The sequence below is a fragment of the Adiantum capillus-veneris genome, chromosome 2 (assembly GCF_014529385.1).
Source record: "Adiantum capillus-veneris isolate H3 chromosome 2, ASM1452938v2, whole genome shotgun sequence".
Taxonomy (NCBI): domain Eukaryota; kingdom Viridiplantae; phylum Streptophyta; class Polypodiopsida; order Polypodiales; family Pteridaceae; genus Adiantum; species Adiantum capillus-veneris.
Genome location: NC_140932.1, coordinates 9,513,487 through 9,801,844, shown reverse-complemented (window position 1 = coordinate 9,801,844; position 288,358 = coordinate 9,513,487). Strand labels below are relative to the sequence as shown.

At 43.9% G+C, this 288,358-nt stretch overlaps 3 protein-coding genes and 1 pseudogene across 5 annotated transcripts; 2 read left to right on the top strand and 2 right to left on the bottom strand.

The window, feature by feature from the left end:
• The first annotated feature begins 76,962 nt into the window (after positions 1-76,962).
• On the top strand, positions 76,963-198,560 carry LOC147462357 (uncharacterized). Of its 2 annotated transcripts, none has more exons than XM_086483675.1 (14): positions 76,963-77,301; positions 77,458-77,591; positions 77,674-77,771; positions 133,574-133,708; positions 148,158-148,227; positions 148,308-148,394; positions 179,802-179,867; positions 179,952-180,044; positions 180,136-180,192; positions 180,285-180,413; positions 195,904-195,994; positions 196,079-196,167; positions 197,297-197,481; positions 198,157-198,560. In XM_086483675.1, exons 1-14 carry the CDS (start codon positions 77,130-77,132, stop codon positions 198,245-198,247), a joined length of 1,497 nt encoding a protein of 498 aa, XP_086339801.1. In that variant the 5' UTR covers positions 76,963-77,129; the 3' UTR covers positions 198,248-198,560. The 2 variants fall into 2 exon arrangements, with proteins under 2 accessions (XP_086339801.1, XP_086339806.1); XM_086483680.1 differs by having other exon boundaries at positions 77,235-77,373.
• LOC147462358 (small ribosomal subunit protein eS27y pseudogene) lies at positions 142,317-143,342 on the bottom strand (annotated as a pseudogene).
• A 26,298-nt stretch (positions 198,561-224,858) lies between the features above and the next one.
• TOM6 (translocase of the outer mitochondrial membrane 6) lies at positions 224,859-225,547 on the bottom strand. Its single transcript, XM_086526019.1, has one exon. It carries the CDS (start codon positions 225,483-225,485, stop codon positions 225,315-225,317), a length of 171 nt encoding a protein of 56 aa, XP_086382145.1. The 5' UTR covers positions 225,486-225,547; the 3' UTR covers positions 224,859-225,314.
• A 6,504-nt stretch (positions 225,548-232,051) lies between these two features.
• On the top strand, positions 232,052-235,681 carry LOC147462355 (synaptotagmin-4-like). Of its 2 annotated transcripts, none has more exons than XM_086526006.1 (8): positions 232,052-232,190; positions 232,371-232,451; positions 232,534-232,666; positions 233,421-233,608; positions 233,835-233,900; positions 234,000-234,126; positions 234,894-235,011; positions 235,428-235,681. In XM_086526006.1, exons 1-8 carry the CDS (start codon positions 232,124-232,126, stop codon positions 235,431-235,433), a joined length of 786 nt encoding a protein of 261 aa, XP_086382132.1. In that variant the 5' UTR covers positions 232,052-232,123; the 3' UTR covers positions 235,434-235,681. The 2 variants fall into 2 exon arrangements, with proteins under 2 accessions (XP_086382132.1, XP_086382137.1); XM_086526011.1 differs by having other exon boundaries at positions 232,056-232,190; positions 232,383-232,451.
• Positions 235,682-288,358: the final 52,677 nt, after the last annotated feature.

Below are 288,358 nucleotides of genomic sequence, written 5' to 3'. Positions count from 1 at the left end.
CCTATGCTTGTCAGCAGTAGCTTTTTGCCTTTGTTGAGAGATGGATATAGCCTCCTTAATCTTTTGAAAAGATTCTTGTAGGTCACGGCTATACTCATCGACAATGAAGATCTTCCCATGTACTTTGAGTAGCAAGGGACTTTTAGGTCTTCCCTCAATGATTTCAAAAGGTGTTTCCGATAGAAGTATGTAGAGTATTATTGTAGGCATACTCTACAAGAGGTAAGTTCTTTTCCCATTGTGAGCGTTGATCTACTTTGGTAACGTAAGTCTTTAGTAGATGGAGTATCATAAGATTGGCTATCTCACTTTGGCCACCCATTTGTGGGTGATAGGACGAAGAGAAATTCAATCTTGTTCCTAGATTTTCAAAGATACCTTTTCAAAAATTAGCGGTCATTCTAGGATCTCTATCTGACACGATGGATGTTTGCAATCCATGGTGTTTGAAAATCTGTGATATGAAGAGAGTTGCCATTTGTTGTGCCTTAATAGTCTTTTTGATAGGAATAAAGTGTGCTTGCTTGCTAAACCTGCTGACTATTGTCCATATTCCTATATTTCCATGGATAGACTTGGGTAATCCAAAAATGAAATCCATGGATATACTCTCCCATGGTGAATTGGGATAGGCAATGGCTGGAGTAATCCAACTTGCTTCCCTCTATCAAACTTGGTCTTTTGGAATACTACACATTTTGAAACATACACTTGTATGTCAACTTTCATGGTAGGCCAATAGAAGTACATTTCTACTCCTTGGAGAGTAGGTTGAATGCCTTTATGTTGCGCATAGGGAGGAGCATGGGATTCATACATGACTTTCTCACGAAGGGAGTGGGTAACACATAGCCTATTGCCGTGGAGAAGATAACCATCTTGCAAGGTGACTGGTTCCTCTTTCTTCCCCAAAGCAAGGGTTGGAATTATGTCTCTATAGTCAGGGTCAGTAGCATACTCATCTATCATAGAAGATAAATCATTGTGTGTGGCTATAGACATTGCATTTACTTTTACTCGTCGCCTGTGAAAGTGCATCGGCCACTTGATTGTGCTTACCAGCAATATGAGCAATATGGAAATTAAATTGCGAAAGAAAATTTTCCCACCTCATTTGTTTGTGGGAAAGCTTGGTTTGCGTCATGAAGTACTGAAGATTTTGGTGGTATGTTCATAGAATAAATGGATTCCCCAAGAAATAATGCTTCCATGTGTCTAGAGCATGTAGAAGCAAGACTGCTCCAAGGCAATCACCACAAGCATCACATTGGACCTCACACGGCTTTGAGAGCCTTCTGGAAGCATGAGGACTGGTTGGGAGTAAGCTTCTCTTTGAGCTTTTCAAAAGCATTTTGCTCCTTAGCAGTCCATAAATACTTAACGCTCTTCTTAGTTAAGTCATGTAGTGGTCCTGCTATTTGAGAAAATTTTGCTATGAAGCGTCTACAGTATGCACACATACCAATCAAGCTTCTTAGCTCACGTAGATTCCTTGGATTAGGCCATGGTTTTAGTACCTCTAACTTCAATGGATCCATATCGATACCATATTGAGAGATAATATGACCTAACTATTGAATCTCTTGAAGCAAAAATTTGCTTTTCTTTTGGTTGAGAAAAAGCTTGTTCTCCCGCAATGCTTGAAAAACTACTTGGAGATGTTGCTTATGTTACTCCAAGGACTTGGAGTAGATGATAATATCATTACCGAAGAACACTCCAATGAATTTGCAGTAGGTCTAAAGATTTTCTCCATTAGATGATTGAACGTTGCCGATGCTTTAGTCAAGCCAGAGGGCATGACTAGATATTCATAAAGACCAAACGTTGTGTGAAACACGGTCTTTAGGATATCTTCATCCACTATCCTTATTTGATGATAGCCACTTTTAAGGTCAATCTATTGAAGTAGGTAGATCCTTGTAGCTTATCAAACAAATCTTCTACCCGAGGCACAGAAAATATCTTTTTGATAGTGAGATGGTTTAGTGGTCAATAGTCCACACACATACGATATGTACCATCTTCCTTTTGCACTAAAAGGATTGGAGAACAAAAGGGAGAGGACTAGGCCTCACCATCCCTTTGTCAACCAATTCTTGCACTTGCCTCATGATCTCTTCTTGTTGAGCTTGAGAGACTCAATAACGAGGCTTGTTAGATGGTGAGATTCCTGGAAGGATCTCAATGTGATGGTCATCATCCCCTCGTTTTGGAGGTAAGTACATAGGGATATCATCGGATGAACACATCTTGGAATCGTCTTAGAAAATTAGACAAGTCTAACTCTTCTTGATTCCTACCATTTACATTTGATGAAACATTAGGATTTATTAGGGAGTCTTTGACAAAAATCATGTACGTAGAAACAGAGCTCTTCATTGATTTATCAAAAGCAGGAGGATTTACAAGTGGTATAGTACGACCACACTCACTAGCATCTATATACATGTTCTTTCCCCTATAGATGAAATAGATTCTCCTTTCATGGAACTTCATGTTGGCAGCCATGCAATTGAACCATGGTGTCCCTAGGATTGCATCCTCATGTTGGAGCAAAGAGATGAAAAAGTCTTCTTTGTCGACATAGCTTTGGACATGGAGCCTCAACTTCCCAATCAAGGGAGTAACGGAGGCTTGCTGTCCCTTGAAAGCAGTGTCGGTCGTTACAAAATCTCCCATCTTGAAACCTTGAATGCCCAACTTGGTGGTCTCCTCCTTTGATATGAAGTTGTGAGTAGAGCCAGGGTCAAACAAGATGAAGGCATCATGCTCCCTTACCTTTCCCCAAGCATAGGAGATAGGTGCACTTTTGCAATCAATATCCTCTTTTAGAGCTTTCATGGTGGAAGCCCTAGGAGTCTCATATTGCGAGCATTTTTCTTGGGGCAAGAATGATAGCCATGTCCTTGCTTCCCACACTTAAAACACTTATGGTCCTTGTGAAAAGCTTCAAGCTTTTTAGGAGAGATTTTATTTTTGCCTTTGTAAAATCCCTTCTCCTTAGACCGATTCATGATGTTGTTGTTGCTGGAATTGCCTTGGGAAGAATTTTGGGTATTGGTTTTCCTCTTTGCATCATTTTTGTCTTTGTTTTCAATGGGCTTGACATTCCGCCTAGCCCCTTGTTGGAAATTGATGCACGAAGCAACCATGGTATGGTGGATTACTTCGGTGATAGAACCAGGCCGTTGAGAGTTGACATACTTGGCCATCTCTTCAAGTAATCCCGCACAAAACTGTTGCTTTTGCTCGGCAAAGTCTATCTTTTGGAAGACAGTAGCCTTGAGATGTAAGTCCCAAAACTTGTCTACGTATTTGTGGATAGACTCATGAGAGAAAAGCTTCAAACTGCGCCATTTGCTAAGCACTTTGTCCTTTGCATCACTTGCAAGGAATTGCTTCATGATGGAAACTCGTAGAGTTTTCCATGTCTTGGGGCTTCTCCATTGCCACGAAGGCTAGCCCACCGTTGACGTGCCGATTTTTGGAAGTGCATAGCTACATGGCATAGCTTGGAGGACTCTGTGAAGCCCTTGTCTCCAAAGGCCACATCAAATTGTTGGATGAAGATCAGTACTTTGTCGGTGGCACCAAAGGTGCCATCATAGGTGAGAAAAGAGATACTCTTTCCTCCCTCTTTGAACTTCTTGAGCTTTTGTGACCTTCTCCATGCATTGTATGTTTTGCAATGTCATCCCCTGTTGTATTCTCTAAGAGAATAGCCATAGCTTTTGTCGGAAGAAGAGGAAGGTGAAGAAGAAGGAGAAAAGAGGGTGACCCCTTTCTTTCGCTTTTCTTCCTTTGTTTCCTCTCTTTCCTTTTGGAGTACCAAGGAGAAGGACTGTGGCTTGAACGTTTCCTCTTGGAAGGGAGTTGCACTACAAGAGGTACTTCACATTAGCGACGCTCGCAGTGCGACGCTCAAAAGTGAAAATCCACAACGTCGCTATGGGTGTCGCTATAGGCGTTGCTATTCTATTTGTTGCATAGCGACGCCCATTGCGATGCCGACATGGGTAAAAAATAAACCGAGAGCACCAAAAACGCAGATCTCAGATCTGAGTTTTTGACGCTCAAGCGAAAGAGGTAACCTGCGCTCTCCCTCTCTGTCTCTCTCTTTCTTCCCTCCCCCCCCCCCCCCCCACCCCCCACCCCCCCACCCCCCCACACACACACACATACACGAGAAGAGGTAACCTGCGCTCTCCCTCTCTGTCTCTCTCTTTCTTCCCCCCCCCCCCCCCCCCCCCCCCCCCCCCCCCCCACACACACACACATACACGAGAAGAGGAAGGAGAGCTAGGTATGCTCCTTCCCTCTCCTCTCTCTCATGTTCCCTTCCCCTCTTTCTATCTCTCTCCCTCTCTCTCTCTCTCTCTCTCTCTCACACACACACACACACACACACACACATTGTGTCTTTGAAAGAGAGAGAGAGAGAGAGAGAGAGAGAGAGAGAGAGAGAGATAGAGAGCACATGCATAAACAAAAAACACACACACATGCATAAACAAAGAATGCATACACACACACATTGAGAGAGGAAAAGAGAGAGAGAGAGAGAGAGAGAGAGAGAGAGAGAGAGAGGAGAAAACAAAGAGAAAGAGAAAGAGGGAGAAAGAGAGAGAGAATAAAAAGCCAAAGAGAGAGAGGGGGGGAGAAGACGAAAGAGAGAGGTAAGGGGAGAAAACAAAGAGAGAGAGATTAAGTTAAGATTTAAGGTTAGGTTAAATTACATTTAGATTTATGTTTATGTTGAGTGTAAGATTAGGTTAGATTTATATTTATGTTAGATTAAAATTAGGTTAGATTTAAAATTAGGGCAAGATTTAAGATTAGCTAGCTATGTTAGATTTAAGTTAGATTACATTTAGGTTTAGGATTTAAGATTGGATTAGATTTAGGTTTATGCTGAGTTTAAGATTAGATTAGATTTAGATTTAAGATTAACTATATTAAATTTAGATTTAAGTTAGATTGCGTTGAGGTTTAGGTTAGATTTAAGATTATATTAGATTTAGGTTTATTTTGAAATTTTTAATAGATCAGATCTAGATTTATGTTCGATTTAAGATTAGATTAGATATATGTTAGATTTTAGTGCATGTCAATGAAGGCGTGCTTTGCCCAAAGAGCAAACACTAGTTACACAACAATATGTATATTCCCATCAGAATCTGGCACCTATTAACTCACACTAACCATAATCAATTAGCCACGAATCACCACATGTTCAATTAGGCTAGATTTAAGATTAGATTTTGGATTGAGTTTTTATATTAGAGTCTACCTTCCGGATTATGGTAAAAAAATTAGAGTTAGGCGAACGGTGATCCCTCTCTTCCTCTCTACGGATACGACCTTAAGTTGGAAAGCTTTCAACGGCATGATACTTAGATTGGAGGCCAACATGTAATGTGCTAAGTAATCCCTCGAACAAAGATCTACTGTGAAGAGATGTTAAGATGCTGTGAATTGCTACATGTAGAGAATAGACAAAGGGGTTTTGTCCACTACATGCACCATCATGTAGACGTGGGTGTACAGATTTCTTGCACCCACAAATATAGGCATTGACCAATAAAGACGAGATTATAACCCGGTGGTTCTGATCTCCGTGCACCTCTAGACCGAGGTGTGTGGAGATTGGACATGACTAGAGAATGTGAGGTAGTTTACAATGTGAACAAAGAGAGAGAGAGAGAGAGAGAGAGAGAGAGAGAGAGAGAGAGAGATAAGATTGAGGATGCCAATAGAAGATTAAATTTACGTCTAGGTTATAAGGTTTTTTCCTTCATTATGAGTAGTGACGAGGATGTGGGGCCATCCAACCGAAACACCTATCTCTCAACAAGGATCTTATGTCCTTGTAATCAATGCAAGCATACTGTGCGACGAACAAGACGAGTTTCTTTGCAGCACGTTCAGGAATTTGGTGAGTTTAATCCATCTATTATAGAACGAGTTGTTGCCAATTATAACTCGTCGGACTCTGACGCTGGAGCAATCTTGCGTGTTTGCAGGCGCTTTGGTCAAGAAACATATGTGAGGCCACAAGATGTAGCCTTTGATAGCTCGGAGGATGATCATGCAGACCACATTCCCAACGAGGCAATGTTTGAGCCCGAGATCGATTAAATGATCGAGACGATCATGGATTCAAAAAGACTTATCTATGATGATATGAAAAGTGAAGCCAATACGCCATTGTATGATGGAGCACGTGTGTCTAGATCGAAGGCCCTCTTGGTTCTTCTCAACGTGCAGGAAAAGTTTAGATGGAGTGATAGTAGCATCACAATGCTTTTCAGGTGATCTATTACAATGTGTTTACTTTAATAGAAAACTCTAGATGTATAATGATATGATAGATTACTTACCCAAGTGTACTGCATTTTTTTCGCTGTGTAAATTGCTCAAAGAGCACATACTGCCAGCTGATAATGTGATGCCAGATTCCAGAGAGGAAACAAGAAAGATCTTGTGAAACTTGGGGATGGATTACAATTTGATTCACGCTTGTCCTAATGACTACATTCTTTTCAGAGGGGAATACATAGACATGGAGACGTGTCCGAAATGTGATTCCGAGAGATATCGAGTAGATCTCCACGGAACAAAATTTCCACAAAAGGTTTGGGACATTTTCCTCTGCTTCCTCGCATCAAGCATTTCTTTGAATGTAAGTCCATGGTCGCCCTAGCTAGCATCATGGCATTAGGAGAATAATTCTTCGGATGGTGTGCTACAAATTCCTGCAAATTGTGCAGCCTGGAAACGTATAAACAAAACATGGCCGGATTTTGCCAGGAAAGCTCAAAATTTGCGCCTAGGCCTGGCTATGGATGGCGTAAATCCATTTGGTCAAAGATCAACATCTTACAGTGTATGGTCCGCTATCATCATCAACTACAACATTCCCCCGTGGTTGACTACCAAGAAGGGGCACATGTGGCTAAGCTTGATTGTGTCGGGGCGGTATAAAGTGAAGAATATGGATGTGTATCTTCGTCCACTATTGGAAGAGCTACAACAATTGTGGATTGGCATAGAAGTGGTGGATATAAGTCGACACACAGGTCAACGGAATGCTTTGATCAGAGGCATTCTAATGTGGACCATGCATGACTATCCCAGACTAATAGAATGCTCAGGTGATTTACAGTCAAACTCAAACACTGTAAATCTTGGTTTTTCTCAAGCTTATCTATTGTCTTGTGTATACATGCAGGGCTTCAAACAAGTGGATACAGAGCATGTGTCACATGTGGACCTAGACTGAATACACATCAAGCATCCTCATTGAAGAAGCAAATCTACAAAGGTCATCAAGTGTATCTTCTAGAGAATCATGTGTTACGGGATGGCTTTTTGGGCAGAGAGCCACCAAGGATGTATGCACAAGCATGGTTAGAGCAGAAGGAGATGTGTGATGACAGTTTGCCCCCAGGGATGAGCAGACTCTCTCTATGGTACGAGTTACCATATTGGCCCCGACTCATGATCAATCACTTGCTCGATCCAATGCACATATTCAAGAATGTGGGTAATCTGCTATGGGACCATTTGACCGGCAAGAAAGATACTTTGGGAGCCAGGGTTGACCTTAGAAATGTGGAGCAATATTGGCCACAGACAGCATCCGATGGATCGATAAAACTCCCTAAAGCGCCATCAATTTTGGTAGGAGACCAAGAACGCAAAGTAAAAGAGACCATTCGATCTGTGCGGACCCCCACTGGTGTAATGCACTCACTTCGAACATGTTTCACTAAAGAAGGAAAGCTTACCGGTTTGAAGTTACTCGACTGGCATAAAATTGTCAGGTATGTTTGAAGTGGAATATATCATAGTGGGAATTGTGTAACAAATTTGTGTGTGGACTTTAATATCATTGCTAGGCGTGTTTTGCAGTTTATTTTACCGGTGACCATTGAGGGATGTTTGTCTCCTGACGTCCGTAACACAATCTACAAACTTGCAAAGTGGTGCAATGGATCTCGCAAAAAGAGATCAATGTAGACTCCATACCATTTGCCAAACTAAACGCTGGTGGAGGTTGTGTGCATGTTTGAGAAACACTTTCCTACTACCATGCTAACCATTCAGGTGCATCTTCTTGTTCACATAGTTGATGAGGTAGAAATAGCTCGCACAGTACATTCCAGATGGATGATCTTTTTAGAATGTTTCATGAAAACACTTAAGGGACATGTGCATCAGAAGGCACGTCCGGAGGGTAGCATGACAGAAGGTTGGCTAGTATCAGAGTCCCTAGTTTACATCACAGAGTGGCTAGACGGATTTGATAAATCTCGGGACACGCTATGGCAAACCATAGATGATGAGCGCATATCTGGGATTGTCATGTGCAATCTCGGTGTTGAGAAGAAGATGATGGAAGATCTAGAGGCTAAAATCAATCAATTTTGCATGCTTCACAATCCAGTGATGCAAAAGTGGATTTCACAAGATGAGGATGCAAAGCAAGAGCGACAAAGGACACGGATTGAGTGGAGACGGGGAAGACGACCACCAATGCATTATCCGGCGGGTCTGGAGAGCCTACCAACATTCATGAGCTTAAGATGGCTGCATGTGCCAATTGAAAAGCGCACAACATTGCAGTGAAGAAGTGACTGAGGAGGAGTGAGAGTACTCTTGGGGTTGTGCGACCAAGGTAAGTTTGCAATGTACAACTAGTGACTTTCTAGATGTTTGAACGGCCACTCATAATCTTTGTTGTTTGTAGTATAAGTCATACACAATAGCATGGTGTAAAGGTCGACATTTTAGGGTGGAAGGGATCGGCAAAAAGCATTTTACTCAAGATTGTGGAATCATGGAAAAATATGAACAGTCTAGTTGACAACGGTCCTCTGATGGATATCCTATGGTGGTGGAACTCACTTACTTCGACATGCTTCAAGAGATTTTGAGGATCAATTATAGAGGATTTTTTGTTGACTTGTTCGATGTGCAATGGTTCAAGATAAACATGGAGGGTCGCCACGCTGCTGTGCGCAGAGGAGAGTCTGGTTTCCTTGAAGTGGATTCAACTAAAAAATGGACCGACCTAAGAGACACTTTTGTACTACCCGAGCATTGTGAACAAGTAAGTTATGTGCTTGGAAGCTATCCAATTTTAGAAGTTATGTGCTTGGAAGCTCTCATGTAAGTTATGTGGCTCTGGCATGTGATATTTCATCATACAAAGTCAGCATCAAACTAGTGGTACATCATAGAGGTAGCCCCTCGTAGTGCACGGACATATGAGGGCTACCATGTGCCAATCACAATGGCATCAATGGAGGAGATTGGAGAAGATGCTCAGTCAAAAGCCGTTGAGGCGGTGCCAGACGAGCATCAAGCTGCTACTCTCTATGGGGTGCATGCAGAGGATCTACAAAATGAAACGGAGGACATCTGCCTAAATGGAGAGCTCTATATAGATATAGGGAGTTATGCTGAGCTATGCGAGGATGAGAGAGAGACCTCTTAAAGCCATAAACATTGTATTTGAACAATTTTGCTCCATTTTATAATATATATTGTATTCACGTGGCTATACATGAGAAATTTAAATTGTGTTTAATCGTCATTGCGTCCACTCTAGATACGTATGCTCCATGTATGTTCTCACAAGCAAGGACAATCCTCTGTGTGTCATGAAAGTCTGATATGCCGACAAGCACTGCACTCTGAGTGCGATGGAGACTGAGGCTGCAATTACAAAGGAGGTGATCCATCTTTGCTCATAGATGCTGCTCGTCCCTCCACTAGATCTAGTTGATCGGATGAAAGAGATGCTAAGAAGCACTACTATTGCTTCTTAGCGTCTCTTTCACCCGATCAACTAGATCTAGTGGAGGGGCGAGCAACATCTATGAGCAGAGACGGATCACCTCCTTCGCAATTGCAGCCTCAGTCTCCATCACACTCAAAGTGCAGTGCTTTTACAAGATATGTAGAATGCACACGGGAGACAAATTCACAAGAACTTCACAGGAATCCCTCCCCCTTTATGAGTCCTCTCTCTCTCTCTCTCTCTCTCTCTCTCTCTCTCTCTCTTCTCTCTCTCTCTCTCTCTCTCTCTCTCTCTCTCTCTCTCTCTCTCTCTCTCTCTCTCTACTCGTCCCTGTTTTCTTCTCCATTCAATATTAAGATTAAATGTTCGTGTGTCTAATGCACGTATGGATGAGGATGAGTTTCTTTCTTCTTTGTCACCCCAGCAGAGGTAGTGGTACGAGGATCGTCATCGCTCTGGAGCACCATCACGTTTTGGAGCATTCAACGCGCTCCGAAGCTTCGGTGTCGACAAGACGATCTTCACACTCGTCTAGGCACCGACGCTCTAGTGGTGATGGGGGCCGTTGTTGTGGGGATACCATCGCTAATGCCTCGACATCGCCTTGTGTTCGATGAGGCTCTTTACCTTCCCCTTCTTTGCTTGCCCCCACACCAACCACGACATCGCCATCTACGCCAGGTTTTATGCGGCTATCAGCCGTTCTTGGCTACACACCGCTACCTACTCCTCCAAGAGTAACCCCAGACGACACTCCTTGCTTCGAGGCTCAGACTCCAGTGGAGACACTTCACGTCCATACCCCCATAGACACGCCGCTAGAGACCCCTGCTGGGACACCCAGGTTCACGCATCCAAGGCAAGAGGGATTGCCGTACTCCGTCGACTTTAGTGGTAGCATCATCTTGGATGATGAAGGCACGAAGGTGATCTTGCGCATTCGCGGTCTTTGCTCTCAGGTGTTTAGACACTTCATACTAAACACCTGGAGTGAAGTACCAAGTGAATTAAAAGACAGAGTCATCAGCATGCTGCATGACGAGTTTCTCGTGTCAACACGAGATGACCGCTGCAATGAAGACGTGATGAAGGTTCGAATGCGCGAATACTGCAAGCACAAGGGTTTTGAAGTGCAAAAAGCAATAAAGCATGGGTGGAACAGACCAAATTGGCTTGCCAAAGAAGATTGGAAGAATGCAAAGCGAGCAGCATGCGAGAATCCTGACAAGTGGAAGCAACAAAAAGAGGCAGCCAAAGCACAAGTAGAGGCAGCGAGCTCGCACCACTTGGGGAGCGACGGGTGGGCATCATTTGAGGCCGATTTTGTAAGTGTTTTTGCATTGCTCTTTAGGTTTTGTAGTAACGTCTATTTGTACTTTTAAATTCTAACATAACGGATTCTTTGTATGTTTTGAACAGTGGTCGCTGACAGGACGTGACCCCACACCGTACGAGCGCAGTACGTAGGCCGAAAGGGCTTAAACGCCCTGATGGACATTCTGAGTTCTCACGACGGCATGGTTAGTATTAGGGTTTACTCTTTTCTATTTGTTGTATTGTTTTGTAAATTATATGTTTATACTTGCAAAAAGCTGTCTTATTGTTTTTTTTTTTGCAGAGTCCGACAGATACGCCGCTTGGATGCGATGAGACGTCTAATTAGATGACGTCAATCTAGTCGTAGCTAGATAGCATTGGTTTCCTTTTGTCATAGTATATGTATAATGAGATGACGCATATACTTCTTTTTGTACTATTGGAAAACCATGTATATTTTCTCAATAATGACAATGGTGTTGTAACTATTACATTTGCAAAGCTTAACAATCAAGTGATTTTTCCTATGATGTATACAATTTTCATTGATTTACTTTCATCAATTTACTTTTGTCATTTTTGTATCTTTATTCTGCAAACAATACTATGGATGATGGAGTTAATGGTTATATTGTCTTGTGGGTGACTACTTTGGGTCTATACCTTGCACTTTCTTTTAAAGGTAAATATGGGCTTATCTTGGATTCATTTAGGTTAACTCTATTATTGAAACATTCAATATGGTTGATGGGTGGTAGGGGCATTCAATGCCCTGCCACCAAATTTTTTTACTCTCGGGCGTCGCTATAAGCGTCGTTATATAAGGCTCTGCAAAGTCGCTATAAGTGTCACAATAAACATCACTATATAGCGATGCTCATAGCGATGTTCCCGTAGCGACGCTATTAGCGACGGTCTTAGTGACGTTGGGGAGTATAAAAACACAATGTATTTATGTCGCTAAAAACGTCACAAGTGCACACAACCTCTTGTAGTGTTGGCGATCGTCTAGACCGCCGTCTTTGTGGAACCACATCTTCAAAGGAACTTAAAGTTTCATTGCTTTCTTGATCTTTGGATTCCTCCTCTCGTATGGGAGAGAGTCTTCTTTTGGGGGTCTCTTTAAGAGGCCTCCTAAGCTCTATCCCTCTTGGAGAGGAAGGGAAATCCCATAGGCACGAAGCTGTTGAGTAACTCCGATCTGCAAAGCAGGGTTGCCCATAGCTTCCTGCAATCTGGTAACGAGATAATTGACAAACATGGGGGCATCATTATTAGCACCTTCATGTGCAAAATCAAAGCTATCAATGTTCATTCTAGTCTCTTGGTTATTGTCAGCCATGTTCACAAAATTTGTGTACTTACTTAGTGTATGCTTTGGCAATTCAAAACCTTAGTTGCCACTCCTCTCAGCCTTTGAAAATTGGCACTTAAGTATCTACACCCACGCCTTGAAGTGGCTAATTATAGAGAGTAGTGGAGTGGGTCTAATATTGTAGAATTGCCGAGGGCTAGCTCCTTTGGGACTTCTTATGGCTCAATGATGGTAAAGCCATAGGCAAGTCCAAAAAGAACCCATTATTAAGTCCAAAGCTTCTGAGGTGTGCACCATATCCCACATAGTGGGCTCAACAAACCGATAATAGATCCCAGTCCACTTACACTAATATAATCAACAAAACCAACCATTTATAGGCTACTTGAGGACCTCTCAAGAAAAGAGAAACCAAATGCTTTGATACCAATATAATGGAAATGGCCTATTAACTTTGAGAGTAGCGAAAATTAGAGAAACTACTTTTGTGAGCATAATGGGTGAACTTAATTGATGTAGCAACATAAACATAGCATTTAGTTAACTTGACATGAATGATACTTTTGCAAGAGAGAGAGTTTAGAAAACATGACAACAGTTGAGGATCGGATTTATGTGGAGCCGGTCCCCCCTCCAATAGGCATTTGTTTCTCCCATCAAGAGAGACTTGTTACAATACAATCTTTGTGTTCCTTGTCACCTAGGTGATGCGATGAAGATGGCAAGCTTCATGCATAACGAGCATAACATAAGCTTAATGGAAAGCATTAACTATCCCAAGCCTCAATCCCAACACCTCAAACACCTTCAAAGGTGGAGAGACCTAGCAGGGAATGGGGGTAGGGAAGAGGAGGAAGAAACATTTCATAGGAGAAAGAATTAGTTCCTCACTTATCATCACTCTTCTTGCTAGCATACATAATAGCATAGTAATGAAGATGGAGAAAATGGAAAGCTTAAGCATTGAAGCATGGCTCTTGTTTGGATTAGCATTTCATAGCCAAGAGTGTTGGTGTAGGCTCTCAACCTCTCTCCTTGCTTGGAGAAGGAGAGGGAGCTCTTGCACTTTGCACAATACACAATGAGAGTGTGTGTGGGAGAGTATAGCCCTCAAGCATGCCCCCTACTTTCTTGGTTTGACCCCCTCTTCTAGCACAAGCTTAAAGCTCATTGGACCTCTGCAAGCCTGGCCAATCACATGCAGGATGCATACCAAGCAAGTATGCTAGCCTTGGAAGAAGTGTCCCCCTTTCCCCTTAGAGAGAGAGGACATTATAAAAGCAAAAACAAATTAAAAAATCCACTAAATTATCATTGGACCCCTTGGAAGGCCAACCAATAGGCTTTAGGCACACCATGAGGGTAACCTAGCTAGGGGCTTGACATGTGTCCTACTTGCCTCTTGGGCAAGGGGTGCCCTTTGGAAGAGAGAGTGGTCAATCAACCACCCCCCCTTCTTGCATGGCTTGCCCCCTCCTTGTAGGGATTTGCATTGACTTTTGTGACACCTCAAGTCCCTCAACCTTGGGCCCAATTCTTGCCACAAGCTTGGCCCTTAAGCCCCTCAAGCTTGGGCTGGGTTCCCACCTCAAGTACAACCCTAGCATTGCAAGCATGACAAGCACCTCAAGCATCTCAATCATCAAGCACTTCAAGTATCTCAAGCATCTCAATCATCACGCATGATAAGCACCTCAAGCTTGGGTCTGGTTCCTACCTCAAGCACAACCCTTTCACCTAAGGTCAAAGGACTTTTAACACTAACTATTGGAGGTCTTCAATGAAGCTAACCCTAAGGTCTTTAAGATCCATTGGTTAGCCTTTGTTCTTTGAGAGACCATCTCTCATTTGGGCCCCTTTACCATTGGCCCCGTGTCGAGACAGATTTATAAGCACATGTCTATATTTTAACCCTTGTTCCCGTTTATTCTCCCACATTAAATGATCAATTTAATATGAGAAAATAATTTGGGTTGGTTAGATATTAGATTTTATGACATTACCTCTCTCTTAAAATCATAGGCATACTCGACTATAAGGTAGAAGAGATAAAGCCTTAGTCATTAGTCAATCTTGCTTAGCAGGTAGAGGATCCCTTTTTACCCTATGACATCTTTCCAAGATGGATGACTAATCCATTTGGTGCTTGGGAGACATAGATGCTGCAATCATGTCTGCTCTTTAGTCCATTTCATTCTGCCAAATAGAGTGACAAATTCTACTTTGTGTTTGAGAGATGTCGTCATCACAAACATGATTGTAAGCATGCATACTATTAAAACTTGTGCAAATAAAAAGAGAGAATTAGTCTTATAAGACAAAAACATTGGTCATTCAAAAGAAATTTGTACATTTGCTTACTCTAATGGAGCATTGTAAGAATTGACAATGTTCATACTATATTTAAGCTATATTCCTTGCATCTATCTAGCATCTTCAAAAGGATAATTTTGAAATTTAATACGATACCATCAAATAATCTTACCATGTCGTAGTACCTTGTCTTCATGCCGAAGGATAGCTTTGGGTTGTAGCACCCCTTCTTGGTCTTCAATTTCCTGGAGTGCCAAGGATGGTTCAAGTCTCCACGGTGCCTCAATGGACACCCTTGGCCCACCCATTCCAAGCACCACAGGCAGGAGTGCTAATCAGCATGGGTTATCATGTTCCACTGGCTGGTCCCATTAATAGACCAACATCTCAAAACCTGTCCACAACAACGGAGGACAACATAAAGAGCCGCTTATCGAATACTGAGTAGATTCAAGACGCGGTCTCTTGCCATTGTTGAAGAGAATAGCATGCTGCATACCAAGGATGACAACATGCAAACGGAACATGAAAGCCTATCAAATTTGGTACAAGATACCCACTTGAAGGTTGATGAAGCAGAAAAAGAGCTTGACACTCTTACTGCAACACTAAGGGAAGCTTAAGGAAAAAGAGACACTCTCGTGCTAGAGATAACTAAAGCAACAAGAGAAATTACGACTCTCCAAGGGCAAAAAGATCAAGCCTTGGATGACTTGGAAGCAACAAAGGATGAAGTCCTAGAGCTAAAGGAAAAGTTAGAGCTCCAGGACAAGACAATCAAAAGACTAAGGGCTACACCAAGGATCGAGAGAACAAGTGCAGGAGCAAACGCCCAAGTCATACAAGCACTGGAAGCACAAATCACCGCTCTACAGAAGGAACTGTGGCTAGAGCAAAGACAAAGGATGCATATGGCAGAAGGATCGTTAGATGCCGAAGAAAGAATGAGAGCAGAACACACAGTTCTTCAGAAAGAACATGAAGAACTTCGACAGAACCTAGAAACATTGCAAAATCAAATGGTTGACATGGTTGAGAAAGAAACTCAGCAAGAGACGTTGACGCAAAGACAGATCGCTGACTTGCAACAGGAAATAACGGCTTTAAGGACCCAGGATTAAAAAACAGGGCATAGTGAGATAGAAACAAATGCTAGAGACGAGCCCATGGAAATCCCTGAAGGAGCCAAAGATATCTAGCACAAGGAAGAACAGGAGGAAAGAGGGTAAGACCAACCACACACACTAACAGCAGAAGAGGATGCACAACTGCAGCTTCTGATAGAGAAGACTACAACAGTAGATCATAAGGCAGCCTTGGAATGGGAATCTAGAGTGCTCCATTCTGTAGGAGTCCAAGGGTTGGCCACAAATGTACTAAGCGAGGAATGGATGCAACCCACACTCCCATATCCTCTCCTAAAGTATGAGGTAATACTAATCAGGAAAAGAGTCAAAGAGGAAGCAAGGAAGCAACGGAGCTAGTCTATGAAGGAGATGCCAAGAAGACAAAAGATACAGGGATACTAGTGGACTCACAACCAAGATGGAGAAAATCCTAGCTCCTAAAGTACCCAGTTTTTTTGAAATACTTGGTGGAGGCTCCAAAGATAATCAGAGATGACCTCCTATTTTTCCCAGTCCCTCATGTTCGCACATGGGCAAATCATTTCAAAATCCTAAAGGCGCATACGAACTGGCTGAACTACCCGTCTATGCCTGCACCAAATCAAGAGAGAGAATATGTGTCTCTTATATGGTGAAAACCCTAAAGGGCACCATTAAGATCTTCATAGGCTCTCCGGATTTACGTGCGTCATGCTCAAAAGAATCTGCAAAACATTGTCGGCTTGTTTTGAAGTGTTCGTGCCTACGAAAGCAACGGATTCCACACTCCTATCAACGGGCGACACTGTCACTGCAATGACATATGATCTGTGAAAACAACCATCTCCAGAAGTTTTACATTTGTTGTATCAGAGAATCATGTTCCTGCCCAGCTACCACATGCAAGCCTTTAAAGAAGCTTTCTACACAAGATTCTTTACTTATGATAGCAAGATATTTGGCCCAACGGTCACTTTGGGGAACATTCGATACAAGTCGTATCTAAAGCTGCTAAAATCACCAGGCTTCCACTGACACAAGAGCAGCTCTTGCTAAAGTAGGACCAGTCATGTCAGGAACGACATGGACGTGGAAGGGGGAATGTTGATGGCAGGATACAGAAGCGGTTTCCCAATACATTGTACTACTATTTTTTGAAGTGAAACAATACCTTTGTAATATTTGAGCTTCAATAAGACCTTGTGGGAACGAGCCTCTATAGAGGAATGTATATAATTCAACTTTTGTAACCTAAACCCAACTTTTTGGAATTAATAAAATCGATCTTATCTTTGTGGAGAGAGAGAGAGAGAGAGAGAGAGAGAGAGTGACTTGATCTCTTTGCGACATGCGCTACGGAAGGCCCACTGCTGAAGCGACACTACCACCACGTTAGCAACTACAAGGGCTTCCTTCCAACACCAACAGTGTATGATTTTGACAACAACACGATGAGAGCATCTACAAGATTTTGTGTGAGTTTTCTTGCAAACCGGGTGTCCGTTTGGTGACTTCGTTGTACCTATGGATTCATGGTGCGTAGGACTACACGTTAGGATCATACACCACAAAAAGCGGTAACATTTATTTTGCATCCTATCTTTATACGTGATTGTCGCAAAGGGTAGTACGAGGTGGGTTATCCAGTCACAGTCCATAAGATATTGATCTCAAGTCAAGGAGAGTGTACCTTATGAGTTTTGTGACATTTTGAGTGTGTTTGACCTAGATTCAGTGAGCGTTAGCATTGTAGTTTGGATTGTTTTCACTAGTGCGATCTTTGACCTGATTTCCTTATTAGTGATTGTCTTACAAGGTTGAGAAGTAGGTTCATAATCCTCTTCTTGTTTCCATGTGCCTATGGGCTAAGCTTCATCCTCGGCCGACATAGAGTTGTTGGTTTTGTTCTTGCTATGCTAGCGTCTGCTCGCGGCGTACCCGCCAACAGTAAGGCTGCCAGACCGGTCTTTGTAGGGATACAAAGGAGGGAAAATAGGGATTCAAAGGGGGGACAATCTGCAAAAGAGCAATGTGCTTTAATGGGGCTTAAAAGACCTAAGGTTCAGCTCTTGTTAGCAGCAAGCTAACGTGGACACCATTTTTCGAAGTTCTCCTTGTAAAAAAATTATTATTTTGATAAATCAGGAATACTGTAACTCCTATTTTCTTGGTAAACTTTGTAATTAATCAGCCGGGGCTACAAGCTTCCAGATTGTATCAGCCAGTCAATTTCCAGCTTTGATAAAACTCCAAATTATTACTTTTGACCACTCAAAAACCTTGGCTAAGGTATAAAAACCAATTTTTGTAAGTTTTTTATAAGTTTTGGATAAGAAATACACAGCGTGAGCTAATGGCGCTCACTTCTCTCCTTCTCGCGCTTCCTACTCCCTCTCCGGTTGTCACATTGCGAATGTGTTTGTTGCATTGCAACCGCAGGTAAGACCTCTACGCATTGACGTAAGCCATTCACAGTATTTCGTAGCTTTTGGCATCGCCGACCCACGGCCTAATTTCATCATAACTAGGAATTTACATTTTTAAACTGAAAACTAAGCATAGGCGGGGTATTGGGGCATCATTGCTAAGCATTTACATGCATTCTGGGTCAAAAACGACTAGGTCAAAAATCCACTGCTGTAAATAATCGCGATTTTGGTACTTGACCTAAAATGGGGTTTGAGGCCATAGGAATACGTGTTTGTAGGTCTGATAAACTTGTCCTAGAAGTTTCGGTACATTTGGATGTCATTTGATGTTCTTACGGAAGTGAATTGTTTGCCAATGAGCGATTGGCTTTTGGTGATTTCAGTCACTTGAGTGTAAGTTGAGTTAGATGCGAGTTGTTAGTTGTTTTTTGTGAGGTGCCCATCTCGTCGTCTCAAATGACGAATCTGATGGTAAACCTAATGGCCACTAGATCTACAGAAGGAAACAAACAACCTGGTTTTGGGTTCAACTAGCGGACAATCTCTCATCACCAAGTGAATCAAGTTCGAGCCTACTAGCATCGAGATCTAGTTCCACCTCGTAGGGGAAGCGTGTCTAATCAATTATCGGTCCTAAAACCCACCTTCCAAGAGGAGAGAAGTCTCGAGTGCCTTTTTTCCCATAGCTTTCAGAAGCACGTACACTTAAGGCTTCGCCGCTCTTGGGGCATTGAGTAATACTAGCGTCGATTTATAACACTATGGGGACGGAGAGTTCCCGACCAATCGGGACCACCCTTCTCATAGGCATTGGCAACCCGAGCCAAGCCCCCACTTTCCACCCCATACTCACACTTCCTTTGTTACCTAATTACTACCACAATGGTTGTTCAGCATATAAGTTCTTTGTTTATTTTTCCGATTCACAAGTTCTTTAATACAGCCCTTCAACCAGTATTGCAAAGCGGCACCAAGACAGTAATTCTAGTAAGTTCCAATGCTCTGGAGGCACAAAATCCCCCAGCGAGTGTTTACTCCACCCGTTGTCGCCTAGTTGCCCATACAACTAGGTTGTCCACCGCTTAACCAGCAATCGTGGACTTCCACCACTTAACCAGCAGTCGTGGATATCCACCGCTTAACCATCAATCGTGGACTTCCACTGCTTAACTAGCAGACGTGGATATCCACCGCTTAACCAACAGTCGTGGATTCAAGAGCCCTTAACCAGGAACTCTAGCTTCTGCGAATAACTTCGCGAGCTGCCCCCTGTGATCAAGAGGGGGTTCAGAGTAGATCAACATTGGAATTGAAAATGAACTAGCTGAGCTAAATTTTCCCTAGCAACCAATCTTTCCTACTTCAGACAATATATTCCGAAAGCATTCTTTCCTACTTGAATATAAAATACAATTAATTTAAATGCTGTGGTTTCCGTTGATTTTCAATATGTTGGGAAATGTGTTTTTCATCCTACCTTATCGAATGCAATGTTGCTTTAACAAACTTGAATTAAAACTTGATCTACCTCCACAATTTCCTTGTCATTGCTCCGTGAGATGGCCGATACTTGGTCGACCATGGGAGCTTTTCCCTTTCCATTAGTGTTGCTTGTCCCTGCCTCACGATCATGGGAACCACCGAAACAAGTTCTCTTTACCGGGGCCATTTTATACTCACTACTTAATTGACAACTTGAAAAAAGAGAGCTAACATTCGAGAGTAACATACAACCATGATGACGGATTAGTTTCAATAAGAAAATCCCCTTGTACGAAAGGTTAGACTTACTTCAAGACATAGAGAATCCCGATAGCACCATACTTGTTCTATGGGAATAGGTCCTAAGGTTAATTACTTGGCTTAGATAATTATGAAATTCAGATTTTTACTTAATCAATTCTACTAGAGATGAAATAGACGTGCTTAATCACTTCTTAATGCAAGTAGAGAATTGCAGATTTACTGTATGCATACATGAGAGGATTTCTCCCTTCCTAATGATTATTGATGGATTAATTTCCCCTAATTAAATCCTAATCCATGAGCAATTTATTCTAATTTAATTATTTACACATTATGGAGTAATAGAATGGAATGGACCATTCCCACCTCAAAGCTGACTTGATTTTTAATCACAACAGTGACTAGTGGATGATTCCTTAAACATGAATTAAACTATGATTAAGAGTGACTAATTGCTTGTATGATTATTTATTAGATTAAGATTTATGCAATAGATCATGGATACGAAGAATTAGAGAGTATCTAATGAGTATTTTGACTATGATTATGTATACTAGATGCGGAGTTAAGAGGATATTAGAGAGGGAATTACAACAAGCATGAATTAAATCGGAAATTACCGAGGTTACGGCTGAATTCCTCTCAAAATTATGATGCAAGGGCCTCCTTGAGATAAGAAACGGGCAACACCTTCCCTCCTAGCTCCTCTTCCAAAGACTATGTCCGTCGGGCAGCACCTCCTCAAGGTGTGTGTGTGTGTGTGTGTAGGAGTGTGTGTGTGTGTGTGTGTGTGTACTTAGTGTGTGTGTGTGTGTGAGCATATATGTGTGCTTGTGTGTGTGTGAGCATGCTCTTATATAGGCTCACAAGTTGAAAAATTCGAATTTGCCTGCTATATGCATCTGGAGGAGTACTCACTTCATGCATGGCAGCTCTAGTTGCATACTTACCAAGTGTCCCAACCTGCTCAAGAGCTCACTTAGTCTCTCTCTCTCTCTCTCTCTCTCTTGCATGGAAAGTAGCCCACGAGCCCTATGAGTGTGTGAGGGCGCCCTCTTACTGCCAAACTCAATCTGCACTTCAATTTTGACTTTTGGGCTTATACAGTGTTAGGCCATCATAAAATAAGTCCATAGGGCAATTTTGGGTTCAGTCGGATCAAAATTGGTACAGATACACTGAGTTCACAGGTTGCAGGTTAGACCTTTGATTTTGCTAAAGCTGAATCTGAAAGTCAAAATTTTGACTTTCATAGCACGATTTGAAGTGATATACAGAGACCAATCACGAGAGTTCTCAAGAGCTCTACTATCCTTATAGAAAAATAACTAATTTGATTAATTTTGTACAGGAATCAGGTTGTAGACAAGGAATCAGTAGTTTGACAGAAAGTTGCAATTGAATCGAGCGAAAATTGACGACAAGTCAATCCAAGGTGAGTACTCTATCCAGGGCTTCATAAGTCTATATGAACCTTATATACGGTCGTGTAATAGGAAATCAAGGACTATTTGGAGAAAACACTAGTAGAGTATCCACTGAAGAAAGCGTAAATCAAGGCAACTCCTTGCACACAACTCCTGAAGAAGTCTCGGACACTTTTTCAGATTCAACATCCGAAATGTCTTGGAAATTGGAACGACTATGCGCTATAAGCATATACTCTCTTTTTACAAAACTAATCTTCATGGAGCCCAGGTTTACTTGGATCCTAACGAAGAGTATGCTATTCGCTGATGACCATGGTATTGAGTTCGAAGGAGAAGTTAGGGCAAACAAACAAGGAAAAATGTACATGGATCAAAACGGAACTCAATATGTACAAGTCAAAAATCCTGATGTGGTAGAAAAATGGGGATTAGAAGTAAACACTATAATCCCAGATATGTCAACAAAAGAAGGACCACCAACCTTGAAATTCGAGGGATACGATCAAGTAGATTTGAAGCCTTTGAAACGACTTAGTATGGATAATCCTAGAATCGGAGTCTATTTTTGGGAAGATAGAAACATAAAAGATCTTTTGTGGACTTCCCATGCTAGATCGGGACAATTAACAGCCATGAAGATCATCTATATCTTCAAGATCAAAGATAAGGGATCTGCAGATCTACCAACTTACTTGTTTAGGGATTGTTATAACAACAACTTTGTTATGATGACTCCTGAGGCTCCTGAGGAGGTAGAACAAACCAAGTACCAGGGGCATTCCATACAGGATTGGATATTGGGTCAAGGACCGAAACCACTCCAAGAGACGAACATCGGGAGAGATCATCTGAGAGTAATGTAAAGAAACCAAAAATCACCTCATCACGTAGAAAATCGGTTGACACTAAGGCCAGTCCAGGGCTACATGAGTCACTATTTCCGACAGACTGGTTTGAAGGACTCAGAAGAGGACCAACTCCCGGAAGACCTGGAGTTGAACCAAACAGACGTGTCAGACCAGCTGATCTTCAAAAATGGATCAGAAAATACAATGGATCAGAGGATCCATATGATCACTTAGCAAGCTTTAAGCAAGTGCTAAGAGCAGAGCATATATTCGATTTCCATACTCAATTTGAAGGGTTTGGAATGACATTAGAAGGAAAAGCTTTGACATGGTTCCAAAATATTCCACCAAGGTCAATCATGGACTTGAATACATTAGCTCAAGGATTTGTAGCTGCTTGTTCTAAAATGGGGATTAAACATAATACGGTAGCTCAAATCCACAGCTTTAAACAGAAACATGGTGAGTCTGTTAGGGATTGTGTAACTCAAATGAAACAATACATTGCTAGATGCCCAGATATGGAGAACCCTGCAGAAGCACGACTTGTATCCTTGTTTCTGGAGGGACTGCTAAACAAAGAACTTCATACAATACTCTATAGTAAAAAGCACACAACCCTAGAAGCGTGTATGTCTGATGCTATTGACCTAGGAGACAATTGTGAGATCTTCAATGAAGAGGATGTCCCTAAGGATAACCAAAGTGAGCAGACAATATCCACAAAACCAGCACAAGTGGGAACGGCTGCTGCAGCACCACTCTCAGTCATAGAAGATATGCCAAAAAGGATGAACGACATGATGAACAATATGCAAAAAGCACCTATGAGAGGACCAGGACAGGGGATACCCCCATAGGGACAACCAATTAGGCCACAAAAACGGTGTGCAATCGAGGGTAAATGGACCAACCATGAGACCCACGAGTGCTACTTCAAACCAAAGTATGATGGGAATGTTCAGCCCATGAGGCCCCAAGGACAACCCATGTACAATATCAGCCTAATATGGCTCAAGCTCAAAGACCACCAATGGGTATGGAAAGACCTCAGCCTGTGTTGGGACAACAACCTCCTTTATCTAGGACATAATGCGGTGCCTATAAAGTTACATGCACTCAAAAGGAGTCAGAGATGAACAAACATTAGTGCCTGTTACACCCTATGCAGAGCCTAGTCCATCTACAGTAATGGTAGAGGGATATGGGTATAGACCACACCCACCACCAATGGAGGAAACCATGACTTATGCTCCACCAGAGCTCGCACCAATGTATTATGTAGCTAATCAAGGTGTCAGACCTCCCATGGGAAGACCCATGATGAAGCCCAGAATAGGAAACTGTCATAACTGTGGTGTTGATGACCATTGGAAGAATGAATGTCCAGAGCCTGACAAAAACCTCAAACCAATTGAAGCCTATTGCATACAATGTTGCAAAAAGGGAGGACACTTTCCAGAAGATTGTCCTAAGAATCCTTTGAACAAGGGAAAAATTGTAGTAAACGTAGTCCAAGTGATGTCTAGTAGCTCATCAGAGAGCAAACCGATTGTTCCAATCAAGGTAGTCACTAGAGCCCAGGCAAAGAAAAAGAAACACAATTCCTCTGATGAGTCAGAGAACACGAAAGTTTCTTCTCAAGGAATCAAAAGGAGCAGAAGCGAAAGATATGAGATAAGAAAACAAAAACAACGGATTGAAAACGAAGAGAAAGCAAAAATGCTAGCCTAGGACAAGTTGAAAGAAACTGGCAATGAATTCAAGGAAACAACCGTGAAATCTGGAGGATCCATTCTGGTTGATAAAATTTTTGAGCCTATCAATGCTGCCTTGGAAGCCTACCAAGCAGGACTTAAAGCAGGCCAAAACATGGAAAACAAATGGAAAAACTATCCATCTCCAGACATGGAAGCAGCGAAGCTGGAAGCTTATCAAAACTTGGTAAGAATCACGCAAGAAATGCTGGATAAACAAAAACCCAAGCTTGAAAGTATTGCAAAACCGGAAGAGCTTGCGGTAGAAGAAACGAAAGCAAAATCCGATGTGGTGGAAGAACCCCACCTTGAAACAAATGAACCAGAGCTCATAGTGCCGGACATAGAAGAAGCCTTAGACGGAATTCCATTCGTAGAGGAAGACTAGCCAAGACACTTATGGAAAAAAGTAAGAGAGATCAATGATGGGAGCTTAACTTTAAGGTCAGCTCCTATAGAGGAAGTTTGGTTAAATAACCTACCATCTGATATGAACATGGATTTACAATCCTTGTACGGGGACTGTGGATCGGAGGCTTCAGGAATATCTAAACCTGTGACATTAAAAACATTACCTTCTTACTTGGGAGATAACGAAGATGAATCTATCATTTGCAAGACCACTCAAGTGAAAATATCCAAACAGACCCTAGAAGTAGACAACATTCACTCGATCATGTCTACACCTCTCCAATGCACTCTTACTTTGGGAGAACTGTTGAAACTCAGACCATACTTATGGAACGATTTATAGAAAACCCTAGAGAAGGTGGGGATAACGGGGTTAATCTCTAAGAATTTGGGAAACTTACAAAATGAAACGGAAAACAAAGAGATTCGATCAGTTCCTATGAACAAGGTCGGAGAATATTATGAAGGGGAAGAAGGAAACACCACCCTCCCAATGAAATATAATGACATTGAAACCTTGGCAATACTGGATAGTAGGCCTGGCATAGCCATATCCACTAAAGCAGTATGGGAATCCTAGGGACAGCCAGCCATTAGATAAACGTGAATGAAATTGCAGTTGGCTGACGGACACATTGAGAGACCACTAGGGTTACTAGAAAAAGTGATAGTCAACTCCTGTGGAATTGAATATCAACACACTTTTGCCATAGTAGACTTTGGGAAAAAACTCAACTATGAAATCATATTGGGAAGACCTTTCATGCAACAGATACAGCTTATCCAAGATTGGGGAAACGGCTATCTGTACTTGAAGCAGGTGGGATCTATCACAAGAGTCAATCTAAAAGATCACACCTATAGAGATGTCTTGAAAACACCCATCCAAGAGTTTGATTCAGTCTCTTCGGCTGAAACTAAACTCCCATCTTGGTTAAACAAAGACACTCCTATTTGGATGTGCGGAGCTTCAGAAAATGGAATCTTAAGACGAGAGGAATGTATCCTAGAAAGGGACTGTACAGACGAAGCCTACATACCTGAACCCTTTCCAAAGCATTTATTTGAACCATTCGAGTGGACTCAAATCTTAGGGACAATGGATGTATGTGTGAATACATCTATGCCTACTCAATTTTGCAATGAGGATGGCTACGACATAACTCCCATCCAAATGATGTCAGTCCTTAACATTGAAGACAAAGATGAGGAAACAAAGGACTTGATGAAAGCTCAACAAATTTTTTCTGACCTCTATTACGATGCAACTGATGATTTAGATGAACACTCAGCTACCTCAAAAGATTCGGGGTCAGGAAAAGAGAATACGAGGGCTCAGTTACTCTTAAAGGGAGGAAAAGAAAAGTTTTTTGACTTTCCAAACTAGAATTCAAGAAGACAAAAATGGTATAGAAGAAAGAGAGACACTAAAATCATGAAAGCACGACCTATGCCATCAGTCTCCAGTAAAACACAATTCCTGATGCAGATAGATGCTAATGATTGTGTCAAGGACAAAATAACTGGCAGATATCCTTCAAAGAAAAACTTAGAAATGTCTCAGACATCGAGAAAAGCAAGGAAGGATACTCATGAAAAATATCAGGATAAAAAACCACTCATGACCAGAGTCAAGCGAAAAAAGAAATATCAAGAGTTGAAAAAAGCTCTAAAGAAGATATACACAACCGAAATGGAAACCACGGAAGAGGATGGTAAAGATGTAATGCATGTTCCATCCCATTACAAAAAGTATACTCTCCAAGATTGAAAAAGCATAATCGAACAACCTGTTAGGGAACTACGGAAACAAGACGAGTCTTACGAAGGACCTGAAAACGCTAAAAGGGTAGAATTGGCTGAACCAGGAGAAGAGCCTAGACCGGCTTACATTGCAAATGACCTAACAAGAAGAAGAAGAAAAGCTTTTGCTAAGCTTGTTAAAGGAATACAAGGATATCTTTGCTTGGTTTTACAAGGATCTCAAGGGTGTCGATCCAAAAATCTGTCAACATACTATACCCATGAGAGATGATGCCAAACCAAGTAGACAGAGACCATACACTTATAACAAAACATTTGCCAGAAAGATCAAAGAAGAGATTAAAAAACTGAAGGAAGATGAATTCATTTACAAAATTGAACACACAGTTTGGGTGTCTCCAATTGTGGTAGTACCTAAGAAGAATGGGAAACTACGAGTGTGTGTTAATCTCAAAAAAGTGAATGCAACTACTATTAGAGACAACTTTCCTCTTCCAATAAATGAGCATGTTTTAGAACGAGTGGCAAAAAAAGAAGCTTACAACTTCTTAGATGGTTTTTTGGGATACAATCAACTTTTGGTTGACCCAAAAGATCAGCATAAAACTGCTTTTGCAACAGAATGGGGTATATTTTCCTATCGGGTTATGCCGTTTGGGTTAAACTAATGCTCTAGCCATATTTCAGAGATTGATGAGCCATGATTTCAAAGAGTATCTTCGAAAATTCTTGGAAGTATACATGGATGATCTATGCGTACATTTGTCAATCCGGGCTAATCATTTTGAACACCTCAAAAAGGTATTCGAGAAATGTAGAGTTTACAAGATTTGCTTAAACCCTGAAAAGTGCACATTCATGGGAAGACAAGGGAAAATTCTTGGACATATCGTGTCTAAGAATGGTATAGCCACCAATATTGAGAAGATTCATGTTATTGTTGATTTGCCTAGACCAACAACAGTCAAGGGGGTACAAGCCTTCATGGGACATTGTGGATATTACCGACGGTTCATCTATATGTACACTATAATTGCAAAACCCATGTATAGCTTGATTACGCATTTTGAATGGACCGAGGCATGTGAAGAATCCTTCATGAAGCTTAAGCAAGCTCTCACCTTATCTCCAATACTGAAAGCACCCAGTTGGGATAAGGTATTCCACGTACATATAGATGCTTCGAACTTTGCTATTGGTTGTATACTAGCCCAATCAGGAGATGGAAAAATCAACTTTCCTATTTCTTATGCTAGCCGACAATTGAACATGGAAGAAAAGGATTACACCACCACTGAAAGAGAAGGACTAGGAATGATCTATGTCGTTAACAAGTATAAACATTACCTATTGGCCAACAAGTTTTTGTTCTTTGTGGACCATCAAGCCTTGTTATATTTGGGCAACAAACCATGCAGTACAGCGAGAATAGTGAGATGGTTCATCATTCCTCTCGAATTTGATTTCATTGTGGTTGTAAAAAAGGGCACTACACATCAACGAGTAGATCATTTGTCAAGGATTGTTTCAGGGGAATCACCTAAAGGGGTAGACGATGATCTACCAGATGTCTATTTGTTCTCCGTGGAAATGATACCTAGATGGTTGGAAAACATTGTGTCATTAATGACATTAGCTCAAGTGGATTCACAAATACCACTTCCTATCACAATTAATTTAATCGAGCAATCGGCTATGTATCAATTACTAGCTGGAAGGCTATATAAAAGGAATCGACACGGGATATTTCTTTATGCATTAACCCTGAAGAAAAGGAACAATACCTAAGTCAAGCACATGTTACCATAGTAGGACTTCACTTTGCGGAAGATCAAACTATGCAACGAATGTTAAGACTTGGGGTATTTTGGCCGACTATGAGAAGAGATGTTAGATCTTTTGTAAAAGATTGCCCTGGGTGTCAGAAACAACCACCCATTCCTCATGTAATATTGTTCCAAATGTCACCTATTCCTAAGTGGAGTAATTATCTGGTTACTTACTTATCGAGCCAAACATTTCCTGAGGAAATGAGTAAACGGCGTCAAAGAGCAATTGAAACTGAAGCAAGAGACTATGCTCTTATTGGGAACCAATTGTATCGGAGAGGTAAAGATCAACATTTGGGTCTTTGTGCAAATGAACACGAGTATATTCTGATTATAGAACAAGCACATGCTGGATTAGCTGGAGGTCACTTTTCTAGTGAGACCACCACAAGAGCAATCTTGATGGCAAGCATATGGTGCCCAACACTTTTTGCAGATGCCAAATAATATGTTCGGAGGTGTGATGCTTGTCAACGAGCAAAAATGCCAACACGATTAGACAACATGCCCTGAAGACCCATGATGGAGGCTAGAGCCTTCGCAAAATGGGGTATAGATTTTGTTGGACCGATGCAGCCACCTGATTATAGAACCCAAGCTCAATATATCATTGTAGCTACTACGGACTATTTGACCAAGTGGTCCGAGGCTAAAGCAACCCAAAAGAATGATGCCAAAACCACTGTTGCATTCTTATATGAGTATGTATTGACAAGGTATGAACTGCCAAGAGATTGTCAGTGATCGGGGAACTCATTTCCTCAATGAGATAATAGAGTATTTGCTTAATGAGTTTATGGTTATCCATAACAAATCAGCTCCCTATCATCCACAAGCAAATGGACAAGCTGAGCATACGAATAAAATTCTTAGCTTAGTACTGACCAAAGTGGTTAGTTCAGGAAGGATAGACTGGGAAATGAATCTCCATGCTGCTCTATGGGCCTATCGAGTTTCATTCAAAACAGCACTAAATGCTACACCCTTTAACCTTGTTTATGGTCTTGATGCCATACTCCCAATAGAGTTTCTAATGCCGACATTAAGGGTAGCTTATCATCCAATTTTCTGCTCTATGTTTGTGGCACCAAAGCATATGCCAAGCATCCAAAAACACGTATGTACTCAATAAAAAGCTTTCTATCATGCCATGCTTCATATGGAGTAATATACTGCAAAGCTTTTGTAGGACACTTGTTAAGTACATAAGTGGCACACATGATGGTCTTAAGCCAAAAAGAATGTGGTAAAGCTTGACTTTTGACCATACATCGTGCCATTTTCGTAAGTGACTTGTTTTTCCTCTCAACAACACCATTTTGATGAGGCATATAACGCAGTGTATAGTGGTGTTTTATCCCACGACTAGCCATAAATTCATTAAATTCATGAGATATATACTCCCCCCTTGATCGGAACGGAGGGTGTCCATAGTACATTTTGAGACATTTTCAACCATAGCTAGAAATTATTTGAAGCACATAAACACTTTGGACTTCACTTTAAGCGGATATACATGCATGCATACATACATTCCATACGCCCATCACACTAGGGCTATCTATCTTTTCATTTCACACTAAGTAACATACTCTCTATTGTGTGCCTTGAGCTTCCTTCGTCTTCTCCAAGTTGTGTGCATTTCTCTGCAACCCTAATTCCAACAATATGTATCAGAGCAGGTTATGTCCTCCCGGGCTTAGTCGTCAGCTGCTCCAGCACATGCCTATTCACTTCCTCCGATTACAGTGAGGTTTGGCGAGCGTTCGCATGTTGATAAATATTTTGGGTGAGCTCGTACAGCTCAGTCTACTCAGATTTCTGATTCGGGGTCATTTCGGCCTCCGTTTCCACTACAGGTAGGTCTGCACAAGCAATTTTGTCATTTTGTGCAGAATTTTTGTGAGTGCCAATTTTTCCATAACAGGTGCCTTACAGTCTTCTATGGTTCATGCAATATAGCACGTGTTGTCCCGCTCCGTTTCTCCTATTTTCGGGCAGTTTTCACATCAGGTGCATCATTTACCATGGTTGACAACAACACAAATGTCTTCAAGATGTTTGCTATTGAGGACAGGTTGGATGGCGACAACTACCCTATGTGGGCTTATATGATGCAACACATTCTTGTGTCAAAGGGTGTATGGAATATTATGCAGGGCATTGATGTATGTCCTGGTTCTGAGGATGTAGACGATGTTGAGGTTGTTGCAGGTCTTGCTGCAAGGATTGCTGCTATTAGAGTTGTTTTGCCTATGGTAGAACAAGTTCGTTGGATGTAAAGGGTGCACAGGCTCATGCATTGATTGTGTTGTCTCTGAAGCGCACCATTGTTCCTCACATCCATTCAGCAAAATCTGCAAAACAGGCTTGGGATATTCTAGCAGGTCTTTATGCAAGCTGCAATGAGGCTAAAATTTCTTTGCTACATAAAGAGCTGGAGTCAAAGATTATGCATAAGGAAGATGATATGGACACTTTCCTTGCTAGTGTCAAGGATATTAATGAGCAACTTATTTCTACAGGTGAAGTCATTTCAGACAGTTCCCTTGTGCAGACTGTTTTTGATGCCTTACCAGATTCTTACCAAACTTTTGCTAGAACTTGGAGACTTATGACCCAAGGAAATCCGAAAGTTGTCAAGTTTGATGCATTATGCACATTGCTGTTGCAAGAGTCACTTTCCAAAAAAAATAGGACTAGACAGCGTGCAGTTGAACAGGCTTTTATTGCTTCTTAAAGAAAGGGTGGTAATAGCAATGCATCCACTTCTTATGCAGCGTTCTAAGTTTCCAAAGGATGATTCAGTTTGGGCCACATGCAGGTTGCAACTTGTGCATAGTGATGTTTGTGGGCCCATGCAAACTCCATCCTTGGGCAATTACCTTTACTTCGTGACTTTTATTGATGATTACTCCAGACATGCATGGGTATTTCCACTTAAAGTGAAATTCGAAGTTTGTATGTGCTTCAAACAATTTCTGGCTATGGCTGAAAATGTCTCGAAATGTACTATGGGGACCCTCCGTTCCGATCAAGGGGGGGAGTATATGTCTCATAATTCAATGCATTTCTGGCTAGTCATGGGATAAAACACCAACGTACAGTGCCTTATACACCTCAGAAAAATGGTGTTGCTAAGAGGAAAAAAAGGTCACTTACGGAAATGGCACAATGTATGGTCAAAAGTCAAGCTTTGCCGCATTCTTTTTGGCTTGAGGCCATCATGTGTGCCACTTATGTACTAAACAGGTGTCCTGCGAAAGCTTGCAGTCTATTACTTCATTGAAGCATGGCATGATAGAAAGCCTATTACTCCATTGAAGCATGGCATGATAGAAAGCCTTCTATTGAGCACATGCGTGTTTTTGGCTATTTGGCATATGCTTTGGTGCCACAAACACAGCGCAGAAAATTGGATGATAAGGCTGTCAAATGTATTTTTTTTTGTTATAGTGCTGAAAGCAAAGGTTACAGGTTGTATCATCCGCAAAAAAAACGTATTCTAATTTCACGGGATGTAGTGTTTGTGGAAGATTCTGTTCAGCCCTTCTTGTCATATACTAGAGACAGTAATGTAATCTTACAGGACATTTATGACACTTTGTTGCCTCTTTTCAGTGGTGGAAATACTAATGTAAGTTCCAATGAGGCAAATGTACAACCTACGGGGTTTTTTGAAAATGTTACAGATCAGTGTATTACCGATGCAGATGTACATGATGTACTTGATGAGGAAAGGGCTGAAAATGAGCAGGCTAGAGGTATGCCAAAATAGCTGGTGCACACTTTGGGTGACAGTAAATTGGATGCACCTTTGTCTAGTCATACTCGTTCAGGCTCTCACCATGCATCTTATGCATCAAATTGTTATGCTTCGGCTGTGTCTAGCTTACATGATGTTGAGGAGCCTCTCTCTTTTGATGAAGCACAGAATTCTAAAAATTGGATTGCTGCCATGCAATCAAAATATGATGCACTTATAGAAAATAACACATGGACTTTATGTGATTTGTCTCCTGGCAAAAAGGCCATTGGTACGAAGTGGGTTTACAAGTTGAAACGCAAGCTGGATGGTGAGATCGATCGCCATAAGGCTCGACTTGTTGCAAAGGGTTATGCACAGCAAAAAGGCATAGATTATGAAGAGAATTTTTCTCCCACTTGTCGTATGACTACTGTGCATTTTCTATGTGCATTGGCAGCTCATTTTGGTTGGGATGTACATCAATCAGACATTGTTATTGCTTTCTTGAATGGTAACATATTTGAGGAATTTTATGTAACGTAGCCTCGCGGTTTTGTCAAGAAAGGACAAGAGGACAAAGTGTGCAAATGTAACAAGGCTTTGTATGGGTTGAAGCAATCTCCTCGTGCTGGGTATGAGAAAGTTGACACTCATTTGGTCAAGCAAGGCTTTCGTAACAGTCCAACAGAAAGCACATTGTATGTAAAGCATGAGGGTGATGTACTTCTCAGTGTGGTTCTTTATGTAGATGATTTGCTGATCACTGGACCAAATGAGAGGCATATTGCTGAATTTAAGGCTGATTTGAATGCTACTTTCAAGATGAAATATTTGGGATTGTTGCATCATTATTTGGGCATATAGTTTAAGCAGTGTGATGGTGGTATTGCCTTGTGTCAGAAAAGTTCCATAGAGACATTGCTAAGTACGTTTGGACTTGAGGATTGCAAACCTATAGCCACTCCCATGGAAACAAGTTTAAAGTTGAGTCTACATGATGTTGGTGATCTTGCTGATGTCACTCTTTACCAAACTGTCTTTGGCTGCCTCATTTATGTATGCAACACGAGGTCGAATATTCAGCTTGTAGTCTCATAGGTCATCAGATTTATGTATAGCCCAGGGTCTAAGCATTGGCAAGCTATCAAGAGGATTTTTCGCTACCTTAGTGGCACTTTTCATCTTGGCTTGTTTTATCCCAAGGGGGATCATTTCCGCCATACTTACATGCTTTTTCGGACTCGGATTGGGCCGGTTGTTTTGACACGCAAGTGTCCACAAGTGGTTTTTGTTTCATGCTTGGCAGTTCATGTACATCATGGTTGAGCAAGAAGCAACCTACTGTGACCACTTGGAGTTGTGAGGCTGAGTACAGGGCAGTCTTCACAGCTACGGCAGCTACGGTTGAGTGTGTATGGCTCAGACGCCTTATGGCTTATTTGGGTGTTGGACAGCATGACACTGTCAACACTATCTACACTGACACTCAGAGTGCATTGGCAGTTGCAAGGAACCCAATTTTTCATGCTCGCACAAAGCACATTGAGGTGCATTACCACTATGTCAAGGAGAGGCTCTCAGCAGGAGAGATCATCTTGGCTTATGTGCCAACACAGGACAACCTTGCAGATCTTTTCACAAAGGCATTGTCTCGTGAGAAGCTTGAAGCTTTCCACAAAGCTTTGGGCTTACTCCCCTTTATGGACTAATCATGTCCTCAGGGGCATGGCACTTCCCTTTACTCATGTGCCAGCTCTCGTTCACCGCATCACTCCAGGGGGGATTTGTTACCATATACATTTGGTAGTGATGTCTGTGAACACACTAGGACCGTTGGGGCATTTTTTCCCTCTTTAGGAGGTTTTTCCCCCCGAGCATTGTATATACGCCCATCACTCTAGAGCTATCTATCTTCCCATTGCACACTAAGTAACATACTCTCTATTGTGTGCCTCGAGCTTCCTTCGTCTTCTCCAACCTGTGTGCGTTTCTTTGCAACCCTAATCCAACAGGCATAAAATGCCAGATGCAATAATTTCCTCACCAAAACTGAGATCATGTACTGTACTTTTGGCATCCACAAATTTGACTACAAGACCGTCTAGCAAGTGCAGATACAAACAAGAGATTCTTCTTGATCCCATGTACATAAAATGCATCAACAAGTGTGAAAGAACTCCCATTTGCAGTAGTAAGCACAATCTTTCCAAGACCTTGAACCAGATAAGAGGCATTGTTGGCACAAGTAACTGAATTCCCATGAGGGACTCCAGACAGGTGAAAAAATCACGATGTGAGGTAATGTTCTTTGTCGCACCACCATCAAAATACCACACATGTGAATCTGCAGCAACTGACATGCATGCATCATGGACAACAGGATTATAAGTGCACTCTGCATCAACATCAGCATCATAGTCTCCTTTCAGAGAAGACTCAACAATAGCTGCATTTATAGTAAAACCAACATTAGTAATGTAACAATACTCTTTCTTCTTACCCTCTTTGGCCTTCAACTTAGGACATTGCTTGATTAAGTGATCATTAGCTTTACAATAATGGCAACGCATCTTTTTTTTGCCCTTATGACCAGAATTTCCAGACGAATTGCTGCCAGCAAAAGCATTAGGAACAGGTGATTTTCCACTCACAAAAGAACTATGAGAAGTGGTTGCATTACTGTTACCACCTTTTCTTTGAGCAATAATAAAAGCTATTGGTAAGAATGTGGCAAGGCATCAAGAACAATTTGCATAAGGGAACTGTCTTAAATGACTTCACCTGCAAAAATGAGTTGCTCATTGATATCCTTGATACCAGCAAGGAAAGTGTCCATATCATCTTTCTCATGCATAATCTTTGACTCCAGCTCTTTACGTAGCAGTAATGCAATTTTTGCCTCATTATGACTTGCATAAAGACCATCTAGAATATCCCAAGCCTATTTTGCAGATTTCGTTGAACGAATGTGAGGAGTAATAGTGCACTTCACTACCAACGCAATCAATGCATGAGCCTGCGCATCTTCTACATCCCAACAAGCTTGTTTTGCCGTAGGCAAAACAACTCTAACAGCAGCAAGACCTGCAACATCCTCAACATCACCTACATCCTCAGAACCAAGACGTACATCAATGTCCTGCACAATATTCCAGACACCCTTCCACATAAGAAAATGCTACATCATGTAAGCCCACATAGGGTAATTGTCCCCATCCAATATGTCCTCAGTAGCAGCAGTTGTCGGCCATGGCGAATGCCTGCACCTGATGTGAAAATTGCCCAAAAAGAGGAGAAACGAAGCAGGAACAACACGTGCTATATAGGAAAAACCAAAGAAGGTTGCAAAGGACATGTTATGCAAAAGATGGCACTGACAGAAATTTTGCACAAAATGCTACAATAACCTGTGCAGTATTGCCTGTAGTGGAAACGGAGGCCGAAATGAGCCCGAATCAAAAATCTGAGGAGACCAAGCTCTCTGATCTTTCCTGAAATTTTTGTTGACCTACGAACACTCACCAAAGCTTACAAAAATCAGAGAAAATGAGCAGGTGTGTGCTGGAGGTGCTGGCGACTAAGCCTAGGAGGACGCAACCTGCTCTAATACCGATTGTTGGAATTAGGGTTGCAAGAAACACACACAGGTTGGAGAAGACAAAGGAAGCTCAAGGCACACAACAATGAGTATATTAATTAGTGTGCAATGGAAAGATAAGTTAGCCCTAGAGTGATGGGTGTATATACAATGCACAGGGGGAAAAACCTCTTAGTGAGGGAAAAAATGTCCCAGCGGTCCTAAGTGTGTTCACACACATCACTACCACATGTATATGGTAACAGTCTTATACTTTGATTTTTTGTTTATGTTTCTCTCTTTGTGTTGTGATTATTCAATCAATCATTTTGTTGGATTTATTTTGATTTAATTGATCAAAGTTGTGTTGAAAGTGTTGGAAAGATTTCAGGAAGCAACAATGTGATATTTAAGCTACATTTAATATTATGATGACAATGTTTTAGCTTGAAATACTTGAGAACAAGACATATTCTTATATGTTTATCAATAATTGAAGTGTCACAAAATGTACAAAATTTTCTACAAACAAGTATGGGTGTGATCTTTAACTAATTTAGTAAAGATAAAAGACACCATCTCACTAGAGTAAGTAACAAGCTTACGCATTGGGATGATGGAAGATGATGAATTTGCTACTACATAATGGAAAGGTGTGCAAGCTAAATGTATGGAAACATGCTTGTAGCAAACTATATCTCTCAAGCATCAAGTAGAGTAGCCACCTACTCCAAAATGATGTTGTTGCTTAAATGAGGATCCACGAGCACCACATCCCTATTTTCCTTAACACTAGTCTTGTAGTGGGCTACAAAAGTGGCTAGAGCCACTAAAGGGGCTCATCATAACTTTCGCATAAGACATAAAAACTTCATGAAACTTCTTTAGCATCTTTTTAGGCTATGTCTAAGACTCTAAGAGTCATATTTGAGTTAAATATACTAAAAAATCAAATTTACACTTTTTAAAAGAGCTTTTTTTGCATAAAATTGTGAGTTACTACTTAATGGGGGCCCATTAGTAAATGTTGTCAGTATTTATGTAAGCAACATAGAAGTGTGATAGGCTCATTACATACCTATTGAGGGATTTTCAAAGAAGTTTGAGTCTATTTAAAAACAGTGGTCTACCTTGAGTCAATTTAGTAAAATTATACACATTTTACGATATTAGTCCTTAGAGATGGCCATGCAAAGACAACTTCAACCCTTGATTTATTTTCTTGACATTTTTTATCAACTCATACTATGTGTTGGATGTATTTCCCTGAGACAGGTTTTTGTTTAGATATCTAAATAGTTGCTGAATTATTTTTTTGCAAAATCCTAGGACTTCAAGCCCAAAAAGTGGCTATTTTTTACAAAAAATCCTCTTAAAGCCAAAAAAAGTGGCTATTTTTTTACAAGACTAGTGTTAAGATGGCTTATAATTGAAGATGACTATAATATAAGAATAGGATAATGTCACAAAAAATTTAGTTTGGTAAGAGATCCGAGTCAAAGTTTAATAACTAATATTCATTTTCTAACATTCTACAATGTTTTAAGGAAATGAAAATAAATTTTGACGCTTAAAACATGATTTTCTCTCTTGAGGCTAGAGAGAGAAAATACTTCATAATGTATAAATGAGAATACAAAATGCAATGGAAATGGTCATGATACAATCTAGATGAGCTATATATTTTTAAAACATTAAAAAGTCATTAAGAATATATCTATGCGATTTAAAACCAATAAGAGTTCAAGGATTAAATGTACTGAGATAATGCTTACAATAAATTGCGGGAAAAGTATTCATGAATGATTTAAAGCCAATAGGAGTTGAAGGATTAAATATACTTAGTTAATGCTTGCAGTAAATCACATGAAAAGTAATCATGAATGTAAACGTTGCAAAAGAAAAATAATAAAAATGTTTTCTCTTATTTGACTTGTTTGTCTATATGCCCTCATTTATGCTTCAAATGTTCCAAAGTGTATGCATACAAAAAGACGCACACTTGCAACAACTTTGTCTCCCAAGTACCGAGTAGACTTTCTATCTACAACAAAAAGATGTGCTAAATACAATGAAATGATACGTTTGCAGTAGCTGGTCTCCCAAGCACCTCGTAAATTGGTCATCTACTATGGAATGGTATCGATGTGCTAAAATTGGATCGTAGTTTACCTTCTCTTTTATATGTGCATAGTCGAGGACGATTATGATTTCAAAAGCAATTAAACCTCACCAAATTTTAATTTCGGTTTGCTTAAAGGAATTTTCTCTGTCTAGAATTTGGCCATTCTAAAGAAGAAAATAAAAAGAGTGGAAGGACCAAATTTATGAAGATGGTTGTAAGGTGCCTCTCAGGACCTTAAGGTGCCAAAAGGGTGAAGCAAACTTCAAAAGTGCCAAAAAGATGTGCTAAATACGATGAAATGATACATTTGTGGTAGCTGTTCTCCCAAGCACCTCGTAAATTGGTCATCTACTATGGAATGGTATCGATGTGCTAAAATTGGATCCTAGTTTACCTTCTCTTATATAAGTGCGTAGTCGAGGACGACTATGATTTTAAAAGAAATTTAATCTCAGCAAATTTTAATTTTGGTTTGCTTAAATGATTTTCTCTATCTAGAATTTGGCCATTCTAAAGAAGAAAATAAAAAGAGTGGAAGGACCAAGTTTACGAAGATGGTTGTAAGGTGCCTCTCAGGACCTTAAGGTGCCAAAAGGGTGAAGCAACCTTCAGAAGTGCCAATCCATTAGTATAAAATGCATCTCATGGCCTCAGGGTGCCAAAAAAATGATGCAACCTTTAGAAGTACCAACGGAATTCTTTACAAAATCAAATGTGCTTTACGGGACTAAAATGAATGAAAATGGGTCCTAAATGTCTTCAAAGTACGTGAGAGTGCTAGCGAAAAGGGAGATATGGGCTAGCTTGAACATAGCTTGAGGACCCCTCATTATCCATGCAAACATACCTCGAGGAGTGGTGGATACTCTTCAAAAGGAAAGTAGGGGTAAAGAACTAAAGGAAAGGTCCATAAGTGGCCGAACTATCAAAACAAGGTGGGAAGGCACGAAGGCCTGCTAAGTTAAGGGGAGATGAGGGAGAGTAAGTTGAAATACGTGCCCATAATCACATGGAATTTTCGTTGTGTTTTAATATTAAATTGCAAGTAGTTTACATATTACAAAGAGCCCCACTTAAATAATATGAAAGGTGCACATTTTTTGCATGTCAACATTTTGACATAAAATAAACTGAGAAAGAAGTAAAATAAAAACAGTAAAACTTAAATTCAAAACACAAAATTTTTCTTAGTGTTTTTTTCATAAAAATTTATAAATTTAATAAACATAATAAAACAAGATAGTGAAATCAATTTTTATGAAGTTTTTAAATGAAAGGACCTTTATCAATACCTCATATCATGGTATCAAACTCTTATGAATACACTTTTTAATCCAAAAAGATGAATGCAACTTTGGAAAATAGCATTTAAAAGAGTATCATGTCTTTCTCTTCACAAGACTTTCCAGGCCTCTTGGGACACTTCTCAAGCAATGAAAATTGAACGACCTTCACTCATAGTGCACTAAGGCCTTTAGCAAGTCAAAAAGACATTGTGCCACTATTCTCAAAATATCTCACAATAGAGAGTTGATCTCTGAAAACGATCCACGATTGTGACCAAAAAGATTGAGATCTACAACTTTTATGTTGAGCACTTTTTGAATAAAAGAGCAAAAGAGAGTGAAAAACCAAAATTATTGTTGCATAGGAGGCTAATTATAGCATGCAGAGTAAGGCTTGTCCCTCTCAAAAGGCTCATTCTTCTTCTTCTTCTTCTTCTTCTTCTTCTTCTTCTTCTTCTTCTTCTCTCTCTCTCTCTCTCTCTCTCTCTCTCTCTCTCTCTCTCTCTCTCTCACACACACACACACACACACACAAATATATCCATAGCTACTCTACTCCGCTATGATTCTCTTCTAGTTCACGCATCTATGGTATCACTTTCATGTTTTAATAATGTCTAGTAGTTGTTGCAGCAACATCTTTGCTTGCCAATTATCCTCTTTAGTCCTGAAGAAGATGATGGAGAAGTTATTTGTCATGCATGAATTGTGCATGTAATCCTATAAGTAAATTTTTTTTGAAAAGCATGCACATGTTTTTTAAGAGCTTTGTATGTTGTAGTGATTCTTCTACAAGAGGAAAAGATGATGCTTCTTCTAAGAGATTACTCTTTGTTTTTTATCATAGAAGACCAAAATTGTTGGGTTGACCAAAGAAGCCCATTATGTTGGCACGATGAAAAGGCCACCTTATTACAAGATGATGTATCATGATTGTATTAAGCTTCCATAATACAAAAATCCCTATGGAGGAGAGTTAGACATTCCGACCCTTAATAGTGTGTCATCTCTCTTTTCCTCTCTCTTTACGTTTCTACTTCCAATATGATTATGTTATGTATCTTTCATTTTGATTATGTTCAAGTTATGGTGGCAATCTAGTTCTCCCAAATTTTGTTGCAAATATACACAAACATAAGTCTCACAATTAGTTCACTAATTTATCAAGACAACAATAAAGTAATTAACCCTTACAAACCTTAGCAATCCCCTATACATGTTGATGCTAACCACATGAAACATGTAAGTCATGGAGAGTGGACAATATCATAACAAATCTAGTAGATGTCTATGTTGTTTACATCTCCTTCTTTATGTAAAGGGGTTATTCAATCTATACTCAATCATGAGGCATGCCATGCTAAAATGAAAAAATAAACGTATGATGTATCCAACGATGTGTTTCCTCACTTATCCAATGATCTGCTTCCTCGCTTGCACTTTCAACATTTTGGGCTTGCTACCTTGAAGATCTCCTACCTTGTGAGTAGCTAGTTTCTTAAGCCCTTGATCGGCATACATCTATGATGGAAAAGAAGGAAGGCATATATGTCATGCTTATGTTTACTCTTATTTGAGCTACCTTTATTAATGCCTATGTGAGACATGTGCTTCATGACAAAGCATTCATTCGTGCAAATGTTGTAACATTTAATGGGATAGTAACTTATGTGTAGTGGAAATTAACATAGACATAGTGAGCGTTTCATTAAGAATAGATTCCTAATGAGCATATAGCAAGAGTGCTCGGTTGGAGAGAGAGCAACAAAATCATAACACCTTGTTAGAATTATACATGAACAATACTTCAAAAAGAGAGAGAAATTAAGCTATTGATAACAGTTGAGGACCGAATGTACATGGAGCCGGTCCCCCCTCCAAAAGGCTTTGTATTATAGGTTTCCCCCACCAAGGGAGACATTTTATAATACAATACTTTGTGTTTCTTCAATAACTTTCTGGTGCAATGAAGATGGAAGCTTCAATCACCAAGCTTACACTTGAAAAACACAAAATTAATTCCCTCACGGTCTCAGACCCAAGACCTCACACACCTTTGAAGATGGTGAGAGCTAGCGGGGTATGAGAGTAGATCTAGAGGAAGTAGAAGTATTCTTACGAGAAAGAATTATTTATCCTCACATAGTCACTCTTAATAGCTTAGTATTTAGCATGGTAGAGGAGATGAGCATGCATTGGAGCTTGGCTCTTGGTTGGATTTGCATCACAAAGCCAAGAGTTGTTGGTGTAGGCCTCCCTTCTCACAAGCTTGCAATAGATGATGAGCTTTCCATTAAACTTGAGAAGGAGATAGTCTTCTTTCCTTCACACATGAGTTTGTGTGAGTGTGTATGTGATAATTCCTTTGCAAAATCAGCCCCCTCTCTCTCTTGGTCGACCCCTCTTGCTATTTCCTCTTGTTGGCCCCTCATTGGCTCATGCCAAGCTTAGCCGATAGGAAATAAGAGGTCAAATGGAGAGCCTTGTGACAAGTGTCCCTCTTTCCCCTTTAGTGAGAGCTTAAGTAATTTCATTAATTCATTTAAATTCCCATTGGAACTTTTAGTCTTCTTGCCAATAGGAATTAAGCAAGCCAGCGGGCTGCTTAATTTTCATTGGACCCCTTGGCAGACTGTCTGGCAGAGTGTCCAATAGTCTTCTAGGGAACTTAATTTTCATTGGTTATTTTATCAAGTGCTTTTAAATTAATTAGACTAAATTTACTCTAGCCTAATTCTCATTGGTCCACCTCTATGGCCATCCAATAGGATTTGAATGGGAATTGGGGGTAATTGGGCTAGGAACCTGACATGTGTCCACTATGCCCTTTGTGTAAAGGGAGCTTGGGAGTGTGTGTGTGTGTGTGTGTTTCTCTCACTTCTTCTCTCTCTTCCCCTACCTTTAGGGCTCACCCCCTCCTTGATAGGGATGTGGGAAGACTTTTGAGTCTTCCCACAAGCATCCAAATTTCCCAAAATTTGCCAATGGAATCTTTAATTGAAATTTTGAAACCTTAGCTTTTGGAAGTCTTAATGGGCTGAACCTTAGGGTCTTTATAGCACCATTCATGCACATTGCTCTTTTGTAGACTGTTCCCCTTTGGATCCATGTTTTGCCTCCTTTGGAACCCTACTGAGACCGGTCTACCAGCCTAACCAATATTCTAGATTTTTCTCCCTTGGTACTTCCCAAGATTAAATGATCAGTTTAACATGAGAAAATCATTTTGGAGGATTAGATATTAGTTATTATGACATTACCTCTCTCTTGAAATCATAGTCATCCTTGACTATGAGGTAGAGAAGATAAAGCCTAGTCATTAGGATGTTTGCTAGCGGGTAGAGGATCCCTATTTTACCCTACGACACTGTTCCAGAATGGATGACTAATCCATTTGGCGCTTGAGAGCCTTAGCTGCCGCAAGCATGTCTGCACGTCAGTCTTATTAATCTTTCATAGTAGAGTGACAAGCTCTACTTGGTTTTTGGGAGACGTCGTCTCCGCAAACATGATCCTAAGCATGCATACTTCTTAACATTTGTGCACAATAAAGAAAAAGAGAGTCTTATAAGACAAAAAATTTGTTCATTTAAACATATTTACATTTGCTTACTCTACAGAAGCATTGACAAGGTTTAGGTTATCCTTTAATTGTATGCCTTGCATCCATCTAGCATCTTCAAAAGGATAGTTCTTAAACTTAATAAAATATTGTCGGATAATCTTACCGCCTCTCAATACCTTGTCTTCATGTCGGAGAATGGACTTGGTCTGCAGCACCTCTTCTTGGTCCTCGATCTCCGGTGGGTCTTCAATAGTGGGTTCTTGAGGTGGCTCTCCTTTGTAAGGCTTTAGTAGGCTCACATGGAAAGCATTATGTATGAGCCAATGATTGGGCAACTTGATTTGATAAGCCATCTCATTGATTGGTCTAAGAATCTGGAAGGGACCATAGTACCTTTTTGCTAACTTAGCATAGTACTTTTGGTGTCCCGTAGGATTCTTGCATGTTGTGTGCCTTAGTGGAGCCTTGGGAAACTTAAGCAAGACCCAATCATTTCGATTTAAAGGCTTGAGCTCTTCTTTGCTTATAAGCAACAACCTTTTTCCTTTGTTGTGAGATAGAGATAGCATCCTTAATCTTTTGGAAAGATTCTTGTAGGTCTCGGCTATACTCATCTGCAGCAAAGATCTTCCCATGTACCTTAAGTAGCAAGGGACTTTTAATCTTCCCTCTATCACCTCAAAAGGTGCTTTTCCCGTGGAAGTATGTACAGTGTTATTGTAAGCATACTCCACTAAGGGTAAGTACTTCTTCCATTGGGACTTTTGATCTACTTCTGTGACATAAGCTTTTAGTAGATCAAGAATGGTTAGGTTAGCTAATTCCCTTTGGCCATCCGTTTGGGGATGATAGGCCGAACATAAGTTTAGATTCTCAAAGAGACCCTTTCAAAAACTACTGGTCATTCTAGGATCTCTATCCGACACTATGGACATTGGCAAGCCGTGGTACTTGAAGATTTGTGATATAAAGAGGGTTGCCATTTGATGGGCCTTGATAGTCTTTTTGACATGTATGAAATGTGCTTGTTTGCTAAACTTGTCTACTATCGTCCATATTCTTGTATTCCCATGGATAGACTTGGGAAATCCAAAGATAAAATCCATGGATATGCTCTCCCATGTTGAATTAGGGATTGGCAAAGGTTGAAGCAATCCAGGTTGCTTCCCTCTATCAAACTTCATCTTTTGGCATACTGCACATTTTGAAACATACTCTTGTATGTTTGCTTTCATGGTAGGCCAATAGGAATATGTTTCTATCCCTTTTAGGGTAGACTGAATCTCTCTATGCCCCGGATAAGGAGGAGCATGAGATTCATACATTACTTTCTCACGTAGTGAGTTAGTAACGCATAGTCTATTGCCATAGAGAAGATAACCATCTTGTAGGGTAAATAGTGCTCCTTTCTTCCCTAGGGCAATGGCTGAAATCACGTCTCTTAAAATCAGGGTCGATAGCGTACTCATCTATCATAGAAGAAGATCATTGTGAGTTGCTATGGATACCGCATTCACTCTCGGTCATCTTTAGAGTGCATCGGCTACTTGATTATGCTTGCTAGCAATGTGAACAATATGAAAATGAAATTGCGAAAGGAAATTTTCCCAACTCATTTGTTTGTTGGAGAGCTTGGTCTGTGTCATGAAGCACTCAAGGCTTTGGTGATCCGTCCCCAGAATGAAAGGAGTCCCCAATAAATAGTGCTTCCACAAGTCTAGAGCATGTAGAACTACTAAGAGCTCCTTCTCTTATATTCCTAGAGCTTGCTCAACAGGGTCGAGCCTTCGACTTTCATAGGCTATGGCGTGCCCTTCTTAGAGCAAAACAGCTCCAAGACAATCACCACAAGCGTCACATTGGAGCTCAAATGGCTTTGAGAGGTCTGGCAGTGTAAGCACAGGTTGAGAGATAAGCTTCTCTTGAAGCTTTTCGAAAGCATTGTTCTCCTTGGTGGACCATATATACCTAACGTTTTTCTTTGTTAGGTCATGTAATGGTCCAGCGATTTGTGAGAACTTTTCTATGAACCGTTTATAGTATGCACACATACCTATATAGCTTCTTAGTTCATGTAGATTCCTTGGCATTAGGAGAAAGTTGGACTCACTTTTGGGCCTTTCAGTTCTAGAGAGAGAGTGGTGCTCGACCAATGAGGAAAAGGCTAACATTACGTTGAAAATTGACATTTTGCAGCCAAGCTCTTTTAGAAAAAGGGAAGAAAATATTAATTTTTGTTCATCGAATTGCACAATTTCACGCTTTCAAAGCATAAATGCCATAAGTGGTACTAACTCTATACCGACAAATTTCAGAACTTTCATTGAAGACTCTATCTAGTATCTATGTTCCCGCCCAAATATGACTTTGAGTAGCTCTACTTCCCTCTCAAAACTTCTTCCCTTTTTCATATTTGCGCTAACCTTTCTGTGCATTCTAGTGCACACCATGACTACTTCTCGAAGGCCTAGCACTACCATTGACTCTGTTAGCATTTTTTACAGTTATATTACAGATGATCAAGCATGGATACCATCTCGAATAACTATCGAAAGTTGGGTTCTACTGTAAACTAGGAGGAAGAGGAGGCAACGCAATGATTTCGTGGAGGCTTTCAAGGGACAAGTTAAAGAGTTCAAAGTGTGTGCACAAAGCAAGCGGGTGAAAGAGGTCCTCATACAACATGCTTTCCAGCATGCAGACTTAAGGTTACAAACATCTCCTCCAAGTTTTCCACGGCATCGACCCAGCTATAAGTTATTTGAAGCATCTCACTTAGTGCATGATTATATTCGAAGGTTAAGTGGTGGATATCATCTTTGGTATGTTTCAAATATTTATCCATCGAATAGGACAAATTGGCAACCAGTTGAGAGCATAGTTGGGATTTTCAATGCTTCCCATGCATTTATTGGTGAGCAAATGTACCGAGAAAGACAACACAAGGAACTTGCAAATAATGGAATATTCTTTTATGATATGTCATATTTGGAATCGAGAACTTCCATTGGTTGGGGTCGTGTATCTCCTTTGTCACTTCCATCCTTTGACAGCATGGATTGGTCTTTGCCAGCTTCGAAAACTAGTGAAAGCTTTAGGAATAAGTTGTTTCAAGATATACAAAAGTCCTAATTGCCACAAAAATAGTTCGGCTCGCACTATTTATGCCTCTTGAAGTGTTTGTAGATTTCTTCTTCGATGAGCAAATAAGAACTACCGCAACAATGTTCATTTGCAAGTCTGAGAGCTGTTTGGACTTTTTAGATGATAATTGGGATAGGAAACAATCACAGGGCAAAATCTATATTTTGCAAAAGAAGTCCATAATTTGAAAGTTCATTATTAGCTCTCAAAATTTCATGGTGTCGTTTTACTATTTTCGATATCATCTTCTTAGTTGGCAGCTTATTCCACTCGACCAAGATACAGAGTCTAGCCTCGAGAATAAACCTTTATCAATGGAGCTCTACTTTCAAGACAGCCTACTTACTGTGATGGAGACAATGTCAAGCACAACTCTTGCACAGCTCAGGCTAGATCTTACATGTGCAAAACTTCCACTTTTACCGAAATTATGCATTCAGTCTCAACAACAGAAAGGTTCTTACTAAATGGATGAATTTTGATTGTCTTTAATACATTAAGACATAGAACCTAACTTTTTTTTATTTTCAGATTAAAAGACGCAAGGAGAAAACAACATTGTGCAAGGAGTCACTCTCAAATACACTTCACTTAATTGCTTCCACTGAAAGCTACATCACATACCTTGTACACGCAATGAGCTTTGATGACATCCAAACCATGATGTACTCTTCAAAATTACTAATACAGAGACATTTTGTGCCCCTCAAACAATGTTTTAAAAATGTACACTTTTCATTATCTCAAAACTTTACAAATTGTGTTGTTTCTATCAAGATGTATAAAAGTTATTGCTCCCTTTCCCTGCTCTACTGCTCCCTGCCACTGGTCCCCTGTCCTCTCCCCCAGTTGTTGCTGCCACTGGTCCCCTGCCCTCTCCCCCAGTTTTGTTGTCACTGTTGCCCTACCCTCTGCCCCGGTTGCTGCTACTTCTGCCTCTGGGGACACTGGTCTCGGGCATCCTTTCGCGTTGTTCAAAATCACGGGCCTCTTCCATGGCTTCCCATGCATCTTGCACCTATGAAGCTTCCCTCTGTTCTTGCTCTTAACGTTGACGTGTAGCCCATTCCTCTACTTCTGCGGCGTCCGCATAATATTGATTTATTGCTTCTTGCATATTTCGAACCTCTTCTTGAGTCTGATTGTAGTGCTGCGTCATTTCGTTAACGCGAGCCTGTTCGAACTCCTCAGCTCTCGCCCCTTCCTCTCTTGTATGCCTGTTTACCGAGATTATAATATGATGGATGGCCATTACAAAAAAATGTCGCACATCATTGGGGGTGTAGTTATGTAATTCAAGTTTTTGTAGAAGCATGATAATAGGAAAGTAAGTAAAGATGCTGCTTGTTTTAATACAAACGTTGCAGCAAACAATGGAACAGCACGATTACTTACGTTTGGTACATCCAAAATTTGACTGAGGAGCAACAAGGCATTCAAACAACTTCGCCAACCACAGCTATAGTCATCAACTTGTGTGGGCACGGTTACCCGTTCGTGCCGGATGGTATTCCCTAGATCATGTTCTAACAAAACGTGCTCTACACAGCATACAAGTTTTTTTGCGGCACTACATACGTAACCACTTGAGTCAGTAACACATTACAAAGAGACACTACTTCCAAATGTACCCAGATGTGCCTTACGTTGTGAGCGGGATGGAAACACACACAATGCCTCTATAATGACCCGACACACACTCTTGGAATGATACACACACACACTAGGGGGCACCACTCGGCTTACACAACACACCTGGCCGATACAGGGAACACACCTATGGAGTGAGAGGAGAGAGACTATCCACTTGCCCACTCCACACAGACACACACACACACACACTCACACACCCAAAAAACTCAGCTCAAAGGAGGATAATATCTGATTTTTAGATACAAATGATATTGGGCCAACACCAATGGGGCAAATAGCTCACACAATATGGGTAAAATAAACCAGATACAATCACAAACTAGAGCAGAAACTTCGCTCATAGGAGAAACTTACACAGCCAAAACAGGAGAAAAAGAGGGAAGAATTTGGCAAAATGGACAGCACCATCGTGTCCGGAACGGCCCAAAACCCCATTCTACAATGTCAAAGTGCTCAAATCCAACCTCGGATGAGCAGTTTACGGCCAAAACAAGCTCCAAAAACACATCTGCGGTTGTTCCTCCTCTCTTCTCCACGTTTTTTCTGGTCTTCTCTCTGTTTTTTCAGTTCCCACACTAAGCTTTTTAGTTGGTCACCCTTGGCCTTTTAGATGACCTCAAACGGACCCCGAACATGCCCAAAACTGACCTCGCAGTGCATAGTTGTCACCTTTTTGCATCCATACGCACACCTGGCACTCGACTTGTTTCAATAATGCATCCCGCCACCACGTGAAGTGGCCCCAAAATATGGTCCTCGTGATGACCTATCTGCCTAATTATCACAAGAAAACACCCACGTTGTGTCCGTACTTCTCCACATGCAAGTATTGACCCCGTTCGGCCTCTGACGCCACTCGATGCCATCTGACGCATCTGCTTACCTCATGTCGTCGGCCCGCGGATAGCTTCCTCAAGAAGTTTTACGCGCTACCAACTCCTCATTATTGTAGAAAAAACACACTGGTACTGGTAATAGTGAAAATCGATGCACTATGTACACCCTGTCCTACCTATACACATGTGGGCCCCACGTAACCACCTGGCTCTGAAAAATGGGCAATTTTTTATTTGATGCACCATGCATGTATATGTACATATGCACAATCCCTTGCTCCAAAAAACTCCTGACATAATTTGCCCATCCCTTAGCCTGCTAGATCATTCATGATCAGCAGCAGCAAAGAGAGATATGAGACTCGTCGCATCACAGGTCTCCTCATCCCTCACCAACATTGTTTGATCCACAGACAGCTCATCTTGCTCCACCATCATTAACCTGGTATGATACAATTTAAGACGCAATCCATTTACCCTTGACTTATGTAGAACACCATCCAGGTTAGCCAGCTGATATGTGCCATTTGGAAAACACTCCACTACCTTGAAAGGGCCTTCCCACTTAATTGAAACTTCTTTTGGAAGGTGTTGTCCAGCTTATTGTTGTAGCGCAAAACCAAGTCATGTTTCTTGATACCCTTACTTTTGACCTTTTCATTTATCTTTGCCAAAGCCTTATCCTGCATCTGCCCATAATGCTCCAATGCGCTCATCCTATCCAACTGGACCTCTTGTAACTGCAAGAGCCTCTCTTTGAATGCATCACTAGGCGGCCCAAGCAACTTCTCTAACATCTTGACCGCAGGCAACTCTACCTCCACAGGAAATAGTGCTTCCTTTCCATACACCAAATGAAATGGAGTAAACCCTGTACCTGTCTTCATCGAAGTACGGTAAGCCCATAATGCACTAGGCAATTCCAAATCCCAATTCTTTCCTTGGTGCTCTGTCACTTTAGAAAGAATTTGTACCAACTCACCATTGAATCTTTCATTTAAGCCATTACACTGCGGGTAATAAGGAGTGGTATGCTGGTGCCTAATCTTCATCTTTGCACATAAAAAATCTAGCAGTTTAGCTCTAAAGCCAGGCCCCCTATCTGAAAGTAGCTCCAGTGGCACCCCAAACTTGCAACATATTTCATCATACACAAATTTTTCCACATCCTTTGCAGTGATCTGTTTTACTGCTATAGCCTCTGCCCATCTAGAGAGATAGTCCACTGCCGTCAAGATATAGCTTTTGCCCCTGCTTGTGATAGGTAACAGGCCTATTGCATCAATCCCCCACTTTTCAAACACATCAAACGCCATAATGGTTTTTCGTAGCTCTAGCTTCAACACTCTCTTCCCAAATGCTTGACACCTATTCCAAGACCTACACCAATGGTGAACATCCTTGTGCAAACTAGGCCATGCATACCCCTCTTGCAAAATCTTATACAAGGTGATCTTTAGAGCAAAATGGCCACCACATCCGCCTTCATGATTCTCTTCCAACACTCTATAAAGCTTCTCCCGCCAAGGTACACGTCTCAACACGAGATCAGCCCCTTTCATGTATAAGACATCACCAATCAATTTGTACCTGTATGCTCTACGCACAAAGCCATACTCCTTAGACTTTTGAACCTCCTTTGGAATGATTCTTGTTAGCAAAAACTCCTCTTCTTGAGCCAAACTTTCCCGACCATGATAAAGAGGTAAAGTGGTCCTCAACACAAATAGCTCCCCAATCATGCCTTGAGCTGCTTCATGTGCCTCTCCATTTAGAGCACGTTCAATGTGTCTGATGCTCCATGCTTCGAACTTTTTTAATAGGCATTTAATTCTGAAGCACATTTCCTTCAATGAGGTGTTCTTGCTCTTCCACACACCCAGCACTTGCTTCACCACTAACAAGGCATCATCTTTTATGCTCAACCTTCGAACCCCATGCTTCAAACAAATGTGTAAGCCGGCTTCCAGAGTAGCATATTCAGCCTCATTGTTACTATGAGCATCCAATTTGAACCCTCTCTTGCATACTAGCTTCCCCTCTGGATCATAAAGTGCTATACCCCCTGAAGCTGCATCATGGCTCTTTCTGTATGAACTATCAAAGAACAACACATGTGCATTGCTGATCTGTGAAACTTCTTCAACTATCTTTCTCACCACCTCTTCCTTAACAATAAGGGGATTTTCCTTGTAGGTCAACAAATCAGCTAGGTTAGCCATTGTACTATCTTCCACTAGAAAAGAGAACTCAAACTCTTGCAGCTCAATTACCCATTTCTTCACCACATTTGACATGTTAGTACCATTAATTAACTGTGGCAAAAAGGCATAACTCGTCAAGAAAACAAAAGTTCGTGGTAGCAAGTAATGACGAAATCGTCGACAAGCAAATATTACACTGGCCATCACTAGCTCTACTTCCTAGAGCTTTCTCTCCGCTACCAACTTCACTCGGCTTGCACAATACACTGGCCTCATATAATGGCTGCCCTTCCCCTTTTGCAATAGCATGGCTCCAATGGCATCATCCCCTACTGAGGGATTTACATAAAAAACTTTCTCCCAATCAGGAGCCTGCATGGCTGACAACCCCCCTAACACCTCTTTCACCTCTTGAAACACTTCTTCACACTTGTCATCCCATTGCAATGGATCATGCTTTGCCACTTGCTGTAATGGATAAAGAAGCTGCGAAGACAATGGAATAAACCGTGCCATGTACTTCACTTTGTGTATAAAAGTTGCCAATTGCTTCGTACTCGTAGGTAATGGAAGAAGAATAATAGACTTAACCTTATCTGGATCAGCCTCAATGCCATTTTCTGACACCATATGGCCCAATAACTTCACCCTTGGCTATGCTAGGTGACATTTCTTTGGATTTAGTTGTCCTCCACATTCATCATATCGAGCCAATACCATCTGTAGCTTCTCATGGTGTTCAACCCTACTGCTATAAACATAGAAGTCATCCATAAAAGCTTTAACATAACTACCAATGAATGGTTCCAACACCCTATTTTCTCTATCTTGATAGAAGGAAGGTCCATTTGACAACCCAAATGGCAATACTGTGTAGAAATTGCAGCCCCATGGCGTAATAAAAGTGGTCTTTGTGCGGTCTTTAAGAGCAATCTTCAATTGAAAATAGCCTGAAAAACCATCACACACACTGTACCTCTCATAACCTGCCACTGAATCCAAGATCTTATCGATGAATGGAAGAGGATATGGGTTCTTCTTAGTGGCTGCGTTTAAGGGTTTAAAATCTACACAAATTCTCCACTTCCCATCCTTCTTTGGACTGACTACAACTAGACTCGCCCATTCTGTGGTCTCCACAGGGACTATGAATGTTCAGGAGCCGTATGTAAGTCAGCAGGCTCTTGTCCTGACGGAGACCTTTCTTTTAGTTCTGCCTCCTTTTGTTGTTGTGCTAACTCTCGGTTTTGACGTCTTCTTATAGTTCGACTCAATTTCGGCTCTGTAACCTCCAATTGAGCGAGGTCAATGGGTCGCGGGCTGCACCACATGACACTCTGGAGATGTTCACCCCAATTGTCTACTAGCTTTCGATGAGCATCACATGCCCCTAGATAGCTAAGCCATTCTGCAGTAGATCTTTCCTTGTTTATCCTAGCTCTCACATTTGCTCGATATCGTCGTCTCTTATATGACCTTTGTTTCTTGTTAAGGTTTTGATTTTGGTAAATGTTTGAACTCAACTCGCTTGATAGGTCTTCGCTTGTATCTTCTTCACTCTCATATAAATTACCATAGATGGTCGTACTAGACCTTGAGTGTTCAGTTTCTATACTTGGCTCACTCGATGTTTCCTTAGGTTCTGAATCCATTTCTCCCTGACATTCCGTTTCTGATGTGTATTGGCCTGAAGCCTTTGAGGAATCATCGGTTTCACTCTCAGGTAGGTGTGCCTCTTTCTTATCATCGGATGTTACATGCGCTACACCTAACATGTTTACTGGTGCAATGTGTGGTATCTCTTCCCCATCTGGTGTTACCCAGGTTGTTCCTCTAGCTCCCCATGTATCTATAGTTGCCGCTAGGTGTACCCAATCGACATTGTCTGACTCAGCCATTCCGGGTAGGATATCCATATAAGGAGAGTCCTCCCCAATATCCGTGTCTTCGTTACACGTGTAACAATATTGTAATGGAGATGAGTGAATTGTTGTGTCTGATCGATTATCAATGATGAATTTATTTCCTAGAGGATGCGTTCGACCACTTAAAAGATCAACTCGAATGACAGAGTCTTGGAACTGTAAGTAGACGTGGTTTTTGGACCAATCATGCACCATTTTTGCTTCCCTCATGAATGGACGCCCTAAGATCATCTCAAATGACATAGGATGCTTGGAAAAATCCATAACAATGAAAGTCTGCCTTACCTTGTGTCCCAAGACCTTGATCCTGAGATCCTTAAGCATTCCAATAGGCGTAACAATAGATCCATTAGCCATTTTTACCACTACGCTTGTGGCTTCAAGGTGAGGTCGCCCCATAGACTCCCAACAACTCTTTGTCACCATGCTGACTCCCGCACCACCGTCAAGGACTCCCTTTACAGTTAATCCTTTAGTAGTGATTGGCAGAGTAGCATTAGATTCATCACCTTCAAAGTATTGCCCCAACTTGTTAACGGGTACTTCAATTACAGATTCATGTCCCGCTAGGTCAGATGGTGGTGCTAAATGTTCCTCATCATTCATTACCGAGTCAGGTTTGTTCATATGTGCGAACTGTGGTAATCCGGCCTGTAATTCTCCATTGAGGAAGGCTCGAAGAGCTGAGACTAGCTCGGGGTCTTTATATAGTTTGGACATGATGGTGGTTCTAACTTCTGAAGACATGAAATCCATCAATTTGGCAACATTTAATGGCATCTTGTGGGACGTAGGACCCTGACAAGAGAATGGTGAAGATGGAATCTCCACTTCCTCAAGGGGGTCGGGCATTCCCTCACCAAACATTCTCTCTAGTAGGAAAGGTGTGTGTCCACTTTCAGATGTCCTACCCTCACTCTCTTCCTGAATGATACTCGGTATAGCTAACGGCCTGTAGTTCTTGTGAGGTTGAACTTGTGTGGGAAACACTGTGTTCGACATCTGGATGTGTTTGGGTTCAGGTTCTCATGCTCGTTGAGTTTCTTCCACCAAACCCCTCAGTTGTTGGACTCGTTCAATTTCCACTGTTGGGTTTGGATAGGTTCCAATATTTCTCTTGCAATCCTCATTTTTTGTCTCTCGTGGCTTATCTTCGGGGTTCTCAACTGGGTAGTTTAACTTTGAATACTCTTTTGGCGTTCGTCGTAATTCCCTCTCATGATCCTCCTCACTGGCTTTTTCCTTTGTAGTAACAGTTTTGGTCTCCGTGGTCTCTATCGAATCTGAGTCATCCTCAGGGTCATTCATATACACGGGATCCTCTCCTGTCCCTATGTTAGTCTTTGAACTAGGTTTTGAGCTAGAAGCATTAAGGGATTTCTTTCTTCGTGTTTTCTTCTTTCTCGCTCGGCCAATGGACGCAGCATCTCTCTCTTCGAGGATGTAATTTTGCTTTTGGAGCATCGACCGTGTGAGTGCATTCACTGGTGCTATGTTTATAGTTGGTGGTGTCCCATCAACAATCTCTATTATGTTCAATGGTGTGATTTTCGGTGCGTTTGGATTGTTAGGACACTGTGCGATCAAATGATCTATGCCACAACGATTACAAGTGAGTATTGGCATTGCCAATGCACTCCCTTGACTGGTTTGCATTAGTGCGGCATTCTTTTGTATTCTAATGGGGCACTCAGCTACTCGATGTGGTCCACCACATTCGTAGCACTGAAGAGGTGGTCTCTTGGCAAAACTATTAATGTTTTGGCCTCTTGCTACTAGCGCAGTAGCTTGATATACCGGTTTGATTTGTCCCCAATGGTCTTCCATATAGTACATGGGACACTCCTCAAGCATGTCGACTCCATAGGTGATACTAGAGTCTATGTCCTCTTCGCAATCTACATAAGTATTAGATGACTCGCAACCTATTTGGTTCATAGGTGTAACTCTTGGATGAGGGGGTTGCGGTCCTAGCACTGGAGGTGTGGTTTGGACCACATTTTGGGTTCTAGGGACCATGTGCTGTAATGGCAACTGTTGCTCCATGGGTGGGGTAGGCATCAATGCAGGAACTCAAGGTGAGTCTGCCCAAGCTATAGGCGGTCTATTTTCCATGATGCGTTTAAGCATTACGCAATCCTTCTCTTGATGGCCATACCTACCACATGCGTTACAAGTCCCGTTAAACTTTACTCTGAAAGTAGGGCATTCACTCGTAGTATGTGGGCCCAAGCAAATTGAGCACCATTGTTGCTCCCTTCTTGGATACATATGAGTGTTTTGTGGAGCACGATTACCCCTAAGGCTTTCTTGGATGGCCTTTGTGAGATCTGCCAAAGTCATCTCAGATATTGTTTGCTCTTTCACGATTGGCTTTATCTTCATTGGCTCATGCCCTGATGCTTGGGAGCTACTTGACTTCGGCTCCGCAGACACTCTTTCTCCTGCAATCATTAAATTATCCTCCAATTGGATTGCATTCATGGTGACTGCTTCCCAAGTAGTGATACCTCTAATGACTAGGCCATTATAGATACTTTCATGTCGTAGTCCCCTAATGAATCTATCGAGCAATTGGTTGTTGTTGAATCGCTCGTTTGGATTGCATCGAGAATTCAAATTCTTTAGGCGACTAATGAAGTCTCTCATGGATTCACCTTCTTCTCGTTGGGCTTTCTTGAGCTGAGAGGCTACACCCCAAAGTACTCCCTCTCGTATGTATTCTTTTAAGAACAGTCTCCTAAGAGTAGAGTAGATCGTTTTTTCTTCTACTCTTAAGGTTCTATACCAATCTCCAGCCTTTCCGCTTATGGTCAAACTCAAAGCCTTACACTTATGTAGCTCATTGTGCTCTTCCAAGGAATCGCACACATGTTCAAAGACTTCCATATGCTTTCTAGCATCTCCGTCTCCATTGAATTTCTGTGTGAGCTTAGCTACTTGAACTGCCTTGCTCCTAGGCTCTCTATCAGGTGCACCACGCATGTTTTCCGCAATAGAGCGACCGATAGTTTGAGCAAATGCTGCCAAATCTCCTATTTGAGCAGGTATAATGGGTGTATGTGCTCCTGGAACCACATGTGAGATGGGAGTTGGCCTTGGCCTTGGCATACGCGCGGTTCTTGGGTTCCATATTTCGTATGGTGGTGTACCAGACGGTGGTCCAAAGTTTACAGGCGTGGCCCTAGGCATAGGGGGGGGTGCTTGATATGGCATGTTATTATTAGATGGCATGGCTCCACTTGTATAAGAGCTTGGATAATTCCATTGTGGATTGTAAGCTCTTGGAATAATCGGAGGTGTAGGAGCTACATGAGGCTAAGGTACGACAGGTGCACATGATTGATACATACATGTAGGTATAGTTGGGGGCACTGTGCTACTAGGCATCGGCGCAGTGTTAACAAATGAACTCCATGGTGTACTTCTTGTCATGCTCACCATTGGGATATGCATGGTAGCCGTAGTGTCATTAAGAGAAAGATGAGCTAGATCTGGGAATGTAAAGCTGCCACTTGTGGGCTCAGATTGTACTGAGGCTTCTGGTGAAACAACATATGGAGGATCAATGGGGCTCACTGAGGGGGTCTCCATTTGTGACAGGGTTGGTTGGTTGGCCTTTCCCGTATCCAAGAATCTCATTAGGCCTGTTGAAGGCATGTTGATCCCTGTGTTCTATCTTTCTAACTCGACAATCCTATGGAGGACATCACAGACTTTCTGTTGTTGCTCATCTATGCTAGTAGCACCCGATGTGGATTGTAGAACATCTAACCAACCCACATGATAGGTGTGTCCTGTGTACCGATCAGTTAAAGCTTCTGCTTGTAGGTCATACTCCCAATTTTTGTTTAGGAATATCCCATCTAGGCCTGGCGTGCTGGAGGTTTCCCTTGAAGTGGAAGCATTATTGCTCCCCATTGCTTGCCCCTCCGTGACTGCTACCTTGGGAGCACTCGGTTGCTCGGCTGGTATGATTGTTGTCATAGGAGCCTTTGCTTTCAGGGCTTGACTTTGTTCTAGCCCTCGTAGGTTCTCAATTTCCCTCTCCCTTGTTGCTTGCATATAGCGTTCGATCTCTTGTACTTCGGCAAGACTCCTACCATCGGGTAGTAAAACCTCAGAGGGAGATAGTCCTAAAGGATCAGGAGGTGCAGTGGATGGAACATTCACATGCACACTCTCAAGAAGCATAGAGTCTATTTTAGGCATGAATGACGAATTTACTTCCCCACTCCCTTCATTTATTTCATTAACCGCATGTTCGGAGCGAGTAGCTCTACTAAGGGTCTCTTTTAAGCGGCTAAACACGCTGGACCCGGGCCGTGGGCCCATGGCATGCATGTCTTGACTTGAACTATCAGGGTTTGGTGTAGGATACCCCTCCATGACTTCGTAGTCAGAGGAAGAATCACTAGACGCGATATGAGGATCTTGGGTCGCGCTACCTTGAGTCCCAGCCGAAGGTCCAGAACCTAGGGTGGAGGAATAATGGGTGCCCGCGTAAATGGAGGCACTACCAATATGCTCGTGCTCTAACACTCGTCCAGAGCGTAGGTTCATATGACTTCCACACTTTAAGCGCGTTGGTGAGTGCCCGTGAAGGCCGCTCACTTAGTTTTTTTTTTTTTTAGTTGTTTATAACCCAAGTTTTTCGTTATTTTTGGTTATTTTTTGTAACCGAGCCACAAAATATGGCGTGTAATAACTCAAGACAAGCGTTTTAGCTAAAGGAACGTGCCGTGCTTTACAGCTCTCTATTTGGCTACGTGAAGCCCTCGAAATCCTAAAAATAGTTTTTATAGTCGTCGAAATCCTAAAAATAGTTTTTAAATATAAAAAGGTGTATAAACTATTTTTTAAAATTGAAGACTAAGGTCTGGGTTTGGGCTTGAGCTTGGGGAATGATCCCCAGCCCGAAAATAAATTTTTGAATTTTTTTTTTTTTTAAAGTCGCAGTGGCCGCGCCGCGCGCGCGCACACACACACACTTAACCTACACCTAACTTATCTACTTACAGCTAATGGAGATACTGCCACACACACTCTAACACTGTTTACACAATACTACAGTAGCTAACAGATCTACAAAACTAACCTTACAGAACTAACATTGAACCTTACAGAACTAACATTCCATAGCTAATACCTTAATTCTAACAGTACATTGCAAAAAAAATGTAACTCCTTCTTTAACAGAAAACAAAAAAGACAGTACAGTGTAACAAAAAACCTTCTCCACACAACCACACACCTTCCTTTTTCACAAATCCTTCTCCACACAACTACACACACTCATTCCCTACCTTTCCTATGATAGAAATCGCACCACAAGAAAGCATAAAGTGCTTAACCGAGCTTAGTGTAGGGCATTTCCCCGGCAGCGGCGCCAAAAATGTGCGCTCCTTGCTGCACTGTCGAAGCAAAGGACTTGCCAATACACCGTGTGCGAGCCACAAATGGCTCCAAGCACACAACAAGCCTAAACTAGCAAGCTCAAGAGAGCAAAGGGTGTGTCACTCACCGTTCTATGCTCGCCTTCGTGGTGGATTCCTCGCTGCGATGAAGAAGAAGCTGCAGTCGTGCCGCGCTCAACCGCTTCACCACCGTCGTGCCTTCGTAATGCTCGATCGCACACACACTCTCCCTCTCTCTCTCTCTCTCACATACACACACACACAAGGAGGTGAAGAAGAAGAAGATGGAGATGGAGATGGAGCAAGAGCACTCTTCTATTGCACAAATGAGAGAATGAGTGAATTTTAGGTTTAGTTGGCTTTTATTTAAGCTCACCCCATTCACACTTGGGCGCCCATGCTTAGCCAACTAATCCCTTGAATGTCCCAGTTAGAGTGCGCCTCTCATCGGCGATCACTCTTACCCTTTTCCTATTGGTCCGACAAGCCCGGTACCTGACTCTACCAAATACATAATACGCGTCCGTCGTAGGTGATGGGGTGTCCGTGAGCCGTGAGGGTTAACAAGGAGACTGAATTGCAGTCTAGAAAAGTGTCCCTCCAATGCACTGCTTGTACAAGACAGGTGTATGAAGCACTTCAAAAAGTGTCGCTTAGTGGAATTCTACCACGGGTTTGTCTGTTACTTATACTTGCAGACAGATGGTGAGTCAGAGACTTCCCAGTCAACAACTTTCGATAGTTGTCCATTAGCGCCAGAGGAAGAGGTAGAGGATGTAGAGGTGCAGTTTGACCCAGAAGAAGAGCGGGTAGAGGTATTAAAGGAAACATTTGATGCAGGCTTAACTCTTGCTTCTCTTGCGGATGCAACAATAGGGTGCAAGCAAGAAAGCACAAATAAGGAAGTGACTTTGCCTCTGAATTGCGCTCCCAGCTTTGCTATGGCGGGCAACACCCACTACGTTCTACTCACAGATATCATGCATGAGCTGAATATACGGGAGGACTACTGCCTAGCTGCAATTACGAATTTTTGTGAGGCAAACATGGGATTTGTGGACAATGTTGGAGTGGACCAACATCTTATTGCTGACACAGCTGTCCACGACTCAGTTTACTTCAGGGTGGCAACTGATCAAAGATACATTCAATGAAGCGAAGTCCGGAGAGGCCAATTTTCCAACAGATGAGCAGTTTCAATCGACAATGAAACAACTCGGCTTGTAAAACATGGGTAGGCCCGTGGCACCCAGAGCTCAGGTAATGAGTAGTCAGTCTATTCACTTGTGAGGAAGGTCGACGCTAGAAATGGACGAGAATCAAATGGTAATTTTTAAAGGCATTCAGATGGTATCGGAGATGGCCAAGTGATAAAATATCATGATCAATCTTTTTGTTGACAGGTGCTAGTGTATGACGATAGTTTTCTTAGAAGAGCGGGAGGGTCATGGCAAGGGATTGTCTCACTGGAGTACAAGGCAAGGATGCGGCGTTGTCTCACTACATCGGGCGTTTCAACCACAAAAAGGTTTACAGAAAAAATTCAAGTACTTGGCAATTGTATTCATCTCACTTACGGCCCATAAATTCTTTACTATTTTTTTGTAGATCATAATATACCACAAGGAATACTCCAAGGACAATGCAAATTTCCCACTGTTTGCAATGAAAGTTATTACAAGATTGTGTGGTGGGCACCCCCTCCCACTAAGCATAGAAAGACTAATTCTGATTGAGAAACAGCTTGCTCTACGCGTCTTTGGCATTGCGTATGGGTGCCAAGCACTCAGAGCCCCCTATTTCATGTCCTACACAGCTCAGCCTCTGGCCTACAGGGGTTGAAGACCCGGAGAGCTTAGATCCATACAACAAGCGACTGATTTTGAGGGAAACAAGACGCCTGATGCCCGTGGGGATGCTGCCATCAAAAGAGGAATGAGCTCGTCTACAGAGCTTGCACATCGAAGAGGTACAAAGTCAGGAAGAAGGAGGTGCATCAAAGAGGATAAAAATGATGGGATCAGGTCCATCTTCTCCCGCTCTTGACTCGTGAACGTCGCCACCTTGCATGGCACTCCCCCGCATTTGAATTTCCCTAAGCCATCTGTTTCTTCTCTTTGTGAATGTGTTGTAAAGACCGTGTAATTTCTGAACTCTTAAGAAGCTCCTTCTGCCTTGCTCTATGAATTAGTCGTCTATAAGTCCATTGGTGTAACTCTAATAGGCTAATGGCCTTATCCTTTTCTCCCCCATGTCTAGTGTGCTTAAAATAACTTGTTCTTGCCATGTAGTGGATTTTTTCCATGCCTTGTGTGGACCATATTGATAGTGAGACGTATGTCTTGGCAAAATATGGACCATGGTTGAATAGCATGTGCTACATTGAAATAAAACAAAATGGTCAGTAGAGTACAATTTAAAATTTTGTTTTGTATACGTAGAATGCTAACCCACCATGTAATGTGTGATATGTTGCCCACCCCACCTTGTAAGGTAAGCCTTCTTCCAATCCAGCAAAGCTGCTTGAAATGATGTGAGCTTACTTTGGTCCCAAGAATGTTGCTCAAGTAGTGGAAGATTTTATCTAGTGATTTCGACACGTTCGCCTTGTGATTTTGGATTGCCCCACCACTAGCGTTGTCTTTAACCACTTTATGTAACTGTTTCCATTTGCTGAACATGTTTCTTCTTTCTTCTCTATCTGAATCTTTGAGGCTAAACCCAAGAAACCTTCTGGCCTTCACACCGCCTATCAAGTGCTTTCCTAGGTACCTTGTAACGACTTTGAGACATCTTAGGGTCCTCTTCGATTTTGACATTGCCTCCATGCAAACCAATGTCTAAGAGCACTCCCTCTAATGCTTTGATCACTCTTTTGGACTCACTCTCTGGCTTTAATGTCCATGCAAAACATATGTACAAACGAACCACCTTTTCAATTATTCAACAGAGTGCATGAAGAGTACAAACGTGAACTCTAATCAGAGGAATATCAAGCACTAGCCTAAAAGTTTTATCTTGAAGATGTCTGTTGGGAGCTCTATTCCATTGCACACTCTCAAGAGATTGTGCATGAGCCATGCAATATAAGCATGGATTTTCCACAACTGCTCCGTGTGTTATGTTGTACATACACTTAAGAGTCTTTAAGTCACCTGCCATGTGCCATTCCACTGTATAGTCACCAAATCCTTCCACTGAAAGAACGAGTCCATTTCTTTGTTCATTGATGATAGAAGGAATTTGGGTTTGACTAAAAACCCAATCGAGGATTTCAAAATTTTCCTTATCAACCTGCAGTGAAAAACGAAATCACAAAATCAACAACCAAATAGTCAATATTTGTGTTATTATAGAGTGAACGAAGTATACCTGAAATGAGCCTAGAGTTAGAATGTTATTTTCGCATTGCACACTGAAGTATCATGGATCCTCTTTTGTTATTGATGGATCCAGAGCTCTGTTCATGAGGATAATGGTGACTCTCTCCAGCTTCTTGTTCTTCAGGACCTTGCACTCGTCGAGCTTCAAAACAAACTTGAGAACCCCACCGCACTCCTCTCGATTGATGTCAAAGAAGTGAACTACATACCTTTGCAATGCTTCAAGATCAACGAAGAGGTTGTTGTGCTCGTTAAACTGTACCTCTCTGTCGCCCTTGCCTAAGAATGTTACTTCAATATGGAATGGTGACCCAAGTTTCTCAAACACCTCATCGTTTACGTGCCGGCGAGCAGCCTTTACATGTGATGGCATTGGTAGCAATGATCCTCTCTCAAGTTTATTTTGAGACTTTTTAGCTAATGCTTTGAAGAGTGCTTTGTATCCCATTTGCGAGATGCCACTCTCATCAAGTATTGCTTGCACTTCCATTGGTTCCAACTGATTCTAGTTCATTAAGGAGGTAAGGAGCCTCCCTTTCAACTTACGAAATTTTTTTTGAGTTATCATCTCTTCAACTACTTCTTTTGGAACTAGACGGCTGTAATGCACTCCGGCATTGAAGCCTGCACCGTTCGAGTTTGGATGCAGTAAAGACCTGTCAAAAAAGCACCATGCGTTATGGTCATGTATAGGAAAGCGTATCCATTTCTTAGTGAAGCACATTGAAGATACAAAAGCAGAAAACAAACTTCGAGTTACCTTAAAGCTCGTATTCGTTTTTTCAGGCCACCACTACCAATCTTCATGTTCTCAATGTTGCACATATCTTGTTTTCTTTTCCAACTACCAAGCACGATGTCTTTCTCTCGCAAACTTGTGATCTTCTTCTCAAGGCCTTGGATTGTCTCTTTGTTTGATGAAATCGTTTGAGAGCATGCTTCATTAAGTTTCTTCAGCTGCATGTTCTCCATCGCCAAGAAGTTTCTTTGCCTTTCCGCATTCAATCCTCTCATTTTCAAATGTTCGGTGTCTCCCAATAGTCCATCCTTGCCATCGCCTGTGAAATGTAAGAGGTTAGTGATATTAGCAAAAGGAAGTGGCGCATTTGTCATAGGATCCTTTGGATAAATAGACCCATCAATCCACAAATCCAAATGATGTTCCTTGTTTGTCCTTCTAAGTTCTTTCTCCCGTTGAGATAAGAAAGACTCCCTCCTACGTTTCTGCAACAGTGCGTACTCTTGCAATACATCAACATGAAGATGATGTGTGTTCTTTCTTTGGGTAAGTGTTAAAGATGAAGGGACTGAGGATTGCAAGTTCAAATCGGTGTTTTCATCAGAAAAAGAAACGTTCTCCATTCCTAGAGTTGATAGAGAAAAAGATAGACACTCGAAACTCATGAAATATCTCAGGTTTTGGGAGGGAAGACCATATTCTCATGTTTAGAGTTGATAGAGTTCGTGTGGCTTATGTTTCTAGAGGGAATGCTTGTAAGTTGGCATTTCAAATCATTAGTCATACGGTTAGTTGGATTCCTCACAAGAGAATGAAGGATAAGAATACTAAAGATGATGGCTACCTACCAAAGAATGTCATTTTGGCTTTTTGTTGGCGCAAAAAAGTATCACATAAAATGCACAATTTAACATTTTCATTTTCTCTCTCTAAGCCGACGTGGAACTTCTTACAGGGCCCAAAAGTGAGTCCAACTTTCTCCTAATGATTAGGCCATCCGTTTATTACCTCTAGCTTTGATGGATCAATCTGGATGCGATCTTGAGAGATAATATGACCTAAATACTTGTAAGAAAAATTCACTTTTCTCTTTATTAATATAAAGTTTATTCTCTCCTAAAACTTGAAATATTACCTAGAGGTGTTGCTTGTGTTCATCTAATGAATTAGAGTAGATGATTATATCATCAAAGAACACTCCAATAAAGGTTCGCTGAGGTCTGAATAGCTTCTCCATCAAGCGGTTAAATGTGGCTGGTGCATTGGTCAAGCCAAAAGACATGACAATGTACTCGTAAAGACCAAACGTAGTGCGAAATGAGGTCTTTACTATGTCTTGATCAACTATTCTTATTCGATGGTAGCCACTTTTTAGGTCAATCATATTGAAGTAGGTCGACCCTTGTAGATTATCAAATAGGTCTTCTACCCGTGGAATGGGAAACCTATTTTTGATAGTGATCCTATTTAGTACCCTATAGTCGACACACATACGATATGTGTTGTCTTTGTTTTGCACTAATAACACTGGTGAATAAAATGGACATGAGCTAGGCCTAACCATGCCCTTCTCAACTAACTCATGCACTTGTCGCATAATCTCCCCTTGTCGAGCCTGGGAAACTCTATAAAGAGGTTTATTAGGTGGTGAACTTCCTAGAAGAAGTTTAATTGCATGGTCGTCAATGTCTCGTTTGGGAGGTAATTCACAAGGGATATTTTCAATAAAAACATTTTGAAACCCCTAGAGTAAATGGGATAACTCTAATTCCTTTTGATTATTTATATTTTCTTTTGCTAAAGCATTAAATTCATTATGAGGATCTTTAACAAAAATCATGTACACGAAAATAGAGCTCTTTATTGAGTTATTGAAAGCTTGCTTATGTACAAGAGGTATGGTATTACCCAACTCCTTAGCATCTATGTACATATCTTTTTCTCTGAACCTAAAGTAGACTTGTCGTTCAAAGAATTTAACATTGGCAGCCATGTGATCAAACCATGGTACCCCGAGGATTACATCCTCGTGCTTTGAGAGGAGAGAGAAAGAAATCCTCCTTGTCCACATAGCTTTGGACATGGAGTCTCAATTTCCCAATTAAGGGAGTGACTGAGGTTTCTTGCCCCTTGAAAGCACCATCAGCAAGTAGGACATCTCCCATCTCATAGGCTTGGATGCCCAGCTTGGTGGCCAACTCTGTGGATATGAAATTGTAAGTAGAACCAGGGTCAAAAAGAATAAAAGCATCATGTTCTCTTACCTTTCCCTAAGCATGGCATAGAGGAGACCCTTTGTGATGAGTATCCTCTTCTTTAATTTTGACCTAGGTAGCTCTAGGAGGCTCATTACATGTATTCTTGTGGGGGCAAGCACGATAGGCATGCCCTTGCTCCCCGCACTTGAAGCAACGGTTATCTTTCCGATAACGCTCTAGCTCTTTAGGAGAGAGTTTATTTTTGCCTTTATAAACTCCCTTCTCCTTAGCTTTGTTGTAGTTGGCGTTGCCTTTGGGAGACTTTTGGACATTGTCCTTCCCCTTAGGCTCGTTACGGTCCTTGTTTTCCGTGGGCTTAAGATTTCTCTTATCCCCTTGTTGAAAATTGATTTGTGAAGCCACCATGGTATGGTGTATGATCGCTGATATGGTGCGTGGCCTTTGGGAGTTGACATACTCTGCCATATCTTCAGTTAAACCCGCACAAAATTGTTGTTTTTTCTCTCCAAAATCCATCTTTTTGAAGATAGTGGCTTTGAGATGTAAATCCCAAAACTTGTCTACATATTTGTGGATAGATTTGTAGAGAGAGAACTTCAAGCTTCGCCATTCGGTGAGTACTTCGTCTTTGGCATCGGTAGCCAAAAATTGCTTCATGATGGAAGCTCTTAAAGCTTTCCACGTTCGTGGAGCTTCACCGTTTGCTCGTAGGCTAGACTACCATTGCCTGGCAGACTTTTGAAAATGCATAGCTACATGACATAGCTTAGAGGACTCCGTGAAGCCCTCATCTCTAAACGTCGCATCGAATTGTTGGATGAAGGCCAAGACTTTGTCCGTAGCACCAAAGGTGCCATCGTAGGTAAGAAAGGAGATGTTCTTTCCTCCCTCTTTGAACTTTTTGATCTTGGACGACCTCTTCCACACGACATAGGATTTCCTATGGCCTCTTCTTTTAGGTGGTTCAAGAGCTGCACCATCACTTCCTTCAGCGGAGGAAGAGCATGAGGAGGATGGAGAAGAGGGTGACCTCTTTCTCGCCTTTTTCTTCCCTCGTTGCACCATCACTTTCTTCAGAAGAAGAAGAGGATGAAGATGATGGAGAAGAGAGTGACCTCTTTCTCGCCTTTTTCTTCTCTTGTTTTCTCTCATCCCTCTTTGAATTATGGTGTAGAGAAGTGTGCAATAGTCTTCTCCATTTAGGGGGTGTTGGAGAGCGTTTGCCCGTTGTCTTCGTGAAGTCATCTCCACCGAGGTGGCAAGAGACTCACTTCTTTCTCGGTCTTTTAGTGGGGGCTTTACCATTGAAACTTCAGTTCTCCTTTGGGAAGGAGATGCGTCGTCAAGTAGTAGATTTTTGAACCCTTCATGCGGATCCTCTTCTTCTTCCCTTATCGGAGAGTGGCCTCTTGTGGAAGTCTCACAAGGAGGCTTCCTAGGTACTCTCTCTTCTTGGTGGGGAGTTTGGAGAATCCCATGAGTACGTAGCTGCCGTTGCACTTCACCTTGGAGGGATGGATTGCCCATGGCTTGTTGAAGCCTGGTAACAAGGTAATTAACAAGCATAGGGGCATCATTAGCAGCATGTTCATTAGAAAAATCAAAGCTATCAACATTAATTTCACTCTCTTTACTATTGTCAGCCATTCTAACAAATTTTAGGTGTAAAATTTTTAAGTGTACTTTGGCACTTCAAACCCTAGTTGCTACTCCTCTTGAAATGTACCCAACATTTTTCAATAAAATTATTTCATTTACTTTGCAAATATTAAAGGTTCATATTTTGTTAAGTCTCGAAGCTCTCAAACGGAACAATTGGAATGAAAATCGGACGCTAGAACTACTAATTATGACTCTTATTCACTTCAAAGCTATAAGTTGATGAGAAACTTAAGCCTCAAGACTGTATCTAAAGATAAGAGTTGACCTTTTAGGAAAGAGAGAGCAATTTTAGGAAAGGAGGAGTATTTTTAGGAAAGAAAGAGGAGGGAGTTAAGTTTAGAGTTCTTGGCTTGGAAGCCAAGCTTCTCTTAAAATTGGAGAACCAAAATCGCACATCGGAATCCGTGTCCAAATTTAAAAAAAATAATAAAGAAATTTAGAGAGCTGAGAACTTAGCTCTCTTTGCTTTCCTCTATTCTTAGCTGGCCTTGAGAGCCTATATAAAGACCCCTCTCCCCTCACTTTCAAAGACACAGACACACACTCTCAGAAGCGGAATCTCTCTTGCCTTGACGTCGGTGTTACCTTCTCTCCCTCAACCTCTCTCCCTCGAGCTCTTACCTTCAAGCCATCTCCATCTCCAAGTCTTTCTCTACCATTGTCGTTTTGCCCTTGGAATTATGGAGTTCTTTTTCTCTCTTTCCCTCTTCTCTACATCGATACGATGGCCCCGAAGCGAGTGACTCGAAGCTCGAAGGACGCTCATGTCGCTCCACCTCCAAAGAAGGTGCATAGGAAGGCATCAACTACTCCAAACGTTGCTCAAGCGGAGGTATTGGTTGCGGAAGAAGTCGAAGTCTTCCAACCTCAAACACGGGAGGTAATCGAACATGTCGCTAATCCGGTAAGACAAATTTATAATTATGTATTGCTATTCATGATGACTTGGGAAGCTAAGCATAGGGAACCCCTTGTTGGAATTAGGGTTGCAGAGAAACGCACACAGCTTGGAGAAGACAAAGGAAGCTCAAGGCACACAATAGAGAGTATGTTACTTAGTATGCAATAGAAAGATAGATAGCCCTAGAGTGATGGGCGTATATACAATGCTCGGGGAAAAAAACCACCTAAAGAGGGAAAAAATGCCCCGGCGGTCCTAGTGTGTTCACACACATCACTACCACATGTATATGGTAACAAATACCCCCTGGAGTGATGCGGTGAACGAGAGCTGGCACGTGAGTAAAGGGAAGTGCCATGCCCTGAGGACATGATCAATCCACAAAGGGGAGTAAGCCCAAAGCTTTGCGGAAAGCTTCAAGCTTCTCACGAGACAATGCCTTTGTGAAAAGATCTGCAAGGTTGTCCTGTGTTGGCATATAAACCAAGCTAATCTCTCCTACAGAGAGCCTCTCCCTGACATAATGGTAATGCACCTCAATGTGCTTTGTGCGTGCATGAAAAACTAGGTTCCTTGCAACTGCCAATGCGCTCTAACTGTCAGTGTAGATGGTGTTGGCAGTGTCCTGTCCAACCCAAATCAACCATAAGGCGTCCCAGCCACTTTGTCCTCTTGTCCTTTTATGACAAAATCGTGAGGCTGTGTGACATAAACTTCCTCAAATATGTCACCATTCAAGAAAGCAGTAACAATGTCTGATTGATGTACATCCCAACCAAAATGAGCTGCCAATGCACATAGAAAACACACAATAGTCATACGATAAGTGGGAGCAAAAGTCTCTTCATAATCTATGCCTTTTTGCTGTGCATAACCCTTTGCAACAAGTCGAGCCTTATGGCGATCGATCTCACCATCCGGCTTGCGTTTCAACTTGTAAACCCACTTCGTACCAATGGCCTTTTTGCCAGGAGGCAAATCACATAAAGTCCATGTGTCATTTTCTATAAGTGCATCATATTCTGATTGCATGGCAACCATCCAATTTTTTGAATTCTGTGCTTCATCAAAAGACAGAGGCTCCTCAACATCATGTAAGCTAGACACAGCCAACGCATTTGATGCATAAGATGCATGGCGAGAGCCTGAATGAGTACGACTAGACAAAGGTGCATCCAATTTACTGTCACGCAAAGTGTGCACCAGCCATTTTGGCATACCTCTAGCCTGCTCATTTTCAGCCCTTTCCTCATCAAGTACATCATGTACATCTGCATCAGTAATAGGCTGATCTAAAACATTTTCAGAAACCCCCATAGGCTGTACATTTGCCTCATTGGAACTTACATTCATATTTCCACCACTGAAAAGAGGCAACAAAGTGTCATAAATGTCCTGTGAGCTTACATTACTGTCTCTAGTACATGAGAGCAAGGGCTGAATAGAATCTTCCACAAACACTACATCCCAAGAAACCAGAATACGTTTTGTTTGCGGATGATACAACCTGTAACCTTTGCTTTCAGCACTATAACCAACAAAAATACATTTGACAGCCTTATCATCCAATTTTCTGCGCTGCACTTGTGGCACCAAAGCATATGCCAAACAGCCAAAAACACGCATCTGCTCAATAGAAGGTTTTCTATCATGCCATGCTCCATATGGATTAATAGACTACAAAGCTTTCGTAGGACACCTGTTAAGTACATAAGTGGCACACATAATGGCCTCAAGCCAAAAAGAATGCGGCAAAGCTTGACTTTTGACCATACATCGTGCCATTTTCGTCAGTGACCTGTTTTTCCTCTCAGCAACACCATTTTGCTGAGGTGTATAAGGCACTGTACATTGGTGTTTTATCCCACGACTAGCCAGAAATGCATTAAATTCATGAGACATATACTCCCCCCCTCGATCGGAACGGAGGGTGCCCATAGTACATTTCGAGACATTTTCAGCCATAGCCAGAAATTGTTTGAAGCACATAAAAACTTCGGACTTTGCTTTAAACGGAAATACCCATGCATGCCTGGAGTAATCATCAATGAAAGTCACGAAGTACAGGACCTAAGATCTCACATGTCTGCCCATTGCCTAGCCGAACATGATCTTTAGTGGTCACATAAGAAGTAAACCACTCCTTGTTTGGAGACACATGAAGTGATGCCCCTGAGTCTATAATCCAGTCACTCAGTGCATTTCCATCAGATGTTGTAAGAAGAGCTGAGTCCATTGTATTCTTCAAGAAGTAGATGTCTCCTGACACTAGACTGTCATCCTCTGCAACAGTGTTTGTCACATTTATTTCTTGAATCTTCACTGAGGACTTGTTCTTCTCACCATGGTCTTCAGCTTTCTCTTTGCCTTTTTCTGCTTTCCATTCTTTGCAGTCTCTTTTCATGTGACCCTTCTTGCCACAATGGTAGCATTCTATGTCACTCTTGCCTTTAGCACTGCGGGACTTGCTACGAGACTGATTCCTCTTTCCACCTTTGTACTTTTCTTTGGTCCTTCCCCTGACAACTAAGGCTGTTCCTTTGCCTTTGTCCATTGTCTTTCTATTGGTTTCTTCAATAAGCAGACTTCCTTCTACACTTGCTAAGTTCAAACCATCTGGAGGTGCAGAATTACTCAAAGCTGTGCGAAAAGTGTCCCAACTTTCCGGCAATGTGATCAACGAGAACATAGCTCTAACAAGTTCATCAAACTTGACACCTTGAGCTGACAACTGACTATAGATTGTGTTGAATTCATTCAGATGATTGGACATAGGTGTCCCTTCTTTCATCTTCAAGTCAACAAGCTTCTTAAGCCAGTATACCTGTGAAGCTGCACTCTGCTTCTCATAAAGATCACTCAGCTTTAACCATGCTTGATAAGCCGACATCTCGTCTGCTACATTGAAGTAAACGCTTTCTGCCAAAGTCAGCATAATGGTAGAAAGTGCCAATTCATCCATTTCGCTCCATTCATCTTTGTCCATATCTTATGGTTTTATCCCCTTGAGCTTTATAGGTTTTATCTGCTTCTTTTGTACCAACACGTGCCAAATCTGCTTCTTCCACAATGGGAAATTGGTTCCATCAAGCTTCTTGATATTGTAAAGAGCAGTGTCCTGTGATCCAGCCATAGCTACGCTTCATAGGAGTTTACTTTCCTGGGAAAAATTAGGCAAAGTTTCCCCTGTAAACTGACCTCTGAACCAATATCAACCTGTCAAATGAACCAAGAAAGCTTCAGATTCTGCAGAAATTTTGGCAGAGTCTCCTTTGTAAAATGGCTCTGGTGTACTAAAAAGTGACCAAAAAACAGCTCAAAAAACCATTGTCTCTCTAACACTGTAAGCTGTGGGTAAACCTGTCCTGCACCTGTACTGTCTCTGACTGTCCTGTCACTGTTCTGTAAGCATAGACTGCGACAATGCCTCAACGGCAGTAAAGCAAAGATGCAATCCCAACTGTCTAACTCACAGTCAATACATCCTAGCTGCCTATCTAAGGGTGCTTGAGGGATCGCTCCAAGACCTGTATCACCGAAAGGATCTCAACATTCGAGAATCCCCCAGCTCAATAAAACCTCACTCGACCCTCAACAAAGGCTACAGTAAATCTGACAGTACATAGACTTCCCACAAAGTCATACATCCACAAATTCTCTCAATCCAGGTTGTTAGTGCTCTCATTCGTGTCTCTAGCACTGGCCCTGCTCTTTTGCATGAAACTAACCATTACCCCACTCGTTCTGGCAGATTGTCTTCATCCATTGCATCTTCATCTACAAGTGTCAATTCTGGCTCATCTGCGTCATCCCTCGTATATCTGTCAGCTTCCTCTGCCATACCTTCGTCCATCTCATCTAATGTCACAGTAGTATGGACGTCGTCTGACTAACTTTCCTCCAGGAGATCTTGCCCTTCAAATACTTGTTTATTTCTTGGAGCAACCTGAACCACAAACCACCATTGTCGCTCTCGAGGGTCTGGTACAAAGACCACTTGCTCGCAATCCAGGTTGTTAGTGCTCTCATTCGTGTCTCTAGCACTGGCCCTGCTCTTTTGCATGAAACTAACCATTACCCCACTGTCAAACGTGTTTCTTCTGCTGTCAATTTGTTGTGTTCTGAAATGCTTTCCATGCGACCACAATGCCATGTATGTATGATACTTCCAGTCACATCCAATAGCCAGCTCTTCCTCTTCTAGAGATATGGGTTCTCCGATCTGTCGAGCTGCTCTCACTGTCTTGTCCAACCATGCCATTGTAGGGAATTCAGGTAGAGGAGCGAGATAGTCTGGCAAGGGTAAGCCTCTAGTCGTTCGACTTCGCCTGAAATCCTGTCGCTCTAGATTGCGTCGCTCTTTCTCTTCTTCGTACCTTTCAAGCCATTTTTGCATTGGCGCTGAATTTAGTATACAGAACTTCATGATCTTTTCTCGCATGGCCAGGTTCATTTTCTTCGGCACCCCTTGCCCTTGCGGCTCCTCTCCCACCAGTCTTGCATCCTCCTCATCGCTCCACAGTCGAGGAATTTCTGGGTCAGAAACAGATAGAAATTCGGTCGTCAATACAAGAGACTCTTGCACCAGCCATCCTTCTGCCATGCTCCCCTCTGGACGTGCTTTTTGGCGAGCAAAACCCTTAAGTGTTTTCATGAACCGCTCTAGAAAGAACATCCAACGGCTGTGGACTGTACCTGCCACTGCAACCTCATCTACTACATGGACGAGCAAGTGCATTTGGATAGTTAGGCAGCTCGTGGGTAGATACTTCTCAATCATGCAAACTGCCTCAATGGAGTTAGCCCTTGCGACTGCAATAGATTTCTCCCGTATCTCCTTGGAAGAGATCCACCGCACTAGCTCTGAAATCTTGTATATGCAGGTCCGCACTTCCTCCGTTAAACACCCCTTGATCGCAATTGGAAGAAGGCATCCAGCATCTCCTCCATGCCGTCGTCTTTTGTCTGTAAGCCCTTTTCTGCTTCCATCCGTGGCTCTATATTGGTCGGACCTTCACGCATAATCTTCTCTCTCTCTCTCTCTCTCTCTCTCTCTCTCTCTCTCTCTCTCTCTCTCTCTCTCTCTCTCTCTCTCAGATGTAGGTGCTATGTCGCGGAAATCAATGCCCGTTCTGTAGGAGTCGTATTGCAGATTCTGTATGGTTTCTCTAGCAAACTCTCCGTACTTGTGCACATGCTCATTACATATCCTATGCTTGCGCAGGATTTGATACTTGCAGAGCGTGCACGAGCATGCAATCTTTTCCTCCATGTTAGTTGATGACGTTGCCATCTACAATGATTATGAATGTTGTTTTAATATATATATATACTCCTCACAATGTAAACTACCTCGCATTCTCTAGTCTTGCCCAATCTCCGTACACCTCGGTCCAGAGGTGTACGGAGATCAGGACCACCGGGTCAAAATCTCGTCTTTATTGGTCAAATCCTATATGGGTAGACACATACGTGCACTCTCAGGTGTACATGGCAATGCATGTAGCAGGCAAAACCCCTTTGCCTATTTTAGTTCCATAGTTTCTTCTCTGTCTACGAACCCACATGCCTCCATTCCGAGGTAGCCTATCAGAGAAAGCTTTCCAATGCGGCACTTGATGAATCATATATTAAAGCATGACCATTTTTGTCATTTTTGTAATGTTCCGTCTGTTTGCAATTTTTTGCACAGGTTTTTCCAAGGATATTATGCCCATCCTGGTGTTTTTTTCACCACATGCACAAGCCATGGAAGTTCTCAGCCTAATGAAAGTTTTCTACCTGATTGTAAACAGGACGGGGCCTCCATGTCCAAGCCAGAAGATAATGTGGAGATGGATGAGCAACTTGAGAAAGATTCAGAAGCCTTGCATGGTTCTTGCTCAAAAAAGCGATCTCGATCTCTCTTTCTCTCTCGATCTCACTCTCGCTATCTCTCTTTCTCTCTCTCTCTCTCTCTCTCTCTCTCTCTCTCTCTCTCTCTCTCTCTCTCTCTCGATCTCGCTCTCGCTATCTCTCTTTCTCTCTCTATTTCCTTATTTTCCTATCTCTCTCTCTCTCTGTCTCGCTCTTCACTTTCCTACCTCTCTCTCTCTCTCTCTCTCTCTCTCTCTCTCTCTCTCTCTCTATATATATATATATATATATATATATATATATATAACTCTCTTTCTCTATCCCTCTATTTCCTATCTCTCTCTCTCTCTCTCTCTCTCTCTCTCTCTCTATATATATATATATATATATATAACTCTCTTTCTCTATCCCTCTATTTCCTATCTCTCTCTCTCTCTCTCTCTCTATATATATATATATATATATATATATATATATATATATATATATATATATATATATATATATATATATATATATATATATATATATATATAACTCTCTTTCTCTATCTCTCTAGCTATTTCCTATCTCTCTCTCTCTCTCTCTCTCTCTCTCTACTTCCCTATCTCTCTACTGATCGAACAAGCGACTGAGCTAGGGAGATCTAGACGTCCACAACTGCGGAGGACTACACAACATCGGCAGAGGCTGCATCAAAGGATCTAGCTAGGTCACTTTGGCTCGACATGCATAACGCCCGGTCAGACTACTGACCATGGAGGAGATTGATGAGATCCACCAGCGACAGCTGCTGGATCTCCTATGATCTACCTATCCTAGCTAGCTGGTTTAGCCGTTTAGTCCATACCCAGCAGTTTAGGATTCCATAATATTTTATTTTGTCATCTTCTTACTTTGACTTTGTATCAGATCCATCACATTGTAACTTTATTGTCTCATGTCTCATAGGTCACTTTGGCCTTTCGAAGACGTTAATATAACATTTCATTTCATTTCTCTCTTTAATTATTTTTCTTTAATTTTAATTTCCTAAGCATACATTAATTCTCTATCTCTATCTCTCTCTCTCTCTCTCTCTCTCTCTCTCTCTCTCTCTCTCTCTCTCTTTGATTACCCACACACACACATTTCTCTCTCTCTCTCTCTCTCTCTCTCTCTCTCTCTCTCTCTCTCTCTCTCTCTCTCTTTCCTACACACACACACACACACACTTCTCTCTCTCTCTCTCTCTCTCTCTCTCTCTCTCTCTCTCTCTCTCTCTCTCTCTCTCTCTCTCCTACACATACACACACGATGTAGAGAGAGAGAGAGGGGTTGGGAGGGCATAATACCTGCGCAGCAGGTGGAGGCCAAGATTTGAGCAGAGCAAAGGCAAAAATGGCCCCTGCTACCCACGGGTTTCTCTTTTTTCTCCCAATTTTTTTTGCGTCGCTATACGCGTCGATATACGCGTGGGAAATAAAGCCTTTCCACGTGTATATCGACGCACATTGCGACGCGTATATCGACGCCCGCTAATTTCGTCGATATACGCGCGTCGATATCTCCATGTAGTGTTGTAGTGCAAGGTGGTGGGTTCAACGCCCACTAAGCGCCCTTGGCGATATCTCAAGGCAAAGGATGGTCTTAGGTGCCCGGCTTGATGCACGGTGATGGTGGAATAAAAAAGGTGACTTGTCAGCACTTGAGAGAGAGAGAGAGAGAGAGAGAGAGAGAGAGAGAGAGATAGATAGATTTTATTATCGTCCTCGGAGGTCAAATATGACCTATGGGACCAAAGTTACATGTGATGTAGTATGTGTATGGCTGATGAGTGACTCTCGATGCTCCAAAATTGTAGTGATGAGAGTCGCAATGGAGAGCCCACACTTTGGCTGGGAGAGGAAAGTGTGTAGGTCTAAGTTATGGCTGAAAATGTGAGAGAAGCAAGTTCGGATGTGATCAAAAGCTGAGCACTCTAGTAGTGTGTGGTACTCAGACTCTCGAACTTGCAGTGAGCATAATGTGCACAATCGATTTGACTCTTCTTCTCCATTGCCCCAACGCCCTATCTCGCATCGAAGGAAATGGGAGCTAAACCGAATTGCTGCGATAGTGCGTATCGCGGACAAGGGAATAGGCTCAAGCATGTAAGTGTGAGTACGGTTTCCTCTCTCAGCGAAGAACATGGTTTTGTAGTTGGGGGCAATATAGGTGGTGTAATGTATGAAGCGTGACCCACCGGATTTCTCCCAAGCCGTAATACATTGGCGTTGTAGAAAAGCTTCATTCACTTGAGAGTCAATTGAAGCATCATGTAGCAAGTGTAATGCATCCTATCTCCCAAACCACTTCTTTATGTCTTGCATCCATCCCGTGCTCAAGATCTTGCTTTTATGCGTCTTTTGAACTTTTTTGCTTGCTTCCCATGCAATTGTAGGAAGTCGATGTGAGGGGTTTTGACGCATCTTTATCATGTACTCCACAACCCTTTCCATGCCCATAACCTCAATTGGAAGAGATCCCGACTCAAGAAGTAGGAACATATATGGTGTTTGTGTCTTAACTTGGAGAAAGTTTGTAAGAAAACACTTTTGGACATTCTCAAACTCTTTCCAAGTAGACTTTGAGATGCTCCCGCCCCACACTTCAACTCCATAAAGAAGAACCGGTGTCACCAATGCATCAAAAAGATACTTCTTGAGAACCCAACACTTCATGTTTCCCGCATTACACATGTTCTCAAATGCATAATATGCTCTCTTTCCTGCTTCCAAACGACGCATAGCACATTCATGCCACTTGTGATTGGATGGAACCTCAAGGCCAAGGTACTTAAAGCTCTCAACAACTTCAAGTGTCTCGTTGTTGTACACAATGCATGGCTTCTCCTTATGGTTGGTTTTCACAAGCATAACCTTTGTTTTGGATTCATTTACAATCAGCCCACTATGCAAGCAAAAGTTCTCAAGAACAACCATAAGCTTTTGTGCATCTTCTAAAGTGTGTGCTAGAAGCACTACATCATCCGCATACAACAAAAGCATGATTACCACATTGCAAATAGTGACCTCTTCACTGCCTTCTTCTTGCATAAAGTCAAGTACCATTTGTTCCAATTGATCGATGCATAGACCAAAGAGAGTTGGTGACAATGGACATCCTTGTTTAACCCCAATAGTGCTTACAAAAATTTCTGAAATTTCTCTTCCCATGCGCAATTGACAAATCACCTTCTCATAGATTCGAGAAACCGCAATCATAAACTCACTTGGCACTTGGAGTTCTTCCATCCTTCTCCACAAATTGTTACGTGGAATCATATCAAAGGCTTTCTTAAAGTCCACAAAACAACAATACAATCGCTTGCCTTTCAACCGACTTTCCTCCATGAGAACACGAAGAGTGACAAGATGATCAATGGTGCTATGGCATCGACAAAAACCCGCTTGTCCCTTTGCACGCTTGTCATTCTCTTCAACCCAATCACTCAATTTCATCTCCATTATGCACCCAAACAACTTTGCCATAAGAGACCCAATCATTATAGTCTGGTAGTTGCTTACATTCTTTACATCCCCTCCTTTATGCAAAGGCTTAACCCAATTAGTACTCCAATCATAAGGCATACCATGTTGAAGTGCAAGGTTGAACATATCACACATCCACTCATGGGTAAACTCTCCCGTCCATTTGATCATCTCCGGCTTGATACCTTGAAGATCTCCCGCTTTGCGAGTGGCCAACTTTTCAAGCCCACCGCATACATCCTCAATAGTAAAAAAAGACGGCATACATGGGAGTGAACCATAAAATGGCATTTTTTCAGTATTTGCTTGCTCATATAATTGCCTACAATGTGTGTACATATCGACTAGACTCAAGTTACCAAAATTCTCAACCCGCTTGCCTCTCAAGTTTCTCCAAAATCTTCCACATGCATGTGCCTTTTCTTGGACTTGAAATTCTTGTTGCTTTATTTCCCATCTTCTTCTCTTCTTTAGGTTCACACGGGGCCCTTGCTTAAAAGAATCACATTCACTAACTAAAAAAGGAATAGAGGAATTTATATGTCTCTCTCCCTTCTCCTTTGGGACATGGTTTAAAGAAGAACATGTGCCTAGAAGGACCTTGGAAGTGGTAGAAGAAGTACCTAGATCTATCTTTCATCGGCGCTTGTATCTCTGGATGTATAGAAGACAAGATTTAGAGGCATGCCATAACCCCATAGATGCATATTTGGAGCTAGATTGTGCTCCCACAAAAAGTGCTATTAATGCCTAGAATCACCTTTCGACTGGAGGGTGGCCCAAAAGTGAGAATTGCAATTGAACTTATTAAGAGTGGTGACTGGTGCCATGCAACACTAAGAAAACAAGAACAATCTGGAAACTAGTGCTCCAAGGGATTGCCTTCTCGTTAGGCCTTCAAGTTTAGAGGGAGATGCATATATTTGGGCCTATAACGCGTGCAATTTACTGGACGATTTTCTTAGATTTGCAGCATATGTGTGTACAAGCATCCCTCGTAGTTCTCAGTGGGACTCAGCTCTTACATCCACAGTTCCATGCGTGACGATCATGCTGCGAGTTGGTGCTTTATTTTCGGGCTTAATAAAAGCGCGCGCTATATAATGTCGGGCATGTCCTAAGTCGCGGCCACGTGGAGAAGCTTTTTTACGGAACTCGATAGCCAGCCTGAAGCTTTTACCTACGGAACTCCATAGCCAGATCGTCTCGTGTATACTGTGCAGCTCTCTCTCTCTCTCTCTCTCTCTCTCTCTCCTCTTCCATCGCTTTGACACAGCGACCCCCCTCAATCATCTTTCACCATGCGGTGTGCTCGCCATGTCTTGCAGCGAGCAGGAATGGCGAGAGCGGTAATCTGCAAGAAAAATTGCAAATTTATTGGAGGTGCTATCGGCTTAGTTCAAAACCGAGACCAAGCTATTTTCCCGTCTCATCATGCGAGTCGACTGCTGGACGGATCCACCTTTAGTTCAGGTTAAATATCAAGTCCTTCTCTATGTATGCAGAGGCACCTACCGTCACGTGAACCATGAACGCGCTCAAGAGGCATGCATATTAGCTGCCCACAGTCGGTTGGCTTAAGCAAAGTGAAGAGGACATTAATTTTTTTCTTTCCCTCCTTTTTCACAGGTTCAGCTACCGTTCTCGAAGGACAGCCCGTTGCTACCATTGATGGACAACAAAATCCAGCAAAGGCGGGTCCCCTCTATCAATACGAACGCAGAGTTGAATTGGGTGAACTCATGGCTGGGGACAGAAACCAGGTTTCTTTTTTTAGCAGAGATAGTGAGGAAGAGGGAGAGGGGGAGAGAGCTGAATTTATCTTCACGTGGTATTTTAATGCAGGAACAAGCACTTAAAACTCTTCAAACACTATATGATGGCCTTGTTGAAAATGCCGCAGCCATGGAGCTAGAGGATGCTCCGACTTACCATGATAGCAGGTGATTTTCACACAATAAATTATATTATAGCATATGAATGGATATTTTCTTGTTGTTACACCCGTTTGATTAGGATTGTGAACTAAAAATAAGCTAATCGTAGCATTTGTGTAGACTTTCATTACAGCAGGGCGCCCCCATTCTAGCTGTGTTTGTAGCCTTGGCAGGGCTACGGACACTGCTAGAATCGGGGTGTCCCCATTCTAGAGAATATGAAGTGAGAGTGGACAAGCCCTGTGGGGACAACTCTATTAACCCAAGAGAGTATAAGGCTACAACCACTGCTAGAATACTGATGCCCCCCTCTCCCTATATAGGAGGCTACAAAATGCCCGACTCAGCTACATATATCACATGTCAAATAAATTGGAATATGAAGGGTCAAAAAGCATAAAAATAGGGGGCCCAACAAAAAGGCCGACAAGTGGTTGGTTAGACAAAAACTGGAAAATCCCCCCACATATCTAGAATCTTGAAAAGCCTCACAAGGCCGGGCTCATCACACAAAGAAGCCCTCACTCACAAGATCTGGATGGAGAAGCCAAGGAGATGACCTCCAAAACTCTAATAGAGAAAAGAGGAAGAAGAAGCCGGAATTCAACGTGGCCACGTGGTTGAATATGCAGTGGAATGTATGGTGACAAGGGACATGTGGGAGAGAGGGGAAGAGGAGAGAGAAAAACGCTAGAAAGAGAAGACGGAAGGGGGGGGGGGGGGGGGGGGGGGGGAGAGAGAGAGAGAGAGAAAAATGAAAAGTAATATTAACGTCTTCAAAAGGCCAAAATGACCTATGAGAACAAAAGGTTACATGTGGTGAATCTAATACCAGGTCTGGGTACAAAAAAGTACAAAGAACGGAAAAGAAAATAGTGGGTAGGGGTGGCCCAATACAGGAGTCGTTGCGTTGGAAGACAAGCATTTCAATAGCTGTGCAGAAACCCGGGAAATGTCCATGGGTATCGAAAGCCCCGCCATCGTGCCTTGCCGTGCATTTCACGCGATTCTTCTACTATACCATTACTTAGTGCTTCCCCAGTGATTGGCGCGGAAGGAAAACCGGCGATAGTAATGAAAGCTGATACAAAGGGAATACAAAGGGTGAGCTGATACAATGGAGCTCTCTGATAGTCGAGGCATCATATGCATATACATCAATATCAGGGACGGCTCCTATGTCGCACCAATATGGTATGGATCCTCTGTTGCAATCTGCGTCGACATCGAGAGGGCCCTCTCATCCGTGGGCAACGGGACCGCCCCAACTCTATCGTCCGATCAAGCAGTATGCCTTTGGTGTTGTTATGCTGTGGGGGCTGCTCGAACTCCTTTGTCTGTGACTGAAAGAAATCTGCAATCTTCCGGTGTCGTTGGATCTCTCTCATTGTGCCCCTCTTCAAGAGGTCCTCTCTGTGTTTGCGAATCTTCAGTAAGTATAATCCGAGGCATCTCTGATCCTGGTATCTCATGACTCTAGAAAGTGGCCCAAAACCCTCTCTGAATAGACAGTGAAAGCGGCCTCGTATCTCATAGTATATTGGGCAGTGACATATGTAATGTAGCTTTGTCTCTGGCTCTATTTGGCACACCTGACAAATCCTGGACTCAGTGGGTACTCCTCTAAATTTGCCTGTCTCGATCTCTAGCTGATGTGAGGATGTGCGTATCTGACTAATAGCACATCGTATCCCGTGGGATAGATGAGTATCAATGTATCCTGGTCTGATCACAAAACCATCCTCCGTGAGTTGGAGAAGATGCTCTCTATAGAAAGTCATCTTCGTACCTAGCTCATGTGTAGGTTGTATCCATGTCCTCTTCGTATCCAACTGAATCAAGTCCTGTCTGATGAGCTTGGTAATCTCTGCCCTTGTGAGGGGGATGGAGGGTGCATCCAGAGAGTACTGAAATGGGGGTAGCCGGTCCATACTAAAACCATGTAATTGAAACCAAGATGCCATCTCTGCATACCAACATGATCTATCTCCCTGCAATGCCAGCTGTCGCGAAGACTCTAGTGCTTATCGAGCATATCTGTCTCTAGGGAGAGCCCATGTGCTATGCATAAATGAAACTGATGGAGTGAGTGTCTTCACTACCAATGGGGGAGCAGCGAGCTCCGCCCTAACAATGTCATGTGGTACGGAGGCCTTGGCCCTAATCATCTGAGAAATCAAAGGGCTTCTCCATACATCTCCATCCATCAGTACTGCCAGCTCTGCTATGATGATCTGCTGAGGGGCCCCATCATCTCCACTCCGTACAGCATGGCCGAAGTGACCAAAGTGTCAAAGAGCCAAAGCTTTGTCCGAGGTTCGTGGAACTGAACCTGCGAACATATCTGTAAGGTGCAACGGAATGAATTGTATTTTCTCAAGATTAGTGATCTTTATTGCTCAAGGTTCCTTTTAGTTCTTAGGGAAAGAGAGAGCTTTCCGTCTTATGGAGTGCTGTGATCACGAATAAAGTGAGTGGATATTGTGCGTGCAAGTGAATGAGACTGAGAGAAGGAGAGAGAAAAGATACGACACCGCGAGGTTGTAAAACCCTCCTCCGAAGGCCCCACTCTCGTCGGCGAGTGGTCTACTTGATTGCACAAAGGTGTACAATGTGAATGCAATGGACTGATGCAATGGGACTATGTCGATGACGACGACGGCGATGACGACGACAACTTCGTGGCTGAAAATTGGGATCTTCTATCTGCTGATTTTCATGGACTGTTCGGGGCTGAAATGGGCTGTTTTCTACTGCTGTCTTAACGCTGAAAATTACTGTTTTGTCGGGCTGAATTTGACTGTCCTTGAAGGGGCTGAACTAGTGGATAAAAACGCTGGTATAGCTGTTGTTTTGACTGCGTTTTTGAGTCGTTCATGGGCTGAGAGGGGCGTGAAATCGTCGGCTGCCTTTAGGTGTGCGGCTAGCTGTGCCTCTTGCCATGCATGGTACCAATTGATGGCATCACCGGCAAGGTACATAGCTGTCGTCAAAACTTTGCTATTTCCTGTTTTCTTAGTTGTCGCAAAATAAGCATTAAATTGATGCAACCAAGAATGAATCACCGTAGCATCCATCTTACTATCATACTTACTGAAAGTCACTTTTTCGGTGACTGGGTTGTTGGAATCCGCATCGTGGCTTGCACCACGAGAGGAACTCCCGTGATCTTTGGGTGGTTCGGTCTTCGAAGCTAGCAAGTGGGAAATAAGTTCTTAATGGCGAATCTCCCGTAGAGCTTCTCGTTCATCGCGCTCGCGTTCAAAAGCCAGCCGATTTTCTTCTTGTTTTGCGGCAAGAGCGAGACGATTTGCTTCTTGTCGATCCATCATGGTCATCATCTGCTTGACCACTGCCTCCATAGGGTTTGGCGTAGATGGCGAAGGGGGAGGGTTGAAGAGATCATCTCCGGGTGGGAACGAGTCTTCATCGCCTCTCTCATGCTCATCACCTGTATGCGAAGTATCCATTCCGCTTCGGGTGATGACCATGCACTATATTCTTGGGGTCTTAAGCTCGCGAGGAACTTGGGTTCTTGAGGGTCTTGAGGTTCTTGAGGTCCTTGATTCGGGAGAATCCTGGGTTCTTGAGGATCTTGAGGTTCTTGAGGGGTTCTTTCGCTTGCAAATCGCGTTGAGAAGGATCTTCTCTTCTCCCGAGTTCTACCCTTTTCTGCGGGCGCATCCCTTGGCGGCCTTGCGCTCACACCAAGGTTTCTTTTTTCCACCTCACGTCGATTGGCCGGCCGCTAAGTGCACGGTCCGCTCTCAATGAGTGAAAAGAGACACAAGGGGAGGTTGGACAAGCCCTTCTTTCTTGGGATTCCTGTCACTCTTCAACAAAACACGATTAGGAATTGCCACGCCCAAGTAAACTTCGGTTCGTGCGATCGCAACAAGCAAAAAAAATTCTTGTGGTTCTTTCCTTGAGTAATGCAGAACACTTCCAAAGCTCTGATACCAATGTAAGGTGCAGCGGAATGAATGTTGTATTTTCTCAAGATTAGTGATCTTTATTGCTCAAGGTTCCTTTTAGTTCTTAGGGAAAGAGAGAGCTTTCCGTCTTATGGAGAGTGCTGTGATCACGAACAAAGTGAGTGGATATTGTGCGTGCAAGTGAATGAGACTGAGAGGAGGAGAGAGAAAAGATACGACACCGCGAGGTTGTAAAACCCTCCTCCGAAGGCCCCACTCTCGTCGGCGAGAGTGGTCTACTTGATTGCACAAAGGTGTACAATGCGAATGCAATGGACTGATGCAATGGGACTATGTCGATGACGATGACGATGACGGCGATGACGACGACGACTTCGTGGCTGAAAATTGGGATCTTCTATCTGCTGATTTTCATGGACTGTTCGGTGCTGAAATGGGCTGTTTTCTACTGCTGTCTTAAGGCTGAAAATTACTGTTTTGTCGGGCTGAATTTGACTGTCCTTGAAGGGGCTGAATTGGTGGATAAAAACGCTGGTATAGCTGCTGTTTTGACTGCATTTTTGAGTCGTTCATGGGCTGAGAAAAACGCTGTCAGCAGATCTGCTATTGTTGACAAAAACGCCAGAGTACTTGAAGCAAAAATGCTGCAAGGGGCTGATGCTTTAGCGATCCCAGAAAACGCTAGGTATGGTATGCTGAAGGGGGTAAATGCCAGGCGATGAGGGATGGGCTGGCGAGGGCCGATCTGGAAAACGCCAAGGGAGGGTTCCTTTTGGCGATGGCTGAAAACGCTGATGGGAAGGGGAGTCTTGCTGAGAGAGGGTGGGGCACCTGTTGCTTGGGGAAGCCTGCTGTGCCTTTGCTCATCTGCCAATTTGTGCTAACTTGGGTTTGCTTATATATTAACTTACCCAATTTGCCCTACTGAGTACCCAACAAAAGTCACTTAATAAATAAGTGAAAAATGTCAAAAATAGGGAAAAATGGGATAAAGTCATTTGAAAAATCCCCAAATTGACTCTGATGGTATCTGATGGAAATGCTTATGCTTATGCAAGGTGCAACCAGAGGATATGCATCTACCCTGAGTGACTGGGCATGCACGGTCTACGAATAGACTCACAAAAGTGCCAGATCACTTCTAATCTAACTTGACTGGAATTGACGGAAACCCTGCTATGGTGTAGCTTGTCCACGGACACATAGGGTTGGGATGTGTCACGTGACAATATCCTCTCAAGTCTCCCCAATGCTGCATAGGCTCTGGTCAATCGCATATCTGTTGCACGCCTCGGGGAAAATACTGGACCATTGAAAACTGCCCCAAGATAAGTGTATGTATCTGCATACTCCACAGTCTCTCGACCATATGTAAAAGTGGGGGCGGACCTCCTTACCCACTGTGCCTGGTGTTAAACACCATTACCTTGGTCTTACTAAGGTTCACAGACAATCCACTATCCCGTGCAAATACATGCAGTGCATCCAAATGACGCTGCATCCCTTCTGGAGAATCGGAGATCAGCACAATATCATGGGTATATAATAGCAACAGAATCCATGTTAGTGCAAGCTGAGCATCTCTATCACCCTTTGTATATACATAATTTGAAAACTCATCTACATATATCCCAAAGTGATTCGGAGATAGGGGAGAACCCTGCTTCAACCCAATGTTGGAGTGAACCATGTCGGACATGCCCTGAGTAGTGCGTACCTGTCCTACCACTGTCTTGTATAAAGCTAAGATCCCCCAGATCAGCTCTGTGGGCACCCCCATGTCTTGTAATCTATGTAGAATCTGGCTTGTGGCACTGTATCAAAGGCTTTGCGGAAATCCACAAAGCTACAATATATCCTCTTGCCATGGTGTCTACTGCTCTGAGTGTCAAAATCTGGTCAAGAGTGGTGAAACCTCTCCTGAACCCTGCCTGTCCTGTTTCCCGTATGCCCTCTCTCTCTGCCCATCCACTTAACTCATGCTCAAAAATTGATGCATAGAGCCTAGCCAGAGTGTGACCAACCATGATGGTTCGGTAATTCCCGGGAAGCATAGGATCTCCCGACTTGAAGATAGGCACAATAGTGGACATACTCCCAAGTCTCAGGGAAACCCTCATACATGGCTCTATTAAACATCATAGCAAGAGGCTCTGCAAGCATATCTCTGGCATGGGTAAAGTGCTCTGCTACCAGACCATCATGATCCTGTGCTTTTCCTGTTTTCATCTTGTCAATGGCTTTCCTTACCCTCTCAACAGTAAAGAAAGTACATGTTTCTGGGCATGCCTCTGGAGGGTCAGGCAAAGGTGGCTGCCCCGATGCTGTATAGAGAGATGTAGCATATTCTCTCATGTCTCTGTGGAAGTGATGGCTGGCGGTGGAGAGTGCTCATTGAAAAGCCTCCATGCCTCACTAGAGTCGTGACTCATAAACAGTTGATACAGATCACACTCTAATTGAGATAGGTAAGCCCTCTTCTTTCGTCGCACTAGGCGGCGGAAGATAATACGTGACTGTCTATGTGTAGTAGCACCCATGATCACCTCTCTCTGTAATCTGATCCTCGTCTCTCTACACTCATCATCATACCAATTGTTCTGAGGCATGCTCCCAGATCGTCTGTGTGTAGGCTGGCTATGGGGATATGCCTCTGATGTTGCATCATGTAGCGTCTCTGTCAGAATCTGCGTGAGCTCATCTAGTGGTCGTCCTGGCTCCCGAGTGCATAGCTGCTTGTATATCTCATTAGTGTACTCGTGATCTGTCTCCCTCGTGAAGGTATACCGAGTATGTGTGGAGGCCTCTCCCAATGGAGCTGTGTTGAACTGGAACGATAGAGTGAAAGACAAGATAGCATGATCGACTGCCACCCCAACCGGCCTAGTTCCCACCACGAAATCTTGAAAGGAAGGAATGAGTCCTGGCGGAGCCATAACATAATCCACTGTACTAGCGCCATGCCGATGTGGAAAGCATGTAAAACCACCAGCTATAGGGAATCTCTGTAGGCCATTCAAAATGGCCAATCCATGTGCAGTCCCCATATCAATCAAGTATCTGCCATACTCAGTGTGCTCCTCATCCTGTGATAATCTAGACAAGCCCATTTCTGTAATATCAAGCTCCCGCATCAACTCCTATGAGGTATCATAGAATACTGTTTGGTGATGGGCGGTCCTATCATTGAAATCTCCCAAGATAATAATGTCGGCCTCTCTGGAAAACTCCCATATATCATCATCTAAAATAGAGAAGGGGGATTGTCCTCTAGGTGATGCATATAGTGACGTACTAGGAGGAAAATAGCAAATAGCGATGTAGAGATATCTGCCTGTCTCTGCCTTCAGTCTCACCCACATGTACTTAGCATTCTCATCCCTCCGAGCTATATGTATCAGAGATTGTAGCTCCTCCCTGAATAAGACTGCCACTCCTCCTGAACCTCGTCCTCTGCGCTCTGATCGAGTCTCCTGTCTGCAAGTTGTCTCCCATCTGTATCCGCTCACATGGGGCATGGACTGCCCTGGGGCTTGATGCGTCTCAGAGTAGAAATAATGTCTCTCCCTGTGAAACTATCCTCAAAGGCCCCTACATCAAGGCGCAAAGATCCATTACAATTCCATGTAGCCACTCCGAGTGTGGTCCCAGTCTCGCGCCGTCATGCGGGGCGCTTCTCCAGAATAACCACTCGTCTATCCCTGTAGAAGGCCACTTTCCCCTTCTCTCGAGCTGTCATTATCTCGGGCATAACCTCTTTTATATGAGCAAGCTCTGTGTGTGTGAGGTTATCTCCAAGGAATATGCCCGTTTTCTTTAGTGTAGGACGCTTCTTCAATTAGTCCTTCTTTGCCTCCATGGATGGGAAGTGCATGATTAGAGCTCTTCCTTTTGAAGTCTCCCCATTTCCTTGTGTCTTCTTCCCTACCCTCCATGCCTTTGTATGAGTAGCCTCAATACCCATCATGCAGAGAAGTTCTTTGACTTCCCCTTCCACATCATCTCGGTCATTTAGACCGGTTATTCGTATGTGCAAAGCTCTAGTCTTCCTTCGCTGCTCTTCTTCTAAAGTCATACTGATGATTGTAGGAGTGGGGATAGACGTGGTTTCTTTCCCTTTCCCTTTCCCTTTCTTAGCCACTTCTATCCATTCTCGGCCTCATCCGCCTTCTTCTGTATCTTCGTGATTACATCCACTCACGAAGACGTCTTCACTCCATTCTGTTTCTCTTCCTCTTTGATCATCCGTACCTGTTCCTTGATGAGCTTGATTTCCTCTATCACGGAGGGCTAGAATTCACCTTCCTCTAGTCCATTGCCTGCTCTATCAGCAAGCTCTCGCTTGAGGGCTGAGACCTCTTCTTTGAGTGCTTGTGAATCCGCCTTAAGTGCTTATATCGCTACGTGCAGGTCCTCTTTCTCCTTCTTCCATTGCGTGCCTTCATTGAGGAACATTTGAAGAAGGTTGACCTTCTCCTTTCACCATCCTTCCATCTCTGCTTTCCATTCCTTCATCTCCCTTTCCACTTGTGTTATCCGCTTGTTTGTAAGCATGAAGGTCGCCTTCGTACGGGACTTGCAAACTGGTGAAGTGCTCATGACCTCCATCGTAATGGCCCATGTTGTGCATGCCCTCGGTTCTGCTCGTGTTTAGTAACACTGTTGAGTACTGATGGGGTTCTGCTGCTCCAACCCGCACTGGCTAAACGCAATGGCGACCTGTTGTGCACACTGTCCTTGGTATGCTGCAAATATACTCGAGCAATCCTGTCACAATAACCCCAAGGGCTCAGCCCCTTCGGGTAAGCTCTTGTTACCTGCACCCGTAAGTAGTAGCAATAGCACACGGCCCTGCTGAGGGAAAACTCGCGGCCTACGTAACCGTGATAGCACGTGGCCCCCTGTAGGGTTTGCTCTCGGCGATGAGAAACCCCTTCAAGGTGCTGAATCACAACCCTCGCAAGGGCACCAAATGCATTGGCCCGCAGGCACACTAGCTCCTACTGAGCATATTCCAACGTGCTAAGGCCCCTGTGTGTACCTGATTTGATGCCCCTTTCCATACTCATGAAGAGACCCTGAACCACAGCCCAATGCGGGTCCAATGAATGCAGAAGACATCCTACGCTGCCCCTTTGTTCTGCTGCTGCAGACAGTATGGCACGCGGGCCCCTTTGTGGGATAACACGCGGCCTGCATAGCTTCCAGCTGAGCGTGAAGTCGAAGGCCCCTCAGGGCGCCCTGTTTCACCCGGCGCGCGCGAGAGAGAGAGAGAGAGAGAGAGAGAGAGAGAGAGAGAGAGAGAGAGAGAGAGAGAGAGAGAGAGAGAGGGGGGGGGGACGGGCCCTTAGGGGCACAACTCTGCAAACTTGAGAGTGTACAAGGCTTTGGAACACTGTCAGAATGAGGGCGCCCCCTCTTGTAGTGGGATGTAGGTGAACCAAGTGGATAAAAGCCGGAACGACGTGGGACATCCAAACGTGCAGATGTTGGCCGAGAGGACACTTGGCGGTTAGGGTTTAGAAGCTAATCCCAAACAACTTGCAAATTCTAGCCGAGTGGCCCAAAGGGGGTTACAGTTAAAAACCTAACCCTACCGTCTTATCAGAATCCGGTCGAGGGGCTTAAACCCTTTAAAGAAAAAGCAGGATCTAAAATTTGCGTAGAGCATGACATGTGGCATCATTGTACGGATTTCTGCGTTTTGCGTTGACTGTAGTGATGGCTCTACGTACGGATTTTCGTGTTTTATGGAGCAATCCTTAGGGCCCCAGATTTTTGGGGTTATTGCTTTTGGACTCAGGGATTTTGGAATAAAGAGTTTCATGTAAGTGCTTTTGGCTAGGGGCCTTTATAAGTCTGCCAAGGTCTCTCTTCTTGGCAGATTAGCTTGGGAGCACATGACTTTAAGCTCGCTTTCTACCCAAGCTTCCTTAATGAGAACTTTGAAGTGGACATAATTGTTGTAACAGACTTGGACACTACAAGTCGAGATTCTACTGCGACACCATAAGAATTCACTTCAAAACAGTTCATAGTTCACAATTGCTTCGACACTGGCCCGGCGGAGTTCTGTGCCTAGAGATATTGGCCCCAAAGACTGGTGTCCCTTTCAGTATTTCTTTTTGTATTAATTTGCAACTCAAAGTACAAGTGAGTGGGAGGCTCTCACTCTCAGACTTTGCGTCCAGATGCTCTGAGAAGTGGGAAGCCTGTCCACTTATTTAAAGGTTTACAAGGGATGCCAAAAGCAGAGCCCCAAAAGCTGAAAACTCTAAAGCCTGTTCTCTCTCTCACAACTCTCTTGAAAAAATAAAGCAAAAGCTCTCTCACTCTTTCTCTTGCAAATTGTGTAGCCAAAAAGCAGCCCCAACATCTGCCCTCGCTACCGTAAATTGCGCCGCAAAAAGCGGACGGTCGTACAGCATGCCACATGGCTGATTTTCCGCAAAATGCACCGGATTTTGCGGGCCTGTCCGTACGGCAGTGCCACGTCAGCATTCATCATTGAGTTCTTCCCCGGGACTGTATGCCAGAAGGAGTGTGTGTGTACTGGGCAGCCAGCAACCACGTCACCAGTTTGTGACATACCCCCCTCTTGAAAGCATTGTAATCGCCCTCGATTACGCCTGCAAAGCAGACAGAAGCCATAAACTGTCTTAGCATACACTGATTGTTAGTACCGACGCACTAGGAACACATATCTACACATGTACCAATCAACAGTCACATCACACGACATCACTTGACATCACAGGACATCACATGACAAATCACATTCAACATTCATTCGGATCTCAGACCATGATTTATCGGCAATGCAATTAGCAATCACATCTAGATCCACTCAGGACCTCATAGATGCCCGATCAGATAATCCCTATTGCAACCATGTCTATTGAGATCATTCAGACCAAAATGTTGCAGTCATTTCATCTATCAGTCCCTGCACTTAAACAAGTCGAGAACACATCAGTATCATATTTTCGAGAATCCCAGTTCATAAAGTCATACAGCAGAATACTGTCAGCTCTCAGTATCCCCGAAGCTCAAAGAGACATCAGTTACTCTAGTTTCAAAATCGAGGCATCCGGCCAAGCTGAATTCGGGGTTCCATTTGGAATAGACTATGCTAAACCAAAAGCTTCAAGGTAAAGTTTCACAATCTGAGGAGTATTTGCTAGGTCCTCCTCCTCCATCCACTTCGCATCCAATGCAGGATAGTTCTTGAATTTAACCAAGAACCGCCTTATCACTTTACCCTTAATCTTTCTGTCTTTATGTGCCAATATCTGTTCTGGAACAGGGATCTCCTCGTTTTCTTCCACTTCGGGTTGCTCATGGCACATCACCTTTAAAAGGCTTTAGGAGACTCACATGAAAAGCATTGTGAATTCTCCAAGTGTCGGGCATCTTCAGTCGGAAGGATAAATCATTTATCTTTTCGAAGATCTGGAAAGGTCCGTAGTATCGCATACTGAGCTTTGGAAAAAGCCTCTCCTTTTCCTTTTTCTTTCTCAGGCGTGCCTTCTCAAAACGTAAGAGCACCCAAATGTTCTCCTTCAATTTCAAATCGTGACGATGGTGATCTGCTGCCTTTTTCTGTCTTTCCTGAGTTTTCTGCAAAGCCTCGCAGACCTTGGCAAAAGCCGTGTCCAAGTCACGCGTGTACTCATCGGCTTCAAAAATCTTATCTTTTGTGCTTAGGAAGGGTGGAACCTTCGCAGCACCTTTATTAATCTCAAATGGCGCCTTCCCCGTTGAAGAGTGTACCGTGTTGTTGTAGGCAAATTCCACCAAAGGTAAATACTTTTCCCATTGATTCTTGTGATCCAAGATGTAAGACTTCAATAAATCTAGTATCACTGAATTGGCAATCTCAGATTGCCCGTCAGTCTGCGGGTGGAAAGATGACGAGAACTGCAACCGCGACCAATGTTCTCCCAAATAGCCTTCCAAAACAAACTTGTGAATCTGGGGTCCCTGTCAGAGGCAATCGTCTCGGGCATGCCATGTAATCTGAAGATCTGGGCCACAAACGGTCTCGCTAAGTGATCCGGCTTGACTGTTTTCTTCACTGGAATGAAATGAGCTTGCTTGCTAAATCTGCCAATAACAGTCCAGATACCATCGTGACCACTCTGTGTTCTTGAGAGATCAAAAATGAAATCCATTGCAATACTTTCCCAGGGGCGGGTGGGTATGGACAAAGGCTGTAACAATCCCTGTGCTTTATGCCTGTCAAACTTGACCTTCTGGCATAGCAAGCAACTGCGCACAAACTCGTCCATATCCTTCACGAGTCTCGGCCAAAAGAAATCTCTCTCTACCCCTTTCATGGTGGTAGCAATGCCGCCATGATCCGTAAAAGGTGGACAGTGGCATTCGGTCATAACCTTTTTCCTCAACGGCTGTGTAACGCACAACATGGTTTTCCTCATCAAGTAGCCATCCCGAATGGAATATCCCGCTACTGTTTCCCCGTCCTGTATCCGTGTGAAAACGTCTGCAAAATCTGTATCTATGGCATACTGGTCGACCATATCCTCGAAGCTCCTATGATGTATCGCGGAAATAGCCAGAACCAACGGCTTTCGAGACAAAGCATCTGCCACCAAATTCTTTTGTCCCTGATCATGGACAATCTGGAAGTGAAACTGTGACAAGATGTTCGTCCAGCGCATTTGCTTTTCCGCTAGCTGCTTCTGTGACAAGAAGTAGCGTAAACTCTGATGGTCTGTAAAGACAGTAAAATCTGCCCCAAGTAGGTAATGTTGCCACTGAGTAAGAGCATGGATAATATAACCGGCCTATACAACGTAGAGGGCGGTACTATTTCAATTACCTGTTAACTTTACACAGAGCACTGAGAAGGGAAGAGAACACAGTTGCGTCCAGCGACTAGAATGTCATTGCGCACACGAGACCGACACCCTGTAGGCCCCAAAGACTGGCACCCCTTTCGGTATTTCTTTATTCAAATTAAGGTAGACGATCCGACCACTTAGCACAAGCTTTCACAAAGCTGTCCAAACCTGGCGAGGGCTGAAAACGCAGGTTTTTGACCGGATTTCGACAGCATAACGGCGCAAAAACCCCTGTAGGTCAAAAACACCTGTCTAGGACGGATTCCCTCGATATCTGGAAGCTTTCTGTTGAGCTGTCACAGAAATTCAGCGGGCTGTAATTCTCTGTTTTTCACTGCCGGGAGCCCAAAAGCTTGTACACGCATCCCAAGGCTCTCATGAGGCTCCCTCGATGTTCCCTTGCAGTTTAGGTGCGAAACCCTAAACCTGCAAAAAAACACAGCAGGCTGTAATTCCCTGTTTCGGATCGTTTTTAGCGGAGCGAACACGCCTATGCGTGTCCCAAGGGCTCCCGCACGCAATGGGACAGTTCCCCTGTGAATTGGACGAGTTTTCACGCGAGAAAACTCTCCAAACTCGCAATCTTTCGTGATGGAACTGTGCGTACCTGTGGGGGATTAGCAATTAGCTAATCCGGTTCCTGTTCAGAAGGCTCTTGCCTTGGCAAACGCGCATAAACCCCCAGAACTGTACATAGGTCAAATGAGAAGCCCACTAGTGGGGCATAACATACTGTACGTAGGGGAGAAAGAGAGCAGTATGTAGCGTGCGGGGCATCACTCCCGTCACCATACTGTGCATAGAGGGCAAGGTAAGCATTCCATAGCTTCTGTACCTGCTACAATCCACCTGAGGCTGAAAATGGCGCCCCCTTTGTTGATATGCAGCTCGTTTTTGCCTCCTAGAGTGGCAGAATCGCTCACAGGCTGACACGTCGCCCAGTTTCCGAGTTTGGGCTTTCCCTGCTAAAAATATCTCAATTGGTGCGTCAGTTGACTTGGCAGCAGAGCAATAAAATGTTCCCCTTGTCATTCCAGAGCTAATGACGCGAACACATTTTCCGGTCAAAAATAGCAGTTCCCTAAATTTTAGGAGATGCTTCCATGGCGTCCCTATCGGTCTCCTGACCATCATTGAAGACTACCATTTGACCACCATCTACAATGTGGGTTAATTTACTGGCCCCTTTCAACTTATAAAGTTGCAGTGACTTGACGAGTGGCCCAGATTCCAGTTTGGCGCACACGAGCTTCCATACTCATCAGAATTCAGTGCTAACTGGCCCGGGCAGTCCCTGTCTGACCGGCCTAGATCCCCGATGTGAGAAACCCATTTGGCTGCAGCCGTTTCACACTGGCCATGCAATGTCCACTTGCACCTTTTCAAGGGATCCGGGACAAACAAGTAAAAAAATAAAATAAATATATCTAATACTTATTTACGGAAGGCAACAGGAAAAATACACCTCCTGGTGACACACCCCACCCTTGAAATACTGCAAGCGACCTCACTTGCATGCCAATAATACATGCAGATATCTCCTGATATCACATATATTCTATGATGGGAATCCAAGATATACATGCTTCCGGAAATGTAGCGTTGGACGATTAAACAATCCCACCAACCTGGCTACGACACATATATCAAGCATAGAAGTCTTCTAGTGTACTCTTGAGCACAAACTTCTCTAGCTAAATTCTGTATGGAAAGAGTAGATACAATTGCTTAACTACTCTCTTGAGCATCATGAACCATGCTCTTGCCTTGCTCCAAAAAGGTTGCATCAAGTCACTGTGGGTTCCATTTGAAAGGCTTCAAGATACAATTGCAATAGCTGAGGTGAATCAAGCAATTCAGACTCTTCCATCCATTTGGCATCTAATGATGGATAGTTCTTGAACTTCACCAAATAGCGTCTTGCAACTTTTCCTCTAACCTTTCTTTCTTTATGTGCCAATATCTGTTCAGGAACAAGGATTTCATCCAATTCTTCCATCCATTTGGCATCTAATGATGGATAGTTCTTGAACTTCACCAAATAGCGTCTTGCAACTTTTCCTCTAACCTTTCTTTCTTTATGTGCCAATATCTGTTCAGGAACAAGGATTTCATCCAATTCTTCCACTTCGGGTTGTTCCTCATCAAGCATATTCTCTGGCACATCACCAACAAAGGGCCTTAGAAGGCTGACATGAAAAACATTATGTATTTTCCAGCCTTCTGGTAGCTTTAACCTGTAAGCTACATCGCTGATCTTTTCTGAAATCTGAAAAGGACCATAATATCGCATACTGAGCTTAGGAAACAAGCGTTCGTTGCCTTTCCTTTTCCTTAACCTGGCCTTTTCAAAGCGCAAAAGTACCCAATCACCAAGTGAAAATACAAGTTCACGACGGTGACGATCAACAGCTTTCTTTTGCTTAGCCTGAGTCTTCTCAAGAGCAATCTTTATCTTCCTGTATGTTTCATCCATATCTTGCACATACTTGTCTGCCTCAAATATCTTGTCCTTAGTCTACAAAATGGGCGGGACTTTCTTTCCTCCTTCCACTATCTCAAATGGTGCCTTACCTGTTGACGTATGCACAGTGTTATTGTAAGCATATTCAACCAATGGGAGATGGTGTTCCCAAGTTGCCTTGTGCTCTGAGACATAACATTTGAGTAGGTCCAAGACAGTAGAATTTGCCTCTTCTGACTGTCCATCAGTTTGCGGATGAAACGAAGAAGAGAACTTGAGCGTAGTGCCCATGTTCTCAAACAATGCCTTCCAGAAAAGACTCGTCATACGTGGATCCCTGTCACTGACAATTGACTGAGGCATCCCATGATATTTAAAGATATTGCTCATGAATATCTTGACCATGTGTTCTGGCTTTATCTTCTTCCTAACAGGAATGAAATGGGCCTGCTTACTGAACCTACAAATGATAGTCCAAATCCCATCATTTCCTGTTTGCGTCCTTGGAAGATCAAAGATAAAGTCCATTGCTATACTTTCCCATGGCCTATCAGGGATCGGCAATGGCTGCAACAATCCCGGTTGCTTTTGTCTGTCAAATTTGACTTTTTGGCATACTAAGCATGACCTTACAAATGTGTCAACAACTTGACGCAAAGCTGGCCAATAGAAGAATGCCTCAACCCCTTTCACTGTCGCATCAATTCCACGATGCCCAACATAAGGTGGAGCATGACTTTCCATCAAAATCTTTGGCCGTAACTGTTTCGTAACGCATAACTTTCCATGCATCATGAGAAAGTCATTCTTAAGCATATAGTGCTCATGATGTTGCCCATCAACAAGCTGGTCATAGATCCTTGCAAAATCAGAATCTTCAGCATATTGTGTCTTCATTTCGTCTAGTTCACAATGGTACGGAATTGACACTGCTGAAATTTGGGGCTTTCGTGACAACGCATCAGCCACCACGTTCTTTTTCCCTTGCACATGCACAATCTGAAAATGGAACATTGACAAGATGTTTGCCCATCGCATGTGCTTCTCAGACAACTTCGTCTGTGTAAGAAAATATCGCAAGGTTTGATGATTTGTTTGGACAACAAAATCAGCCCCTAGCAAATAGTGTTTCCAACTAGTGAGAGCATGAATTACTGCGAGCAATTCTTTCTCATAGACTTGCAAGTTCCTTTCAGTCTTCAAAAGAATTCTTCTCTCATATGCGACTACTCAGCCATTCTGCATTAGAACTGCACCAAGACTATGGCCACACGCATCACATTGAACCACAAAAGGTTTAGAAAGATCTGGCAAAATAATTACCGGATCTGAAGTCAGCTTCTCTTTCAAGTGTTTGAACGCTAAAATTTCCTTGGCTGTCCACTTGAAAGTAACTCCTTTTCCTTGCAGTGCATGGAGTGGAGAAGCAATCTCAGCAAAATTTCGGATGAACCTCCTGTAATAGGAACATAAGCCTAGAAAGCTTCGAATGTCATGTACGGACTTCAAGTCTGGCCATGACCTAATTGCTTCCACTTTAGCGGGATCCATGCGTACCCCATCCTTTGAAACAATGTGCCCAAGGAAGTGAATTTCTTGCAAAAAGAACTCACTTTTCTTCGCATTGATGAGTAGCCTATTCTTGCGTAGCTCATTGAAAACTGCGGTCAAGTGATCCCTATGCTCCTCTTCAGACTTTGAGTAGACAATCATGTCATCAAAGAAGGTACCCACGTTGTTGGGGCTTGACCCTGGTTCAACAATGCGGTCCACCATTGGAGCGCATTCCCTTTCAAGAAAGTGGCAGCCTTGCGTATTTTTGAAGATTCCGTGAAGTTGCCTCCAGCATAAGCTGCATCGAACTGCTGTATGAAGGTCAAAGCCTTCAATTGGTCCTCAGTTCCTCTGAAAGTTTCAAACTTCACTCCCTGCCCACCTTCCTTGTAATCCTTAGGCTGACTCAAAGGAGCCACATTATCATAAACAGGTGCCTGTAACAGTGGTGCTCCATGAGTGTTCATTCCAGCACTCGCATCAACTGTTTTCCCTGTCATATCTGCATTTTGTACGCATGGCTGCGAAAAACCAGCCATACCAAATTGTGTTCGAGGCACTCGAAACTGGCCATAGGCACCCTGAAAACGTGGTTGGACACCCATGTTCGCGTACATAGGGTTACCCATGCTTGTTTGCATTGTCCCGAACACATTCCCTGGCATATAACCTGTGGAAGGTCCAGCCATAGCTTGAAACACTGAACCACCTCCAAAATAACTAGGATAAGTATTAGGTAATGGAAGGGTCTGACGCACAGCGTGTTCATTACTTCCTTGACCATTCACAAACGGTTCCTGTCCAGCTAAAGCAAGCTGCTTTGGATCATTGGACACCGCTAGTTGCTCAACCACATGGGCTTTCCCTCGAGCATCATGAGTCCTCTGGGCATTGGAAATCTCCTTTTCCTGCAACGGCTCAGTCGTGCCCTGTGTAGGAGGTTGAAAACCCTGTGTCGGAGCCTGTAAGAATTCCTGCATCCTTGGGTTGTTAGCCAACTGCTGAAACATGTCCATGCAACAACGCAGTTGAGTTCTAAACAACCTGTCCTCTTCTTGAAGAGTTGAAGGAATTTTCTCTGTGCCATGTGAGGAAGATCCCTCTTCAGGTACTTGGTCTCTCTTCTCTGCCATATCGACAACCTCTGTGTTGCTTTCACCCACAACAATCCACGCTGCACTTTTTGAAGAAAAAGTGACTATCCCGTCGATGGAACCATATAACCGGCCTATACAACGTAGAGGGCGGTACTATTTCAATTACCTGTTAACTTTACACAGAGCACTGAGAAGGGAAGAGAACACAGTTGCGTCCAGCGACTAGAATGTCACTGCGCACACGAGACCGACACCCTGTAGGCCACAAAGTCTGGCGCCCCTTTCGGTATTTCTTTATTCAAATTAAGGTAGACGATCCGCCCACTTAGCACAAGCTTTCACAAAGCTTTCCAAACCTGGCGAGGGCTGAAAACGTAGGTTTTTGACCGGATTTCGACAGCATAACGGCGCAAAAACCCCTGTAGGTCAAAAACACCTGTCTAGGACGGATTCCCTCGATATCTGGAAGCTTTCTAGTGAGCTGTCACAGAAATTCAGCGGGTTGTAATTCTCTGTTTTTCACTGCCGGGAGCCCAAAAGCTTGTACACGCATCCCAAGGCTCTCATGAGGCTCCCCCGATGTTCCCTTGCAGTTTAGGTGCGAAACCCTAAACCTGCAAAAAAACACAGCAGGCTGTAATTCCCTGTTTCGGATCGTTTTTAGCGGAGCGAACACGCCTATGCGTGTCCCAAGGGCTCCCGCACGCAATGGGACAGTTCCCCTGTGAATTGGACGAGTTTTCACGCGAGAAAACTCTCCAAACTCGCAATCTTTCGTGATGGAACTGTGCGTACCTGTGGGGGATTAGCAATTAGCTAATCCGGTTCCTGTTCAGAAGGCTCTTGCCTTGGCAAACGCGCATAAACCCCCAGAACTGTACATAGGTCAAATGAGAAGCCCACTAGTGGGGCATAACATACTGTACGTAGGGGAGAAAGAGAGCAGTATGTAGCGTGCGGGGCATCACTCCCGTCACCATACTGTGCATAGAGGGCAAGGTAAGCATTCCATAGCTTCTGTACCTGCTACAATCCACCTGAGGCTGAAAATGGCGCCCCCTTTGTTGATATGCAGCTCGTTTTTGCCTCCTAGAGTGGCAGAATCGCTCACAGGCTGACACGTCGCCCAGTTTCCGAGTTTGGGCTTTCCCTGCTAAAAATATCTCAATTGGTGCGTCAGTTGACTTGGCAGCAGAGCAATAAAATGTTCCCCTTGTCATTCCAGAGCTAATGACGCGAACACATTTTCCGGTCAAAAATAGCAGTTCCCTAAATTTTAGGAGATGCTTCCATGGCGTCCCTATCGGTCTCCTGACCATCATTGAAGACTACCATTTGACCACCATCTACAATGTGGGTTAATTTACTGGCCCCTTTCAACTTATAAAGTTGCAGTGACTTGACGAGTGGCCCAGATTCCAGTTTGGCGCACACGAGCTTCCATACTCATCAGAATTCAGTGCTAACTGGCCCGGGCAGTCCCTGTCTGACCGGCCTAGATCCCCGATGTGAGAAACCCATTTGGCTACAGCCGTTTCACACTGGCCATGCAATGTCCACTTGCACCTTTTCAAGGGTTCCGGGACAAACAAGTAAAAAAAATAAAATAAATATATCTAATACTTATTTACGGAAGGCAACAGGAAAAATACACCTCCTGGTGACAGATAACCGCCAAAAGCTCTTTCTCATAAATCTGTGCTGTCAATTCCGACCTTGAGAACAATCGGCTCTCGTAGGCAATGACATCGCCTTCTTGCATTAAGACCGCACCCAAACTACGACCACAAGCATCACAATATACTTCAATTGACTTCTGCAAGTCCGGCAAAGTCAAAACTGGTCCTGTAGTCAATTTCTCTTTAAATGTCTGAAAGACAGTCACCTCTGTGGGTCCCCACGAGAAAGGGACTCCTTTTTGTGTCAAGATATGCAAAGGGGAAGCAACCTTTGCAAACTTTCTAATAAACCGCCTGTAGTACGAACACAAGCCCAAGAAGCTTCTTACTTCATGGACATTCTTCAAATCGGGCCTATGGATAGTCTCTATCTTTGCACTCCTGCTGCTGAGACAATCTGTCCCAAAAAGTGTGTCTCTGGTTGGAAAAATTCACTTTTCTTTGCATTAATTACCAACTTGTGATCTTGTAATGCGTGAAAGACGTGAAGCAGATGTTCTCTAGGTTCTGTCTCATCCTTGGAGAAAACAATGATGTCGTCAAAGAAAGTGCCAACAAATAGTCTGTACTCTTGAAAAATCTGTCCATCATCCGGTTAAATGTCGTAGGAGCATTGGTTAGGCCAAAAGGCATCACCAAAGACTCAAATAACCCAAAAGTCGTCCGAAAACCTGTCTTGTAGACGTCTTTCGGCGCGATTCGGATCTTATAATATCCGCTCTTCAAGTTGATCCTGCTAAAACACGAGGATCCCTGTAGTCGGTCAAGTATGTCATCGATTCTAGGAATCAGAAATCTGTTCTTGATGGTGATTTTATTGAGAGCTCTATAATCGATGCACATTCTCCAAGATCCGTCTTTCTTCAAAACCAACAACATTGGAGAGCAGTACGGTGAAGTACTAGGCTGGACAAGACCCTTTTCCAAGAGGTCTTTCACTTGGTTCATAATTTCTTCGTTCTGGGCTCGACTCACACGATAAGGTGGCCGGTTCGGTGGTGTGCTTCCAGGTATCAGATCAATGGTATGATCCTCAGGACGAGCGGGTGGTAACTCGCTTGGCGGGCCCTCTAAGAAGCAATCGGCATGAGTGTGGAGAAAATCTTGGCGTTCTTTATCAAGTTCAGACATATTTGTCCTATCCTCATTATTCAACTCTTTCCAAAAGATCAAGTAAACAAACAGACTGGATATCATTAATTTTGAAATGGCCGAAGCCGATACAATAGGGACAGACTCGCCCTTAAGTTTTACATCGAGTACAATGGTTCTGCCCTTCTCTGTGGTCAAAGTCGCTTTTCTTGCCCGATAGTCGACCACGGCGTTGTTCTTGTGGTACCAGGGAATTCCCAAGAGGACATCACAACCTTCCAAAGGCATTATGTAGAAGTCCTCATGCCCCAAATACCCCTGACAATGCAATCGAAGTTTTCCAATGACAGGTGTAATGGCTATGTCCCTGCCGGGTGCCGTTAGAACTGCCTCTGCTAGCGGTCCCATCCGATCGGGTGTGATCTCGAGCCGCTGTACTCTTGTCCATCGTGCTTGGGTCAGTACCCACTCAATCTGGAACTAGTCCTGTTTTTATCTTGCCTTTTCGTCCACATTTCTCAGCTGCTCTCGAACCTTTAGGCCTGTCTTCATCCTTGTCATTCTATTCTTTTGATGCCTTCTTAGGGCACTTCGCGAAGATATGCCCAGTTTCCTTGCATCCAAAGCACTTCCCGTCTTTGATGTAAAGAGCTCTCTCTTCAGGAGTGAGTTTGGGTCGTGCATCCTTTTCTTTCTTTTCTGGGTTGCTCTTCCTCTTTCTACTTTCATTTTTCAAAGTCCGTTCAGTCCTTTGTGTCATGATTTCATTTGTGGGGTATGTCAAACTGCCTGAGTGAATGGCAAAACCCAGTTTCGCATGACGCATCAGTTCCTGAATGGAATCTGACGTTTGCTCTAAGAAGTGATCTCGGATCTCTGTAGGAAGACCCAAGGTCAACCGCTCAATTTGTCCTTTGAACGAGATTTTCTTAAATGAAGAGGCGGGTAGAAAAGAGCTCCAGAATCTCTCGCAATATGCGTCTAATGTATCCTTCTTGGTCATCCGAAGATGGTTCCAAGCAGTTCGTATGTCTCGTTCGTACTCTCGAGTCAACCAAGAAGAAATAAAAAGCCTTTTGAATTTCAGCCATTTAACTGGCGCCGTCTTGTTTAATAGAAGCGCGGACCACCAAGTTCGAGCATTTCTCTTGAAGTAAGAGGTAGCACCCGAATCTTGGAGTGCTCTGAGTAACGCCCTCCAGAGAAAGCTATGTCAAACTGCTGTATGAAAGACAGCCTTCGAAGCATCTCTATAACCAGAAAACGTGTCAAATTTAATTGGCTGTCCACCTTCCTTAAACTCTTGGACTTTCTTGCTTTTATCTTCCAGAAAGTCATACTGGTTGGCTTTATAAAAATTCTTTTTCTTTGCATAAAAACTGCTGTCGTCAGAGTCCGAACTATCCGAAGACGAGTCCTGTGTAGAACTGTCAACAACTGGGCGAGATTTAGACTTCTTTGCCTTTTTCTTGCCCTTTCCAAAGTTTTGCTTTTTGCTTCGCTTTTTTCCCTTTCTGTCTTCTTCGCTCGAGTCAAAGGAGCTAGAAGAACTCGAAGAAGAAGAAGAAGAAGAAGAAGAAGAAGAAGAAGAAGAAGAAGAAGAACTGGGTACTCCTTTAAATAGAACACGCTTCTTCTGCTGCTTTTCTGCTTTGTTCTTCACGTCAAAAAGCTGAGCAATTCGTGCATTGACCACCTCTTCTAATTCTTGCTCTGTATACATCCTTGGAGTAGGAGGTTTCTTCAGTGCCCGTTTGAGGGATGGTTCTGTGGTCTGCCGCCACTGTGAATGCACCTCGTCGAAGGAGGTCTGGCTCATAAATTTTGCAAATTTCGGGTCCTTCGCAAAATTTAGCATCATATTTGTTGCATCGCCGATCAATCTTCGACGCTCCATCTCTTCGAGCTCCGCCTGAGTAGGCTGAGGCGGGCCGCGTGAATCTTCGTCGTGATCTCTTCCCGCATCTCCAGATGCAGAGGAAGTCGTTTGATCTCTGCTTGAAGCCATAGGTGCCGCGTAAAAGGGATCGGATATCCCGTAGAAGATAAATCGGCCGTGCTCTGATACCACTGTAACAGACTTGGACACTCCAAGTCGAGATTCTACCGCGACACCACAAGAATTCACTTCAAAACAGTTCATAGTTCACAATTGATTCGACACTGGCTTGGCGGAGTTTCGCGTCTAGAGATATTGGCCCCAAAGATTGGCGCCCCTTTCTGTATTTCTTTTTATATACTCAAAGTACAAGTGAGTGGGGAGGCTCTCACTCTCAAACTCTGCGTCCAGATGCTCTGAGAAGTGGGAAGCTTGCCCACAAGCAAAAGCTCTCTCACTCTTTCTCTTGCAAATTGCGTAGCCAAAAAGCAGTCCCATCATCTGCCCTTGCTGCGGTAAATTGCACCGCAAAAAGCGGACATCCGTACAACATGCCACGTGGCTGATTTTCTGCAAAATGTGCCGGATTTTGCGGGCTTGTCCGTATGGCAGCGCCACGTCAGCATTCAACATTCAGTTCTTCCCTGGGATTGTATGCTAGGAGTGTGTGTGTACTGGGCAGCCAGCAGCCACGTCACCAGTTTGTGACAATTGCAGCCTTGTCTTGCCTTAGGATGTATCCCTTGGACCCCCTTCGAACTTACAACCAAAGAGTTTGGAACGCTTAATCTACCAATTTCCACTTTTTGAGACATTACTTCTGCAGAACAAATTGACAAGTACACTGTGGGCCTTACCTTTTCCATTACGATTACTATATAGGAAAGATGGTCTCAAATATGTGTCAACTTATGTCACATGCAAGAGTTATCACATTATGAAGAAAGAACCAATATTCACTGACATTATTGCCCCTTCCCATAAGAGAAAGGTTCATGATCCTCTGCCCAAGATACCCCGTGAAACTAGTACAGTTTCCAACACTTCTACTCAACGGCTGACTCTTGACGAGATGGCACATCACTGATCAGAAGGAAGGTGCTACAAATGTGGCCTTCGCGTTCATGTTTCCTAGGACTGAAAGCACAAAAAGCAACCTTGATCCTCAGTTGGATTGATTTTTGATTTGATAGGGGTTTCAACCATCGACACATCCAATGAACCATGTGAAGTTATGAGAAAATTGTAAGATCAAGATGCCCTTATTCTCTTTGATTGAGGGTCCATGCAAAATTTTATCTCCCCAGAATTAGTTGCAAGATTAGGTATTGAGAAATATGCCAAGGGGATGTAGATTGAAGCATAAATGGCTAATGAAACTTACACGTCATCGACACTATATTATGGATTTGGGAGGATGTGATGTTCTACTTGTCAGGTGCAACCGAAGTGTTTATGGATTTAGCTCGTATCTAGTACTCCGCACAAACACAAGGGACACTTTATTTCACTTGAAGGAATTGAACTGAACTGAAAGAAAGAGAGAGACACAAGAGAGAGAGAAGAGAGACGACACGGGATGTCGGGTCTCAACCCTAAAGGGCCCCCTTGCTCTACTTGAGCAAGTTGTCACAAACTGCTGACGTGTCAAGCCACTGAAGAACGGAGCCGATTTGCAGGTCCCGGCCAAAGGGCCTAAACCCTAAGAAGAACAAGCAATAGGAGAAGAAGAAGAAGAAATCCTACCAACTTATGGGACCCCGTCTGATGGGCCCCAAGTGACAAAGGAGTTAAAAATTAAAGCTGGACTCTCACTTGCGCAGAAACTGATGACGTGGCAGCTGTACAGACATCCCGGATTTTTCGCTGATAGTGCTGATATGGCAGATTTTTGCAAAACGCGCTGACAATGCTAACGTGGCAGTTGTACGGATTTCTGTGATTTACGCTGGTAGCTTTTGGGCATCGCTTTTGGACCAGATGCTTTTGAGTTTGAAGGCTCTTCATGTAAACTGCTTTTGGGGCCTAGGGCCTTTAAATATGAGGCCATGGGCTCATTCTTTAGCATGCTTCTGGACGAAGGTGCATAGGATGGAGTATCGGCTTGTACTTTGATGATGCAATATAAAGAAATACCGAAAGGGGCGCCAAGGTTTGGGGCAATACTCCCTGGGGTGGAATTCGGCCACTCCGTGTCATGTGTCGTCTCTCTCTCTCTCTCTCTCTCTCTCTCTCTCTCTCTCAGTTCAGTTTTCAATCACTTTTCAATTATTCAATACTCCCCCCGCAAATAACCACAAGGGTCCGGGCCATGAGCATGAACAAGCATTCTCAAACATAATTTCTCACTACTCCACCCGGGAGTAAAACCACCAATCATTGAAACCAATATTAAAACTAGAGTCAAACAATCCAAATCGGCACCAAGATAGGTTCAAAACAGACACCATCCATTTCAAACAAATTCTAAACAGGATCACCAAACAAGTTCTCAAACAGATTTCAAACTTAAAAAAGCAATCTCGACATCAGTCAAGCTCGAAAAGTTGACCGACTTTCCATCTTGGAACCTGCACCAAAAATTAGGGTTAGGTTCATTCCGTAAGGTCGTAGCCAAGCATAGCATGGTCCATTAGCTCTTGGACAGACAGTGTTTCTTTGGCGGCGATGGTAGTCCCAAGATAGCAATCGCACCGAATCTCCAAGGTCATCTGCTCGTGAAGAGACATCTACTGAGAGATGTCGAGAAATTTCAAGCTATGATCTGCTAGGGTTTCCATGTAAAGCATTTCAGGATACCCCACTCTGCCAGAAGTTGCACTCCGAAGGAAGATGTCAGAAACCATATAACTTCGGGCAATTTTTTTTTTTTGCTTGAAAGCTTGCCAAGTACTTGGAGTATGCTGCTTGGTAGCTGTAGACATCAACATCTGCATGGCACTGCTTTTGAGAAAAACAGTGACTTGAAACAAATCTGGATCCTTCTCTTGCAAGTGCTCTTAATTGGCTTATGCCCTGTAAGACATGAGCGGTGAAGACGGGAGCGCGTCCGATGCGCGATGAAGTAAGGGTGCGAGTACAGCCTGCCACGTCATCAGCCAGCGCAAAATGCGGAAATTCGTATAGTCTGCCACGTCATCATGCCAACGCAATTTTCGGAAATCTGCCACGTCATCAGTTTTTGGCGTGTGTCCGGATCCTGCTTTATTTTCTTCCTTTATGTCACTTGGGGACCCATCGAACGGGTCCCCATAAGTTGGTAGGACTTTTTCTTCTGTTACTTGTCATTCTTAGGGTTTAGGCCCCTCGGCCGGCTTCTGTAAGCTGACTCCATTCTTTAGGCTTTGACACATCAGCAGTTTGTTACACTCGGACCTTTTTAGGTTATGCGGGAGGAGTGATGAGGGAGTTGTTGAATATCTCCCGGCCCGGACCTTGTTAGGTTATGCGGGAGGAGTGTTCATTGGTGACTTTATGTTTCTATGTCTTGTAACATGCATATGTGAGTATTTGTGTTGCATTGTGATGTGCCAACCACTGAATATTCCTAATTGGATGAGATTGCCTGGGTATGTAATTTTAGTGCATCAAGACACCCATAGAAGATCAGTGTGGTCTGGGTGTGATGGCTAATTTTACTACGCCGGAATATCAAGAGTCCCGATCTGGACAAAAGGAGAAGGCAACTCCTTAACAAAAGAGCAGAGAGGAGAAGTCAACTCCTTGATCAAAAGAGCTGAAAGGAGAAGCCAACTCCTTAACAAAAAAAGAGCAAACTGATTGTCCCTCGGATTGTCCATCGGAAATTTTTGAGCTAACTTGAGTTGTTTTGCAGATATGCTATAATTGCGGACGATTACTCTCTTTCAAGAAGGGTCACAAACTATTGACGTGTCAAGCGTGAATGGAGCCGACTTGCATGTCCCGGCCAAAGGGCCTAAACCCTAAGAAGAACAAGCAACAGTAGAAGAAGTCCTACCAACTTATCTGATGGGGCCAAGTGACAAAGGTATTAAAAATAAAGCTGGACCCTCACTTGCGCAGAAACTGATGACGTGGCAGTTGTACAGATAGCTCGGATTTTCCATTGACAGTGCTGACGTGGCAGATTTTCGCAAAAAGTGTTGACAATGCTGACGTGGTAGTTGTACGGATTTCCGTGATTTACGTTGGCAGCTTTTGGGCATCGCTTTTGAGTTTGAAGGCTTTTTATGTAAACTGCTTTTGGGGCCTAGGGGATAAGTGTGGCTCTGTGATGGGTGGTTTGAACTTGGGGTTTTATGGTGCCATGCCTGAAAGTGTTAGGGACTACGTAATCTGTAGAAACAGCCTCCTCTTCTTCGCTTCGTCCCATCTAGTCGTAATGTAACGTTGGACCTCGACTCGCATCTGAAGGTACTCTTCGACTATCAATTGTGAAAGAATGTTCATTCATATTTGAAGAAGTAAGATGTCAGTCATCTATACACACACACCGCATCAGTCAAGTTGGGGGGGGGGGGAGACGCCATGACCATTAGAGTGAATGATTCTTTCTTCTCGCATCAATTTTTGTTCGGAGGCCGTTGGGTAGCCACCGGAGCCATGCCATGTCATCACACTTGTGACGTTGAATTAGATCCTTTTCTAGAAGGTAATTCACTTGGCTCATTATTTCTTCATTCTGGCTTTGCTCACTCTGCAAGGTGGTAGGTTCGGTGGTGTACTGCCAGGAATCAACTCAATTGCATGATCCTCAGGTCTCTCGAGAGGTAGCTCCCAAGGTAAACCCTTGAGCTTGCAAAAAGTTTTAGCGTTTTGATTCTAAGTCCGACAAATTGGAACCTTTATGGTCTTCCAAATCTCTCAAAAAAATCGAGTAAGCAAACGACATTTCCTTTCTGATTTGTCACAGCTTATAGATTTAGATCAGAAAGTCAAGTTTCGACCCCATTTTTTGCGTGTATTTGGTGAACGGTTTGACACTCCATCACTTTGTTCATCTGTAGTGCATGCACAGTCCTTTAGGAAGCATAGTAGTTTTCCAGTCACTCTACATGGAATGGGTACGTTCATGTTTTTGTGTTGGAATTGGGTTTAGGAATTTTCCTCCTTGGAGATTCTTGAAGAAGATTGACCTACATCCATAGACTTAGTTGGACCATTGAAGCAACCACAGATCCCTTCGTGTCGCTTTCGGCGGGGCCCAAAGAAGCAAGCATTGCAGACCTTCATGAAGTTCAAGTATTGCACGACCCACGCATCAGAGTGAGCCGGCGAAGAGTCCTTTCCAAGATTCCGGACGTTGTTGGCGATCTCCCTCGACGCCATACAGTTCAGTACTAGTACCTCACTTTAAAAAGGAGGGGATTCACGTGCAAATCTAACCCTATGTGCATGTGGACAAGCTACTTCAGGTCCAGGGTTCAGGTCAGCTTACGAAGTGTTGTGGCACCTTTGTGAGCCTGTGCGCAGGCCGTGCATGTCTAGGCACTTAGAGTAGCTGCATATCGTCTGGTTGTACACAACATGATCATCAGCATTACAGTCAGTAGCCATCATGAACATTTTACAGTGTATAGAACCCATTTTCCCTATTTTAGCCATTTTTCACTTATTATTAATAAGTGACTGTTGGGAAATTGGGTAGAGCATTTTTGCCAAGACAATATATAAGAAAACCTAGCGCTAGCACTTTCCGGCAGAAGAGGCAGGAGAGTTCCAGCAATTGGCAGTGCACCTCAGCAAGACCGGCAAGATTCCCTAGCGTTTCCAGCCATCAAGACCTTGTGGCGCAGTTTCAGCCCAACGTTTTCAGCAGCACCAGATGAGCCCTATCGTTAGATTCAGGCCCTAGCGTTTTTGCTACAGATACTCTGGCGTTTTTGGTTGCAGATCAATATCAGCGTTTTGCAGTTTGCCGGCGTAAGATCATCCCCTAGCGACATCGTTTTCAGTTTTCAGCACTTAGACTCCGCAAGATCAGCCCCAAACCTCGCAGATCTCACCTACCCGCTGCAGATCCTCGCCGCACGGTCAAATCAGCCAGCATTTTCAGTTTCAGCCCGCTGTTCGCAGATTTCAGCATCTGTGTTTTCAACGCATCGTCGTCGCGTCGTCGCCATCGACATAGAGTCAGAATTCAGCAGATTTTCAGATTTTCAGATTTCCAAATTTCAGCCCCTAGCGTTTTCAGATTTCAGCCCGTCTCGTCGTCGTCATCATTGTCGTCGACATCGGCGGCAAGTCCATTGCATCTAGACCATTGTACCAGATTTGTGCAATCAATAGCATAGACCTCTCTCGCCATAGAGAGGGGGGCCCTTGGAGGAGGGTTTGACAATCGTCCTGGTGTCGTATTCTTCTCTCTCTCTCTCTCTCTCTCTCTCTCTCTCTCTCTCTCTCTCAGTTTCAGCACCTTCATTCACAGTGTCATTCACTTTGTTTGTGATCATTGCACTCTCTCACCAAAGGAACGGAAGCTCTCCCTTCCGTAAGTAAAAGGAACCCTTGAGCATAGTTCGGAGCACTCATCTTGAGCAAAGTTCAACATTCACTTCCGCTGCACCTTACACCCTCACACATGACACGATCGAACATGACTGCAAGAACCTCTGCCAGCATATCTCTAGCATGTATATAGTGCTCTGCTACTAGACCATCATGATCATATGCCCTCCTAGTCCTCGTCGTGTCAATGGCCGTCTTTACTATCTCAGCGGTAAAGAAGGTACTCGTAGATGGGCGTGGCTGAGGAGGATCTGAAAGGGGTCTGTCCAAGGACCGTATATAAGGATGTTGCATACTGACCCCGTAGTAGTAGTCACTGGGGGAGGGGAGTGCTCATGAAAGAAACGCCATGCCTCTCCTGAGTCTCTACTCAAGAACAACTGGTATAAGTCTCGTTCCATTTGAGCTAGGAATGCTCGCTTCTTCCGTCACACAAGGTGCCTGAAGGCTATCGGAGACTGTCTGTGATTGATGACCCCTAGGAGAACATCTCTCTGAAGCTGTGCTCTCTTCTCTCTACACTCCTCGTCATACCAACTGATTTGAGGCATGGTCTTAGAACGACGTCTCTGATGAGGCTGAGTGTGTGGGTATGCCTCTGCTTCTGCATCATGCAATGTCTCAGTGATCTCCTCCATTGAGAGTCCTGGCTTGGCTGCTGTACATAGACGACTGTAGATCTCCTCTGTATAAACACAATCAGTCTTTGGTGTAGATGTATAGCGGTTATTTGTCCTCCCTCTTGACACTTGGGCTGTATTGTACTGAAAGGAGACGGAAAGTGTCAAGAGAGCATGATCCACTGCTACACCCATTGGTCTTGGTTCTACTATGAAATCATGAATGCAGGGAATGAAGCTCGGATGTGCCATGACATAGTCCACTGTGCTGGCCCCATGCCTGTGTGGAAAGCATGTGAAACCAGCCGCCTTCTTTGCTCTTCTTCGAGGGTCATGTTAATGATGGCATGTGTAGAAGAAGCCTCTTTACCTTGTCCTTTCTTGGCGACCTTGATCCATTTCTCGGCCGCCTCCACTTTCTTTTGTGTCTTGGTGACGACCTCGACCCAAGATCACTTCTTTTCCTCCTCCTTGATGACCTGCACTTGTTCTTTGATTGTGTTAAGCTCCTCCATCATGGAAGGCTGAAGTTCCCCTTCTTCAAGTCGCCCACTTTTGACTTCAAGAAGCTCACCTTGTATAGATTTTGGATGATAGAATCTTGGATGACCACTTTCTCCTCGAGTGAAGCGATCCTCCTACGCATGCCATCTCTTTCTTTTGTCCATCTTTGAAGTAGTGCTCCTCTCCTTTCTCCACTCTTCCACTTCGTTTCTCCATTCTCTCATTTCCTTCTCTATTGCCGACATTCTCTTCCCTGACCGCATGAAAGAGGCTTTGTGGGCGGCCGGCAAGGGATGCGTCTTCTTACATGTGGGGGAAGCCGTTGGCACTTCTTTGATACGTCCCATGAGAGAGAGAGAGAGAGAGAGAGAGAGAGAGAGAGAGAGAGAGTCTAAAACAACAAATTAATACAAGAAACCCTAAAAAACAGCAAGAATGCTTATGAAACCTTTAAAAATAGCAAACGCAGATTCAAAACCCTAAAAAAGAGCAAGAAACAGTCACGAAATCCTAAAAAACAGTAAAAAACAGCCAAAAAACAGTGTTGAAACCCTAAAAACAACCAAAAAGCAATTTCGAAACCCTAAAAACAGCGAAGAAGAGGTGATGAAACCCTAGAAACAGTGAGAGACCAGAGAGAGAGAGAGAGAGAATTCAGATAAGAGACGCTTATTGAATAGCCTTTATTGTGGTGTTGGTGGTTGTGCTTGTAGACATGTACCTTGTCTCATCACACTTCTTTGAAAGTTGATTCTATAAGAGTTTTCTTGTCTCATTCCACTTCTTTGAGAGAGAGAAATAAAATGAAATGTTATATTAAACGTCTTCAAAAGGCCAAAATTGAAAATGACCTATCATACCAAACTGATACAATCTTGGTGGATCTAATACAACGTCTGGGTACAAAAATAAAATGAAGTAAAGTGAAAATGTAAAATCTTGACTGCTAGATGTGAACTAAGCAGTAGCTGGAACTGTGTAGGATATGAGTAGGGGGGTGAAAGCAGTGATTGGGGGCTAATATAACACAATGTGGGTGTGCGTATGGGAATATAATGGGTGAAAGCTGATACAAAGGCTGATACAAGATGAGCAGGCGGCATGCCTGTGAAAAGGGAACATATAAAGATGGTGACGGAAATACAAGAAACCATCACGAATGAGAAATTCGAACAATGCGTGCTCACTAATCATGTGAACACACAATACTTCTTGAGTGGGTTCTTTGAACCTCAAGTCGTGACTGATCGTATCTGCAATGAGGTTAGCTTCACTAGAAACATCATCATTCAAACCATCATCCTTGCGAACAATCACATCTCTATCATGCAAAAAATGTGTGCCGTGCTTCGGAGAAGAAAGGACTTAGAGAGTCTCCTTCTCATGTTTCTTTTCAAGCTTCGCCTGCACATTAGAAATGAGAGGTAAAGAATGAATACCCTCCTCACCACGAATGATAATGGGAGAGTCACTTTGGGCATTTAGAGCGAGCGTATTGTCTGCCCAATCAATGAGAGGGTTATGTTCATGAAACCATCAAATGCCCAAAATCATATCACATTCTGAGAGAGGAGACACACCAAATCTTCTATGGAAGGAAGCTTGCTGAACAATGAATAACACATCACGGCACTCTTGTGTAATGAGAGAGTCCATACCGGGAGCGAAGCCCGACACCTTGAGGAGTTATCTGGCTAACTTCCAAGGGGGCTCTTTCTACAAGAGAGTCACCAATCACATCATGCATACTACCAGAATCAAACAAGATCACCGTGCGTTGACCATTCACATGACCATAACACTTCATGAGAGACTCATCAGCTAGATGATCACTAGAAACTTGGGACACACTAGCGTTCTCATTTATGGCATTAACAGAGAATGTGGGTTCTGTGGGTTCTTTAGGTTCGTTGGATGCTTTCTTAGAACAATCTCTTTTCATATGACCTTTAGTGTGACATTCAAAACATCTTATGTCTTGTGCATATTCGGCTCGTTCTTCAAGAGTTAACCAACCTCCTAAAATTCCTTGAGCAGATTTTTCATCAGGCGTCAACTTAGGGTTTTCTTGACTTTTAGCTTTTCCTTTTCCCTTAGATTCATTATGAGGATTCTGTGCTTGAGAAATAGAGGAAGATTGATGAGGAGAATTACCATTGGTCTTACCGTTCTTACCATTCTGCGGGTTCTGAGAATTCTGAGTGGTACTGTGAGAAGACTTGTTCTCCTTAGGCTTACCTTTATTGTGCTTCATCTCTTGTGCGAGAGAAATTGCTACCACCTTGTCGAGATCTATTGGGTCGAGGACTTCGACATCGAAGGTGATATACTCGTCCGACCCAAAAAGGAATGGCTCTTTGCGCTCTTTATCCGATTTGCGTAATTGGGTGCCGAGGTGCAAAACACGGTTAGAAAAAGACATAATTGGTATGCCATTTTGCTTGAGATTGCTCCAATCTTCTTTCAACCACGCTAGGTACCGAGGTGGCATGAACTGCGCCTTGAGCTTGTCTTGGAAGTCGACCCCATTGAAAGAAAGGGGCACGCCTTACTCGGCTTCCTCTAGTTGCGTAGCCAATTGTGCCTGTAGACGGCTGGATAGCCACCATGTGGGAACGTGTTCTTAGAAGATAGGCAGCGAATCACTTAGTAATTACTAGAGTAATTACTACAGTAAACCCGAAGTATATAAATAGGGCCCATTACATTGATATCGGGTTGGCAATTGTAATCACTTGTATTAGCGCTTTGGGCTATAATTGCACTTGAGCATCAGTGGCAATATTATTGGCTATACTTTTTCTCTGTAATCATATTTGCTGTAATCTCAATCATGGTATATATTTCAGTGATACTTACTTCTCAACAGTCTTCTTAATCTGAATCTGAATCTGAACTTTATTCCAGTCTACAAGTCTGACTCTTATTTCAGTATCCACAATTCAGTTTAGTCTCTGATTTCTGTCTAGTCTGCTGTTTGAAATCTTTCCACACTAGTAGCTGAAATCCTTCAACACTGGAATTAGCTGTCTCAAGAGATCAGCTCCAATTCCATTTTGGCGATCACGGTGGCTCGAGCTGAAGCTCGTTTACTGAAAGACTCTTCTCCCAGTTGAAGTTTTCAGCAATGGCACCAAAATCCAATTGTGGCCGGAAATCTACCAATCGTGTGGACCCCATTCCTGAGGAGTTAGGAAGAGAGTCTGACCCCAAGCAAGAGAAAATGACTGACACTGAGGCTCAGGAGGAGCATAGTCAGGCTGATGAGGCGCAGGACTCACAGCACTCCAGTCATTCTCGACGCAGACAGGCAGAATGGGAGGCACGAAAGGCAAAGAGTTCCAAGAGTTCTTAGTCTCGCCAAAAGATGAGTATATCAAAGGCAGAAAGGGAAGTCACCGTACTTCTAGCAGACAAAACAGAGAAGATATTGATACTGAGACTGAGACTGAGACTGAGACTGAGATTGATTGGGATGCTGACACTGACAATTGCACGAAGGCTCCCAGGCGTCATTCTGCAGCCTAGAAGAGAACTGGCGGGAACAGCAGTAATCGAAATGATTACACCGCTTCCCTGAAGATTTCCTTTCCCATATTCAAAGGAGGGAAAAAGGATGATCCTGATGTTCACATACAAGCTTTCGAGCAGTATGCTGAACTAAAAAACATTGATGAAGATGATTGGGGGGAATACTTTCCACAAACCTTGAAGGAAGCAGCAAGGAAATGGTATTACCATTACCCTGCATGCCAGCTGAGATCATATAATAAATTACTTAAGGCCTTCAGGTTGGAATATTCCGACAATCGAGGAGATGAGGATATTCTGTGTGAATTGGATCAGATCAAACAGAGGAATTTGTCAGTCCGCAGCTATGTCGAAAAGATCAAAGAACTGACCAGGCAGTTGTAAGAACCACCGTCTGAGAAGAGATTGAGGGCATGGTTTCGGAATGGATTCAGAAGCAAAAAGCTGAGAGAACAAGAAGTACTAGCCCCTACAAAGAAATTCAATGATCTGGTCCAGCGAGCATTAAAACTGGAACAGCAGGCTAAGAAAGAAAAGAGCCACAAAAAGCGAAGGACCAGTAGCAGTAGTTCGGCTATTGAAGCTTTTGATTCCAGTGCAACGTCCAGCGGCTTCGAGAGCAGCTCCAATGCATGGACAAAGCAAAAATCAAAGAAAGGATCATGGACCAAGAAAATTGAAGAAATGGCTAGGCAGATTCCAGAGATTAGACAGCCGGTCCGGAAGATGGAGACTTGGTGTTCAAGATGTAAATCCAAGGACCACATCTCCACGGAATGCCCACAATGTACCTACTGCAAGGCCTTTGGTCACCTATGGAATAATTGTGGCATCAGAATTCACCATTTTAAGAAAGGAAAGGATCTATCAGTGGTTTCCTACACTGAACCAGTAAAGGCAGAGCCAATCAAAGTAGCCCAAGAAGAGGGACCAGGTACTAGTGGTACTGGTCAAGGACGTGGCAGATACCAACAAGGAATGGGCAGAGGAAGAGGAAGAGGCAACTTCCAGACCAGGAGCATGAATTGCTACACCTGTGGGAAGTATGGTCATTTTGCAGCCCAATGTCCATATGCACCAGTAACGAGTGCTACTGAGGCTAAGGCACCAGAGCCAGTCTCAGTCAGAGTAGTTACCAGGAGCAAGGGAGTGATCATTGAAGAAATTCCAGACATTTCAAAAGTCCCAGCTAATCCTAACAGCAGCAAGTGGGCCCAGCAAAGGGAAGTTTGGAAGGCCAAAGGTAAAGAAAAGGTGGTAGATGAGTGGCAAGAGCAGCGAGAACTAGCAGCTAAAATCACAGAGAATTTAGCTAAGAAGCTGCCAGAGCAGCTAGAAAGTTCCGAGGCTAGGGTCATTCAGTAGATACCAGCCCAATCGACTGATAAAGATCAGTCAGTACCGGCCATGACAGAGACCATGCTGGCTGTAGTACATGGACTAGCTGATGAAATGGGAGTGGAAGGAAAGAGTAGTACTGATAAAGAAGAACGGCAGTGTGAAGACACTAGTTCTTCGAGCTTTGACAATCAGTCTGACCAGGAGCGAAAGGAAATTCAGGTAAAAATTTGTGGTAGAATCCAGAAGCTGACTGTAGAGCTGGAGGATATAAGAAAGACCTTACCTGAGGTGGCCAACTTTATCAGACAACGCAGGAAGACTGAGGCAGAGGCCAGAACAGTGGACCTGACGGCTGTCCGGGATGATGAAGTTCCACTTATTCAGGTAGATTACAAGGTCAGGAAGCAGTGGGAACCTCTCTCAAGCGTCATACTGGATGGAGGAGCAGGAGTCAACATAATGGGAGCCCGTCTTCAACAAAGAATGGGTATAACTAACATGAAACCAGCACCATTCAAAGTAAGAATGGCAGATCATCGAGTCGTACAAGCGACGGGCATGATTGAAAACATGCAGATAAGAGTTGGGAGGGAGAAATTCAAAACTAGTTTCCTAGTCTTGGATGTACAAGGAGCATATGGAATGCTATTAGGCCGCCCATGGTTAAGAACAGCACATGCTGTTCATGACTACGCAAGCCAGACTTTAACCATCGAAGGGGCCAGTGGCAGAATCAAAATCCAGACCAACAACACCAGGAGCTGGAAAAAGGAACTGAGGCCGAAGGAGTTGTGTCAGAAATACCGAGCTAAGAAAATTGAGCGAATGCTAGCAGCTATGAAATCTTTCCTTTGGCAGAAATTGATTTGAATGCAGTCCTACTAAACAAAGAACAGGCTGACAAGCAGAAGAGACAATTCCCTGATCAGTTTACTGAAGTCAATACAGGGGAAAGAACCGTTCAGCTAACTGGAAGAATAGAGGAACCAGCTGATACTGGTAAAATAGAAGAATCAGTATGTTCTGAAGAGTATCCATTGAATCAGAATAATGATTCAGAGATGAATGGACCTTCCTGGGACTACGTTGAAGACTCGACCAAACGAAAAGGAGGAGGATCAAATTGGTTGCTTCCAGATGATCAGGAAGTAGAGGAGTGGAACCTGGGATCAGAGGAAAATCCCAAAATGATCAAAGTCAACAAGCACCTGAAACTGGCAATGAAGGAAAAGGCAAGAAAAATGTTCCAAAACTATAAAGATGTATTTGCCTGGGAACATACAGATTTGAAGGGAGTAGATCCTGAAGTCTGTCAGCACCGAATACCACTGAAACCGGAAGCTAGGCCAGTCAGATTGCAAAGATACCGGATGAACCCCAACTATGCAAAGAAGGTCAAGGAGGAGATTGATAATCTTCTCAAGACTGGGTTCATTACGGAAGTAGCAAGTAGTGATTGGTTATTTCCAATAGTCGTCGTTCCTAAGAAGAATGGGAAATTAAGGGTTTGTGTCGACTATAGGAAACTAAATGCCCAGACCATTAAGGATCCGTTTCCCTTACCTTTTACTGATATGTTGCTTGATGAGATCGCAGGATATGAGATGTATAGCTTCATGGATGGTTATAGCGGCTATAACTAGTTACAGATTGCTCCTGAAGATAGGGCCAAGACCACTTTCATCACTGAGTGGGGAGCATTCATGTATCTGGTGATGCCTTTTGGCCTGTGCAATGCACCAGCTACTTTTCAGCGGTGTATGATGGAGATGTTTAATGAATTTCTTCATCGGTTCCTCGCCATTTTCATGGATGACTTCACTGTCTATTCAGCTGAGGAACAACACCTTCTATTCCTAGAGATGGTTTTTAAACGCTGTCAGGAGAAAAGGATTTGCTTGAATCCATTTAAATCAGTATTTCTGGTTTGGAAGGGACAGCTATCGGGACATGTGGTTTCCCGCAATGGAATAGAAATGGCCAATGACAAAATACAATGTGTCCAGCAAGCTAAAGCACCTAGAACTGCTTCTGAGTTGAGTTCTTCTTGGAGTATGTGAATTTCTATAGAAGATTTGTACACAAGTTTGCTTCTCAAGCAGTACCATTATATGAGCTTACAAAGAAGACCAGTAAGTTCAATTGGACAGCTGAGTGTGAGGAGAGTTTCCAGAATTTGAAAAAAGCCATTACCAGTAAACCAGTCCTCAGGCAGCCGAATTGGGATATTATTTTTCATGTACACATAGATGCTTCAGGATTGGCAATGGGGGCAATATTAGCTCAGCTAGATGGCAGAACAGACTATCCGGTCTATTTTGCTAGTCGGAGATTCAGTCAGGCTGAACAAGGCTATACGACTACTGAAAGAGAAGCCTTCGGAATGGTTTTTAGCGCTACGAAGTTCAGGCATTACCTATTGGGGAAGTTATTCCATTTTTATGTGGATCATCAAGCTCTTCTGTTTCTGATTAACAAAGTTATTATTCAAGGCAGGTTGATAAGATGGATGATGTTCCTTATGGAATTTGAATTTAGAATTTTCCATAAGCTTGGCCGAAACCACTGTGGAGCTGACTTTCTTTCCAGAAGTACAGAAGGATATTCAGAATCACCTCTGAGAGATGAACCAATGGATGCTGATTTATTTCAGTTAGAAGCAGAAGAATCAGTGGATCCTGAATGGTATGATATTTATCAATTCCTTTCCCAAGGTGCCTTTCCAGAGGATTGGAAACAGAATCAGAAGAAGGCTCTGATCATAAAAAGCCTGAAATTTACCATCATTGGGGGAGTACTTTATCGATTGGGTGTGGATGGTATACTTCGGAGATGTGTCCCTATGGAGGGAAGAATGCAAGTTATCTCAGAAGCGCATAATAGAGAGTTTGGTGGACACTTTTCCAACGAAGTGACCTACAAGAAGATTCTACAAGCAGGTCTGTGGTGGCAAACAATGATTGCTGATGTCAGAAGCTTTTGTCAAACTTGTGACATATGCCAAAGAATGGGCCGACCAACAGCTGCAGACATGACTCCCTTAATGCCAATACAACCATTGGGAGTATTCATGAAATGGGGACTGGATTTTATGGGACCTTTTAAGAAGGTGACCCCCAGGAAGAATAAGTACATTGTGATGGCTACTTGTTATGTTACCAAGTGGGTTGAAGCTAAAGCTCTTCCTGACAACACAGCCAAGTCAACTGCAAGGTTTCTGTTTGAGAATATTGTCTGCCGATATGGATGTCCAGTGGAAATTGTGACCGATCAAGGGACACATTTCATCAATGATACTATGGAAATCCTATTGGATATGCTTTCAGTCAAGCATCGAAAATCTACTCCTTACTATCCCAGATGCAATGGACAGGCTAGCAATAAGACAATTAAGACTTTTCTCACTAAGGTGGTGCAAAAGAAACCAGACCAGTGGGATTTGAAGCTTCAGACTGCTCTATGGGCTTATAGGACAGCTTATAAGGTAACTAGTGGAATGACACCATTCAGAATGGTGTATGGTACTGAAGCTGTGGTTCCTATGGAGTTTGTAATTCCCAGTCTGAGAATGGCTGTAAAGTATGGACTGGACTTCAACCATAATCTTAAGAAACGACTGGATGAACTGATGCAGTTAGATGAACTCAAGCAAAGAGCTATATTGGAACAGGAAATTGTTCAACTGTAAAGTATGGATTGGACTTCAACCATAATCTTAAGAAACGACTGGATGAACTGATGCAGTTAGATGAACTCAAGCAAAGAGCTATATTGGAACAGGAAATTGTTCAACAAAGAAGGAAGCACTAGCATGATCGCCGAATTAAAGTCCGAGAATTCCAGAAGGGAGACTTAGTGCTTCTATATCAGTCTAAATTGGGTCCAAAGAAGCCGAATTTGAAGATTGCCTGGGCAGGACCTTTTGAGGTTGATTGGGTCTTCTCCAATGGCACAGTCAGATTAAAAGACTTATCTGGACTGATGTTGCCGGGAGTATATAATGGAGCAAAGATCAAACTTTATTATTCAGAGACCATAGAAATTGGGTTAGAAGAAGTCACTAAGGAACTGGAGGTTGTTGATCAAGAGATACTAGAATCAGATATTTTTGGTCTTTCCCATGTGCAACCAGTTCCAGCTTCAGAACCAGTACCGGAAGAATCAGATCAGGCTGATTTAAGAACCAGTACCAGTATGGTCCAGCCAGAGTGGGAATCAGTTCAGAACCAGTATGAACACACTTTCTAAATTTTAAGTGGCCAACGATCAAGTGTGTGCCAGTGATAATTATTACAAGGATGGGTTGCAGTCTTGTCCAATGCATGTTTGCCACGACAGCAACGGCGCACACAAGTCTAGGAGCGGCGAGTGGTGGAGCTTTTATGGCGCGAATACGTATAACAGTCAGGAGAGTTAGCATTTTTCCTCATAAATCTCCTGCGCGACGCTTTCCTCCTGTCAACCATTCGCCATCGCCGAGCTCCGAGGTTTCTTCACTACAACCGTAAACTTCGACCTCTGACGAAACAGTTCACTGTCAGACAGCCTTACCAACGACACCAGGAAATGGCTTTAACACAAGTAAGTCCTCTTCGCCTTCGCGTGTTTCATCGTCGTCGACCTCACAGTGTATGGGTAGAAGGAAACGCTCAGAGAAGATGCAGGAAACTAAGGCTATAGTTGCTGAGGCAAAGGCAAGCCTTCTTGTTATTTCATACAGTAAAATCCAAAGATATGTCTTTACTGATCACGCAATGACTCTGCTACAAATCTGGGATTTGCGAGTTGTGTTGCAAGCCACAAGGATTGCTTTTCAGGCAGATATTATTAAGCAAGTTCTTGATTCCTTTGATGTTGAAACTAGCAGTGCTGTGATAAATAATAGGAAGGTGTCAGTGACACCAGAAGCCATTGCATTTGCATTTTGGATGCCTAATGAGCCCAAACCGTCTGTGGCAACTGCACAGCAAATAAGTACTGCTCTAAAGGAGGACGAAACAGCTAGAAAGAAGCGCAAGGCAAGTGCTCAAGGAGTTCTAGTAGCAGGACTGGAAGCTTCCGCTGCTTACAGATTTGTCGCCGAAGCAGTCAGTCTTAAGAATAACCCAACGTATGTGTCCGAGAAATTATTTGCTATGTTGTTGGCCAAGATACTAGATCCACAAGTCCATATCAACCTGTGTCAAATACTCTCGCATAATGTACTCCAATAGACTGTCAAGCTGAAATCTCAAACTGTTTTCAAGGCATGGTATGTCTGGCGATTTCTGTATTGGGCTACTGTTGCAGATGTTAATGAGCAGGTAAAGCAGGCATGGAGTGAGCAGCCCATTTCTGAACCAAAGAAGATTGAACTGTCCTCAGAAGACGAGGAAACGGACAGTCAAACGATTTCCAATGACCTGAAAAGGAAGGCCACTGCAGAGGAAGCTGGCAGTTCAAAGAAACCAAGAATCACACTGACAAAAAGCAGTGAATTCTTGAAGCAAATCGAAAGCCAGGTTAAGGCAACAAGCACTGAGAAAACTGTACCTGATCAGTCAGTTGTCAAACATACAGTTGCTACTGGATCTGGGAGAGATCTGGTAAAGCCAGTCACTGAGGCGAAGGTACCAGACCAGTCAGGAGACAAAGGCAAGAATCAACTGGATAAGGGGAAAGGTCCAGCGACCTCAACGTTGTTTGAAACAGTTCCTGCCACTTCTGGAAACCCTCTGCAACTGGTTAAAAAGGATAAGTTGCAGCAAATGCAAACTCAGCAATTGAGAGGGCATCTCTTGCTCACCAAAACGGATTATGCAACTCTACCTTATGTAGCTCCTGTGGCAATATATGAACCTGTCGATTCTGATCCACAACCACGGTCAAAGACAGATGTTCAGTACTGATGCAGTCTTCTTGGAATACCATTGTCAGTTGTATGGGACAATTGGTGGAGGCTGCTGGATCAGAAGACGAGATCAATAAGCTCAAGGCTGACTTGGCAGAAGCACAACATCAGATTGCAACACTCCAGAAAGCCCAGGAAATGCAGAAAATACAACACAGTGTATTGGAAGCTCAATCAGAAAGAGCTCAGGAGTTGTTGAACAAAAAGCTAGCCAAGGTTGAGTCTGAAATTATGATCATGAAGAGTCAAAGGAATGAGGCATTGAGAGTTGCCGAGCGAGCTGAAACAGGGCTCAGAATGAAGCGGGCAGAATTCAGGAAGCTGCTAATACACCATACAGCTCTGAAGCATTCGCTGACTGACAGATACATCTACAATAGCTTGTCTGAAATTTTAAACCCCGCAGGCAATGCTGTTTTTGACTTAGAAAATTTAAAGTCCTTAATGGAAAGTCTGCAGAGTGATTTGCAGGACAAGATGGGTGAGTTCAATAATGCTCTGATGAACCAAGCCATAATGGATTATATTGAGCAACAGACTTCCGCGGATGAGGAAGGAGAAGATGAAGAAGATGAAGCTGATAAGGAGGAGGATGATGAAGAGACTGGGCATACAAAGGATGATGATGATGCCCACCACCATCTCCACCCCCAGGACCTGGTACTGGTGGGATAGGGCCAGATGAAGGAGGCCAGTCACAGCCAGACCAACCAGACCAGACAGAGGGACAACAGGAAGGACAGGAAACAGAGCACCAGTCGGGTTATCAGCAGACTGAAGAGCAGCAGCCCGGTAACACTGAGAATCAGCCCACGGATCAGTCCCATCACAGCAGAGAGGCTAAAGGGAAAATGAAGGTTCAGGATGAAGGACCAGTGAATGATCATCAGCATTCACTGCAGCTCATTACCTTGAATAAGCATCTGAGACATCAACAGGCCTCCATCACCAGACAATATCTGGAGGATGATGCTCTCTGAACTGATTTAGAAAGGCTCCAAAGACTATATGTGGGAGCCAGGGAAATGGTAGAACATTGGAAATCTGCTGCTTTCCATGATAAAGAAGCTTGTAGACTACCTGCGCATCCCAGTATAGTTCAACTGTTGGAACGAGTTCCGGAATGGATACTCAATGCTGATGAGAAAGTGGTAAACCCGCACTGGCAAAGACAGTCTACTGTAGATTGTCAGTCTTTAGCTCTAGAACTGGAACTTCTGTTGGGTAACAAACCAACTTACCGCTGCATGAAGGATGTTCTGGTACAACTGCAAACTGCCAGAGGTGTTTTGGACCAGAGAGTGAAAGCCATCCTGGAGGACCAGACAGCCACTAGCAGAGGACCTCAAAGGCGAATGTCAGTGGGAGCACAGGCAACTGCTCTCCGAACTCTATTCCAGCTAGTAAGAATTACTAGGAAGATAATGCAACAAGAAAACCAGGCAGTCCTGAATTTCTTGGAATTTGTGCCTGATTCTCCAATTCTCTTGTATGCTGTTCCGGCAAGAGAAACTGAGTTGCCAAGATTCTTTCTAGCGCTATATCCTCAACATCAAGAACCAGTTGATCGACTCACATATTTCAAAATAACTGATGAGCTTCGGGATTGGTATGAGTGATCAACTGTGGAATGGAAGACTTGGCAGACATTGCTCAATGATGCTCTTCAAATCAATGACATCCAGGCAATGAAGGAAGAGCTACACCAGATTCAGCTGTGTATGGGCCAGTGGAAGATTTAGGTTAGAGGATTAACTAGAATTACTAATCAGTTACTACAGCTCACGGTCGAATCTTCCAAACTGCCTGAGAAAGACATTGCAGCAAAGCCGGGTCTGGCACTGCAGTACAGGGAGATGGCTGAGATTCTTTTCGAAGCTCGTGTCAAAACAAATCAGCCTCTTCCAGAAGGATGGATCCATACTGCTTCGCATTGTCATAGATTGGCCAGAACCAGACTGAGCAAGGGCAGGCGTACACTCTATGATCTTGACACCAAAACCTATCATTCTCTCACACTTTATGAGGTAGAGATGACCACAGACCGGCGGGATCAGCTTGAGCAGGAGGCCATTAACCGATTGATTCAGAAGGAGAATGCTGATGCTGGAACTTCTCAGGCACCAACCCGGTCAAAGAGAAAAGGCAAAAGGAAGACGGTCCAATGGAAGGATACTGGGTAGTTCTATCTCAGAATTCAGGGGCGACTTTTCTTCTCAGTAGGCAGGGAGAGGTGACAGCTCCACCTTGGCCTTTTCAGTTGCCTCTCGCAATCTGTGATCTTTCTAGAGCTCTGCATCCTTCACCATCTTCTCAATGTAAGACTCTGACAATACATCAGAACCAGACAATGGATTTTTCAGTCTCACATCAGAATTAGACAGGAGAATTTTTCAGAAATTTTGGAATCTTGCCAAAATTCAAGAAAGAAGGGAAGGATGTGGACGGCTGGATAGCCACCATGTGGGAACGTGTTCTTAGAAGATGGGCAGCGAATCACTTAGTAATTACTAGAGTAATTACTACAGTAAACCCGAAGTATATAAATAGGGCCCATTACATTGATATCGGGTTGGCAATTGTAATCACTTGTATTAGCGCTTTGGACTATAATTGCACTTGAGCATCAGTGGCAATATTATTGGCTATACTTTTTCTCTGTAATCATATTCGCTGTAATCTCAATCATGGTATATATTTCAGTGATACTTACTTCTCAACAGTCTTCTGAATCTGAACTTTATTCCAGTCTACAAGTCCGACTCTTATTTCACTATCCACAATTCAGTCTAGTCTCTGATTTCTGTCTAGTCTGCTGTTTGAAATCTTTCCACACTAGTAGTTGAAATCCTTCAACACTGGAATTAGCTGTCTCAAGAGATCAGCTCCAATTCCAGTGCCTCTGGCCACGCTTGATACCAATTAATGGCATCACTGGTAAGATACATGGCTGCCGTCAAAAGTCTGTTATTTCCTGTTTTCTTAGTTGTCGCAAAGTAAGCATTAAATTGATGCAACCAAGAATGAATAACATTAGCATCCATCTTACCGTCATACTTACTAAACGTCAACTTCTCAGTGACTGGATTGTTGGAGTATGCATCTCTACTTGTGCTACCTGATGAACAACCCACATCCTTGATTGGCTCGGATTTCGAGGTGAGTATCTATAGGTGAAACCGGCCCGTAGGGCGGTAGGCGTTGGCTTTCACCCGAAATTCTTTACTTTAAACACACACACAGAGCACTTTGTAAAGGAGACCTGTAACAGGAATTAACACTTAGTCACACGGCTCGGAAGCTAGAATGCTCCGAGCAGACGCCGACAACCTGTAGGCCCCAAAATTGGCGCCCCTTTCGGTATTTCTTTATTCTTTAGGAGGGTAAACTACAAGGTAAGGTCCTGGGAATCCTTCACGTGTATCCACCTAGATACCATTTGATTTGGCCAAATTTCGGCAGCATAACAACCCCAAAACTTGCGCGAAACCAATTCCCCTGCTGGAACTCGCTTGCACTGTCGTATACCCTCTGATTCCTGTCCAAAAACAGTAAATTCAGCACGCTGTATTTACTGGTTTTTGCCCTGTTTTCAGCCCCAAACAGTCCCCTAACTGTCCTTTGGTAGTGGGGCACGGTTCCCAATGATCCTGGCGTCCGTACGGCTGAAAAACAGTGAATTTACAGCGCATACACAGCGCTGATTTTGCACCTGTTCGGTGAGGTTATGACCCTCACCAGTGCCTGCTTTGGAGCAGCAGCTAGCTACCCCTGTTTCTGCTCAAGGAGGCTCTTGCCTCAGCACAAAAGCATGAACCCACACAACTGTACATCAGTCAAATGAGTAGCCCTCTTGTGGGGCATCACATAACTGCACGTAGGGGAGAGAGAGAGCAGTGTGTAGTGTGCAGGGCATCACTCCTAGCACCACACTGTACATGAGAGGGAAAGAAAGCACTCCATAGCTCTTAACCTGTGACAAAAGCTGAAATGAGGCCTCTCCCAGCATAAAAATCAGCGCCCATTTTTCTGCAAGAGGAAAGTTCACGAAAAGTTGACACTTGGCGCATTTACAAGCATTTGCCCGTTTCGGGCTTGCCGCTTAAAAATATCCTGACCGGTTGCCCAGTTGACTTCGCGGCAGAGTTATAAAATGTTCCCCTAGTCATACCGAAGGTAATGACGCGAACACATTTCACGGCCCAAAATAGCAGTTCCCTAAAATTTAGGAGATGCTTCCGTTGGGTTCCCACTGGTCTTCTGACCATCTATCCTCATTGGAGCCGCATCCAAAAGTGCAATGTGGCCCAACTGTCGGATACTTTTTGTTGGTAGTCCCACCTTGACTTTACGCCTTAATTGAGTTCACTTCCTAGTATCCACCAACTTGCTAAGTGCGACGGGGGGACCTATATGATCTTGCTCTGAGCCTAGACATCCTCTTACCATACGAATTCCAGTGCCGACCACTTCCCGTCTGCGGGTGAATCTACCGTTCACATTGGCCATACAATGTCCGACCGTTTGCTACTTCAAAAAGAGGGTCTCAAAACAAATAAAATAAACCCCATTGGAAAGAAACTAACAACCAAGGTTAGCAGTTGCCACATCTCTGTGACATGGTTAATAACTGCCACGTCCTCGTGACATACCCCCCTCTTGAAATCGCAAACGTCCTCGATTGCATACCATAAATACACGCCATTGATGATCTTGTGCTATCAACACTCTTTTATCATTGCATGTATCCACAAGAAAGGTCGTAACATACATAGATACAAATGACTTAATGAGGCCTTCATACTTTTGCCATTTCCATCTATAGCACTGAACTCATATGTACATTTGATGTACTAGCTCTATCATTACCCCTCCTTTGCACACGTTGGGTTGGGGCATAAGTAGGCTGTAACCCAAAGGCTTCAAGGTAAAGCTGCAATACATTTGGTGACTCTGACAGTTCATGCTCTTCCATCCACTTTGCATCCATAGGCGGATAGTTCTTGAACTTCACCAAATAACGTCTTGCAACTTGTCCTTTAACTTTTCTGTCCTTGTGTGCCAAAACTTGCTCAGGTACCAGGATCTCATCAAGTTCCTCAACTTCTGGCCGATCCTCAACTGGCATATCTTCTGGCACATCACCCACGAAGGGTCTTAGAAGACTCACGTGAAACGCATTATGAATCTTCCACGCATCAGGCAGTTTCAGCCTGTAAGCCACATCGCTGATCTTGTCAAGCACTTGAAAAGGCCCATAGCAACGCATGCTGAGCTTAGGAAACAGCCGTTCCTTGCCCTTCATCTTCTTTAACCTTGCCTTTTCGAACCTTAAGAGAACCCAATCACCAGGTGATAGTAGCAATTCACGACGGTGACGATCAGCAGCCTTTTTCTGTTTTGCCTGAGTCTTCTCTAAGGCAACTTTAATCTTCTTATACATCTCATCCATGTTCTCAACATATCGATCTGCCTCAAAGATCTTGTCCTTTGTGTGCAAAATGGGAGGAACCTTTTTGCCGCCTTCAACAATTTCAAAAGGTGCTTTGCCAGTAGACGAATGCACCGTATTATTGTACGCATACTCAAGCATAGGCAAATACTGTTCCCACTTGCCCTTATTATCTGACATATAGCATTTCAGCAGATCTAAGACAATAGAATTGGCCTCTTCTGACTGTCCATCAGTTTGTGGATGAAACGAAGACGAGAACTTGAGCGTAGTACCCATGTTCTCAAACAATCCTCTCCAGAACAAACTGGTCATGCGAGGATCACGATCACTAATAATCGATTGTGGCATACCATGGTACTTAAACACATTGTACATGAACAAGCGTGCCATCTGATCAGATTTTATCTTCTTCCTGACAGGGATAAAATGGGCCTGCTTGCTGAACCTGCAGATAATGGTCCATATACCATCATTCCCTGTTGGTGTCCTTGGAAGATCAAAAATAAAGTCCATAGCAATGCTTTCCCATGGCTTATCCGGAATCGGGAGTGGTTGTAATAACCCTGGTGCCTTTTGCCTGCCAAACTTGACCTTTTGGCAAACTATGCATGCTCGCACAAAGGCATCCACATCTCTCCTCAAGGTAGGCCAATAGAAGAACGTCTCTACCGCTTTAACTGTTGCATCAATGCCACGATACCCTGCATACGGTGGGACATGACTCTCTTCCATGACCTTATGTCGCAGTGGCCTAGTGACACAAAGTCTGCCATGCATCATCATAAAACCATCTCTGAGGAGGTAGTGCTCATGATGTTGCCCCTCTTGTAACTGTTCAAAGATCCTTGCAAAATCTTCATCAACAGTATACTGTTCCTTCATGTCATCTAACTCATGATGATAAGGAATTGACACAGCTGAAATTTGTGGCTTTCTTGATAACGCATCAGCCACAACATTCTTCTTGCCTTCCACATGCATAATCTGGAAGTGGAACATGGAAAGAATGTTCGCCCATCGCATATGCTTTTCGGATAACTTTGACTGTGTCAAGAAGTATCGCAAGGTCTGATGATCTGTTTGGACAACAAAATCAGCACCTAAGAGGTAGTGCTTCCAGCTAGAAAGCGCATGAATCACGACCAAGAGCTCTTTCTCATAGACTTGCATAGTCCTCTCTGGCCCTTGCAAAATTCGGCTTTCATAGGCTACTACCCGTCCATCTTGCATTAGCACTGCTCCGATGCTACTGCCACACGCGTCACACTGGACCACAAATGACTTCCTGAGATCTGGCAGAACAATAACTGGATCTGAAGTCAACTTTTCCTTTAAGAGACTAAAAGCTGAAATCTCTTTTTGGGTCCATCTGAAAGTGACCTCTTTCTTTTGCAATGCGTGAAGAGGCGATGCTATCTCTGCAAAATTTCTGATAAACCTGCTATAATAGGAACACAATCCCAAGAAGCTTCTGACATCGTGCACAGTCTTCAAGTCTGGCCATGTCTTGATAGCTTCGACCTTTGCGGGATCCATTCTTACACCATCCTTTGAGACTATGTGGCCCAGAAAGTGGATCTCTTCGAGGAAGAATTCACTTTTCTTAGGATTGACAAGTAACCTGTGACTGCGCAGCTCTTCGAACACAATGGTCAAGTGACGCCTATGCTCCTCTTCATTCTTCGAATACACAATCATGTCATCGAAGAATGTTCCAACAAACTGTTGATGCGAGTGGAAAATCCGGTCCATCATTCTGTTGAACGTGGCAGGAGCATTTGTTAGCCCAAACGGCATCACTAGAAACTCATAAAGACCAAATGTCGTTCTAAACGCAGTCTTGTGCACATCCTCTGGGCTTATACGAATCTGATGGTACCCACTCTTCAGGTCTATCCTGCTGAAAATTGCAGCACCCTCTAAACGATCGAGAATATCATCAATGCGAGGAATAGGGAACCTATTCTTGATGGTATTCTTATTCAACGCACGGTAATCAATACACATGCGCCATGAGCGATCCTTCTTCTGCACTAGGAGCACTGGGGAGCAAAAGGGTGAAGAACTAGGCTGAATCAGCCCCTTCTCTAATAACTCCTCAACCTGGCCCATAATCTCTTTCTGTTGCGCCGCACTAACCCTGTAGGGAGGTCTATTTGGTGGGCTACACCCTGGCACCAAATCTATCCGATGGTCCTCAGGTCTCTCTGGCGGCAATTGCGACGGTAATGAATCAGAAAAACAGTCACTAAACTTTTGCAAAAATGCTGACCTTTCTTTATCTAACACAGATAAATTTGACTGATCCTTATCTGAGACATCACGTGCAAAAATCAAGTACACAGAAAGATGATTCTTTATTACAGAAGTGATAGCAGAAGCAGATACAATAGGGACTGACTCTCCTTTAAGCTTTACATCCAAGATGTGAGTTTTGCCCCTATGCTGTACAGTGATCTTTTTGTTGTAGGCATCCAAGACTCCATGCACTCGGAACATCCACGGGATCCCCAACAAGGCGTCACAACCTTCCAGCGGCATGATGTAAAACTCTTCAGTGTCCACATACGACTGAATATGCAGACGCAGTTTTCCAATGATGGGAGTAACACACTCTGAGTGGCCAGGACATGCCAACCCTGCCTCTGCTGTGTAGCCCATCTCTTTAGCTTTGATGCCAAGCTTCATAGCTAACTCTGGTGAGATGAAGTTGGCTTTGGCACCTGGATCAAAGAAGATGAGTGCCGTCTGATCTCTAACTTTACCCCATGCCCTGCATAACTCACTGGCATCTGTGCTAGGCCTGTCACCCACCATGTTTGGCACTAAACCTGCCGTGGGTTTAGGCTTCTTGCCTTTCTGGTCTTCTTTATCCTCTGAGTCAGCTGGCCTTTTCCTTTGTGGACAATTTATAGAAATATGACCAGGCTGCTCGCATATAAAGCATTTGTTCTCAGCCATTAGGACCTTCTTTTCCTCGAGCGACTTGCGCACAAAAGGCTTCCTTTTCTGTTTCTTTGGCTGCGCTCCAGAAGTCCCAGCTGAATCCTTGTCTTTGGTGGCCTGTTCTGACCCCTGTGACGCATCAGGAGCCGTCTTCACAAAGGGCTTCTTCGCTGAATTTTTCTTTTGCTGCCCTCCTTTGTCACTGCTCGGAAATCCACTGTCCTCTCCTTTCAACAAGGCAAGACCAGTGTTCGCAACTTCCATAAGCTGAGTAAGGGTAGCCACTCTGTTCTTTGTACAGTAATCACGAAGCCCTTTAGGCAGCCCACAACAATACTTCTCTATCTACTCTGTCAGTGGCACAAATCTGTAGGAGGTCACTGAGAGTAATGCTTTACAAAACCTCCTATTGTACTCCAGCAAGCTCTTGCACGAAGCTGAAGTAAGCTGGTGCCAATCTGTCAGGACGTCGGCTTCAAATTCATTGGATAGCCAAGCAGATGCAAACATTTGCTTGAAGTAAACCCAAGTGGCGGGTGCCTGTCCTTGCATTAACAATGTCGTCCACCATGTAAGCGCATTGTCCTTTAAGAAAGTGGCAGCTTTCCTGACCTTCGAGGCCTCTGTAAAATTCCCTCCCGCATAAGCTGTATCAAACTGCTGGAGGAAAGTAAGTGCCTTGGTCTTGTCCTCGAAACCACTGAAGGTACTGAACTTTACCGCTGCACCACCTTCTTTGTAAGCCTTCGGCTTCTCTAGTGCCCCCAAGTTGTCATACGGGATGGTCTGCAACATGGGCACTGTACTAGGCATGATCGGCACATGTTGGCCATTCACATTTTGCGTCAGAGGTGCGATATTTGGCTGCTGTCCAGAAAAACCAGCCATGCGAAAATGACCCTGTGGCACCCCAAACTGGCCTTGGTTGCCGTGGAAACCTTGCTGCATGCCGATAGTACCATACATGGGGTTTGGCATGATGCCTTGCATACCCCCGAACACTGTTCCTGGCATGTACGGCTGACTTCCAGACGCATAACCAGCCATACTTTGGAACACTGATCCACCTCTGAAATACCCAGGATGTACCGAGGGTGGTGGAAAAACCGAGTGCATAGCCTGGTATCCAGCTCCCTGTCCATTCAAGGCAGCATGCTGGTTCTGAAAGGTGGCGGGCTGAATTGGCATAACCTGTGGAATAGGCGTTCTAGCCACCTGTTCAAGCACGGGAGGAACCTGCTTTGGAGCCCCCGACTCCGCAGCATGCGAGTGTTCCCTTTCCTCCTGCGCCTCATGAAGTACCTGGGCTTGAGCTTCAACAAGCTCCGTACGCGGCGTAGGTTGCCTATTTTGCTGTTGCACTGGTGGCGCTTGCAAGAATTCCATAAACCTCGGATTCTGCACCAGCTGCGAAAAGACATTCACCGCGGCAACTAACTGAGTCTTAAACGCATCATCCTCAAGTTGCCCTGTCATAGAGCCCTGTACTACTGGAGGGACATTCACGTTGACAGGAGGTACAGACTGACGTGGCCGTGAGCTCTCGCCAATCTCAAAAACCATAGGAATCTCCTGCCTGTCCTTTGGAGAGGAACCCTCTTCCATAATTCCCTTCCCCTTGTCGGCCATAGTGTAATCCCCGTGTTCTTGCACTGTGTGTCTTTACCCTGAACAATCCAGGCTCACTCTTTGAGGAAAAAGTGATTGAGATCCCGGCAATGGAACCATGAAACCGGCCCGTAGGGCGGTAGGCGTTGGCTTTCACCCGAAATTCTTTACTTTAAACACACACACAGAGCACTTTGTAAAGGAGACCTGTAATAGGAATTAACACTTAGTCACACACACGGCTCGGAAGCTAGAATGCTCCGAGCAGACGCCGACAACCTGTAGGCCCCAAAATTGGCGCCCCTTTCGGTATTTCTTTATTCTTTAGGAGGGTAAACTACAAGGTAAGGTCCTGGGAATCCTTCACGTGTATCCACCTAGATACCATTTGATTTGGCCAAATTTCGGCAGCATAACAACCCCAAAACTTGCGCGAAACCAATTCCCCTGCTGGAACTCGCTTGCACTGTCGTATACCCTCTGATTCCTGTCCACAAACAGTAAATTCAGCACGCTGTATTTACTGGTTTTTGCCCTGTTTTCAGCCCCAAACAGTCCCCTAACTGTCCTTTGGCAGTGGGGCACGGTTCCCAATGATCCTGGCGTCCGTACGGCTGAAAAACAGTGAATTTACAGCGCATACACAGCGCTGATTTTGCACCTGTTCGGTGAGGTTATGACCCTCACCAGTGCCTGCTTTGGAGCAGCAGCTAGCTACCCCTGTTTCTGCTCAAGGAGGCTCTTGCCTCAGCACAAAAGCATGAACCCACACAACTGTACATCAGTCAAATGAGTAGCCCTCTTGTGGGGCATCACATAACTGCACGTAGGGGAGAGAGAGAGCAGTGTGTAGTGTGCAGGGCATCACTCCTAGCACCACACTGTACATGAGAGGGAAAGAAAGCACTCCATAGCTCTTAACCTGTGACAAAAGCTGAAATGAGGCCTCTCCCAGCATAAAAGTCAGCGCCCATTTTTCTGCAAGAGGGAAGTTCACGAAAAGTTGACACTTGGCGCATTTACAAGCATTTGCCCGTTTCGGGCTTGCCGCTTAAAAATATCCTGACCGGTTGCCCAGTTGACTTCGCGGCAGAGTTATAAAATGTTCCCCTAGTCATACCGGAGGTAATGACGCGAACACATTTCACGGCCCAAAATAGCAGTTCCCTAAAATTTAGGAGATGCTTCCGTTGGGTTCCCACTGGTCTTCTGACCATCTATCCTCATTGGAGCCGCATCCAAAAGTGCAATGTGGCCCAACTGTCGGATACTTTTTGTTGGTAGTCCCACCTTGACTTTACGCCTTAATTGAGTTCACTTCCTAGTATCCACCAACTTGCTAAGTGCGACGGGGGGACCTATATGATCTTGCTCTAAGCCTAAACATCCTCTTACCATACGAATTCCAGTGCCGACCACTTCCCGTCTACGGGTGAATCTACCGTTCACATTGGCCATACAATGTCCGACCGTTTGCTACTTCAAAAAGAGGGTCTCAAAACAAATAAAATAAACCCCATTGGAAAGAAACCAACAACCAAGGTTAGCAGTTGCCACATCTCTGTGACATGGTTAATAACTGCCACGTCCTCGTGACAATAGGACCAACTCTTGCATGCGTTGGTCTCTCTGCGCCTCTCACTCTAATTCCATAGCCGCTCGCCTTTCTTCGGCCACTATGCGTTGAGCTTCACGTGCTTGCTCCATGGCGGCGTGTTGCGTCTCTTTTCTAGCATCATGTCCATCATCGACTTGACCAAAGCCTCCATAGGATTTGGTGCAATCCGTGGCGTAGATGGGGATGGGGGAGGATCAGGAAACAATCCTCTTGGTGTAGAAACTTAGTGTCTTCACCAACTTTACTCTCATCACCTTCAAAGTATCCATTCCACTTCAGGTGATGACCATACATTGAACTTGGGTTCTTGAGGTTCTTAAGTTCTTTAGCTTGCAATCGGTGTTTGAGAAGGCTTTTCTCTTACCCGAGCTCGACTCTTCCCTACGGGCGCACCCCTTGGCGGCCTTACGCTCACACCAAAGTTGCTTTTTCCCACCTCACGTCGATTGGCCGGCCGCTAAGTGCACGGTCCGCTCTCAATGAGTGAAAAGAGGAACAAGGGGAGGCTGGACAAGCCCTTCTTTCTTGGGTTTCCTGTCACTTTTAAAAAACGCGATTAGGAATCGACACGCCCAAGTGGACTTGGGTTACGTGCGACCGCTACAAGTAAAAAAATTTCTTGTGCTTCTTTCGTTGAGTGATACAGAACACTACCAAAAACTCTGATACCAATGTAAGGTGCAACAACAGTGATAGTGCTCAGGATGAGTGCTCTGAACAGTGCTCAAGGGTTCCTTTTACTTACAGAAGGGAGAGCCTTCTGTTCTTCTTAGAGAGAGAGAGAGCAAGTGCAATGATCACAAACAAAGTGAGTGCTACTGTGAATGAGAGTGCTGAGAGAGAGAGAGAGAGAGAGAGAGAGAGAGAGAGAGAGAGAGAGAGAGAGAGAGAGAGAGAGAGAGAGAGAACGACACCAGACGGTTCTCAAACCCTCCTCCAAAGGCTCCCCTCTATGGCGAGAGAGATCTATGCTATACATTGCACAAATCTCTGGTACACTGGTCTAGATGCTGTGAATTGGATGATGACCATGTCGACGATGACGATGGATACTATGACGATGACAATGATGGTGTCGTCGTCAAGTCCAGGATCTGCAACGATGGCGACGAAGGTGTCGTCGTCAAGATAGGGAGTGCGATGACATGTCGACGACGACAGCGTCAATGCTGAAAACTGAAAACGCTAGATGTTCTGCTACTGTGGTGGCACTGCGGCTTGGATCTGTAACCGTCGATTCTTCTTCTTGAGAAAAATGCTCTGGCTCCTGTCGAGGTGTTGCTTGATTGCTGGGTGCCTGCCTCCTTGTGTCCCTGCTTCTTCTGCTTCTACTGAGTGCCCAATGGGTTTCTTTTATAGATCTTTAGCAAATTGCCCTACTTACGTTTCCAACAAAAGTCATTAATAAATAAGTGAAAAATGTGTACTTTGGCAAAAAGGGTTCTATGCTCTGGAAAATGCTCATGATGGGTATTGAATGTCGTGCTAATGATAATGCTGTGTGCAATCAGAGGATATGCAACTAGAGAATATGCAACTATTCTAAGTGCCTGGACATGCACGGCCTGCGCACAGGCTCACAAAGATGCCAGAACACTTCCTAGACTAACCTGAACCCTTGACCTGAGATAGCTTGTCCACATGCACATAGGGTTAGATGTGCACGTGACACTAACTGTCGAGAGGACTCAAGTTCTAGGCGGGCATATCTGTCTCTGGGGAGGTCCCACAAGCGGTGTAAAAAGGAGACTGATCTAGTAAGTGCCTCAACCACTAGTGGGGGGCAGCTAGCTTTGCTCGAATAATGTCATGTGGTACTGAAGCCTTGGCTCTAATAAGCCGTGAGATCATAGAGATTAGAGGCTTCTCCATGTCTCCCCATCCATCAGTGCGACCCGACCTCCCGTGATGGTCCAATGAAGGCCCCCATATCTGAACTCCATAGAGCAATGCGGAAGCCACGAGAGAAATGAAATGATATATTAACGTCTTCAAAAGGCCAAAATGACCTATGAGACCATCAGATACAAAGTGGTGAATCTAATACAATGTCTGAAGTACAAGTACAAAAAAGTAGTACTGAATGTAAAAATGAAAACTGAAATTGAAGTGTGAAATGTGAAATGTGAAATGTGAAAATGTGTGTGTGTGTGTGTGTGAGAGAGAGAGAGAGAGAGAGAGAGAGAGAGTTCCGCTCCCAGTGCATGTCACCCGTGCCTGTTTTGGTATTTCATTCTTGATTGATGATCACAAAGTACAACTGCCGGGAGGTGTGCTTTGCAATTGACTTCCAAGCTGATCTACTAGAGCCTTGCCCAGGGCATCACTTATAAAGGTTACATGGGCCCCTAAATTGGACGCCCCAGTTGTTTTTCAGACGCTAAAAACAGGACCTCCAAAAGCTGGCCAAAACTGGCGTACTGGGGTGCCACGTGGCAGTCTGCAAATCGTGGTGGCAAATGCGGAAAGCAGTGCCACACGTCAATTTTGTAGTTCTTAGGTCCAGTTACTTTAGGGCCGGGTGGTAATGTCTAGTGACTTTAGGCATCCAGGGTTGCCACGTCATCACAATTTGTAATAGTGCAAGTGTGTCATTGCATGGAAGCAGCTATATAAATCCTGTTACCAGCTTTGGATAACGTCCATACTGCAACAATCAGGGTGTGGCTGTGTGCCATGCTTGATGGTATTGTACAGCTCTAGAGCAGCATGACCGTGTTGTAGAGCTTTCAAAATTGAAAGGAGATGTTAAAAGTATGGAATCATGGGTTTTTTGCAGAAGTTTTTATTATTATGCATTTGTCAAGATGTATCTCTAGTAAAGTGAAACTTTTATGGAAACTAAAAAGGTGCAAAAGCAAGCTCTAAATCATTAGGGAAGATTCCAAGAGAGTGAAAGAGACAGTGTTCATATATGTTGTTCCTGGAAGCAGCTGCATAAATTTTGCTACCATGACACATGCAGGACAACTTTCATCATGTAGTGTTCAAGCTTGTCGTTTCATGGAAGCAGCACATAAATTTTACTACCCAGCGAGGATAACTTCTATCTTGTGGCAATCAGCGTGTGGGTGTTTGCAATGTTTGTCAACCTTGCCTCTAGAGCAGCATGAGTTTGTTTTAAGCTTTTAATGTGTGGGCGCAAGCCACGATCTGATCTGGTTCGAGACTCCTAGAATTTAAAAGAAGTGAACGTACTTTCTGCCCTACTGTTTGAGACTAATTCTTGGATATAACAGACAGCGGAGCTGGTTATGGACAAGCTTTCTTTCAAAAGGCAGACAGAAGGTTCGTCTCTCTGTAAGGGGGCTTTATTTATATGGTGGTGTTGGAACAGGAAAGACCATGCTAATGGATCTCTTTTTTGAAGAACTGTAAGTGTGAAGTTTTCTTGGATTCCTTTCAATTGAAAACAGTTACCATGTTGCTGTGTCCAGACTCCATATGGCACGTGTGGGAGTTCAGTTAATATGTGCATGTGGGTGTACTTTTTTTTTTCTCATTTGGGGGGGGTGGGGAGGTGTGGAAGGGACCCTCTCAAGAGCTGATTTAGCTGAAATGTGCCTCTTTTGCTAAACCCATTGTTAGCATCGGTAGAATTATTTGAGAAACTGTAAGGCTTCCGTTGGGAGAACGTTGCGGAGCTGTAGAAGTTAGGTGCCAGGTCAATTCTTTGAATCTTTAAAAGAGGGCTTGCTCCATCCTTGAAGTGCAGGAATATTGCCCAGAGTCAATCATCCTTAGTACTTACTGTTATCAATAGTTTTGAAGCTGCAATGAACCTGCACCTCTAAGTAACGTATTTGGTACCTCTGAAGGCTGAGCCATGTGTTGTTTCAACAAGCCAGTCCAACAATAAAAAGTAGAATATGCACTAGTTACTGGTTCTTAACAAGCATCATCAGCCCTTCTCTTCTTACAATGGCAGCATAGTTTGAGCTGTTATATTCTTCGCAACTTTTATGTTGGCTGCTTTGTTTTTGAGCGCATACCAAAGACTCCTTGAACTGTTATTATGCTAAGCTAGTGTCCTTTTTCCATTACATTCTTTTGGCTGTACCTGACAATGTCACATCTAGCCATTGCTGATACATTACCTGATGGACTAATTCAGCAACTTATTCGGCTCCCCTAGCTTTATTAAGAAGTATGTGGAATCTTGGCACCTTGTTTCTTGTGGTTGCTTTAGGTTGCATTGTTTTCCGTGGCTCTGATTGGAAGTGCTGCTATTCTTAGAGTTCCAAATTGTTTCTGTGTCAGCGTAACTCTGCTCATAGAAGATGTTAGTAAAATCTCTCTCTCTCTCTCTCTCTCTCTCTCTCTCTCTCTCTCTCTCTCTCTCTATTTTGGATGATGACATATGGGAGTTCTCTAGAGATGGTGACATCATCATTCGAGGGGATTTCAATGCTAGGACTGCCCATCATCAGACAGTATTTTATGATACTTCAGAGGAGACGCTGAGAGAGTTGGATGTTGCAGAGACGGGCCTATCCAGATTATCACAGGATGGAGAGCACACTGAGTATGGAGGATACTTGATAGACATGGGGACTGCACATGGATTGGCCATCTTGAATGGCCTACAGAGATTTCCCGCTGCGGGGGGTTTTACATGCTTTCCACACAGACATGGAGCCAGCACCGTGGATTATGTCATGGCACAGCCGAGCCTCATCTCTAGTATCCAAGATCTGACGGTTGGACCCAAACCTGTTGGTGTGGCAGTGGACCATGCTCTTGTGTCGTTGACCATCTCTTTTCAGTTTAGTGTAGCACACAGGCTATGGGCAGCAGTCCCTACTCGCTACACCTTCACACGGAAGACGGACTCTGTATACATAGATGGGATCTATAGACGCCTGTGCACAGAGGTGTCCGTCAACCTTGGTAAAACCAAGGTCATGGTATTTAATACCACCCCACAGTGGATCATGAGGTCAGCGCCAGCATTCACATACGGCCAGGAGAAGGTGGAGTATACAGATGCTTACACTTAGAGTGGTTTTTAGTGGGCCAGCATTTTCATTGAGGAGGGCAGCAGAGACTAGATTGACCAGAGCCCAAGCAGCATTGGGTAGATTGGAAAGGATGTGTTCACAGGTTCAGTTTCAGGAGCCTCGGACGAAGCTCTGGCTCTTTGACACTTTGGTGGCTTCTGCATTGCTTTATGGAGCTGAGATTTGGGGACCTTCACTGGATCATCACGGGAGGACAGGCCGCAGTGATGGATGGGGGAACATGGAGAAGCCTATGGTCTCTATGATCTCGCGGCTCATTAGAGCCAAAGCCTCAGTACCACGTACTATTGTACGAGCAGAGCTAGCTGCCCCGCCACTAGTGGTTGAGGCACTCACCAGATCTGTCTCCTTCATACACCGCATGTGGGAACTTCCTAGAGACAGATATGCACGCCTTGCACTCGAGTCCTCTCGACAGTTAGCCATGCAGGGAGATACAGCATGCTGGTATGGGGAGATGGCATCATGGTTTCAGGCGCATGGGTTCAGCATAGACAGATTGCCTCCCTTCCAGTACTCACTGGATGCGCCCTCTCTGACTCTTACACAGTCCGAGATCACTAGGCTCATTCGCCAGGACTTGACTCAACTAGACACGAAGAGGACATGGATACAGTCGGCACAGGAGCTAGGCACGAAGATGGCTTTCTACAGAGAGCATCTCCTCCAGCTTACGGAGGATGGTTTTGTGACGAGGCCCAGATACATGGACACCCACTTGTCTCATGGGATACGATGTGCTATTGGCCGGATACGCACATCGTCACACCAGCTGCAGATTGAGACTGGGAGATACAGCGGAGTACCAGCAGAGGCCAGGACATGCCCCCTGTGTGAACTACACAGTTGCACTAGTTGCACTACACATGCCACTGCCCCGTCTACTACGAGATACGCGGCCGCTTCCATTGCTTGTTCAGAGAGGGCTTTGGACCATTCTCTAGAGTCATGCGGTACGAGGATCAGAGATGCCTGGGTTTGTTTTTGCTCGAGCTGCGCAGACACAGAGAGAGCCTGATGAGAGGAGAGGCCAGCGAGTCTCAGAGACAGATCACAGACTTCTTTAGAGCTGCCACTGGACACCCGGAGGAGTTACCACCGTAGACAGCAGAGCTCGTCGCCTCACACCAAAGGCACATTGATCGACCGAGTGACTGAGCTGGGGAGATCCAGACGCCCACGACTGAGGAGGACTACACAACATCGACGGAGGCTGCATCAGAGGATTCGGATCACTTTGGCTGGACATGAACGACGCCCGGTCAGACTACTGACCATGGAGGAGATTGATGAGATCCGCCAGCGACGGATGCTGGATCTCCTGTGATCTAGCTATCCCGGCTAGCTGTTTAGCTGCTTAGTTCACACCTAGCAGTTCAGGATTCCATAGTATTTCATTTTGTCATTTTGTCATCTTGTTACTCTGACTTTGTATCAGATCCACCACATTGTAACTTCCTGGTCTCATAGGTCACTTTGGCCTTTTGAGGACGTTAATATAACATTTCATTTCATTTCTCTCTCTCTCTCTCTCACACACACACACACACACACACACACACATTTTTTTTAATAATTTTTTTGTAAATCAATTTGATTAATTTACTTGTGGGAAACCTCAAAGCGAGGAAAACCCACCAAAAAGATCATGTACAAGGGAAGGAACACAAAAGTGTTCGGCTGTACAAAATGGTTAAAAGCATTCATAGGCATGTGCCAAAGAGCATTACAATGACAGCAAGCCAAGGTTGAGGTAGAAGAAGAGCATAAACTCGACCGGCAAAAATATCCTAAAAGGGCATTTCTTGAAGATTCCAGTCAAACATGCGATCCCTATGGGGCAAAAAAGGTGAAATGGTCCAAGCGAAGTGATTTTCCTTCCCTCCGAGCATTCCTTTATAGATGAATCATAACCTCTTTTCAACATCCAGGAATATGCCCATCCATCTTACTAAATACAACCTCCCAAATAGAAGATTGTTCCTTCCCTTTGAGCATTCCATGATAGATGAATCGTAATCTCTTCCAAGTAGAGAGCAAGTGGACATCCAGGAATATGCCCATCCATCTTACCAAATACAACCTCCCAAATAGAAGATTTCCAGTGGCCAAATGAGGACGTAACCACATGCTGACTTAAGTGTGCAAACATAAGAGTCCAAGGCTGAGATTGTTGCGGAAGTGTAGGCAATAGCATAGCATTCCTAGCAAGAACATGCCTTCAGACCACCGAAGCGTTTGGGTGTATAAAGCTTTGCCCCTCTTGTGCAATCCCTCTGCACCAGAGTCAACCCTCATCAGCATCAAACGCACTTTTGTGCATGAGTTCGCCACAAATGAGACAAAATGGTCGACATGAGAGAATCAAGACAATGGCGAGGCCAGTGCAACAATGGTAAAAAGAACTAAACATAAGCCACGAGGATACTCTGAATGATTCGCAGGCGAACATGCGATGGCCAAGTAGATAGCTTCCAATAATGCAGTTTGACATGCAAGCGATGCATAACCCAATCCACTTTTTGCGTGTGAGTAACATTCCATCCAATTGGATATCCCAAATGCCTGGTGATCACATTTGGAGAAACAATCTCACCTGGCCACAACAGAGTATGCCAATCGCAAGAATGAAGTTGCAGAAGCTTCGATATACGAAAGTTAACTTTAAGACCAGCCGCAAACCCAAACAATTTCAAAGCTTCTATAATCACCTGAACATCACTGTGTTGATTGCGAGGCATAAACAACAAGTCATCCGCATAAGCCTGCCCAACAAAGGTATGACCCGAGGGTAACTGCAAACCATGAAGACGCTCTGCAGAGGTCAAGTGATCAAGATACATCAACAAGGGGTGAGTGGCAATAGCATACAGCAAAGCGCTAAGGGGTCAACCTTGCCTAAATGAACAACCAAGTGGCCACGATTCTGTCAATTCACCTTCCAAGATCCCCGAAGACGTACTACAAGCATACAAGAAATAAACCACATTGGCCAATTTAGGACCAAACCGTAGACACCTCATTGTGGCAGCAATGAAGTCCCATTTCACAGTGTCAAAGGCCTTTTCAATATCAACTTGCATGATCGGCACATCCTACTGCGTGTACTTAGCATACTCTATGCCAATCATAACATTAGCCAAATTGTCCATAATTTGACAATGAGGGATGAAACCATATCGAGCACGATGAAGTCCTGTAAACAGATGATCCTTAATGCGATGCACCAACATTTTAGCCAATATCTTGTAAACCATCGGCATCAAAGTTATGGGCAGCCAATGAGAGAATTGCTCGCAAAGTGCTTGCTTGGGCAACAACGGCCCAATGCAAGCAATGCGAAGACAAGATCGGATGAACATAAGAAAGCAACAACTGACGCGCTTGGCAAGCAGACGAAGATGGCTGAGATGGAGCAGCAAACACCTGACGATAATGTGAAACCATAACATCAGCAAGTTCCTGCTTCGAAGAAGTCCGAGTACTCGAGGGAAGCATAATCCGCTTAATTGATTGCGAGACCCTTGTATGATGCAGATGCTTAAAGGATTGCTTCGAAGCACAACCTTTATCCGTAAAAGCATGTTGACGTGCACGCGTCTGCCATTTAGCAATTTTCCGCTTATCATTTTGTTGATTACACACATAAGCTTCACATAACTCCACCATTTCAGAGTCGGACAGGGGTCGTAAGTCAGCCAATTCTTGCAGTCGTTGACAAACCTGTTTCACATCAATGACATCTCCTCGAGTGCGTTGCATATGATGCGTGCCATAGTCACAAATAACACTTTGTACCCTCATGATAAAACGATACCAAGCAGCTTCTAAATCAATATGCATGTGAGCCAGCAACGGGGGAATAATGTCGGCAATCATGTGTCCATAGTCACCACCCGAAACGGAAACGAAAAAACCGGTGTTTTGGAGTTTCACCCGAGGTAGAAACGATTGAGAGACGACACTTTTTTTTTTCAATTTGTAAACAATGTATTTCATAAAACAAGTAGCCTAGGAGGGACCAAAGGTCATTCAGAATTGAAAAATGAGAATTCACAATGCACACACTCAGCCCACAAAACCCACACACGCTGACAGCACTCAGATAGCCTTAGCTCACGTTTTTTGCCCAAATTGAACCTTGAAAAAAAATAACATGCCGAAACGCCGTTTTGGCTGGTCCGAAACGGTGGGGAAACTCCGTTCCCGTTTCCCCCTCCCAAAATGTCGAAAAACTTCATGAGTGAGATGGGCATTGTTAACATGCAACAAGCGTTTCCAGGGAAGAGGCCGATCACAAAGAGACTGCTCAAAGTGCAAAGACAACAAAAGAGGATAATGGTCCGATAGCTGCAGGGCGTAATCTATTCTCATATCACATACAAATTCTTCATACTGTTGTCTATCAAGCAAGTACCAACGATCTAACCGTGCTCTGTAAGAAGAATGAGCAGCATGTTGAAAGGTAAATCAAGAAGCATTTGGATGCAAACAGCGCCATAGATCAATCATTTGAGCAGAGGCAAAGAGAAGATCCCATTCCTGCTTTTCCGCAAGCAACATATGCGAATTGCCTGTGGTACTGTCATTCATGTCACGAGTATTATTGAAATCTCCCCAAAGAAAAGCATTGGAGGTCCAAGGGTGAGAAGAAATATATCGCTATAAAGCAACTCTTTGCTCAGAGGCCGTATATGCATAAGTACCTCCAAATTCATATACTTGACCATTCAACAAACATTGTCAACAAACATTGTACAACCATCCACCGGCCATGTGGATCGTTATATAGCTGAATTGGCTGAAGCTCCTGGCAAACTAGCATCAATAAACCCAAGAAATTTTGCAAGCCAGTGTATGCAATCCAATAACCGACAAAGTAAGAACAATGACCAGCAAACTCGTGATGATTATGCTCTTGCAAAACAACTATATCTGCCCTACATGTATGTACATAGTGCCAGGTCAGTTGCCATTTATCAGGGTTACATAACCCACACACATTGTATGAGATGCATTTAATGTGACTTTGCATTAGGAATCATATGTACTAGAGGCAACAAACATAGGAATCAAGTTGAGGTGCCCATAGACACGTCTCCATCCACTACATCCATACGAGGACCCAGCTTCTGAGTCAATGCAAGAAATGTGTCCACAAGATTCACTTGCAAAGTGGAAGTCTCACCAAGGAGTACATCTTTGTAAGAGTGCATCGCTTTCTCCCATGTGCCAATCAACGTGCGATTGTCATTACAAGGAAATTTCTTAAACAATGCATTCTTGTTGGCATTAACAGGAGGAACATAATTACGAGAAGAGAGTGGGTGCGAATCTTCACAGAATTTTTCGGCACCACCCATGAGTTAACATAAGTAGGCCCAACATTTTTGCCTTCCGCAGCAGTCCCATTCCCAGAATGAGTTGCGGTGCCTTGCCTTTCCCTTTTTCCACATTCGGAACCACCTTAGCAGTAGTGGCTCCATTCTGCTTAACTTGACCTGCAGGTTTACTTGCAGGGATAGAATTGGACGAAGGAACAATGGAGAGAGGGGGTTACCAGACCAGCTCCAGACATTCAGATTGCATATGACCGAATTTGCCACATTAAAAGCAGGAATTCGCAAATTTACCCCATTTAAGTTTAAAGGGGCGATGGATCTCCTGAATCAACCATAATTCCTTCAGGGGTTTGTTTGTCAGTGTTCCAAAGAATGCAAAACCTATTAGTATTTGCATCCAATTTCGGGGGGCAAATCACCTTACCAAGTTGCGCGGCCAGCAACGGCGGGAAATGTCTCCATGTGCAAGGGAAATCAACAATTTCCACCCACATCGGGCATCTGTGACGAATAAGACTTTGAGAATCTTTCGTGAGTGCCCATGGTAGAACATGTGTCATCTGCGTATTAAAAAAGAGGGGAGACATCTCAAGCAAAAGATTTTTGGCTTCGGTATCTGTGAGGACTTCATAAAATCCACGCGCCTCGAAGTAAACGCCACGTACAACTTGCCGTTTAAGGAGAAAATCGACCCATTGTCCGACATCTTGCGCAGTAGGCATTTCCTGGGGAAAAACAGGATAACTACATTCATAGCATATTGTGCAACTGGGTCCATAAGGTCCTGCATGGGAATGCGCACCTCAAGCGCAGGCGCTTGACCATTCGAGGCTTGCTGAGCCTCCTCAAAATCCTCGTATAGGCAAGCTTTAATTTCCGAAGCGGCCTACGAAGTAGGTTCCATTGCTTTCCGACGCTTAAACACACACAGAGTGTCGAATATATATCAACAAGACCTCGCCCAAGAAAACCGACGTGTAGAAAAGCACTGCGAAAAATTGCGAGACTCTGTACAGAAATCGCTCAAGATTGCAAGTGAAACCACAACAGACTTACATCAACCCAAAACTGTCCTTTCCTCACTTGTGTACATGTCGCACTGTAAGTGCTCACAAAACCTTGTATGAGCTGGCACAGAGCGTTACACTTAATATCTACAGAAAAACCAAACGGCACCCAGCAGCAGGAATCGTGCTCACTGAAGGCTGCCAAAGCTGAGGGCACCCTTGCGGCACCTCGCGTACCTGTTCTGCCACAGAGCAGCAGGCTCACGCAGGAGACGTGGTACTCGCAGGCACTGAGGCGCGTGCAGCAAAGCAGGCGCAGGGCAGCACTTCGCGAGTCAGAAGAACGCGAGCAGGCGCAGGGCACAGGTTCTCTTCTCCCACACCGACACACACCCTCTCTCTCTCTCTCTCAAACACACACACACGCATGCGCATTACTTGGTTTCACACACACACACACACACACACACACAGTTTTAAGCAAAGCTACTTTAACAATCGAATAAGACAAAAGACCCCTGCCCTAATCAAAGTAGACATTAGTGGTAACAAACCACACTTCAAAAGCTCAAATTCCCACTTTGTTCACAGTTTACAATCAAGGCCAAAAGAGACCATCATTGAAAGCTAACACTCAAAAATGTGGATTCGCATAAACTCTGATTTCGATAAAGAAACTCTGATACTCCTCAGCTTGGAGGATGAACTAGGTGTACATGGGGGGCTGGTGAAGATATGGTATCGACAAGTAAGATGCTCATTTAATCACCCTTCTTCTTGGAGGAGCTTCCTTCAGTAAGTCGAGCACAACCTCCTGTTGGCTGGCACAATACCGCCGAGCAGTTGCCACACAAGACCACAGTCTGGGAATGGCTGAACACAGTTGTAATGCTAAAACATCCCTGGCACATCCATAAAATATGAGTTCGGAGGTTGGACAAGTCGCTTGAGCTTGTGCTTCGTCTTCTCCACCTCTGTGGGCGGATGCAACAAGTCAATGTCATTTGAGAGAACCATGGTGGCGTATCAAGGAAGGTAGGGTGAAGGCTCCTTTGCTCTGCTGCAAAGATGGTCTGGAAGCGCCAGCACTCTCGAGCAAGGAGGCACAGCGGTGGAAGAAGCACACTCACACACACACACTTTTTTTTTTGTAAACGTGCGCACGCGCCCGCACACACTGGGAGACACTTAGAGAGAAATGAAATGAAATGAAATGATATATTAACGTCTACAAGAGGCCAAAATGACCTATGAGACCAACTGATTACAATGATGAGTCTAGTACCAAGTCTGGGTACAAACAAGAAAACTACAAACAAAGAAATGATAGGAGTGCTACCGACTCCTATGGGTGGATGGTAGGCTGAGCAATGGTATCATGCCATAAAAGTACAAAGTGGGGATAAGTGTCACCATGATACAATATAGCAGTAGCATGAAGCCTATCCAGATCGACATTCTGGGTGTCGTGCTAGAATCCTGTGGATCCTCTGCAGCAATCTCCGCCGGTGCTGCGTGGCCCCCCTCCTCAGTCGCAGTCGTCTCGATCTCCCTAACTCTATAGCTCGATCAATGAGAGTACCGCTGATGTGTGTATGGGTGGGAACCGAGCTCTCTGGTGGTGGTGTCCCCTCTGACTCTATGGTACTCAGACTGAAGAAATCTGAGATGCGTCTCTGGGACTGTCTCTGTCTTTGCCCATTCAATAGAGCGTCTCTATGTCTCTAAATCTCAAGTAGGAATAATCCGAGACATCTTTGATCCTGATATCTCATGACTCTGTCTAACGAGTCAAAACCATCTCTGAATAGACAATGAAAGCGTCCCCGTATCTCATAGTAAACTGTGCAGCGACATATGTAGTGAAACTCTGTCTCTGTCTCTGCATGGCATAACTGACATATCCTACTGTCTGCTGGTATGCCTCTGAATCTACCTGTCTCAATCCCAAGCTGGTGTGAAGATGTGCGAATCTGGCCAATAGCACATCGTAACCTATGAGATAGATGTGTGTCCATGTAACTGGGCCGTGTGACAAATCCGTCTGTCGTGAGTTGAAGAAGATGTTCTCTATAGAAAACCCTCTTCGTACCCAACTCCCGTGATGGTTCTATCCATGTCCTCTTGCTATCAAGCTGGATAAGATCCTGCCGAATGAGTCTAGTAGTCTCCATCCGTGTAAGAGCCAAGGATGGTGCATCAAGAGAATACTGGAAAGGGGGCAGCCTGTCCATGCTGAAACCATGCCTCTGAAACCATGAGCTCATCTGTGCATACCAACATGATGTATCTCCTTGTAATGCCAGTTGTCTGGATGACTCGAGAGCAAGCCTGGCATACCTGTCCCTGGTGGTGTCCCATAAGCTGTGTACAAATGATACTGATCTGGTGAGTGCCTCAACCTCCATAGGTGGGGCAGCCAGCTCCGCTCGTATGATGTCATGTGGGACTGAGGCCTTGGCTCTAATCAGCCTAGAAATCATAGATATCAGGGGTCTCTCCATATTAGTCCATCCAGCACTGTCAATAGACGGTCCCCAAACCTGAACCGCGTAGTGCATAACTGAAGCGACCAAAGTATCGAAAAGCCAGAGCTTTGTTCGAGGTTCTTGGAACTGAACTTGCGAACAAATCCTCTCTAAACCACCTAGGGCTGCATAGGCACGAGTCAATCTAGTGTCTGCTGCCACTTTCAGTGTGAACCTCGGTCCACTAAAGACCACCCCAAGATATGTGTATGCATCAGTGTACTCCATACTGTCCTATCCATATGTGAAAGTAGGTGTTGATCTCCTAACCCACTGTGGCGTGGTATTAAATACCATGACCTTGGTTTTACCAAGGTTGACAGACAATCCACTATCCTCTGCAAAACTATGCAATGCGTCCAAATGTCTCTGCATACCCTCTGGCGATTCTGATATCAACACGATATCGTCAGCATACAATAAAAGAGGGATCCATGTCCCTGCAAGCTGTGCACCTCTATCTCCTCCTCTGTCAATATAATCAGAGACCCCATCAACATACATACCAAATAAAGTAGAGGACAGTGGGCACCCCTATTTCACTCCGATGGTGGAGTGAACTATGTCGGATATCCCCTCTGATGTGCGTACATGACCCATCACTGATCTGTACAATGCCATGATCCCCCACATCAGCTCTGTGGGTACCCCCAATTCCATAAGCCGGTGCATCAATCTGGCCCTCGGCACTGTGTCAAAGGCTTTGCGAAAATCCACAAAGCTGCAGTATATCCGTCTACCATGTGCTCGACCCTCCTCAATGATAGCCCTGAGTGTAAAGACATGATCTAGTGTGGAGAAACCCCTTCTGAAACCAGCCTGCCCAGGTGCTCGTATGCCCATAATCTCTGCCCAACTGCTCAGCCTATGCTCGAGGATGGATGCATATAACCGTGCCAATGTGTGTCCTACCATGATAGTACGGTAATTCCCCGGCACTGTGGGGTCACCTGTCTTGAAGATAGGTACAATAGTAGATAATCTCCAAGACTCAGGGAGACCCTCACACATGACACGGTTGAATAGCCGTGCAAGCATCTCTGCCAACAAATCCCCAGCATGTATAATGTGCTCTGCTACCAAACCCTCATGATCCTGTGCCCGTCTGGTCTTCATCCTGTCAATGGCCTCCTTTACCATCTCAGTGGTAAAGAAGGTGCTCGTAGCCGGACATGGCTGTGGTGGGTCTGGTAATGGTGGTTGTCCAGGTACAGTGTATAAAGATGTTGCATACTACCCCCATATCTCTGTAAAAGTAATCACTGGTGGGGGAGACTTTTCATGGAATAGACGCCAAGCCTCTCCTGAATCTCTACTAAGGAATAGCTGATATAAATCTTGCTCCATCTGGACCAAGAAAGCTCGCTTCTTCCGTCGCACTAGTCGTCGTGTAGCAATGCGAGACTGTCTATAGGTGATCACTCCCAATGTAAGGTCCCACTGTATCTGAGCTCTCCTCTGTCGACACTCCTCATCATACCAGTTGTTCTGAGGCATGTGCCCAGAACGACGTCTCTGCCCAGGCTGAGTGTGTGGATATGCCTCTGTCGCTGCCCCATGTAATGTCACTGTCAGCATAGATGTGATCTCCTCCACTGTGTATACTGGCTCTGATGTGCATAAAAGCCTACGTATCTCCTCCACATATACTGAGTCAGTCTCTGGTGTAAAAGTATAGCGTGTATGTCCACCACCCCGTGAGGCCTGAGATGTATTGTACTCAAAGGAGACTGATAATGTTAAAAGTGCATGATCTACTGCTATCCCAACTGGCCTGGGCCCCACTGTGAAATCCTGAATGTGAGATAAAGCTCGGATGTGTCAGAACATAGTCTACAGTGCTGGACCCATGTCTATGTGGAAAACAAGTAAAACCTGTAGACAATGGGAAAGTCGTTAAGCCATTCAGTATGGCTAAACTGTGAGTAGTCGTCATCTCTCTCAGGTATCTCCCATACTCTGTATGCTCTCTGTCGTGTGAGCATCTCTCAAGTCCCAACTCCTCAGGCTCTAGCTCTCTAAGCATCTCCTCTGATGTGTCATAGAAGACTGTCTGTGAGCTGCCTGTACGGGCATTGAAATCCCCCAGGAGTATGATGTCTCCATCTCTGGAGAACTCCCAGATATCATCATCAAGTACAGAGTAAGGAGACTGTCCTCTGGGTGAAGCATATACTGAAGTGCTGGGAGGAAAATAGCATATGGCGATGTACAAGAAACGTCCAGTCTCTGCCCTCAGCCTCACCCACAAGTATCTGGCCTGATCATCTCTCCGAACTATGTGCAATAGTGGTTGGAGCTCCTCTCTGAAAAGAACTGCTACACCTCCTGATCCTCTAGTCCCATGCGCAGTTCTGGTGCATGTCCTACAAGCTGTCTCCCATCTGTATCCTGATATGTGCGGCATCAACTGTCCTGGAGCCTGATGAGTCTCTGAGTAGAAAACAATGTCTCTGTCTCTGAAGCTATCCTCAAAGGCCCCCACATCAAGTCTATACGAACCATTACAGTTCCAAACTGCCATCCTGAGAGTGGTCCCATAGGTCTCGCACCGTCATGTAGAGCGGTGCTCTGTAATCACTACTCGTCCATTTCTGTAGAAAGCTAACTTCCCCTTCTCCCTTGCTGCTATAATCTCTGGCATGACCTCTCTCATATGTGCAAGCTGTGAGAGCGTAAGATCATCTCCTAAAAAGATACCTGTTTTCTTGAGGGTTGGCCTCTTCTTTAAAAAGTCTTTCTTTTCTTCCATGGAGGGAAAGCGCAAAATGAGAGCCCGTCCTTTTGAACTCTCCCCATTACCTTCACTCTTCTTGCCCACTCTCCAAGCTTGTGTGTGCGAGGGCTTCTCCACCCCCATCATGGACATGAGGCTCTTCACCTCTTGGTCCACCTTATCTGAATCTTTTAGGCCGGTCACTCTCACGTGTAGAGCGCGTACCCTTCTTCGTTGTTCCTCTTCTAGTGTTTTGTTGATGATGTCGGGTGTAGTCGGAATTTCCTTGCCCTTTCCCTTCTTGACAACTTCAATCCATTTTTCAGCCTCGTCCATTTTCTTTTGCGTTTTGGAGAGAACCTCCACCCATGAGGTCTTCATTTCTCCTTCCTCCTTTATTTCTTTGACTTGTGCTCGTATACTATTCAACTCGTCAATCATTGATGGCTGAATTTCCCCATCTTCAAGGCGTCTTCCCTCTTTGGTTTTGTCTAGTTCCTCCCGAAGGGCTGAGACTAGCCAGAGAGGAGGGATACAGGGAACGTCACTAGCAGAGGTATACGTAGTGATCGAGCAGCAGAACTGGGGAGATCCAGGAGGCCTAGGATGAGGGGATGCTCTCGTCGATGGAGGAGGTTGCAGTAGGGATCAGATCTATATTGGCGAGACATGGGAGATGCATTGTGTAGACTCTCACCATGGAGGACATCGACACGATCGTACAGCGACTGATGTGAGCCATCTCCAAATTTTGATACACATATGCACCATTTTGTATTTTTTCTCTGAGATACACACCCGTTTTTTGTATATGTACCTCTCATGCTCTTCTCTAGTAGTGTTTCTGTTTACTTAGTTTCTTTCTTTCTTTTTATACAGACCTTGTTTCTTTCTTTCTTTTTATACAGACCTTGTATCAGATTCACCATTATGTAACTCTCTGGTCTCATACGTCAATATGGCCTTTAGAAGACGTTAATATAACATTTCATTACGTTTCATTACATTTCATTTCTCTCTCATATTTGCGTTTGAATATTTTAATTTGGGAAATGCTTTGGAAACATGAAGTTTTTTTCGGTATGACTTCTCATACTGTCAGGTATTACAGTAAAGCTTAATGTTGTGTAGCACGCAAAACATGCCTGCGTTTCTATTCGCTAGAACCATAGCTGTGTATGATTTTTTCCCATGTTGTGGGCTTGGCAGGCCTAAGAAATGGAAGAAACGGAGAACCCATTTTCATGACTTCATGCTTAACGTCCACAGTCGATTGCAAGTGAGATCAGTTTGTTTCAGATTCCTTTCTGGGCTGAAAGAGCATTATTCTCCTGCTTAATTTTGGTATAATTTCTACAGAAGCAGAAGGGTATGGCTGATCCGTTACAAGTTGTGGCAGAGGAACTTTCAAAAGAAGCAATTTTGCTCTGTTTGGACGAGTTTATGGTATGTTCTTAAAGAGGTAACGTAGTTACACTACTCGTGGTTCTTTGTTTGTTGTCCACAATGAATTATCCTCATGTACAACATTATTGCAAGAGATTTCTTGCTTGATAAAAAAATTATTGACGAAATAACAAGGTTAATATGAAATATGTTGTTTACTTGAACTGCTGTTTTGTATCTCTCTTTTAGTCTCATGCAATAAACTGGTCTTTGTGGAGTCTTCGTTGTCTTCCAGCATGTGGGGTCTTGTTGAGGATGAAATTTGGAAAGCCCAAATCACATCACGACTGTTGAGTATAGAGATGAAAAAATCATGCACCAACTAGATGCTTTAAATGTGGAAATGGACATTGTGACAAATGCACTCAAGAGAAGATTCCATCCTTTTTTGTAAACTTAGAGAGATAGAAGCTGCCTCGAGAGTGGCACTTCTCACTATGCTATCATGAAACGCAGCATACTGACCACGGGGATCAAACAACGCAAGGACTTGCACACCATTCACATATTCAATGCACTTAACCAGATCGTCATCAGGTTTCTTAGGTGGAATGTCCTCATGCCATTTCATGGTAGCGATGAGATCTTGCATACCTTGGATGACCGGCGTCTTGCCTCAGCATCCTTGTGCCTTGGCTTCTAGTTGTACTTGCTTGACCACAAAGTATTGAGCATCTCTTTTTGTCTATCTAGTCAAGTGCATTGGTTTTCACTCTTTCCTAGCCAACATCGTGCAACGTTCTCTTGCTATGCGTTTCTTCTTGGGGCTTCATTTGCTCCATCATCCTCATCATGGCTTTCATGGGTGTAACCGAACAGCACCATGTGTCACGTGTGCATTGCACGCCAGCCATGTGGACTAGCTACTGCTACAAGTCAACATCAGTCCTTTTTTTTTTCTAGAAAAAGATTCTTCATTAGTTAACAAACCTACCCAATGGGCTACAAACTGCACCCTGTAACAGAGGGCTACATCAGCAAATGGGGAGACTCTCCCAACGAAAAAACACGGTATATGCAATGGCTAAATCAGGAGATAGGTGGGGGGAAGAGCCACACTGGTGGTCGGTACTACCACCGGGGCACGCCCTGAACCATGGTGAATGGTCCTGGCTGCCACAATCTCAGAAAAGCCTCCCGGCGCTCATGCATGTGGTCAGAGCTACCCTGGAGCCGCTCGAATTGGCCCCTGAGTGTGTGGACCAGCTCTAGCCAAAAGTCGCGAACAGTCTCCGCCTGAGGGACAAGGCACGCCTCAAAAATGCGAAAGCAACGGGCTCGCCAAATGAACCAAAGTGTCAGGCCGCAGATGAGCTCCCAACACCTCTCTCTCTCTCCCTGCTCCACTTGTGAGGGATGATCTTTGTGGCTGGCTGTAGAGTAGGTCTGCCATCCTGTATCACAATCATCCTGCTGACTGAAGCCATCTTGAAGCGTAGTGCTGGGCCCGAAAGGGTGGACTAGGCAGCAACACCCCAAGTATACTGACGAACAGAGGATAGCGTAGGCATCAGTCGCAGGACCCGAAGCCACACCTGCTGTGCCATGGGGCAATCCCACAAACAATGTCGCTGTGTCTCAAGTGGATGGCCGCAAGCTCCGCATGCTGCCGAGAGGCCACTGTGCACCAGCCAACTCTAAGCTGCAGTTGCTCTGTGTGTCACTAGCCACTGGAACAAGGTAACTCTCCTCGGCTGTTGGCTGTCCCACAACCGCTCCCAAAAGTCTGCTAGAAACTCTGCTTGAGGCCCTCCTCTTGCCAGTGGGTCGCTGCATAGTATGTGATGCCCCAGCCGAGCTATGTATTGAAAAAAGGGGGTTTGAGGGTGGTCAGCTGGCGCAAAGGGGTCTCGCAAGAACCACTCCCCTGGGTCCCACTATAGCCGTGTCAGAGGCCGGCTCTCCCATGCCCAAAGCCGCCAATGTCCCGTCTCTAGAGCAGTAGGGTCGGGGTCGATGACAAGGTCCTCCCATTGGTGCCCACCATTTGAATCCTCTGGAAGCAGCACTCAACCGCCTCGGGTACCTCGGTAGGGACGCTGAGGAAACGATCCTCTCTCTGTACCTCAAAGAACAAGCAAGAGCCCGAGTCTGAGCTGGCCCTCACTGCTATGAGGACCTCTAGTCGCGTGAAGATCCCCATCCAACGAGGAGCTGACGATTCCAAAGGGATGAGCCAATCTGCTGGTAGAGCCTCGGCAATGTCCTGACCACATGCTCTCTGCCCCTCTCATGCCTTGTAACTGCGTGCTCTGAAGCTCCTCTGGAAGACTTGTAAACTGTAGCCAGTCCCCAAGCCAACGGGCCCCTTGAGACGTGGTCAGCTCCCGACCATGTGGCCACGCTGAGTGCGGACCAAATGGTTCAGAACCAGTGGCTGTCTCAGGCGCTCCTCAATGCAAGTGGACTGGTGCTACCCCAAGCCACCCCTCAACTGCTCCCAAGCCCGCAACAGGCTCACTGCAAACCGATCTCCCCACCTCCTACTCAGAACGACTCTGCACATCTCCGTGAAAATCCATCGTGTGGAGGTACTCCATGGGCCCCCCGTCCGAGGGACTTTGGCAGTAATTCATTGCAACAACATGTACGCTGCCGCGTCAGCCTGTCAGCGCATTTGGCACCGCAAAATCTGGATGTGCCGTACAGCCTGCCACGTGTACTGCCGGCCAGTTTGTGTGTGTCTCGGAGTCTGCTGCCACTCTGTGAGTGCGTCCAAGAGCATGCCATGTCACCCATTTGTGACATACCCCCCTCTTGAAAGCATTGTAATTTCCCTCAATTATGCCTGCAAAACGGACAGAGGCCATAAACTGTCTTAGTAGATACTGACTGTTAGTACCGACGCACTAGACACGACACATCTAGCACATCTACAAAGACGACAGTCACATCACATGACAATCAATCACAGAAACATTCATTTCAAATCTCAGACCATGACTGCCAGCAACGTATTTAGTAACCACATCTAGATCCATTTTGGACCTCATTGATGTCGGGTTAACTAATCCCATATTGCGATCATGTCTATGGAGATTTTTCGACTCAAGCACTGTCGTGTGCAAGTAGTCATTCGCCTCGAGCATTGTCGTGTGCGAAATCGTTCACCTCAAGCACTGTCGTCTGCGATAATCATTTCCAGGGATCCCAAATCATCACTAAGTTCATTCTGAACAGAGTGGTCCAATCATTCATTCCATTGAATCAGTCGTGATTCATGATTCGTTATCAGGTTCATTTAGGAGCTGTCACTGCTCCATGTCATTCGTAATCCTGCTCTTTTTCCAGAATTAACAGATTCTTTCATAAAACATTAGTTTTATTCAAAATTTAAAATCATCTTTCAAAAAGTCTTGTTTCATAAAGTCATAAAGCAAAATGATGCTAATTCAAAAAGCTGTTATGGAACGAGTATCGCCTCGTCCTGCTGTTCTTTCAACGTGCCAGTCATTTTGATTCTTGTGCCCTTTTGGGACACCTTGTAGCGATATGTCCTTGCTCTCCACATTCAAAACACTTCTCTGCTTTGAAATATTCATCTCTTTGGTCTTCTGTTAGTGAAGGTCGTCTATCTCTTTGTCGATTGTTTTTGCTATGACTTGTTGAAGGTTCATCTGATGGATAAGTCAATTTACCCGAATGTATAGCAAATCCCCGCTTCACGTGTCCCATCAATTGTTGTATAGACTCGGACTTCCTTTAAAGACAATAATCTTGAATCTCTTTGAGAAGCCCACAACAAAACCGTTCAATCTGCTCCTTAAATTTATCTTCTTAAAGGATGAAACAAGTATAAAAATTTCCCAAAATCTTTCACAGTAAGAATCCAAAGATTTTGTCTTGACTATCCGAACATGGTTCTAGTCAGTAATCATATCTCGTTTGTATCCTTGTGTGAGCCATGAAGAAATAAAGAGTTTCTTAAATTTCAACCACTTTGTCGGCGCTTGTTTCCTTAACAATAGAGTGGACCACCATGTCCTTGCATTGCCTTTCAAAAAGGATGCTGCTCGTTTGATCTTGGATGCTCTATATAGCGACCTCCAGAAAATGCTATGTCAAACTGTTGGACAAAGGCTAAAGCCTTGGGAGCATCTCGAAACCCTGAAAAATGCTCAAACTTTACTGCGTGTCCTCCCTCTGTGAATTCTTTGGGCTTTTTGCCCTTGTCGTCGAGAAAATCATATTGATTGTCTCTGTAAAAATCCTTTTTTTTTTTGCATAAAACATGTGATCTGTCCGTCGTTTCTTGCCTTTCCTATTGTCATCACTTGAGTCAGAAGATGAGGTGTCGGAGCTATCAGAAGATGAGGACGAACTGGGCAATCCTTCGAAGCGTACACGTTTCTTCTGCTTTCTGGCGTTTTCAAAAGTGGATTTTTGACCCAAGTAACTGGGGAAATTAGCTCCTTTGTTACGTTGCTTCAGTTGGTTCTCCGTCGGCTTCTTCGTATCCAGAAGCTGATTGATTTGGGCCTGGACCACATCAAGGACTTATTTTTCAGTAAACATTCTTGGAATAGGAGGCTTCTTGATCGCCGGTTGATTGGTGGCTCGGTGGTTTTGTGCCAGTGAGTATGCACTTCAGTCATCGCCTACTGGGTCAAAATTTTTGCAAATTGGGGATCCTTAGCAAATTTAATCATCTGCTTCGTTGCCTCGTCAACCAATTGTCGACGTTCCATCTCTTCAATCTTGAACTGAGTAGGCCGAGGTGGGCCATACTCTTCCTCTGTTTGCTCATGAGAATCTTCTTCGTAATCTCCTCCTGCACTCGTAGATGCAGAAGAGGTCGACTGATTTCTGTTGGAATCCATAAGTGTCGCGAGACAAGGATCGATTTTCCCGGTAGAAGAGAAATCGGCCGTGCTCTGATACCACTGTAACAAACTTGGACACCCCAAGTCAAGATTCTACCGCGACACAACAGAGATTCACTTCAAAACAGTTCATAGTTCACAACAAAGATTCACTTCAAAACAGTTCATAGTTCACAACAGAGATTCACTTCAAAACAGTTCATAGTTCACACTTGAGTCGACACGGCCCCGGCGTAGTTCTGTGCCTAGAGATATTGGCCCCAAAGACTGGCGCCCCTTTCGGTATTTCTTTTTGTATTAATCTGTTTTCAAAGTACAAGAGAGTGGGAAGGTGCTCACTCTCAGACTCTGCGTCCAGATGCCATGAGAAGTGAGGCCCTGCCCACTTATTTATTAGTACAAGGGATGCCCAAAAGCAGAGCCCCAAAAGCATTCAAACTTTAAAAGCTTTCCAAATAAAGCAATAAGCCGAAAAGATTCCAAAAATAGCATAAATCCAGGCAGTAAAAGCAGCCTCCGTAATTTGCGGAGATCCGTACGCTGCCACGTCAGCCTGTCAGCGCGCTTGGTGCCGCAAAATCGGGAAGTGCTGTACAGCCTGCCACGTGTACTGTTGGCTAGTTTGTGTGTCTCAGAGTCTGCTGCCACTCTCTTGAGTGCATGCAAGAGCATGCCACGTCACCCATGATCACCAGCTTCCCAAGGAGGGCTCTACTCTGCCGTGCTGGGTCCATGATCCCCAACCCCCCTTGGGAGTAAGGTAGTGTGATGACCTGCCAGGAAACCTTGGCCTGAGCCGACTGTGTATCCCACCTTGACCACAGAAAGTTCTTGATCAACCTCTCCAGCTGGCTGATGCATGAGCAAGAGAAGATCCAACAAGATGTAATGTACCATATAGTAGCCTGCCAGCCAAAGACAGCCGCACTGAGCTCCAATGCAGTAGCTTCCTCTGAATAGACAAGATCTGCTGCTCTGGGTTCAAGTCCAAGCCAACCTGACAACCAAGATATCGTACAGGTGTCCCAGGGGGGATCCACCTAAAACCCTCACCTGGCGCCCACTCTAGCGTGGGAGCACTGCCAACCCAGAAAACCACTGTCTTCCTCCAGTTGATCGGTGCACCTCAAGAGCGTGCTCACACCTGTGTAGGTTGGCCTCTTGGCCCTCCAAGTACAAGCCTGAATCGTCTTCAAACTCTGCATCCAGAAGCTCCTCTCCCCTCATGGGCAATTGTAAGCCTCACAGTCCCACCTCCTGTGAAGTCAAAAATCTGCTCATTGCCTCAGCGTAGAAGAGAAACAGGAAGGGGGCAAGAGGGCATCCCTGTCTAACTGATCGCATGAGCAAAAAACACTCCCCTCTTCCCCCTGCCAAAAGCACCTGGCTATGAGCCCACGTGTAAAGAGCTGACACCCCCCGGATCCAAGCATCTGAGAACCCCAGTCGAAGAAGAGCGCCCTCCAGGAAATCCCAATCTACTCTGTTGTACTCTTTCTCAAAGTCGAGAAGCAGTACAACCAAGTCCTCTCCCCTGAGATGAGCCAGGACCGTCGCCTCCCAGAAAGTGAAGATGTTGTCAAGGATGCTATTCTCCTTGACAAAGCCTGTCTGCATCCCATATGATGTTCTCTAGGAGTGGCTGAATTCTCACACTCGGAGCCTTCGCCAAAATTTTACAGGCTGAGTTGAGAATGGTAATGGGTCGCCATTGCCGAATCTCGTCCAGTGATCCTTCCTCCTTGGGGATAAGAAAGATTAATCCCTCGCTTAGACTGTCAGTGTGCAAAATGTATTGATAAGCGCTACACAAATCGAGACAGGCACCTCCCAGTACTCCAAGAAGAAACTCGGAGTCAAGCCATCCTCCCCTGGAAACTGCCGTGTGGCAGTGCCCTAAGAGCCTCGTGAATTTCCTCTAGCTGGAGGGGCAGCTCAAGCCTCTAGCGCATCTCCTCAGTGACTAAACACGGCATCTATGCCCACACCTGCTCTCTGCATGTATCTCTGCGCTCTGACTGGGGCTTAGTTGAAAGCAACTCCCTGTAAAAATCAGTAGCAACTGCACACATATCCTCTGGCTCTGTAGCCAGTGACCCATCTGGCCTCCTCAACTAGCTAGCACTGGTGCGCGCATTTGTAGGGTCCATAGTCTTGAAAAACTCACTTGTAACTCTGTCACCCACCTGGGTCCACTGAGCTGCATGACGATTGTATGCAAACTCATGTTGCCTCTCCTCAACGGTGATCAGCTCTTGACGAGCCTGCTGCATCTGCTCCTCCATCCAGGGGCCGTCAGGGTGGCGCTCTTGCATCCTCTGCAAGGATGCAATGCCCCAACGGCGCCGCCTCTCCTTCTCTCTGGTCACAGCTAGTCGAGCGGTAGACTCCTGGAGAAAGAAACGATTAATCTCTGCGAGGCCCGTGGCCACCCTCTTAGCAGGGGAGCCTTGCCTGTCCAAGCTCTCTGTCCAAACCGTCACAACCTGCTCTCTCGGCTCCGTATCCAGTTAGAGCCTCTCAGGGATGCACAGCGTGGTGCTACCACCCCTTTGTGTGTCTAAACTTGTAAGGATCACTGGCGCATGGTCGGAGAAGGTGGTGCCTGCCAGAATGCATACAACTCCTCCCCTGTCACAAAAGTGGTCACTAGCATAGAAGCGGTCTATCCTCGACAGATTCACCCCTCTTGCTCTCCTGTCAGACCGAGAGAAAGAGAGGCTATCTGATGGTTGTACAAATCCTGCATGCTGCCATACATCGGAGATCCTCATGGTCATGCGTAGCTGCTCCCAAGCTGCCAACTTAGCTCCGTGCGCTGTAGCATGGCTGCCTCCCGTCCTGTCTGAGGGGTCCTCCAACATGTTGAAGCCCCCCCCCCAACACCATCGCTCTGCGTGAGGCAAGGACCCCACTATCTGTGTCCAAAACTCTGCCTGACCACTTGCATGATTGGGCGCATAGATGTTCAGGAAGCCGATGAGGCAGCCCTGAACTTGCATAGTAATCTGTTGTGCCCTGCCTGGCACTATAATGCCCTTGTCCACAATGATCGGCTGCCATGAATCCGCAATAGTCATACATACCCTGCCCTGAATGCCTCCTGGCCCGATCAAAAGGTCTTAGAGTGGCCCCGCAAATTTGACCACATCGCCGAGTACGGCTATCACATAGATGATGCTCTTGTAGCATGAGAATGTCAATCTTGCCTCCCACAAGACATCTCTGTAACTCCTGTTGTCGCAGGCGGCCCCTCTGCCACGCAAACTGGGGTCCACCTAGACCCTGCATGTTGCATGGGACAATCCTCATGGCTGAGTGAGAAAACTGATGTTGCTGCTGTAGCCAACCGCGCAATCTTCGAGGCTGGCTTGGATGGGGAATTGTCCTCGTCCGAGCGACCCTGCGAGAGGCGTGTATGCATGTGCTGTACTACCCAAGCCCATGAAGAGCGTGTAGTCCGTAAAGCAACATCCTCAAACCAAGAATCCTCATGGAGAAAAACATAGCTCGGAATGCTCTGAGTGTCTGCAAAGAGATAAGCCACAATACGCCTACATCGAGATGCATGTGGGGGTGTCACATAGAACTTGGCCAGAGGCCAGAGTGTCTGTATCATGTTTGTCACTCCCAGATCCTTTGTGTGGTGTGAAAACTCAACAGCGTGGGCTTGTAGCCAATCCAAAACTGACTGTAGCGTCCATTCAGTGCGATCTCGGCCACACACCTGAAAGAAAAATCCAACAGCTGTATCCGGCGCCTCTGTGCCTTGGCTGCCAACAAGACCATGTGCTCGGAAGCAAGTTGCCTCAAAGGCAAAAGAAGGGTCACCGAGGAAACGGGTAAAGCTGTAGTCGAAGGCATCCTAGCGTCGACGAATGTCAAAACAAGGACATCCTAGAGGGACTGTTGCAAAAGGGGAGGTCTGAACCGTGTGGCGTCCTCAAGTAGGGCTGTCCCTCCCGAGCCGCACGGCTCGTAGGGAAAGCACTACCAAGAGAATGACGGGCTGCCAAAGACTGTACTGTCCCCTGTGCAGGAGGGGCGCGATCCGGGTCAGGAGAAGCGACTAAGGCCTCAGTTGGGGGGGGGGGGCGGGGCGGAGAGGGAGGAGGAGGGGGGGAGATAGAGTAGAGGAGGTGGGGGCGGGGGGGGACTGTGGTGGCGAGGGTGCGGTGGCGGGAGGCTCCACTATGTCTTCCTCCTGAAGAAGGTCGAAACGGTTCCCTGTAGGAACTTAATGTTGTTGGATTGGTGCAGGGCGGCCAACAGGGGGGGCAGTGTGGCGAGCGTCCCCCTGTCGCCGGCGGCCGTGGACCTGCTGCCAGCGATTTGTTGCCTGGGCACCTGGCTCTGCAGAAGTGCCAACCTGAGTGCCCTGTGTACCTGTCTGCTGTACCTGCTCCGCCCTCGGGGGTTGGGTCTGTGTTGTGGGTCGGGGTCTCTGACGAGGACAGGCCCTCGCTAGATGGCCCATCTGTCGGCAGATGAAGCACTGATTCGCAGACCCGAATACTCTACCTGTTGGCGGAACCAGCCACCACTCACCCTCGGAAGGAGGACTACTTTCGGGAGAGCGTGGGTATCTCGAACCAGAATGCGGACTGCGGGAATGCCCGCTGCCTTGGCGGCAACTGAAGCTGCCACGCGCGGAGTCTCCAAGACTGTTCCAATCGCGGAACCAATCCTGGAAAGGAGCGGGAGGTACTCTCTCCTCAATCCAGGGAAGCAGACCGAGATGGGCAAATCTGCTTCCTCAGCAAGAACGTCTATAGTTGGGTCGAACCTATAGCACCACTGTCTGAAGTGAGCCCTGACCGCACGAATGGCCAACGGGCTCATCAAGATGACCTTGGTAGCCATCTCGGGGGTCTCGAACTCGATCTGATAGTAGGCTCTCCTGAGAAGCTGAATGTCGACGATCTTTGCCACCTTTGCAAGGAGATGGGCCTGAAGGAGGTCTCACACTTCCCCTCTACTGGGGCGATTGCCAATGATCTTGTAGAGAACGGAGGTGGCCTGGAGGCGCTCCACCTCTGCTACAAGGCTCGCTTGCGCTCTTGGCGATAGAGCAAGTCGGATGGTAGGCTCGGTGGGGTCGGTCGAGGGGGCTTCATCTGAGTCCCTCTGGGATGGAGCACGAGCGTCCATCTGTGTCTGCTACTACAAGTGTGATGGATGGAGATGTATGGAGAGGCCTCTAGTCTCTATGATCTCTCGGATGATTCAGGCTAAGGCCTTAGTGCCAGATGAGATTATTCAAGCCGAGCTAGCTGCCCCCCCTCTGGTGGTCGAGGCCCTTACTAGATCAGTATCCTTCATGCATAATTTATGGGACCTCCCCAAAGACGGATCTGGTCGGCTAGCCCTTGAGTCATCCCGACAGCTAGCGCTACAGGGGGATATTGCATTCTGGTACAGGCAGATGACATCATGGTTTCAGTCACATGGCTTCAACATGAGGGCACTTTCATTGTCTATTCAGAGAGGGCTTTGGATCGTTGGCTAGATTCATGAGATATCACGATCATAGATGCCTCGGGTAGTTTTTGTTAGAGCTGTGCAAATAGAGGGAGAGTCTCCTGAGGAGATCAGGAAGTGGGAGACATTCACAGAGGGAGATCATTGATTTCTTTAGAGCAGGGATTGAACAGCCAGATGAGAATGCTTCATAGTAGACTTTAGAGCCCACTTAAACCAGAGATAGAGCCATTGATCAAGTTTGTACTTGAATCAGGTTGCAGACGAGGAATCCGTGGCCTGACAGAAAGTTGCAATTGAATCAAGTGAAAATTGATGACAAGTCAATCCAAAGGTGAGTACTCTATCCATGGCTTCATAAGTCTATATGAACCTTAGATCTGGTCGTGTACTAGGAAATCAAGGCATACTCGGAGAAACCTCCAGTAAAGTATCTACCAAAGAAAGCGTGAATCAAGGCAATTCCTTGCACACAATTCCGGAAGAAGTCTCGGACCCAGCCAAGCCCGCCACCTACCCATCCCGCCACCTCCTGCCCCCTTCGCCCTCGCGCCACCCTGCCCAGCCCGCCACCTCCTGCCCCCTGCTGCCCGCCGCCCTCCCCCCCTAGCCCTCCCGCTGTACCCGTGCTCGCCTCCTCCTTCCTTTTCCTTCCCCCCCCCCCCCCCTTTTTTTCCGCCTTATCTCCGAAGGGTTTTCTGCGCCCGGCTCTGCAACACCTTTTCTTCGGAACAGGTGTTCGGCGTTCTCGGCTGCAGATTGTTCTTCTCCATCCGCTTCTTCGACTCAGCAGTAGACACAGATGGAGGCTCCAGCTCCGCCACAGAGGGACTCACTTGAAGCCCCCTCGCCCGACCCCGCTGAGCCCACCATTCGACTTGCTCTTTCGCCGACAGAGCAAGCGAGCCTTGCCGCAGAGGTAGAGCGCTTGCAGGCGACCTTTGTCATCTGCAAGGTTCTCGGCACCCGTCCTAGCAGAGGAGAGCTGCGAGACCTTCTCCAGGCCCGCCTTCTAGCAGAGGTGGGCAAGATTTGGATGTCCAGATCCTTGGACGGGGGTACTACCAGATCGAGTTCGAGACTTCCGAGATGGCCTCCAAGGTCATAGCTATGAGTCCACTGGCTATCCGAGCATCACGCGCCCACTTTCGACAGTGGCGACACGGTTTTGACCCGACTTCGGATGTACTCGTAGAGGAGGCAGACATCCCCATCTCAGTCTGCTTTCCGGGTTTATGGAGGGAGTACCTTCCACTGCTCTCCAGGATTGGCTCCGCCATCGGGACTGTTCTGGAGACACCTCGTACGGCAGCATCAATAGCTGCCAAGGCGGCCGGCATCCCTTCAGTTCGAGTTTTGGTCAGAGATACCCACACGCTCCCGAAGGTCATCCTTTTGCCTCGGGTGAGTGGGGGTTGGTTTAGGCAGAGTGTGGAGTACTCGGGTCTCCCGAACCAGTGCTTCATTTGCAGACAGATGGGCCACCTAGTGAAGGCCTGTCCACGGAGGAGACCACGACCTGCACCTCAGCCTCAGCCTCAGCCCCAGCCTGCCAAGGCTGGGCCGCAGCCTCAGCCAGCGACAGCGCACAGATTCTGAGCCACCCTCCGAGCCTGGGGCTCCAGCGGAGGAGGGGTGGCAGCAGGCCCGTGGCCGTCGACGCCAGGGGCCACAGCGACAGCCTGGCACTCAGAGTGGCCCTCAGGTGCCTACTCAGCAGCAGTGGGTTCCCACGGGGAACCGCTTTGGTCCTCTTGAGCAGGAGGAGCCTCCTACGCCAGCCTTCTCTTCCGTTTCACCCTCGCCAGCCCCTCCATCTTCAGATTTCCCCTCTTCCTCCTCATCCCCTCCCCCGCCCTTTGCTCCCGCCCACTCCCCACCTCGCCCCCCTGTCTCTGTCGTCCCGCCCCGCTTCTCTTCTCCTCCGCCCCCCCCAGCTCCTTCTCCCCCTCCTCCTGCTTCAGTACCACAGTCGACTCAGGAGACTGGCCCCTCGCCGGCGGCTAGGAGATCTCTTGGCAGCGCTTTTGCCACGAGTCGCCTAGCGAGAGAGGGTCAGCCCTTCTTGCGGCCCCCTTTGCAGATTCAGACATCTTCCCTTGCAACTATCCCTCGTGGTCTGACGAGCATTGACCTCCGACGCCGCTAGGACTTCTTCGATTACGGATTCACTCGCTTTCTCGGCGATTCCGCAGCAGACCACGAGGCAGCCTGCTTCAGGGTCCACGCTCTGTTCCTCGCCGCTAGGGGGACAGAGGCCTTGGACTCAGCAGTTGGTTTCTCCTTTCCTCTCTGCGGTAGGACCGAGACAGAGTGGTCCCTCGACTCAGTGGTGGGATGGTTGCATACACAGGTTCTCGAGTTCTCTCACCACATGGGAGAACTTGGAGTTACAGATTTGCTGCAGACTTTGTGGCCACTGGCCAAGTTTGCGGTGACACCCCCAGACTCAGCAGGATGTAGGCACATTGTGGTGTACTTTTTTGCTGATACACAGTGTTTGCCTTGCTATGTATACATACATGAGGACTCCTGGACAGAGGAGGTTGCTTTACGCTCGGCTCGCTCTGCTTGGGCTTGGGCCAGGCATTCACTACAGGCTCGCCTATCTAGAGGACGCTCGGATGCGGATTACTCCCCATCCAAGCCTGCCTCGAAGATAGCCCGTCTTGCTGCTGCGGCAGCATCTGTTCTCTCTCACTCCCCATGAGGATCGTCTCATGGAACGTGCAGGGATTAGGTGGGCCCCAGTTTCAGCGACAGCGGGGCCGATTGCGGCAGGAGCTTCAGCGTTGCCTTGTGGGAGGAGAGATTGATCTCCTTATGCTTCAGGAGCACCATATGTCTGAGAGCCGCATCCGGCGCTGTGGTCAGATTTTGCGTGGACGTTATGATACCTTTTGGTCAGCTGCTTTTGGACCTGGAGGCATCCAGGGTGGGGTATGTATGATTATTGCGGACTCATTGCAGCAGGCCATTGTGGGCAGAGGGATTATTGTGCCAGGCAGGGCTCAGTGGATTACTTTGCAGGTTCAGGGTGGCCTTGTGGGCTTCCTGAACATCTATGTGCCCAATGTGGCGAGTGCTCGTGCAGAGTTTTGGTCACAGATTGTTGAGTCTTTGCCACAGGTTGACCATTGGTGTGTAGGAGGGGACTTCAACATGTTGGAGGACCCTTCTGACAGGATCGGAGGCAGCCATGCTACTGTGCATGGAGTCGAGTTAGCAGCTTGGGAGAGGTTGTGTATGACCTTGAGGGTCTCGGATACATGGCAGCATTCTGGCTTTGTGAGGCCTCCAGAGAGTCTTGCCTTCTCTAGATCAGACCGCAGAGTGGGAGGAGTGAATCTATCGCAGATAGATCGCTTCTACACTAGTGACCACTTCAGTGACTTGGGGGGATCAGTGGGCATCCTGGCAGGGACATCCTTCTCGGACCATGCACCAGTGATCCTCACAGTGGCAGACAGGCAGAGGAGTGGGAGCACGATGCTTCGCATCGCAGAGCGGGTCTTGTTGGACACAGCACTCAGAGAGAGGGTAGAGGCTCTTTGGACAGAGGGCATGGACAGCCAGGCTCTACCGGCAAACAGAGTGGCCTTAGGACTAGCTCAGCTTAGCCACTTTTTTCTCCAGGAGTCTTTGGCTCGATGGGCTGCAGCGAGAGAGGAGCAGCGTCTCAGACGAGGCATTGCTTCACTACAGAGGATGCAGGAGCAGCATCCAGACAGTCCATGGTTGGAGGAGCAGTTACAGCAGGCTCGACAGGAGCTTGCTTGCACAGAGGAGAGGCGCCATGAGTTTGCCTTTCACCGACAGGCATCTCAGTGGACTCAGGTAGGTGACAGAGTGACAGGTGCCTTTTTTGAGACAGTAGGACCTTGGCACTCGCATGCCAAGGTCACTCAGCTGAGGAGACCCGATGGGTCAGTTGCTTGTGAGCCTGAGGATATGCGTGCAGTTGCTACTGACTTTTACCGTGAGCTACTGACGGCTGAGCCCCAGTCAGAGAGACAGGATGCATGCAGGGAGCAGGTTTGGGCGCAGATGCCTTGTCTTGTGACTGAGGAGATGCGCCAGAGGCTGGAGATACCTCTTCAGCTTGAGGAGCTGCACACGGCTCTTAGGGCCCTTCCTCGTGGTAGCTGTCCAGGTGAGGATGGGCTGACTCCCAGCTTCTTCTTGGAGTACTGGGACTTGCTTGGCCCAGATCTTTGTAGTGCCTTTCAGTACATTCTGCACACAGGAGTGATGCCGGATAGCATGAGTGAGGGCCTGATTTACCTCATTCCAAAGGAGGGTGGCTCCTTGGATGAGATTCGACAGTGGCGCCCCATCACCATCCTCAACTCAGCCTACAAAATTCTTGCCAAGGCTCTGAGTTTGAGGACTCAGCCACTTTTGGAGAGCCTTATACATGGGACTCAGACAGGTTTTGTCAAGGAACGCAGTATCCTTGACAACATCTTCACTTTCTGGGAGGCTTCGGCCCTAGCACGTCTCCGTGGGGAGGACCTTGTGATTCTTCTTCTCGATTTTGAGAAGGCATACGACAGAGTTGACTGGGACTTTCTGGAGGGCACGCTTCGCAGGATAGGCTTTTCAGATGCTTGGATCAGAGGGGTGTCAGCTTTGTACAGACAGGCTCACAGTCAGGTGCTTTTGGCAGGAGGTAGAGGTGAGTGCTTCATGCTCACACGATCGGTCAGACAGGGTTGACCTCTTGCCCCCTTTCTCTTTCTGTTCTATGCGGAGGCGATGAGCAGATTTTTGGTGTCACAGCAGGTTGGTTTGAGGGGCTTAGCACTCCCGATACGAGGAGATGAGCTTCTGGACGCTGAGTTTGCCGACGACTCAGCCTTGTACTTAGAGGGCCAGGAGGCCAATTTACACAGGTGTGGACAGGCTCTTGAGACCTTCTGCTGTGCATCGGGCGCATTGATCAACTGGAGAAAGACAGTGGCTTTCTCGGTTGGCAGTGCTCCTGTGCCAGACTGGATGCCAGGAGAGGGTTTCAGGTGGATTCCCCCAGGGACTGCAGTTCGATACTTGGGTTGTCAGGTTGGTTTGGATTTGTCCTTCGAGCAACAGATTGCTCCTCTTCTCCTGTCCATCAGGAGAAAGCTGTTACACTGGAGTTCAGCACGACTTTCGCTAGCTGGTAGAGTAGTAGTTGCCAACCAGGTGTTGTTGGCAACTATGTGGTACATCACTTCTTGCTGGATCTTCTCGAGTTCTTGTATCAGCCAGGTAGAGAGGCTGATCAGGAACTTCCTTTGGTCAGGTCGCGACACTCAGGTTGCCCGAGCCAAGGTGGCTTGGTCGGTCATCACACTTCCTTGTTCTCAGGGAGGGCTTGGGATCATTGATCCAGCACAGCAGAGCAGAGCCCTTCTTGGGAAGTTCGTCGTCAGAGGACTTCTTCCAGGCAAGGAGCCCTGGAAAGAGTTCTTGCTGCAGAGGCTTCATGCCAGGGTGCCTCAGTCAGGAGGCCCTTGGCAACCTTCGACCAGATGGATCTTTACAGAGTTACACCGAGTTGGTTTGAGCAGGAGACTGGAGGACCGATTCGCTGTGAGTTTGCTTCGCTCTTGGGAGCTCTTACGGCGTGGCCTAGAGCAGAGACAACCGACATGCACGGAGGAGCGCCTACGACAGCCCCTCGTCTGGAACCCCATGGTTAGCACTCAGAGAGGCCACTTGGTTGGGAGTAGGCCTCATGTTTCATGGGGTCCCATGGCAGCAGGTCCAGCGCGCTCTCTAGGTGACTGGCTAGAGTTCACAGGTTTGTCAGAGGAGGTGCAGGGTGTCCAGCTACAGGGCATGAGAGGGGTTGAGAGCATGTGTCAGGACATCTCAAGAGTCAGTTCCAGTTGAGTGGCTCACGCCTCTCGAGCCAGTAGCACCCCGATGGATGGGAGCCTTCACACGACTGGAGGTTCTCATCTCAGTCAGGGCTTGTTCAGAGACTGTCCCAGCCCTGTTCTTTGAGCTTCAGGGTGGGGGACGTTTATAGCGAGTTACAGTAGAGGCCCCGCAGGTAGCAGAGTGCTGTTTCCAGAGGATCCGAGTTGTGGGCATCTGTGGGAGGACTTGCGTCATAGACCCTGACCCAGCAGCTCTCGAGACAGGACACTGGAGGCTATGGGCTTGGGAGTGTTGTCCACTGGCACGAGTACAGTGGGATCCTGGTGAGTGGCTATGGAGGGACCCCTTCTCTTCTGCAGACCGCCCAGGAGTCCCTTTCTTCTAGTACACTGTTCGGCTTGGACGTCATATACTTGCAGCGCAGAGAGAGGCCCGCCCCGCTGCAGCACGTCATTGGCAGGAGGAGGGTCTCACAGTTGAGTTCTTGGCAGCTTTTTGGCAGAGGCTGTGGGACTCCAGACAGCCGAGGCGCGTCACTTTGTTCCAGTGGTTGGTTGCACACAGAGCCACAGCAGTAGGGAGCTGGCTTGTGCATAGTGGTCTCTCGGCCGCATGTACAACATGTGACCAGTTGGTGGAGAGTCAGCGACACTGTCTTTGGGACTGTCCTTCGGCCCAGCAGGTGTGGCTACGAGTTCTTCGGCTGATGCCTGCCCTCTCCGTGGCTCGACAGTACACTTGGGGGCCAGCGGCTTGGTCCACCCTCACGGGCCCGGCACTACAGTTTGAGCTATCTTCCACCAGCAGGATGATAGTGATGCAGGGGGGGCGACCTGCACTCCAGCCTGCTACAGACCTTACTCCACAGGAGTGGTGCAGTGAGAGAGAGGAGTGATGGGAGCTCATCAGCGGCCTAGCTCTTCGGTTCATCTGGCGGGCCTGTTGTTTCCGCATCTTTGAGGCTCGCCCTGTGCCACCAGCAGAGATTGTTCGTGACTTTTGGCTAGAGCTGATCCATGCTCTCAGAGGACAGCTTGAGGGACTACAAGGCAGCTCCGACCGCATGCGGGAGCGCCGCGAGGCTTTCCTTCGACTCTGGCGCCCTGGGCCTTTCTACACCATGGTCCAGGGGGTGCTCAGATGGCACTACTGTCCACCTGTGTGGCTCTTCCCTCCTCCCATTTCTTGATTTAGCCCCATTGTATATATGCTGTTTTTTCATTGGGAGAGTCTCCCCATCATGCGTGTTGTAGCCCTCTCTTGCAGAGGTGGATGTAGCCCTATGGGCAGTTTTCATTAACTAATAGAAGGATCTTTTTCTTGGAAAAAAAAAAAAAAAGAATCAAGAACCCAAGAAGAATCAAGAACCCTAGGGACCTCTCTCATATATTTTTTTCTCTCTATTTCAAAGAAGTTTCTTGTCCCCACCGAGGACTAATAGTTGTTGCCTATAGATATTAGCCACTCCCACCCTTAGTCCATCGCGCATCTGTCGTTGTCTTCATCGCTATGTCTTTGAATGAAGATCGGCATTGTACATGAAGATCTAGATCTTGAGTACCGAGGTTTGCTTGCCTCGTATGTGGATATGGAAGGAATTGGAGAAAGGATCCCTTTGGACGTGCTTTGGCTTCGCTAACTCAAGGAAAGAATCAAGAACCCAAGAACCCAAGAAGAATCAAGAACCACAGGGATCTCTCTCCGATTTTTTATTCTCTCCATTTCAAAGAAGTTTCGTGTCCCCACTTGGGACTAATAGTTTTTGCCTACAAATATTAGCCACTCCCACCCTTAGTCCATCGCGCATCGGGCACGCTCTTGTCTTCATCGCTATGTCTTTGAACGAAGATCGGTATCGGATACATGAAGATCCAGCTGTTGAGTACTAAGATTTGCTTGCCTCGTATGCGGATATGGAAGGAGGATCCCTAACCCTCTTCTGCATTCGCATTTGCATTTAGCGTGCATCTAGTTCCAACATCATGGAACCATTGGAAATACCTTCGAGCACCCTTACCTTCTATCACCCTTCACCCGCAATTTGGGTGGTAGTATTTGCTCGCAAAGTAGAGTCAATATCAAGACTGTTTTCTGTGACAACAGTAAGGCTACCTATTAAACTCGTATATGGTCGGTGTTTACATCCCAGCAATACCTACATCCGTAATTCCCGTGAGTTTGGAGGCGTTTTCATTGGTTTATGCATCCACAAGCATTCAACATCAGCAGTACAAGAAGCATCGACAGGAAGAAGTTCGGCAATTGTGTTTGACCCTTAAAGAGGGGGGGATGTCACCTGCACATTGCACTTGAGCCACGTGGACAAGTTATTGCTCTACAGGTCAACCTTAGTCTTCGTTAGTATACCTTAGGATCTAGCGACACTTTGTGAGCCTCTAGAAGGACATGCATGATGAGGCAGGTCAATAGTTGCATACCCTCACTTGCACAGTACAGTCATAATGTCATCTCAGCATGTGAACAGCGGCCAGCCTCTCCAATCACTTAGGTTAATTTATTAATAAATAGGCATGAGATTGCTTGACCTACATTTTTGGCCGAGATGGGAAGATCCAGATGCCCACGATTGCAGAGGACTACACAACATCGACGGAGGCTGCATCAGAGGATCCGGATCACTTTGGCCCGACATGCACGACGCCCGGTCAGACTATTGACCATGGAGGAGATTGATGAGATCCGCCAGCGATCGATGCTGAATCTCTTGTGATTTAGCTATCCCAACTAGTTGCTTAGTTCACACCTAACAGTTTAGAATTCCATAGCATAGTATTTTTATATTGTCATTTTGTTACTTTTGTTACTGTGACTTTGTATCAGATACACCACCTTGTAACTTTCTGATCTCATAGGTCACTTTGCCTTTTGAAGACGTTAATATAACATTACATTTCATTTCATTTTATCTCTCTCTCTCTCTCTCTCTCTCTCTCTCTCTCTCTCTCTCTCTCTCTCTCTCTCTCTCTCTCTCTCTCTCTCTCTCTCTCAAACCCTAAGCCTCCTAAGCCCTTCTCTGCGTCTCTGCGTCTCCCCCTGGGCGAGGGCGGCCCTGTGGGGAGGCGTTAGTGTATGAGCTTCGCCCTCAGCCGAGTCCGACTCTCTGTCGCTTTCGCCCTACTGTCGAACCCGCTCCACAGTTGGCCATTGAACTCGTCGAACCCGTTCCACAGGCCTAGTGTTGAACCCGTTCCACAGGCCTAGTGTCGAACCCGTTCCACAGCTTACTGTCGAACCCATTCCACAGGCCTACTGTCAACTTCAACCCCGTGTCGATCTGCTGCCGACTACACAGAAATTTCTTTTGCTACCGACTACACGAAGCCCTCAGGTTTTTTAATTGAACCAATAAACCCCTGTTCCCACAGAGCCCTAAGGTGTCAATACACAGAGCATCTTAAGGCCTAAGTCATTGTCTGAGTGCCTACCATGGCGACTACTCGGGCTTCATCTCGAGGAAAACCCACATTCGCCGGGGTCGTAGCAACACCCCCAAAGGTGGACAGCATGGTTCATCTTCGAAGTGAAGTTGAAAGACTTCGAAGTGAAGTTGAAAGACTTCACAAGGAAAATGAAGATTTGAAGGAAAGACTCGTAGCCATCGAGTCTCGACTTAGCGCAGTGGAGAGCTCCAAGAAGGAAGAGATGGAACAGATAGAAATCAAGCTCAACAAAACAAAAACGGAGGTTGAAACCAAGGTCAAGACTCAAGTGCAAGATGCCCTCTTTCGCAAAGTCGAAGATCGTGTGGCGTCTACGCTGCGCGAACGACAGCGACAAGATGACATCGCTCTCAATGTTCGCATTGGCGGACTTCCAAGCGACTGGCAAGGAGAGGGGGACCCCAAGTTCCAGGAGTCTTTCGCTCGCATCCAAAGAACAACCCACATGGTACAATGGGATCCAGCAACAATCACCACTCTTGCTCATGAGCATCGTACCAACCATGCAATCCTCACCTTCAAAACCAAAGCGGATCAAGTCAAGATCCTTGAGCAATTGAGGCTTCTCAAGGACACAAAAATCTGGTTTGCTGAAGATCTCACACCCACCCAACTCAAACAGAAGAAGGCCGAACTCCAAAAGATGCGAGAAGCGCGCATAGCAGGGAAATGGGCAGTTTATCGAGGAGGTAAAGCCATCATCCAGGAGTTCCGAACTCCCAAATCGGCTCCCTCCTTATCACCTACCCCAACTTAGGTCACTCCACCTTATCTTCAATTTTCCACCTTCGTTGGACCCTCAGTCCTTAACTGATATGTATCAGAAGGAATCTTTTGTAATGTTTTGTTTCTGGTCCCATAGGTCATATCTGACCTCCGTGGACGATAATTCAATCTCTCTCTCTCTCTCTCTCTCTCTCTCTCGTAAGCTATTGCCCGTAAAACAAGGCACAAAATCTGCCATGATTCACAGCACCAAATCCAGCCAATATGGATTTGCCACATCATTAGTCTCTCTCTCTCTCTCTCTCTCTCTCTCTCTCTCTCTCTCTCTCTAAGCTATTGCCCGTAAAACAAGGCACAATCTGCCATGATTCACAGCACCAAATCCGGCCAATACGGATTTGCCACATCATTAGTCTCTCTTGGTCTCCTCTATCCAAACGGGTATTGCCAGGTCTTCACCTTGTGACGAATCTCTCTCTCTCTCTCTCTCTCTCTCTCTCTCTCTCTCTCTCTCTCACGGGTCTCTCACTGTTTTTAGGGTTTCGCCACTTCTTCTTTGCTGTTTTTAGGGTTTCGAAATTGCCTTTTGGCTATTTTTAGGGTTTCGTCACTATTCTTTTGCTGTTTTTAGGGTTTCAAAACTGTTTTTTTGCTGCTTTTTAGAGTTTCGTCACTGTTTTTTACTGATTTTTAGTGTTTTGTCACTGTTTCTTGCTGTTTTTTAGGGTTTCTCCACTGTTTTTTTTAGCTTTTTAGGGTTTCAAATCTGTGTTTTTCTAGGTTTCACAAGCGTTTCTTGCTAATTTTTTAGGGTTTCTTATATTTTTTTACTGTTTTAGACTCTCTTCTTCTTCTCTCTCTCTCTCTCTCTCTCTCTCTCTCTCTCTCAATCATGGGAAGCGTCGAAGAAGTGCCAATGGCTTCCCCCACGTGTAAGAAGACGCATCCCTCGCCGGCCGTCCACAAAGCCTCTTTCATGCTGACAGGGAAAAGGATGTTGGCAATAGAGAAGGAAATGAGAGAATGGAGAAACGAAGTTGAAGAGTGGAGGAAGGAGAGGAGCACTTCTTCAAACATGGACCGAAGAAAGAGATGGCATGTGTAGGAGGATCGCTTCGCTCGAGGAGAAAGTGGTCATCCAAGATTCCATCATCCGAAATCTACAAGCAAAAAGTGGGTAGCTCGAAGAAGGCGAAATTCAGCCATCCATGATGGAAGAATTGAATACCATGAGAGAAGAAATACGGGTTATCAAGGAAGGTGAGGAGAAGAAGTCATGGGCCGCGGTCATCTCCGCAACACAAAAGGAAGTAGAGGAGGCCGAAAAATGGATTGAGGTTGCCAAGAAAGTGAAAGGTAAGGAAGCTCCTTGTACACCCACTCTTATTAACATGATCCTCGAAGAGGAACAAAGAAGGAGGATGCGGGCTCTACATGTAAGGGTAACCGGCCTCAAGGACATAAACAATGTGGAAAAAGAGGTCACAAGCCTCACATCCATGATGGGGGTGGACAAGCCTTCACACACAAAGGCATGGAGAGTGGGCAAGAAGAGTGATGGCCCGGGAGAATGTTCGAAAGGGAGAGCTCTCATACTACGCTTCCCCTCCTTGGAAGAGAAGAGGGAATTCTTGAGAAAGAGGCCTACTCTCAAGAAGACATGTATTTTTCTCGGTGATGATCTCACTCTCTCACAGCTTGCGCATATGAGAGAGGTAATGCCAGAGATTACGGCGGCAAGGGAGAAGGGAAAGATGGCCTTTTACAAAGATGGTCGGGTGATGATTGTAGAGCGGCGCTCTACATGACGGTGTGAGACCTATGGGACCACACTGAAGATGGTTACTTGGAATTTAATGGATCTGAGGTTGGATGTTGGTGCCTTTGAGGACAGTTTCAGAGACAGGGATATGTTTTCTTCTCAGAGATGCATCAGGCCCGCGGACAGCTTATGTCACATGTGGTGGGATACAGATGGGAGACAGCCCACAGGATAGTCGCGAGATCTGAACATGGGAGTAGAGGTTCAGGAGAAGTAGCAGTGCAATTTAGGGGCGAGTTACAGCCACTACTATGTATTGTACGGAGAGATGATCATGCTAGATATATGTGGGTGAGGCTGAGAGCTGACACATGCCGATTTCTATACATTGCCATATGTTACTCCCCCCCTAGTAAGTCAGTATATGCTGCATCCAGAGAACAATCGCCTTTCTCTATAATAGATGATGATTTATGGGAGTTTTCTAGGGATGGTGATATCATCCTCCTAGGGGACTTCAATGCCCGAACGGGCAACTCTCAGACAGTCTTCTACGACACTTCAAATGAGATGATGCTTAGAGAGCTGAATGTGGGTGACAGATGTTCACATGACAGAGAGCAAACAGAGTATGGGAGATACCTCACGGAGATGACGACTGCACATGGGTTACCATACTTAATGGCTTACAGCGATTTCCTGGAGCAGTCGGTTTCACATGCTTTCCACACAGACACGAGGCCAATACATTGGAGTATGTTATGGCACAACCAAGCTTTATTCCTTGTATCCAGGATTTCCCAGACCAGTGGGCGTAGCAGTGGATCATGCACTTTTGACATTTTCTGTTTCATTTCAGTATATTACAGTCCAGACATCAGGAGATAGGTCATATACCCGTTATACATTTACACCAGAGACTGACTCAATTTATACAGAGGAGATCTATAGCCATCTATGCATAGCTGGTCCTGGCCTCTCAGCGGAGAAGTGCACCACTTTACTGACTGAGACACTGCATGGTGCAGCATCAGAGGCATACCCACACACTCAGCCGGGTCGAAGGCGATATTCTTGGAGCATGCCCTAGAATAGTTGGTATGATAACGAGTGCAGAGAGATGAGAGCCCAGCTTCACAGGCATCTTCTATTAGGAGTCATCACTTACAGACAATCTTGGATTGCTTCTGTCACAAGGACGTGGCAATTGCTAACTTGAGTTGTTGGTTTCTTTCCGATGATTTTTGTTTAATTTTTGGGACCCTCTTTTTGAAGTTGCAAATGATCGGACATTGTATGGCCAATGTGAAGCGGCCGACGGCCGAGAGTTTCACCCGCAGTCGGGAAGGGCAGGTCACCACGAGTTGGTCAGGCTAATCGGCACTGGAATCCGAGCAGTAAAAGGGTGTCTAAGTTCAAAGTCATTTAGGCCCCTCGCGACACTTATAAGTTGGTTGGTACTAGGGAATTAACTCAAAAGAGGCAAATTGGACACATTGCGGCTCTAGGCTGATCTGCTAGATCTGCATGAAGAGGGGGCGCCCAAATTGAGAGAGGAGGCTGATTTTCTTCATTAAGGCTACACAGTGTGTGTGAGTAGTGGGTGCAATGCTCATAGCTTTAATGGAAAGCTTACTCTTCTTCCTTGCTCTATGTAGCGCGATGATTTGCTCTCGTGCATCTCTCTCTCCTCTTTGCACATATGGTAATGCCCCACTAGTAGGGCTTCTCAGATGACCATGTGGCATGTACAGTTATGGGGGTTTTATATGCGTTTGCAAAGGCAAGATCCTTATGTACAGGAACCGGATTAGCTCATTGCTAATCCCCTTCGGGTACGCACAGTTCCAACGTGAAGGAATGCAAAAACGGAGAGTTTTCTCGCGTGAAAACTCGTCCAATTTACCGGGGAACTGTCCCATTGCGTGCAAGAGCACCTGAGACACGCGTAGGCGCGCTCGCTCCGCTCGAAATGGTCCAAAACAGAGAATTACAACTTGCTCTGTTTTTCTGCAAGTTTAGGGTTTCGTACCTAAACTGCAGGGAATCGCCAGGGGAGCCTCGGAAAGGCCTTGGGATGTGTGTAAAGGGCAGTAGGCAGGCAAAACAGAAAATTACAGCATGCTGAAATTGACCTGCAGCTCACTGAAAAGCTTCTATACCGCAAGGGAAAGTGTCCTAGACGTGTACTTTTGACCTACAGGGATATTTGCGCCGTTACGTTGGTAAAATTGGGTGAAAAACCTGCAATTACAGCCATGGACAGGTTTGGACAGCTTGGTGAGGGTTAGGTGAAAGCGTTTGGATCGTTTATTTGCCAGGGGAGCCTTGGGAAAGCATTGGGTGCTTATATAGGACAATTTAGAGAGATTTTCCGCAAGGAATCTCGTCTAATTCAAGGGGCAAGTGACCCTACAGGTGCGAGAGCTCAAGGGCTACCTAGAAAAGTGATCGGCACACGGATCGGAGCGCAAAACAGAGAATTCAGCGAGCTGCAATTTCTCGTAAGGTTTTGTAAAGAGCTCTAAAGTGCGTGGAAAGTCAATGTTTACTTGGGATTTTGTTCGTGGAGACTTCTACTGTGGTTATGTTGCCGAAATCGGGTTGGAGTAGAGGAATTTCAGCCCGATAAAAGTGGGACACTTTGTAGAAGTTTATAGGTTTTTCTCAAGTATAATAAGAATAAAGAAATACCGAAAGGGACGCCAGTCTTTGGGGCCAACAGGGTGTCGTTTGCTTGGGAGCGCTCTAGTTGCCAGGCCGTGGTTTGTCTTGAAGTGTTGAATTCCAGCCACATGCTTATTCGTGAAGCTCCTTTGTGTCCTAAAGTCTAAAGTAAAGAATTTCGGGTGAAAGCCAAAGCCTACCGCCCCACAGGCCGGTTTCAAGGTTTCGTTGCTGGGACACCAATCACTTTTTCCTCAAGAAGTGAGCCTTGGTTGTTTTGGGTAAAGACACAGAGTACAGGAACGCGGGATTATACTATGGTCGACAAAGGGAAGGGCATTATGGAAGAGGGTTTCTCTTCACAGGACAGATAGGAAATTCTGCATGTTCGCCCTGTCAAAATGTGGTAAAATTAGGGCTGATTTTTTGCTGCGTTTTTAGGGTTTGCAAGTATGAACCAAGATGAGATAGGGAGAGGTCTCACGGTGGTAGATTGGCCACTAGATCTCCTGCGTGAGTGATGTGGGTCTGCCACGTGGCACGCTACTCTCCGATTCTCTGAGGTGATTGCTTGGATTCTATGATGCATTGGTAAATTATCTTGAAATTTGAGCTTACTTGGTCATGGGTGGTACGTCACAGTATTGTGGAATTATGCTCTTTTGCAGAGGCAAGAGCCTTTTGCACACGTAAAAGTTAAGGGAGAGGTTGCAAGATGCTACTTGGTGAAGTTCAAGAACTATCCACCTATGGATGCAAAGTGAATGGAAGAGCATGAACTATCGGAGTCACCAAATGTATTGCAGCTTTACCTTGAGGCCTTTTGGTTACAGCGTACGTATGCCCCAACCCAATGTCTGCAAAGGAGGGCTAATGATAGAGCTAGCACATCAAATGTACTCATGGATTCAGTGCAATAGCAATGTACAGTTTGACAAAAGTATGAAGGTCTCATTAAGTCATTTGTACACATGTTTTGACAGTCTTTCTTGCGGATACATGCGATGATAAAAGAGTGCTAACAACACAAGATCATCAATGGCATGTATATATGGCACGCAATCGAGGACGTTTGCGATTTTAAGAGGCCGGTATGTCACGAGAACGTGGCAATTGCTAACTTGAGTTGTTGGTTTCTTTTCGATGATTTTTGTTTAATTTTTTGGACCCTTTTTTTGAAGTTGCAAATGATCGGACATTTTATGGCCAATGTGAAACAATCGACGGCCGAGAGGTTCACCCACAGTCGAAAAGGGCAGGTCACCACGAGTTGGTCGGGCTAATCGGCACTGGAATCCGAGCAATAAAAGGGTGTCTAGGCTGAGTTCAAAGTCATTTAGGCCGTGGTTTGTCTTGAAGTGTTGAATTTCAGCCACAGGCTTATTCGTGAAGCTCCTTTGTGTCCTAAAGTCTAGAGTAAAGAATTTCGGGTGAAAGCCAAAGCCTACCGCCCCACGGGTCGTTTTCAAGGTTCCGTTGTTGGGACATCAATCACTTTTTCCTCAAGAAGTGAACCTTCGTTGTTTTGGGTAAAGACACAGAGTACAGGAACGTGGGATTATACTATGGTCGACAAAGGGAAGGGCATTATGGAAGAGGGTTCCTCTTCACAGGACAGATAGGAAATTCCGCATGTTCGCCCTGCCAAAAAGTGGTAAAATTAGGGCTGATTTTTTGCTGCGTTTTTAGGGTTTGCAAGTATGAACCAAGATGATATAGGGAGAGGTCTCACGGTGGTAGATTGGCCACTAGATCTCCTCCAGGAGTGATGTGGGTCTGCCACGTGGCACGCTGCTCGTTGATTCTCTGAGGTGATTGCTTGGATTCTATGATGCATTGGTAAATCATCTTGAAATTTGAGCTTACTTGGTCGTGGGTGGTACGTCACAGTATTGTGGAATTATGCTCTTTTGCAGAGGCAAGGGTCTTTTGCACACGTAAAAGTTAAGGGAGAGGTTGCAAGATGCTACTTGGTGAAGTTCAAGAACTATCCACCTATGGATGCAAAATGGATGGAAGAGCATGAACTATCAGAGTCACCAAATGTATTGCAGCTTTATCTTGAGGCCTTTGGTTTACAGCCTACGTATGCCCTAACCCAATGTCTGCAAAGGACGTGTAATGATAGAGCTATCACATCAATTGTACTCATGGATTCAGTGCAATACCAATGTACAGTTTGACAAAAGTATGAAGGTCTCATTAAGTCATTTGTACACATCATGACATATTGTATGTTGAGCACGATTCACTCATGAATGAGCATGGATGTATGCGGATTTCTCATGAAAAGCTGAAAAGTATGCATTCAAGGAAGTCACATTCCATGTCTCTTCCTTGGCATGACACAGTTTCCGAAAGAGCACAAGAAGGATTGAGCATCAAGCATCGGCATTTCCATTATGATTTGCCACAGTTGATTGATTTAGATCAGAAAGACAAGTTTAGACCCCATGATTTGCGTGTATTTGATGAACGGTTTGGCACTCCGTTTCTGTGTTCATCTACATTGCATACACGGGCTCTACAGAAGAGTAGTATTTTTCCAGTCACTTTACATGGAATGGGTATGTTCATGTTTTTGTGTTGGAAGTGGTTTCAGGAATTTTCAGCCATGGAGATTCTTGAAGAAGGTGGATCTACGTCCATAGACAAAGTTGAAGCATTAAAGGAGCTACAGATGATTTTGTGTCGCTTTCGGAGCGGCCCAAAGAAGCAAGTGTTGCAGACCTTTATGAAGTTCAAGTATCGCACAACCCACACCTCAGAGTGGGCCGACGAAGAGTCCTTTCCAGGAATCTGGATGTTATTGGCGATCTCCCTCGACGCCATGCAGTTCGGTACCAGTACCTCACTTTGAAAGGAGGGGATGTCACGTGACCCATCCAACCCTATGTGTCCGTGGACAAGCTACAGCATGACCAGGGTTCAGTTCCGTCAAGTCAGTCTAGAATAGGAAGTGTTCTGGCACTTTTGTGAGTTTGTTCGCAGACCGTGCATGCCCAGACACTTAGATTAGATGCATATCCTCTGGTTGCACACAGCATGACCATCAGATTTCAGTCAGATCCCATCAGTAGCATTTTTACAGTGCATAGACCTATTTTCCCTATTTTTGACATTTTTCACTTATTATTTTTAAGTGACTTTTGTTGGAAAGTAGGTAGGGAAATTTTGCTATGTTTGTATATAAGCAAACCTAACGCTAGCACTTTCTGGCAGAAGAGGCAACAGGAGCATTGCTCACAGGCAACTTCTCAGCAGGACCCCAAGGACCTCTAGCGTTTTTGGACAAGAACTCAAATCAGCCAACGTTTTTGCTTCCACATCAGCGTGGCGACAAGACCACAGCAGATCAGCCTAGCGTTTTGCATTGCAAGGCCATCGGCAGCAGCAGAAGACAAAGATCAGCCCTAGCGTTTTTGCATCTGCATCACACTTCAGCGTTTTGTAGATTCATCGCGACGGAACCTCATTAAGCACCAGCGTTTTCAGTTTTCAGCAGTCAGACATTGCAGTAGAACCCCCAAACCTCGCAGATCTCACCTTCCCGCAGTAGATTCTCGCCACACAGTCAGATCCATCGAAGTTTGCAGTTTCAGCCCGGAAAATGCAGATTTCAGCATCTGCGTTTTCAGCGCGTCGTCGTCGCATCGTCGCCATCAACATAGAGTTAGAATTCAGCAGATAGCCATTAGCATTTTCAGATTTCAGCCCGTCTCGTCGTCGACATCGTCAGCAAGTCCAAAGCATTATAAAGATTTGTGCAATCAATAGTAGACCGCTCTCGCCATAGAGAGTGGGGCCTTTGGAGGAGGGTTTTGACAACATTCTGGTGTCGTATTCTTCTCTCTCTATCTCTCAGTCTCAGCACCTTCATTCACAATGTTCACCACTTTGTTTGTATCCATTGCACTCTCTCACTAAAGGAACGGAAGGCTCTCCCTTCCGTAAGTAAAAGGAACCCTTGAGCACAGTTCAGAGCACTCATCTTGAGCAAAGTTCAACATTCACTTCCGCTGCACCTTACATGAGGTGTCTGATTAAATTGATAGAGAGGGTGCTAGAGGTGCCCAGTTGGCAGAGACGTGGATCCCATTGTTGTTATATGCTTATGATATTGTGTTGGTCTCTGACTCACCAGAGGGTATGCAGCGACAGTTGGATGCACTACACAAATTTGCACAGGATATTGGATTGTCTCCTTAGTAAAACCAAGGTTATGGTGTTTAACACCACACCACATTGGATCAGGTGACCAGCACCGACTTTCACATATGGTCAAGAGATTGTAGAGTATACAGATGCATACACTTACCTTGGGGTTGTCGTCACTGGGCCGAGGTTTTCTTTGGGGAGAGCAGCAGAGACTAGACTGACCAGAGCTTTTGCGGCCTTGGGAGGTTTGGAGAGGATGTGTTTGCAGGTTCAGTTCCAAGAACCTCGGACAAAGTTATGGCTCTTTGATACCTTAGTAGCCTCAGCTATGTTGTATGGGGTGCAGACATGGGGACCTTCTGTAGGCCAGGATGGTTGGAGACGTATGGAGAGGCCCTTGGTATCTATGATCTCTCGATTGATCAAATCCAAGGCCTCCGTACCCCACGCTATCATTCGAGCAGAGCTAGCTGCCCCTCTTATGGAGATTGAGGCGCTTACCAGATTAGTCTCCTTTGTGCACAGCTTGTGGGATACTACCAGAGATAGATATGCTAGACTGGCCCTTGAGTCTTCTAGACAGTTAGCTCTTCAGGGGGACACTTCATGCTGGTATGCATAGATGACGTCATGGTTTCAGACGCATGGTTTCACCATGGATAGGCTGCCCCCTTTCTAGTACTCTCTTCAGGCACCCTCGATGTCTCTTACATGGGTGGAGATTACTAGACTCATTCGTCAGGACCTAATCCAGCTGGATACCAGGAGGACATGGATAGAGCCGCCACAGGAGTTGGGCACGAAGATGGCTTTCTATAGAGAGCATCTTCTCCACCTCACAGGAGATGGGTTTGTGATTTGAGCAACTACATGGACACACATATGTCTCATGGTTTGCGGTGTGCCATTGGTCAGATACGCACATCCTCACATCAGCTGGAGATTGAGACTGGTAGATTTAGAGGGATACCAACAGACAACAGGATATGCCACTTATGCCAGTTAGAGCCAGAGACAGAGCTACATTAATATGTCATTGCATAGTGTACTATGAGATACGGGGCCGTTTCCATTGCTTATTCAGAGAGTGTTTCGGTCCTTTCTCTAGGGTCATGAGTTATGAGGGTCAGAGATGTCTTGGGCTATATCTACTTGAGTTACACAGATATAGAGACACTTTACTGGGGAGAGATAGAGAGAGACAGTCCCAGAGACAGATTACAAATTTCTTTTCACTAGATATGAGACAGCGGAGTAGTCATCATTGCAAAGCTCGGCCCACACTCATTCGGCCACTACCGGCACTCATCGACCGAGCACTTGAGCTACGGAGATCCATATGGCCGCGATTGAGAGAGGGGCCACACAACATCGACGGAGACTACAGCAGAGGATTCGCCATACTCTCTCGATATCCAGAGTGCAGATGAGGATGGATTCTAGTAGTAGTATCTAGTTCTTTTGTACCCAGACATGGTATTAGATTCACCATTTTGTAACAAATTGGTCTCATAGGTCATTTTGGCCTTTTGAAGACGTTAATATAACATTTCATTTCTCTTTCATTGTGTTCAGTTTCTCTCAACTGAAGTAAATAACCTTGTGTTTGTATGGAGTACTAAATGTGAGCTACAATCCCTAAACCCTTCCACTGCACCTGACACCACGTGTCAATGGGAGAATCATTAATAGAGACTCTTAAATAATTGGAAAGAACTTAGAACACTTCACATGTGAATTCTAAGTCAACACAGAAGAGGTGGCACTCCCCTTTGGAGAATGTTGGCCCCTCGGGTAGGCTCCTAGAGGTATTTCATTATATAATAACAACAGATAGTACAACTATCGAGTGAGATAAATTGAGTTACAATTGGCACCACTGCCATTAATTTACAAGTCCCATGGGCTCAAAAGCATCTGCTATCTACAAGTGATCCTGAATAGCATTTGGTATAAATAAAATAACCCCAAAATCTACTCAACCGTTTAGTGTATTTCTTATTGTGGGCCTTGGACGAACAACCACAAAGTAACTGTCATAACGGGTTTTGGACTTTGTCCGATCGTCACATCGGGTGTCAGATGCAGTGGAAATAAGGGATAAGGTAGAGTTGAGCGCGTTAGTGAAAACAAATTTATGTTAGTGATTTTTCTTACTCAGAGATTCCAATAGAGATAGATACGGAGAAAGAGATCTCAATGTAGATAGACAGATATATGCTTAGAGGTGAAAGCTTCATTGGAGCCTTTTAAGCTTCTTATTTTCTTTTTAATTGTGCCATTGTTGATAACTGGAACTTGAATAAAATGACAAAGAATCTATCGACTTTGGCCATGTTAATATAATGGCTTTATTTAGTCACTGTTTCCCTCTCTACATTGCCGTTTTTATGAGACACATTCACTCAAGCACATTCACAACCTTAACAGCATGTGTTACTCGTTGCGTGTATTGTGACAGGTCACTGATGTAGCAGATGCTTTGATTCTGAATCGCCTTTTTGGACACTTATTTGAAAGGGGGATGGTAAGTTATAGTTTGAACTCTGTCCAACATTATATGTTATTTGCAGTTAGGGCTGCTTATAAAGAATATGTCATGCTCCTACAGGTTTTGGTCACAACATCAAATAGAGCACCAGATAAGTTGTATGAAGGGGGCCTGCAGAGAGACCTGTTTTTGCCCTTCATTGCTTTACTAAAGGTACTGTCCATTCACCTTTCCTTCAGTAGTTTCTTGGTTCATTTCATTTTATGACCCGGACACTTATTACCTCTTTGGTGCATCTATGCAGGCCAGGTGCATTGTTCATGAGATTGGTTCTTCGGTTGATTATAGGAAGCTAAATGCAGTATGTACTATATAAGTTGCTTTCGGTTGTTTTCAGATTCTTAAGAAGCCTGTTGATTATCGGCGGTAATGCATGTTTCTGATTTGTTGCAGAATGAGGAAGGGTTTTTCTTCTATGGTGAGGGAGCTGGCAGTCTTCTCAAGGAGAAATTTAGACTAATTACAGATGGGAACCTTGCAAGGCCAACAGTTGTGGAAGTTGTGATGGGGCGTAAGCTGCAGGTGAAACAATAGTTCTACATTATCTTATAACTGCTGTATCACATGCATGACTAAGGAGTGCTAATCTATCTCTCTCTCTCTCTCTCTCTCTCTCTCTCTCTCTCTCTCTCTCTCTCTCTCTCTCTCTCTCTCTCTCTCTCTCTCTCTCTCTCTCTCTTCTTCTTCTTCTTCTTCACCTCTTTTTTCAAGAAAATGAGGGCGTAGACCCTTTTGTATTAGGCAAACAAAGTACAAGGCCCATAGGCATTACACAAGCCTGTGGGCATCGTAGGATAACCGGAACTGGCAGTGAAAAAAACCCTGAAATACAACAATTACAACAAACCGAAGGAAAAAACCTGCCAGTGATACAGCATGACAAAAATTGGGTGATACATCATAGGCTGGGGACAGAGGAGGGGAGGAGGATTGTAGCAGAGAGCTAAAGCAAAAACAGGCCACCCGAACTTGTGACGAAGAGGCCAAAAACTCCTCCAAAGTATCTCCATTTAAAATTCCGGATCTCCAGGGCCAAACGATGCACACTAGCGGAGGAAGCATCACCACCACACATCCACTCAACATCAAACTCGGGGAGTGGGGGGGGGGAGGGGGGCTCAAGCCATCCTTGGAAACAATCAACAGGGCTATGATGCTCTTCAACCTACGTAACATCAACAAAAAGGAGTGCAGATTAGGCTATAACCAATCACTATGCCTCCCCACCATCTGTTAAACCCATTAATCAAGAAACAATCAGAAACAACATGTAGCAAACAAGCAGAACATGCAAGCTTTCACACACCCCACATACAAGCAAACATGCACCAAAACCACCACACACACTTTTTTTTTTTGTAAATTGATATTTATTTGTGGGAAACCTCAGGTAGAGGAAAACCCACCACAAAGAAAAGAGTATATAAGCGAAGAGAGCTATGCATCAAAAGGATGCAAGCCTAAACAAATCTCTAGAAACAGATGAAGAAGAGCTTGAAAGTGTCCAGAGATAAGTCACCACTGTCAAAGCAGAATTGTAATGTTTGTCTCAAAGAGACCTTGAATGCAGCAAAGATATTTGGAGGTTGGCGAAACATCAACTGATTTCTGAAGTTCCAAATACCCCAAAGTAACCAAAAGTGCACCCAAGAGAAGAAGATCTTATGAGATTTTAGAGGAGCAGGAGGCACTTCAAACAGCCAAAAATGTTTTCCAAATTGTTGCGAGGGAAAACGCTATCTCAGGGATCGAGTAACTTGGCAAACAAAATCCCTAGTATACCAAAGCATATGAGCAAGAGTTTTAACACTACGAGAACAACGCACACATCGAGTCGATGTAATGTGATGAGATTCCAGGTAACATCCAAGAGGTAGGACCCTTACAAAGCATTTCCACAAAAATAGTCTCTCTTTCACAGGAAAACTACTTTTCCAAACAGGTTGAAGCCGTTTCTGCCACCAACATGTGGGTTTATCGATGTTCCATAATGCATTGCAATTTCAACAATCCAAGGATTAGGGTGCAACTTTTGATAGAGATGCTTAGCTGAGATCTGCATAAGAGGAATACCCAAAATACACCAATCTATCAGTAGAAAGAAGAGGAGGCACTAGCGTAAAGGGAGATAACGTTTCTTGAATTAAGTGCCATAAAGGCCTATAATCCAAGCCGAGACCAAAACTACACATAGCATGTGGGAAAGAAAGTATTAATGGACGGGCACCACTTGCCAACTGAAAAGAACAAACTGAGAGAGACATTTAGCACTTCAAGCAACTGAACAAAAAGATAGAGAGAATCCACACAAGACACGGAGTGGCAGAGTTCCACTCCCAGACTGCACACGATGGCACCCCTTTCGGTATTTCTTTATATTTCTTCAACAAGGTACAACTGCTCTGGTTCTCCACACAGTAGAATGCTAGAGAGAGAGCCTACAACGCGTATTTAAAGGCCCTTGGCCTGCACAAAAGCAGTTTACATGAAAAGCAGCGGTTCTCAAAGCATATGGTCCTAAAGCAAGTGCCCAGCGGGCTATCCGTATAGCGCTGCTACGCCATCAACAGCGAGCACAAATCGCGGATTTTCATACAGCCTGCCACGTCATCAGCTTTTGCGCAATTTGTGTTTTGAGTGTGTGTGATCTGCTTTATTTTTGGGTTTAGGCCCCTCGGCCGGTTCCTGTAATTGATGAGGGTTAGGATTTTTAATCCTAACCCATTTTTCAATTTGAGCCACTCGGCCAAACTTCATAAGTTGGAAAGTCTTCTGTTGCTTCTCCTTTTGCTAGGCCCTTGGCCGGGATCTGCAGGTTGGCTAGAATTACGCTCAGGGAGTCCTAACCCTCTGGGTCTTCGGTGGCTTGACACGTCAGCAGTTTGTGACATCCTCTTCTTGAAAGAAGAGTAATCGTCCACGATCATATCTACAAAACAACTCAAGCTAAATAAAAACATTGCACTTGCGTCACGTGGACAAGCTTCCGCTACAGTCTAGCGTAGGACCTAGCCTGGCACCTTGTGAGCCTCTAGCAAGGTGTTCAGGTCCAGACCGGTCATAGTTGCACACCCTCTCTTGCACAGTTAAGTCACTTGAGCATATAGGCATATAAACAGTCTTTATTGATAATTGACTTTCACAAGACATTTATTAAAAGGAAATGGCTAAAGGACCTATAAAAGAAACCCTTTGGGCACCAGTAGAAGGCAGAGGATCAGAGAAGCAAAGCCTCTCAAGGACCAACAGTACCAGCATTTTTTCAGCCTTGCATGAGCGTTTTTCAGCCAGCAGCATCAGCGTTTTTCAGCCAACATTCAGCCCCACCCTCGTTGTCGATCTCAGCCCCATCGTCAGCAGATCCTCGCCGTATTGAGTCCATTGTCATCGGCATCATCCTCACCGTACAAGTACCTTTACTAAACATCGTTGTCGCCATCGCCATCATCCTCGTCGTCATTGCAACAAGTTCAGTTCATCGCTGTCCCAGCGATAGCAGATCAGCCCACAGCCTCGTCATCATCGTCACGATACCAAGTATCTCCAGCAGTACCCATTAGTACCTCAGTAACACTGCTTTACAAGTACCCTTTGTGGTCGTCGTCATCTACGCAGTACCCCAGCCTCTAGCACCCCTTGCGTTTTGGCTTGGCTCTTGCCTAGCTCAACGTAGGGATCATCAGGACCTCCGTGTCCTTAGCACCCAAGTACCTTCAATACCCAAGTACCCGCAATACCAAGCATCGGCAGTACCCGTAGTACCAAGCACCAAGTACCCGTAGTACCCAGTCCTTAGCCTCGTAGTATCAAGCACCTCCACAAGCACCCATCAATACGTCGTCAGTACCCAACATCAGTAACATCAAGTATCCATTAGCATTTCAGCATCTCAACATGTAACATCGTTGTATTAGCATTTTGTGCAAGGAATAAAGCAAGTACTTGCTCTGGCAACAGAGCAAGGGGTCCCTTGAGCTTGGTTGGGACCCGACATGCCGTGTCGTCACTCTCTTCTCTCTCTCTCTGTATCTCTCTTTCATTCAGTTCAGTTCAGTTCTTTTCAAGTGAAGTAAAGTAACCTTGTGTTTGTGTGGAGTACTAGATCCGAGCTAAATCCTTAAAGCACTTCCGCTGCACGTGGCATTGGTATCAGAGCTGTGTGTGTGCTTCGGCTTCGCGAACTTAAGGGAAGAACCACCAAGAACCCAAAGAACCTCTCTCTGTTTTTTTTTATCGAAGAATCTTTGTCCCCCGATTCCGGACTTAGTAGCCACCCCCACTTTTAGTCCAACGCGCATCGGGTGCGCTCCCGTCCTCATCGCTATGCCTTTGAACGAAGATCGACATCAGATACACAATAATCCAGACCTTGAATACCAAGATCTACTTGCCTCCTATACGGATATAGAAAGAGTTGGAAAAAGGATCCCTAACCCTCTTCTGCATTCACATTCGCATGTAGCGTGCATGCAGTTCCGTCGACAAGCAACCCTTGGAAATATCTCCGAGCACCCTTGCCTTTTATCTGCATCCGCAATGTTTTCACTACAGGGCTATTCGAGTGGTAGTATTTGCTCGCAAGGCAGAGTCAGCGCCAAGGCTGGTATTCTGCGATAGTAGTAAGGCTACCTAGCAACTCGTATGGTCGGGCAATTACATCGCAGCAGAACCTACATCCGCAATATCAACCAGTTTGGAGGAGTTCCCATTGGTTTATGCATGCACAAGCATCAGAAGCATTCAACGTCAGTAGTATAGATAGAAGTGTGGCAGTTGTGCCTCACCTTTAACAGGGGGGGATGTCACATGCGCAATGCACTTGTGCCACGTGGACGAGCTTCTGCCACAATCTAGCATCAGTCGTAGGCTAGCATAGGACCTAGCCTGGCACTTTATGTGAGCCTCTAGCAAGACGTGCATGTCCACTGTCTAGGCCGGTCGTAGTTGCACACCCTCTCTTGCACAGTTAAGTCACTTAAGCATATAGGCATATGAACAGTCACTTAAGTCATTTATTAATAAGTGACTTTGACATGACATTTATTAAAAGTAAATGGCTAAAGGACCTATAAAAGAAACCCTTTGGGCACCGGTAGAAGGCAGAGGATTAGAGAAGCAGAGCCTCTCAAGGACAAGCAGTACCAACGTTTTTGCAGCCTTGCATGAGTGTTTTTTAGCCAGCATTCAACCCCACCCTCGTCGTCGATCTCAGCCCCATCGTCAGCAGATCCTCACCGTTTTCAGCCCATCGTCATTGGCATCATCAGTGCCTTTGCATTCAGCCGTAGCGTTGCCGTACAAGCACCTCTACCAAGCGTCGCCGTTGCCATCACCGTCGTCGTCGTCGTCATTGCTGCAAGTTCAAATTTCAACCTAAGTTCAGTGATTTCATTTTTCAGCTCCTCGCCGTCCCCAGCGATAGTAGATCAGCCCACAGCCTCGTCGTCGTCATAGTACCAAGTATCTCCAGCAGTACCCATTAGTACCTCAACAACACCGATGTACAAGTACCCCTTGTCGTCGTCGTCATCGACGCAGTACCCCAGCATCTAGCACCCCTTGCGTTTTGGCTTGGCTCCTGCCTAGCGTAGCGTAGGGACCATCAGGACTTCTGTGTCCTTAGCACCCAAGTACCCACAATACCAAGCACCAACAGTACCCACAGTACCAAGCACCAACAGTACCCACGGTACCAAGCACCAAGTCCTTAGCCTCGCAGTATCAAGCACCTTCAATAAGTACCCATCAGCACCTTGTCAATACCCAGCATCAATAACATCAAGTATCCATTAGTAATTCAGCATCTCAACATTCAAGATCATTGTATCAACATTTTGTGCAAGTAATAAAGCAAGTACTTGCTCTGGCAATAGAGCAAGGGAGCCCTCGAGGGTGGTTGGGACCTGACATACCGTATCGTCTCTCTCTTCCCTCTCTTTGTATCTCTCTTTCATTCAGTTCAGTTCATTTCTTTTCAAGAGAAGTGAAGTAACCTTGTGTTTGTGCGGAGTACTAGATATGAGCTAAATCCTTAAAAACTTCTGCTGCATCTGACACCTTGCAATGCAACAAATGCATCGTGAAGAAGCAACTCTTTGGGTATGAAGAAAATTGCCTGTTAGGAGAACTTCAACGAGACATCTTCACATGAACAATCCCTTTGTTAGGGGAAGTTTAGCATGCCAAATGGTCATGACCTTATTGTGCCACCAAGCAGTACATTTACTCATATTCCATACCATATTGCAATGATTGGCTATCCAAGAGGATGATTGCAAATAGCAATATACCTTCGTGGCACATAAGGAATGCATAGGAGAACCATCATAATGCCAATCAGAGAGATGATCCTTGACAGAAAGTGACGAAATAGGAGATTTAGAAACAACAAGATCTCGAATAATCTGCCATGTGTGTCTATAATGCATACCAAGACCAAAAGTAGTAGCCGCCTGTCGAAATGAAAGCACACTCCCATTAGTGTCAACCGCATCGGATATCAAAGTAATGCCTTTTTGGGAGAGAAAATATGCCTTTCTGGAATTGTAGCTTCAAGTTTTCCAAAAACCACATCTCATTATGAAGGTTGCCAATGACCAAATGCGGGTGTAGCAACCGCATGAGAGCATAAATAAGCAAACATCAGGGTCCATGGCTGCTTTTGCTCCACTAAAACTAACAACAACGTGGCCTTCCTAGCAAGAACATGAGAGCATAAATGTAAAATATTTAGGCCACCACAAGATTTTGGAGTACATATATTTGTCCATAGAAACAACAACAACCCCCCCCCCCCCCCCCCCCCCCCCCCCACAAAAAGCACATGCAAAACACTCATGCGCAAGCAGCAAAGACAAAGCAAAGGGGTGGGTGGAGAAGAGCGCTCCACTTGAGGAAGCAAAATCATTGAGCAATAAAATGGGGCAACAGACGTGCCCGTTATGGATGCATGGCACGTAGGTAAGAATGTGGAGAATCAAGGACAGGTTTTGATTCTAAAGTTTCAAGACATGAAGAAAAAGAGGGCCTTCTGACCATAGGAAGATGTTGAAAGAAGCAGAAACAAAAAAGAGTGAAGATTTGACTCCCGTACAAGAGGTGCACAAAAAAGAGCATATCCCAATAATCCTTCACGCAAGAGTGACAGTGGAGTGATCATAGCTGACCGCAGTTCCACATGACTTTGCGTGGCCCATTAGAGATTTAAGATGACAATACAAAATCATAATGGATCAATGAGACAAGATAGAAGATACCTCCGGACACGTTGATAGACCGCTTTTGGCGTGTACAAAGTAGCGTTTATATACATGGTCATATGTACAAAAATATGTAAATATATGTATTTGGGAGCTTTGCAAAGTGGTTTCAAGTTCGAAAAAGATGCAACGTTTACACATTGTGAATAGGTAGGTTCGCGTGCTAGCAGTCGGACACATGTACATACCCGGGTAAGGTATCGGGGCCTTGGATATGGTTCCAAGTGGCTTATTTTGGCTCTAGAGAATGTGTTTGAGCTTTCTAGAATGTAAATAATGCAAGCAACAAGTATGGGTACTCTCATCCCGCTCGACAAGTTTGGGACATGCAGTAACTGTCTATTTACGGTGCCTGATCTGCGGTGATGCGTGCACCACCCTGGAAGTGGTCAAAAATAGAATGTGGCGATGTGGCAAAGTGCTTTGGGTATCAAGGATCAAGCGTACAAAATTTGGTGAATTTTGGAGTCCGTTTGGGGTTTTTCCCACGAAAAATGCCCGCCGGGGTGAAAACTGGCCAAAAGTGGGTCAGAAAAGGTCAAAAAATGACTAAAGATGGTGTGAAAAGGCTTCAATTTTCCACATCAGTGACGCTGCCGTGAGTGCTTGAGCTAAAGGAGCATTTTGGAAGCCAATTCTTGGCACTTTCACCTCTCTGTGTGGGGAAGGAAGCAGGGTTCCTACAGGTGGTCTGGTGCAGTCCCGTCCCGTTCGCGTCGTGTTTTCGAGTGTGTGGAGGAGTGAATGAGAGCTTTCTCTCTTCAATTTTGCACTTGGGAGAGTCTATGGAAGTTCTGAGGTTTCCATGGATGTGTGTGCGTGATGAATTGAGGGAAGAAGGTGCGGCTTTTTGCAAGACTATGGGACCCTGTATCGGCGTCATTAGGGTTGGCGCTACTCCAAAGAGTCCAACAGAGTGGAGTTTGGTGGAGCTTTTGGAATGGTTTAAGAGAGGCCTTTTGTGGCTGGAGTTTTTGATATTTTGATGGTTTGTCTTGTATATTTTGGTCACCATCAAGTGTGATTTCAAGTGTTGATGAACTCGACTCACCTTGTAGTGTCTGCGGGCAGGCAAGGGCTTGTAGGTCGAGGCGTTTGGAGTTTGAATCGAGTGTTTTTATTAAGCTCTTGAGTGGTGGTGTGTGTGGGTTTTAATTTAAGCAAATTCCTTGTGGTGTGTTGAGTTGTCTGGGTGTGTGAGTGTGCGCACGGCATCTTTTGCTCCATCATCCTTTGGCGATCCCGTTGGGGAGCGGAAATTTGCCGGTTGTGCACTCAATTGAAGCGGTTTTGCTGTGAAGTTCGAGCTTCATTGAAGAAAAGTGGTGGTTTGGTTGAGGTGCAAGACTTCAACTTTTGTGGAGTTACGCAAGGGAGAAGCGACTCTGAAGAGATGGCTTATAGTCGGCCAGTGTTCACAGGGAAGGAGGATGTGAAGGACTAGATTGCGGACTTCGAGTGGCATACGTTTGGTATGCACATTGTGAATGACGAAGCAAAGCTTCATGTGTTTACTCTTGCGCTCAAAGGAGCTCGGGAGTGGTTTGAAGGATTAGAGGAAGACAAAAAGCAAACATGGGAGCAGGTGAAGCTGGCAATTTTTGACAGGTTTGGGAAGAAACTAACTGCAACAGAAGCGACGACAAAATTGAGAGGTTTGTAGCAAGATGTTCATGCTAACTTTAAAGAGTTTTTGCAACACTTTAAAGGACTTTGGATTCAATTAGAGGCGACATCCCAAGTACCTCCAGGGGATTTCTTTAAAGTGTGTCAGTTTATGGATTGTCTCCATCCAAGTGTAAGGGAGAAGGTTGATCAAGATGAGCCTGCTACATTCGAAAGAGCTGTGGAAATTGCCGAGGCCAAGAGCAAGAAGATCAAGAGAAGGTGGGAGCAAGGCATGACACACACTGAGCCAGCTGTGGTGCAACCAATGGTCCCTCTGGCAACGGATGATAGAGTGGAGCGAGTGGTTCAAGGTCTAGATCCCGTTACGGCCCGGGTTTTGCATGATCTTGCCGGTCAGTTGCAAGAATTAAGAATTAACATAATGAATAGGAACCAAAGAGAAGAGCGGCCAACTGGCAGAGGTAGGGGACGAAGGCTACAAGGTAGATGCTACAATTGTGATGAAGAGGGTCACTATGTCCCTGATTGTCCTGAACCACCAAGAGAGAGAGGAGGGATATACCCCTTATATGGACGTGGTCGAGGGAGAATAGAAGAAAATCGTCAAGAGTGGGCACTAGAAGCACCACCGCCGCAACAACAACCACAACCATTGCCTGGAAATGGAGAAGGTAGAGCTATTAACATCATTACCCATGAGCATCAAGATGTGGATGTTTTGGCCAATAAGAGAGCTAGGCATGATAGGGAGAAAGAGACAGAAGAAGAGAGGGAAACAAGAGCAAGGAAAGGAAAGACTAAGGTAGAAGACAAACCAGAAAGTAGCAAGAGGCGGCGAAGAAGAAAAATTTGTCCAAAGGACTACCTCCTTGGCCAAGGTGTTGAAGACTATGATATTGTCGACGACATACGAAATCAAAAGGCAAATATATCTTTTGGTCAGTTGGTGGCTTTGAATGCTAAATTGAGGAGGCAGTGGACCAAGTGTGTGAGTACGCGGCTTTCTTCCAAGAAGGACAAGCATCAAAGCATGGTGTCATCTTTGAGGGTTGGTCACCCAGTGGATATGGTGCCAATAGTTCAAGCTATGGTGGGAAAGAAGACGGAAGTGCAAGCATATGTGGATGGTGGTGCCCAGGTGTGTGTCATGACCGAGGCTATCATGAAGGAAGCAAGCGTTAAGATGTCAGTGAATGCTTCGATCCGTATAAGGATGGCCAACCACAAAAAGGCAAGGTGTCTTGGAATAGCTGAAGATGTGAAGATAAAAGTCTTGGGGATTGAGTGCTTGGTTGATTGCTACGTGATGCAAGCGGGTGAGACTGCTTATCCGATCATTTTAGGGAGGCCATGGCTTATAACCCTTGGTGCTAAGCAGGATTGCGGCACGGGCTTGATCACCATCCCCGACAAAGAGAAAGGAAGGACCATTGTCTACAACATGAAGACACACGAGAGCCGTACACAGCCCGTAGTGGAGATACAAGATACGGATTCGACAGAAACCACGTCATACGATAGTGATGCTTCGTCTACATCGTCAGAAGAAAGTGTAGAGGAAGGCTTGATGCAATTATGTCGAGATCTTTTTGGGATAAGTGTTGAAAAGGAAGCATTGGTGCATGATGCAAAGGTCAAGGAGGAGAAGGATAGTCCAAAGCAGTTGTAGAGCTTGCCAAAGTGAACGCAAGGAGCATGCTAGGAGAGGATCTGACAGAGAAAGAAAAAAAGGAGTATGAAGACATGTTCACAGAGTTTCCAAAGCTATTCGCCACTGAATATACAGAGTTGCAAGGAGCTAAAGGAGTCAAGCATAAAATCAATCTAAAAGAAGGTGCCAAGCCAAAGGTCCAAAAGCTTAGGAGGTTGGGGGTCATTCATGAGAAGGCACTTCATGAAGAGGTGACGAAGCTTTTGGAAGCAGATTTCATCTTTCGAGTGGAGGAGTCCGAATGGGTCTCTCGAGTTGTTATTATGTCCAAGAAGAATGGAAGATTTAGGATATGTGTTGATTTCAAACCTTTGAATGCTTCCACAAAAAGAAATCATTATCCACTACGCTTCCTAGATGAAATCCTCAATCAGGTTGCAGGTCATGAACGTTACTCAATCATGGATGGATTTTCTAGCTACTTTCAGATCTTGATAGCGATTGAAGACGACCTTCATTACTCCTTGGGTTTGCTTGGGCTGGTTAATGCATATGCTACCTTCCAAGGATGGATAAATAGGGTGTTTGGTCCCTACTTGGGTAAGTTCATTCGTGTTTTCATGCATGACATTGGGTGTTATAGCTCCAGGGTCACACATTTGGAGAAGCTGAGGTTGAGTTTTGAAAGGCTTCAACAAGAGGGTGGGCAACTCAATCCGTAAATTTGCTCATGCCAGAGTCCATTGCCAGGACATGTGGTTTTCCAAAATGGAATAGAAGCTGGCCCAGAAAAAGTTAAGGCTTTATTGCTTATGGATCCGCCCAGCAACACCGGATTTGGCATCATTTGTGCATAAGCTCATGTACTTGTCACGTTTTTTTTGGATGCTATGTCAGTATGTGTATCCTCTCCAGAAATTGAGTCAAAGAGTTCAAGGGTTTGAGTGGAATGAAGACATGCAACAGGCTTTTGATGGTATCAAGGAGGTATTGTGTGCTTTACCAACAGTGAGTCCTCCCGACTTGCAATCGATTTTCTATATATATATATTAGTGTGGGGTCAGTAGCTTTTGGGTCGGTTCTCTTACAAAAGCAAGGAAGGAACTTCAAGCTAGTTTATTTTGAGAGCAAGATGAAGAATGTAAGCGAGTTCTCCTACATGGAAATGGAACAGTGGGTATTCGCCTTGGTTCTTGCTTGTCGAAGGTTCAAAACCTATCTGTTGCCCCAAAAGTTCTATGTGCTCACCACATCGAATCTTTTGCTAGATGCAGTACAACATTTGAAGCCTAGCAAGCGCATCTTAAAGTGGACTTTGGAGCTTCAAGAGTATGAGTTTGAGTTTAAAATGGATCATTCTGTTAAAGCTCACTTGGCAGACATAGTGGTACATAAGGGGGGGAGCTTCCATCTTACCCAAGGGTTGACAAGGATGATCATGAAGAAGAAGTAGATATTACAGATGCGTATACAATGATGTTTGATGGTGCATATAGGAAAGTTCTTCAAAAGGCAAGTGGCGGGGTAGTCATTAAGAACCCAAAAGGCGATGTAATCTTTTCTAGAGCTTACGATCTTGATGAAGCTGAAAGTAACAAGGAGGCTGAGTATCTCACGCTTTTCCTCGGGTTGAAGCAGTGTGTTGAGTTTGGATTGAAGAGGGTCATTGCAAAAGGAGATGTATTGCTAGTCATGAATCAGTTGCTTGGTTTGTGAAATGTTAAGAAAGACAATTTGAAGAAGTGGTTCTATGGCATCAAGAAGCTTTTGCATGAGTTTGAGAAGATACAGTTTAAGCATGTTCCTCGTGAGTAGAATAAAGAAGCTGATGAGTTGGCTAGAGACAAGTTGGATGCCTTGGTAGCTCCTTTAAAGGTCAAGGAAGCCTTGTATGCAGGAAGGGAATCATTGCAAGATGTAGAAGTATTTCTTGGTAAAGGGCAATGTCCAGAGGGCATGTCAAAGGTTCGGCATAAGAGAATAGTTGCAAAAGCAAGAAACTACACATTGGTAGGTGAGGATCTCATGCTTTATGGCAAGGATAGCATTTTGAGAAAAGTGCCGTACAAAGAAGAGATAGGCTTGATTTTGGAGCACTGCCATGAAGAAACAGACCATGAAGGCAAGGATCAGGTTGTCTTTCGTGTTTTGAGAGCAGGTTACCGTTGGCCCTCTATGATGAGAGATGCTTATTTTTGGTGCAAGTGATGCCATGAATGCCAAGTGTTTGCAAATCGGAAGCTTTTGGCTGAGCCTCAAAAAGCTATAATGTCTTTTGATGCATTTGCAAAATGGGGAGTAGATGCTGTAGGTCCAATGCCAAAGACCAACAATGGCAAAAGGTATATCCTAGTGGTTGTGGACTATTTGACAAAATGGGTGGAGGCAAGAGCAGTAAAAGATGTAATAGTAGGAAGAGTAGCCTCTTTTTTATATGAACAGGTGTGTTGCAGGTTCGGAGCTCCTATGGTTATCATTTCTGATCGTGGACCAGGGTTTTTAGGGGAAAACTTGTTGCTGCTCTCATGGAGAAATTGAAAATTCAGCATAGGCATTCTTCTCCTTACTACCCACAATGCAATGGGTTGGTTGAGAACTGCAATGGTCAAATTGTGAAGATGCTATCAAAGTATGCTAGAGAGCATCCTAAAGAGTGGGACTTAGACTTGGAAAAGTGTTTGTGGGTTTATAGAACTACGTATAGAGCGTCAACACAGTTTACACCATATGAGCTTGTTTATGGAAGGAAGCTCTTATGTCCATACAAGTGCAGTTGGATGCCTTGAAGTTGTTGTGCAGAATGCAAGGTGAGCATAATGACAAGCTGCAAGAAAGAATTCTTTCTCTAGAGTTGTTGCGAATGAATAGAGAGAAAGCCAGTGACTATTATCTTCAACAAGCAAAGGCAAGGATGGAGAAAATAAATAAGAGGCTGCCAGAGAAAGAGATCAAAGAGAGAGATCTGGTGATGAAGTATGATTCTCGCTTGGATTTTACTTTTCAAAAGAAGTTGAGGGACAAATGGTTGGGTCCCTACAGAGTGAAGCATGTCACGAGGACGTGGCAACTGCTAACCTTAGTTGTTGATTTCTTTCCAATGATTTTTGTTTAATTTTTGAGACCCTCTTTTTGAAGTTGCAAATGGTCGGACATTGTATGGCCAATGTGAACGGCAGTTTCACCCGCAGCGGAAAGTTGGTCGGCACTGGAACTCGTAAAGTAAAAGGATGTCTAGGCTCAGTTCAAGATCATGTAGGTCCCCCCGTCGCACTTAGCAAGTTGGTGGATACTAGGAAGTTAACTCAATAAAGGCATAAAGTCAAGGTGGAATCTACAACAGAAAGTATCCGACAGTTGGGCCACATTGCACTTTTGGATGCGGTCCCAATGAGGATAGATGGTCAGAAGACCAGTGGGAGCCCAACGGAAACATCTTCTAAAACTTAGGGAACTGCTATTTTGGGCCGTGAAATGTGTTTGCGTCATTACCTTCGGTATGACCAGGGGAACATTTTATTACTCTGCTGCAAAGTCAACTAATGCACCATTTACCAAGTTTGGGACAACAGAACTCGTAACTGACTCTTTGGAACAGTTTTGGAGGCTGTTAACTATGATTTTCAGCCATATCTCTCCATTTTTTAGCTTCCCATGACTTACCTAGGTCCAAGGAGCTCATTTTCAGCATTGGAAGGCATCAAATGCGTGTTTGCAGGGCTGTTTTGCTGCATTTTCAGCGATACGCAGGTTTTGGTAGCCATGGAAATCTTCCCCTTTTTGCATCTATTTATTCACAGATGCATCACAGGTCAAGGGCAGAAGAGGGGGCGCTCGATTTATGTTGGGAGGATGCTTCATTGAGAACCTGTACAGGTTAAGAGCTATGGAGTGCTTTCTTTCCCTCCCATGTACAGTTTGGTGCTAGGAGTGATGCCGTGCATGCTACACATTGCTCTCTCTCTCCCCTACGTGCAGTTATGTGATGCCCCACAAGAGGGCTCTTCATTTGACTGATGTACAGTTGTGTGGGTTCATGCTTTTGTGTTGAGGCAAGAGCCTCCTTGAGCAGGAACAGGGGTAGCTGACTGCTACTCCAAAGCAGGCACCGGTGAGGGTCATAACCTCACCGTACAGGTGCGTTTTCAGCGTTGTGTATGCGCTGTAAATTGACTGTTTTTCAGCCATACGGAAGCCAGAACCATTGGGAATAGTGCCCCACTGGCAGAGGACAGTTAGGGGATTGTTTGGGGCTGAAAACAGGGCAAAAATCAGTAAATACAGCGTGCTGAATTTACTGTTTTTTGGCAAGAATCAGAGGGTTTATGCCAGTGGAAGTGAGTTTCAGCAGGGGAATTGGTTTCGCACAAGTTTTGGGGTTGTTATGCTGCCGAAATTTGGCCAAATCAAGTGGTATCTAGCTGGATACAGGTAAAGGATTCCCAGGACCTTACTTTGTAATTTACCCTCTCGAAGAATAAAGAAATACAGAAAGGGGCGCCAATTTTGGGGCCTACAGGTTGTGGACGTCTGCTTGGAGCATTCTAGCTTCCGAGCCGTGTGTGTCTAAGTGTTAATTCCCGTCGCAGGTTCCCTTTGCAAAATGCTTTGTGTGTGTGTCTAAAGTAAAGAATTTCGGGTGAAAGCCAACGCCTACCGCCCCACCACGGGCCGGTTTCAGAAGCATGTATTTTCTAATGGCACATATGAGTTGGAAAAATTGTCTGGTGGATGTTTGCGCTACAGGATAAATGGTTATAGATTGAAGAAATATTTTGCGAGGGATGTGGTTCCAGATGCAAATAGTCTCTTGGTTGAGCATAAATGCTCTACCTAGAGGGTGGGCAATGATGATAGACCGCTTTTGGCGTGCACAAAGTAGCATTTATATGCATGGTCATATGTACAAAAATATGTAAATATATGCATTTGGGAGCTTTGCAAAGTGGTTTCAAGTTCGTAAAAGATGCAACGTGTACACATTGTGAATAGGCAAGTTCGCGTGCTAGCAGTCGGACACATATACATGCCCGGGTAAGGTATCGGGGCTTTGGATATGGTTCTAGGTGGCTATTTTGGCTCTAGAGAATGTGTTTGAGCTTTCTAGAATGTAAATAATGCTGGTCGAAGCAAGGGCAGGCAAGGGCTTGTAGGTCGAGGCGTTTGGAGTTTGAATCGAGCTTGTGGGTAGTGTTTTTATTGAGCTCTTGAGTGGTGGTGTGTGGCTTTTAATTTAAGCAAATTCCTTGTGGTGTGTTAAGTTGTCTGGGTGTGTGAGTGTGCACACGGCGTCTTTTGTTCCATCAACGTGAAGAATAAATTCAGGTTGTGAGTTGTGTCCATGTCATGTGAGGATATAATGTTGAGGCTTCAGGTTCTCAGCTTGTGCCTATATGAATGAGAGCAAGGGGATTTGCTATCGATACTAGGAATTGCTTCCTTCATTATTGACAGGGTTTCGGTTTTATGTTTCAGGTGCCCTTTGCTGCTAATGGCTGTGCCTACTTTCAGTTTCACGAACTTTGTGAGATGCCTCTTGGTGCAGCTGATTATATTGGGCTTTTTAGTAAGTATCTGTGGTGTGTCATGACTTTAAATGTCTCAGTTGAAATCCTCGAATGCTGAACAGTGATTTTGCAATGATATACAGACAAATTCCATACCCTAGCGCTGGAAGGCATACCTAGCTTTGGATCACATAACCGTGTTGCAGCATATCGGTTTGTGACACTAATTGATGTAAGCTTCTGGTTATCTGGTAATTAAGCTTCGTTTGTTAGCTGATTGACGTGATTGTTTTTCGTGTTGTGTTGTGGGTGGGGCACTTTTTCATTTTTTGTTGGTTGAGAAGAAGAAGGTGAAGTCTGTCAAGATTACTAATTGTTACAGGGAGGCTTAAGACGCCATTTATTCTTAAGACTGGTCATGAAGGGGTACGTTACAGGTTGAAGCGAAATTTTTTGTTAATAAGAAGACTACTGGTGGTTAATCAGAGTATAGAGGCATGAACATAAAAGCAATTGACAGAATGACTGGAACGTGAAAGTACAAAATGGAGAAAGCTTGGCTTTTTATCTGTTTGTGTCACCATGCATGCACTGAATAGACTTTTAGTGGCTAAAATAACTGAGTTTCTAAGGCAAAATATATTGATTCTTGCTCATGTTGCAAGTGAAGAAATTCCCGGCATCAAGGGTAATCCCTCGACCTTAAGCCTCAAGCTTTCTCTTAGATGACATCTATAGATTGCTTTAGTGAGCAGGTAGAAATGTTATTTCTGTGGTATTTGTGTTCTCCATTTTACAAAAAATAGGGGCAAAACTTCAAGGGATATTTGTACTTGAGAACTTTTGTACGTACATAGCGCTAAGGGTTATATATAGAACTTCGACAAAAAATCTTCAATACAAGTGGAAAATAATTGAAGGAAGTGCTTGCTATTTCTTCAAATTCTTAATCTAATTGAAACCTCCATTGGTGATAAGCTTTAATCATAAGATTAGTAACTCAATCCTAACCTTTGAAACCGCGACTTCTGAAGATGGTCCACATCAAGATCTGTTTGCATCTACATGGTACAAAACTTGATGGATGATTGATTTGATCCATGCAGATGTGTTTAAGTCAGCCCGACACACCCTCATTTGGAGAACACACACATTATGTGGATGATTTCTCTAAATAAACTTGGGTTTTCTTCATGAAGTCGAAGGCTTGATATATTCAAGCATAAAAGCATTATTGCAATTTATTGTGACTAGATTTATCAGAATTTTTTGATCAGATCTATAATTGTGGCGGAGCCGCTGTCTGCATTTCTGGGCAGCATTTCTACTTTGTTAAGATTGGTGAGGAAACTTGTTTGCAGGTCATGTATGAGAATAGGGCTAGGCTACTTTGCTCAGCAGAAGATGAACCTGTTGGTCTTTTCAAACGCTGTGTCACTATTGCTGATGCACCCAAGCCACGAGATTCACGAGCAGTTCGAAACGATGATGCTGACCTATGTGTAGACAATGAGCTAGGATTTGCTAAGGAGCGTACTATAAGCAGGTTCTCTCTCTCTCTCTCTCTCTCTCTCTCTCTCTCTCTCTCTCTCTCTCTCTCTCTCTCTCTCTCTCTCTCTCTCTCTCTAGTCTACTTCGGCCTCTAATAGACGTAAAAAGATCTTTTTTTGTTTCTTCTTTCTCTCTTTCACACTCACAGAAACTACCCCCCCCACCATCCCGGGTCCCCCCGCCAAGTGTGGTAGATTGGTTATCCCATTGCCCTCTTGAGTAACAGGCCTTGAGTTCAAGACTTATCGGATAGATCTTTGAGTTCTCTTGGAATTGCTCCTACGATTTTAAAATCTCTCTCCTCATGTGTGTGTGTGTGTGTGTGTGTGTGTGTGTGTGTGTGTGTGTGTGTGTGTGTGTGTGTGTGTGTGTGTGTGTGTGTGTGTGTTTTCCTCGCCTTGAGGTTTCCCACTTGTTAATTAATCAAGCTGATTTACAAAAAAGTGTGTGTGTGTGTGTGTGAATAAGAAGAGGAAACCAGAATAACCTTTCTATCACCCTATCCTGCTTCCTTCTTGAGTAACAGGCCTTGAGTTCAAGACTCGTTAGATAGATTTCTCCTCTTCTTCTGTGTGTGCTGTGCACATTATAGGGAAAATGTTGCTTGCACTTGTATGCACAAGCACTAACCTTTCCTGACTTAAAGCACTGAATTGATTACTTCCTGCAGATTGACAGAGATGATTAGCAGACCTTACTTGGAGGAACATGCTGCGATGATTGCTGAAAAAATCCGACAGCAAGAGGAGAAGGGAGACTAAAGCTTTTTTGGCTGTGTACATTCCCAAAAGGACCTCAAAGTAAATTCTTTGTGATATAAGAGGTTGCCATAGGTTGGTGGAATTCATTTCCATTGTAACCATCTTCTCTTTGTAAACTGGATCGTCTACAATAATCACAGCAGCGCTAATGGAAATGAATCTAATCCCTTTTCCTCCCAATTACCAAATGTAATTCATGTTATACTCATTCTTATGGGAGGTACATAAACCAAATTGACAGGAGAACCTGTCACACAATTACATTGATGGCATTTATTGTTGGTATCAACAATGTATCTCTTGTGATGCAACATTTGCATTCTTTTCAAGTACAGCTTGCGGCAGTCCGGCTGGGCAGAGTCTTTACAAGTCTGAGAGAGAGAGAGAGAGAAAGAAAGAAAGAAAGAAAGATTTTTAACGTCTATGTCAGGCCGAAATCGGCCCATGAGACAAATCAAATGTACATTGTGTGTATGTCATCCGTCTATCGGAAAGACAAATGAAACAAAATTGATACAAAACTGAACTGAATGTAGGTAGTGGAGTATCTGAGGAGGGATGGAGCTCTATCTCTAGGGGTATATGCATGTCTGTATGCTCAAGGTAGTACAATCATGAGAATGCATCAAGCTATCTAGCTCCATCCTGTACTAATGGGGGGATGTAAGATGTGGTACATGGGTGGGTCTGGTGCCAAGGCTACCCGGATGAAAGCTGTCGGGTCAGCCCTCATCTGAGCCACTCGCTCCTCAGTGGCACGGCGCTCCCGGGCTCGGATCTCCTCGATCTGTCGGTGGTGGGAGCTCGCGCCCCTGTAGCCTGTGACTCGTGGTCGTCGTCTAGCTCGGTTCACCTCCGCCTGTGGGAGTGTCACTCCCCTCTGAGTGTCTGGTGAGGGGGGGGCGGAAATCCTCTGAAAGAAGTCTGTGAGCTGCGACTGTCTCCCCTCTGTCTGTGTAGCTGTGTGTGGCTGTAGTAGTGTGTCCCGATGGCTCTGTATCTCTAGTAAGAAACGTCCGAGCTGTCTCTGATCTCGAGATTCCATGATCTCTCGGAGAGTGGGCTGTCCTCTAAATAGGGCCTCATACCTGCCTCTGATCTCAGTGTATGCTCTGCATCTACATACAAAGTGCTCCTCACTCTCCACCTCCTCTGTGCAGGCTCTGCAGATTCGCTCCCCCCTGGGAACACCAGTATGTCTCCCGATCTCAATCTCTAACCTGTGTGAAGCCACTCTCAGCTGACCAATCGCCACCCGTGAGCTATGTGGCATATATGTGTCCATGTAGCGTGGTCTCTGTATGAACCCCCCAGACAATATGGTGAGAAACTGGTCTCTGTAATCTGACATCCTCGTCCCCAAGCTAGGTGCCTCCCAGACTCTCCTAGTGTATAGTTGCCACAGATCCTGTCTCAATACCAAGTTCCTCTCACTGCGAGAGAGGTGAACATATGGTGAGTGGGGGTCGTACTGGAATGGTGGTAGGCTCTCCATGTCAAGACCGTGTCCCTCAAACCATGCTCTGACCTGTGAGTACCATGCTCTCTCATGCCCACTCTCTGATAGCTGTATAGCTGCCTCAAATGCTCTACGGGTAAGTCTGTCAGGAGGTAGCTCTCTCATCCTCTGGATGAAGCAAACTGTCTGGAATAGTGCCTCTACAACCATAGGTGGTGTGGCGAGCTCGGCTCTAATAATGTCGTGTGGCACTGTCTTCTTGCTGCGGAGCAAGCGTGAGATCATATATACCTGTGGTCTCTCAAGTTGTGTCCACTGGTCAGCTGTCAATCCTGGTGCCCATACTGCCGCCGAGTACATCAAGGCCGGGGTGACTAAGGTGTCGAAAAGCCACCCCTTCGTGGGGGGCTCCTGAAAGTGTGCCTGGTGGCACCTCCGCTCTAGCATGGCCAGAGCTGCATATCCTCGGGTGAGCCTGTCAACAGCAGCCTGCCTCATAGTGAAGGGTCCTGGTAGGCTGGTGAATGTGATGCCAAGGTAGACATAGGAGGTGACTACATCAACCTGTCCTCCTGCTGCTGTGAAGGTGGCGGCGCTCCTCACTGCACTGGATGTGTGAAAGATCATAACCTTGGTTTTGCCAAGGTTCACAGTCAACCCCCTGTGTGTGCTGAATTCGTCCAAGGCCTCAAGATGGCGTTGCAAGCCCTCGGGTGACTCTGAAATCAACACAATATCATCAGCATATAACATGATGTGGACCGGAGTACCTGCCAAGTCGCTCCCCTCTCCCCCTGCTCGCAGTATGTAGTCGGAGATCTCGTCGATGTATAGCCCAAAGAGTGTCGGGGAGAGTGGGCATCCTTGCTTAACACCAATGGTGCTAGCAATGGTCTCTGAAAAACCGCCTGGGCAACGAACCCGACCCGTCACCCTCTCATAGAGAGCATATATGGCCCAAATCATCTCTGTTGGTACCCCAATGCTGTGAAGGCGCTGGAAGAGTCTCTCGCGTGGGACTGTGTCAAAGGCCTTGCGGAAGTCCACAAAGCAGCAGTAAAGCCTCTTCTTCCGCGCCTTTGCCCCATCAATGAGGCAGCGCAGAACGAAGATGTGATCAATGGTGGAGAAAGCTCGTCTGAAACCTGCCTGGCCTGGAGCTCGTAAACCCTCGATCTCTGCATAGCAGCTGAGCTGTGCCTCAAGTACTGCTCCATATAGCTTGGCCATCGTGTGGCCAATCATGATAGTCCTGTAGTTCCCTGGGTCCAGGGTGTCGCCAGATTTGTGGATAGGCACTATGGTGTGCTGTGTCCACTCCTCTGGGAAGCCCTCCCCTATAGCCCGGTTGAAGACATGTGCAATCAACGGGGCTATAGTGGAGGCCGCATAAATGATGTGCTCACTCTGTAATCCAGTATGGTCAGCTGATCGTCTGTGCTGCATGCGGCGTATGGCCCTCTCTACCATCTCTGCTGTAAAGAAGGAGGAGCACGTGGGGCGAGGCTCGTGTGGTTGTGGAATAGGAGGCTGCCCTGGCACTTCATAAAGTCGCTCTGCATAATCATGCCATATCTGTGGATCCTCAATAGCTGTAGTCGGACGTGGCTCGCGCAGGGTGCGCCATGCCGTCGCGCTATCCATGCTCATGAATAGGCGGTATAGCTCAAGCTCCTGTGCCTCTTCGAATGCTCGCCGCTTTTGGCGTGTCAGCGTCTTCATATGCCGTCTGGCCTCTCTCTCTGTGATCTCTCCTAAGGCTCGCCGTGCATGGAGGCGTCGGTATAGCTCTCTGCACTCATCATCATACCAGCGGTTCTGAGGCATAGCCCCGGGGGGGGGAGTGCGTCCTGTGTGAGTGGTGTGTGGAAAAGAGCTAATAGCTGAAGTGTGGAGAACGGAAGAGATATGTGATGTGAGAACTGAGAGTGGTGTGGATGGGTGGAGGAGACATAGGCCATGTTCGACCTTGGCCGAGTAAATAGAGGCTAACTCATGTGTGAAATGGATGGTGGTGTGTGGAGTGTGTGTTGTGGAGCTGTGTGTGATGGTATCTCCGGTGATGGAGAAAGAGAGGTATGTGTGGTCGGCTCCGATGGGTATGGGTGGAATGGTGAAGGATGTGATAAGGTGTGTAGCCTCCCTGGGTCCCAGAATATAGTCGACTGTACTCCCCCCTCCTTCTGCAACTCCATGTGGCATACAAGTCAGGCCCCCTGAGGTGGGCCACTGGACCATCCCGTTATAAATAACGAGACGGTGCTAGGAGCCAAGTCGAAGTAGATGTCGTCCGTAAGCTGTGACTGGAGCTCTGTCTGCTGTGTCTCTCATAGTAGCCTCCTCATCTAGAGTGTGTAGTGTCTCTGGGTCCTCATGGTCATATGTCTCACACTGCTCACTGCGTGTACGAGCATTGAAGTCTCCCATAAGGAAGACTTCACCCAGTGTGGAGTACTCCATAATCTCCTCCGTGAGGCATGCGTACGGTGACTCCTGCTCAATAGGGGCGAATCTGGAGCCTGTGGGAGCAAAATAGCAAAGGGCAATGTAGACGATCCTGTCTCGTGAGAGCTCGAGGCGAATCCACATGTAGCGGGCCTGTGGGTCCCGGGCAACAATCTGTAGTCTGCTGTGAAGCCCCTGTCTAAAGAGTATGGCCACTCCTCCTGAGCCGCGAGTGGTGTGCTGGCGCATACATCCTCGATGTAGAGACTCCCACTGGAATCCATGTATCCGTGGTAACCCTCTCTCCGGGCTCTCGTGTGTCTCTGTAAGTAGAATGATGTCTCGACCTCTCATCACCTCCTCAAGTCTCTCTGGGTGTGTCCATAGGTCTCCATTGCAATTCCAAACCGTGACATGAATCTCCTCGTGTGTCCCACAGGCCGCGAGTCCCTATGTGATGGTCTTGCCATCAATGATAACCCTACCATCCCGATATACTGCCTTCTTCCCTTCTTTGCGGGCTTGGTGGACTCGAGGCATGCACGCGCGACGGTGATCTTGTTGCATCTTTGTGAGGTCATCATCAAGATAAATCGGGGGGCCGTCTATCCCTCTCAAGATGACCCTCTTTCGGAGGAAGGAAGTTCGAGACTCCTCGGAGGCGAATTGGAGGATGAGAGCTCTTTTCTTTGGATCTTTGCCGGCTCTCCAAACTTTGGAGAAAGGGATCTCTTCTTCCTTGTATCCCACTTTCTTGCATAAAGCTTTCCCATCGCTTTCGGGTGTAGACCCTTCTTCTTCTTTGATGCCGGTCACTCGCACATTGAGACGGCGAGCTTGTCGCATCTTCTCCTCTTCGATGGTTGTGTGTACGATGAGTACCTCATCTTTTTGGGCTTCCTCTCTTGCTACCTTCTTGATGTTCTTTTTGACCACTTCGACCCATCCTTCTTTGGTGGCCTCTAATTTGTCCTCAATGCTTGCGGTGAGGGCTTTGGTGATCTCCTCCTTGAGGGCTTCCTTAGCCTCCCCTTTAATCTCTCCTTCCTCGGGGGTGAGGGATGTGAGGGAAGCATGAAGGAGATCGATTTGTGCCTTCATCTCTTCTTGCTCTTTCCTCCATCTCTCCCTCTCCTTCTCGTTCTCCCGTTCCCTTCTCTCCTTCTCCTCTTTGAGATTTTGGATTTCCGCTCCATGTCCTCCTTCTCTTCGTTCCATAGCTTGATGAAGTTGGCTTTCTCCTCCTTCCATATTTCTCTCTCCATCCGCCATTCCTTCATGTCCTTCTCCAATTGTGCAAGCCTCTTATTCGTGAGCATGAAGGACGTTGTCTTCGTTGTCGGTGTCGGCGTCTTGATGATGGGGGAAGACATGGTTGGCTTCGTAGCTACCCTCTCTTCATATTGTGAAGAAGAGGGGAGAAGGGGAAGAGAACACTCAGCTTGTGTGTATGCAGGGGGCAGCGGGCAGGGGATGGGGATGGGGATGGGGTGTGTGTGTTCAGTGGATGGGCTGGTCGTCTTGGCGTGTCAGGGAGCAGCGCACAGGGGGGGGGGCAGCGCACAGGAGGGAGCAGCACACAGGGGTGGGGCAGCGCGCAGGAGGGAGCCACGCGCAGGGAGCAGCGCGCAGAGAGAGAGAGAGAGAGAGAGAGAGAGAGAGAGAGAGAGAGAGAGAGAGAGAGAGAGAGAGAGAGAGAGAGAGAGAGAGAGAGAGAGAGAGAGAGAGAGAGAGAGAGAGAGAGAGAGAGAAATGAAATGAAATGATATATTAACGTCTACACCTATGAGACCAACTGATTACAATGATGAGTCTAGTACCAAGTCTGGCTACAAACAAAGAACTGATAGGAGTGCTACCGACTCCTATGGGTGGCTAGTAGGCTGAGCAATGGTATCATGCCATAAGGGTACAAAGTGGGGATAAGTGTCACCATGATACAATATAGAAGTAGCATGAAGCCTATCCTGATCGACACTCTGGGTGTCGTGCTAGAATCCTGTGGATCCTCTGCTGCAATCTCCGCCGGTGCTGCGTGGCTCCTCTCCTCAGTCGCGGTCGTCTCGATCTCCCTAACTCTATAGCTCGATCAATGTGAGAGAGAGAGAGAGAGAGAGAGAGAGAGAGAGAGAGAGAGAGAGAGAGAGAAATGAAATGAAATGATATATTAACGTCTTCAAAAGGCCAAAATGACCTATGAGACCAATCAGTTACAAAATAGTGAATCTAATACCATGTCTGGGTACAAAAGAACTAGAAAAGAACTAGAAGTGGAACAAAATACTACTACTACTACTACTACAATCTAAAACTACGTGGGTGTAGCAGCTGATACAATAGGTACGCGGTAAACTGGATGTAACAGTGTGTGAAACAAAGATGGAAGAAATGGTGAGGATCCATCCTCATCTGCACTCTGGATGTCGAGAGAGTATGGCTCGAATCTTCTGTTGTAGTCTCCGTCGATGCTGTGTAGCTCCTCTCCTCAGTCGCGGTCGTCTGTATCTCTGTAGCTCCAATGCTCGGTCGATGAGAGTGCCAATAGTGGTCGAATGAGTGTGGGACGAGCTCTGCAGTGGTGGCTGCTCCTCTGGCTGTCCCATATCTAGTGAAAAGAAATCTGTAATGTGTCTCTGGGACTGCCTCTCTCTAGCTCTCCCCAGTAAAGTGTCTCTATACCTGTGTAACTCAAGTAGATATAGTCCAAGACATCTCTGATCCTCATAACTCATGACCCTAGATAGAGGACCAAAACCCTCTCTGAATAAGCAGTGGAAACGCCCCCGTATCTCATAGAACACTGTGCAATGACATATGTAGTGCAACTCTGTCTCTGGCTCTCTCTGGCATAATCGGCATATCTTGTTGTCTGCTGGTATCCCTCTGAATCTACCAGTCTCAATCTCGAGCTGATGTGAGGATGTGCGTATCTGACCAATGGCACAACGCAAACCATGAGACATATGTGTGTCCATGTAGCTGGGTCGAATCACAAACCCATCTCCTGTGAGGTGGAGAAGATGCTCTCTATAGAAAGCCATCTTTGTGCTCAACTCCTGAGGCGGCTCTATCCATGTCCTCCTTGTGTCGAGCTGGATCAGGTCCTGACGAATGAGTCTAGTGATCTCCACCCGTGTAAGAGACAGCGAGGGTGCCTGAAGAGAATACTGGAAAGGGGGCAACCTGTCCATGGTGAAGCCATGCGTCTGAAACCATGAAGTCATCTGTGCATACCAGCATGAAGTGTCCCCCTGTAAAGCTAACTGTCTGGAAGACTCAAGGGCCAGTCTAGCATATCTGTCTCTAGTAGTATCCCATAGGTTGTGCACACACACAGAGAGAGAGAGAGAGAGAGAGAGAGAGAGAGAGAGAGAGAGAGAGAGAGAGAGAGAGAGAGAGAGAGAGAGAGAGAGAGAGAGATGAGATGAGATGAGATGAGATGAAATGTTATATTAACGTCTTCAAAAGGCCAAAGTGACCTATGAGGCCAAAAAGTTACAATGCGGTGTATCTGATACAAAGTCAGATTAACAAAATAAATTAAACTAGGATAATGAAATATAAATACTGCGGAATCCTAAACTAAGCTGATAGGTGTGAAAGGTGAAAGGCGTGAAATGTGTGAACTAAGCAGTACAATGTGTAGACAATATGGGAGGGAAGTAGAGATCCATCTTCATCTACACTCTAGACGACGAAAAAGTTAAAGGAGTACGAGCGGAAGTGCGACGCGAGAGAGAGTGCGAGAAGAAGAGCACGACGATATGGTGAAACCGCTCTACTGTAATGTGTAGAGCATAGTGAGTTCTTATTAGGTTTTAACAAAAGAATATGTGTACATACCTGGCGGCCCGTCCACTTACCTGGGCGACCACATTGGGCTTTATACCCCAACAACCTCCCACTTAAAGTCCAATGTGGTACTTTAAGTGTGAGAGAAGCTACTATACAAGCTAATATACAAGAGATGTAGAGAAGTGATGTACTACCCTACACCTAACTGCTTGCGAAAATGCGCAAAGCTCTCTGAGGGAAGTCCTTTTGTAAGTAGATCAGCAGGATTTTCTGTGGTGTGAACTTTGACAAGCTGAAGTTGCTTATCCTCGAGCATTTCCCTGATGAAATGATACTTCAGCTTTGTCTTTGAGTGATAAACTGGATTGCGAGCCAATTGTATAGCACTTTGACTATCACAATATAACACAGGCATCTCTTCTTTGATTCCCAAATCTGTTACAAGTCGATTAAGCCAAATTGATTCTTTGCATGCCTCTGATGCTGCAACATATTCAGCCTCTGTAGTAGACTGAGTAACACAATCTTGTAATCTAGAACGCCATGATATTGCTCCACTAGCCAATGTAAAGACATACCCTGACGTAGACCTTCGGTTGTCTAAGTCACTTGCATAATCTGAGTCTGTAAAACCCTTTACACTTAGCTCCTGACTCCCATAGCATATATGCATACTCTTTGTAGCTTTCAGGTATCTCAATATTCCGTTCACTACCTCCCAATGTTTCTTGCCTGGGTTTGACATGTATCGACTTACTACTCCCACTGCAAATGCAATGTCTGGGCGAGTAGCAATCATTGCATACATCAAACTACCCACTGCAGACGCATATGGAATCTTATCCATTTCAGCCTGTTCTTCCTCAGACACAGGACAATCTTGTTTGCTAAGTTTCACATATGGTGGCAATGGAACACTCAGTGCCTTTCCCTTCTCCATATTGAAACGTTGCAAAACCTTGTCAATATACTCTGTTTGAGATAACCAAATCAACTTCTTTGATCTGTCTCTCTCAATGCGCATACCAAGTATATGACTTGCCTCACCCATGTCTTTCATGTCAAACGATTTTGCCATCTTTGACTTCAAAGCTGAAATTTCTTCCAAGTGCTTGCCAGCAATTAACATGTCATCCACATACAAAATAAGGATCAGCCAACTACCATCCTTAGCCTTCTTTGTATATAGACAGTGATCGAACTCACTACGTTTGTAGCCTTGAGAAAGCATAAACTTGTGGAATTTATGGTACCATGCCCTCGGTGATTGTTTTAAGCCATAAAGACTCTTTAACAACTGGCATACCCAATCTTCCTTGCCTTTCTCAACAAACCCTTCTGGCTGCTGCATGTAAATTTCCACATCTAAATCACCATGCAAGAACGTTGTCTTGACATCCATTTGGTGCAACACCAAATCTAATATGGCAACCAATGCAAGAAAGCATCTCAATGTAGTCATCTTGACCACCGGAGAGAAGACTTCATCAAAGTCAATGCCTTGTTCTTGCTTAAAGCCCTTGGCAACAAGCCTTGCTTTGTACTTTGGCTGACTATCATGAGCGGTGATCTTATACCTGTAAACCCATTTACAAGGTAGAGCCTTTTTGCCCTGTGGTAATTTAATTAGCTTCCATGTCTTGTTTTTATGCAGAGCTGTCATCTCTGACTGCATGGCCAATTGTTAATTCCCGGAGTCCTTCATTTGCACTGCTTCCTTGTAACATGGAGGCTCATTGCAATCAGTCAACATGACATAGTTCATAGATGGAACAAACCTATTAGGAGGTCGCGTGACACGTCCAGATCTACGCACAATAGGTGGCTCAGGCTCAGCCACAACCTGTGGTTCCACTCTATCCTGTCCTTGCTCCTCTTGAGCCCTGACATTTTGTCTTGCACGTGCAGGTCTATCTTCTTGGAAGACAACTCTTCTAATCTCCTCAACCCTCTCTGGTTTAGAATGATATTTGGATTCATTAAAGTGAACATCATTGCTGCGGACAACCTTTCTGGATTCGGGATCCCAAAGTCTGTATCCCATCTCACCAGAATTACCATAGCCTAGAAAGATGCACTTTCTACTCTTTGGCTCAAGTTTGTTCCTAAATTCCTTTGGAACGTGAGTATATGCCTCACAGCCAAAGACTCTGAGATGCTTGTATGAGGGCATTTTGCCTGACCATACCATCTCTGGCACTGAATCCTTCTGCAAAACCTTGCTAGGAGATCTATTTACAAGATGAACAGTTGTTGATACAGCTTCAGCCCAAAACCCATTTGGCAGCTGTGCATTAGACAACATACTTCTGACCTTCTCTTGTATGGTCCTATTCATCCTCTCAGCAACACCATTTTGAGGAGGATTGTAAGGAGCAGTAAGTTCACGTTTTATACCTTTTGACTCACAAAAGTCCTGAAAGGCCTTTGAAACATACTCTCCACCATTCTCAGTGCGTAAGCATTTAAGCTTCTTGCCACTCTGATTCTCCACAAGTGTCACAAACGTTTTGAAAACACTAAACACTTCATCCTTGTGCTTGAGAAAGTAAACCCATACTTTCCTCGAGTAATCATCTATAAATGTCATAAAGTAAGAAGCTCCCCCTAGAGATAGGTTAGGCATAGGTCCACACAAATCACTATGAACAAGTGCCAACTGTGTATCTCTTCTACTGCTTCTATGCTTATGTGGCTGTTGTGTTTGCTTACCATACAGACAATGTTCACAGAATTCAAAATCATTAAATGAAAAGCCAGGCAAATAACCAGAACGAGACAAGATTTCCATTCCCTTCTTGGACATATGTCCTAAGCGGCTATGCCACAAAGAAACGTTCGGCTGCTCGGTTACATTGATTACATTTTTAGAGACATTTGATACATAAATCATGTAAAGTCCTCCAGACTTTACTCCATGTGCTACTGTCATAGAACCATTGGATATCTTCCACATGTTCTGTCCAAAAGTGGTGACGTAGCCAGCATCATCAAGTAAACCTGTGCTGATCAAGCTCTTTGTAATTGCGGGAACATGTCTCACATTCTTCAGCGTGAAAGAAGAGCCATTCTGAAACTTCAATTGAACATCTCCAACACCTAAGATCTCACATGTCTGCCCATTGCCTAGCCGAACATGATCTTTAGTGGTCACATAAGAGGTAAACCACTCCTTGTTTGGAGACACATGAAGTGATGCCCCTGAGTCTATAATCCAGTCACTCAGTGCATTTCCATCAGATGCTGTAAGAAGAGCTGAGTCCATTGTATTCTTCAAGAAGTAGATGTCTCCTGACACTTGACTGCCATCCTCTGCAACAGTGTTTGTCACATTTATTTCTTGAATCTTCACTGAGGACTTGTTCTTCTCACCATGGTCTTCAGCTTTCTCTTTGCCTTTTTCTGTTTTCCATTCTCTGCAGTCTCTTTTCATGTGACCCTTCTTGCCACAATGGTAGCATTCTATGTCACTCTTGCCTTTAGCACTGCGGGACTTGCTACGAGACTGATTCCTCTTTCCACCTTTGTACTTTTCTTTGGTCCTTCCCCTGACAACTAAGGTTGTTCCTTTGCCTTTGTCCATTGTCTTTCTATTGGTTTCTTCAGTAAGCAGACTTCCTTCTACACCTGCTATGTTCAAACCATCTGGAGGTGCAGAATTACTCAAAGCTGTGCGAAAAGTGTCCCAACTTTCCGGCAATGTGATGAACAGGAACATAGCTCTAACAGGTTCATCAAACTTGACACCTTGAGCTGACAACTGAGTATAGATTGTGTTGAATTCATTCAGATGATTGGACATAGGTGTCCCTTCTTTCATCTTCAAGTCAACAAGCTTCTTAAGCCAGTATACCTGTGAAGCTGCACTCTGCTTCTCATAAAGATCACTCAGCTTTAACCATGCTTGATAAGCCGAAATCTCGTCTGCTACATTGAAGTAAACGCTTTCTGCCAAAGTCAACATAATGGTAGAAAGTGCCAATTCATCCATTTCGCTCCATTCATCTTCGTCCATATCTTCTGGTTTTATCCCCTTGAGCTTTATAGGTTTTATCTGCTTCTTTTGTACCAACACGTGCCAAATCTGCTTCTTCCACAATGGGAAATTGGTTCCATCCAGCTTCTTGATATTGTAAAGAGCGGTGTCTTGTGATCCAGCCATAGCTACGCTTCACAGTAGTTTACTTTTCTGGGAAAAATTCGGCAGAGTTTCCCCTGTAAACTGACCTCTGAACCAATATCAAACTGTCAAATGAACCAAGAAAGCTTCAGATTCTGCATAAATTTTGGCAGAGTCTCCTTTGTAAAATGGCTCTGGTGTACTAAAAACAGACCAAAAAACAGCTCAAAAAACACTGTCTCTCTGACACTGTAAGCTGTGGGTAAACCTGTCCTGCACCTGTACTGTCTCTGTCACTGTCCTGTCACTGTCCTGTAAGCATAGACTGCAACAATGCCTCAACGGCAGTAAAGCAAAGATGCAATCCCAACTGTCTAACTCACAGTCAATACATCCTAGCTGCCTATCTAAGGGTGCTCGAGGGATCGCTCCAAGACCTGTATCACCGAAAGGATCTCAACATTCGAGAATCCCCCAGCTCAATAAAACCTCACTCGACCCTCAACAAAGGCTGCAATAAATCTGACAGTACATAGACTTTCCACAAAGTCATACATCCACAAATTTCCCACTGTATGCTCTAACCGTTGCGGCGGTTGTTTGCTGCGTGACTCACAGCCAGCAAACCCTCAACAGACATACATCATCTCTGACAATACATCCCATGTGGAAGTACCTGCAATGTCAGGATGAAATCTGGAATATCAAGCAGCAAACACAAGCTACCTGATGAACTAGTGGATGTCGCCTACAGTCTGTGTGTAGATACGCCCGTGTCGTATGTGACACGTCTCCAAGAACTGTGAGCCGTCCTTCGATGTGTAGACAGCCACAATTCAACACTCTGGGAGTGTCGATATCCTCAGCACCTGTAGTCGTAGGCCGAAAACCCCAAATTTGCAGAGCCGGATCTGCACCCGTCGAGACCACGTAGTCGAAAATTGCCTGCGCAGACCTTTGTCGAAGCCGAACGGTGGCCGAGATGACCACAGAATGAAATTCTGACAACACCAAGCCCATCGGGCTTTCCCACGAGATTTGGGGCCGTGTCTTCACCTGTCGAATTTCACTCCAATCTGAGCTGGTGACTCTAGCCTCCTGCAGTGCTGCCCCGAGCCTCGATCTGAGCTGTGATACCAGTTGAAGGAGTACGAGCGGAAGTGCAACGCGAGAGAGAGTGCGAGAAGAAGAGCACGACGATATGGTGAACTCGCTCTACTGTAATGTGTAGAGCATAGTGAGTTCTTATTAGGTTTTAACAAAAGAATATGTGTACATACCTGGCGGCCCGCCCACTTACCTGGGCGACCACATTGGGCTTTATACCCCAACAAAAGTATGGCTCGAATCCTTTGTCGTAGCCTCCTTCGAAACTCTGGAGCTCCTCTTCTCCATCGGGGTCGTCTAGATCTCCCTAGCTCCAAAGCTCGGTCTATGAGAATGCCAGTAGTGCGAGCAAACCTCTCCACTGTTGGCTGCTCCTCTGTCTGTTCTTCTAGATGTACAATATCTAGTTTAAAGAAATCTTCAGCTCTCCTCAGTAAAGTTTCTCTATGCCTGTGTAACTCAAGTAGATATAGCCCAAGACATCTTTGATCCTCATAACTCATGACCCTAGATAGAGGCCCAAAACCTTCTCTGAATAGACAATGAAAACGGCCTCGTATCTCATAGTACACTGTGCAATGACATATGTAATGTACCTCTGTCTCTGGCTTTAGATGCATAAGAGGCATATCCTGCTATCTGCTGGTGTCCCTCTGAATCTGCCAGTCTCAATCTCGAGTTGATGTGAGGACGTGCGTATCTGGCCAATGGCACAACGGAAACCATGAGAAAGATGCGTGTCCATATAGCTAGGTCGAATCACAAACCCATCCCCCGTGAGGTGGAGAAGATGCTATCTATAGAAAGCCATCTTTGTGCCTAACTCCTGTATCGGCTCTATCCATGTCCTCCTCGTGTCCAGCTGGATCAGATCCTGACGAATGAGTCTATTAATCTCTACCCGTGTCAGAGACCTCAAGGGTGCTTGTAGAGAGTATTGAAAAGGAGGCAACCTGTCCATGGTGAAATCATGTGTTTGAAACCATGATGCCATCTGTGCATACCAGCATGATGTATCCCCATTAAGAGCTAATTGTCTGGAGGACTCTAGAGCCACCCTGGCATATCTGTCTCTGGTAGTATCCCACAGACTGTGTACAAAGGAGACTGATCTGGTAAGCGCCTCAATCTCCATAGGGAGGCAGCTAATTCCGCTCGAATGATATCATGCGGTACGGAAGCCTTGGCTCTAATCAGCTGAGAGATCATAGATACCAGGGGCTTCTCCATACGCCTCCAACCATCCTGGCCTACAGAAGGTCCCCAAACCTGCACCCCATATAACATAGTAGAGGCAACCAAAGTATCAAAGAGCCATAACTTTGTCCTAGGTTTTTGGAACTGAACCTGCGAACACATACTCTCCATTCCTCCCAAAGCCGCACCAGCTCTAGTTAGTCTAGTCTCTACTGCTCTTCTCAAAGAAAATCTCGGCCCAGTAAAGACTACCCCTAGGTAAGTGTATGCATCGTATACTCCACAGTCTCCTGACCATATTTGAAAGTAGGTACTGATCTCCTGACCCATTGCGGTGTGGTGTTAAACACCGTAACCTTGGTTTTACCTAGGTTTACACACAATCCACTATCCTCTGCAAAACTGCGTAGTGCATCTAAATGTCGTTGCATACCTTCTGGTGAGTCAGATATCAGCACAATATCATCAGCATATAGCAACAATGGGATCCACGCCCCCGCCAGCTGGGCACCCCTGTCACCCTCTCTGTCAATGTAATTAGATACCTCATCAACATAATACCAAATAGAGTAGGAGATAGTGGGCAGCCCTGTTTCACCCCAATAGTAGAGTGAACTAAATCAGATACCCCTTCCGGAGTACTACATGTCCCATCACTGATCTGTACAAAGCCATAATCCCCCAAATCACCTCTATGGGCATCCCCATCTCCTTTAGTCTGCGCATCAATCGAGCTCTTGGTACCATGTCAAATGCTTTGCGAAAATCCACAAAGCTACAATAGATCCGTCGCCCATGTGCTCTGCCCTCCTCAATGATGGCCCTGAGTGTCAGAATATGCCAAGAGTGGAGAAACCCCTCCTGAATCCGGCCTGACCCTTTGCTCGTACACCCTCGCCCTTTGTCCAATTACTCAAGTGTTGCTCGAGAATAGATGCATACAACCGTGCCAATGTGTGTCCAACCATAATAGTGTGGTAGTTCCCAGGCTCTGTAGGATCACCAGCCTTGAAGATGGGCACAATGTTAGACAACCTCCAAGTCTCAGGTAATCCCTCACACATGGCACGATTGAACAACACTTCGAGAACCTCCATCAGCATATCCCTGGCATGTATAAAGTGCTCCGCTACTAGACCGTCATGATCATATGCCTTCCCGGTCCTCATCCTGTCGATGGCCCTCTATACCCTCTTAGATGTAAAGAAAGTGCTCGTAGCTGGGCAAGGCTTGGTAGGGTCTGGAAGGGTTCCTGTCCAGGGACCGTATATAATGATGTCGCATATTGGCCCCACACATAGGTGAAGTAATCACTGGGGGAGGGGAGTGCTCATGGAAGAGTCGCCATGCCTCTCCTGAGTCCCTACTCAAGAACATTCGCTATAAGTCTCGCTCCATCTGAGCTAGGTAAGCTCACTTCTTCCATCGCGCAAGGCTTCGGAAAGCAATCCGAGACTGTCTGTAAGTGATGACTCCTAAGAGAAGATCCCTCTGAAGCTGGGCTCTCATCTCTCTGCACTCCTCATCATACCAACTATTCTGGGGCATGCTCCCAGAATGTCCTCTCTTGCCCGGCTGAGTGTGTGGGTATGCCACTGATGCAGCTCCATGCAGTGTCTCAGTCAGTAGAGTGGTGCACTCCTCCACTGAGAGGCCTGTACCATTTGTGCCAGCTGTGCCTTCCAATAGACGGTTCCAGATCTCCTCTGTATTAACGAAATCAGTCTCTGGTGTAAATGTATAGCGGGTGTGTAACCTGCCTCCTGATGTCTGGGTTGTACTATACTGAAATTTTACGGACAGTGTCCAGAGAGCATGATCTACTACTATGCCCACTGGCCTGGCTCCCACTGTGAAATCCTGAATGTAGGGGAAAAGCTCGGTTGTGTCATAACATAATCCACTGTGCTGGCCCCATGTCTGTGTGGAAAGCACGTGAAACTGGCTGCTCCAAGAAATCGCTGTAAGCCATTAAGTATGGCTAATCCATGTGTAGTCGTCATTTCCATGAGGTATCTCCCATACTCCGTCTGCTCTCTGTCATTTGAGCATCTGTCAAGTCCCAACTCACCCACATCCACTCTCTAAGCATCTCATCTGAAGTGTCGTAGAAGACTGTCTACGAGTTGCCCGTTCGGGCATTGAAGTCCCCTAGGAGAATGATATCACCATCCCTAGAAAACTCCCATATGTCATCATCTAGTATAGAGAAAGGCGACTACCCTCTGGATGCAGCATACACTGATGTACTGGGAGGAAAGTAACATATAGCAATATATAGGAATCGACCCGTGTCAGCTCTCAGTCTCACCCACATATATCTAGCATGATCATCTCTTCGTACAATATGCAGTAATGGTTGTAGTTCCTCTCTAAATAGCACTACTACTCCTCCTGAACCTCTGCTCCCATGCTCAGATCTCGCATTTGTCTTGTGAGTTGTCTCCCATCTGTATCCCACCACATGTGGCATCACCTGTCCAGGGGCCTGATGAGTCTCTGAGAAGAATACAATATCCTTGTCTTTGAAACTGTCCTGAAATGCACCCACGTCCAACCTCATAGGCCCATTACAATTCCAGGTAGCCATCTTCAGTGTGGTCCCATAGATCTCGCACCGCCATGCAGTGCGCCGCTCTAAAATCACCACCCGTTCATTTCTGTAGAAGGCTTATCTTTCCCTTCTCCCTTGCCACTGTAATCTCTGGCATTACCTCTCATATGTGCGAGGTGTGAGAGAGTCAGGTCATCATCGAGGAAAATACCTGTCTTTTTGAGAGTAGGCCTCTTCCTCAAGAATTCCTTCTTCTCTTCCAACGAGGGGAAGCGTAGTATGAGAGCTCTCCCCTTTGAAGACTCTCCCGTGCCATCACTTTTCTTACCTACTCTCCATGCCTTTGTGTGCAAAGGCTTCTCCATCCCCATCATGGATGTAAGGCTTGTGACCTCTTTCTCCACATTGTATATGTCCTTGAGACCGGTCACTCTCACATGCAGTGCTCGTATCCGCCTTCTTTGTTCCTCTTCGAGGGTCATGTTGATAAGCGTCGGTGTACAAGGAGTTTCTTAACCTTTCCCTTTCTTGGCGACCTCAATCCATTTTTTGGCCTCGTCCGCCTTTTTCTGAGTCCTTGCTATCATCTCCGCCCATGAAGATGTCTTTGCCACACTCAGTTTCTCTTTCTCTGTGATCATCCTTACCTGTTCCTTGATTTCCTTGATTTCATCTATTACCGAGGGCTGAAATTCGCCTTCCTCTAGTCCATTGCTTACTCTATCAGCAAGCTCCTGTTTAAGGGCTGAGACTTCTTCTTTGAGTGTCCGTATCTCGGCGTTTGGGTTCTCCTGTTTGAGGGTTGAGACTTCTTCTTTGAGTGTCCGTATCTCGGCGTTTGGGTTCTCCTGTTTGAGGGTTGAGACGTCTTCTTTGAGTGTCTGTATTTCTGCGTTAAGGCTCTCTTTCTCCTTCTTCCATTGTGCGCCTTCATTGAAGACCATCTGAAGGAGGTTGGCCTTCTCCTTCCACCATCCTTTCATCTCTGTTTTCCACTCCTTCATTTCTCTCTCCATTTGCGCCATCCGCTTGTTCGTGAGCATGAAGGTTGCCTTTGCTCGCGACTTACAAATAGGTGATACATGGACGGCTTCCGTGTCTTGTGCAGGGTCCTTTGCAGGGGAGATTGCTTCCATGTTTTGTCGTTCAAGAGATGTATCGGGCTCACTTACCATTTCGCACACAGAATTTCCCACTGAATCCTACGCGTATGATGTCACGTATGTGTTATGCTGTTGTCACCTGCACCTGTCAATAGAATCAAAAGCACACGACCCCCACTGTGGGTAGACTCGCGGCTTGCACAATCAAGAATGCACGCGGCCCCCTTGCTGGGTCAGCTCGCGGCGAGTGGCCCCCAATTTGCCAGCCCCGCTGGAGCTCACTGGAGGCTGCAAAGGGTAAGGGAGGGTGGCAGGCGGGTGTGGAGGCTAAGGCCAAGGAAAGGCTGGGGGCTAAGCGGGTGGGCTGAAGGGTGAGCAAGGACGGAAAGGGCAGCAGCGTGAGTGAGGAGCGGCCTAAGGCTATTGGCAGAAAGCACACGCAGAAATGACGATTGGGCACCTGACAGGTTCAGAAATGATGACGTGGATTAAATTGGGCACCTGACAGGTTCAGAATGACGTGGATTAATTAATCGTCAGTGCGATAAGGTGCACAAGCATCGCACGCGAGAGAGAGAGAGAGAGAGAGAGAGAGAGAGAGAGAGAGAGAGAGATGAGATGAAATGATATATTAACGTCTACAAAAGGCCAAAATGACCTATGAGACCAAACTGATTACAATGGTGGGTCTAGTACCAAGTCTAGGTACAAACAAAGAAAACTACAAACTAATAACTGAGATAGGAGTGCTACCGACTCCTATGGGTGGCTGGTAAGCTGAGCAATGGTATAATGCCACAAAGGTACAAAGTGGGGATAAGTGTCACCATGATACAATATAGCAGTAGCATGAAGCCTATCCTGATCAACACTCTAGGTGTCGTGCTAGAATCCTGTGGATCCTCTGCCGCAATCTCCGTCAGTGTTGTGTGGCTCCCCTCCTCAGTCTTGGTCGTCTCGATCTCCCCAACTCTATAGCTCGGTCAATGATAGTACCGTCGGTGTGTGTATGAGTGGGAACCGAGCTCTGTGGTGGTGGTGACCCTTGTGCCTCTGTGGTACTCTGACTGAAGAAATCTGAGATGCGTCTCTGGGACTGTCTTTGTCTATGCACTCTCAATAGTGAGTCTCTATGTCTCTGTATCTCAAGTAGAAATAATCCGAGACATCTCTGATCCTGATATTTCATGACTCTATCTAATGAGTCAAAACCATCTCTGAATAAACAGTGAGCGTCCCCGAATCTCATAGTAGACTGTGCAGTGACATATGAAGTGAAACTCTGCCTCTGGCTCTGCATGGCATAACTGACATATCCTCCTGTCTGCTGGTATGCCTCTATATCTACCTGTCTCAATCCCAAGCTGGTGTGAAGATGTGCGTCTGGCCTATGGCACATCGTAACCCATGAGATAGATGTGTGTCCATGTAGTTGGGCTGTGTGACAAATCCATTTGTCGTGAGTTGGAGAAGATGCTCTCTATAGAAAGCCCTCTTTGTATCCAACTCCCGTGATGGCTCTACCCATGTCCTCTTGGTATGAAGCTGGATAAGATCCTGCTGGATGAGTCTAGTAATCTCCGTCCGTGTAAGAGCCAAAGATGGTGCATCAAGAGAATACTGGAAAGGGGGCAGCTTGTCCATGCTGAAACCATGCCTCTGAAACCATGAGCTCATCTGTGCATACCAACATGATATCTCCCTGTAATGCCAGCTGTCTGGATGACTCAAGAGCAAGGCTAGCATATATGTCCCTAGTGGTGTCCCATAAGCTGTGTACAAATGATACTGATCTGGTAAGTGCCTCAATCTCCATAGGTGGGTCAGCCAGCTCTGCTCGTATGATGTCATGTGGAACTGAGGTCTTGGCTCTAATCAGCTTAGAAATCATAGATACCAAGGGCCTCTCCATACTACTCCATCCAGCATTGTCAACAGATGGTCCCCAAACCTGAACCCCATAGTGCATATCTGAAGCAACCAAAGTGTCAAAGAGCCATAGCTTTGTTCGAGGTTCCTGGAACTGAACCTGCGAACAAATCCTCTCTAAACCGCCTGGGGCTGCATAGGCACGAGTCAATCTAGCGTCTGCTGCTACTTTCAGTGTGAACCTCGGTCCACTAAAGACCACCCCAAGATATGTGTATGCGTTAATGTACTCCATACCGTCCTGACCATATGTGAATGTAGGTGCTGATCTCCTGACCCACTGTGGCGTCGTATTAAATACCATCACCTTGGTTTTACCAAGGTTGACAGACAATCCACTATTTCTTGCAAAACTATGCAATGCGTCTAAATGTCTCTGCATACCCTCTACCCTCTGGTGAGTCTAATATCAACACGATATTGTCAGCATACAATAAAAGAGGGATCCATGTCCCTGCAAGCTGAGCACCTCTATCTCCTCCTCTGTCAATATAATCAGAGACCTCATCAACATACATACCAAATAAAGTAGAGGACAATGGGCATCCCTGTTTCATACCGATGGTGGAGTGAACTATGTCAGATATCCCCTCTGGTGTACGTACATGACCCATCACTGAAATGTACACTGCCATAATCCCCCATATCAGTTCTGTGGGTATCCCTGATTCCATAAGTCGACGCATCAGTCTGGCCCTCGGTACTGTGTCAAAAGCTTTGCGGAAGTCCACAAAGTTGCAATATATCCGTTTACCATGTGCTCGTCCCTCCTCAATGATAGCTTTGAGTGTAAAGACATGATCTAGTGTTGAGAAACCCCTCCTGAAACCAGCTTGTCCAGGTGCCCGTATGCCCATAATCTTTGCCCAATTGCTCAGTCTATGCTCAAGAATGGATGCATACAACCGTGCCAATGTGTGTCCTACCATGATAGTACGGTAATTCCCCGGCATTGTGGGGTCTCCTGTCTTGAAGATAGGTACAATAGTAGACAATCTCCAAGACTCGGGAAAGCCCTCGCACATGACACGGTTGAATAACTGTGCAAGCATCTCTGCCAACAAGTCCCCAACATGTATAATGTGCTCCGCTACCAAACCCTCATGATCCTATGCTCGTCTGGTCTTCATCCTGTCTAGGCCTTCTTTACCATCTGAGTGGTAAAGAAGGTGCTCGTAGCCGGACATGGCTGTGGTGTATCTGGTAGTGGTGGTTGTCCAGGTACAGTGTATAATGATGCTGCATACTGCCCCCATATCTCCATAGAAGTAATCATTGGTGGGGGAGACTGCTCATGGAATAGACGCCAAGCCTCTCCTGAATCTCTACCAAGGAAGAGCTGATATAAATCCTGCTTCATCTGGACCAAGAAAGCTCGCTTCTTCCGTCGTACTAGTCATCGTGTAGCAATACGAGAGTGTCTATAGGTGATCACTCCCAATGCAAGCTCCCGCTGGATCTGAGCTCTTCTCTGTCGACATTCCTCATCATACCAGCTGTTCTGAGGCATGTGCCCAGAACGACGTCTCTGACCAGGCTGAGTGTGTGGGTATGCCTTTGTCGCCCCATGTAATGTCACTGTCAGCATAGATGTGATCTCCTCCACTGTGTATACTGGCTCTGATGTACATAAAAGTCTATGTATCTCCTCTGCATAGACTGAGTCAGTCTCTAGAGTAAAAGTATAGCGTGGATGTCTACCACCCCGTGAGGCCTGAGATGTATTGTACTTAAAGGAGACTAATAAGGTCAAAAGTGCATGATCTACTACTATCCCAACAGGCTTGGGCCCCACTGTAAAATCCTGAATGTGAGATAAAGCTCGGATGTGTCAGAACATAGTCTACAGTACTGGCCCCATGTCTGTGTGGAAAACAAGCAAAACCTGTAGATGATGGGAATGTCGGTTTAGCCATTCAGTATGGCTAAACTGTGAGTAGTCGTCATCTCCCTGAGGTATCTCCCATACTGTGTATGCTTTCTGTCGTGTGAGCATCTCTCAAGCCCCATCTCCTGTAGTTCTAGCTCTCTGAGCATCTCCTCTGAGGTGTCATAGAAAACCGTCTGTGCACTGCCTGTAGGGGCATTGAAATCCCCCAATAGTATGATGTCTCCATCCCTGGAGAACTCCCAAATATCACCATTAAGTACAGAGTAAGGAGACTGTCCTCTGGGTGAAGCATATATTGAAGTGCTGGGAGGAAAATAGCATATGGCGATGTACAAGAAACGTCTAGTATCTGCCCTCAGCTTCACCCACATGTATCTGGCCTGATCATCTCTTCGAACTATGTGCAGTAGTGGCTAGAGCTCCTCCCTGAAAAGAATTGCTACACCTCCTAATCCTCTAGTCCCATGCTCAGATCTGGTGCATGTCCGGCAAGCTGTCTCCCATCTGTATCCTGATATATGCGGCATCAACTGTCCTTGAGCCTGATGAGTCTCTGAGTAGAAAACAATGCCTCTATCTTTGAAGCTGTCCTCAAAGGCCCCCACATCAAGTCTATACGTACCATTACTGTTCTGGTATGGCATGGGGGAGAGAGAGAGAGAGAGAGAGAGAGAGAGAGAGAATGAAATGAAATGTTATATTAACATCTTCAAAAGGCCAAAATGGCCTATGAGACCAAACTGTTACAAAATTGTGTGAATCTGATACCATGTTTGGGTACAAAAAGACTAGAACAAAATACTACTACTACTAGAATCCATCCTCATCTGCACTCTAGATGTCGAGAGAGTATGGCTCGAATCCTTTGCTATAGTCTTCGTCGATGCTGTGTAGCCCCTCTCCTCAATCGTGGCCATTTGGATTTCCGTAGCTTGAGTGCTCGGTCGATGAGAGTGCCGGTAGTGGTCGAGTGAGTGGTGGCCGAGCTCTGCAGTGATGGCTGCTCCTCTGGCTGTCCCAGAGAGAGAGAGAGAGAGAGAGAGAGAGAGAGAGAGAGAGAGAGAGGATTTCAACGTTGTAGGAAACTATCCCAAGAGACCTCAAAGGAGTGAGAAATGAAATGAAATGAAATCTTATATTAACTTCTTCAAAAGGTCAAAATGACCTATGAGACCAGAAAGTTACAACGTGGTGGATCTGAGTAACAAAGTCTGAGAGGGTATGTGTAGTATGAGCGGACGATTTTAGAAAAAACGTTAAAAATTGGGAATTTTGAGGTGATGCGTTCTGAGCGAAGGGTGGAAGGTGAAGGGAGTTTGGGGCAAGTGGCAGGTGGAAATTTCTCTTCCTCCTTCGTAGTGGAAACCGCCCACTGACTCTCTCTCATCGCTCTACAAGCTTCTGGAGTTTCCTAACCGATCCCTTTCTCTGTCATATGTCCTTGACGGGTGTAGGGGAGGGCGGCTCGGTCCCCACTCATTAGACCATTGTCGGCACTCTCATCGACCAAGCACTGGAGCTACGGAGATCCAGACAGCCACGATTGAGGAGAGGGGCTACACAGCATCGACGGAGACTACAGCAGAGGTCTTTTGTACCCAGACATTCACCATTTTGTAACAGATTGTTTCATAGGTCATTTTGGCCTTTTAAAGACGTTAATATAACATTTCATTCTCGACATACTGGCACACCAGTAAAGAAACTGAGTTCCTTTACAAGATGCTGCCCCATGATTCTCCCCCACCCACTAAAAAGAAATCCACGTGAGGTTGCTCCCTCCTCCCCCCCGGTGTCCTCTCGGCCCCCTCTGCGTGCGCAGCTCTCCCGCCCTCCCTTGCCCTGCCCCTTTGCAGTGAGTCCGCCTCAGTCCCCCTGGTTCTGCCCGCCTGCACTCCAGACAAAGAGAGAAAGAAGGAGAGAGAGAGTTCTCTGAGGTTCATCTCGCAGGGACCAAAACGGCCTGCAGAGAGAGAGAGAGAGAGAGGGGGGGGGGGGGGGGGGGGAGAGAATCATGGGGCAGCATGTGGTAAAGGAACTGAGTTTCTTTACTGGTGTGCCACTATGGGGGAGAGAGAGAGAGAGAGAGAGAGAGAGAGAGAGAGAGAGAGATTTATTAATGTCGGTCTAGAGGCTGTAGTTGGCCTAGGAGACAGAACATGTGTGTATCCATTGGGTAACCAAAATGAAGTGCTTAAATAAACATGCTACAAAACAAAGTAGATGCGGGGGTGTGAATCCATGTGTTCGAGGGAGAGGGGGGATGGAGCTCTAACTATAATGGATGTGAAACTATAAGCACAGGGGAGTACAACCATAATAGTCAAAAGACTAGCTTTCTCCTTCTGGATTTCGGTACCAAACCCGTGCGCGCACACACACACACACACACACACACACACACACAGAGAGAGAGAGAGAGAGAGAGAGAGAGAGAGAGAGGGGTGGTCTAAAAAAATCAGGCTTTAGTGTATTTTTAACCAGCTAAATTGCAAAGTCCCGGTAAGATTTCAAGCCTGCCTTGAGGAAAACCAGTAAAATTTTACAAGTTTGTGTAAATACCAAGCAAATGGTTCATATTTTAACCTTCTCAGTGTTTCCTTTTTCCTTTGCTTTTGATAATAGCTATGTCAATTCCAAGAAGGTAAATATTACCATAAAAAGAGATTAGTTGTCCAAAGTGTCGTTGCAAGCTTTGAAATTCATCCATTATAGGTTTGCAATGTTGTAGATCTTGGTGAATCCAATGTGTGACTAGTGGAGACTATCTTGGAGTCATTAATAACTAGCAAGTATAGAAAATGTGACACGCTTAGTTTGCCAATGTGGTGTCTTGACAATTACTTGTATGGGGAATTCTCATAAGGGTTTTACTTTTTGAACTATTTGCTTAAAGCGATGAGCCAATGGGATGTAAGGGGCCATGTGACGGGGTTTTATGAAGACCTAATAGACCGATTTTGCGTTGTTGCATTGTACATTTGTATTCATTAGTGTTGAGAAAGCAAGTCTCAACATTTATGACAAGGCCCACAAATGGTATATGTGCTCTAACAATCACTCTTGGTTAATGATATGGGATAAGCTTGCAATGTATTAGAGTAGACCGTATATCTTGAAGAATGAGGACCTAAGCTAGAAAAGTTTTTTACGTTAAGCCCTACTAGATATCTACCAATCAATCAATAATTAAGTCATAAAAAATCACCGCTCAAAGGTATGGGGGTTTATCGACTGCGTTACAAGAAACATTCGCGGCGTGTGTGTAGATATGATGGATGATGAGGCCATACAAGTTTTGCAATTGCAAGTATGTCCCTACGATTTTAAAACTTCCATCTTTCTAGTGGTATCAATGGGGATCCTCTTAATGTAAAGTAGAGGGTGTTGCAGTACATGAAGGTACAGAGGGGAAGCAAAAGGGCAACAAAGCAAAGGGGCAACGTTTGGTAGCATTCGCATTGATATCTAAGGACAGAATGTGGTTGAATTTGTCAGAACCTGCAGGCCACACATTTGTAGAATTATCGTGTGCAAAATAGTTCATAATTGTATGTTTATTCAGCCAAATTGTCAAACTTCAGTCACGTCAATCGAATGGAAGGCATCCAAGAATTGCCTTTTGTTTCGTATATCAATTGAAATTTATGTTTGGAAGGGGTAGGTAATGGTCCTTCACTGACCATTCCCAGTAATCGCTGCAACCAGTGGGGAGTTGGGAGCCATGGCAGGAGCAGCGATTATTGGGGAATGGTTAGTGAAGGAACATTCCCGGCCGTCCCAAGTCGGGGACAGGAATATACCGAGTCAATTTACTCTGGAAATTTTATTCCATCTGCTGAGGTGTTTAATTCAGCATGTTTTCTGGATCTGTCTGCTGACGTGGCCACATCCTAATAGCTTGCAAACTGTTTGCGTGAGGGTCTGACATTCCTTGGGCTGAGATGTTATTAACCCAGCAATTGTAGGGCCCGATTCCCCACAAGAATCAATAGTGTACATGTACGGCTGCAGTTTGCAGCCTCCAGCCCCCAAATGTGATGGAAATGAATTTTGTTCTTTGAAAGATTAAAGAAAACACCTCTTACCCACAATCATAACCATTGCTTCGCAAATCCAGCCACTTTCGATGAACTTGTGTCGTAGCAATATAATTCAGAATTTGTACAAGGGATCAATTTAATGGTTAAGCTTATCTATGGGTCAAAAGCCAATGAGATGGTGGATATAGTCTCCCACAACTGTGTCAAGAAAAAATTCAGTTATTTGGATGGTTTTGAGGGAGCATAGTTAATTCACTTACATTTTACACACATTGTCTGATAGAGAACAAGTAAAAAAGTCAATGAATTGGGTCCATTTCAAATCGCCTCACCCTACTTATTATCTACATACATCATTTGAGGAACGATCATACTTTTGCTCAATTCTTCATGCAATACAACTTATAAATGGCAGGCTCGGAGATTTTCAAATCCAAAAGCTACACAGGTAAAAAAATTACCGTCCTTGGTAACAAGAAAGCTGAGCACTTATTATCATACATGCTTTTCAAGTGAGTGGCAGACTAAAAAGGTCGAGAACATGATAAGACAGTGATGACCAGTGGCTATTGAAGAAATTATTAATGAAACAAAACAACAGGCCAGCACTGCTCAAGGCAAACCACTCCATATCCAAAATGACTTCAAAAACAGCAATGCCATTACGCCTCAAGAACAAATACAACCTGCACCAGAAATTCTCGACACATCAAGAAATCAAGTACCAAGACAAAATCTTTAAAGTGTCGGTATATTAAGACCGATTTCTACATGTATCATCTTCACTTACGGAACTAGCCAATTCACCTTGCATTCAGAAATTTTCTAAAAAACAGCCACGGCATTGAGTGTGTGGCCAATCCGACTTTTCATTCAAATGATAGTGCAACATCAACATGAAACTTCTACACACAAAACTCACTCGCTGATCAAAGAGATCAAAGCGAGACTCAGCTCTAAGTACACTCTTCAACACTGAACATTGAATTTGATTTCGCATAAAAGACTTGTCTTACTTTTGACTGTATGTAGAACAAAGGTCTAAAGACAAGAGGAAAACTGAATTACAGAAAATCATAAGTGATCCATAAACCTGCTGAAACTTTAAATCTAAGCAAACTTAACAGGAGGAAAAACAAGCTAAGGTCCATCTCAACACCAGAGATCACCTAGAACCACAAAAAACACAGGAACCAAGCTCCGATTGTGTAGCAACTGCAACTCAACTAACTAAAAGGAAGAAGCACCACAATTAGCTACATTAATTGCATGGAGCTGCAGAAGGTAAAACTGCACCGACCAATCAGAAAGGACTGCCATGATTAGCCTTGATCGGCAGAGAGAACAAAACCTTTGCACCCTTGCAGGGAACGCCGCCAGTTTGAAACGAAGAGAATTGCATCAACAACAAGGAGGAGCCAAGATCAGAAATCAAGCGTGAGCTCCTGCTCTTGGCCGCGCTTGGAGAGGAAGTGCATGGCGTAAGGAACGGCCCGGATGACAGCGATCCAAACGCCGAGCATGGTGAGATGGCGCCGCAGCTCCTTGTATGCCTCTGCCTTCTCCGGCCTGCGTGGAATAGCTCCCAAAAACATCCTCGCTCGCGGCTTCTGCTGTCTAGGGTTGGAACTCTGAGTAGATGGTCTCACTGATGTGTGTTTCTTTCAAAATGACACAACTTTTAACCCAATCAGGTCTTAAAAGGCCCATGTCACACGCGGGCGCTGGCCCCTCGTCACTATCTCATACTGGGTCAGCCAGGGGGGATCTATGGCCCAAATTTGGATGCGCGGAGGGGCTTTGATCTCAGCCGTTCGATCGCGCGATGAACTAGGAGAAAAAATGGCACCCCCAAGACCTTTCGGTTGCCACACGAATGCCCCACCACCACACTAGCGCGTGTCGTTGCCCATGTTGGCATGGCACACAATCACACCCTAGTTTAACCGCCCCTAGTTCACCCTTAGTTCACCCCTAGTTCACTGGATGATCCGACGGTTGAGATTAAAGCCGCCTCGTCCCCCCAACTTCAGGCCATAGATTCCCTCTTAGCCTTATGTCTGTGTCATATAGTGATGGGGTTGCCCATGTGTGACATGGTGTCTTGGGCAGGTGACCATTCTTCACACACAGTACTCATCAACAAAGATCCCCTTCTGACTGCACTTTCATTTGTCCAAAAACCCTTTAAAAAACCCATCCCATTTTACCAGCAACATAGTCGTGAAACAAGGTTTTGTCACAATAGAGTTTAGGAGTCGAGGAGGACTAGACCAAAAGCATCTTTTTAACTTTTCCAGACACTTCTGCAACACTCCCTCACTATTCGAGATCTTCTGATAAGTTGATTACATGACATCTTTTGTTACTAGATATGTCATTTGGTAGTAAATAGTATTTGTGATTGAAGGTAAAACAAAGCATTTCAATCGCCAATTCTCTCATTGCTTTTAGAGTGTTGTGCATTCCAACATCATTAGTCATTTTTTCAAGTTTTGTTCATTTCATCTCAATCTTCCATTTCAAGTTCATGGAAGTAGGTTAAGTAGGCCAAAAACCAAGTCAAAGGAAAACTCGACCAAAACCATATTTGGGAAAAAAGACCATAAACTTTGAAATTGTGGAGAAGTGTTGGGACACGAGCAACACTGAAACCAAATTGCAAAAGATCGAGGGGATAGCTTCAAAATGCCTTGTAGATCATATGTAAAATGTTTGGCTACAAACTGGCAAGGAACTTGGATGGTGATCCATGTATCTCATAAGAGAAACACTGAAAGTTGGTTTTACCTTGAATCCTTATCACAAAACCAAGAAATTAGGGAAAAAAACTTGAAATCAGAATGAATAGAATATAATACAAGGGGATACTGGGATTTTGAAATCCAAATCTAAATAGACTTGGAGAAATCATGTCAGAAAATTGGTATTAAAGTGCATCAAAAATTGCAGATTGATTAGAATATTTAATTAGTTGTGTAACATTGTGCATGTTCAAGCATGACAATTGCAAAGCAATCATTAAGTTAAATTCAAATCACACATCACATACATGTGTGGGAGAGAGAGAGAGAGAGAGAGAGAGAGAGAGAGAGAGAGAGAGAAATTCGACACCAATTGAGGGTCAAACTTTTTGGAGCCGGCCTCCCTCCAAGAGGACTTTGTATTAACAACACAAATTGAAGAGATGAAAGGTCTAAAATTATCAACATTTGTGATTAGGCTTTTTGCTTAAAAAACTCAATCCCAAGGCCCTAAACACCTCGTGGGTGATAGGATCTGCAAGGATTAAGCAAGAACTTAAGTTGGAAAGAAGATATGTAAGCATTAAGAAGTATTAAATTGTATATATAATTATGCATAAGCTTGAGTAGCCATAGCTATGGAAACTTGTGTGTGTGAGTGTGTGTGTGTGTGTGTGTGTGTGTGTGTGTGTGTGTGTGAGAGAGAGAGAGAGAGAGAGAGAGGAGATGGAGAGCTCTAGCAGGGACCTCCCTGCTTGAGCAATTGAGGCTAGATTCGCCTTGCATTAGGCAAATCGATCCCCCCTCTTATAGCGTGTGTGTGTGGTCTGTTTATCCTAGGACTAGTTACATGGCTAGTCTCACTTTGGAAAGTTGGATATGTGGCCAAACTGCCATGCATGAGGAAGAGGCGCCAAATTTTGTGCATTCACACCTCCTGGTAGCCACACAACTTGTCCCCCCTGCCCACACACCATTTGCCCACATTTTCTCTTCTAGGTGGCCATTTCTGTTTGCTTTCGGAGCTACAGACATAGAAACTAACTATTTTAGTCATGAAAAGGCCCGTTTGAACCTTTTTTATTCTTATTTGCTTGTAGCGTTAGTTATACCAATGTTACTCACTTTGAGCTTCTATTTTATAGGTCATCTATATCCCAGCAATCCACCAACCAAAACTTTGGTTCGTAATTCCCGTAACACCTTAGGGGAGAACCATTTTTTCCACTAATGAAGTGGAGACTATCTTCGACCCTCTTCCACCTCCGAATTTGGATGAGGTGGAAATAGAGGAGAGGGAGGTCGATGAATCAAGTCCGGCGGCAGCAAGTCTTAGCGAGGATGATTGTCATGATGATGAAGATGATGAGATGGAGGATGACGAACTCGAAGATGATGAAGGCAATGCATCCACAAACGACAATTTCGTTTCTCTCTTTATTGATTTAGGAGCCATGGGCTTAGAATTGGATGATGCTTCATGTAGAGATCTTTTGGAAGATGATTCATAAACATTTTGTAGTTATGAAGTTTTTTGGTCATGTAATCCATTCATCTCTCTCTCTCTCCCCCCTCTTCCTCTCTTTAAATTTGAGAATATGCTCAATTATGTTAATCAATTGACAATGATTATTTTAGTTGTAACCAAGTGTAATCTTATATTCCCTGCCTCCTTCTCCCCCCCCCCCCCCCCTCTCTCTCTCTCTCTCTCTCACTCTCTCTTCCTTCTTTTTTAAATTTGAAAATTATAAACAATATTCATTAATTTTTATTGAGAGGAGGGAAACACCAAAATTTGAATGGGAAAGGGGGGAAGGGATTAAGCCAGAATTTGAAAGTTTAGGTGCTATATTTGGCTGTTGGATATAAAACGGTAATATGCACGGTAATAACAACGAAAACAGTTGCGGTAATATTTTAAACACAAAAAAAAACCCCCTGCCCTCCCCTCTCTTGTTTCTCTACTTGAATTTGCACCTTCTCTCTACAAAACGCGGTAAAAAAGCGCGATAAACACTTGGAGATTTTCATAGTGTCCCCTAGACACAAAGGGTTTAGATACACAAACATCAGGGTGTAGGCAAAGACGCAAGCCTCCCCTGGCACAAAAGGTAAGCACACAAGTCTCCCAATCACAAGGGTACATGCACAAAGCTTCCCTATCACAAATGAAGGTGACACACAAGTGAGTGCACACAGATTTACATGGTTATTGTGTCGTGTTTTTTGGAGGATTTTCTCCCCCGCACAAATCTGCAAAAATTGTTGTACTTTTTTCTTGTCAAGTTTTGCTCAGTCTTCTTCATCTTCATTTGGTTGGTTGTCATCATGTCTTTTTGTTGATCTTTTGTCTTTGACATGTTGTGATTTTCATTTTGATATTCATTGGCTTGTTTTGTCAAAGATGCGGCCTTCATGGCCAATGGTGTAAAGTACACATGCATTGCAATTGTAGTGCTCGTGTGTGTGCTCATAATTATGGGCGGTCTACCATATACATGATGTATAGGTTGTGTCCAAAACCAATGTACATGGTGCTTTTGGACACAAATATTACATACATTCCTTTGTTCTGAGCCATGAAAGCAAGCTCTTTGTAGGTCAGGATTATGCAGTAGCTTGGGATTCAAATGTCAGTGGGATACTCCCCCTTGAGTGATAAACCTCGGTTGCAATGTTGATGTGTGAATGGCCTCTTAAAAAGGCAATTACAAAGCTTTTAAATCTTGAAAGTAAATGTAAGCTAAGGATATTCCCACTAAAAATAACTCTTGTGAAGCAAAACAAGGCGGAATAACCTATAATCAATTGTAGCAATCGAGTAGCTCCAGCGAGGTCTCGAGTTTTGTGAAAATGTGGGTATCATGGCATGTACAATGAACACCGTTGGATGTGATGACATCATTGACTGCTAACTGAGGTAGGACAATAGTGCACGCAAACAGTTGTGGGACTGAAGGTGCATGCAAATGGGCGGATGACAGTAGAAAACGGGCAAACATACATAAATTACATTGTTGCGGCTCGTTTGCAAGCCAATAGACTTGGTGTTGTGGTTTGCGCACCCGGCCTGAGCTTCAGGTCGGGAGTTCAACTCTGCCTCTTTGAATTGTTGCTCAACATTTTGTTGAGCAATGTACTCGCCATACATTCACCCGGGAATCTCACCAAAGAACCTCTTGAACCCGATACCTTTGGGTCAAACACTCTGAGAATAGAGTGAACCAATTGGCCACACAACTCTCCATGAGAGGTAGCTCTGAAAATAAGTTAGATCGACTTAAATCCAAAGGTTCCAAAGAGGATACACACATACCCAAAAATGGCAAAGGATTAGCCAAAGTGCAAGATATAGATATCAACACTTTATGCAACAAGAATTCCACACAGATTTCTAGCTCATATCTTCTTCTAATTGAAGCCTTGAGAGCTGAAATGAAAGCTTGTGTTGAGCTCTATTCCACTCACACACAATGCAAAGGTATCATGAGTTCAAAGGAACTAACGGAAAGATGCAAAACTAGTGACATGATGCAAAAAAAATATCGAGTAATGCAGAATTGACTCCCTCTCACCTAATCATCATGGGTAATGGAGTATGGTCATATCCTAAGTAAAGATTAGGGATTGGATTTATTAGCAATGCAAGAGACTAAATGCAATCAATTATGCTACTAATTAATGATGTAATGATGGAGTTAATTAGGCCTAGGTATGAACCATTGGCTCTGATACCACTTGATGGGTTAGTTGATGCAGAAACGTATTCGCTCATCACCAATGGTTAGTATTAGGCTATGAAGGGTGAAGCCTTAGCTTAGCTATAGTGTTAGGGTTGGGTTAGAGATATGGAGGTTAGGGTTAGGCTATGCCAAGAGAAAGAGTATAGAGAGAGAGAGAGAGAGAGAGAGAGAGAGAGAGAGTATAGACACAATGATAACGTTCAAAGTGCAATTAATTCATTAGAGAATAGCCTCTTAATTAGGCTTTGTGCTTTACAATCATTGGCTAGAGAGGTTTCATTCTCTTGCTATTGGACCATGCCATCATTTACCTCTTCCTAGGTGGCTAGAGAGATTTCCCACATGGTGTCACAAGTTGGGCTTACCCTAACACTTTTTGATGATCAATTCCCTCTCAACAAGTCATTACTTCAAAAGGATTGATTGCAAGATATGAAAAGCAACAACATGGCTACAAAATTCTAAGGTTTTTACTAGATGGAAAATGTATATTTCTCTTCCAATTAGTCTCATGGAATATTGAATATGGACATCGACAGTGGCCAAGGAAGATCTAGCCTATTTTGAATGGATGCACGAGGAGGCTAGGGCATCTCTCAAATAGAATGTCTTTTGTTGATAGTGGCTTAGTGTATGTATTCACTCTAAGTCTAGTGGATGAGGACTCATGTAACTTGCTAACATGAGGGAAAATATGGCATTACACTTGACTTGCATGGGCGAAGATGGTGCCATTTACTTGCCATGCACATATAATACATTTCTCACAATCTTTTAAAAACCATCTTTGTAAATTAACTTTCAACATCTACGAACTCCTAATTTCTCCAATCTTGCAAGGTTTTGAACTCTGGTTCGGATCAACCTACAACACAAAATTTAGGTACTATTACTGTTTCATAGGAACATTGCATATTCTATGATAGTCTACATTGTGGACTTGTGTGTTTTAGAATATACTATAATTTAGCATTGGGTCCTTTCGCTGATGCTTGGTGTTGCTCATGTGGACATGTGATGGAATTATAGCATTCCTTGCACTCCATGAATATCCTCCAATCAAATTGAAAGATGTATCGTAAGTAATCATGGCACACTAGTTTCAAATGCAACGTACTGTTAAATGAAAGATGTCTCGTAAGTATTCGTGGCACAATACTAGTTTCAATCCCTCGCTCTACAGGGCTTATGCAACCCTCGTTAATAGGTGACACGGGGTTGATTCAAGGGATCAACGGCGAGCAGAGGATCCACCATCGATTCATTTCCAGCAAGCGCAAAAGGGAAGGGTCCCCGTCCGCCGTCGAGACTCGTCGACCCCGCAACCTGTCCCTTTACACTCCCACACTCAATCCATCTCGCCTAGCGCGTTACGTTGAAAGTAATGCGAGGCTTGCACTATATAAGTCTTGCCCCCCCTTGCTGCGGTGATCCGACGGCCCAAAGCTCTCCGCCCGTCCGAAAATACGCCCCCGCCGTTGATCCCTGGAGTGACACCCCGTGTCACTTATAAACGAGTTATGGAACGTACCCTTACAAACATATTTTTCCAGTAAAAAAGAAACCATTTTTCGAGCACTCTCAAGCTACGCGATCGGCAACGTTCCCACTTGAGAGGGTGTAGCGCTTCGTCCTCGTCTCTTTCATATACCACTTTTCAAGGTCGCGGTGTGTGTGTGTGTGTGTGTGTGTGTGTGTGTGTGAGAGAGAGAGAGAGAGAGAGAGAGAGAGAGAGAGAGAGAGAGAATGCCTGAGGGAAACTTGGAGGTGGAGCTGCTACGGGCCTATGGCCTCAAGGATGTGGAGGCCATGGGTAAGAGAGAGAGAGAGAGAGAGAGAGAGAGAGAGAGAGAGAGAGAGAGAGAATGCGTGTGTGTGTGTGTGTGTGTGTGTGAGAGAGAGAGAGAGAGAGAGAGAGAGAGAGAGAGAGCATGCGTGTGTGTGTGTGTGTGTGTGTGAGAGAGAGAGAGAGAGAGAGAGAGAGCATGAGCAGCTTCTCGTGCAGGAAAATCTGATCCATATGCAGTTTTGACCTGCGGTAACGCGCCAAAGCAGCAGAGCAAGGTCTTGCAAGGTGACAATATTAAGCTCTTATTAGATAGAAAAAACTTGTTATAGTGGATTTGAACGCACGTGTTAATATATATTGCATGCAGATGCGGGTGGCAATCCCGTGTGGAATGAGACGTTCAACATGGAGCTCAAAGGTGGGGACAATCCCCCTGAGCTTCTCATTTCGCTCTTCGACAAGGAGAAGAAGGGCAAGGATGAGCCCATGGGAACTGTCAGGTTCTCCTCTCTCTCTCTCTCTCTCTCTCTCACACACACACACACACACACACACACACACACACTCTGAGCACTATGAATAATAATGTCATCCAAAAACCCAAGATATGGACACAACACGGTGTCTTTGAGGTCAAACTAACACAAGAAGTTTTAGACAAACTCTCACAATAATTCCCACATTGTAACTTATTTCAACATCATGAGCTTTTGTGAGGGAGGCACGGCATACCTAGCTAGGTACGATCGGGGGTCCCTTGCCTCCAATCGTACCTAGCTAGGTATGCAGTGCCTCCCGAGCAGAAGCTCATGATGTTATGCATTGCATGAAAAACACTCAAAAAGACTCCGTTTTCCTACATGAGAAAATTTCTAAACCTTCTTGTGTAATGAGGCATATGAGCTTTTCATACAACTAAATTGCTTCAATTTTGGCCTTGGAATTCAAACTACAAACCAAGATCTATGAACACTGACCTAGCTTTACATTAAGTTCAAGAAGGCAGTTCAATTTATCATTCCCATACTTTGAGTTGATCATGGTGTTGATAGGGCGAACCTGGACGAATAGAGCTTGACACGAGTTTTCATTTCACATACTTTTTATTAAGAAATCACTACTCATAGATATGGAGACAAATAAAGAGATCAACTAGAGATCTAGTAATTACAATTGTGAATTTTCCTTTATAGCTGAACACACATTATGTTTTTGTTGAATGGTTAAGTTTATGTATATAATGAGTATATGCAGGGTGCCACTAGCAACGGTGTACTCACAAAAGCAAGTGCCACCTACAAAATACAAAGTGCAATTGGCGAGTGGCAAGTTTTATGGAGAGATAGAACTACGGCTCAAGTTCTCTCCTAAGCAAACTAAAAAGGGAACCCTTCAAGTCAAGCTAGTTGAGGGCCGTGATCTTGTATCCTCTGATATTGCAAGCAAGTGCTCTCTCTCTCTCTCTCTCTCTCTCTCTCTCTCTCTCTCTCTCTCTCTCTCTCTCTCTCTCTCTCTCTCTCTCTAGCAACCTATATTTCTATTTTCCATCCTTGCAAATTATGTCTACTAGGGGTGAAAGCATGAGAGGATAAAGTGTACCACTCATTCATGCTTTAAACCCTATCAGCTTATTACTAAATTGTGTATATGATCAATGTGTCTTGGCAGGTAAAACGGACCCCTATGCAGTGCTCAAGTGTGATGGCCAACAACATAAGAGCCACGTGATGAAGAGTAATTAAAAATAAGTGCATATAGTCTTTAATGATTGTACGAACCATGTTTTAAATTTGTATGCTGACAATTAGTTGCACGAGTGGAAATATGAAACAGATGCAGGTGCCAACCCCGTATGGAATGAGACTTTTGTTTTTGAAACAACTAGCAATGCCAATGAACTAGAAGTGGACCTCTTTGATAAGGATACTTTCTCCAAGGATGACCCTCTTGGAAAGGCCAAGTATGCTCTTTTTAACCTTTCAGCTGCTTACATGTACAACATGTCAATATAGACAACACTGCACACAAAAATAGACATAATGCGAGTTTGGGAAAGAAGGTGGTGTAGCTCTTTTGATTGTGCATGCTCCTCATTCACTTTACTCACATCCCTAGAGGTACTTCTTATAATAGCCGAAGGAAATTGTAGCCAAATGTAGCAATGAAATGGGTAAGACAATAAGACTCGAGAGACTCGAGGTTGATATTGAGAGGAAAGCTTTAATAAAACCCATTCAATAGAGGAAATATTTGCCCATGAATCCTCTTTCTAAGTTTACTTATAAATAGAAGGGGGCTCCACTTAGTAGAAAGGTATAGCTCCATATGGCTAGTTATTTTTGTTATTGTCAATTTTCAAAGTAGTTTTCCCTATATGCATCCTTAAACCTGAGTCAAATATCTAAAACAATGTAGAGCATCACTTGTGCCCCTTGATAATGAAAAAATTGAAATTAGGCCCGATTCTATGTAGATGCTCTCTCTGTCTCTTTCTCTCTCACGCGCGCGCGCGCGCACACACACACACACACAATTATCATGACGTAGAAAGAGTTTATATTTGCATTCTCTCTAATTAGAACTCACTTTCTCAATGCTCCCCTAGAATTGGCAAAAGCTATCTTGAATGGTGCAGTCAAGAGCAATGTAGCCTATACACTTAAAAATAAATAAAAATCATTAACTCTAATTTGTACTTTTTATTTTTCATGTTGTTCTACACAATAGGATTTCCTTAGATAAAGTGTTTTTAGCCAACCAAGTGGCACCAACGCCCTACCAAGTGCTAGGAAAAGCAGGGCAACCTCAAGGAAACCTTGTTGTTGGTCTCAACTTTACTCCAAAGGTTAGTACAATACACCATACAACCTGACACTTTTGGGGTTTTATCCTAAATGTACTTATATGAGGATCTTGCATTGTCAAGTATCCATTAGGCTCACATGAAGAAATTGGTTTCTAGCTATACATAATGAATTTTGTCACAAATAAGCTATACAACTTTTATGGGTCCTCTAGAAGATTAAGAAATTGATTTGAGTACTAATTTGCATTAAAATCTTAGGCAATCCAGCTACTAGCTACTGGAAATTAGCCATACCCAAAGTTTTTTTCCCAAAAGTATCTTTATTTGACATGACATTTCATATGCATGAAAAAGATTTTCTTTAGTTCACTAACTGTATAAAATTATACAAAGCTTGCTGACCTTGAAACATTTGAAATCTGTAGCCAAAGTGCCTAACTTCTTGGTATTTCCAGGCTTGAAGATCATATTCTGTCTGAGCTAAACAATACAAAGGAAAAGACCAAGTCTTTCAAAAAAAATCTCTAAAAATGTGACAAAAGAAAAAGGGACTTGGTTATGCAAATAAAGTAAAGGAAAAGTGAGGGGACATATTTTGCAGATATGCTTTTTTCACATATGTAATCAATCGTGAGCTACAAGTTCTCCTCATCATATGATGCCAAACAATATCCACCAAACACACACTACAATTTTGTATTTGTGAAATAGTAGCTAGGCAGAGTTATTGAATAAGTCTTGTTAATAGAGTGCTTTTGGATTTATATTAGATATAATGAACTTTCCAATTAAAAAAGCTAATTGTTATAAGACAGACAATCAACAAGACAAGCAATCAAGAGGAATGTCAATAAAAAATTGAAAATGATTTGTGTTACCATCCATCATGCTTGGCATGATTCAAAGATGTTTCTCAAACTTAAACACCCAGAAGACCACACTCTATTTTGTGACCACCTTGAACGTGTTCTTGCTACTCTTACTAAGAGGGAAGGGCTCTCCATGTCATCCTACTAGGAGCCTTGTCATCTAGCTTTTGACCAAATAGTAACCATCAGTGAATGCCTGACTTACAAGATGTGATCAGCTCTTTACAATCCGAGAGAAAGAAGTAGAGTAGGAATTCAACTTCAAGGGGAGGAGCATTTGTGGCTTTAGCAAGAAAAACTTGTTTCAAGTGTGGAAAAAAGGGACAAATAACCAAAGATTTCCTAGCATGGAAGCTTGTAGCATTTGTGGGAAGAACGGCCATCCTCCTTCCAAGTGCTTCAAGCAAGAAAAAGGAAGCACCAACTACAATTTGAAGCCCAAAAGATCAATCTGTTTGGAACAGAAGACAAGAAAGAAGATGAAAACAAAATTTTAGTCTCTTGTGACTATGACTATGAACAAGACAAAAAAGAAGATGAAGAAAAAGACTATAACAAGGCTATAAAAACTTTTTAGTCTCTCTTTATCTTTATACATCTGTTCAAGGGGAGGTGTGTAGTGTCTCTTGAATTAGAGATGTTTTTTCTGTTGATTTGGGGATGGGCTCTTGGATTGGAGATGCTATTTTTCTCCTGGGCTGGAATGTGTCAGATATCATAGTCTAAACCCCAAGGGAAGGGTTGTTAGATTTACGTGCTTTATCCTATGTTACGTGCAACACCTCTTGTTTGCATGAAATCATGTGGTAGCATGTGGAAAAGACACCTAAAGGGTGTGGACTCACTTAGACTGAGTAAAAGGGTTTTTAAAGTGGCCTAACAAAGCACCCACAAGTTCACAAGTGGATTTGAGATTGTAGAAGGTTTAAGCAGCCCTCTACGAGACCATGCTCATGCAAAGAGAGAGAGAAGGAAGCCAAACATCCGCTACCATAACTAGTTGAATTTTGTTTCTGTTATACATACAAGAGGGCACATCCTCCTCCAAATAGGAATATGGCACCCCTTCATTCCATTTTAACCCTGCCTCTTGGAATCATCCCCGAAGCTAGAGTAGGTTCACACCATGCACCCGTTAACATTTGGCAGGCACGGTGGACGCAAACCCACAAATAGTACATTACAATCCCTTAATTTGTGCATCCCAAAATTATAAGTGTGGTGTATACAGTGTGATCATTTAAGGATGAGAACCCATTATAGTATTTTGAACATTACATGAAAATGTAAATAAGCTTACAAGAAGAGAACATCAGTAAGACAATAGGTAGGTCAGTGCGGGCTCCTTACTTCAACAAAGAACAAAGCTCCTAGAAAATGGCAATAATGTAAACACTACAAATATGTTGCATGCGGTACATGAGGTCCATTCCGACTCCCGAGAAGAGATACTAAGGATGAAAGAGTCCATAAAGAGTGTCTTTTTATTTGCGAGGTGAGAATTGATGAGATTATAAGGGAGTTAGGTTGCTGCTTTTTGTGAGGTGCCCACACTGAAAATTGCAAAACAAAGCACTAAAGATTCTATAATTGTTTGGCACGTGTCATATAACATAGCATCATGAGAATTGGTGTTAACACCAACATCAATAGTGCATTGGAGTAAACGAGGAGTTTGAAAAATGCGGGTGAGGATGATTGGACATGATCGCGGGTAGTAGTGGCCATAAGCAGTACTCTGCACGAGAAGGTAACATGTCTGGACTCCACAAGAAATAACAACACTGCATGGGCAAACTAGAGAGCTTCAGAATGGTGCTGCAATAGTGTGGCATAGGGTTCAATGAGAATTGTGGAGTGGTAATTGGAGCAAGCCATTAACAATCCACAATGGTGTGCAATAGAGGTATCTTATTTGATCTTACGGAAAGCATTGTATAAGTCACAACTATACTCATCAGAACACGAAGACCTTCCCATGCATTTTCAAAATAGGGGGAACTTTTGACCTTCCTTCAATCACCTCAGAAGGTTCTTTACATGTAAAATAATGTACATTATTGTTGTATGCATATTCTACTAAAGGTAGATACAGGATCCCAGTGGTTGTGATAGTCCACTTCTGTTACATAGGCTTTGAGTAGGTCAAGCACAATGCAATTCACATTTTCACTTTGCCCACCCATTTGAGAATGATAGGTTGAAGAGAAATTGAGCTTTGTTCCAAGATTCTCACAGAGTCCCTTCCAAAAATTATCATTCTAGGATCTCTTGAAAATAATACTCATTGGTAAACCATGATAGTTAAATATTTAAGAGAAAAATACTTGTGCCATATGTGGAGCCGTAATATTATTTTTGGCAGGTATAAAATGAGATTGCTTGCTAAACTTGTCTAATATTGTCCATATTCCTGTATTCCCATGAACAGACTTTGGTAAGCCAAAGGTAAGATCTATAGCGATACTCTCCCATGGAGAATCAAGTATTGGGAGTGACTGGAGCAAACGAGGTTGTTTCCCATGATCATATTTGATCTTTTGGCAATGCATTGAGTTACATATTCTTGTATGTCCTTTTTCATTGTAGGCCAAAGAAATATGTTTCAATTACATTCATTGTTGCATGAATCCCTCTATGACCAACATATGGTGGAGCATGTGATTCATACATGACCTTATCTATCAAAATTTTAGGAGCCATAGAGAAGATATCCATCTTGCACATGTATGGTTCTTGTGTCTTCCCTAGTGCTATTGCATACATAACACCTTGAAAATCTTGTTCAATAGCGTACTCATCTACCATAGAGTTGTGAGAGGATATGGACATAGCATTGCATCAAGGTCTACATGAGAGTGCATTGGCTACTTGATTGTGATTGCAGGTAATGCGAGAAATGTGAAAATGAAATTATGAAAGGAAATTTGTCCACATGAATTGTTTGTCAGAAAGCTTGGTTTGTGTCATGAAGTACTTGAGACTCTGATGATCTGTTTGAATGATAAAGAGCATCCCAAGCTAGTAGTGCTTCTAGGTATCCAAGGCATGTAAGACATCTAGAACTCTCCTTTTCATAGATGTCAATATTAATCTCATTAGAGTTTAATTGGTGACTCTCAAATTCTATGGCATGCCTTTCTTGAAGAAGTACTAGGCCAAGGCAATCACCACTAGCATGGCAATGGAACTCAAATGGCTTAGAGAGGTTTGCTAGCATTAAGACAGGTTGAGATGTGAGTCTCTCTTTAAGCTTAAGAAAATCTTTCTCTCCTTTTCAGTCTATACATACTTGATGTTCTTCTTGGTCAAGTCATGTAATGGTCATGCTATGGTAGAGAATTTTGCAATGAATCTTCTATAGTATGAGCATATTCCAATAAAGCTTCATAGCTCATTTAGCACGCCATTCATTTATCACCTCAAGTTTTTGTGGATATATATAAATACCCTCCTTTAAGATAGCATGACCTAAATATTGATTTTCTTCTAAGAAGAATTCACTCTTTTTGGAATTAATGAATAGTTTATTCTCTTGCAATGCTTGAAACACTGCTTTGAGATGCCCTTTATGTTCTTCTAAGGACTTAGAGTATGATATCACCAAAGAACTCCTATATAATAGTTGTGTACACAAAAGATTCTTTCCATCATTTGATTGAATTGTTACCATATACATGTGGTCGTGATGTGTGTGAACACACTAGGACCGCCAGGGCATTTTGTCCCTCTTTAGGAGGTTTTTCCCCCCGAGCATTGTATATACGCCCATCACTCTAGGGTTATCTATCTTTCCATTGCACACTAAGTAACACACTCTCTATTGTGTGCTTGGAGCTTCCTTCGTCGTCTCAAAGATGTGTGCGTTTCTCTGCAACCCTAATTCCAACAATTGGTATCAGAGCAGGTTATGTCCTCCCGGGCTTAGTCGCCAGCTGCTCCAGCACGCGCTTGCTCACTTTCTCCGATTACAGTGAGGTTTGGCAAGAGTTTGCAAGATGAAAAAAATTTCGGGTGTCCTCGTAGAGCTCAGTATGCTCAGATTTTTTATTCGAGCTCATTTCGGCCTCCGTTTCCACTATAGGCAGGTCTGCACAGGCTATTTCGTCATTTTGTGAAGAATTTTTGTCAGTGCCATTTTCTATATAACATGTGCCTTACAGTCTTCTATGGTCTATGCTATATAGCACGTGTTGTTCCCGCTTCGTTTCTCCTCTTTTTGGGCAATTTTCACATCACATGCAACATTTACCATGCTGACAACAACACAGATGTGTTCAAGATGTTTGCTGCTGAGGACAGGTTGGATGGGGACAATTACCCTATGTGGGCTTACATGATGCAACATGTTCTTGTGTCAAAGGGCATCTGGAATATTGTGTAGGGCATTGATGTATGCCCTGGTTCTGAGGATGCAGGCGATGTTGAGGATCTTGCAAGTCTTGCTACAAGGATTGATGCTATTAGAGTTGTTTTGCCTATGATAGAACAATCTCGTTGGGATGTAAAGGATGCGCAGGCTCATGCATTGATTGTGTTGTCTGTGAAGCACACCATTGTCTCTCACATTCGTTCAACAAAATCTGCAAAACAGGCTTGGGATATTTTGGCTGGTTTTTATGCAAGTTGCATGAGGCTAAAATTGCTTTGCTACGTAAAGAGCTGGAGTCGAAGATTATGCATGAGGAAGATGATATGGAAACTTTCCTTGCTAGTGTCAAGGATATCAATGAGCAACTTATTTCTGCAGGTGAAGTCATTTCAGATAGTTCCCTTGTGTAGATTGTTCTTGATGCCTTACCAGATTCTTACCAAACTTTTGCTAGTACTTGGAGACTTATGACCCAAGAAAATCCAGAAGTTGTCAAGTTTGATGCATTATGCACATTGATGTTGCAAGATTCACTTTAAAAAAAAAACAATACTAGACAGCGTGTAGTTAAACATGCTTTTATTGCTACTCAAAGAAAGGGTGGTAACAACAATGCAGCCACTTCTTATGGTTTTGCTGTGAGTGGAAAAAATTCTATTCCTAATGCTTCTGCTGGCAGCAATTCGTCTAGAAATTCTGGTGGTAAGGGCAAAAAGAAAATGCGTTGCCATTATTGTAAAGCTAATGATCACTTGATCAAGTTGTGTCCTAAGTTGAAGGCCAAAGAGGCTAAGAAGAAAGAGGGTGGTTCCACTGCAAATGCTGGTTCCACTACAAATGCAGCCATTGTTGAGTCTTCTGTGAAAGGAGACTGTGTTGCTGATGTTGATACAAAATGGGCTTTTAGCGCAAAGTGCACTTACAATCCTGCTGTCCATGATGTATGCTTGTCAGTTGCTGCAGATTTACATGTGTGGTATTTTGACAGTGGTGCTACAAAGCACATTACCTCACATCGTGAATTATTCACCTCTCTCGAGTCTGTCCCTCATGGGAATGTGCCAACAATGCCTCTTATCTGGTTCAAGGAGTTGGAAAGATTGTGCTTACTGCTGCAAATGGCAGTTCCTTCACACTTGTTGATGCACTTTATGTACCTGGGATCAAGAAGAATCTTTTGTTTGTATTCGCACTTGCTAGACTTGGACTTGTAGTCAAATGTGTGGATGACAGATGTACAGTTCATGATCTCAATTTTGGTGATGAAATTGTTGCATCTAGCCTTTTGTGCCGTGGGTTGTATAAGCTCACTTTGTATTACAAGTGTGGACAAAATTTTGCAAATGCAGTTGCAGATCCAAGGGCTATTTCAGATGCAAAACTTTGGCATGCACGTTTTGGTCATCTGAATTTTACCAGTTTGCTGCGTTTGTAGAAATCTGATATGGTTGCTTCTTTGCCACCTCTTGAAGCACCTGTCAAACATGTTTGTGAAGGCTGTATTTTGGGTAAGATGCAATGTTCTAAGTTTCTAAAGGATGGTTTAGTTCGGGCCACATGCAGGTTGCAGCTTGTGCATAGTGATGTTTGTGGGCCCATGCAAACTCCGTCCTTGGGCAATTACCTTTACTTCGTGACTTTCATTGATGATTACTCCAAGAATGCATGTTTATTTTTGCTTAAAGCAAAGTCCAAAGTTTTTATGTGCTTCAAAGAATTTCTAGCTATGGCTGAAAATGTCTCAAAATGTACTATGGGCACCCTCCGTTCCGATCGAGGGGGGGGAGTATATGTTCTCATGAATTCAATGCATTTCTGGCTAGTCGTGGGATAAAACACCAATGTGCAGTGCCTTATACACCTCAACAAAATGGTGTTGCTGAGAGGAAAAATAGATCACTTACGAAAATGGCACGATGTATGGTCAAAAGTCAAGCTTTGCCGCATTCTTTTTGGCTTGAGGCCATCATGTGTGCCACTTATGTACTAAACAGGTGTCCTACGAAAGCTTTGCAGTCTATTACTCCATATGAAGCATGGCATGATAGAAAGACTTCTATTGAGCACATGCGTTTTTTTGGCTGTTTGGCATATGCTTTGGTGCCACAAACACAACGCATAAAATTGGATGATAAGGCTGTCAAATGTATTTTTGTTGGTTATAGTGCTGAAAGAAAAGGTTACATGTTATATCATCCGCAAACAAAACGTATTCTGGTTTCACAAGATGTAGTGTTTGTGGAAGATTCTGTTGAGCCCTTGTTGTCATGTACTAGAGACAGTAATGTAAGCTCACGATACATTTATGACACTTCGTTGCCTCTTTTCAATGGTGAAAATACGAATGTAAGTTCCAATGAGGCAAATGTACAGCCTATGGGGGTTTCTGAAAATGTTACAGATCAGCTTATCAACTGATGTAGATGTACATGATGTACTTGATGAAGAAAGGGCTGAAAATGAGTAGGCTAAAGGTATGTCAAAATGGCTGGTCCACACTTTGCGTGATAGTAAATTGGATGCACCTTTGTCTAGTCGTACTCGTTCAGGCTCTCGCCATCCATCTTATGCATCAGATTGTTATGCTTTGACTGTGTCTAGCTTACGTGATGTTGAGGAGCCTTTGTCTTTTGATGAAGCATAGAATTCAAAAAATTAATTGGCTGCCATGAAATCAGAATATGATGCACTTATAGAAAATGAAACATGGACTTTATGTGATTTGCCTCCTGGCAAAAAGGCCATTGGTACGAAGTGGGTTTACAAGTTGAAACGCAAGCCGGATGGTGAGATCGATCGCCATAAGGCTCGACTTGTTGCAAAGGGTTATGCACAACAAAAAGGCATAGATTATGAAGAGACTTTTGCTCGCACTTGTCGTATGACTACTGTGTGTTTTCTATGTGCATTGGCAACTCATTTTGGTTGGGATGTACATCAATCAGACATTGTTACTGCTTTCTTGAATGGTGACATATTTGAGGAAGTTTATGTAATGTAGCCTCGCGGTTTTGTCATAAAAGGCCAAGAGGAGAAAGTTTGAGATGTAAGAAGGCTTTGTATGAGTTGAAGCAATCTCCTCGTGCTTGGTATGGGAAAGCTGGCACTCATTTGGTCAAACGAGGCTTTCGTAATAGTCCAACAGATAGCACATTGTATGTAAAGCGTGAGGGTGATGTACTTCTCATTGTGGTTCTTTATGTCGATGATTTGCTGATCCACTGGACCAAATGAGAGACATATTCCTGAATTTAAGGCTGATTTGAATGCTACTTTCAAGACAAAAATTTTGGTGTTGTTGCATCATTACTTGGGTATACATTTTAAGCATTGTGATGGTGGTATTGCCTTGTGTCAGAAAAGTTACATAGAGACATTGCTATGTAAGTTTGGACTTGAGGATTGCAAACCTATTGCCACTCCCATGGAAACAGGCTTGAAGTTGAGTCTACATGATGCTGGCGATCCTGCTGATGTCACTCTTTACCAAACTGCTATTGGCTGCCTCATTTATGTATGCAACACGAGGCCAGATATTTAGTTTGTAGTCTCACAAGTCAACAGATTTATGCATAGCCCAGGGTTTAAGCATTGGCAGGCTGTGAAGAGGATTTTCCGCTACCTTAGTGGCACTTTACATCTTGGCTTGTTTTATCCCAAGAAGGGATCATTGCCGCCAGACTTACATGCTTTTTCAAACTCAGATTGGGCTGGTTGTTTTGACATGTGAGTGTCCACAAGTGGTTTTTGTTTCATGCTTGGCAGTTCATGTATATCATGGTTGAGCAAGAAACAACCTACTGTGGCCACTTGGAGTTGTGAGGCTGAGTACAGGGCAATCTTCACAGCTACGTTGAGTGTGTATGGCTCAGATGCCTTATGGCTGATTTGGGTCTTGGATAGGACACTGCCAACACTATCTACATTGACAGTCAAAGTGCATTGGCAGTTGCGAGGAACCCCGTTTTTCATGCTCGCACAAAGCACATTGAGGTGCATTACCACTATGTCAGGGAGAGGCTCTCAGCAGGAGAGATCAGCTTGGCGTATGTGCCAACACAGGACAACCTTGCAGATCTTTTCACAAAGGCATTGTCTCATGAGAAGCTTGAAGCTTTCTGCAAAGCTTTGGGCTTACTCCCCTTTGTGGATTGATCATGTACTCAGGGTATGGCACTCCCTTTACTCATGTGCCAGCTCTCGTTCATCGCATCACTCCACGGGGGATTTGTTACCATATACATGTGGTAGTGATGTGTCATGTGAACACACTAGGACCGCCGAGGCATTTTTTCCCTCTTTAGGAGGTTTTTCCCCCCGAGCATATTATATACGCCCATCACTCTAGGGCTATCTATCTTTCCATTGCACACTAAGTAACACACTCTCGATTGTGTGTCTGGATCTTCCTTCATCTTCTCCAAGCTGTGTGCGTGTCCTTGCAACCCTAATTCCAACATGAATGTCGTTGGAGCATTTGTCAGCCCAAAAGGCATGATAATATATTCATACAAGTCAAAGGCTGTCCTAAAGGCTGTCTTGTGAATATCTTTTGATACCATTTGTATTTGATCTTAGAAACTTTTAAGGTCCATTCTACTAAAGTAGGTAGAGCCTTGCAACTTATCAAAAAATACTCAATCCTCATCACTTGAAATCTGCTCTTTACTGTAAACTTGTTTAGTGCATGATAGTCTACACACATTCTTTATGCACAATCCTTTTTGTGCACTAATAAGACAAGAGAACGAAATGGCAAAGAGCTAGATCTTACCACTGTCGTTTGTGGAAGTTCATTGACTTCTAACATAATCTCCTCTTGTTGAGCTAGTGAGACTTAACAAGGAGGCTTGTTAGGAGGAGAGATTTTTAGTATGAGCTCAAATCTATGATCATCATCCCCCCTTTTTGAAGGTAACTCTTGTTGGATGACATTGATAAAAAGATTAGCATATACATTTAGAAATGAATAGGAATCACTTTCTTCCTTTAATGAACCATTAGAAGAGACAACATCATTTTTGGGAACATCCTTGACAAATATCATGTAAGTAGAAATAGAAGAGACAACATTATTCTTGGAAACATCCTTGACAAATATCATATAAGTAGAAATAAAACTCTTTATTGATTTGTCAAAGGAGTCACGATATACAATGGGGATGGTGTGTCCCGTCTCATTGACTTGCAAAGTGATGTCTCTACCTTTGTGCTAAAATGCTACCATTCTCTCTAGTAACTCAATAGAAGCAACCATCAAGTCATGGTGCTCCAAGCAGCACATCCTCATTGTTGAGCGAAGAGGTGACAAAATCATCTTTGTCTAGATACTCTTGCACATGAAGCCTTAGCTTTTCAATTAAAGGTGTGATTGGATTTTTTGGGCCTTCAAAGGGTCCTTCAGGAATTAGTAGTAACACATGTTTGTCCCATCTCATGAGCATGTATCCCTAGCTTTGATCCTTATCCCACATATATATAATTATGTGTGGAACCAGAATCAAAGAGGATGAGTGCATCATGTTCTCTCACTTTTCCGCATGCAAGCATAAGGGACTTCTAGGTGGAAGACTGCCGTCTTCTTCAACAAATACCATTGCAATCCTAGGGGGTTTCTTCTTTGCATGGTTTTGACGGCACACATGGTAAGAGTGGCCTTGTTCACCACATTTAAAACATTTGGTATCTTTACAATAATTCTCTACATATTCATGAGATAATTGATTCTTACCTTGGTAGCCAAACTTATCTTTAGGCTTTCCACTTTTGGTAGAAAAATTTTTATTCGGATTTATCCTTTTTTTTAATTGATTGTCTCTCCCATTCTTTAGATTTGAACCCTTGTACGAGTCTTGAAATTTGATGTTGAAGGTTACCATTGAAATTTGATGTTGAAGGTTACCATTGAAATGGTCCGTGGCCATTGTGCATTGACATTGTCTCTCCAATCTTTCCAGAGCCCAGTACAAAATTTCTCCTTTTGCTCCGAGAACTTGATGGGCCTGGACACTGTAGCTTTGCTATGTAGACATTAAGAAGAGGATGGGTTCTAGGAGGGCATATTTATTTTGCCATGAGATTATGGTGGTGATTATGATTTTGATAAATAGGTGCATGCCATGTGTGTAAGAATGGTGTGTGTGTAAGAGTGGTCAAAGGATGCACTTATTCCATAAAAAATGAGGTGGACAATTTTATGATCATTGGCCTCCCATAACTCCTACATATGATCTAGAATTTAAGTGGAGATTATGGATCTATGATCTACACAACGAACTCTTTTTGTAGATATGCTACATGATATGGTCTTACCCACTAGATTTTAACTTTCATTATGGGGGAAAAGTTTGAATTCAAATAAGCTAGCCATTATGCCTATTTTAATTCAAAAGTTGACCCTTGATTTCTTTCTTAATACTAAAAGTTTGACTCCCTTCAATTGACAAATAAAGAGGCTCTCCTAGATCCCATTTTCTTCCTAATGTCCCAAAACTTTTTCACATATTTTTGCATGTTATCTTTATCATTAAGCTTTATATTTGAATTCATAAGTTGTCCCTTGATTTCTTCCTTAATACTAAAAGTTTGACCCCCTTCAATTGACAATAAAGAGGCCCTCTTAGGTCCCATTTTTTTCCTAATGTCCCAAAACGTCTCCACATATCTTTGCATGTTCTCTCCATCATCAAGCTTTAAGCTTTACCATGGCGTAAGCACTTGATAAAAGCCCCATCAGATAAAAATTGCTTCATGATAGCAACTTGACATATTTTCCAAGTCTTTGGAGCCTCTCCCTTGGAGCATAGTCTTTCCCACCATTGACGAGCTGATTTTTGGAGATGCATGGAAACATGTTGTAGTCAGGATGACTTCAAAAAAATTGCATCCCCAAAGGTGACATCAAATTGCTGGATAAAGCTCAGAAATTTGTCCACATTGCCAAAAGTTCCATTAAAGGATAGGGAGATTATGATTTTACCTCCTTCTTTGAACTTTCTTAAGTGATATGCTCTCTTCCAAGTAGTGTAAGAGCGTTGATGGCCTCTTTGCTTGTGTACTTTGAGAAAGTTGCTATCTAAAGAGGAGGAATTTCCCAATTTTGATGAGCTTGATGATGATGGAGATCTGGATGGCTTCTTCTTTCTTTGTTTTTTTTTTCACGCTTCTTCTCACTCTTCCCCAAGAGTGAGGAGAAGAACAAGGGCTTGAAGGTATCCTCCCAAAAGGAGGTGATGTTGAGGGAGTTCTTTGATGTCTCCTATGGTGTACATCTACATCAAATGACACAGGACAATCTTTCTTATTCAAAGGGGTGGAAGCATGGTAAGGTGACCCCATTTCTTAAGTCCATAGGAAACCACTTTTAAAGTGATAAATAGCTTGTCCAAGCTGAAAATTGATGAGCAAGGAAAAACCTTCTATTTTTTGGAAATTGTTTGGGAGGTCAAGAACATCTGCCTATGTTTCTTTCTTGGCATGCAAGAGTTACGTCATCAGCATGTATCCCACTAGGCCCTATGATAGGCTCGTTCTGTGTTCGCTCATGAGAAGAAACACACAAAGGTCTCTCTCTCTCTCTAACACACACACACACAACACACACACACAAATGACTCTCTCTCTCTCTATCACTCTCTCTCTCTCTCTCTCTCTCTCACACACACACACACACACACACACACACACACACACACACACACACACACACACAGATTGCGAGCTTTTTTCCCTTATTGGACAGTTCCAAACATGGTTATCATTACAGAGGAGACTCCCAAAATTCCTTGTTCAATCAGCAATGCCTGAGAAAGTGGTAGATACAATCGGGCAGTATGGGGCTGAGAAGGAACGGTCTTATAGAGCTAGGAAGCAGGAGAAACAAGCTCAACTATACCCAAATATAATATCTAACTATACCCAAATGATTTTCTCAGATTAAACTGATCATTTAATGTGGGAGACTAAACGGGAACAAGAGCCAGGATATAGACATGTGCTTTTAGATGTATCTCAGCACAAGACCAAAGGTAATGGGTCCAAATGGGAGATGGTCTATCAAAGAGCAGTGTCAGTTAATGGGGCTTAAAAGATCTTATGGTGGTTAGCTTCATTAAATACCTCCAAAGGTTAGTGTAAAAGTCCTTAGACCTTAGGTTAAGCTAGGCCTATGCTTGAGGTGCTTGATAATTAAAGTGCATGAGATGCTTGATAACTAAGGTGCATGCTTAAGCTAGGCATTAGCTTGAAAATTCAAATCAATCGCTACAAGGAGGGGGTGAGCCCTTGAAGCTAGGAGAGAGAGAGAGAGAGAGAGAGAGAGAGAGAGAGAGAGAGAGAGAGAGAGAGAGAGAGAGAGAGAGAGAGAGAGAGAGAGAGAGAGAGAGAGCCCATACTCTTGCTAAGCTTGTACTTGCTAACTAAGGTGCTTGAGAAGCTTCCCATGCTTGGAGGGTAAGGTGCTTGAGGGCTTGAGTCAAAAAGGTGCCCTACAAAGGAGGGGGCAAGCCCCAAAGCTAGGGGAATGATTTGACCAACCCCTCACTCACCCAAAGGATACCCCTTCCTCAAGGGGCACAAAGACACATATCAAGTTCTCCCTATGCTTAGCCTCATGGTATACTTTGAACCCTATTGGATAGGCTAAAGAGGGGCCCAATAATCTTTTAGCTAATTTAATTAATTGTTTATGCATTTATCAAGTCCTCTCTCTCAAAGGGGAAAGGAGGACAATTGTCCTAATGCCAGCATGGCGCCTTGATATGCACTATGCATGCGATTGTCTAGGCTTGTAGGGGTCCAATCAAATGCAAGCATGAGCTAAAAGGGGGGGGGGGGGTCGAACAAAGCAGGCTGGGGGCGTATACTCCCTCTCTCACACACGTGCACACTCACATGCTCATTCTCACTTTGCAAAGTGCAAGAAGTCCATCTCCTTCTCCAAGATTGTTGAGAAGTTGAGAGACTACACCAACACTCTTGGCTATGGAATGAAAATCCAACCAAGAGCCATGCTTCAATGCTTAAGCTTGCCATCTTCATCATCATCATTACTATGCTATTATGCTATGCTAAGAAAGAAGAGTGATGATAAGTGAGGAACTATCTCTTTCTCATATGTTACTTCTTCTTCCTCTTCCCTACCCTCATTCCTCGCTAGCTCTGTCCACCTTTGAAGGTGTTTGAGGCCTTGGGACTGAGGTCGGGGATGGTTAATGATTTTACAAAGGTTATGTTATGCTTGTGATGCATGAGGTTTTCCATTTTCATTGCATCACCTAGGTCTCAAGAAAACCAAATATTGTATTGTACCAAGTCTCTCTTTATGGGGGATGCTAGCATAGCGAGAACAAAACCAACAACTCTATGTCGGCCGAGGGCAAAGATTAACCCGTAGGCGCATGGAAATAAGAAGATGGTTGTGAAACTACTTCTTGACTTTCTAAGACGATCTCTAATCGAGGAAATTGAATCCAAGAACGCACAAGTGAAAGCAAACCAACCTACGATGTTAATGCTATCTGAATCTAGGTCAAATGCATTTGAAATGTCACAAAACTCACAAGATATGCTCTCCTTATTATGAGGACAATATCCTATGGACTGTGACTTGATAACCCACCTCAAACTACCTCTTGTGGAAATTGCGTATAAAGACAAGTAGCAAAATAAAAGTTACCGTTTTTTGTGGCATATGATCCTAATGTGTAGTCCTACTCGCCGTGAACCCATAGGTGCAAAGAACTCACCAAACGGACACCTGGTTTGCAAGAAAACTCAGCCGGAAGCTCGTAGGAGCTCACTTCGCGTTGTAGTTGGAATCACACACTCTTGGCATTGAATGGAAGCCCTTGCTGTTGCTAACACAATGGTGGTGTCGCTTTAGCAATGGACCTTCCGTAGTGCATTTAGGGAAGAGAAGAAATCACACTCTCACTCTTTCTCTCTCTCACAGACACCATGCACAGTGATAATTGGATTTGATTAATTCAAAAGTTGGGTTTAAAGTTATTAAAATTGACTTATATACATTCCTCCGTAGAGGCTCATTCCCACAAAGTCTAATGGCTGTTCAAATATTACAAAGGTATCATTTTGCTTCAAAAAATAATAGTACAATGTATTGGGGAACCTCTTCTGTATTCCCCTGTCAACACTCCCCCCTTCCGCGTCCATGTCGTCCCTGACATGACTGGTTTTGCTCTTTGTCTTTAGTGAGAGCTGTTCTGCTTTCAGTGGAAGCCTGGTGGTTTTAGCAGCTTCAGGTACGATTCGTACCGGATATTCCCCAAAGTGAATGTTGGGCCGGATATCTTGGTATTGTATGTAAAGAACCCTGTGTAGAAAGCTTCTTCAAAAGCTTGCATGTGATAGCTGGGCAGAAACATGATTCTTTGATATAGTAAATGTAAAACCTCTGGAGATGGTTGTTTTGACAGATCATATGTCATTGCAATGACAGTGTCGCCCATTGAAGGAGTGTAGAATCCATCGCTTTAGAAGGAGCGAACACTTCAAAGCAAGCCAACAAGGTTTTGCAAATTTTCCAGATCATGACGCACATCAAGTTTGGAGAGCCATTGAAGATCTTAATGGTGCCCTTCAGGGTTTTCACCATATAAGAGACACATATTCTCTCTCCTTTAGGTGGTGTAGGCATAGACGGGTGGCTAAGCCCTTTCGGATGAGCCTACAGGATTCTTTGGGCCCTCCACCAAGTATTTTAAAAATCCTGGGTACTGTAGGAGCCAGGATTTTCTCCATCTTGGTTGTGAGTCCACCACTCTACCTGCAGCCTCTGTATTCTTGACATCTCCTTCATAGATTGGCTCTGTGGATTCTGCTTCAACTCTTTTCCTGATTAGTATTACTTCATACTTTAGGAGAGGATATGGGAGTGTGGGTTGCATCCATTCCTCCCTAAGTACATTTGTGGCCAGCCCTTGGACTCCTACAGAATGGAGCATTCTTGATTCCCATTCCAAGGCTGCCTTGTGGTCTTCTGCTGTTGTCTTCTCTATTAGAAGCTGGAGGGGTGTCTCCTCCTCTGCGGTTAGTGGTTGTGTTTGTTCTACCACTGTCTCCTCCTGTTCTTCCTTGTGCTGTATGTCTTTGGCACCTTCAAGAATTTCCATGGGCTCATCTCTAGCACTGTCTCCTCCTGTTCTTCCTTGTGTTGTATGTCTTTGGCACCTTCAAGAATTTCCATGGGCTCATCTCTAGCATTTGTCTCCATTTAACTGTGCCCTGGTTCCGATTCCCGTGTCCTTTAAAACTGCTATTTTCTTTTGCAAGTCCGTGATTTGTCTTTGCACAAATGTGTCTCGTTGAGTAGCTTCCTCTGCCATGTCAACCAGTTTCTCTTGCAGTGTTTCGAGATTCTTTTGAAGTTCTTGTTCTTTCTGGAGAGCTTGGTGTTCGGCTCTCATTCTTTCTTCGATGGCTAGAGACCCTTGTGCCATATGCATCCACTATCTTTGCTCTAGCCGAAATTCCTTCTGTAGGGTGGTGATTTGTGCTTCCAAGGCTTGTATAACTTGGGCATCTGCCCCTTCACTTGTCCTCACCGCCCTTGGTGTCGCCCTTAGTCTTTTGATTGTCAGGTCCCGGAGCTCTAATTTTTCCTTCAGCTCTAAGACTTCGTCTTTTGCTGTTTCTAGTTCATCCAAGACCCGATCTTTTTGCTCTTGGAGAGTCTTGATTACTCTCAAGGCTTCAATCATCCCTAGCATGAGATGGTCTCTTTTGCTCTTAGATTCCCTTAGTGTTGTAGTAAGAGTGTGGAGCTCCTTCTCTACTTCTTTGGCCTTCAGGTGGGTATCTTGTACCAGATTTGAGAGGTTCTGATGTTCCATTTGCATGTTGTCATCCCTGGTACGCAGCATGCTGTTCTCTTTAGCAATGGTAAGAGACCGCGTCCTGATTTTGTCCAGTACTTGATAGGCGGCTCTTATGTCATCTTTGGTTGCTGCTACCAGGTTTCTAGCTGTGGGTCTATTGATTGGACTAGCCAATGGAACCTGATAATCCGTACTGATCAATACTCCTATAGGTGGTGCTCGGCATGGGTTAGCCAAAGGTCTCCATTGAGGCACTGGGGGGACTTGAACCATCCCTGGCACTCCGGGTTGCGATGAGTATCTTTCTGGAGCTCTTTGTTGAGACTCATGGTCTACCTTTCTCTTTTTTTCTTCATCATATCTTTCCTTATTTCTGGGGAGCTCTTGTCTTTCTCCTTCTTCCTTTACAGCCCATGGTGGGTTAGTAGTACCATAAACCACTATGGAAGCCTCTACCCTTGTATATCCCACTTGGATGAGATTTTCATAAGTATTCCTTTCATCTTTTTCCTGATCTCCGTGTGTAGATGTGGCCTTCTGTTGCTTTTGGTGAAGATTGGGGTTTGGGTGTAGATGGTTTTGGACTTGGAGGAGGTGTGGGAGAACTTGGTGGTGAAGGTGGTGTTTCCTCTTTCGTTTTCTCTTCCTCTTGATCCTTCTTCTCCGGTTTTTGACGTTTCCTTCAACTTCTTTTTGATGTCTTGCACTTCTTCCATCGTGAAAGGCTCTAAGTTTTGCTGATCAAGTACCCTTTCCGTCTGACCATATGCCCGGATGTAATGATCAAACTGGTCCTCTAGTGGTTTAGAGGAGCTTCCTCCAACTTTGGCCGGGTTTGGCACCCAGTATTATTCAAAATCTCCTTTTAATGCTCTTTCTACTTTGAACTATTCTATTAATCTTTCAATCAGAGCAGCTTTTTGACTGTGTGTTTCCTTGGGTCTGGATTCCCTTGCCAATGCTGCTTTCCCTTTCTTCCTTGGTGGCTCCATAGGTTTGTCTTCAGGCACGACTTCCAACTTTCTTCTTAGCCTTGTGGTGATGGGTGGAGCTGCTGCTTTTACTGGCTCATCTTCAATATCAGGTTTCATTTTGAACCACTCATTCTGTGTTGGTGGCTCTGGACAATGTCCTCTAACTCCGATTATATGCAATCTTTGTCAAGGTTTCTCCTCCTCCAATGTACTTGGGCATTTCCATGCCCATGCCAACCACTTGCTCATGCAGGTATTGGGTGTAGTTCACTTCTTTGGGTATGTTTCTTTTCAAAGCCCAAGTTATAGTTGTTGCCACGGCATGTGGAGGAGTTGTGTATTTATGTGGCCTCTTGCTGCACACATGGAAGTATTGGTTGTAGAGTTTGCATATCTTTGTAGCCCTTGGGTCCACCAGGTCTTTGAATGTCTGATTAAACCTCTTTTGTGTGTAGACCTTTATCTCGTCTCTTCTTTCTCAAACTGAGCTTCCCCTATTATGGAGCCCAAGTGCATCTACTATGGTTTGAGGTGTGATCAGAGTTTCTATCTTTTGGCCATCCAAAGCTGTTATGACTGCCTTACCGTCTTTTTGAATAGAGCTGACTAGCTCATATACTCTCTGAACATCCACACCTACTGGTGGTTCTGTGTAGAAGTTATGGAGGTCCATTCTTTCTAGCTGGTGGAGGGTTTCTTCTCTGTTTGCCATTTCTAACATCTCCCATGGATTCATTGGGATATCCACTGTGTTGCCTTGTGGGTCTCTGAAAGTGCCTTGATATATTGCAATCCCTTCTTTTTCTAGTGTGGCCTCGTCTACCGAGGTCTTGACTGGTTAAGTGTCTCGTCTGGCAGTGTATAGGGTTCACTAGCCGCAATAATGTCTTTTATAAACATCCTCTTCTTCTTTGCTAGTGATTTACTAGACTCCATAGATCCTGCAGACACTTCAAAGGATAAAGTTAGCTAATCCTGCATTTTTTCAGTTTCTATCTATCCAAATGGCTCTTAAATTGAAAAACAGACTAACTAGGGCCTAAGGGTGCAGTGCATATGATGATGATTGCTTTTGGGTGCTGAAGTGAGACATTATACGCGTATAATGTCTAAGTGCTCAAAACATAGTGATATTTCACATAAGCACAACACTCATCATGTACTTCATGAATATATGTTTGGATTTCAATTTGGATGTTGTTTGGACAAGCTGTGACCACTAGAACTCCTTGCACGCTTGAAACTGGATTTTGGCTTAGTTCTGAGTATATGAGGCTTAAATTGGATGAAATTGGGTAGATGCACTCATAATCCTGTTGTGGAGGTTTAGATTGGTCAAGGTTAATCTCCAGGTTCATCTTCAAAGCAGTGAGACTTTATACGTATAAAGTCTACTGTGTTACAAATGACTCAGACCTTCAATGTAGGTAGGCATTAGCATGTGATACCCATCTGTGATATTGAATTTAGATTTTGGATTGTCCCCCCCAACCTGGAGCCAGATTTCTCTTATGGAGCTTAGGATTCTGATATTGGGGTTAAGATGGATAAATGGCCACAGAATTTGATGGGACTTGAGCTTTGGGTTAATATTGTTGCGATAAAAGCCTTGGAGTTGAGATTTTTGCCCTAGTATGTCATTTAATCATTCGGAGACTTCATACGCGTATGAATTCTACATTGAGTTTTCTGGCTTAGGCTTCTTCTGTAGCTTCCTTTGGTGGCTAGGAATCCCATTATCAACTCTGATTTCTCATTTGGATGTGGGCTAATTGGATGGGGTCTAGAATACTCCATAGGAGGAACTTTCTGCTTTTGTACTTCAAGTGGTCATTATCTAGCCCAAACTTGTCCAAATTAAAGGTATGCATTGTATGAAACATGGTGCACAAACGAGTGCTGAGAATTTCTTGGTTCGACTGCCACATAATAGTTTAGACTTTATACGTGTATAAAGACTCCGACAAGACTCGTGATGCAAAACAGTTTAGAAATTCCACAGGAAGGTGCTGTATGGCTTATGTAAAGTGTCCATGAATTTTGATATGGATTTGGGCTTGTGAATTGTGTTAAAACGGCTTCAAAGGATGTCATTACAAATGTTTAGCTTTTATGAATGTATGAAGGTTATATCACCTCCAATTGTGATTGATATGTGTTAGAGGGCTCATGATGATGTGTTCCAAGAGCTTTAAATCCCAGCTAGCCTGCCATATCAAGACTGGTAGACTTTATACGTGTATACATTCTTCTTTAGAATTCTTCACCCAGACTTGTTGCAGACATATTCCATGATGTTTATAAGGCTTTGATAGGTGCACACATGAAATTGGGTAAGTGTTCTTGAGCTTAAGGCCATAAATCAGGTTGTGACACTTTGTTTTTAAAAATGAAGTGAGTAATGACCAAGACATTCCCAATTTGGTCCAAATTTGGTGTAGAGGCTTGGTATGATATGCTTTACAAGTTTGGATGATCAGTTTGTTAGCAACACTCCTTTATTGAAGAGTTAGACTTTATACGCATCTGAAGTCTATTTTTACAGAATGCATTTTTGAGCATAGTCATATGATATTTAGGCTAGGTTTATGCTTTGTACAAAATTTCACATGATTTGGAGCCATTTTGATAAGTCTAAAACCAAATATTAAATTAGGCCGAGACTTTGCGTTTTTTGGTTCTTGGATGCTTGTAATAGCTTCAAATTGAATGAAATTTTGTATGTTCCATCTAGAGGGTATGCAGAATGATGCTGTGAATTCATGTGAGTGCTTTTTGTGCAAAAAATTTCTGTGAGACTTCTTACGCGTATGAAGTCTTCAATGATAAAAAACTGATATTGATGTTTTGAGGTGTTTGGTGATTGTGCCTTAAGCCTTGCTAGCTATTTTTCATTTTAAAAAGTCAAGTGATCAGTTTTGAGATTCCCTGCTTCGTATTTCAGTCTTTGGAAGGGATTTCTCCATTGTGGCCTTGTTTTCTTAGAGACTCTTCTTGATCTTTAATTCCCTTGCATGTGGATGTCTCTGGGCATCCTCTTGTGGCTATGATGAATCCTTTGGACTTAAGATGCCCCTTTTGGTGATTTGTCGCTCAAATAGTGTCTTTTGTTGAAGAGATTTTTGGTGACAGTTTTTCTTGACGTTTGATCTTACATGTTGGTTGTTGATGATATGTCGATGAAGCCTGTGAAGTTTAGTGGCAAACAGACATCTATCTCGGCCGTGAGGCTTTGAGGCCCCGAAGCTTTGCCCAATGTTTTGACCCACTTTTTGATGGTCGATTAGGATGGAGACTTACTTGGCTTATAGATGCTTGAGATGTATCTTCTCTTGAATTTTTGCATCGTTTTGGCGATCCTTTCCGATCAATCTTTGTCGTTCCCGAAGAGGTTAGGGTTTTTCCGGTTGACCTAAACCCACATTGGAAGTCATAGAGGTGTTCTTTGAGTTTAGGGTTAACACCCCATCAAGTCTTGTAGCAACCAGCTGGGTGGTTGATGCATTACGTGCCCTTTTCAGTTTCTTTCCCGCGAAGCCACATTGTCAATTTTCAAAGTTTTTCGCAACAAAGAGAGTGTAGAACAAGAAAAGCTCATGGTAACAAGTCTACCTCTCATATCTGGCACCGGTCGGTGTGTTGGGTGCGTCGTATGGAGTCGCAGAAGATCCGATCGCTCTAGGTCTCTCAAGCTCTCTCTCACTTGTGAATAGTGAAAATGAGCTATTAAGTGGGCCCAAAAGAACTTATATCGGGGTTCTAGGACCATTTTTTACCAAATTTGACATGTGCTCCTATCTTGTTGTGAAATGTACTTTAGGCATAGAAATTTCTTCATTTGGACTCTGGTTGCTCTATTTTTGAAAGATTTGTCAATTGGCCAAAGATCTGCCAATTTGGCTTTCAACAACTTTTTCACACATTTGCACTCTGTCGTCACCATAAGTTGTCCATTGCTTATTGATCACTCCTATATTGTTCTTTTGTCACCAAGTTGTTGTTTCACCTATTTTTTCTATTTTTCTTTGTTTTCGGATGAAAAAATAAAAAAAAATAAAGGAAAATATCTAACTGGACCAAAAAATTATCAAAAAAATTGAGATAATTAGGTAATATCATAACAACCCACTATATACATCTATCCGTAGTATTTTTGACCGGATTACTCTATGTTCTCGCTTTTTTTGCATAAAAATTACTATTTTTAGATATATACACACACCTAGAGGCTCATCTTGGTGTTTATCCTCTATCATCTTGTTATTACACAATATTTTAGGGCATATCAGTTTGACTTTTATCAAAATAATCACAATCAAACATAAAAATCCATAATACCAAGGAAAATAGGGCCCTTTTTTACACTTGTAGGGTGTCAGTTCCTCCCCCCTTCCTAGTCGAAGTCCTCCTGGACGACCGTGTTGATGTTGAAGCTTTGCATGGAAGTATGCTCCTGGGGAAGCCATCTGAAAAATAAGTTCTCGAGTATTCTGGCTCTTTCCTTGATGGTTAATAGAGTTTGTGAAGCCAGGATGTTCAGTCTTTTGGTGTTTGTGATTGTTCTTTGCGTCTCCACCACTGAAACTTCAATACTAGCTGATTGGAACTTGCCATTTTTTGTGTGTAGACATTGCGGACTTGTAGTTCTTGAGGTTGTTTCTTTTGAATCCCAATTTTGGTATGGTGGTCGTTAGTTCTAAGTATCTTCTTTGGTACCCATATCTGTTTTTGACAAGAGTTTAGTTTTGGCTTCCTGTCTGTATTAGATGTCGTTGGAGGGTAAACTACAATTTCTGTTGGCTCCTCCTTGGTCAATTGACCCTTTTTGACCCAAATCTTCTTGATATCTTTGTTATACAGACCATGTTGTTTTTGTTGGGGTGTGCTGTGATGACTTGTGTGCTCTGTATCATGATACATCATGCTCCCCTTGTATACTAGAGTCTTTGCCATTTGGACTTGATCCTGCTGCCCTGAAGTGCTTTTTGGAATTACTTGTGGGTCAGTGGGTTCTTGTAAGGGCTACTCTTCTTTGTCCTTCAGTTGCAGATTCGATTGTTTCTTTTTTGCTCTTGTAGCAAAAGGAACTTGTTGTTTTGCTGAATCAGATTGTATACTCATAGTGTTTTGACTCCAGTCAAGTTGTACCTTATACTTTCTATGCCAAGGTTTCCCTAGAAATACTTCATGTTGTGTGCTCTTATCTTCTACCACATAAAATTTATGCGGATAGACATATTGTTTTACCTGTATGCTGAGCACTATCCATCCCAGGACCTTAATCGAATGTTCTGAATAACTTTGGAGCTCGTTCTTTGTCTCCTGTAATTGGTTGCCAAGTTGACGTTGCTTGTAAAGGTTGTAGGAGATCAAGTTGCCTTGAGCTCTCGAATCAAGTATCGATGTTGCCTTCACTTGATTGTTTCCAATTTTGACATCAATTTCAGGCTCCTGTATGGTCTCATCGTCAAATTTTGTGAGCCAAATTGCATTTATCTTCAGAGGTGGTCCATGTTGTTGTTGCCATCAAATTTCTTTGCTTGATGGATTTGTTGGAGCATGTTTGGGATTACTGGTAGATGAAATCTTTTTAGTCGGCAACCACTTATTCAGTTAGGCATTTCCTCCCCATCCAATGTAGCAAGCTTGACGGCCCCACTTGGTGATAAGTCTTTAATCACAAAGGGTCCCGTCCCTCACTTTTTAAGTTTCTTTGCATGTTTTTTTAATGTGTAAACCAAGACATAATGTCCTCTTTTGAATTTTTTGGAGCGTACATGCTTATCAAAAAATTCTTTTTGCCGACATTTTTGAGCGTAAATAGAAACTACTGCTTTCAAGCGAAGCTCATCTAGCTTTTCAAGGTCATCTATATGTGAGGACATCTCATGACCTGTCCACTCTACTAAGACATTTTGTTGTTCTTAGGGTTGGGATTAAAAATTCTATAGGCAATATAGCATTAAGTCCAAACACTATGTTGTACGGTGTTGTGCCTATTGAGGTTTTGTAAGTAATCCTATTATACGCCCATAAAGTTGAATGTAGTTTTTGATCCCAATCCATTCTAGACTCTGATACTATCTTAGTTAAGATTGTGCATAGAGTCTTATTTGTGGCTTCGGCTTGGCCATTAGCCTGTGGGTGGTAGGGAGCTGACTTCTTATGAACTATCATAAAGTCTTCAAGAAGATTTTCAATTATCTCAGTTATGAAATGTGTGCCTTAATCACTAACAATTTCTATAGGTAGATCATATCTAACAAAGAAATTTTTGTATAGAAATTATGCAGTAGTCCTGGCATCATCCTTTTGTGTAGCTTTAGATTGTACCCATTTTGTGAGATAATCTGTGTCTACAATGATGTATTGGGCATGTGTTTTGTAAGAAGGGGGCGATATTGGTCCTACAAAGACTATTTCCCACTTGGCAAAGGCTCTGGCTCCCATCATTGGCCATAAGGACATCTCATCTCGTTTTATTGGTACGTTGGTTCATTGACAAGACTCACATTGTTTTGTATACTCGTTTGCGTCCATATGGTTGGCCACCATATTTCCAATGTCAAGACAATTTTTGTTGTCTTTTCCCCTGAGAAATGGTCCCCACTAAACCCTCCATGTGCTTGTTCCAGGATTGGAACGTACATGTTCTTCGTTGCACACAGCTTAAGCTGGCCTTTCCCCTTTTATAAAGCTAATTTTCAATAAGAGTGTAATTGCGAGCTTCTGTTTCTATTGTTTTCTGTCGTGGTTTGGTGATATTTTCAGGACTCATCTGTCTATTCAAATAGTCAACAATGTATTGACTCCATTCTAGCGTAGGTGTTATCTGAAACAATGTGGCATGTTCAATCAGTGGGCTTGATTTGCGTTTGTTGCAACTAGTGACATATTCATGAACATCAATGCGCATAGTCAGCCAATACACTCCCAATTGTCGCAGTTGTTGGAAAGTTTTTGTGGCTTAACAATGAAACATTAACGCCTGGATATGTGCTTCCAACAAATATGTTTCATATTCCTCAAGGTTTGTGCACACTCTTAGAATGCCGTTGGAGCCTAAATTATATAAACGTCCCCCAACCAACTGGAAGTTCTTAGCTTGGCAAATTGTTCTTTGTTTAAGGTGTAGGTCCATCTTATTGAATTCTCCACCCTGTGATAGTAGCTTGACGATCCCTTGGGACCACTTAGGTACCATTTCTATATTGAAGAGATATGCATCTGCTAGATCATCATCCACTCCCTTTGGATCATTTCCATTAGGTAATCAAGAGAGGTGGTCCGCTCGAAGATGTGTCTTCCCCTTCTTAACCACTATGGTAAAGTCAAACTCCAACAATATGATGAACCATCTCATGATTCATCTAGTATTGCATGGTTTGTTGACAAGGTATAAAAGGGCTTGATGGTCTGTGAAAAACACAAACTTGTTTGCAAGGAGGTAATGCTGAAATTTCTTAACGACATAAATCATTCCAAGCCCCTCTCTCTCAGTGGTGGTGTAATTCCTTTTAGCATTATTTAGTTTTCGACTAGAATAACTGACTGGGAAATCCATGGTTCCCTCTCTTGGTTGATTCAAAATACATCCAATAGCAAATGCAGAAGCATCTATATGGACGTGAAATATTTTTTCCCAATCAGGTGCTCGTAGCACTGGAGCGGATACAAGGGCGTCCTATAATTTCTTAAAAGATTCCTCGCACTTATCTGTCCATCCAAAGATCACAATAAGTCTATATAGTGGTTGTGCAATAATTGGATACATGTGTATGAACCTCTTGTAATAACCACAATGTCCCATGAAGCACTGTGCTTGCTTTGCATTGATCGGCTTAGGCATTTAAATAATCACCTTAATCTTATCCAAATCTGTGGAAATGCCATGTTCCAATACAATATGCCCTAAGATTCATCCTTGTCTTACCATGAAAACACATTCTTTTGGATTAAGGCAAATCCTATATGTCCTGCATTTCTCAAATACCTTTTTGAAGTGTTCCACATACTCATTTCTTTGCAGAGAGTGTACACATAGGTCATCTATATGGATTTCCAAGAAATTCCTTAAATAATCCTTGAAGGCATGTGCCATCAATCTTTGAAATGTGGCAGGTGCATTTGTTAACCCAAATGCCATAACCCGATATGCAAATATGTCCCATTCTGTGGTAAATTCCGTTTTATATTGGTCCTCGGGTGCAATTGCAAGTTGATTGTAACCAGAGAACCCAGCAAAGAAGGAATATGCACGTTTTCTTGCCACTCTTTCAAGGACCAGGTCCGTAATCGGCAAGGGATAGTTATCCCTTATTGTGGCTGCATTGACTTTTTTGAGGTTGATGCACACTCGGAGTTTGCCATTCTTTCTAGGTACAACAACAATTGGGGATACCCAATCAGTGTGTTCTATCTCATAGATAAACTCCACGTCTTTTAGTTTATCAATCTCTTCCTTGATACGCTTAGCAAATGTATCATTGTACGTGTAAGGCCGTTGTATGCTTGGTTTCGCATCAGGTTTTAATGGGATAGTATGCTGACATATTGTCGGATCCACTCCCTTTAAGTCCTTGTAAGACCATGCAAACACATCCTTATATTCCTGAAGAAGGCTAAGAAGCTCCTCTTCCTCGTCTCGGCTTAGGTCTGTTGCTATGTATACAGGTTGCGGTGTCTCTCCAGGTTGTGCTAAGTCTACTTTCTTTGCATCTTCTGGCCCATCATAAGACTCTTTCTTCCGTCGTTCTCTTTGCTCTTGAATTGTGAACTTTCTATAATGGGATGGTACATTTCTATTGTCTTTCTCATCCTCTCTTTTGTCCATTTCGGTTGTCCATACTTCCCTTAGAGTCTTCTTGAGCTCTTGGAACCTTTTCTTACGTTCAAGTTTCATCAATTTTGGTTCTTCCAATTTCAATTTTGTTTCCATTCTTTTGGATTTAGTTTCTGCCTTCAGCCCCTGAGTTCGTTTTTTTACATCCCTAGGACTGTCTTTTGTCCTAGGGTCTTGATATTGAGAGAACTAAGTGGATAATTCATTTTTAGTGCAGTCTTTTCCCTTTACCAAAGATAAGAATCCATTCTGTTTTTTATGTTTGGCATTGGGTTATCTTTGGCCTTGTGAGCTTCTTTCTGTTTTTTGTAATGTGCTTGACGTCTCGATTTTTGATTTGGAAAATCATAAAACCTTACACCAGAAATTGTTTCCTCTAGCTCACTAGGGTTGTCTCTAGAACATTCATTAGCTGCATCTTCATCTCGTTCAAGATGATCTATAGAATCATGGAACCGTTCTCCATTCATTTCTTGCTTATTTTTTATTTTTCTTGATTGATCTGAGATGTGGTAATCATCTTCTTCTATTAGCGCAACCATGTAATATGGAACTACATCATATCCATCCTGGTCACAAAACTTAGTTGTTGGTCCCTCCGCAATAGCACACACATATAGGGCTGCTTGGATATGTGTCTATTCTAAAGGTTCTAAGAACTCTTCGGGAAAAGGTTCTGGAATGTATTCCGTATCCTCGATCGCTCTGTCTAGAATACATTCTTCTCGTTTTAGGCTTCCACAATTGGATGTCCCACACATCCATAACTCCTTCGGTTTTTCTAACCAGTCGAGAAGTTTTGACCCTACTATCGTGGCAAAATTGAATTCTTCTACCGGGGTTCTGTCGACATCTTTGTGGCTATGGCCTTTAAGGTTTATTCTTGTAGTAGTCTCCATATGTCTAAGGTATATGTGATTGTAGCCCCAATCTTGGACCATCTTTAATTGTCTCATGAAGGGTCATCCAAGTATTATGTCATAGTTATTTTTCTTGCCAAAATTCACTATAGCAAATGTATGCTCATACTTGATTCCATAAGACATAACAACTATTTTGTCCAAAAGTCCTATGGGTCTTTCCATATAACCATCAGCCAATTTCAGCTTCATTCTGGTGGTTTTCAAAGCCGGTTTTCCCCATTTCTTTCATACATCCTTTGTCGCAATGGCCACACCCACTCCACTGTCAAGAATAGCCATGGTGGTATCACCTTCTAATTCAATCGGGAGTGTGGTATTTCCATCTTCCCCTTCACAGTATTCTCCTACTTTGTTTAAAGGCACTGGTTGCATGTTTACTTGGGGTTTTTCTAATTCCTTGATTCCTTCCTGCATTCGTGAATTTGGATCCCTTACTCCAAATTTTTCGAGACATCTTCCTACCGTATTCCACATATTAGGTCTTAATCTGAGAAGCTCTGCTAGAGTAATGGTACAAGCTACTAGAGTTTATAAGAGTGTTATCAACCCTTGGGAGTCCATGCCATTCCCTGTAGCGAGTTGCTATGATGGTACAAATTTCATATCTGACTTTGCTTCATACTCTCTTATATATGATGGTAACATTTTCAAAGATACAGGTTGGCTATCCCAAGATTTAACGGATCCCTTGTCTCCCTTATAAGAGTGCATCTCTAGATCTGCTTGAGGTCCTGCCTGAAATTCTTCAATAGGAGGAAGGAAGTCCTCTTCTCCCATACTGGTTTTGTTAACCGGTTGTCTTAGTTCATTAGCTTCATTGGCTTCCCTTATCTGTCTCCAAGGATCATTTAAGCCCTCGTTGCTTTTAGACAATTCAGGTGTGATAGGTTGAAACCCTTCTGATATTAAGTATGTTGTGTTCAACATTATACCAGGTCTTTCTATTGAATGTTCAGGTTTAATTCAATTTTTGGACTAACAATTAGTCGTTCTCATCCGTGTGTTGGAGGGTTCGTCGGTATCGGTACAGGAAGTTCTACCTGTTTCCTTGGAGTGGGTTCTAGTAAGATTTGTGCCATTTGGATCATCTTTTGACACATTTCTAGTCTCTATTTTTCCAACTCATCATAGGGATACATCATCCATTTTTGTTCCTGAGTTTGGTTGATTTTAAACCTTGAGTCTATGCTTTCAAGAGTGTGTCTAGATGTTCATTTACTTTTTCCACTAGCACAGATCCGCCTGATCCCACACTTTTGGATTTCATTTTCTTCTCGAGCTCAATATCTGTTGGTGTTTCTGGCTTTTGAAGTGCTCGTCTTTCAAGTTTTTCTAGCCTGTCTTTTGTTCGTTGTAATTCCTATGTTTTATGAAATTTTGTTCTCTTTCTTTCCTTACTTCTACCCGTGCTTTTCTAGCTTTCCACGTGTTTTGTTGACTTTTCCATTCGATGCTAGGTGTTTTACATCCTGGTTCTTCATTTCCCAGTCCCCCTTCTTCTTTTTGAGCCTGAGCTCGTGTGATGACCTGTATAGGTAATTACTGTTTCATTCTCGGAACCACTGCTTGAGGGATAGCCTCCAAAATGTTTATGGTTGCTTTCATTACTTTGTTTGGATTTTTTGGGCAATTGGAAATCAAATGAGTGATGCTGCCATCTGGACATACGCATTGACTCGTAAAATTTCCAAATGAGGATAGTCTTTCATAAGATGGTCGCTCCCACATTTATAGCAAGGACCCAATGGTTGCCGTGGAGCTCCTTGGGCACCCCTCTGTTAGTAAGCTGGTCTTGGTCCATTGAAACCTCCATTGGCTATGAACAACAATGTCCTTTTGTCCAAACTATATTTACTTTATCCTGCAGCTTGTGCCACGGTTGGTGGTCCAACATTTTTGATCATACTCCATGGTTTCGACGTTCTCAGCTCTTTTGGTGGGTAATATGTTGGGCATGCCATTGTTCCACTTGGCTCTTCATAATAGACAAGGACATGCACTAAGGCTTGTTCCTCTGGTTCTTCCATAGTAGGCATGTATCTCACACATATCGGTCTTGTCCCTGGGAGTGGTGGTTGTTGCCCTAAAACTGTTGTGGTCTTTCAACCCAAGCTGGTCCTGGAAAATTTCCTGCAGTATATCTAGGTACAGGTGGCACTACTTGCGGTTGGGAAACATACTATCGTTCTCTCACATACCCTGTATTGTAGTAGCATTCCTCAATAACATGATTTGTCCATTTTTGTTCGATGATGCACCACTTTAATGGTTTAGCCTGTGGCTTGGCAAATGGGCTAATTCTCTTTAGCACTTCCTCTATCAGTCGCTCTTGATTTACTCCTGGTTCATTTCATTGTACTGTCTTCCCAAACTTTGACCCACTTTGTTGAGATGATGAATCATCATCTCTGTCTCTTAGATCTCCAACTCTGTAGATCTCACAGTTATCTACATGGAATAAAGCCTCTTTGGTTAACTCATTTAGAGTGGGGCTTTTCTTCATATGCAAATATTTTTGAAGATCTACATTTCTCAAATCCTTGGATAAATATCAACATCAGTCTGGATTGAGTAGGTAGTTCATCCATTGGGTAGAACTTTACGTATCGTTTCAGCTGAAGGGCTGCCTTCCTAACAGATTCTCCCTCTTTCTATTTAAACTTGTGGATGTGAGAGACAGTATTGTGGGCTATCCCCCTTTGAGAGAATTCCTCCACAAAATCATCAAAAACTTCTTGGATGGTCCCAAAATCTCGCCTTTTAATAGAGTCAAACCATGTGGCGGCGTCTTCCTCTAAGGTGAGTCCAAATCCTGCAAATTGTGTATTGAAGTCTCTAACCTCTTCTGCTCGGATCACTCTCAAAAATGTTGCCACATGATCTCTAGGATCCCCTTCTCCTGAATACCTATTGTGTACCCATTTCTGGACTTGAGACGGTCTAATACGTCTTTGTTCTATCAATCAAACTGTGCAATCTCCTTGTCCTTCTCCCCTCACGGGGTCTGGTCTAGATCTCAATCTTCCATCAACTGTGCCTCTCGTTCCAAATCCTTTGTATGACCTTTCAGTAGGTGGTTCCATTACAAACCCTCTTTCTATCTTGATTCTCTCCATATAGGGGAATCTTGCTGTGGTTGGCACCATGGTTGGTCCCTTGCTTTCCTTGGGATAAGAATAAGAGTAAGTGGGCATGGGTGAGACTATAGGAGTCACATATGAACTATTTGTAATAGGGACTTCGCCTCTATAGAACTCTTGTTTCCTCACCACGGTGGGTCGCAACCATGATTGCAACGTTTCTGGATTTGCGTTGAGATATGAAGGAAAAACTGGTAGTTCTACCATTCCATCTTGCCTGGCTGGGATTTTGGCCTCATCCTCCATTTCCTGGCTGGGATTTTGGCCTCATGCTCCATTTCCTCAAAGGGATTAGTAGATTTACTGGGGGTAGGTTTTAATCCTTGAGTGGAAGTGGGTTCTGTTGGAATTACCCTAGTGGCTATCAATCTTGCTACCTTTGCTTTTTCCATTGACCTATACTCCCATCCATATTTGTCAACATATAGTATGAGACTCCCCTCACCTAATTCATATGAGAATAAGTACAAAGTCTTTTTTGTGCCTAGCTCAAACGCAAATGGTGCTAGACATCAAAAATATGTCTTGACTCTCCCATTCAGGTATTCATAGATTCCTACCGCTCCTTGGCTAGTCGCAACTTTAGTCACCTTCTTGTCAAACACCAAGGTGGCACTAGGAAGGTCTATTAGAGGAGGTATTTTGGTGATTTCAGAAACCATCTTCCCCTTCACCACATTATCCCTGTACTTGTTGTAGTTCTTTGGATCCTTAACTACAAGGTAATGTGTTCCCTCCTCATCATGAAATCTATCCTCATCATCATACGCTAGAAGGGCATCCACTCCTTCTGCTGGTTTTTCCTCTATACATATGTTTTTTCTTCCCCTTTCATCAGCATAAACCAAAGCCCCATGAGTATTTGGTCCTTCTAAGTAAAGGGTTGGAAACCTCAATGCCCAAGGAGGGTTTCTAGAGGTGCTCCCTCCTTCTGCTTGGATTGGTTGGTTAACCGCGATGTTCCGGTCCACCATAAGACAAAAGGATTGTTCAGAGGAGGTGTTGGTTCCACTATCATCTTCTATGATTGGTGCTAGTGGATCTATTCTAGCTTGGGTCACATTCTCCTATGTAGACACTATGCTGACCTGGTCCCCTGCTGGTTTTTGGTCTCTTTGAAGGTTTCTTCTAGATCTCAAATATTTCAATCCCTTAACACACCACTACAAATCCAAAACTTTTACCTTTAGAGCTAGCTCTATCATGTCTTACTCTAGCTCTTTCAGCTCTTCAATTGGTTGATTGATTGCCCTTCTGGTTAGTCTAGACTTGCTGGACTTTGTAGTTGGCTATATGTACAAAACTTTAGACTCTGCAAATCTTTGTCAATGGTGGTTCTCTTTTAGTAACATTCAGTATTGATTAGGAAGAACATGCAAGTATTTCCTGTCCAAAATTTCCATTGGAAGGGTTGATCCCCCGTATATGTTATTATCACTCAATGGACTAGCAAAATGTGTTGTTAGAGCTAGGTGGATTACCTGGCAGGCTCAAGCTACTCAGTCTGCTCTAAAATCTGGCTGTCAGACTTTATACACGTATAAAGACTATTAGTAAATAATGGAAATATTTCTTCACCAGATATTCTCTACCATTCATGTAAATCACAAAAACTTTCAAAATGATAATTGGACCACTTTAGTGTAAGTTGCAAGGTGATGCAGATTGATTTTGAATCTTTTTTTGTTTTTTGGCACTAACAGACTCAAATTCTTTCCAACTTGGGTGTAATCTTGGCTATTGGTTTCTAAGGTACCTTAGAATGCAATGATATGCCCAAGTTCAACTTTGAAAGTCAACAGGGTCAAAAAGACTTTATACGCGTATGAAGTCTTTTTGACCAGCTTGACAATATTTTTGTAGGTTTGTGCTTATAGTTGTGTGATGATGCTCTCTGTGTGGTCTTAAGTTCAAATAATGGTCAATAGCTTCAAAAAGACTTTATACGCATATGAAGTCTTTTATGGCCAATTGACACGAAACTTGCTCCAGAGGTAGTCCAACACTCAGGGACTTAATAGATATTCTCTGACTTTTTGGAATCAAGTTTGTTCAAGTTGTGGCCAAAAGGGGTATGTAGAGTGTTTGTATTGTTTCTTGGTTTTTTTTAGCTCAGTTTTGATCCAAATGCAATAAAATATGAGTTATGGACTTCCCCAAGGCTTTAGGAAACTTTGGGCATATACCTTTGTACAGTTTGAGTCTATTCTGGGATGCTAGACTTTATACACATATGAAGTCTATTTGACCACAATGAACTTAAACTTCAGCCCAAGGTTCTCTTTGGTATGTACTTCAAGCATATGTGCTCAAAATCAAGTTTTGATGTCATCGTTTCACCAATTCACCACTTTTCTTTGTTTTTGGTTAGAATTCGCAAAATTCTCTCTAGATGTAAAGTTAGCTGATCAAATTGTATGAAGTCTTGTAGTCAAGATTATATAACCCTCCCAAATGGCTTAGTGTTGACAACATGCAGGATATTGCCCAAATCTACCCTGGAGACTTTATACACGTAGGAAGTCTCCTATCTCAGAATTCAGATCTGTTTCTACGTTAAGTTCCCCTACTTATCAGCATCATGTACATGTGTTCACAACAAAATTTAAAGCTTAAAAGTGCTTACAAACACAAGTTTCTGGTTTTTCTTGCTACACCCACTTGGCTTTTGGTCCCCAAATCTATGCCAAAACTCCCCCGTCAAGGTGTTCCTAGGGTATAACTACTCCTTTGAACACTCTAGTACAATCAATTTCCACAAGTTTGGTCTCTTTTTAGCCCTGGAGACTTCATACGCGTATGAAGTCTAACCTTATAGAATTCAGATTTTGATATGCAGGGTCCTTTTTGATGCTTTCTTTTGCCCTCAGCAATCCTGAGTCATGCAAAACATTTTTATGAACCTTGTTTTGCGCTGTTTCAACTAAGAATCACACTCTTTCCTAGATTTCAATGCAACCAATCAACTCGAGAAAATTTTCATTGATGGACAGCTATAGATCAAGATCAATTCTCCTACCTAAAGCTACTCCTAAACATAAAAGACTGGCTTTTGCAATTGTGAGTAGATAAGCACTTAACTGACACACACGGACTATCCAATGCTTTTATCACCTCCTCACCCACTCTAGCTCCCAAACCAATACAATTCTAAACTAAAATCATCAACACGGGTGACCAAGGCAAGACACACGCTTCCTAGCACCTCTCTATAGGTCCTAACTAAACTAAGATGGAAAGAATACTCTGGTAGACCAGGGGAATTCTCATCTCATAGGATTTGTCTAAGGTCACCTACCTAGGGCTTCGATCCTCGACAGCGGTGCCAATGTTGGCGGGTATGCCGCGAGCGGACGCTAGCATAGCAAGAACAAAACCAACAACTCTATGTCGGCCGAGGGCGAAGCTTAACCCGTAGGTGCATGGAAACAAGAAGATGGTTGTGAAACTACTTCTTGAACTTTTAAGACAATCTCTAATCGAGGAAATCGAATCTAAGAATGCACAAGTGAAAGCAAACCAACCTACAATGCTAATGCTATCCAAATCTAGGTCAAATGCATTCGAAATGTCACAAAACTCACAAGATATGCTCTCCTTACTATGAGGACAATATCCTATGGATTGTGACTTGATAACCCACCTCAAACTACCTCTTGCAACAATCGCATATAAAGACAGGCATCAAAAAAAAAAAAACCGTTTTCATGGTATATGATCCTAATGTGTAGTCCTACTCACCGTGAATCCATAGGTGCAAACAACTCACCAAACGGACACCTGGTTTGCAAGAAAACTCACCCAAAAGCTCACAGAATCACACACTCTTGGCGTTCAATGGAAGCCTTTGCTGTTGCTAACACAATGGTGGTGTCGCATTAGCAATGGACCTTCCATAATGCGCGTAGGGAAGAGAAGAAATCACACTCTCACTCTTTCTCTCTCTCACAGACACCACGCACAATGATAACCGGATTTGATTAATTCAAAAATTGGGTTTAGGGTTACAAAACTTGACTTATATACATTCCTCCATAGAGGCTAGTTCCCACAAAGTCTAATGGCTGCTCAAATATTACAATGGTATCATTTTGCTTCAAAAAATAATAGTACAATGTATTGGGGAACCTCTTCTGTATTCCGCCGTCAACACTATAATACAAAGTCCTATTGGACGGGGAGCCCGCTCCACATAAATCTGGTTCTCAATTGTTGTCAAGTTCTCTAATCCTCTCTCTTGTAAAAGTATCGTTCATGCCAAGTTAATTAAGTATAATGGTTATGTTGCTACCACTAATTAAGTTCACTCTCTATGTTCTCAAAATAGCCTCATAAAAATGCTCACTCTAGTTCTCTTAATTCCTCTATTCTCATTAGGCAAAATTTGGACTCACAAAGGGGCCCTTTAAGGAGTTTAACGTTACCTCTCTCTACCAAAACGGATGCATGGATTATTTTTTTGCAAATAAACTCCAAAGTTGGTGAAGGTTTGACAGTTAGAATGTCCTCTTCAAGCTCTATCTACTGATATATAGCACGCCATGAGATTCCTCATATTTTATAAGATTCTTTTTTTGATTCACCTATGATGTGACAACTCTGTCGAAATCTAAGTGAATAAAAAAAAGAATCTTCTAAAATATGAGGAATCTCATGGCGTGCTATATATCACTAGATAGAGCTTGAAGAGGACATTCTAACTGTCAAACCTCCGTCAACTTTGGAGTTTATTTTCAAAAATTTATCCATGCACCCGTTTTGGTAGAGAGAGGTAAAGTCAAACTCTTTAAAGGGCCCCTTTGTGAGTCCAAATTTTTCCTAATGCAAAGTTCATAGGCCATTTCCATTACATTGGTATCATAGCTATTGGTTTCTCTTTTCTTACTTAAGAAGAAAAGTCCTTAAATTGTCCATGAAAGGCCTGACCTGTTCATTGCCATAGGGTACATGGGACAGGGATCTATTATCTCGGTTGAAAAGGACTCAGTTTGAGGTACATCATTGGGAACTATAGTCTTAATAATGGAGTCTCTTGGGGCTTGCCTTCGGCTTAACCATTATTGAGCTACTAGCAAGCTCAATAGGAACCATAATCAACCGAGCAATGTTAGGCCCTCTCCACTAGTCTTTGCAATCAATAGTCTCTAAACCACGGGTATGGATGCTTGAGAACTAATTTTCAAAGGTAAAGAAGAGTAGTGACTAAGGTTTTTGAGTGTACAAAAGCACAAAGTAATTCTATACATAAGTATAATTAGCATGGCTGACAATAACCAAGAGAGTAGAATAAACATTGACTACTTTGATTTTGCATGATGCCCCCATGTTTGTTAATTATCTTGTTACTAGGCTGCAAAAAGTTGTGGGCAACCCTGCCTTGCAAGCTGAAGTTACTCAAAAACTTTGTGATTATGGGATTTCCCTTCCTCTCCAATAGGAGAGAGATCTTAGGAAGCCTCTTGATGAGACTCCCAAAAGAAGACTCTCTCCCATAAGAGAGGAGGAATCCAAAGAACAAGAAACAAGCAAATCACCAAGTTCCTCTAAAGATGTGGCTCCATGAAGATGGCGATCTAGACAATTGCCAACTCCTTCCAAAAGGAAATGATCAACCCATAGTCCTCTCCTTGTCACTCTGAAAGGGAAGAGAGGAAACAAGGGAAGAAAAAGGCAAGAAAGAGGTCACCCTCTTCTCCTTCTTTTTCACCTTCCTCCTATTTCGCCGAAAGCAACATCTATTGTCCTAGAGAATACAAGAGGAGGGGACATTGCAAATCCTACCCTCAGTAGCAAAGGTCCCAAAAGCTTAAGAAGCTCAAAGAGGGAGGAAAGTCCCTTTTCTTACTTATGATGGTACCTTTGGTGCTACCGACAAAGTATTGGCCTTCATCCAGCAATTTGATGCACCCTTTGAAGATGAGGGTTTCACAGAGTCCTCCAAGCTACATCATGTAGCTATGCACTTCCAAACATCTACTTGTCAATGGTGGGCTAGCCTTTGTGGCAATGATGAAGCCCAAAATACATGGAAAACTTTACGAGTTTCCATCATGAAGCAATTCCTTGCAAGCGATGCAAAGGACAAAGTGCTTACCAAATGGCGGAGTTTGAAGTTGCTCTCCAATGAGTCTATCCACAAATATGCTGACAAGTTTTGGGATTTACATCTCAAGGGTACTGTCTTTCAAAAGATACACTTTGCTGAGAAAAAGCAACAATTTTGTGGGGGATTACTTGAAGAAATGCTTGAGTATGTCAACTCCCAATGGCTTGGTTCTATCATCAAAGTAATCCACCACAATGTAGTTGCGTTGCACATCAATTTACAACAAGTGGCTAAAAGGAATTCCAAGCCCATAGAAAATAAAGATCAAAATGATGCAAAGGGGAAGAACAATGCCCAAAACTTTTCCCAAGGCAATTCGAACAACAATAGTAACAACCATTGGTCCAAGGAGAAGGGAGTTTACAAAGGTAAAAATAAACTCTCTCCTGAAGAGCTAGAAGCTTTTCCTAAGGACCAAAAATGCTTCAAGTGTGGGGAGCAAGGACATGGCTACCGTTCTTGCCCCAAAAGAAATACTCGCAATGAGACTCCTAGAGCTACCATGGTCAAAGTTCCCAATGAGGATGCTCATTGCAAAGGATCACCTCTCTCCTATGCTTGTGGAAAGGTAAGGTAGCATGATGCCTTTATCCTATTTGACCCTGGCTCTACTCACAATTTTATATCAATGGAGTTGGCCACCAAGTTAGGCATACAAGCTCATGAGATGGGAGATGTTGTTGTAGCCGATGGAGCCTTCAAGGGGCAAGAAGCCGCACTTACTCCCTTAATTGGGAAATTGAGGCTTCATGTCCAGGGCTATGTTGACAAAGGAGATCTCTTCATGTCTCCTCTCAAGTATGAAGATGTCATCCTAGGGGCACCATGGTCTGACTGTATGGCTGTTAATGTAAAGTTCCCTGAAAGAAGGTTGTATTTCAAGTATAGGAGAAAGAACATGTACATAGTATAGCTCACCGCCCCAAGTCTCCTTATGGAGTTTCCCAAGCTCAACAAGAGGAGATTATGAGGCAAGTACAAGAATTGGTAGAAAAAGGGATGGTGATGCCTAGCTCCTCCCCCTTTTGCTCACCCATACTGTTAGTGCAAAAGAAAGACGTCACCTACCGCATGTGTATGGACTATAGGGCATTAAACCTTATCATTATCAAGAACAGATTTCCCGTGCCACGGGTCAAAGATCTATTTGATAAGCTATATGACTCTACCTACTTCAGTAGGACTGACCTTAAAGCTATCATCAAATAAGGATAGTGAATGAAGATATCATAAAGACCGCATTTCATACAACGTTTGGTCATTATGAATATCTAGTCATGCCTTTTGGCTTGACTAATGCGCCATCCATATTTAATCATTTAATGGAGAAAATTTTTAGACCCCACTACAAGTTCACTGGAGTGTTCTTTGATGATATCATCATCTACTCCAAATCTTTGGAGGAGCACAAGTAACATCTCGAGGTAATTTTTCAAGCTTTGAGGGAGAACAAGCTTTTTATCAATCAAAAGAAGAGTCAAATTTTCCTTCAAGAGATTCAATACTAAGGTCATATTATCTCCCAAGATGGTGTCTGTATGGATCCATCAAAGTTGGAGGTAATAAAAGTATGGCCTAATCAAAGGAATTTGCATGAATTAAGAAGCTTTATTGATATGTGTGCATACTATAGACGCTTCACAACAAAATTCTCATAAAAAGTAGGATCATTACATGACTTAACAAAGAAGAACGTTAAGTACTCATGGATTTCTAATGAGCAAAATGCGTTTGACAAGCTCAAAGGTAAGCTTACCTCCCAACAAATCCTTATGCTTCTGGATCTCTTAAAGCCATTTGAGGTCCAATGTGATTCTTGTGGTGATTGCCTTGGAGCAGTCTTGCTTCAAGAAGGACATGCCATCACATATGAGAGCCAAAGGCTCAACACCGATGAACGGGTCTTGGGCATATATGAAAAAGAGATTTTAGCTATTCTACATGCCCTAGACACGTGGAAGCACTATCTATTGGGGACTCCATTTATCTTGCAAAACGGACCACAGAAGTCTCAAGTACTTCATGACACAAGCCAAGCTTTTTGACAAGCAAATGAGGTGGGAAAATTTTCTTTTGCAATTTAATTTTCATATTGCTCACATTGCTGGTAAGCATAATCAAGTGGCCGATGCACTTTCACAATGACCAAGAGTCAATGTGGTGTCTATAGCAACTCATAATGATCTATCTTCTATGATAGATGAGTATGCTAATGACCTTGACTTTAAAGACATAATCTCAAGCCTTGCATTGGGGAAGAAAGAAGAACCATTCACCTTGCAAGATGGTTATCTTCTCCATGGCAATAGACTATGTGTTACTCACTCCCTCCATGATAAAGTCATATAAGAATCCCATGCTCCTCCCTATGCGGGGCATCAAGGAATTCAACCTACTCTTTGAGGAGTAGAAATGTACTTCTATTGGCCTACCATGAAAGTGGACATACAAGAGTATGTTTCAAAATATGTGGTATGAAAAAAGACCAAGTATGATAGAGGGAAGCAACCTGGATTACTCTAGCCATTGCCCATCCCTAATTCACCATGGGAGAGTATATCCATGGATTTTATCTTTGGATTACCCAAGTCTATCCATGGGAATACGGAATTATCGACAATAGTCGACAAGTTTAGCAAGCAGGCACACTTTATTTCTATCAAAAATACTATTAAGGCACACCAAATGGCAACCCTCTTCATATCTCAAAATTTCAAACACCATGGACTACCAACATCCACCGTGTAAGATAGAGATCCTAGAATGACCAGCAATTTTTGGAAAGGTCTCTTTGAAAATCTAGGTACAAGATTGAATTTCTCTTTGACCTATCACCCACAAATGGATGGCCAAAGTGAGATAGCCAATCTTACAATTCTTGATCTACTAAAGACTTATGTTATAGAAGTAGATTAATGCTCACAATGGGAGAAGTAATTACCCCTTGTAGAGTATATGTACAATAATACTGTGTATACTACTATGAGAAAGGCACCTTTTGAGATCATAGAGGGAAGACCTAAAAGTCCCTTGCTACTTAAAGTACATGCGAAGATCTTCGTCGTTGATGAATATAGCCGTGACCTACAAGAATATTTTCAAAATATTAAGGAGGCTATATCCATCTCTCAACAAAGTCAAAAAGATGCTACTGATAATCACAAAAGGGCCTTAACATTCAAAAAAAATGATTGGGTCTTACTTAAGTTTCCCAAGGATCGATTGAGACAAACGACGGGCAAAAATCCTACTGGCCATCAAGGATATTATGCTAAACTAGCAAAAAGATACTATGGTCCTTTTCAAATCTTGAAGCCAATCAATGACATGGATTATTAACTCAAGTTACCCAACCATTGGCTCAACACAATGCTTTTCATGTGAGCCTACTTAAGCCCTACAAAGGAGAGCTACCAAGGGAACCAATTATTGAAAGACCCACCATAAATCTAAGACCAAGAAGAGGTGCTACAACATGAAGCTATCCTTCGGCATGAGGCCAAGGTACTACGACATGGTAAGGATAATTCAAAAATTATCCTTTTGAAGATGCTAGATGGATGCAAGGAACACAACTTAAGGATAGTATAAACCTTGTCAATGCTTACAATGCTAAATTAGGGTAAACAAATGTAAAATGATTTCAAATGAACAATGTTTTTGTCTTATAAGACTCGTTCTTTCAATTGTGCACAAATTTAAGTAGTATGCATGCTTAGAATCATGTTTGTGTTGACGACGTCTCTCAAACACCGAGTAGAATTTTTCACTCTACTTTGGAAGATATGATATGGTCTAAAGAGCAGACATGCTTGCGGTAGCTACGTCTTCCAAGCACCAAATGGACTAGTCATCCATTCTGGAACGATGTCGTAGGGTAACAAGGGATCCTCTACCCGCTATGAAAAAATGGACTAATGATCAAGACTTTATCTTCTCTACCTCATAGTCGAGGATGACTATGGTTTCAAGGAAGAGGTAATGTCATAAATTCTAATATCTAACTATACCCAAATGATTTTCTCATATTAAATTGATCATTTAATGTGGGAGATTAAATGAGAATAAGAGTTAGAATATAGACATGTGCTTTTAGATGTATCTCAGCATGGGACCAAAGGTAATGAGTCCAAATGGGAGATGGTCTATCAAAGAGAAATGTCAGCTAATGCGGCTTAAAAGACCTTAGGGTTAGCTTCATTAAAGGCCTCTAAAGGTTAGTGTAAAAGTCCTTAGACCTTAGGTTAAGCTAGGCCTATGATTGAGGTGCTTGATGGTTAAAGTGAATGAGGTGCTTGATAATGATAGCCGTTTTTCGGCTTTCCATAATTGCCATAGTAATCTACCTCACCCTATCAAATCACTCAAAAATTTTGGTTATCCCTACCATTTCATTGTACATAGGCGTGTGTGAGTTAGGGACTTTCTCCATATTTTCTTAAAAACCCTCAATTAGCTAGTCACTAGGCTAGTTGAGCCAAAAAAATAAAAAAATAAAAAAAATATAAGTATATTATGGCCCATTTGTGTTAAATATTTTATCGTATATAGGGCCTAAATAAAATGATTTTTCATAATTATTTTGGTATTTATTTAAATATTTATACTTAGGTTTGTGTTATTTATGCTATGTACATTAACTCATCATTACCATATTTTTTCTTACCATTTTGCATACTCTTTATTCCATATAAAAATAATTTCATGCAAGCTTCTCTTATTTTTGGGTAACTCCATTCCAACAAAAATCCAAAAAAAAGACTAGTTGTATTTATGTGTATATTTTTTCACTATTGTGATTTTTTCCTTCCTACATCTATTCTCTATTACTCTCATAAATTAGACCACCAAAAATATTCATCTTTTTATGGTAGACTTATAATGAGAGAGATTTATTTTGACCCCTTTATATTTTTTCCACCTATATTATTTATATTTGACATGTACATATTTTTTTAGACCCCTCAATATTTGATTTTTCTTAGTTGTACTATTCATTTATATCATGATCTCAACAATATCTTCAATTATAGACCTACCAAATAAGGTCAAGGGTATGTGGAATGCATGCATGCACCATGGGGAACTCACTCTTGGAGGTATTCAAAAGAATCATCCAAAGAAAGACCTCACAAGGACCTTGTGTAGTGGAAAAAACAGTCGGTTTTGCTGAATTTTTAAAGATCACACGCTCCCCGAATTTGAAAAGGTGATACAAACAAAAGTTGTAGCTCGTGAGCTGAACTTTCACCTCAAAGTTTTTCATATTTTTTTGAGCTAGGAGCTGTGAGCTATGATTTTATTGGTGGACCCCAGTTTGCCCATGCTATGCAGCCACACTCCCTCTTCCACTTTATCATTTTCCTCTTTCACACACACTCCTCCCTCTCCTTCCCACTCCCAAACCTGCAACTCCCATGTCCTAATTCACCCTCTTCACCATTGCCACATCTCTCACACCTCCATAGCCTTCATTCTCCATTTCTACACCCTATGTGTCCCCCTTTCTCTCTACATATATGTCCATATTACCATACTCTCTTCAGCTTTGTAAAGAACTTCAAAAAATCAGCAAAAATCCAAGGATAACCTCTGCAAATGAAGGCTTTTATCATAAATTTTCCAAGGTTTGAAATAACATAGCTTCATCGACACGCGTTGCTTCGCCATGCTGACTGCTTCTTCTTCCGGTGTTGTAAAGAGGTGAATGTCAACTTCTCCAAAGCTTCAACCTCTCTTTACAAGCTCATCCCTTCTCTAACTTTTCTCATTATATATCTCACCATTTGGTGAATGATTTTGTAAATATCTTTTAGTGATAATTACTAACTACTAACCACTAACCTTATTGTAAAATGCACCCTCTACTAGAGTAGGCCCTCCCAAATTATTCACTCAATCCCTCTCTCCTTTCATCCTCAATAATTCTCTTCCCTTGAGCCCACATCCATGTGACTCAAAGGACAAGAGAGACCCACCCTCATTAAAAAAAATTAAAAATATGCATAATCTTTTATTCCTTCAAATAAACTTGATTAGGCCTAATCCTAATCGGGGCTTCTAAAACCTATAAATAGAGCCCTTCTCTCCCTTGTAAATCATCACATGATCACACTACACCACACCATTCTCAACACATAACACACCACTCTTCAAGCTTAGTTGTGTAGAGTGTGTGCATTGTGAGTGCTCTATTCCATCACTACACATAGGTGCATGGAGAAGCTTGAAGTTAGTTATGCCATCTAGAGGAGTGGAGTGATACTATACTCTGCAATCACACTTGTAGCCTACTCTTGTCCATAAATAAGATTCATAGTTTTGGGTGCAATTGTATGCTGCAACTACAACTCTTCTCTCCAAATTGATTTGATAAGTTGGCTCATCAGGTGGTTGAAGGTATATTGTCCTTGAAGTTTGTTGTGCCATTTCATGCTTGGTGGTTTGAGGGCTTGTTGAATTGTTTGCCCAAAAGGTCAATTGTAAGAGGGTGCTCGGTGAGAGGGCTCCCGTGACCCTAAGACAATTTGTGTATTGGCAACAAGGTCAAGTTTTGTGTTGTCTCTCTATTTCTCATCAAGCTTTGTGTGCATCTAGTCTTTAAGGCTAAGACTGAGTTGCTCAAGTTGATTTGTGCTCTTTACCTCTCTCTAGCGTGGTGAATGTTTGTGTTTGGTGTGTGTGTGTGTGTGTCTATCTTGCATTCCCCTCTCTTTGTGCGTTTGAGTACAAGGAGATATAACGTGCGTCCTAGTTTGCATCTACAACTAGGTGGTGCCCCTTTTCTTGTTTGGTTTTTGGCTGTGGGTTGTTGTTGTCTCTGATTGTGCTTGCCCCAGCCCCATTTGAGCAGCACGTGAGCCTCGAAGGGTGTTTAGAGGCCGCTCTTCTTGTTGCCCGCCCCGGACCGCCTCAATAACTAAGGTGCATGCTTAAGCTAGGCATGAGCTTGAAAATTCAAATAGATCCCTACAAGGAGGGGGTGAGCCCTTGAAGCTAGGGACATGAGAGAGAGAGAGAGAGAGAGAGAGAGAGAGAGAGAGAGAGAGAGAGAGAGAGAGAGAGAGAGAGAGAGAGAGAGAGAGCCCATACACTTGCTAAGCTTGTACTTGCTGACTAAGGTTCTTGAGAAGCTTCCCATGCTTGGAGGGTAAGGTTCTTGAGGGGTTTGAGTAAAAAAGGTGCCCTACAAAGGACGGGGCAAGCCCCAAAGCTAGGGGAATGATTTGACCAACCCCTCACTCACCCAATGGACACCCCTTCCTCAAGGGTCACAAAGAAACATGTCAAATTATCCCTATGCTTAGCCTCATGTATATGCTTGAACCCTATTGGCTAGGCTAAAGAGGGGTTCAATAATCTTTTAGCTAATTTAATTAATTGTTTATGCATTTATCAAGTCCTCTCTCTCAAAGGGGAAAGGAGGACACTTGTCCTAATGCTAGCATGGTTGCTTGATATGCACTATGAATGTGATTGCTAGGCTTGTAGGGGTCCAATCAAATGCAAGCATGAGCTACAAGGGAGGGGTGTCAACAAAAGCAAGCTGGGGTGTGCTTGGGAGGTGTACTCTCTCTCTCTCACACACACACACACACACACACACACACACACACACACACACACACACACACACACACACACATGCTCACATGCTCATTCTCACTTGGCAAAGTGCAAAAACTCCATCTCCTTCTCTAAGCTTGTTGAGAAGCTGTGAGCCTACACCAACACTCTTGGCTATGGAATGCAAATCCAACCAAGAGCCATGCTTCAATGCTTAAGCTTTCCATCTTGTTCATCATCATTACTATGCTATTATGCTATTCTAATCAAGAAGAGTGATGAGAAGTGAGGAACTATCTCTTCTCCTATGCGACTTCTTCTTCTTCTTCCCTACCCTCATTCCCTACTAGCTCTCTCCACCTTTGAAGGTGTATGAGCCCTTAGGACTAAGACTGTGGATGGTTAATACTTTTACAAAGGTTATGTTATGCTTGCGACGCATGACATTTTCCATTTTCATTGGATCAGCTAGGTCTCAAGGAAACCAAAGATTGTATTGTATCAAGTCTCTCTTTATGGGAGAATCTATAATACAAAATCCTCCCAGTGGACGGGGGACCGGGACGGGGGACCGGCTCCACATAAATCCGGTCCTCAACTGTTGTCAAGTTCTCTAATTCTCTCTCTTGCAAAAGTATTGTTCATGCCAAGTTAATTAAGTATAATGGTTATGTTGCTACCGCTAATTAAGTTCACCCTCTATGTTCTCAAAGTAGTCTCATAAAAATGCTCACTCTACTTCTCTTAATTTTGCTATTCTCAAAGTTCATAGGCCATTTCCATTACAAAAGTTCAGCCAACAGTGCCACAAATTTTTGGGCTTATGTTACAAATTTCCAAGTTTTACAATAAGGAGCACATGAATATTGTCATGGAGAGAGTTTTGGAGCATCTTGAGATTGCAAGGTTCTCGGAGAACATACAGGTGAAGTCTTCCCTTGTGTCTACACTTCGAAGCTCTATTGTCAATGTAAAACATCCATGATAATATGACCAATTGGTAATGAAAGGAGTAGCTTAGCATTGCTGGTAAATACAATGCAAGACCAAGATGGCCCCATTGCTGGTAAATACAATGCAAGACCAAGATGGCCCCAATTTACAAAAGGTTGCAAGGATGTTGGATGTTCACAAGCAAAACTTATATGAAGCAAAGAAAACTTTGTCTAATGTTGATGGTGAAGAATGTGTTTCTCTGGCTATGTTTAGAAGAAGGAATCATTGTGATGCACTCTCAAATGATGTGAGAAACATCATCTTTGAGTTTTGGACAACCCATACACGTGTCTCACCCAATAAGAAGGATGTGAATCGCTTCAGACTTGGTCCAAAACAATACATTGAACATCCAATCCACTATCTTAATGAAACACAAGTGAGTCAATTTCAACTTCTAATATAGTTTTTCATCCTATGCTCTCATTAAATGCTTTATTTCATATGCCATTGTACTCATCAACAATCTACTAGAATACATCATGTTTGTGATCATATTTTTTGGCAAAGAAACTCACAAAAAAAACTTGAGGTTCATGCTCAGGGCATGGCTCCAAGGTTTTTTTGGTTCTCATTGTTCTTAGAATGACAAACACTTTAGTTCAATTAAGGCCCATATTCCTCCTTCTACTTGGTTTCATCGCTCAAAAGCATTAGTCCTCGAATTTAGTATCATCACTCATGTCTATTGTGTAAGGGTTGAGAAAATGGTACCTCTGTCGTCAACATTTTGTATTGCTTATTGGAATGTTTGGTTCTATTCCTTCTTTCTCCTTTGTACTGCTATATATCAATAAATAAGGCTATGTAACGTTCATTAGTCTTATGAGAATTATTGTATTACTCTACATGTAGAAATGTTGCCTCTTAAAAATAATGTTACTCTATTTACCCAAAAATGTGTATTTGTAGACACATTGCTCTCATAAGCTATCCCTATTCGTATATCTATTTGCATTGTCTAGCTATATTCCTATGATCTCTTTTATACTACTTTATTGTGATAAACATATTCACTAAAAAAATATTTCTTTCTATCTTTGACCATGGGTACTCATGATTTTGTTTCATATAGTGATGTAGTGTTTTATGTAGTATTTATCTCAAAGATTTGTTAAGGTAAAATCTTTCTTTTTATTTTATTCTTGTTGGTTGCCTCCATTTATCATTCATGACCATAAAGTGGTGTAATTACTCGTGGACTAAAGTTCTTTTCAAATATGTAGAGTAATTTTTGGCACTATATAGAATTTTTTACTTCTACATAATGCATTTGACATCTCTAACATGCTCGTCAGGTGGAAAAAGCGCTATTAAGCGTATGGAGTGATTTTTGTACTTTGCAATTTAGACCTATACACAATCTATCTCTATTTCATTTAATGTATTTGATGAGAACAATGCTTTATGAGATCTTATATTACTTCCAAGTGCTATATAACCTTTTTAAGTACTAATTATTATTGTTAAGTTTTGTATAATTCTTTGATTTTGTACATAGCTCAATGACATGCTATATAGTTTTGCAATCATATAATTAAACATTATTTGTCTTGATGATATGTTGTGTAAATTGGCCATATTGTTTTGCAAACTGAGTTCTAAGCATGTCAACCTAAACTCAAGCTAGGGCAATGTTCTTTTGAGAAGTACAAGCCATTTTTTGTGAAGAAAATGAACAACTTTAACACATCATTTCCAAGCTCATGTTCAAATACTATTCTTGAAAGAGGAAATCAACCATGTTAGGTCACAAGGATTTTTCAACCATGGAAAAGCTTGTAGATGTTGGAGAGGTGGAAGGGGGTACACACCGGGAACACAAAAAATTTCCCTCCCTACAACTCAGGGTAAACACATCACCCCAATCCACTAGGATCCACCTTGGAAATCCTCTTTCCTGCTATCAGACCACCGCTTGCACTCCTCTCGACTTGATCATACTGTATCGGATCACAATCCAGCACACACGCACCGCATGACACATTTCACATCTTTCAACACACACCAAGAGCCTCTTTCTCTCTCTTTGCCACAAGACACCTCCGGTTCGATGGGGGCACACTTGCCTACACACACACTCGACACCGTAGACACAAGCACAAGAGCAATAGAACAGAGGGGGGAAAGGGGAAATGACACCAAAGATGCGGGAAATGATAATTTTTTCTTCACTCATAATATCCTAGTGCAATTGGCTTTGTCAGCACAACCTCGACGGACAGGGAAATTTGGACCTCAACAACCCTCGTTAGTGCCGTTTGTGGTGGAGCCTCTCTCCTCCTGCCTTTGTTGCAGCATCACACACACAAAATTTGTCTCCCTTTGAGCCTTCATCATTCGAAAGAAAGGAAACCCATGCTTGGGCTCACCCTTGCCTTGATAGAACCAGAAGGAGAAGCCGAAGAAGAGATCTTCACTTTCGCTCCTCACTCAAAAGAAAACCCTCCCCTTTGTTTTTTTGTTCCCCTTTCCTCTTCTTCTTTCTCATTTTTTCTTGCTCTTTGATAGTGCTTGCTCCTTCTCATTTTTCGTTCCTTCCTTTTGCTTCTCTTCTCTTCATTCTTCTTGTTTCTTTCTTTCTTCTCTTCCTTTAAGTCTTTGACGTCACCCTGTCTTCTCTCCTCCTCCTCCTTTTCTTTTCACCAAGTCTTTTACATGCCTCTGAGATGGGCAAAGACAACGATGTCGTTACTGTTACCATATACATGTGGTAGTGATGTGTGTGAACACACTAGGACCGCCGAGGCCCTCTTTAGGAGGTTTTTTCCCCGTGCATTGTGTATACGCCCATCACTCTAGGGCTATCCATCTTTCCATTGCACACTAAGGAATACACTCTCTGTTGTGTGCCTTGAGATTCCTTCATCTTCTCCAAGCTGTGTGTATTTCTTTGCAACCCTAATTTCAACAATTGGTATCAGAGCAGGTTGCGTCCTCCCGGGCTTAGTCACCAACAGCTCCAGCACATTCCTGCTTGCTTTCTCCAATTTTAGTGAGCTTTGGCGAGTGTTTGCAGGTCGATAATTTTTTTGGGAAAGCTTGTAGAGCTTAGTCTGCTCAGATTTCTAATTCAAGCTCATTTTGGCCTCCGTTTCCACTACAGGCAGGTCTGCACAGGCAATTTTGTCATTTTATGTAGAATTTGTATCAGTGCCATTTTTTGCATAATAGGTCCTATATAGTCTATTGCAGATTGTGCTATATAGCGTGTGCTAGTCTCACTCAATTTCTCCTCATTTTGGGCAGGTTTCACATCATGTACATACATTTTCCATGGCTGACAACAACACAGATGTGTTCAAGATGTTTGTTGCTAAGGACAGGTTGGATGGGGACAATTACCCTATGTGGGATTACATGATGCAACATGTTCTTGTGTCAAAGGGCATCAAGAACATGATGCAACATGTTCTTGTGTCAAAGGGCATCTAGAATATTGTGCAGGGCATTGATGTACGTCCTGCTTCTGAGGATGTAGGCGATGTTGAGGATGTTGCAGATCTTGCTGCAAGGATTGCTGCTATTAGAGTTGTTTTGCCTTCGGTAGAACAAGCTCATTGGGATGTAAAGGATGCACAGGCTCATGTGTTGATTGCATAGTCTGTGAACTGCACCATTATTCCTCACATTCGTTCAACGAAATCTGCAAAATAGGCTTGGGATATTCTAGCAGGTCTATTTGCAAGCTGCGATGAGGCTAAAATTGCTTTGTTGCGCAAAGAACTGGAATCAAAGATTATGCATGAGAAAGATGATATAGACACTTTCCTTGCTGGTGTCAAGGATATCAATGAGCAACTTATTTCTGCCTTACCGGATTCTTACTAGACTTTTGCTAGTACTTGGAGACTTATGACCCAAGGAAATCCTGAAGTTGTCAAGTTTGATGCATTATGCACATTGTTGTTGCAAGAGTCACTTTCCAAAAAAAACAGGTCTAGGCAGCGTGCAGTTGAACAGGCTTTTATTGCTTCTCAAAGAAAAGGTGGTAACAACAATGCAGCCACTTCTTATGGTTCTGTTGCGAGTGGAAATTCTGGTGATAAGGTCAAAAAGAAGATGCGTTGCCATTTTGTAAAGCTAATGATCACTTGATCAAGCAGTGTCCTAAGTTGAAGGCCAAAGAGGATAAGAAGGAAGAGGGTGGTTCCACTGCAAATGCTGGTTCCACTACAAATGCAGCCATTGTTGAGTCTTCAATGAAAGGAGACTGTGATACTGATGTTGATGCATAATGGGCTTTTAGTGCAGAGTGCACTTACAATCCTGCTGTCCATGATGCATGCATGTCAGTTGCTGCAGATTCACATGTGTGGTATTTCGATAGTGGTGCTACAAAGCACATTACCTCACATCGTGAATTGTTCACCTCTCTTGAGTCTGTCCCTCATGGGAATTCAGTCACTTGTGCCAACAATGCCTCTTATCCGATTCAGGGAGTCGTAAAGATTGTGCTTACTGCTACAAATGGCAGTTCCTTCACACTTGTTGATGCACTTTATGTACCTGGGATCAAGAAGAATCTTTTGTCTGTATCCGCACTTGCTAGACTTGGACTTGTAGTCAAATTTGTGGATGACAGATGTACAGTTCATGATCTTAGTTTTAGTGATGAAATTGTTGCATCTAGCCTTTTGTGCCGTGGGCTGTATAAGCTCACTTTGTATGACAAGTGTGGACAAAATTTTGCAAATGTAGTTTTAGATTCCATGGATGTTTCAGATGCAAAACTGTGGCATGCACGTTTTGGGCATCTAAATATTGTCTATTTGCTGCGTTGGCAAAAATCTGATATGGTTGCTTCCTTGCCACCTCTTGAAGCACCTATCAAACATGTTTGTGAAGGCTGTATTTTGGGTAAGATGCAGTGTTCTAATTTTCCAAAGGATTGTTACCACCAAGCAACCACCTTTTATGTAGCCATGGGCCGGGCTTGTCGGACCCGCCAGTAGTGTATTATGTTATTGGCTGTTCTTGTTCGTCAGGTAGGAATGGTTAAGAGTGATCGTCGATGAGAGGCACACTCTAAAACTAGAACTTGTAATGTTTGGGTAAGATTTGGCTAAGTGTGGGCGCCCAAATGTTTACGGGCAAGCCCATATAAAAGTCAATCTAAACCTAAAATACCTCATTCTCTCATTTGTGCAATGCAAGAAGAGTGCTCTTGCTCCACATCCTTCTCCGTCTCCTTTGTGTACTAGTGTGTGTGTGTGCTTGAGAGAGAGAGAGAGAGAGGTGATTGAGCATTGTGGCAGCACAACGGCAGTGATGTGATTGAGCGCGGTGCAGTGGTGGCTCCCTCTTCTTTGCGACGAGGAATCCTCCACAACAGAAAGTGTAGAGTGGTGAGTGACACACCATCGTCATCTTTGAGCTTACTAGTTTAGGCCAGTTGCGTGCTTGGAACCATCTGTGGCTCGCACACAGTGTTAGGCAAGTCCCTTGCTTCGATACGTGCGGCAGAATCCCACAAGGATGCTTCAATTAGGGCCACATGCAGATTGCTGATTGTGCATAGTGATGTTTGTGGGCCCATGCAAACTCCATCCTTGGGCAATTACCTGTACTTTGTGACTTTCATTGATGTGATTACTCCAGGCATGCATGGGTATTTCCGCTTAAAGCAAAGTCCGAAGTTTTTATGTGCTTCAAACAATTTCTGGCTATGGCTGAAAATGTATTGAAATGTACTATGGGCACCCTCCTTTCAATCGAGGGGGGAGTATATGTCTCATGAATTTAAAGCATTTTTGGCTAGTCGTGGGATAAAACACCGATATACAGTGCCTTATACGCCTGAGTAAAATGCTGTAGCTGAGAGGAAAAATAGGTCACTTACGGAAATGGCATGATGTATGGTCAAAAGTCAAGCTTTGCCGCATTCTTTCTGGCTTGATGCCATCATGTGTGCCACTTATGTACTTAACAGGTGTCCTACAAAAGCTTTGTAGTCTATTACTCCATATGAAGCATGGCATGATAGAAAGCCTTCTACTGAGCACATGCATGTTTTTGGCTATTTGGCATATGCTTTGGTGCCACAAATACAACACAAAAAATTGGATGATAAGGTTGTCAAATGTAATTTTGTTGGTTACAGTGCTGAAAGCAAAGGTTACAGGTTGTATCATCCGCAAACAAAACGTATTCTGGTCTCACGGGATGTAGTGTTTGTGGAAGATTCTGTTCAGCCCTTACTATCATGTACAAGAGACAATAATGTAAGCTCAAGGACATTTATGACACTTTGTTCCCTCTTTTCAGTGGTGGAAGTTTGAATGTAAATTCCAATGAAGCAAATGTACAGCCTATGGGGGTTTTCAAAAATGTTACAGATCAGCCTATTACTGATGCATATATGCATAATGTACTTGATGAGTAAAGGGCTGAAAATGAGCAGGCTAGAGGTATGCCAAAATGTCTAGTGCATACATTGTGTGACAATAAATTGGATGCACCTTTGTCTAGTCGTACTCATTCAGGCTCTGGCCATGGATCTTATGCATCATATTGTTATGCTTTGGCTGTGTCTAGCTTACATGATGTCGAGGAACCTCTGTCTTTTGATGAAGCACAAAATTCAAAAAATTGGATGGCTGCCATGCAATCAAAATATGATGAACTTATAGAAAATGACACATGGAATTTATGTGATTGCCTCCTGGCAAAAATGCGAAGTGGATTTACAAGTTGAAACGCAAGACAGATGATGGTGAGACCGATCTCCATAACGCTTGACTTGTTGCAAAGGGTTATGCATAGCAAAAAGGCATAGAATATTGCTAGAAGCTGGACACACCCCACGGCATATAACTACTCGGAGGACAATTATTTTTTGTAATTATTCATTCATTGAGAAAAACCTGATTTTTCACCTTGTAATTATTGGGACTTACAGAAGTTTCCAGATTGTATCCTAGTTTTGATAGTTAGATTGAGTAGATGGTTGATTTTGGAACTTTAGGGTTTGAGAAATTGTAAGGTATATATACCACTTTTTAACCTTAATGAAAAAACCCTTTTGTCATTTTAAAACAAGTTTGAAGTCTGTGAGTGAGCGTACTGTGTACGAGAGAGAGAGTGTGAGCTTCATCTTGATGCTACGTGTGCTCTGATGGTTGGAATCGAGTGCGAAGAAGTGCAGCGTGTTGCCCCCGACGAGAGCTACGCGTCGATACCTACATTGCGCGCGTACGGTCCGGTTTTGCGAGCTCCTTCTACGAGCTTCATCGGTTGTTTGGGTGAGCATACGTTGTCTGATTTTGCATTGCAGCATATCTACGCGTTCACATTGAGTAGAACTACACATTAGGAACTTTAGATTTCGGAAACGAAGACCTGCAGATTTCGGCCAGACATCCTACGTGTTTCTGCATCGGGTGTTTTGGGTCGGGATTTTGGTTCATAGACCTTAGGGAGAGTGACCTATTGGTATTAGTAGGGTCTCCTTCAAGTTCTATGATATTTCGAGATTGTTTGATGGGTGTTCGGCTCTAGAAAGCATTGTAAGAAGTTTCCTCTTATGCACTCTTGCAGGCTGTGACTTAGACAATTGGTAGAGACCTCTGTAGGAATTAGTTAGGAGTCGGTCGAGTGTAGGTTGACACCTTATGCTTGCTTCCACGCGCCTGCGGGTCGAGCTTCGTCCTTAGCTAACATTACATGTTAGGTGAGTTCTCACTGTGCTGACGTCCGTCGCGGCGTATCCGTCCAACATTGGCGCCGTTGCCGGGGACGAAAACCTTAGGTAGGTGACCG

Excerpts from the sequence above, each read along its gene's own strand:
- LOC147462357 (XM_086483675.1), top strand. The coding sequence starts at position 77,130 with ATGCGGTGTGCTCGCCATGTCTTGCAGCGAGCAGGAATGGCGAGAGCG. Across the intron at positions 180,414-195,903 it reads TGATGGGGCGTAAGCTGCAG|GTGCCCTTTGCTGCTAATGG; the intron begins GTGAAACAATAG and ends TTTATGTTTCAG. Across the intron at positions 195,995-196,078 it reads TGATTATATTGGGCTTTTTA|ACAAATTCCATACCCTAGCG; the intron begins GTAAGTATCTGT and ends AATGATATACAG.
- TOM6 (XM_086526019.1), bottom strand. The coding sequence starts at position 225,485 with ATGTTTTTGGGAGCTATTCCACGCAGGCCGGAGAAGGCAGAGGCATAC.
- LOC147462355 (XM_086526006.1), top strand. The coding sequence starts at position 232,124 with ATGCCTGAGGGAAACTTGGAGGTGGAGCTGCTACGGGCCTATGGCCTC. Across the intron at positions 232,452-232,533 it reads GCAGAGCAAGGTCTTGCAAG|ATGCGGGTGGCAATCCCGTG; the intron begins GTGACAATATTA and ends TATTGCATGCAG. Across the intron at positions 233,609-233,834 it reads TGTATCCTCTGATATTGCAA|GTAAAACGGACCCCTATGCA; the intron begins GCAAGTGCTCTC and ends GTGTCTTGGCAG.